The sequence below is a fragment of the Mus caroli genome, unplaced genomic scaffold (genome assembly GCF_978045245.1).
Source record: "Mus caroli unplaced genomic scaffold, Mus_caroli_1 scaffold_5, whole genome shotgun sequence".
In the NCBI taxonomy this organism is placed as follows: Eukaryota; Metazoa; Chordata; class Mammalia; order Rodentia; family Muridae; genus Mus; species Mus caroli.
This window is the reverse complement of record NW_028227260.1, coordinates 20,922,500-21,210,857: the sequence shown is the minus strand read 5'-3', so window position 1 is coordinate 21,210,857 and position 288,358 is coordinate 20,922,500. Positions and strand designations below refer to the sequence as shown.

Sequence of the window (288,358 nt, the reverse complement as noted above, 5' to 3'; positions counted from 1 at the left end):
ATACTGACTGTTCTTCCAGAAGTCCTGAGTTCAGTTCCCTGTAATCACAACCATCTATAATGAGGTCTGGTGCCCTCTTCTGGCATACAGGCATATATGCAGGCAAAATACTGTGTACATAATTAATAAATAAATAAATAAATGTTTAAAAACAAAAGTCTGACAGACTTGGTCTGTAACCCTGTCCAGTCTTGGTGTTTTAGAGGAGGAGACTCCTTGTTACTGCTTCAGTTTGGTTGCTTTTTAGAGGTCTGTTAAGATTATTCACCATTTAAAATTTTGACATCTCATACACATGACTTAGGAGTTTGATTTAGCTTTTTATTTTTAACATGGATATATTTATTTATATGATTATTTATTGTGTATGTGTCTGGATGCGTATGTGCCATAGTGCACATGTAGAGGTCAGAGACCTGACCTGCCTTTGGTATGTTCCCTGGGTTATATTTAATTTTTATTTGATTCTAGGTTTTAAAAAATATTTCCTCGGTGATTTCTTCCATGATCCAGTTATCATCCAAGAGTGTGTTGTTAAGCCAGGTATTAGATGTCTGTAATTGCAGCAGTTGAGAGGTTGGGCCTAGAGGGTTACCCGGAAGTTGAGGCCTGCCTGGGTATGTAGCAGATGCCAGGATATAGTAGGTTCTACATAGAAAGGACTGAAGGAGTTGAAGGGGTTTGCAACCCCATAAGAAGAAGAACAATATCAACCAACCAAGACTCCCCCAGAGCTCCCAGGGACTAAAACAAGAGCTCCCAGGGACTAAAACACCAACCAAGGAGTACACATGGCTCTAGCTACATATGTAGCAGAGGATGGCCATGTCAAGACTCAATGTACAAACTAAAATGTGTTGTTTAATCTCCATGCATTTGTATAATTTCTGTTTCTTTTTCTGTCAGTTTCTAGTTTTGTTACACTATGATCTGATAAAATCTAACAGATTATCTTGATTCTTTTGTATTTGTTAAAGACTTGCTTCATGACACAGAGTTTCTCTGTGTAGCCCTGGATATCCTGGAACTCTTTCTATAGATCAGGCTGGCCTTCACAGAGATCTTCCTGTGCTAGGACTAGCCTCCAGAGTGCTAGGACTAAAGTCATGTGCCACCACCACCCAGTCGCTTATGGTTTTATTTGGGTACCTTTTTAAGGAGCTATGTCTTGCATGCTATGTCTTCAGTACCACTCAGAAAGGAGAAAAGAAACTGCTATAATAGTAACAATGCCAAGTAAAATCAGATTGAAAAGATGGACTTCCAAGCTGGTGAACCTGACAGCATGAGCTCAATTCCAGGATCCACATGGTGGAAGGGGAGAACTGACTCCAGTACTCCCACAGGCTGTCCTCTGACCTCCACACACATATCATAGAATGCATGTACACACAGACATACACACACACAGACCCCTACATACAGATACACACTAATAATAATAAATAAATAAATAAGGTAATTATTTAAAATACATGTAAAGTTGATTAAAGCCATTTTATATACAAGCAGTGGCCTTAGAACAAAAGTCCAGAAATAATGTACAGTTTGGTATGAAGTTAAAAATTAATAGAGATGGCTCAGAGGCCTGAGATCAACCCCCAGCAACCACATGGTGGCTCACAACCATCTGCAATGGGGTTTGATGTTCTCTTCTGGTGTGTCTGAAGACAGCTACAGTGTACTCACATACATTAAGTAAATAAACCTTTATAAAAAAATTAATAGCATCAAATTAAAAACCAAACAGTAAAGGATAAGGAATTGGACACTCTAGCCGGGCGTGGTGGCACACGCCTGTAATCCCAGCACTTGGGAGGCAGAGGCAGGCAGATTTCTGAGTTCGAGGCCAGCCTGATCTACAGAGTGAGTTCCAGGACAGCCAGGGCTACACAGAAAAACACTGTCTCGAAGAACAAACAACAACAAAACCAAAAGGAATAGGACTCTCAAAAGACAAAGTTAAACACAATAAAGGAAAAGTGAAACATATGAATATTAAGTAGAGATAAAAAAGAGCAAGCAATTAAAACAATCTCATAAAATAAGGAAAATTGATAATAGAAATAAAAACATTTTTTAATTAGGTATTTTCTTCATTTACATTTCTAGTGCTATCCCAAAAGTCCCCCCATACACTCCCCCCCCACTCCCCTACCCACTCCCATTTAAAAATGAGGTAATACTAATATAAAAAGAGAAAGGGAGAAAACAGGCAAAAAATGGAAAAAAATGTTTTTAAGATGAAAATATATTGGAGCAATATGTTTCTGAGTACAGGTACAGTTAGTATTAGAATCTGCCCACTGGAGGACATGGTCAAGTTGGAACCTTTCATCTTACTTTCAGGCTGCTAGTGATTCTGGACAGATGAAGGTTTTGATGTTCCACAGAGCCTTAAAATATACTTAAGGTTGATTAAAGCCATCTTATATACAAGCAGTGACCATAGAACAAAAGTCCAGAAATAATGTACAGTTTGGTATGAAGTTAAAAATTAATAGAGATGGCTCAGAGGCCTGAGATAACACCGCCATGCTCCCCCCCCCCCCCCCCCCGCAACAACATAGTGGCTCTTATAGCTAGATTGCTAGTTTCTTTTTCTCCTTGGATACCTGGCTCACCCTTGGGTGAGGCTTCGAATTCCTCTCCTTGGCTTTGGACGTAGAGCTTGAGTCATGTCCTATATACTACTTCCCATTTCTTAGACTCTCTGTTTCCAGGGCTCTTACCATCTCTTTTGTGTGATTTATGATAGTCCTCCAATCTTTATGTCATTGAGATAGTCTATCCTTTGTTACCCCAATTCTCATTTAGAGTGTCACATGGAAACAGTGTCTAGTCTGTCTTTTTCTGCCAGAATTTCTTTGGAAAAAAATGACTAGTAACCCAGCAACTAGTAGACAGTCACTAGTAGCTAGGCTGGTCTCAAACTTGTGATTCTCCTGCCACAACATCCTGATTGCTAGGATTATAGGCATGTCCCTTCATGCATGGTCTCAGCTCTGCACATTTCTGAGTTCTAACTATAGCATAAAAAAATTCTTCTTGCTTGGCAGTTGTCAATATCAAGTGCTAGAGAGGTTGCTCAGCAATTTGGCTGCTCCTCCAAAGGACACAACCTCTTGTAACTCCAATTTCAGGGGTTCTACTGCACTCTTCTGTAGCATGTAGTTTTTGCTACCACACTCCAGGTGGACTGTGCTACAAGCCCCTCCCAGGTTCCCTCAGATCTGCAGATGAAGCGTGTGTGTGTGTGTGTGTGTGTGTGTGTGTGTGTGCGCACGCGCACACACACGCACACACAATCACACTAACCTAATTTTCAACCTGCCTTATGGCTCAATTTCTGGAGCTTCTAATCTCCCATGGCTAACGTGCCCTTCCCAATACTCTTAGTTCAGCACCTAAATCTGCTCTCAGTTTTAGTGGCTCAGTTACCTTCTCCTTGTTCGGCAACCCAAAATGGCCCTCAGCTTTAGTTGCATTTCTAACCTCAGGCCTGGGGAAACGGCCACCCGAGATTTCACATGGCTGGTCACCTTTTCTCCCTCCGAAGCACTGTGAAAATCCTTCTCCCCCACTATGTCTGCTTATTTGCCTGCAGGAACCAGAAGTCCTATCTATTTTGCACAGCTAGTTGGCCTCCAGCATCTTTACAGATGGATCAAGAACCAATCGGGTACTAGGACCTTAGCATCTGAAGAGCACCAGGCACATACCTGTCATACATATATATGCAGACAAAACAGCCATATTTATAAATAAAAAATATTATCTAAAAAAGTCCTTATGAACTCTCACATCCAGCTAAGGTGAATGATACCTTCTCATATAGTACCTGAATCCTCTCTTTCTTCTCTCTTATTTTTCTAGTATTTATGTGTCAAATTATAGTTATCTCTTTTTTTGAGACAAGGTCTCTTTTTGTAGCCCTGGCTGACCTGGAAGTGACTATGTAGGCCACGGTGGCCCTGAACTCACAGAGATCTGCCTGCCTCTGCCTCCTGAGTGCCGAATTATCTTTTTAAATTGGTTCTAAGAGCAGGAATTTGTTTTAGAACTTAACATACTATATAACAAGAATTTAGAACTGGTGTTATGTGTTGATTCTAGGTTAATGAACTCAGACTCCAAATTGTATTACCAAATTCTTGTTTGTGACAACTGAAGTTTTGTTAGCTGTATATAGCAATGTATTGAGTCCTACTTGCTAAAATAGTAAGAGCTACTCTATGGGCTGGGTACCATACATTTAGATGATTTAGTCCGCAGAATCCCCATGTTTACAGATAAGATAAAAATAGTCTTGACATAGTTATTGGCCTCATTGGACTGCTATAACACAAATGGGCTAAGATGTGGACCTTCTACTTGACATCAAAGTCTTTATCTCAAAAGTATAGTTAAATTTTATGACTTCATTTTACTTTACAATACTTTTTCTTATATTTAGTTTATATAAAATAATGTCTAGCAGCATTGATTTTTGAACCACACAATTTGTTCTTTTTTCTACTAGCCATGTCTGGAAGATGAGGATAGCAATAAAAACCATACCACAGACTTTTGAGTGTTCAACAATTTAATAAAATAAAGTACTAGATCGTTATAAGGTACATATAAAAACCATTTGTTACTTTAAGCAAAATAACTTGTGTGCCAAGTTGATGGAACATATATCACCTCATACTTGGATTTTATTATGATTAGGATTTTTTTTTTGAGACAGGTTCTTACTATGGAGCCTTGGCTGTCCTAGAACTCTGTAGACCAGGCTGGCCTTGAGTTCACAAAGATCCACTTGCCTCTGCCTACTGAATGCTGGGATTAAAGATGTGCACCATGTGCCTGGATGATGGTGATTACAAGTTATTAATTGTGTCTGTATGGTGGGGTATTCATGTTCAGAGGACAACTCTTGGGAATTGGTTCTGTCCTTCCACCATGGGATCCAGGAATCAAACTGAGGCTACCAGACTTGTATGGGAAGTAATTTTTCCTGCTGAGCCATCTCACAATCACCTCACTGTAGGCTTTAATTTCAGTGTGGCTTGGTATGCAGGGTTTTCATGATATGTCACTATTCATTCTCTAGCATCATATTCTATTTTTTCTTACTAGGATTATAATTTTTTTCAGTTCAGTTAGCATTTTTGAGTACCTACTTTGTGCCAGAAAACTTGTGCTAAATAATGTGAACAGTGGAATTCATTAATTCCACCAATATTCATTGGGGTCTAGTTGATAATACAAACAAAAACAAAATCCCTAAACAGTACGATTCCTAAGGACACTTTTTTTTCCTGGCACTTGTCATAAGCCTAAGGCCATGGTCAGCAGAAGTGACAGAACCAAGATAAGCATACCAGATACCTAAAACCTTTTACAAAGGCTAAGTCAAAACTTGCTAACTGTTAGCCCGTAGGTCACCTGTGCATAGAGTTTTACATTATCCACACCTTTGTTTGGCTATCATCATATGTATACTATGATTCATATCAGTAGCAAAATTACCATTATCATATCTTACTTTTTTATGGGAGGTGGGGAGAAGGAATATTGTTTTCTCTGATCAGATTAAGTATTCCTTACGATTTGAAGTCAAGTAATGTGTTTGGACTAAATAGTAAGGAATCTGCTTGAATGATTCTGATTTTGTATCGTCATTTATATGAACATATTAGTTTTTCAAGAAATTGGAGTTTGTCATCAACATCTAACAATTATGAAACATTGCCCAAAAAAGTTAGACATTCCAACTATTGTCAACATATTAGATCTTCTAGCACAATGGTTCTCAACCTTCCTAATGCTGTTACCCTTTACTACAGGTCCTCACAGTGTGGTGGCCCCCAACCATAAAATTATTTCTTTCTACTTCATAATGGTAATTTTGATACTGTTATGACTCATAATGCAAATATCTGATATGTGACCCTCAAAGGGGTTGTGACCCATAGGTTGAAGCAATATCCTTTGGACCATCCATAAGGCATTTATTTATTTGCATCTCTATCACTCCATGGTGTCTTCTTGGTATAGTGATACAAAGGGCTTGGTACTCATCATTAATGAAATTGTCTGTTGACTCTCAGTGATCACCTTCTGATACTTATAACTTTATAACTATGTATCTCTTCCCACCTCTGATGTTGGCTGGATCTAGTTACTTGTTTCTAATGAGCAGACTACAACAAAGCCATGAAATGTTTCCAAGCCATAATAAAATTTGATTATAAAATGCTACGGCCCCCATCTTCTTCCCCTTCTTTCCTGCCTCCTCCCTTCATTGTTTGATTACTCTGATGAAGCAAGCTGCCATGTGAGCACGTGTACCCTGTGGTGAGGCTCACATGATAACAAACATGGGGCAGCCTGCAACATCACCAAGTGAGGAACAGCAGCCTTCAACCCAACAGTCTGCAAGAAGCTGGATCCTGCCAACACTTTGGGTATGGTCTTAGAAGTGGATAGTTCCCATTAAGCCTTGATGACTTGATTGTAGCTTGACAATGCAGATGCTATTGAAATAATAAATGTAATTTGAAGTCAATGAGTTTTGGGGTTAATTTGTCATATGGAAATGGATAATTCCATTATTAGTTTTTGTGTTTATACGTTTAAAATAATAGTGTTGATGATGACTTGAAATAGTATACTCATATCAATGTAAAGTTAAAAAAATTATGCAAGAAGAGTCACATACTTAAGATATGTTGATATATCTCCATGGTATAGTATTTGTTAGCTTTGGCAAAGTCTTTAGTTCTTTCTTCAGAATTACAAAATTAAATAAGTAGAACTGGGCATGGTAGCTTACATCTGCACTCCCACCACTTTGGACACTGAAAAAGAGGATTGCTGTGAATATGAGGCCAACCTGGCATGAGACTCTGTCTCAATAAGCCAAAAAGCACAAAACGTAAAGCTCAGTAAAGCACAAAGAGAAGATCATATACTTAAATAAGAAAACTGATGTTTTGTGTGTGAAACTGATCAATTTTCCCATGTATGCAAATTAAATGGGGCTGCTGAAAGACTACAATTTAAGAAACCATTTAAAAATAAACCACTGTAGGAGGGACAGCCAGTGCTGCAAAGCACTTTGAAAACTGGCTTGGAATTCAAATAATCTGTGTTTTAATACAGACAGGATTAAGTGATGCATCCCCAGAAAGCAATAATTTATTAAGGGAAAATACCTAGGGGCCTCCAGTAAGCAGTGGTTTTGTTAAATAATTTCTGTTGAGTACAATTATACCATAAACAAGTATTTGTGAAGATAGAAAACTACTGTTGTTTCGTATATGTTAAAGATGGTGGTTAAACATTTATGGGACAAATAGTGCCCAGATGTTCAGTTCTTTGTGAAGCTTTACAAAGCAACCACAGAAGATAATAAATACTACCCACACAGATGTACATTTAGTTTCATTTTAGCAAGTGTATCCTGCAGTGTGGTCCAGACCTACAGCAGTGCACCATCTGGAATCTTGTTAGGCAAAATTTCAGACTCTGAGACTGAGGGCGACTTCTGACCCAGCAGCTAGTGAAGACCATCTACCCAATAACTTGTAAAGCACTGAGTCCTACCAAGAATCTCGAGAGTGTGGCTGGAACCAGACTTACTAAGTCAGAAAAGAAAGGGGAGGGGAGATACATTTCAGCCATGTAACCAGCTGATGAAGATTCATGATACTGTTGTATTTAGATACAACCAATATGTTAAGAATCTTGATGTATCAGGTGAGCACTCTGGAGAGGCAGGCAATCTCTGTGAGTTTGAGGCCAGCCTGGTCAACAGTGAATTCCATGACAGCCAAAGCTACACAGAGAAAACCCTATCTCGAAAAGAAAACAGAAAAAGAACAATAAAGAATTTCAATGTAAACTCTGCTGTGGTGGCAAGTGCTTGTAATCTCAGCATTGGTGGACAAAGGCAGGAGGATTGTTGGCAATTTGAGGGTAGCCTGGGCTAAACAGCAAGGGCAGAATCATTCAGGGCTATATAGGAAAAGCCCGTGTCATGAGGATCAACAATATCAACTAACTACTACCCCCCCCCCGCCGCCCCCAGAACTGTGTCTCTAGTTGCATATGTAGCAGAGGATGGCTTAGGCGGCCATCAATGGGAGAAGAGGACCTTGGTCTTGCGAAGATCATATGCCCCAATACAGGGGAATGCCAGGGCCAGGAAGTGGGAGTAGGTGGGTTGGGGAGCAGGGCAGGGGGAGGGTATAGGTGACTTTCAGGATAGCATTTGAAATGTAAATGAAGAAAATATCTAATAAAATAAATAAAGAAAGGAAAGGGGGAAGGAAAGAAAGCAAGAAAATTGAAGCCTGTCAGTTAAATCTAGAAGTACCTGAAATAATACCTGAATTTTGTGTGTTGGAAAAACCTGTCAAGTGTGGTGGTGCATATCTTCAATCCTGGCACTAAGGAGACAGGAGCAGGCAGAAACAAACACCTGCTCCCATGGGACTGGAGTTAACTGATGGTTGTGAGCTATCTGTAGAGAACTAGGACTCAAACCTAGGTCCTCTAAAAGAGCAGCCAGTGGTCTTAACTGTTGAGCCATTTCTAGCCGGTGTACCTCACGTTATAATATAAAAAACATTAAGACCTGAAGACCTTCGCAGTTAAGAGCATCAGGCTTCTCATTCTAAGGAGAGTGTCTTTTGTTTTTTGTTTTTTAAAATGTAACAGTTGAAATTGTCTGAGGTTTTTGTTGTTGGGTTTTGTTTGTTTGTTTTTGAGACAGGGTCTCGGGGTCTCGCTATGTAGCTCTGTCTCTCCTAGAACTCACTCTGTAGACTAGGCTAGCTTCAAACTCCCAGAGATCCATCAGCTTGCCTCTGCCTCCCAAATGCTGGGATTAAAAATGTGTGCCACTACATCAGCTTTTCTAGATTTTTGTTTTTGTTTTTTTGGTTTTTTTTCTGAGGCAAAGTGTAACTGTAGACCAGGCTGGCCTTGAACTCATAGATCCACCTGCCTGTTTCCTGAATGCTCAGATTAAATACATGCACCACCAAGCCTGGCAATTGTCTGTTTTTTAAACATTATTATAGCTTTGTGTGTGTGTGTGTGTGTGTGTGTGTGTGTGTGTGTGTGTGTGTGTGTGTGTGTATGAGTGTGCAGGTGCCTATGGAAGGCAAAAGAAGGCATTGAACCCTAGCAGCTGGAGTTACAGGTGTTTGTGAGCCACTGACATGGGTGCAGAGATTTGAACTCTGCTCCTCAAGACTGAGCAGCAAGCATGTTAGCAATCAAGCCATCTCTCCAGCTCCAGTTGTCTTTTATTTTTAACAAATTTTCACTTTTGATTTATGTGTATGTATGTTTTATCTGCATGTATGTATGCTACATGTGTACCTTCTGTTGAAGTAGGCCAGAAGAGGTCATTGGATCTCTTGGAACTGAAGTTATGGAAAGCTATAAGCTACCATGTGGGTGCTGACAATCAAACCCAAGTCCTCTACAATACCATCAGGTCCCTAAAACCACTGAGCAGTCGTCTCCATCCTCACTTGTCTGTTTTAAAACTCAAGTGTTTAACCCATGAACCCCAGTTTAACCTGTAAACCCCAGTATGTTTGTTGCTCTATGTATTTTTAACACCCAGAAAACACAATTTGCAAATGATATTTCTGGAAATTGACTTTTTTTTACTCAATTTATTCATTCATGTTAGCTAGGTGTCTTCCGTAAGCATTTATAGCCCCTAGTTCAAGAACCCTTAGACCAGTGGTTCTCAGCCTTCCTAATGCTGTGATCCTTTAATACCATAAAATTGTTTTTGTTGTACTTCATAACTGTAATTTTGCTACTGTTATGAATCATCAGGTAAATATCTAATATCTAATATGCAGGACGTCCGATATGTGTCCCCTATGAAAGGGTTGTTCGGCCCCCAAAGGGGTCTTGACCTACAGGTTGAGGACCAGTGCCTTAGAATATCTTATTTCAACTCCCCTTTCCCATTCTGTGTCTTAAGTCTTTCCTCTAAGATGGAAGGTTTTAATATTGGAGAAAGTGGTATACAACAAGGTCAGAAAATTGTATTTTCTTTGGTGTTACTTTAAATAATTTATTATACTGTTTTCATAGTCCTGTCTGAAGATACAAATGACTGTAATAATTATGCCACAGACAGGCTCACAGCCTAGTTATACTTTATTGCCTGATTTTTATTATATTGATAAAAAATGGATGTTTCCCAGTTACTTATATTAGAGAGATAATATACTTGGTATGAAAGAAAATAGTCTTAAAATAAGAATTCAAGTTCTGCCCTGTAACTAGCTATGTGATTTGGGCCAAGTTAATAAAAAGTTTCAAGCTTCATTTGCCCCTGTTTAAGGGAAGGACGGGGGATTAATGACATAACTGTCATTTCAACAGGATTAGAAGGATAAACAGATGACCCTTTCACTATATAGCCCAGGCTGACCTTGAGCTTGTTCCTTAGCCTCCTGAGTGCTGCACTTAGGAGCACATGCTATTGTGCCCAGCTTAAATATGTCTTCAATTGGGAAGTCCCGAGTCCCACCTAAATATCAGTCTCAACAATATCAGCTCTCTAAGAGCAGAGATTTTGGTTCGATGCTGTATCCACCAAATGCAGATCTATTCCAGATGCACTACTTGATTGTTGACTCAAGCTCTTGAAGTTTAAGTATAATAATAGAATACACATTTCAATAGATTATCAAAGTTTAGAGTAAGTAGTCACTTGAGAGTCTTTAGTGAAGTTAATGAGAGCATCAGGCTCATACCTGTTAGTTTCTTGGCCTTCCCATGGGTTATAAAGAAATTCAGACACTTTTGAAGTTCCTTTTGGAAACATCATACAATATCTGTAGCCATCTGCCCCATAGCATTGTGTGCTACTTCTCTTACTCTTGAATGGATAAGGATCCTGGAGGAAAGGCAAAACAAAAACACCTTTAAAAGAATATACCTTCATTCCCAACACAAAACAGAATCTACTATCTTAGAATGCCTTCTCATTGACAGTGATAGCAGGTAAGGCCAGTATTTTGTCACTGCTTTGAAACATTTTCATGGTGTGTTCCTTGGTCATGGGCAGAACGACTTGTCTACCAAACCCACAAAACATACATTCAGTCTAAAGCACTCTTACTGACGACTGTGTTGTTATCATAGTTGGCATCTTATTTATGAATTGCCCAGTCCTCATCTGGATCAACCATCATTGCTAACATCTAAGGAAGCATATGTGACATAATATTAGTGTGTTTTCATCTTTTTCTCTCCCCCATTCCTTCCTGTTCTTCCTTTCCTCTTCTTTCTCTTATTCATTTGTTAGTTTGTTCAGTCATGGAATCTCATTGTGTAGCCCTGGCACCCTGGAACTCACTGTGTAGACCAGTCTGTCCTTGAACTCACAAAGATCTTCCTGTTTCAACTTTCTGGGTGCTGGGATTAAAGACAGTAACAACCATGCTGGGCCTCACCTCCTAAATGTAGCAGCTGAAATCTCAAGAGAGGGTCTTGATCATTCCAAAGGGCAGGTTGGCATCCTAGTTTCTTTGCATGTTAGATTTAGCAGTAGAATTCTTTCCAGGTGAGGGATTGCAGATGCTTGAAGCCGTATCTGTAATCTCAATGAGGGATTTTAGGACCAGATCAATATTCTGTTAGTATGAATCATTACATCTGCAAACATTTTGAACATTATGATCATTTACAAGTATAAATGGAGATGTAACTCTGTTGTGAAGTAATTATAGAGTATGCACGCGCGCGCGTGTGCGCGCGCACACACACACACACACTCAGACACTCTCCAAATAGAACGTCTGTATTTCTGGCCTGTGGCTGCATGGGGAATTTGTCCAAATCATGCAGCTCTGACTTCACAGATTCTTGTCTTTTACTCACACACAAACAAAACAACAACAACAACAAACCCACATCCTGATTGACACACTTTGGTTAGCAAGAACAGTAGCAAGAAGCAAAACTACAGAAGCCAAAAAGCAAGGTTAGTACATTTAGGGACCTCCTGGATCCTAGAACTATAGACTAGGTCTGTGTTCCCATTTTGGCAGGTGATAGGGTCTTTGTGCTAGATTGTAAGATCAGAATGGTGCTTCTGAAATGGTGTAAGTTGTGCCAAGCTCTCAGGGCCTGTTACAGCTCTAGCTGACAATGTTCTGGTCTTCCATACAGTAAACTAATATTCATTTAATGATGACTGAATAGTGCTATTGCTCATTTTTATAAATTTCACAAAAGTTCCAAAACACATAAAGCACAGCTTCTCCCAGGCCCATGTTTTAAGAACTAAATGAATGAATGAAAAAGGAACTTCAAACCTCCAGGCCAACGTCATCTGGTAAATTCATGGTCAGTTCAACAGTACTTCTCCTTGCCCTGATGCTAGATTATTTGCAGCTGTATATCTGAACGTCTGATGGAAGAGCTGGAGAGGATTCGTCAACTGTAAATACCGGAGGATGCCTTAGGAGAATATCAGTCATTTGTCTAGCCTCTTTAGGAGCTGTTGTATTTCTGATGGTTTTTAAGAGGGATTTAATCTTGGATTGAACTTGAAATTCTCATAGGTTTTCTCCATCCATTTATTTCCAAGGCTGAGGGAGCCTCTCAGGTAGTAATGTTGCTGCTATGTGATCTCCATTGTTTTGGGCCTGAGAGAAAGGGGGAAGTGGGGCAAGACCATGAGGCACAGACATGGACAGAAGTGACAGGGTGATGCCTTATTGTCTATTGTTTCTAATGTATGCTATTATTTGTGTGTGTGTGTGTGTGTTTGGTGTGTGTGTACGTACACATGCTTGTGGGCACACATGCAATGGTGCAAGTGTGGATGTTAGAGGACAGCTTTTTGGAGATGATCGTCTCCTTCCACCTCTTTGTGGGTTCCAGAGATGGATCTCAGCTTACCAGGTTTGCAGAGCAAGCACCTGTACCTGCTGAGCCATGTTGCTGAACCTCATCCCTTGTTTGTTTGTTTGTTGATGTTGTTTTGCTATTTGTTTGTTTGCTACATTGTAAGTATTACCTTGGGGTTCCTGTTCAAAACAAAGTCCCAGCCAGCTGCACTGACCTCTTCAGGGGATAGATAGGTCCAGGAGATGAGGAGAAGTTACTTTTCATTGACCCCCTCCTATATTGTTTGGCTTTCTCCTGTATTCTCATTTGGCCTTACACTTTATCTATTTACTTATTTCTGTTATACTAGGGTGGGACCTAGGGTTCTTCACATGATAGGCAAATGCTGTACCATGTAGGTGCCCGCTCAGCCCTTTTCTTTCATCCTTCCTTTCTTCTTTCTTCCCTCCTTTCCTTCTTGTCTTTCTCTCCCCTCCCTCCCTCCCTCCCTCCCTCCCTCCCTCCCTCCCTCCCTCCCTCCCTCCCTTTCTTTATTTGATATAGCATCCTACTCTGTGCACCCTCCCTCCCTCCCTCCCTCCCTCCCTCCCTCCCTCCCTCCCTCCCTCCCTTTCTTTATTTGATATAGCATCCCACTCTGTGCAGCAAGCTGGTTGGGAATTTACTCAGCAGTCATAGCAATCCACCTTTCTCAGCCTCCCGAGTGCTGGGAGTACAGCTATGAGTTGCCAGGCCTAGTTCCCCAGCCTACCTCTTACTTTTGATTTATTATTTGTTTGTGTATTGAGACATAGTCTCACTGTGTATCCCTGGCTGGCCTAGAACTTAGTATATAGCTCAAACTTGCCTTGAATTCACAGAGGGCCACCTGTCTGTGCCAGCTGAGCACCAGGACTAAAGTGCACCACCATGCCCAGCTTTGTTTTGTTATTTTATTTTATTTTATTTTTTTTTTTTTTGTTTTTCCAGACAGGGTTTCTCTGTATAGCCCTGGCTGTCCTGGAACTCACTTTGTAGACCAGGCTGGCCTCGAACTCAGAAATCCGCCTGCCTCTGCCTCTCAAGTGCTGGGATTAAAGGCGTGCACCACCATGCCCAGCTGTTTTGTTTTGTTTTATTTTTGAGAATACTTGCAAAGTTGTCCAGGCTGGCTTTGAACTTATACTATAGCCTAAGGAGAACTTTTAACAACCTCAAGCTTTAGCCTCTACAATAGTTAGGATTATAGGCCCATACTAGCAAGTACAGTGTGTGTGTGTGTGTGTGTGTGTGTGTGTGTGTGTGTGTGTAAAACATTGTCATTATGTAATTTCTATATGTACATCTGTGTGTGTGTATATATATATATATACACATATACATATATATACATATATATATACACACATATATATACTTTTATCATCTCCACACTCCCTCTGTTTTCTCTGTCCCCACTTTTCTTTCCACTGTCCCCTTTTCTATCCCCCAAATAATCCCTCTTCTACTTTTATGCCTTTGTGTTTTTCTTAATGTGGCCTATTTCATTTGATATGATTCTATTTTCACCCAATTTCTACAAATGACATGGTTTTGTTCTTTATGGGTGGATAATTCTCCACTGCTTGTGTGTGTGTGTGTGTGTGTGTGTGTGTGTGTGTGCATGCATCAATGGGTATTTCTTTACCCATTCTTTCATTGATGGTCATCTTGGCTAATTCCATAACTTGCCAGTTACCAACAATGCTAGGAAAAAAATGGCTCTGCCCATATTTCAGCTCTGGCAACTTTTATTACTTCTGATATAGCTGAATCCTATAATAGTCCAATTTTTAGTTTTTTTAAGGTCCTCTATACTGTTATCCAAAGTGCCTGCACTAATTTACATGCCTACTTACTCTGTATAAAGGTTCCTTTTTTCTCATATCCTCACCAACATTTCTTGTTTATTTTCTTAATGATAATTATTCTAACTGGGGTGATACGGATTCTTCATATAGTTTTGATTTGTATTTTCCAGATGGAAATAAGTGTTCAAGTAAGTAGAAAATTGGAACTTCAGTGCAGTATTGGTAAGATTGTCAAATAATATGACCACTATGGAAAACACTGTGGAGATTCCTCAGAAATTAAAAATGAAGCGACCTTAATCTACTTCCTGGCATACATCTTAAAAATTGAAAGCAAGAGCTCAAATATTTTTATACCTATGACCAAAGCAGCATTATTAATGGTAGCAAAGAGATTGAAACTATCCAGAAGTCTCTCATCAATGGCTGAATAGTTAAATAAATGCAGTGTATGTTTGCAGTGGGAATGTTCTCCAAGTTAAAAAAGGAAAGAAATCCCATCGTATGCTATAACATGGATAAGCTTAGAGGACATCATGCTAAGAGAAATAGGCTAGTCACTGTAAAATTCCATTTATGTATGGTATGTAAAGTTGGCAAATGAATAGAACCAGAAAATAAAGCTGAAGGGAGAAAGGGGGAGTTGTTTGGCTCTGGAGTTTTAGTTTTCATGATAAAATGTTGTGGATATCTTTTGTACAACAATGTGATTATCATTAACACATCTAAATGATATATTTGAAAATTGCTAAGATGGAAAAGTGTGATTTTTTCACAAGTAAAATAAAATATAAAAATGGAGTGTTAGTAGATGAGACATGTTTGATTTAATATTGATAATTAAATTGCTAATGACCTGGGTTTGATTCCCAGCATGCCCATGTCAGCTCACAACCATGCAGACTCAGAGGATCCAACCTCTCTTCTGTTATCTGTGTTGAGTCCTTGCACATGGTACACAGGCATGCATGTAGACAAGACACTCATATGTATAAATAAAGGGTTTTTTTTCCATAATGAGAAATTAGCCACCATCATACTAATCTGTCTTCTGGATGTAGCTCTGTGGTCTTTGCTGCCCTCAAATTTGCGATGCTATTGTCCTTATGTCCACATGCTAAATTACAGACTAGAGCCCTCCATACCTAGCTGGAAAAATATTCTCCCCTGTGGAAGGCAAGTACCATAAATTCTAGCCCAAGCCCTTGCCATAGTGCTGATTTTTGATGGTCTTATTATGCTGTCCATGTTAACCACTAACTTGCTCTATAGCCCAAGGAGGTCTTGAACTTGTGATCCTCCTGCCTCAGCTCCTATCTAAATGGTATTACAGATCTATGCCACCAGGGCCAGGTAAAAGAATTTCTTGAAGTGAGGTTTAAGGAGCTCTGTGAATACAGCTAAATTTGAATCCAGGCTCTACTTTAAAAAATAAAATTTCATAGATCATAAAATTTGCCATTTTGAAGTGTGTGGTTGGTACATTCACAGTTATGTAACTATTATTATTGTTTAATTCTAGATCACTTTTATAACCTCTAAAGGAAACCCAGCACCCATTTGCAGCCACTGTTAACCCTTTTCACCAGTTCCAGTCAATCTTTTTATTTTTTTCCAGCTCAATACGTTTATCTATTCAGGGAATTTCATATACTATTTGGCTTTTGTGTCTGACTTGTTTCCCTTGCACAATGTTTTATTCCTTCTTGTGGGGGTTGTTGTTTTGATATTTGGAGACAGCATCTCAATACCTTGCCCAGGCTCACCTCAAGCTCATGACCCTGCTACATCTTCCTGACACTAGAATTGCAGATGTGTACTGCCACACTTGCCTTAGCATGTTTTAAAGATCCCTTTACATTGTAGCATCCACACTTTATTCCATTTTGTGGCTGAATGATAGTCCCTTGTATAGTTTTATACCACCATACCACATTTTTATTATTTATTCATTGTTGGACACTTAAGGTGTTCTTTGTTTATGACTATTTTGCATAATTCTGTTATGGCTATTCATGTATCTTTCTGATACAGTCATAGATTTTCCAATCTTTTTTCATAATTTATTTTTATTCACTTTACATCCCATTCCCAGCCCCCTTCCTCCTCTCCTCCCAGTCCTGCTCTTACAACCCTGCCCCACCATTATTCCCTCATCTTCTCAGAGAAGGGAACCTGAGCATCTTTCAAGGCCCTATTTTAATTCTTTTGAGTTATGTCTTGCAATAAATTTACTAGATCATGAGGTAATTGTTTAGTCATTTGAGGACCTCTTAGACTCTTTTTCATAGTGGCTGCACCAGCTTACATTTCTTGTCTGTCTGTCTGTTGCTATTGTTTGTTTCTTCTGATTAATTTTAATTTCTTTTGAGATAAGGTATCACGTAGCCCAGGCTGGCGTCAAACTTAGTATGTAGCTGAGGATGTCCTTTAACTCCAGATTATCCTGCATCTTACCCCTACATGCCTAGAATATAGGTGTTTATGGTTGACTTCTGTTTTGTCTTATTACATAGTCTAGGTTGGCCTTGAACTCATGATTCTCCTACTCTTGAGTACTAGTATTACAAGTATGTGCTACAACGCCCAGCTTGGGGATTCCAGTTTGTCTACTTTCTTGCCAACACTCATTTTTCAGATTACAGTTATCCTAGTGGGAGCTAACTCACTTCTCATTATGATTTTGATTGGCAGAAAGTAGGTGTCTGTGGGTTTCCAACCCCAGTTGGATCATCTGCAGTACAACCTTTACAGCTAAGGCTCAGGGAGCACGATGGAAAAGGGGGCAGAAAGATGGTAAGATCCAGATGACCAGGATACCTGCTATTAGAGTATCTTTCTCAACATGACAGAGAAGTTGCACTTGTGAGACCTCAACAATGTGGTTTTGTAAACAGGACCTGAATAATGGCAACACCAATCAACATGTCAGTGTGGATGGGTAAAGTTTCACAGGGCCCTGCCTTAGATGAAGAGCAGCAAGTAACTAATAGGTACCGAGAAAGGGAGACTCAGTCTTCTCCAGAGATGAGGTTATAGTTTTTCTAAACCCAAATAGTATGCCCTAAACACATATACAGACGGTGATACTAAATATTCTTAAAAGGTGTGAGAGACAGAGGGAAAAGGAAAGAGGGAGGTGGGGGCATAGTATATAGAGAATTTGGGACTGTCAACTATTTCATGTGCTCCATTGGAGATCTCAGAACACAGTCCAACAAACAAGGGTTACTGTAATAAGCTGAGTTCAGTGCACTGCCTTTAGAGGCAGGTGGATTTCTCTGTTTGAGGCCAGCCTGGTCTACAAAGTAAGTTCCAGAACACCCAGGGCTCACAGAAAATCCCTGTCTTGGAAAAAAATGATACCAACCCAGCCACAAAACCTTTGGGCTACAATTTTTCCTGCCTGTAGTGTGTTCTAGGACAGGAGCCTAGCATAATTTTTATCAGAGACTTCATCCAGCAGCTGATGAGAACAGATGCAGAGTACCACAGCCAAACATTAGGAGGAGCTTGGGGAGTCCTGCACAGGAGGGGAAGGAAGGATCAGAGGGACTAGAGCAATCAGGGACACCACAAGAACACGGGCCACATAGTCAACTTGACCCTGGGACTAAAGTGGGATCACAGATATCATGGGTCTTACTTAGGTCCTCTGCATAGGCATTATGGTTGTATAGTTTGGTGTTCTTGTGGGATTCCTGACAGTGAGAGCCGGGGCTGTCTCTGACTGCTTCTCCTGCTTGTGGGATTCTTTCCCTGCTACTGGGTTGCCTCCTTCAGCCTTGACATGAGAATATGTGCCTGGCCTTATTGTAGCTTGTTATGTTGTATTTAGTTGTTGTCGCTGGGAGGCCTGCTCTTTTCTGAGGGGAGGTGGATCTCAGGGAAAGCAAAGATGGGTTTAGAAGAGACTAGGGGGGAAGGGTGGAGGGAAAATTGCAGTTGGTATGTAATAAATGAGAGAATAATAAAAAATTCACATTGATAAAGGTGACTAAGTAAAATAGAAATTTCTCTTGAAGTATTTGTAGAGGTTTGGAAACATAATATAAAAGGAATAAGTTATGTGAATTTTATGACATAAAATTCTGCTTCATTGTAAAATATAATTATTTTGAAATAAAAGGTTGCTATAATAATGTCTCATGATGTTATTTAAAGTTTAGTATGTAAGAGATAGATAGGTTTGAAACAGGGCCTAGAGCATAGTACATAATTAATAATTAATATCGCTTTGCTACCTGAGATGTACTCTGGGCATGCATCTGCTTTAGGAGTCAGATGTTGAGCTAATGGTGCTTGGTGGTAGGCCTTTCTAAGTATTCTATGCCACTTGTTTCTTATGCATAGACCTTAGAAACAAAGAAGTAAGATAGAACTTGGAGTGGGCTGGAGAAATAGCTCAATAGTGAACACTGTCTACTCTTTCAAGAAACCCTGCTTTGAGTCCCATAACCCATATCGTGGCCAACAACCATCTGTTTGGGGCATCTACTGCCCTCTTTTGGCCTCCAACTGTTACAAACACAATTTTTGGACAGATAGACATGGCAAGCAAAAGACTCATGTACATAAAATAAGAATAAAAAAAATGATAGAATATGTGGTTTTTGAAAATTGGTGATGATGGGTTTTCAGTTTGATTCTATGCCTATCTGATCTGTCTTAGTCTTGTAAGACCGAAGACGCTGTGTGTATGTGGGGGTGGAGATGAGTAAAGAAAGGTGCTTGCCACTAAACCTAATCATCGCTGATTTGAGTCTCTTCGACTCAGTGAGTGGAAAGAGAAGAACTCCTGCAAGTTGTCATAGAACCTCTACACACATGCTGAAGGATGTCCACCCCAAATAAATACATTAATGAAAGTAAGTGATAGAAAATGTAGGAAAAATGAAGACAGGAGAATCACCAAGGAGTTTGTCTAAGAAGAAGCAGGCCTATGGAAATAGCTGGAACATTACAGAAGGCACTAAGGTATTTTAGGCAGAGAAACTATGTGTCCAAGCTCAGGGGTGCAAGAGTCATCTTGGAAACAGGTTGGCATGGAGTCTTGGGGCATTGTGAGAAAGACTTGTGAGATTTTTTTTATTTTGATATTTTCCTTTATTCTACTCCAGAATACGTAGTGAAAATGTCCCATGCTTGGAAGCTTGAGTCTTTTGTTGTAATCCTGGTTCTGTTGCAAGTTAGGTAGGTAGTCCTGCCTCAGCATGCATCCTCTCTAGATCTTAGTTGTCTATGAAGTAAAGAGAGTAAGTGGATTAATTTAGTAGTTCCTAAGGTGGAAAGTATATTGAAAATACAAGTGTTTGGATAATAGGAATTGTTATAGTACACCAGAGTTGAAGGATATTAAGAAGTTGATTTATTTGTTTGCTTTTTTCAAGACAGGGTTTCTCTGTGTAGTGCTGGCTATCTTGGAACTCACTTGTAGCCCAGGCTGGCCTGTCTCTGTCTCCCTTCTGAGTGCTGTCATTACAGGTATATGCCACTGCTGTTGCTGCTGCTGCTGCTGTCACTGCCGCTGCCGCTGCTGCCACCACCACCACTGGGCTGAATGTTTCTGGTTTTGTTTTTAACTCTCTTAAGTGATTGTCATTTATATTCCTAGAGTTCGAGGATCCACCAGATTAAAGATCATTAGTACTGCCATATCTGATTGTGCAGAAAATCCCAACTCTGATGCCTACTTGGACAACTAGTGAGACCCTGTCTCAAAAAATTTTAAAGGTCTGTCATTCACAAAGCTCCGCATTCAATCCATACTACCACATACACACAGAAAGTCTATAGTTATTCACCTGGTAAGATGATGTGAAACTACAGCCCTAGTTACTCAGGAAACAGACAAGAAGATCACTTGAGCCAATGACTCAGCCTTGGCAAGATAGTAATATACCTTTCCTCCCTGTCCTTACCCCCAATAATCACAAGTCCTTGGCTTTCTGCGGTTAAAATCACTTGGGCTATGGTATAATCATCTTCAACCAGGCTGAAAGTTGTGCCATAGAGTAAGAATGTTAGTGACAGTATAACCCAGGTTGCTGTTTTCTAGGTCTTTGGCTCTGAGCATGACACCTCTATTTTCCAAGTCTGAATTTCTTCATCTATATGATTGAATTTATAATGCCTGTCTAAATAGAAGAAAATCAATAAGGAAGACCAACGGGTGGATACTTCATTCCTCTTTAGAATAGGGAACAAAATACACCAAATAGAACATGTGTAGCAAGGGTACTTAATAGTTTATCTCTAGCTCCATAAAAAAAAATAGTGCTGTTAGGAGGGTGCTTGTTGCAGCAGTGGTACATATTCTGGATTTAGTTCAGCTTAAGTTGTATCTTGTGTCACTCATAGGACTTTGAGGTTAGCCAACCTTTTACAACTTAGCTTCTCTCTTTTTAAAATGGAGTAAGGTTTTTGACCCTCGTCAATTAGAAACAACCTCTGTGGGTTCCCTCTGGGGAACCCTGCTAGAAACTTTCCTTTTGGAAGTATCCTCTCCTTCCTAAAAGATGGGGGTGGAGGAGGAACACCAAACACTGTGAAAGGGAGGTGGTGGTATGTTGGACCTTGGTATAGTTTCTTTCACTTACTTTGAGCAGTTAACAACTGTTTGTAACTCCAGTTCCAGGGCATCCAGTGATTTCTGACTTCCATGGGTACCTCCATGAACTGGTACATACATGTTCAGCATACACGTAAAATAAATAAATAGATAAATAAATAAATAAATAAATAAATAAATAAATAAATTTTAAGAATTGATAGATGAACTAAGATTTCCATTTACACCTCTGAGTACCTTCATTCATATATACCTTGCCATGATTGTTCTGGTAAGATTATAAAGGTAGAATGTGCACAGATCATAGCTACGGAGAAATAAATGATTTTAGTGGTTTTCTTATGAAAATCTCTGTTATGGTTTCAAATAAACACAAGTAATGTATAGTGTATTGATTTCATGACTTCAGGGTTGGACAGTTAGTAACCACATGTACAGGCATAAACATGTTCTAAGCTGATATATGGTTGGCTTATTTTGTTCTCTTTGGCCACAGATAATCTTAAGTTTTATCTTTATAAATTAGGTGCTAACTTTTCTGATTTCCAATTATATACAGATCAATTTCTGTGTCATGACAGATTCTCTTTTTTTCTCTCCTAGGTCTTTCAGAGCCTTGAAGACCACCATTTGGAAGTGGTGGCTTTTTTCAGGGAGAATGGCTTTCATGGTCTTCTTGCTCATGACTCTGAGTATGCGCTCTACAATATTCCATCTTACTACAGTTCCCATGCACTGAAGCTGAGCTGGAATGGCAAGAACCTTACAACCAACCAGTTCCTGATGCAGGAAGTGGCCAAGCAGCTGGGTTTGAAGCGAATGAATTTTCCCATATTTGCTGCGCTGCTTGGTAGGTAGTCAAAAGCAGAGATCCGGTGGTTGGTAAAGTTTCTTCTTGCATTGATAAGATAGGCAGACTGGAGGGATCTAGCCTGGCAATGCTGGGTTTGCCTTTTTAGAGTCCTCATGCTGGTTTGGGATGTAGCTCAGTGGGTAGTATGTATATTTATCATGCATGTGGCCCTGTGTGGGTGTGGTATAACATGCCTATAATTTAGCACTCAGGAGGTAGCAACACAAGGATCAGGAGTTTAAGACCACCCTTGGCCACATAGTCAAGACCAGCCTGTTCTCACACCATAAAAAAGCAATGGGCACTTGATGCCCACTGCACTTACTCTCACATGTTATTCCATCCACTCACCTACCTTTTTTTCTTTCTTTTTTCTTGTTTTTGAGCAGGGAATCATTGCATTGCTTAGGCTGGCTTCATTTATAAGATCCTCTTGTGTTATCCTTTCTAGTTCTGGGCTTGCAGGCATGCATCATTACACCCAACTTTCAGGCTTTCTATTAAAAATGCATTTCAAAGTAAATTATAGAATTGATGACATTTTGAATTGGTTTTCCAAGTGTTGACAGCAGGAACGTAAATAGGCTAGCCTTGTGACCTCTGCCCTAAAAGTCCAAAGAACATCACTTTGGGTAATCTAATTGAATCAGCCCAAGTTTCAGAATTAGATTTTGTTCAAATCACTGAAGTTATGCTTCCCTGGATTTAGTTTTGTCATCTCAGAATTGGAAATGGTACTATCCCATGGTGTTATTCATGAGATGAAGTGATGTAAGATATGCAAAGTGCCTTGCACTTTTCAGTAATTTATTATTACAAAATAAAGGCAGTATAACTATGTAATAGTTATCAATTACTTAGGATAATGGGTAGTACCATGTGTTTGGGAGTCAGACAGTCCTGACTTTTTGTGCTAGTATAGACCTACCTTGGGCCAAGTCACTAAACTTGTTTGAATCTTAGTTTCTTTGTCTATAAAATAGGGAGAAAACTGTGAGGCTTGATCATTGTAAAGGAGATCATGTAACACATATGATACAGAGTAGGAAATCAGCACATAAAAAGTTACTATATGCAGTAGCTGGATATAAAATTAACTCAAATAAATCAATGGCCTTTCTCTACACAAATGATAAATGGACTGAGAAAGAAATTAGGGAATCAAGCCGGGTGGGGTGGCACACGCCTTTAATCCCAGCACTTGGGAGGCAGAGGCAGGTGGATTTCTGAGTTCGAGACCAGCCTGGTCTACAGAGTGAGTTCCAGGACAGCCAGGGCTATACAGAGAAACCCTGTCTCGAAAAACCAAAAAAAAAAAAAAAAAAAGAAATTAGGGAAACAACACCCTTCACAATAGTCACAAATAATATAAAATACCTTGGTGTGACTCTAAGTAAGGAAGTGAAAGATCTGTATGATAAGAACTTCAAGTCTCTGAAGAAAGAAATTGAAGAAGATCTCAGAAGATGGAAAGATCTTCCATGCTCATGGATTGGCAGGATCAATATAGTAAAAATGGCTATCTTGCCAAAAGCAATCTACAGATTCAATGCAATCCCCATCAAAATTCCAACTCAATTCTTCAACGAATTAGAAAGGGCAATTGGCAAATTCATCTGGAAAAATGAAAAAACTAGGATAGCAAAAACTCTTCTCAAGGATAAAAGAACCTCTGGTGGAATCACCATGCCTGACATTAAGCTGTACTACAGAGCAATTGTGATAAAAACTGCATGGTACTGGTACAGAGACAGACAGGTAGATCAATGGGATAGAATTGAAGACCCAGAAATGAATCCACACACCTATGATCACTTGATCTTTGACAAGGGAGCTAAAACCATCCAGTGGAAAAAAGACAGCATTTTCAACAAATGGTGCTGGCACAACTGTTGGTTATCATGTAGAAGAATGCAAATTGATCCATTCTTATCTCCTTGTACAAAGCTCAAGTCTAAGTGGATCAAAGACCTCCATATAAGACCAGAGACACTGAAATTAATAGAGGAGAAAGTGAGGAAAAGCCTCAAAGATATGGGCACAGGGAAAAAATTCCTAAACAGAACAGCAATGGCTTTTGCTGTAAGATCAAGAATTGACAAATGGGACCTCATAAAATTGCAAAGCTTCTGTAAGGCAAAAGACATCGTCAATAAGACAAAAAGGCCACCAACAGATTGGGAAAGGATTTTTACCAGTCCTAAATCTGATAGGGGACTAATATCCAAAATATACAAAGAGCTCACGAAGCTGGACTCCAGAATTTCAAATAACCCCATTAAAAATGGGGTTCAGAGCTAAACAAAGAATTCTCAACTGAGGAATACCGAATGGCTGAGAAGCACCTGAAAAAATGTTCAATATCCTTAATCATCAGGGAAATGCAAATCAAAACAACCCTGAGATTCCACCTCACACTAGTCAGAATGTCTAAGATCAAAAATTCAGGTGACAGCAGATGCTGTGGAGGATGTGGAGAAAGAGGAACACTCCTCCACTGCTGGTGGGATTGCAAGCTTGTACAACCACTCTGGAAGTCAGTCTGGTGGTTCCTCAGAAAATTGGGCATAATACTACCAGAAGATCCAGCAATACCTCTCCTGGGCATATACCCAGAAGAAGTTCCAACTGGTAATAAGAACACATGTTCCACTATGTTCATAGCAGCCTTATTTATAATAGCCAGAAGCTGGAAAGAACCCAGATGTCCCTCAACAGAAGAATGGATACAGAAAATGTGGTACATTTACACAATGGAGTACTACTCAGCTATTAAAAACAATGAATTTATGAAATTCTTGGGCAAATGGATGTATCTGGAGGATAACATCCTTAGTGAGGTAACCCAATCACAAAAGAAGTCACTAGATATGCACTCACTGATAAGTGGATATTAGCCCAGAAACTTAGAACACCCAAAATACAATTTGCAAAACACAAGAAAATCAGGAAGAGGGGAGACCAATGAGTGGATACTTCATTCCTCCTTAGAATAGGGAACAAAACACCCATGGAAGGAGTTACAGAGACAAAGTTTGGAGCTAAGACGAAAGGATGGACTTTCCAGAGAAGACCCCACCCAGGGATCCATCCCATAATCAGCCACCACACCCAGACACTATAGCATATGCCAGCAAGATTTTGCTGAATGGACCCTGTTATAGCTGTCTCGTATGAGGCTATGCCAGTGCCTGGCAAATACATCAGTGGATGCTCACAGTCATCTATTGGATAGAACACAGGGCCCCCAATGGAGGAGCTAGAGAAAGTACCCAAGGAGTTGAAGGGGTCTGCAACCCTATAGGTGGAACAACATTATGAACTAACCAGTATCCCGGAGCTCTTGACTCTAGCTGCATATGTAGCAGAAGATGGCCTAGTCGGCCATCACTGGGAAAAGAAGCCCCTTGGTCTTGCAAACTTTATATGCCCCAGTACAGGGGAATGCCAGGGCCAAGAAGCGGCAGTGGGTGGTTAGGGGAGCAGGGCTGAGGGAGGGTATATGGAACTTTCGGGATAGCATTCGAAATGTGGATAAAGAAAATATCTAATAAAAAGTTACTATAATTATTACATTAAGAATATAGGCCTACTGGGTATTATTGTGCATGCCTTTTATCCCAGCACTTGAGAATCAGAGGCAGGTGGATCTCTATGTGTTTGTGTCTAGAGTGGGCTACAGAGTGAGTTTCAGGCTAGCTAGAGACTACTTAGTGAGATCCGGTCTCCAAAATAAAATAAAAAGAACACAGGCCCATGTTTTGTTCATTTACTTCCTCTCCCAGAAGGATCTCCTTTATGACCTAAAATATCTATGCACACATTTGTGTAGTAAATAAATGAAATGTATTTTATAGGTAACCACATTCTACCAGATGAAGACTTAGCTGCTTTTCACTGGAGCCTTTTGGGACCAGAACATCCTCTTGCATCACTTAAGGTAATGTGCCTTATTTTGTCCCTGTACAATTAGTAGACATCAAGTTTTGATTGAACTTTGATGGAGTAGAATAGAAAACTTTTTTTGTTTGTTTCCAAGGTCACATTTTAATGACATCACTTTGCCTTTCCCTTTCCTCCCTCTGAACCCTGCTATAAACCCTTCTCACTCTCCTTCAAGTTTATGGTCCCTCCCTTTAAAAGTCAGTTGTTATTGCATGTATACATGTATTTGTATGTACATGTATTTTCCTATATATAACATGATGAGTACATAAATGTTACTTGTATATGTGTTTCCAGGGCTGACAATTTGGCACTGGACAACCAATTGGTATACTTTTCCCTGGAGAGGGTCACCTCTCTCATTCCCAGCTTTCAGAAGTACTTGCCTGTAGTTCTTTGTGTAGGATTGAGGCCTCATGGGACTTTCTCCATGTAGTTTGGCATATTCATTGTTGCCCTCTTCTATTAGATTTTAAATGTTTCTTTTTTTTTCAATTTTTTATTAGATTTTTTTTCATTTACATTTCAAATGCTATCCCGAAAGTCCCCTATACCCTCCCCCCACCCTGCTCCCCTACCCACCCACTCCCATTTCTTGGCCCTGGCGTTCCCCTGTACTGGGGCATATAAAGTATGCAAGACCAAGGGGCCTCTCTTCCCAATGATGGCCGACTAGGCCATCTTCTGCTGCATATGCAGCTAGAAACTCGAGCTCTAGGGGTACTGGTTAATTCATATTGTTGTTCCTCCTATAGAGTTGCAGACCCCTTCAGCTTCTTGGGTGCTTTCTCTAGCTCCTCCATTTGGGGCCCTGTGTTCCATCCAATAGATGACTGTGAGCATCCACTGATGTATTTGCCAGGCACTGGCCTAACCTCATATGAGACAGCTATAACAGGGTCCCTTCAGCAAAATCTTGCTGGCATATGCTATAGTGTCTGGGTGTGGTGGCTGATTATGGGATGGATCCCCGGGTGGGGTATTCCCAGGATAGTCCATCCTTTCTTCTTAGCTCCCAACTTTGTCTCTGTAACTCCTTCCATGGGTGTTTTGTTCCCTATTCTAAGGAGGAATGAAGTATCCGCTCATTGGTCTCCCCTCTTCCTGATTTTCTTGTGTTTTGCAAATTGTATCTTGGGTGTTCTAAGTTTCTGGGCTAATATCCACTTATCAGTGAGTGCATATCTAGTGACTTCTTTTGTGATTGGGTTACCTCACTAAGGATGTTATCCTCCAGATACATCCATTTGCCCAAGAATTTCATAAATTCATTGTTTTTAATAGCTGAGTAGTACTCCATTGTGTAAATGTACCACATTTTCTGTATCCATTCCTCTGTTGAGGGACATCTGGGTTCTTTCCAACTTCTGGCTATTATAAATAAGGCTGCTATGAACATAGTGGAGCATGTGTCCTTATTACCAGTTGGAACATCTTCTGGGTATATGCCCAGGAGTGATATTTCTGGATCTTCTGGTAGTACTATGTCCAATTTTCTAAGGAACCGCCAGGCTAACTTCCAGATTGGTTGTATAAACTTGCAATCCCACCAGCAATGGAGAAGTGTTCCCCTTTCTCCATATCCTCGCCAGCATCTGCTGTCACCTGAATTTTTGCAAATATTTTTTAAATTAATCAATTAATTAATTTTTTACACTCCATATTTTATTCCTCCCCTTCCCCATCCACCCTCCGTCTGTTCCACATCCCACACCCTCTCTCCTCCCCGCTGTCTCCATGTGGATGTCCCCAACCCCATCCCACCTGACTTCTAAACTCTTTGGGGTCTCCAGTCTCTTGAGGGTTAGGTGCATCTGCTCTGAATGAACACAGACACGCAAGTCCTCTACTGCATGTGTGTTGGGGGCCTCATATCAGCTGGCGCATGCTGTTTGGTGGTCCAGTATTTGAGAGATCTCAGGGGTCCAGATTAATTGAGACTGCTGGTCCTCCTACAGGATTGCCCATCTCCTCAGCTTCTTTCAGCCTTCCGTAATTCAACAATAGGGGTCAGCTGCTTCTGTTCATTGGTTGTGTGCAAATATCTGCATCTGACTCTTTCATCTACTTGTTGGGTCTTTCAGACTGCAGTCATGCTAGGTCCCTTTTTGTGAGCACTCCATAGCCTCAGTAACAGTGTCAGGCCTTGCCCCCCCCCCCCAGCTGGATCCCACTTTGGGCCTGTCACTGGTCATTCTTTTCCTCAGGCTCCTCTCCATTTTCATTCCTGTAATTTATTCAGACAGGAACAATTATGGATCAGAGTTATGACTGTGGGATGGCCCCCTCTCCCTCATTTGATGCCCTGTCTTCCTTCTGGAGGTTGGCTCTATAAGTTCCCTCTCCCTACTGTTGGGCATTTCATCTAAGGCCCCTCCCTTTGAGTCCTGACAGTCTCTCACCTCCCAGGTCTCCCGTACATTCTGGATGGTCCCCCAGCCTCTTATCTCCTGAGGCTGCCTGTTTCCATTCTTTCTGCTGGCTGGCCCTCAGGGCTTCAGTCCCCCCCCCCCACAATACCAGATCAGGTTCCCCTCCCCTGTCCCTCCATCTTTCCCCATTTGTGATTGCTTTCTTCTTCCTCCCAAGTGGGATTGAGGCATCCTCACTTGGAGATTTTAAATATTTCATATGCAGTACTTACCTGGCAGTGGAGATACCACAATCAAGAAGGTGGTTTTGGGGCCGGGCATGGTGGCGCACGCCTTTAATCCCAGCACTCGGGAGGCAGAGGCAGGCGAATTTCTGAGTTCGAGGCCAGCCTGGTCTACAAAGTGAGTTCCAGGACTGCCAGGGCTATACAGAGAAACCCTGTCTTAAAAAAACCAAAAAAAAAAAAACCAAAAAAAAAAAAAAAAAAAAAAGAAGGTGGTTTTCACAGGGCAAGGCTCTTCTGTTACATTTGGGATGCACTCACTTCTGTGATATCCCAAAATGTGGGAATCTTGACTGCATAATTCATAGTAGTCTGAGACTATGGTCATACTTTACTCTTAAAATAAATTAAAACTATATTTTACATGCAGATAAAAATTAGTTTTGATAGTACCCATAACTTAAGAAATCACACAAACTGGCAAAGTAAAATACTAATACCTCAACAGTGAAAAAAATGGATAAAGAACAGAATCAGAAAATTGACAAAAGCAGAAATGCGGTTGCTAATCATCTGACTAGATACCTAAGCTGATTAAAGACATGTACATCAAATGAGTGATGTGATCATTTTTATTAATTGTTTAGCAAATATTAAAAAATAAGTTTACTGCTCTGAAGCCTGAAGAACTGACACCAGTTGGCGCTTGTCATCTGGTGATGATATTAATCTCCTGTTTTACGATGTCTAGAAAATTATTTTATACTTTCTCTTTCCCTTAGCCTCTAATACATTTTCTGTATTGGCTCACTCACTTTGCATGGTCTCACTTGTTATTTCACTGAGCAAATGGAAGCAACAAGGAGAGGATATCTGGGAACGTTCTTTCCTCTTCACCTACCCCATTTTAATCTGTGTTTCTGGGTTAAGCTAGCGTCTGATGGCCATGACTTGTCCATGTCCCATCTAAGGCAAGCTCTTCCATTTATAAAGGTCCTATTCGCTCTTGCCAGCTTAAGGGTAGTAGTTCAGCAGTTTTCCTGTCTCTGGCATTATTCTCATATTCTCTCTCTCTCTCTCTCTCTCTCTCTCTCTCTCTCTCTCTCTCTCTCTCTCTCCATTGGTTTCCTATTTGATGTAAAAGCATGATCCTTTAAAAAGTTTTTATTTGTATATTTTTTTCAACTGAAATTTATTTATCTTATATGTATGGGTGTTTTGTCTGCATGTACGTCTGTGTACTGCATATGTGCATAGTGCCTGCAGGAGCTAGCTAGAAGCAGCATTGGATCTCTTGGAACTGGAGTTATATATGTTTTTGAGCTTCCATGTAGGTGCTAGAGATTGGACCTAGGCCTCTAGAAGAGCAGCCAGTGCTCTTAAACCCTGAGCCATCTCTCCATGAGTTATTGCTCTAGCTCCAATCTTTTTTTTTTTAAATTGGAGATAGTGCCTGATGCTAACTAGCCTAGAACTGAAAATCAATCCCTCTTCTGCCTCTTGAGTGCTAACCTATAAGCACATTTTACTATGGATGGCTGTGCATAATTCAGGTTTACAAATGAAATAAAAAGTGTGTGTGTGTGTGTTCCTAGCACTGGGATAAAAGGTATATGCTGCCATATCTATCTTATAAAAATAAGTACTCGGGATCTGAGCCCAGGTTTTGTGTTTGTACAGCAAACATTTGCCAATTAAACATCTGTCTAACTCCAAACTCACTCTTGGCTGCTCACCATTTTTCTTCTTATAGTAAAGAATCATGTAGGGGCTAGGTGTGGAAGATGGTCCCACTGATAAAGACCTCCTGCATAAACATAAGGTTGAGATCTCCAGACATAAAAAACAAGGCAAAACAAAAAACCAGGAATGGTGGCACATTCTTATAATCCTAGCTTTGTGAAGGTGGGGACAGGCAGATTCCTGGGGCTCTCACGTCAGCCAGCCTAGCTTAACTGGTGAGCCCCAGGTCCTAATCAGACCCCTTGTCTCAAAATGCAAAGTGGATGAAGAACAATATTGAGTTCCCCAACCCCCAGCACATCATACACAAGAGAAGAAGAGAGAGAAAAATAGCATGAGAGTGAGAGCAAGAGAGAGAGAAAGGGAGAGAGAGAGGCAGATATACAGACTATACTTAAACTGTTTACTATCCTCCTGCCTCTGTGATCTGATTTGCTGAAATAGCCTTTAACAGAGTTATCAGTAAACCCAATGACATTTGAGGGAAAGGTAATAAGAGATAGGATATTTCCAATAGCTATGAGCATACCTAAGTATCTTTCATTTTTACACCACATTCTTTTCTATGAATGTAAAATTCTTCTCTGTATCTCCTAAGAGGAGCCATTGATTCCATTTAGGATTTATTGGAATCATCTTGGATAATCACCTATTTTATTTATTTATTTATTTATTTATATCACCCATTTTATGATCCTTACTGTAGACATGTTATAGCCCATATAAGGTTATTACATTCTTAGCTAGGACGACTGCTAATATTACATGTCAAGTTGTCCATATCAGGTGATACCTAGCTGGCTGATTAAGCATCATCTTGGTGATTACATATGTGAATATCTCCAGTAGATAGTAACATTTGCATTGATGGAGTAAGTAAAAAGATGTAGATCAGATAGAACAAGTAGCTCCTTAGGGAAGAGGAGACTGATGTCTGTCCTATCTTGACTGGTCAAGCAGAGTTAATTTGCCTTTCTTCTACCATTTAGTTATATTTGGGCCCATAAGCAATTAGTTTATAGGAACTTTGAAGGTGAAACTAAGATCACCATTTGGGGGTAATTATATCATGTATGTTGTATACAAAATTACTATGCCACATGTGATTTTAGTGTTTTGAGAAAGAATAAAATTTGTTCTTGGGTCTGATGAGATAGCTCAGTTGGTAAGCTGCTTGATGGGTAAGCATGAGGACCTGAATTCTAGCCCTAGCCCCATATAAAAGCCAGGCAAGATGGCTTGTGTTTGTAATCCCAATACCAAGAAGCTGGAGAGAGGCACATTCCTGAGGCTTGTTGACCAACCAGCCTGCCCGAGTTCAGGAGCCCAGTGTACCAGTGAGTGACTCTGTCTTAAAGAAGCAAGATGAGAGGGCTGGTGAGATGGCTCAGTGGGTAAGAGCACCCAACTGCTCTTCTGAAGGTCCAGAGTTCAAATCCCAGCAACCACATGGTGGCTCACAACCATCTATAACGAGATCTGGCACCCTCTTCTGGAGTGTCTGAAGACAGCTACAGTGTACTTACATATAATAAATAAATAAATCTTTAAAAAAAAAAAAAAAGAAGCAAGATGAACCACTTCTGAGGGTGACCTCTGGTCTGCCTATTCTTGGTCACCTGGCCTCCCTCCCCAAACATACACAGACACACCCAATATGTATTTGACAGAAACACATACACAATGTATGCAAATTTGTTTTTGAAAAAAATTGACAGTACTAGGGATTGAACCCAGAGCTTTAAATGTGTTAGGAAATGACTGTACCTCTGAGCTATATCCCCAGCTGTAAAAATTGTTCTTTAGCATTATTTTGTCTTATTCTGTCTGTGTGAAAAAAAAACTGATAGGGTAGAGGAAGTAGACTATTTGGGACCAATAAGGAGATGATTGGGATGGGGAGACTGAGAGAGTAATGAAGAGGTAAAGATGATCACATTTAATATTTATACTTAGAAATATCATAATAAAACCTACTCTTTTATATAGATAATATATACTATATTTTAAAGGGAGGACTCAGAGCATGTCACTTTTTGATTTATAATCCTATGACGTGCTGTCACTCAGTACTTCTCATGGCCTGCCAACCACAGCACTTCCTAGCACCTTAGACGCTTCATACTTAACATTCTCTCTGCTTGGACTACCCTTTTGCTTACATAACTGTTTCCTCACTCCTAAAAGTTTGTCAAATGTCATTTTCCCAATGAGGCCTTTTTAGCTTCCACTATTTAAAAATGATATGAGCATGCATGCACATAATGCTAATTTCTTAGTACTATCTTTTATGTGGAGAAAACTTTTTTACATTTATTTGTTTAGTGTGTGTGTGTGTGTGCCATGATGATTGTGTAGAGGTCAGAAGACAGTGTGCAGGCATTCATTCTTTCCCTCTACTGTGTAGGTTCTGAGGATCTAATGCAGGTCATTACGATTGGCTGTAAATGCCTTTATCCACTAAGCCATCTTGCTGGCTGTTATCATTTTAATATCTAATACATTTTTTCCTGGTTGTTTCTTTTTTTTTTAATTTTTAATATTTTTATTACATATTTTCCTGTTACATTTCCAATGCTATCCCAAAAGTCCCCCATAGCGCCCCCCACTTCCCTACCCACCCATTCCCATTCTTTTGGCCCTGGCATTCCCCTATATTGGGGCTCCTGGTTGTTTCAAAGAGGTCTTTTTGCAGTTAATTCAAGTCAGGATATAAAGATCTTCCATATATTGCAGAATTGTTTTTATTTAAAAATTCTGTTAGTGTGAATGTGTATAGTGTATCCATATATGTGCACATGTATGTGGGTACAAGCCCAGAGACCAGGTGAGAATATCAAGTGTCATGCCATATAACTTAGCACCTTATTCTGTTAAGATGGGGTCTGTCATTGAATGAGCTTTGCAGTCATTAAGCCCTAGCAATGCTCTTATCTACACTCACCCCCCTGTACTGGGGTAACAAACACATGTGACCATACTCAGTTTTTGATGGGTTGAGATGTCATTTTCCTCTCTTACACTTGTGCTCAGAGCACCAGACTTGATCTCCAGTATTCCCCAAGAGTACAATGCTGTCACAGCAGTAGTCACTATCCAGGCTTAGGCCCATTAGGATACTGTGTAGTAGTAGTGAAATATAAAACCATCACCACTTAAACATTGACCGCTTTTAGAAGAGGCACTGTTAGTATGTGTGTGCTAATATATTAGCTATTGTGGATCTGAGGAGAAAGCACAGTATATATAGTAGTATTGAATTAATAGAAAGGAGAGAACATGAATAGGAAGGAGAATGGCAACCAAAAGTGGAGGATATGAGACAGTTTTCACTAACAGTAGACTGAAAGGGAAGGGTAAAGACATGAGATCAGGTAACATAGAACAGTCCCACTTCTCAGAAGACACAGAGACCCCCTGCATACCAGGCAAGCCTATGCTATTAGGGAGTTGTAAGGAGAAAGGAATATAACAGATGTGGGAAGAACAGAGCAGGACCCAATCTGCTTGCTAAATTGATACTTGGTATTGAGTAAAGGAAGAATAAATGTGAAGGGAAGAGTTCTCACTGGGTTTGGGGATAAAGTGATGTCACTTACACATCTGGGTGTTCCATAATAGGGCTGATTATAAATGGTGGCTTCACCCCTGTACAGTCCTTTTAGTTGTCTAGAGTACTACTTTGAGCTAATGTGAAGTTCCACTGCAAATTCTGGCTCCCAGGAAGTTTTCTACTCACTTAATATGTAGTTTCCATTTAAAGTTCCTTTACTCCAGTCTAGCAGTGTTCTCCTGGCTAGACTTCAGTATATAGTCCCTGCAACTCTTTCTGAGTTTCCCCAAGAGTGTGTCTTGCACAGCCTATACAGCATGACATTTCACTACTGCTATCCTATACAGCATGACATTTCACTACTGCTCCAATGAATTCTGAGTACCATCCACCCAGCACTGAGAACAGTTTTTCCAGCATCTCCTTCCATCATTCCTGTTGCCATGTAGGATCTGCCCTGTTTTCTGCTGTTTAAAATATTTGTTAAGGAGTGATCAAGATGGCTTGATGGGTAGAGATGCATACAACCAAACCTACAACCTGAGTTTAATCCCTGGGACCCACATGGTCGAAGGAGAGAACTGATTCCTATTCGTTGTCCTCTGACCTCCACATGTGTATTGTAGCACAACGCACACAAACAAATAAATAAATGTAATAAAATACATTAAAATGTCTGGTATGGAGACAACTGCAGATTGTCTAAGCTTTTCTGGTTTGTGCCCAGCTACTGTTGGTGCTTCCTCTCACTGAGAACAGGTAGCCCCCCAAACCTAGCCAATCCATCTGGATATAAGCTGGATTTTCCTGCTTTGTAAAGTTCCCTATTTTGCTATTTAAGCTGGCAATGTTTGGGTGTCAACCACCTCTTCCAATAATTGTTATCTAGTTCTTTTCTCTTTTATTTTCTGGAGACTCTGGTAGACCATGCCAAGGTATCATTCATTTTTGGAGTTTCTCTTAGTGATTCAACTTTGACATTGGTATACCTTATTGATCTTGCCTTTCCTAGGTCCGAGCTCATCAGCTGGTTCTTCCTCCTTGTGACGTCGTGATCAAGGCTGTTTCTGAGTATGTTAGTTCCATCAAAGACCCCTCAAACCTGGATGTGGTTGGCAAGGATGTTTTCAAACAATCTCAGGTGAGTTTGTCTTCCCCTTCCCAAGAATAACCAGCTTTCTTTAGTTTTAATTAAAAAAAAATATTTTGGGTGCACATGTTTGCAGATGCATGCTTTCTCCTATGTGCGGAGGTCAGGTGACAACCTGTTGGAGTTGGTTGTCTCCTTCCACCATGTGGCTTAATGGGAATCAAACTCATGCTGTCAGGCTTAGTGGCAAGTGTCTTTACTTGCTGGCCCATCTTGCTGGCCTTCGCCAGCTTTCTTACATTTGCCTGCCACAGTACCAAGTCCTCTATTCTTTTCTCTGGTTCCCAGTTTCCTCCTTCCTACTTGATTTCCCCTACTTACTGGCTGAAATCCTAAAATTTCCTTTAAAAATACTCTAAGATCTGAATAGAAAGAGTCCTTTGTTCTTGTTTTCTTCTTACTGATGATTAATGTATTACAAACATATTCTGAAAATTAGAAAATAATTAACCTGCCTAAAATCTCATTTCCTAGAAACAAAATATTCTAGGTAATGCCACTATGAGACTTCTCTCAGCATTATATGCTAGGGATCAAACCCATGCTGTAGAATACAACTAAACTACATCCTTAGCCAATCTTGATGTTTACATATTTTACAATTTTTTGTTTATTATTGTGTGTAAGCCACAGTAAACATTTGGTGGCTAGGGGACAACTCTGGGGAGTTGGTCCTCTCCTTGTACCATGCAGGTTCTGGGGATTGGTGGCAAGTGCCTTTGCCCACTGAGCCATTTCATTGTTCTTAATGTATATTTTAATATAAAGGATGTCCTGCTATAAAATAAAGTGGATAATAAAAAAAGACTATTTAAAATGAGTCCCCATAAAATAAGAATAAAAATAATTGTTAATATTGAAAGAAAGACCCCCAACTAGAATTTTATATTATAAAGTAAAAGTTATAAAAATAAGTAGGTTTATTTTTAGCAATTTGATTTACATGTGCAATTCATTTCTAAACTTACACTGTTTTTAAATTAAAATTAGTCAGTTTGATTTTTGTGTGTGTGTAAAGTTCTATGAAATTTTGAATTATTGATTTATGTAATCATCATTAAAATTAGAATTCAGAAAAGTTGCAGTATCCCATTCCCCCTGATTCTCAGGCTGTCCCTTTGTAATACCACCGAAACCCATTCCTAATACCTGGGCATTCTCTGTAACTATAGTTGTGCCTTCTAGATGATATTACATGGGTGGAATCATAAAGTATAATAGTTTGAGAATGTCTTTTGTCATTCGACATAATACTTTTATGATTCTTTCAAGTTGGGCTATAGAGACGGCTTAGTGGTTAAGAGCATGTACTGTTACATGTGCAGAGGACTGGAATTCATTAACAGCATCCATGTGGGGAGCTCATACCTGCTTATACCTCTAGCTCCAGGGGATCTGACACTCTCTTCCATGTATGCGGCATATATACACACATATGAAAGGAAACCTCTTAAAGAAAAAAGGGAATTTTCAAGTTATTGGATGTTTTGTGGTGTGTGTGTGTGTGTAATTCAATTTTATGGATGTATGAACAGCTCATTCATCCACACATGCCTTAAAGAATATTTAGATTGGATATAAATTTAGGTTGCTATAAATAGAGCTGCTGTAAACACTTGCATACAAGTTTTTGTATGAATATAGCATTTCATTTTCATAGTGTAAATATCTAGAATTAAGATTTCTAGAACATATGGTAAGTGTATATTTAAATGTATTACAATGCCAAACCAGTTTTCATAGTAGCTGTCTCTTTCCTTACCCATGCTTGGACAATATTTTAAATAAAATTTCTGTGCATGCAAGTGCTCACGTGTGTGTGTGTGTGCGCGCGTGTGTGTGTGTGTGGAGTGTGCTTATGTGGAGGTCAGAAGACAGCCTGCAAGAGTCTGTTCTCTCCTTTACCACTTGGCATCCAACTCACATGGTCAGGCTTCGTGGCAAGCATTTTCTTGCTAGTCCTGATTTATTTATAAAGTACCTTGTCCTTCCAGGCAAGTACTCTACTGCGCAGCTATACCCACAGTGCTAATCATAGTTTTAATTTGTATTTATAAATGGCTCATAGTGAACTTTTGTTTGCTTTTTGAGACTCGCTAGGTAGCTCTGGCTGTCCCCAAACTTGCTATATAGACCACTGTCCTTAAACTTGCACTGTTCTTCCTGTCTCTGCCTCCTGAGTGGAACATGATTGCAGGCATTGTTCCATTATACACAATGAACATTTTTTTTTCTTGCACTTACCATCCATTTATCCAACATTTTAATGTAGGTTCTAGGGATCAAACTGGGGTCCTCATGCTTACAAGGCAAGAACATTATTGATTGAATTAAGTCGTCAGCCTTTCTTTTTAATAAGTCAAATGATTGTACATTTCACATGTATATCTTTAGTTAATTTGTGTATAAAATATGAGGTCATTTGTCTTTTGGTTTTGCATGTGGTTATCCCAGTGTCTGAATATAGTTGATAGAAAGGACTATTTTTTTCTCCCTTGAATCGCCTTTGTGTTTTTATATATTAAAAAATCAGTTGACCATATTTATATCAGTGTATTTCTATACTTTTTGATTAATAAATATGTACATTGTTTTATCAGAAGTGCATCAACTTAATTACTAATACCTCAATATTAAGTCTTGAAGCTGAGTAGTGATTCTCCAAATTTCATTCTTTTTTAAAAAGATTTTATTTATTTTATGTATGTGAGTACACCATAGCTATCTTCAGATACACCAGAAGAGGACATAGGATCCCATTACAGAAGTTTGTGAACCAACGTGTGGTTGCTGGGAATTGAACTCAGGACCTCTGGAAGAGCAGTCAGTACTCTTAACCACTAAGCTTGCTCTTAACCACTAAGCTATCTCTCCAGTCCCTGAAATTCTCTTCAGATTTGTATTTGTAAGCTCTTTTGCCTTTCCATATAAATTTTAGAATAGTCTTGTTTGTATCTATTAAAATAAAAAAGGAAGGAAGGAAGGAGAGAGAGAGAGAAAGGAAAGAAAGGAAGGAAAGAAAGGAAGGAAAGAAAGGAAGGAAGAAAGAAAGAAAGAAAGAAAGAAAGAAAGAAAGAAAGAAAGAAAGAAAGAAAGAATTCTTTCTTTCTTGGATGTCAGTTGGAATTGTGTTAAATATGCAGAAGAAATCTTTCCCCCAAATACTACTGATTAAACGTAGGGCCACATACATGTATGTAGTGCCAGACATCTATCATGAGGTTCTATCCCTAGCCCTTTTTTTTTAACCCTTTTTTTTCTTTTTAAATAAGATCTCACTATATTGCCTTTAACGAAATGTGTGGCTTAGTCAGGTCTAGAACTTGTGATCTTTCTGTCTCAGTTTTCCAAGTAGCTAGGGTTGTAGGTCTGTACAGCTGAGCTCAGTTGAGTTCAGTAATATGCTAAATCCATTTTATTTATGCCTTTTTAATTAAAAAATCTCTTTAATGTCTTACAGTTTTAACATACAACCCCTGCAATATTTTTAAATTTAGTTTTATCTTTATGCTTTTCCCTTTTTTCTTATGGTACTAGATATTGACCTCATGGCCTTGTGCATGTTAGACAAGTATTCCACAATACACAGAGTTATGCTCTCAGGCTCTGTACATGGTTTTTAGTGTTTATACTTACTATTTCATGTACTATTTACTATTTCATTTATTATAAAGACTACTATTTTGTTCATTATTATTTATAATTACTCATAGAAATAAGATGGAGTTCTGCATGCTGAGTCTTGGCGTGGACCTTTCGGTGCTCAGTTATTAGCTCTAAGAGTGTTTGGTAGACTGTCTGGCAGTTTTGGTGGAGGTAGCCATGTTTCTGAAAGGCGATGCTTTATCTTTCTTTTCCAATTTGTGGGCCTCCCTCCTAACCCTGAGTTATTGTACTGTTTAGGATTTCTAGGACTGCCAAGACTACAATTCTTTTTCTTATTCCAGTTCTTTAGAGAAAAATTTCAATCATTCTTAAATATGATAAGAGCAGTTGGTTTTGTAGACATACATTATTATATGGGTTCTTCTAGTCTTAGTTTGGTAAGATGATTCGTCATTTTAACTACCGCATAGTATATTCTCTGTGTGTGTGTGTGCGTGCCTGCATTTGTGACAGTGCACTTGGACTGTTTTGTACATACATATGGAGGCCAGAGGTCAATGTTAAGTGTGTTTCTCACTCTCTATTTTCTTTCTTTTTAATATTTATTTTATTTTAATTATATATGGATATGAGTGTGCACACATGAGTAGGTGTCCTAAAAGGACAGATGCTCTGGATCCCCTGGAACTGGGCCCTCTGGGGGAGCAATATGTTCTAGTTTTGAAAAAAATTTGTTTTAATTACGTGTCTGTGTGCATGTGGGCATATACACACACAAGTGTAGTTGCCCTTGGAGACAAGAGTCATTGGATCTCCTGGATATGGATATTAGAGGCAATTGTAAGAGGCTCAGTGTGAGCCTGGCATGGTGGCGCACGCCTTTAATCCCAGCACTCGGGAGGCAGAGGCAGGCGGATTTCTGAGTTCGAGGCCAGCCTGGTCTACAAAGTGAGTTCTAGGACAGCTAGGGCTATACCGAAAAACCCTGTCTCGAAAAACAAAACAAAACAAAAACAAAAACAAACACAAACAAAAAGAGGCTCAGTGTGGGTGTTGGAAACTGAACTCAGGTTCTCTGAATGAGCAGTCATTTCTGTTAACCCCTAAGCCATTATCTCCAACCTATAACAGTTAACTATTAACCACTGAGCCATTTCTACAGCCCCTCTATCTTATTTTGTGAAACAGGGTCCTTCGCTTAACCTAGAGCTTACCCATTTGGCTAGGCTGGCTAGCCAGTGAACTACAGGAATCCACCTATCTGCTTCCTCAGCACTGAAATTGCAAATGTATGCCTCCATACACAGCTCTATGTGGATGCTAAGGAGTTGAACTTATACTTGGATAAGAAACACATTTTGTTTAGCAAGTCATCTCTCTAGTCACTCATACAAATGTATTTTACACATCTACAGTAGAATCATATTTTTTTCTTCTTTTAAGTCATCATTATTTAGCATTAATATATTTTATATCAAACCTCTCTGAAATATTTTGTGTTTCTGCAATCGAATTATTGGTATTTCACAGAGTATGTTTGTATTTTGTTTCCTGAACAACAGTTGTAGTTTTTTGTGCTATGTCAAACTATTTTTTACAAGATAATAAAGACTCAAAAGTGAGCTGGCAAGTCTGGTAGTTAATCTTCACTGTCAGTTTGACTGGATTTTTGAGGTTTGTTTGTTTGGCTGGTTGGTTGTTGAAACATTGTCTAACCATGAAACTCTGGTTGTCCTGGAACTTGTTATATATAGCTTAGGCTGTCCATGAACTCAAAGATGCAACTACCTCTGCTTCCTGAATGTTGGGATTAAAGCTATATGCCAGAACAGCCCAACTAAGTTTTTTTTTTCTTTTAAAGAAAAACCATGTACTTATTTGTATGCATGTGTGGTGCAGCATGGCATTCATGTAGAGGTCATAGACAATTCCCAGGGGTTGATTCTTTTCTTATATCATGTGGATTCAAACTCAGGGCATCAGGTATGGTGGAGCAAGTACCTTGATCCCAGCCCCACTTGCCCCAACTTGACTAGAGCACTCACCCTGAATATGAGTGCACCATTCCTATGGACTGGGGCCTTAGAATGAATGAAAAGGATGAGGTAAGCTCACACTATAATTAATCTCTCTTTGTTCCCTGAATGTAGATGCAATGTGACAACCCCCTCATGTTCCTGCTACTACGCCATCCTGCCATGAAGAGCTACATTCTCAAACTCTGAGATGAAATAAATCTTCCCTTATTTCTTGTCAAGTTGATTTTGTCAGGTATTTGTTATAGTATTGAGAAAAGTAACTAATTCGGCAAGTGTTCCTTCCTCTACAGAGACCAGTGAGGTAGCCCAGCAAGCAAAGGTAGTTGCTGCCAATCCCATAACTTGAGTTTGTTCCCTGAGACCCATATTGTAGGAAAGAACCCATTTCTGAAGGCTGTCCTCTGATCTCCACTTGTGTAAAGTGACATAGACACATGAACATACTTAATGTAGTTTTGAGAAAGGATTGTGTAGATTTAGTGTGAAGTTAGTTCTTTGTTTCCTAGAATTTTTCAGTAATGTTTCTGGTGTGGATTTCTTTGAATTTGTTATGTTTAGATTTTGCTCAGCTTCTTGAATCTCTAACTTTGTCTTTTACTAAATTTGGAAAAGTTTTTGATTGTTTCTTCAAGCAGATTTTTTGTTTCATACTTTTGTTCTTTACTTCCTTGACCTCAAAGGTACCAAATATGTGTGTTTGTGTACATATGGATGCCAGAGGTCACGTGGGTGTCAATCTTCAACAGTTGTCCACCTTTTTGTTGAGACAAAGTGTCTTACTGGGATCTGCGCCGTGCCAATTAGGAAGGTTGGCCAGTGAGCCCCAAGAATCCTTATTTCTCCCCCTCCCCAGTGCTGAGACTACAAGCATGCACCATAATGTCTTGCTTTCTGCCATGGGTGCTAGTTACCAAACTCAGGTCCATATGCATGCTCAGCAAGTATTTTACCAACTGTGTTAGCTCCACAGCCTAGCTCCTTCCTTACTAACCCATGGGGGAGGGGAACAAAGCAAAACAAACCCCACCATTTTAGATCTTTTGGTATTACTCAATAGAATCCTATGGCTGTTTCCTTTCTTTCTTTTTAAATTATAATTTATTTTATTCAGGGCTGATGAATTGGTATTGGTCTTCCCTGCTCTCAGAATCCCTCAGTTATCTCTAGTTCTTCATCTAAGGTTGAGACTTCGGAGTTTCCCTCTTGTGTGTTAGCTTAGCATAGCATGTCTATTGCTATAGTCCTTGCTCAGGTCATGTTTGTTTAGTTAACAATATTAGTGAGACTTCATGGATGTCCATGTCATTTCTAGAAGATACAATCTCACAGAAAACTCCTTTGTCCTCTAGCTAATACAGTCTTCCACTCCTTCTTCCATGGTTCTTAAATTTTAGGCGAAGGAGTTGTGTTATAGATTTCTCTGGTGGGACTAGGCTCCACACTTCCGCATTTTTAATTGATTATGGTTTCTGAAATGGTCTCAGTCTGTTGCAAAGAGAAGTTTCATTGATGAAGGGTAAGGACTACACTTACCTGTGGATGTAAGGATAAATGTTTAGAATGTAGTTAGGAATTACACTGGAGGGGAACATTTTCAACCCAGATATGAAATTTTCCATATGGGTACACACACACACACACACACACACACACACACACACACACACACAGAGAGAGAGAGAGAGAGAGAGAGAGAGAGAGAGAGAGAGAGAGAGAGACTGACTGACTGACTGACTTACATGCATTATAGGTATTTTCAAATGGACCACTAATGATATGATTCCTTATGAGTTTTTCAGATGCTTATTTTCCCACATCCCTCCTGTCTCTGGGTCTGGGTTATATCACTCAATATGATTTTTTTCTAGTTTCACCCATTTACATACAAAGTTGTATAGTGTCCTATATTTTCATTACCTATTTGTCAGTTGAAGGACATTATGAAACATTAAGTTGTTTCAATTTCCTAGCTACTATGAATAGAGAATCAGTAAACATGGCTGAGTAGTATATGTTCATATGGTAGATTTAATTTTAGCTATTATTCTGGCTCTTAATCCTCTGTCAGACATATAGCTGACAAAGATTCTTTCCCCTTCTGTGGACTTTCTTCTCATGTGATTGTTATTTTGGGGGAGGGGTAGCCATGCAGAATCATTTTAGTTTTATAGAGTCCTATGTATCAGTTGTTGGCATTAATTCTTGGGCAAATTGTGTCCTATTCAGGAAGTCTGTCAAGAACCAGCCTTGACTTGGAGAGGGGTTCTAAGGAAGGGGTATTTGAGAGCCTCATAAGAAACAACTCAAAGTCAATCATGGGCTTTGTATTCTGCTTGAGATGGCTCCCTAGACCTCTCTCTATAAATAGTGGTTGATTCTGTAGCCTGCTCAAGATAGATTTCTGTTCGAGTATCTCTCTGCTTCAGACAGCTCTCTCTGCTTGGGACAGCTCTCTCTTGCCAGAAAAAAATTCTGAAAGCTCTCTAGATAGCTCATGGGGTTTCCAACCAAAGTCCAAAAGGCTGCTAGAAAAAATTCTTGGATTTTCTGACCAAAATCATAAAAGCTGCTAGAAAAAATTCTAAAAGAACTGTGTTTGCTCTCCAAGTAATTCCCTCTGGGTAGTTCTCTCTTGCAGACCAAAGACCAGTCTTTTATTTATATATTAATTCAGTCATTTACTCCAGGTTCCCTTTTGTTTACTAATCAGCATTTTATGACCTTAGCCCCTTGATTATTAGAAGACAGCAAGTTCACCTTTTTAAACATTGCAAATGAATTCAGAGATCTGTCTGCCTTTTTAAGCACAGACAATAAACTAGCTGGGTGGGATCCAGCTCTGAGATCACCACTCCCACTATGTCTGGGCCTAAATTTGATCTGTCCAGGCAATCTTGAACTCAGACCTCTGTCTGCCTTTGTAAGCACAAAGAATAAGTTTAGCTGAGTGGGATCTTACCCTGTGATCACTGTTCCCCAAATCTCTTTATCTCCTTCCTCAATATCTTTCTGACAATCTGGCTCATGGTGCAGCTGCCTCTGTTCTTTTAGGTCCATGAAGTCCCTCATGTAATTCATGTTGCATCCTTATATTTTGCATAGTTGAGAAATTATATATTTTTGAATTCAGGTTTTAGGAGTTTTTTTCCCCCCCACAGGCTTAAGGGCTATTCTGAAGGTAACAACAATTACCATTTTGCTAAGGACGTTAGACATACCCTAGCCTCCCAGATGCATGCTGTCTTCTGATTATCATATAGTCATAACCGTTGTAGTAAAAAATAATTAAAAATCCTGGCCAGAGCTGCTTCTTCCCAGCCTTAAACTATTTATGTGTCTGGATAAAAGACACACATAGCCTTTAATTTTTAATATGTCTTAGTAGCACACTATCTGGGTCACTACCTACCCTCTATGCTGTTAGAATCTACTTTTGATAACCTCAAGTTATCACTTACTATTTACTATGTTCCATCTGGGCTGCTCTTAACCCAGTTGGGCAGCCTTCAGGGCTGTATTCTCTTGGCCCTTAGCCCATGGCAGCTCTCCTTGTTCCTACACATTCTTCTTCCATGGCAACTTCTTTCTTTTCTCCTTCTCCTCATCATCCTCATTTATTCCCAGGCCGCTTCTTTCTGCTCCTTCCCTTCTCTTGGTCTTCTCTCTCCAAGGCCACAAAACCTCAACTCCACCTATATCTCTTCTGCCTAGCTATTGGCTATCAGTATCTTTATTCACCAATCAGAATTAACTCAGGGCAAGGGTTCCAAGGGCCACGGGCAGAATCCAGATCTTGGGGACTCACACTTAGCAGTACAATAGAGAGTAAAACACAAAACATCAACTAGCCTTCACAGACGGGAATTCCCCTGAAAGAGGAAGGAACATAAACTAAAATAAACAAACAAGCCTCACTTGTAGCAACACTCAACATTCATGGAGGCTCATGTCCTGCTGCCTCTGCTCCAGGGGCAGGAAGTGTGCCATGCTGTCCCTTGCACAACCATATAGGACTCAGCAGAAGTCCTTTGCTGTACCCACATCATGTGTTTTATTCTAGCAGTTTCAGTGTTTTAGGTTTCACATTTAGGTCTGATTCAGTTGGAGATCATTTTTTTGTAAGGTGAAAGATCTGGGTCAAATTTCACTCTTCTATGTGTGGACATTCAATTTCCTAGCACCATTTGTAGAAGATACTTTTTCTCAATTGTATGTTTTTGCTGAATTTTTGTGTACTCATGTTCGGGTCTTGGATTTTGTTACAGTGGTCTATATGACTGTTTTTGTGCCAGTACCATATTGTTTTTTTTTTCTTTTACTATGGCTGTGTAATATATCTTGAGATATGGAATAGTAAGTCCACTGGTAATGTTCTTTAAGCTCAGTATTATTTTGACTGGGATTTTCTTTTGTGTGGTTCTATACAAATTTTAGCATAGTTTTTTTTCCTATTTCTATAAAGAATGAGATGGAGATTTTGATTAGGGTTGCATTGAATCTATGCATAACTTTTGTTTGTTTGGTTGGTTAGTTGGTTTAGTTTTTTGAGACAGAGTTTCTCCATGGAACAAGCCCTGGCTGTTTTAGACTCACTTTATAGACCAGGCTGGCCTCAAACTCACAGATATCTGCCTGCCTCTGCCTCCTATAATGGTCATTTTCATAGTAGTCTGTCATCAATCCATGAGCATGGGATGTCATTCTATTTCTAGTAGTGTCTTTATCTCTTTCTTTAGATGTTTTCTTGTCATTGTAGGGCTCCTTCATCACCTTGTTTAGATTTGTTTGTAGATATCTGTGAGGCTGTTATGAATGAGAGTATGTCCAGGATCTCTTTTTATCAATGTATCTCGTTGGTATATAGAAAGACTTGATTTTTGCAAGTTGATTCTGTGTCCTTAAATGTTGCTGAAATTATTTATTATTTCTTAAAGTTTTCTGGTAGAATTTTTGGTATCTTTTCTGTGTAATATCATGACTTTGACAAATAAGGATTTTTTCTTTTCCCATTTGTATCCTTTAATTCCTTCTCTTGCCTTATTATTCTAGCTAGTGCTTTGATCAGTATATTGAAAAGGAGTGTGGGTAGCCCTATCTTCTTCCTGATTTCAGTAGGATTATTTCAAGTATTTCTCCATTTAGGATTATGTTTGTTGTGAATTGTTGTGGATAGCCCTGGGTCTAATTATATTTGATGTTAATTCCGTTCTCCTGTGAGTGGTAGCGAACAAGGAATGAGTCAGGATAAACCGGCTTTCAAATTATTGTATTCTTATTCATCAAAAGATTTGAGTTGCATTATCAAGTCATTTATTTGTGCTCATTTTGATTAGTGGTTGTTGTTTAGAGACAAGGTATATCAGGGTAGCTCTGACTATCCTGAAACTAGCTATGTAGGCCAGGCTGTCCTTGAACTTACAGGAATTGGCCTGCTTCTGCCTCCTAAGTTCTGGGATTAAAATGTGCACCAACATGCCCAGTTCCTTCTGATGTAGTAATGCATGTGCTTAGAACTATACATTTCCCTTATAGAACACTTCTGATGTGTTTCAGAGGTTTTGTTATGTTTTCATATTGTTCCAGGATTTTTTTCTATATTTCTTGATTTCTTCTTTGTTCCTTCATCATTTTGTAATGAGTTGTTTAACCTCTATGAGTTTCTATATTTACAAGAAATTTATTTGATGTGGATTTTAAGTTTTAACTTTAAGCTTAATGCATTATGCTCAGATAGACTAGAGTTGCTTAAATTTTTCTGAATTTGTAAAGATTTGTGTGTTGCACAAAAATGTGATCTATTTTAAGTAATCTGTGTGCTGCTGAGTAGAATGTGTATTCTTTAGTGTTTTGGATAGAATATTCTGTAGATATTTTTAAGTTCATTTGTCTTAGTTAGGGTTTTATTGCTGTGAAGACACACCATGAGTAAGGCAGCTCTTTTTTTTAAAAAAAAAAACATTCATTTATGGGCTGGTGAGATGGCTCAGTGGGTAAGAGCACCTGACTGCTCTTCCAAAGGTCCGGAGTTCAAATCCCAGCAACCACATGGTGGCTCACAACAGCAACCACATGGTGGCTCACAATCATCTGTAACAAGATCTGACTCCCTCTTCTGGAGTGTCTGAAGACAGCTACAGTGTACTTACATATAATCAATAAAATAAATCTTTAAAAAAAACATTCATTTATTATTATATGTAAGTACACTATAGCTATCTTCAGACACACCAGAAGAAGGTGTCAGATCTCATTACAGATGGTTGTGAGCCACAAAATGGGTGCTGGGATTTGAACTCAGGACCTCCAGAAGAGCAGTCGGGCACTCTTAACTGCTGAGCCATCTCTTCAGCCCCAAGGCAGCTCTTATAAAGGGCATTTAACTGGGGCTGGCTTACAGGTTCTGAGGTTCAATCTATTATCATCATGGCTTCAAGCATAACAATATCCATGCAGGCATGGTGCTGGAGGAGCTGAAAGTTCTATATCTTGTTCTGAAGACAAACAGGAGAAGAATGTCAAAGCCTACTTCCACAGTGACACACTTCCTCCAACAAGGCCACATCTACTTCAACAAGGCCACACCTCCTAATAGTATCACTCTCTGTGGGACAAGCTTTTAAACACATAAGTTTATGGGGCCAAACCTATTCAAACCATTCCATTCCACTCCCTGGCCTCCATAGACTTGTTCAAACACATGAGTCTATGGGAGCCATACCGCACCATAGCATAATGCATTTAGTCCATCCATCTTCTAAAGTATCCATAGTCTATCAGTCTCAACAATGTTTAAAAGTTCAAAGTCTCTTCTGGATTCATTCAATAGCTTAACTGTAATCCCCTATAAAGTCAAAATTAAAAATCAGATCACATACCTCTATCATCACAGAATATATGTTACCATTCCAAAACAATATACTGAGGAATTCCTGGACCAAAGCAAGACTAAAAGCCGTCTGGGAAAACTCCAAACTTTACATCCCTATGTCTGATGTACAACTTTCTGCTTTGTAGACTGAAACTTCTTTCTCTTGGGCTGGTTCCACTTCCTGTTGGCAGCTTTCTTTTGCAGGTATCCATAGCTCTGATATCTTTACTTGGGGTCTCCAAGGCAACTTCAACTTCACAGCTTCTTGTTCCAATGTCTGGGTTCTATACATGATCTTTTAGGCTCCCCCAAAGAGCTTGAGTCACATCTCCAGCTCTGCCCTCTATACCATTCTGCTTGACTCCACTCCAATGCTGCTGTTGTTCTTGGTGGTCATCCCATAGTACTGGCATCTCTAATTCACTCGAGTCTTCCACTGCAACTAGGCCTTATCAATAGCCTCTCATAGGCTCTCTTTATGGTTCCAAGCCTCAACTTCTTTGCATGACCCTTTCAGTCCTGGGTTGTCAACTGCAACTGAGGCTGCACTTTACCAATGGCCTTCTTTGACCTCTCACTGTGCCAAGCCTCAGCTGTTTTCCATGACCCATTCATGCCTATAAAACCAATACCACTTGGGTGATTCTTACACATTACCAAGTCCAGTTGCAGCACAAGGTTCAACTTTGAGTATCTCTGGAACACAACTTTTTTGTGCACTCTGAAAACACTTCCCAGAAGATTTCACCTCAGTCATACTGGTCTCTTCTAAATCAGTGCTAAATTCTTAGCTCTAGAAAACCAGTATTGATTGTCCCAATAGTCCCTTCTATTCTTAACTCTTAAGCTAGAGTCACATGTCTAATGCTGCTGAGTTCTTTTGTTTACGTTCTATTACATTATCACCAGATTTCTATTTTCCTTCACTGCCTAAGCTCAGCTGTGCTGGAATTTGCTCTGTAGATCGACCTTGAGCTCAGAAATTTGAATGGCTATCTAATGCATGCTGGCATTAAAGTCATGTACTACCACACCTGAATTTAAACTTTTTTTTTTTTTTTAAACTGGGAACTTGCTCTGTATCAGGCTCATCTTGGTGTGTGCCACCATGTCTGGACCTAAGCTTTTTTATGGTGACTATGCTTCAAAATCTAGACCAAAAGCTTGTGTCATCCCATGTCAATTTGACACACAATCATATCTCCTTATGTCCAAATGAAAGCAATTACCAGGTCATATAAAATAACTATCCATTGTTCAACTGCAAACACATAATAGCCAGGTGGGACGTTTCCTTGAAGTCACCACTCCCTTAATCTGTTTATCTCCTCAAACACAGGATTTAGCTCCATTGTACTTCTTCGTGCCTCTTTAATACTTGAACCATACATTTTGTATTTTTCCTTTCTAAGCTTGCTACACTTGATCAAAATATTCTCCATGAAAGTAAACCAGAAAACAAAGTCTGGACTTTTCTGAGACTTCCTTTGTCAGTGTAATTAATCTGATTCTTTTCACTTAGCCTTAGCCTAGGGAGTCTCAGAATATGCAAAAACATCCACATTCTTCTACAAATTATCACATGAATAGTCCTCTTGAGCAAGGCTCACCCTCAGCACCAATGTCTTCCATATCCCTACTAGGATGGCTCATCAAACCCCACTTAGAGCATTCCACTGCTTTCCAAATCCAGAGTTCCAAAATCCTCATTCCTCTAAACAAAAACATGTTCAGGCTTATCACAGCAATTCCCCAGTCCCTGGTACAACTTCTTTCTTAGTTAGGGTTTCCATTTCTGTGAAGAGACACAATGACCAGGGTATCTCTTATAAAGGACAACATTTAATTGGGGCTGTCTTATAGGTTCTGAGGTTCAATCCATTATCATTATGGCTTCAAGCATGGCAATGTCTAGGCATGGTGCTGGAGGAGCTGCAATAGCAACTTCACCCTGTGAAGCCTACCCCCACAGTAACACACTTCTTCCAGCAAGGCCACCCCTATTCCAAGAAGGTCTCACCTCCTAATAATATCACTCCTATGGGCCAAGCATTTAAACACCTGAGTCTATGAGGGCCAAACCTATTTAAACTGCTACACCATTTAATGTATGATGTCAATTAATTATTTTTAAAAACAGATTTATTTATTCATTATGTATACAGCATTCTGCCTACATGTATGCCTGCAGGCAAGAACAGGGTACCAGATCTCATTATAGATGGTTATGAGCCACCATGTGGTTGCTGGTAATTGAACTCAAGACCTCTAGAGGAGCAGCTGAGTGCTCTTAACTTCTGAGCTATCTCCCCAGCCCGGCAATTAATTCTTATGTTTCTTTTATTTTTATCTCCATGATCTGTCTGTTGGAGAAAGTAGGTTATTTATTTGTATTTTGTTTTGCTTTGTTTTAAAACAGGATTTGTTTTTGTAGTCCTGGCTGCCCTGGAATTAGCTCTGTAGTTCAGGCTGGCCTTGAACTCAGAGATCTGCCTGCCTCTACCTTCTGAGTGGTGAGACTAAAGGCATGTGCTACCACTACCCAGCTGATATATTGAAATCACCTACTGTGACTTTATTCCAGTAGTATATCATTTTATGAAATTGATTATAGCAGTTTGGTGCCTATATGTTTAAGATATTAGTGTCTTCTTGGTTAACTGTTCCCTTGATTAGAATGAGGTCTTCCTCTTTCTCTCTTCTGATTAGTTATAATTTGAAGTCTATTTTGTCAGATATTACTATAGCCATACCTACTTGCTTCCTGGTACTGTTTGATTAGAATACTTTTGCTCATTCTTTTACTTTGTGTCTTTTGATTGGAGAACTAAGGCTGCTAATATATAATGTTATTATTAAAGGTGTGTGTTGATCATAGTAACTGTTTTGTCTGATATTGGTGTTGTTTGTAATTCAATTCATAGAGCCTGGGGTCTTCTGGGTTTGTTGTTTTTGCTACCTGTGTGCACTTGCAGTTCAGTGGTGAACTGAGCTGTTTAGAAATAACTTAGTGTTTTGTTTTTTGAGCTCCTCCCTTCTCAGTCCTCCTGCCATAAAGTCAAGACATTAATTATCCAAACTTTTTGTGACTATAGCAGGATAGAAGAGAAAATTACATCAAATAAAGCATTGCTCCTCCAATCAAAGAGGAAGGGGTTTGTCCTTCCATCTTAGTTTCCTGCTGTTTCCCTTTTGTTTCTACTGCCAAATGTTTGATTTAGGCTAGCCTCAAAAGAAACAGGAAAGCAAAAAAAGACTAGAAAATAAGATTTTTGAATACTCTCTTAGTTTCTGAAAGTCTTTTGTCATTCCTCCAGCCAGAACTAGATTGGTGCTTCTCTTGGAATTTTCCTTCTCCCTGCAAGTGAATAGTTTGGGGTTATATTTTTGCATTGTGTTCTTACCGGGAAATATCAAAAGAACAAGAAATGCTGATAATTTGAACTAATAAACAGATCACTGATCCTTGAAAAAAAAAGAAATGCTGATTTCAGTATTGTATCAACGTACTTTAGGCCCTAGACTTCATCCATCTGACTGCTTCTGTTTACCTTTTAGAATTAGCTGTATGGTGAACAATATATTCTCTTATATTGATGATGGGAGGAATGTAGCCTGAGATACTTGCCTCTTGGATAGGAGAGAGACCATGGTCACATCTCCCTCTCAGTACTAAGACTCTACCCTGTTTGGCTTGAACCCGTGTATGCTTCCTCAGTCTCTGTAAGTTCATATATACATCAGTCCTGTTATGTCTGGAAGACACTGTTTTCTTGGAGTCATTTAGCACCTCCCACTCTTAACAGTATTTCTGCTTATCTTCCTGGGCCCTTGGGGATGGAGACATCCCTTATAGCATTGGATATTACAAAGTCTCTCACTGTCTGCACATTGTTCAGTTTGGGTCTCTATGTCAGTTCCCATCTACTATAACAAGAAGTTTCTCTGATGATGGCCGAGCAAGGGACTGATGTATAGATATAGCAGTATATCACTAAGAGTCATTTTGTTGTCCCATTTCCTTAACAGAATAATAGTAATAGGTTTCCCCTAGGCCATGCCTTGTCTAATATCAGGTTCTTGGCCACTTTAGCAATATCAAATGTTGGTTCCATCTCATGGAGTGGCCCTCGAATCCAATGTTTTTTAGCAAGTGGTTAGTTATTCCCATAGTCTAATGCTACAGTTGTAGCATTGTCTCTGGCAGGCACTGTTGTAGGTCACAGAGTTTATTGCTGTGATATTATTATATCTCCTCCAGTAGCAAGCAACCTCCCAACACCATGAACACTAGTCAGTATGTGTGGAGCTTCTAGTTAGGCTCCAGCTTGACTTCTCCGTGTTCTATTACATATGTAAGTGCTATCTTCACCAATAAGGGCCTTACTATCAGGTTGTGGAGAGCAACTCAGTAGCCTTGGCAATAGCCTGGGAAGTTTGGGAATCCCTTTGGTAAACAACATGATTTAACCCATTATTGGCACTGGAGACTTTTCATGGTGGCATGTCTAATTGGGACATCAGCTTTTCAGCTCTTCTACCATTTGGTAGCTACATTTAGATTCCTTTCTCATGTGTATGTGTGTGTATGCACACACACATACATACATATATATGTATGTATGTATATAAATATATATATCATGTACATAAGATACATACATTGTAGGAAGCTTCCACATCATATGGTTTTTCAAAAATTCCTTTAGTACTATTTGATCCTCACCATATTCCCTCCTATACCCTTCTCTCCCATGCTCCTCCCTATTTAACCGCTTTATTTGAGTTTTCCCTTTTTCTCTCCATAACAGTATATGTTGCAGGATTTTCCCTGTCCAATCACATTAGGGCAGTGGGAGGTTTGTGATTGGACAGGAGAAGAGAGGCAGAGTGAGGAGTTGAGGAGACAGAGAGAGTGGTCTGAGGAGAGAGAACCAGAATGGAGGCTGACGTGGTGTTATCAAAAGGTTACAATAATTGGGTTAAAGCTTTATCGTTATCATTTGGCTCTGAAATTATTGAATTGGCATCTTGTAAATTGTGTTATTATTGATACATAAATCTGATTGGCTAATTAAGTATTAAGAGTCATGATTCTACCGGGTAATTAGGTGTTGAGATAGATGGCTAACCAGGGGTACATGGGGCATTGTGTGAAAGTGAGAAGAACTCGGGGCCCTGGCTAAGAGATGGCCCCGTGGGAACCATGTGGCCTCACAGGGCTGGCAAGTTGGCAGGCCGAGAGACCGAGCCAGTGAGATCACCTGGCACAGGGGCTAGCTCTAGAGAGTTGTTGGCAGTGGCAGGAGCGAGGGAGCATGGTCTGGCCCCACTGAGAGTTGGCGGGTTCATTTTTTAATATTTCCTGTAACAAGCATATTCTATTTTCCCTTTATTATGAGATTTGTTCCTTCTCCATGATCCTCGCTATGAACCTAACCTCTGTAGTTATTCAGATTGTGGCACATGTATTGAAAGCTTAGATGCTAACATTCACATATAAGATGAAACAATGGGAATATAGCCTGAGATACTTGCTTCTTGGTTAGGGGTAAGAAGCCATGTCTGTATTACCTCACTCAGGGAGATTTTTATCTTCTTTTAGTTCCATCCATATACCTGCAAATTTCATAATTACACTTTTCCTAACAGCTAAATAATATTCTGTTATGTAAATGTACCACATTTTCTCTATCTTTTCTTCTGTTTATGGACATCTGGGCTGTTTCCAATTTCTGACTATTATGACTAGAGCAACAGGGACAAGCAAATATCTCTTTAGTAAGATACAGTTTTGGGTATATGTTCAAGAGTATTAGAACTGGATGTTGAGGTCCAATCTTCCTAAGGAACTGCTACACTGATTTCCAAAGTATCTGCACAAGTTTGCAGTCCCACCAGCAAAAAGGGAGTGTTCCCCTTATTTCATATCCTTACCAGCATGAACTGTCTCTTGTGTTATTGATCTTAGCCATTCTGACAGGAGTAAGATGTCATCTGAAAGTAGTTTTGATTTGCATTTCCATGAAGAATAAAGATGATTTCTTTCTTTTTAACATCTTATCATATTCTATTTTTGATGGTGCCTCAAGTTACCCATTTTCTATAGATAGACTTTTGAGTTTCCAGTTTGAGAAATTTATGAATAAAACTGTTATCAACAGTTTATGTATTTTAGAAGATATACAATATCATTTATCTTGGGTAGGATTGCAATATCATATGGTAAATGTATATTTGATTTTGTAAGAGACTGCTATACTATAGTCCAAACTGTACCAATGAACAGTCCTACTACTAGTGTGGTAGAATTTATTTCACACTATCCTTACCATTGTTTAATATTAATTGTCTTTAATTTTAGCCTTTTTGGTAAATACGTAATTATGTCACATCATAGTTTTGTATGTTTAAGTGATTTTGGTTTTAATGTTCATGCCTTTTGAGATAAGAATTTCATTTTTATGGAGTTTTCTAAGGTATAATCTACAATCTAGCAAAAAACCAAATGGGCATTGTATCTGTTCATTGTATAACTTATAATAGCCAAATTTGAAAAATAGCCTAAATGTTAGGTTATAAATGATTATGAGTATGATATATTCACAATAATAAAATATGGAACCATTCAGACATCAATACATTAGTAAAATCAGCATCAGGGTAGAAAGTTACACATAGAGTACCAACTGTAGAAATTGAACATGTATTAGACTGATTATACTTAGTGGGGCATGGTAGTGCCTACCTAGAATTCCAGCAATCTAGAGGCTGAAGAAGGAGGGTCATAAGTCTGAGGCCAGTTTAGGCTACATAGTAAATTCTAAGCTAGGATGGGCAACGAAATGAAATTCTATGCCAATAATACATCAAGAGAAAGGGAAGGACACAGTTCTTTTTAATGACTATGCTTCGGACTTCTGAACAAGATGGCTGCATCAGAGTGAGCCAGTCAATGAGAAAGCCAAAGTGAGAAAAACAAAAAAAAACAAAAAAAAACATAGCCTTTATCTCAAAGAGAGAAATAGAGAAGAGCTTCGGAAATCCAGACTGAAGGAAAGGCCATCCAGAGACTGCCCTACCTAGGGATCTATCACATCTGCGGACATCAAACATAGACAATATTGCTGATGCTAAAAAGCTCTTGTTCACAGGAACCTGGTATAGCTGTCTCCTGAGAGGCTCTACAAGAGCCTGACCAATTCAGATAAGGATGCTTGCAGCTAACCACCTGACTGAGCACAGGGGCCCCAATGGAGGAGTTAGAGGAAGTAACTGAAGGAGCTGAAAGGTTTTGCAACCCCATAGGACGAACAACAGTATTAACCAACCAGGCCCTCCAGAGCTCTCATGGACTAAACCACCAACCAAGAGTACACATGGAAGGACCCATGGCTCTAGCTGCATAAGTAGCAGAGGATGGCCTTATCTGGCATCAGTGGGAGGGGGGCCCTTAGTCCTGTTGGAGGCTTGATGACCCAGTGTAGGGGGATGCTAGGGTGATGAGGTGGAGTGGGTGAGTGGGTGGGGGTAGGGGAGCACCCTCATAGAAGCAGGAGGTGGGAGGATGGGATAGGGGGGTTGCAGAGGGGAAATCGGGAAGAGGGACAACATTTGAAATGTAAATAAAATGACCAATATAAAAAAGAAGTCCATGAAGGAAATTCAAGATTACCAAATAGATAATAAATAAATAAATAAATAAATAAATAAATAAATAAATAAATAAATAGCAGAGGAAAAGAAGTGCTTCAATGACAAAGAAAATTGCCTTAGCCTTCCAGGAATGGTAGTACATACCTTTAGTCCCAGCACAGAAGCAGGGACAGAGATGAGCCTAGATGATACTCTGGAAGATATAGAGAAATGGATCCTATGCAGGAGACAGAATAAAGTGCATGCCTTGGCACTGACAGAGACGTGCAGATGCAAGAAACGAGACCAGAGCCCCACAGAAGCTGAATGGATGAGAAACAGGCAGGAAAGACCCCAAAGCTAACAAGAGCCACTCCGAAGTTGTCCCCAGCAACCAGTAGCAACCTCCAGAAATAGGAAGACAAAGAATGAAAACTGCTGTGCTTCAGAATCAGAGCAAAAGCCACCAAGCTGAGCAGCCTCTGCAGAGTGATGGAAATGTGCTGAGAGTGCAAAGCTGAGACTTTCTGCACCTTGGCAGATGGAGCAGGAGGAGTTGTGTTCTTCACAGGAAGTTGGCCACCTGATAGATCTAAGGCAAACACGGAGGACAGGTTTTCTCCAAACCAGAAGGAAGCTTTGACTAAGAGTTTAATACCTTCTGTTTCATTTTATTGCTTCTGTTTTTATACACTTTATTTTTTAATCTTTTATTTCTTGTGTGTGTGTGTGTGTGTGTGTGTGAGAGAGAGAGAGAGTGTGAGTATAAGAGTGTGAATATTTACCCTTTTAGAGAGAGAGAGAGAGAGAGAGAGTGAGAGTATGAGTATAAGAGTGTGAATATTTACCCTTTTAGACCCCTTAACATGTATACTAGGGTAACTTGTATATTGTGAGTAACTTGTACACTTGTTCTACTGTTTTTTCTACCTCTAACCCACATAATCTTCTTCTTGCAACTCTTTCTTCTCTAACACTCTACCTCACTAGTTCCCTACTATGCTATTTAAATATATTACCTGTTCCACAACTAGGGCACAAGTATTCTTATCTCCAACCCTTATTAGGAAAGTAAGTCAGGAGGACAGTATATTTTCCTTCAGCTAACTGCATCTACTGTCAAACTATCATGATTTTTACTGCAGTGGATTTTCATGAACCCAAGTGGGTTCTCCAACCCACTAGGAAGACATATATAAAATAAAACAAACAGGGGCTGAGAAGATGGCCTCAAGTAAAACACTTGCTGCATAAGCATGGGAATCATATTTCCAATCCCTAGCATCCATATAATAAAGCTAAGAATGGCTGCATGTTCTTAAAACCGCAGTAGTAGGTAGGGAGAGGTGTAGAGACAGGCACATCCTGGGAGCTCATTGGCCACTCAGCCTACCTCAAACTGCCAGCTTCTGATTTAGTGGAAGATACTGTCTCAGGGCAATAAGACAGTGATAAAAGAAAGATAACAGATGTACTCCTATGGATTCCACATTTGTGTACATGAGTGTGCACACCTGCACACTTACATGCATGTACCACGCAGAGACAAGTAAAAACAGTGCAAAAGAAAAGACCACAAACTGGAGAGCACACACACTCCAACAGATATGTAAAACACAATAAAGAAACTCCAGAAACATGAAACAGTACTTCACTACAACATGTCTACAGGTATTCTCAAAAACACAGAAAAAAGGTAAACTAGTTGAAATCCCAGAAAAGGTTTTGGCAGTCCTACATTTTGAAAGGATCAGCAATCAAATAGAGGACTTGAGTAAAAGAATAAAAATATTTAATTCAAGACACAGACAAAAAAAATTTACAAAACCAAGAATCAAAGTGGATGGAAGAATCAGTAACTTAGATGAAAAATTTAAATCATGGGGACCAAATTAACCAAGGAAATCAAAATACAGAAAAAGAACCAAACAGAAATTTTGGAAATGGAAAGAAGCAATCAATCACTTATATTAAAAACAACATATAAAGAAACAACAGGTAAGACAAAGAAGAAAACGAGTCTTAGGGATGAAAGACAAGATCAGGTCAATGATATATACACATTTGTATACAGAAAAAAAATCAACAAATCTGAACAAAACTTCCAATAAGACTGGAATATACTCAAGAAACCAAAGAAGAATCTGTTGCAGAGAAGAAGAGGCTGAGATAAAATCAAATGGCTTACACAACATATTCTATTAAATTATAGCAAAGAATTTCACAAACATACAGAAAGAAATATACATCCAAACCACAAGAAGTGTACAGAATCCCAAATATATACAAGTAAAGGAGAACCTCTGCGTGACATAGTCATACAGGTATCAGATAAACAAATCTAAGGAACAGTACTAAATGCCATAAACAAAAATCACAATGTAATATCCGGAAGCAGAAACATCAGAATAGTGTTTGACCTGTCATCAGCAATTCTAAAAGCTAGGAAAAACTAAATACCAAAATACCAACAAAACAATATATCAAAAGCATTGAAATTAAACAACTGTCAACCAAGATTGGTATAATCAACACAATTATCTATTAAAATATATGGAGAAATACCTTTTCAAAACTGTCACAGATTAAGGTAATTCATGATCACTAAGCCAGAACTGCAGAAAAGGAACACTGTACAGAGTTTAAGAATGCAGAAATTTTCACACATAAGAACACAGGAAAGAATGAATTTCATGAAATCAATAGATGAACATAGGAGAACTGAGGTCTCAGTCATGTCTAGCACATTAAGCAAGCAAACATCTGTACTACCAGGGCAGAAGACCAAAGCTACCAATGAGAACACAAAGGAAAGTCAGAAATAATAGCAAACAAACCCTCTTCTACTGCAGTGGTCTTAGCAGTTAAAAGACAGAGGCTATCTCACAGGATTTAAGAGCAAGATTCAACTACCTACCAACTTTAAGAATCTCATATAACAAAGAAAGACTGAATGTAAAAGGCTAGATTCTAAATTTCCAATAAAATAGAAGCTGTAAATAGAGTGATATAGCAGTTCTCATATCTGATAAAATAGATAACAAACCAAAACTAGTCAGGAGAGCTAAAGAAGGCTGTAGGGTGAATCAGAAGGACATAATTATTGTAAATATATATGTATCAAATTATGGGAATTCAAATTTCAAAATTTTACATTAAAATGCATAAACACATATAGATAATTTCTGATACAATAGCACTGGGAGATTTCAATATTCTACTCTCATACCTCAATAGTTCTTCCTAATTAAAAATCAGGGAAAAAAACCCCAAACTTCAGAACTAAAATATAACATAGATCAATTAGATTTAACAGATAAAGTATCTTTTTCCTCATAAGCACATGGAGCCTTCTCTAATATTTACCACAATATAGGCCGAAAAACAATATTTAGCAAATAAAAATCTGAAATAATTTCCTGTATTGTATCAGTTGTGATGGCTATTCTCGGTTGTCATCTTGACTATATTTGGAATGAACTACAGTTCAGAAATGGAGGGCACACCTGATCTGGATCTTGAGGCATGAAGACAATATTCCCTGATCCAGAACTTAAGGCTGGAAGACAAAGGCTTTTAATTTGGATCTTGAGGTGGGATGGCATATGCTTTTGTTCCAGATTTTACGGCATAGTCACCATGCTTATAAAGAGCTATAATAAAAAAGAATTAAAGAAAAGCTAAGGTCCAGGCATGGTGGTACAAGTCTTTACTCCCAGCACTTAGGAGACACAGGCATGGAGATCTCTTGAGTTCAAGACCAGCCTGGTTTATAGAGGAAGTTTCATGACATCCCAGTCTTCCAAGACAGGCAGTGAAGGAAACCATTGAGTAGAAAGTTGGTGAAGATGTAATTGAACAAGGGGAACTTGTTCCAGCCTCAGCAAACAGAACATGGCAGCTTTGGTAATGTGGCTGTGGCTTGAGTCAAGAAATCTCCCTCAGACTAAGTAAAGAAGTTGCTGAGCCCAGATGTGTGGCAGGGGTGACCTTGCATGGAGGCCCAGAGAGGCCATTGCATAAAGCTGTGAACATGAAGCCTGAAATGCCTCAGAGATAAGATGTTAGAGATACCAGAGCTATGGTATACCTTCTGGGAAAAGATGCTAATATGGAGTGGAATCAGCCAAAGACAAAGAAGTGTGTTGCAGTTGATAAAGATATAAGGAGTTAGAGATCTGAAAAGGTTTTTGACATCAGACATGAAGATACAGTATCTGGAGTTTGCCCAGCTGGTTTTTGGTCTTACTTTGCTCCGGTATTTCCTTACTATGCTCCTATCCCTACATTTTGGAATGGTAATCTATATCCTGTGCCATGGTATGTTGGAAGTGTGTAATCTACTTTTTGGTTATAGGAGATTACACTTAAGAGATTGCATGAATCTCAGAAGAAACTTTGAACTTTACACTTTTAAACATTGAGTCTGTGATAGACTATGGGGACTTTTGAAGTTGGACTAAATGCATTTTGTATTATGTTATGGCTACTAGCCTATAGAGGGGCCAGGGAGGGGAATGTGGTGGTTTGAATAAGTTTGGCTCCCCAAAGGCTTCTGTGTTTGAGTGTTTGCTCTATAGGGAATGGTACTATTAGGAGGTGTGGCCTTATTGGAGAAAATATGCCCTTCTGAAAGGAAGTTTTTCACTGTCAAGGCAGGGCTTTGAGGTCTTAAATGCTCCAGGTACACCCAGTGTGAAGAAAAATCCAGTCTCCTGTTTGTCTTTGGATCAAGATGCAGAACTCTCTCTAACACTATGTTTGCCTGCATGCTGCTGTGCTTCCCGCCATGTTGATAATGATTAAACTTCTGAATCTGAAAGCCAGTTCCAATTAAATGTTTAACTTGGTCACAGTACCTCTTCGCAGCAATGGAAACCATCAGACAACAGTGGAATAAACCTAGAAATAAACAGAAAATCTAACCTCAGAAAATACACAATACTTGGCTAAGAAACAATATACATTTGTGTCATAAGATAAGTGAGAGAGAAAATTAAAAATTTTTAGGATCAAATGAAAATAGCACAGCATATCTGGGACTCCATCCATTCAGTCCTAAGAGTAAAATGTAAAGTTGTACCTGGCTTGCATTTTAAAAATCAAACAACAGCTAGGTGGTGGTAGCACAGGCCTTTACTCCCAACACTTGAGAGGCAAAGGCAGGCAGATCTCTGAGTTCGAGGTCAGCCTGGATTAATCAAACTAGTTCCAGGACAGCCAGGGTCACACAGAGAAACCATGTTTCAAAAAACAAAACGAAACTTGTCGGAGACCTATCAGCATGGCTCAGTGTGTAAAGACACTTGCTGTCAACGTAGTGAACTTAGTTCAATCACTGCAACTCATGAGATGAAGGAGAGAACTGACTACAAGTTGTCCTCTGACATCACATATGTGCATATACACGCTAAATAAATATATGATTTTTCAAAATATCAGATATCCTGAAAAAAAAAGAACCTAATGATGTACCCTGAGACTCTAGAAAAAGAAGCCAAACCCAAATGCCCCAGATAGCAAGAAATAATAAAAATGGAGGTAGACATTAATAAAAATAGACACTAAAAGAACAATACAGGGGCTGGAGAGATGGCTCAGTGGATAATAACACTTGGTGGTTTTATTTGTTTTGTTTGTGTGTTTGTTTGGACTATTTCTTTATTTTGCCGACTATCTGGGTTCAGTTCCCAGTACATGGCAAGTAAGAACCCTCTGTCACTCCAGTTTCACAGGATCTAACACCTCTCCTTCTGGCCTTTGTTGGCAGTATACATGCCATATATATACATATAAAGTAAAAACAATGAAACTTTTAAAAATATATAGAATTGTCAGACAAAACTTTGGTTCTTTGAAGAGATTGACAAGGGCTGGCCAAATGGCTTAGTTGGTAATACTGCTTGCTGTGAAAGTCTGATGACCTGCCTGCACATGCTCCTCAGACCCACAGTGGAAGAAGAGTTATTCTCTCAGAGGTTGTCCTCCATATGCATGCTGTGTTGTGTTCATGCACATGTGTATGTAAAAAAATAAGTAAATAAAATTTTTTTAAAAGTATATGTTTAAAAAATTAAAAAGGAGCCCATAGTTAAGAGACTTTAGATATTTTTGAGAGGCTTTGAGTATTTTGGAGAGGAATCGAATGTTGAAAGAGACCTTAGATGTTTTAAGAGACTTTTAAAGTTAAGTATGTTTTATATTGTGATATCAATATTAATATGAGATCTTGGGGATGAACAAGAAAGAAAAGGTTATGGTTTAACAATAATACATTTATATGTCAAGTTGATAAAGGGTTAATTGTCATTCGTTTTATGTCAAATTAGCACAAGCTGGAATCATTCAGTTAAGAAAATGCCCCCACCAGATTGGCCTGTGGGCAAGCCTATGGCACTTTCTTTGATTGATGGTTGATTTGAGAGGTTACAGATTACCATGGGCAGTTCCATACCCTTGGCTGGTGGTCCTGGGTTCTATAAGAAAGCAGGCAGAGTAATACAAGAGAAGCAAGCCAGTAAGCAGCATTCCTCCATGGCCTCTACATCAGCTGCTGCCTTCAGGTTCCTCCTGCCTTTAGTTCCTGCTCTGATTTCCCTCAGTGATGGAGTGTGACCTGAGAGTTGTAAGATGAACTAAACCCTCTCCTCCCCACATTGTTTTTGTCATAATGTTTTACTTTAGCAATAGAAACCCTACAGCTCCCAAACGGTTCTGGAATTAGGCCTGTAGGTGCACAGATGGCAGCCAACAGAGAGAAGGATGGGAGAGGAAAGAGTCAGTCAAAGATGAGTCTTTTTTTGTTTTTGTTTTTGTTTGTTTTTTTCAAGACAGGGTTTTTCTGTGTAGCCCTGGCTGTCCTGGAACTCACTCTGTAGACCAGGCAGGCCTCGAACTCAGAAATCGCCTGCCTCTGCCTCCTGAGTGCTGGGATTAAAGGCGTGCACCACCACACCTGGCTAAAGATGAGTCTTGATGAAAGCAGGTTCTAAGGCCACAGATCTAGAGCTATGTCTTTGGATGTGGAGGTGGTTACACCAGGAGGAAGAGAATTGGAGTTTTGAGGAAAGGGGTGATGGGAAAGGGAGGAAGAGACTTATCCTGGCAAAGTGTCTCAAAAGCAAAGAGAGTTCATGGCCATGGCCATGGCCTAGAATTAGACTTGTGATTTGCAGATGAGAGAAAAGGGAGGAAGGGATGGGAAAGAGAAGAAATGACTTGACATGTTAGGGGATTTACATATGAAGATTGTTGAAGGCCACAGGTGTGGAACTAGGCTTATAGGTTTGAAGGTACAGTGGATTGGGAGAAGGACATGACATTTGCTTATATTTTGTTTTAGAGACAGCATCTCACTGTGTAGCCCTAGATGGCCTGTAACTGACTATGTAAATTAAACTGGCCTCAAACTCACAGAGATCTGCCTGCCTCTGCCTCTTGAGTGCTGGGATTAATGTTTTTTTTTTTTTCCTACCTGATCTTTTGCTTTTTTTGGGTTTCTTTAAATATTTTGTTTCTGTTATCATTTTGACTTTCAATGTGTATATTGTATGAAAAAGACACTCTTGTGTTGTTTCTTTTTCTGAAAATCTGATGTTCCAACATCCAGTCTAGGACAGAAGACAAAATAGAACGATTCAAGAAAGCAGTTGAGTACTATTCAGTCACAACCAAACTCTCTTCACTGCCAGTGGGTCCTTCCTTTCTAGGTAAGGCTTCCAGCTGCTGTTAAATTGAGTTTATTCCTTAGGGTCAGAATGGAACCCCTTGTTTCTGCTGGTGTCCTGCCTTTTCACATTTATAGGTGGGGGGATAATGCCATTTCCCTAGCTTGGGCTTCTAATCCTAACCCTCATTGTGACCTGGTGCATGTAAAAATAGCCCTGTCAATTTTAAATTCTTCTATTCCGTGCTAGTTGTGTGATCGCTTCACTTCACATTTGTATGTAGGGTTATGAGCAGATTAAATACCTTGTACAGGATCCCTAGTATGCCACTTATTCATTCTACCAGTATTACACCAGACAGATGCTATCTCACCACAGAAACTTCATGTTACTTACTTTCTTGATAGAAAGACTTTGATTAATTGTTGCCATTATAAATTTGACAGGTTTATTAAAGTGAACTGGGAACTCAGTTCGAAGGAATTAATATTGAATATATATCATCTAAGGAACAGCTTGTGAATATACCCGTACATAATCTCAGTCTCATGCGCCCAGTTTAGATATCTTGAGGGTATCAAAGACAGTGTCAAGAAATCCCACAAGGTACAAAAAGCCAGATTTGTGGAATAGCCTGTGATAGCAGACCAGTGAATTATAACTTTTTGCAATGTTAGGGATCTAACCAGTGGCTCTGTGTATGCAGAGCAACTGACCTACCACTGTTCCACATCTTCAGATCATAAACTTTATAACAGGCTTTTTAATGCAGTGATGGTTTAACACAATGTAATAAATATGGTAAAAATGATTAGGATTGCTGAAGCGTGGCACTTCTCTTGGCTTCAGGCTTTCGAAATAATCGACTTGGAAATCCTCCCCTTCCACGGAATCAGATGGGCCCTATTTCTCCTGGAAAGCCAATGGTAAGCATTTGTTGATTATATATTCATTAAGGGGATTAGGATCACTTGCTTATGTTAGACTGAGACTCATTGCTGATTTTTATAATCTGAATTGAGGAGTTAGGATGATTCAGAGTTAATTAGACTATGCAGGTTTTATGTTTTGTACCTTGAGGCCAGAAGACTATTGAAAGAGAGCATCCAAATTAGTAAACACCAGTACACTGTGTGTGTGTGTGTGTGTGTTGTATAATGTCACAAAATATTTCAAAGGGATCTAGTTTCATTAATTTTCTTGGATCAGGTAAATTCTATTCAGATATCACAGTCAGAATTATTTCTTAATATTTTCAGTAGGTACTTCATACCTCAACAGTTCCTACTACTGGTATCATCTACATCACAGCTTCTGAGGAAACCATCCTGTATCCTGGTAAAATGTTAAATAGCTTTCCTGTCTGTTTTATTCTTTAGTTTTCTCGCCAAGTGCCCCAGAAAATGAAATATCCACCACCATTTCCAATGGGACCCAACTCGTCTCTTCTCTTCTCCCATAGTGTGGGGGAATCCCATGCTTTCTCTGAGGATGCCATGCTGCAGGACAATTCCTTTGCCAATTGGGCTGTTTCTTATGACTCTAATACATCCCAGTTTCCTAACTGCCTGACTTCCAAAACTTCACCTCCTTTGGGACCAGATTCTTCCCATTCCTCTTCCTCTGATGGTGACGAGGCAAATGGAGCTGGTTCTGAGTAAGTGTCTATGTAAACAACCATAAGAAATGCATTCAGAAGAAATGTGGAGAGGTGGATGTTCTTGGCTTCCTTTTGTTACTCTTTGCCCTTCATCCTTCTGCAGGTGCTCGATTTCAGATAGCCAAGCCATATAAGAAAGGCATTTGCTTAGGAAATCCTAACATGGATGTGCTACATAACAATCCTGTCGTTTTTCAGTCTGTGAGGAACATAGGTTGAAAGTTAAAAGAATGAAAGAATTTATATAATTGAAATATTGAAATAGTTCCTTAGTAGTATAGGTCTCATATACTGGCTTGATTATATTTAGAGTATTACTCTAAAGAGATAGAGCTACTTTGAGATTAAAATCTTAATTATTTTCTTAGACTATATATGGCTAGAGTAAACATGACATCTTAAAAGTATAAAGAACCGGGCAGTGATAGCACATGCCTTTAATCCGAGCACTCAGGAGGCAGAGGTGTGTGGATTTCTGAGTTCTAGGCTAACCTAGTTTACAGAGTGAGTTCCAGGACAGCCAGGACTACATACACAGAGAAACCCCGTCTCGAAAAACAAAACAAAACAAAACAAAAACCAAAAAGAAAAAAAAAAAGAATTTAGAGTGACTTCCATGACATTTTTTTCTTTGGTCTGTGTCAGGTGAAGAAGGACAGGAGAAGTGGTGATCACTGAGAGGAAAGGTGTCAAGTCCAGTCCTAACCCAGAATCTTGACCATCAGAGAATTTTACAAGTCCTTGTGATCAGGACTTGAATGGAAATATCTTCATTAACTTCCCTTTCCTGTCTTATGCTGTTTCTTTTTTATTTTAGACAAATCACAGAAGCAGTTCAACAACAGCCTGGATGGGAAGATCCCAGTGGTGACAGAGGGGCTTGGGTACAGCCTGCTGATGCTGGAGTTTCAGAAAGCACCGTAGCTGAAAGTGAACCTCATATCCCATCTCTGTTATCTATGTCTACAAGGAACCACATGGATATCACCATTCCACCCTTACCTCCAGTAGCTCCAGAAGTCTTGAGGGTTGCTGAGCACAGACACCGAAGGGGTCTTATGTATCCATATATTTACCACGTCCTTACTAAGGTGAGAGAACATATACCTATCTACCTTCCTGTTCTCTGATGGATCTCATATTTACTGAGAGTAAGTTATGAAGTCTACTAGATAAAAGTCTGATAATTGTTATTTTTCTTCAGGGGAAGTAGTCCTAGAGATTGAGCCTAGGGTCTTGCACATTCCAGAGAAGCACTGTAGCATGAAGCTATATCCCCAGCCCACTGATCAATGTATCTCAAGAGGTACAAGGAAAGTGTGTATGTTTGTGCCCTTCATTGTATTAAGGGCCTCAGAAAAGGGGAAGTTAGTAGGAATTGGGACTAAGCAATGAATAAAGATGCTAAGAGAGAAGTATAAATTGTAAACTTTGAAGGGATGTACTAAGTTGATAGACTGGTTCTGGAGGCGTCATCTAAGGAATGGTCTTTTCCCCCTGTTCCTTATCTCTTCTGATACTTCTATATGCCTTCTCCTTTCCTCTGGTCTTAACACACAAATTACCAACCAAATGTCTAAGCCAGGCATGGTAGCACAAGCTTTTAATCCCAGCAATCTGGAAGCAGAGGCAGGTGGAGCTCTGAGTTCCAAGCCAACTTGGTCTACAGAATGAGTCCCAGTCCACCCAGAGTTATATAGTGAGAACCTATCTTAAAAAGAAAACAAAACAAAACAAACAAAATGGCTAAGGTAGATTCTCCCTGATAGTCAACTATAGTCCATTAGATATGAACTTTACAAATGAAAGCTGGCTGTAGTCAGTAGGGCTTCTTCCTTTTAATCTGAAAATCTCTCTGAATACAAACAGTAAATTACTTAACTCCAGAAGCTACAGTTCATTATTCTAAACCTTGAAGAATTCATGTTTTTCTTTTCCCTGGACCATTTTCTTATTAGGGTGAGATTAAAATCCCTGTATGTATTGAGGATGAATGTAACATGGAGCTGCCTCCAGCTGCTCTCCTGTTTCGGTCAGCTCGCCAATATGTATATGGAGTTCTTTTTAGCCTAGCAGAGACACAGCGAAAAATGGAGCGTCTGGCCATACGGCGCCGGTTACCTATGGAAGGTAAGTACTATTCCAGCTATTCTAATATTGACAGCTTTATACACTTGGCACAGGACATGTGTGCACACATGTGCACGCGCGCGCGCACGCGCACACACACAGATATACACACACTCAAAGCCTGTGCTAGCATACCATACTTCAGGCTGTAAAACAACCTTTAAGAAGAAAATGTATCATTTACCAGATTGCGCATTGAAATAAGAAATGTACAAATATAAGCCCTGATTCTGAAATCATGAAACACTCAGAATGTGTATTGCTTTTAAGAACAATGGTGGACTTTTAAGAATGTATGACTTCATCGCATAGTCTCTCGTCCTCAGTGAGGTTTTTATTTTAGAATATGATGCTGTTGGTAGTGGAAACTATTAGGTGGTTTTAAACTATAGAATGACTTAGTCAAATTAGTATATCCAAACGAATCACGTGGGTTTCTACTTCTGTGAAGGTAAGTTGGATTAGATATACGTTCCTTACGCTTCTTGTTAATACAACTAATATTATAATACATTGTAGTGGGGGAAAGGTACCACAAGATACTCCAGAAAGTAGAGACTGTTTGGTAACCTTGAGACCCTAGGAATGCTAGAGCAGTGAGTGCTCTTGGTTTGCTTTTAGTCACATACATCCAAACTGGATAGTATAGAAGTTGACAGGGAAGCAGACCAATACTCCCTGCCTGGAAGCCTGCAAAGGACCAACCTAGTAACAGATTTTTTTTTGAATCATCTTAATTTATTTTTAAATATATTTAAAGTGTTTGCGAATATATCATCACATAAATATATATTCTATCTGTATATAGATATGAAAACATATATGTTGATGTTGAATTTTTTTCCTATGGAACTATTGATTAACTTTTTTTTTAATATTTTTTTATTACGTATTTTCCTCAATTACATTTCCAATGCTATCCCAAAAGTCCCCCATACCCTCCCCCCACTCCCCTACCCACCCATTCCCATTCTTTTGGCCCTGGCGTTTCCCTGTACTGGGGCATATAAAGTTTGTGTGTCCAATGGGCCTCTCTTTCCAGTAATCGCCGACTAGGCCATCTTCTGATACATATGCAGCTAGAGACAAGAGCTCCGGGGTACTGGTTAGTTCAACAGATTTTTTTTTTTTTTCGAGACAGGGTTTCTCTGTGTAGTCGTGGCTGTCCTGGAACTCACTCTGTAGCCCAGGCTGGCCTCGAACTCAGAAATCCACCTGCCTCTGCCTCCCGAGTGCTGGGATTAAAGGTGTGCGCCACCACGCCCGGCCAGATTTTTTTTTTAACATAAAAACTGTTCTACTTGAGCCAAGCACCACAAAAGAAACCATGGTTCACTCCCACCTTACCTTCACCAGCAAAAACTATCTTCCTTACAACTATCTTCCATTAGCAGGCTGTAATAAAGTGTATTGCTTTACCAGATACCGCTGGGGGGGGGTGTCAGGAAAGGCCAAATGAGGAATCAAAGCATACTCTTCCACGTGCCAGCAATGCATGCCCACCTTCACATACTACAGTGGTCACAAAATGCCTGGCCAAATATAAGATGTGACTAAGGTCCAGAATCATAAATTAAAACTCACATGTTTGGATTCAAACTGAAAATTCCTTCCCATACCAAGAAATATGAAGGTTTCAAATGCAGATCTCAGACAGATTGGAAAGAAAATGAATACCACAAAGCTAATTAGAGAAGAATTTCAAAGCAACTTTCATAAAAAAGTTTTTAATAAATAATTACAAACGTTCTCAAAACAAATTGAACATAGAAAGCCAGCAAAATAGCTCAGTAGATAAAAGGGCATATCCCTGGAACCCATGGTGAAAAGACAGAATAACTCCTGAGTGTTGGCCTCTGACCTTCACACACACATGCACACACACACACGCTATATAAATCTTTAAAACTAAAAAAAAAAAAAAAAAAATATTTAAAGCATCAAATGGAAATTTACAACTAAAAAAAAACTCACGATAATCTAATTAAAACCAAATTGCACATCAAATCACTAAAAGACAGGGACAAATTCTCTCCCACTGAGAGCAGACAAGGTGGCCCAGTTAGAGGAGAGGATCCATAGGCAGGCAAAAGAATCAGGGACAACCCCAGCTCCAGTTGTTGGGAGGACCTACATGGAGACCAAGCTGTACAACTGCTACATATGTGCAGGAGGTTTAGGTCCAGCCCATACTCACTTTTTGGTTGATGGTTCAGTCTCTGGGAACTCCTAAGGTTAGTTGACTCTGTTGGTCTTTCTGTAGAGTCCTTATCCTATTTGGGTTCCTCAGTCCTTCCTGCAACTCTTCTACAAGATGCCCCAAGTTTCATCCAATGTTTGGCTGTGGGTCTCTGCATCTCTTTCCATTGGCTATTGTGGGGACCCTCTCAGAGGACAGTTATGCTAGGCTCCTGTCTTCAGGCATAACAGAGTAACATTAATAGTATCAGGAATTGGTTCTTGCTCATGGGATGGGTTTCAATTTAGGGCAGTCATTGGTTGGCCATACCTTCCATCTCTGTTCTATCTTTGTCCCTGTACATGTTGTAGGCAGGACACATTTTAGGTCAAAGGTTTGTAAGGTACTGTCCTTATCCCTCCATCGGAGGTCCTGCCTAACTACAGGAAGTGGCCACTTTAGGATCCATATACCCCCACTACTAGTAGTCTGAGATGGAATGGCCCTCAGAGCCACCCTGGGGCTTCCAACCATCCCAGTCTCTAGCATGTACTAGAGAGTGCTCCCCCTACCTCTGATTTCAGTTCTGTCTCCCCTGTTCTCCCTCTCTGCCCCCATGTCCTGCTCCCTTTTTCACCCCCCCTTACCAAGTTTACTCCCTCCATCCACCTCCAATATCTATTTTATTTTCCCTTGTGAGAAAGATTTGATCATCCTCTCTTGGGCCTTCCTTGTTATTTGGTTTCTTTGGGTCCGTGGAATGTATCTTAGGTATCCTGTACTTTATGGCTCATATCCAGTTATAAGTGAGTAGATACCATGAAAATCATCTTGGGTCTGGGTTACTTCACTCAGGGTGATATTTTCTAGTTCTACCCATTTGCCTGGAAAATTCATAATGTCCTTGTTTTTGACAGCTGAGTAGTATTCCATCGCATAAATGAACGACATTTTCCGTATCCATTCTTTGGGTTAGGGATATCTGGGTTGCTTCCAGTTTCTGGCTATTATGAATAAAACTGCTATGAACATAGTTGAGCAAGTATCCTTGTGGGATGGTAGAGCATCTTTTGGGTATATGCTGTGATGAAACATCATGACCAAGGTAACCTATAAAACAAATGGGCTTATAGTTTTAAAGAATTAGAGTTCATGATGGTGTTGGCTGAGCAATGGCATGGTGGCTAGAACATCTTTATCCTCAAGCAGGAGGCAGAGAGAGAGCCCACTGAGAATGTCAAGAGTCTTTGGAAACTTTAAAGCCCATCCCCTTTGAGATATCTTCTCCAACAAGGCCACACCCCTCATCCTCCTGAAACAGCTCCACTAACTGGAGACCAAACATTCAAACATATGACCTCATTCTCATTCAAACCACCACACCAACATATGATTATTTTTCAAATAAGATCCTTTAGAAATGGGGCTGGAGAGGTGGCTCAGCGGTTAAGACCACTGACTGCACTTCTGAAGGCCCTGGGTTCAAATCCCAGCAACCACATGATGGCTCACAACCATCTGTAATGAAATCTGACACCCTCTTCTGGAGTGTCTGAAGACAGCAGCTACAGTGTGCTCACATATAATAAATAAATCTTAAAACAAAAAAAAAAAGTTTAAAAAAAAGATCCTTTAGTAATGAAGAAGAACTAGGTTTTTTTTTTTTCTTTCATGCAGAATGTCTAAAGGCAGTTGACACAGAAAGAGAATGGTAAAAGAGTGAGTCTTAGAATACCAGAAAAGAAGAAAAAACAGTAAAAAAATCAAAATAATTGATAAATTTAATAAACATCTTTGGAGTTTCTAAATTGCATTTACTGAAATGAAAATTATAACACTATTTCAATGTATATACAGAAGCTATTTAGGGCCAGGGAGATGGCTTAGCAGCTAAAGGCCTGCTACCAATGACAATCTAAGTTTGAGTCCCAGAACTCACATGTTGGAAGCAGAAAACCACTTCTGTGTGCAGGCTGCGGCATAAGTGTACCCACCCCAAACACATACTAAGTGAACAAATAAGCATTTTAAAAAGAGAATATATTTTAGACAGTTATAAGTGGAGTTCATTTGAACTGTCGAAGTATTAGTATCTACTAATATAATTTATTTATTTCCTTATTTAGTTTTAATGCTAAAGACTCACCAGGGCCTCATGGATACCAAACATTCATGCTGCCATAGAGCTATATTCCTGTTTTCTCTTTATATATCTTTTAATGTACATTATTGATATTAAATTATATAGATAATACAGCTGGGGATATAACTATGGTTGACCCTGTGCTTAGTATGCCTGAAGTTGTGGTTTCAGCTTCTTGCACCTGCCTATACACACACACACACACACACACACACACACACACACACATATATATATATATATATATATATATAGAGAGAGAGAGAGAGAGAGAGAGAGAGAGAGAGAGAGAAAGAGAGAGAGAGAGAAAGAGAGAGATGTACTTAAGAGACAGAGGCAGAGACAGGATGATCTCTGAGTTTGAGGCCAGCCTGGTCCATAGAGTAAGACTGTGTTTCAAAAAAAAAAACAAAAAAGACAGGAATAACATTCTAAATCAGTATTATAAATAAATCAATATAGGATTTTAAAAATTAATTCAGGTTATTCATAGGAAGCGAATAACCATAAAGCTGAGCAATGGCAAACAAAACAGTCCCATAACTAAAATGATAGTCTTACTCTCTAATATAGAATAGTCACATCATTATGAGTCACATCACTAGATTAGTCAGTATGTGCTGTAGACTGAATGCTTTCTCATACCTGCCACATTGATAAGTTGAAATCCTAACGACTCATTGGTTGGTTATAAGACAACATTCATAAACAGCACTTCCGTTTTTGTGAAAGGAACCCCAGAGGCTGCTGTGTGAAAATATATTAAGATAGCTATCTGTAAACTCAAAAGCAAGCCCTCACCAGATGGATCTCTCTACACTTGCTTTCCTGCTTCTAGAACAGGAAGTAGATATCTGTGGTTTATATGCTATCTATCTAGCCTATGGATTTTTTGAGACAGGGTCTCACTGTGTAGCTCTCACTGGCCCGGAAATAACTATTTAGACCAGAATGGACTTGAACGCATAGAAATTCACCTGTCTATACCTCCCAGTGTCCAGATTAAAGGTGTGCACTACTACCTCTTCCGGTGCTGGTTTTCTTTATAGCAACCCAAACAGATTAAGACAATATAGATATGAAAATTCTTTAAATATTAGCCTATATCATATGTATAGAGTTCAGGGCCAGCTTGAGCTACATGCCGTGGTGCTGTCTTAGAAAAACAAAGAAACAAAAAATTAGTAGAATTTAACAACACTGAATATATATACATACACTGAAATTTTAAATTTTCAAACAAAACCAAAGTAAGTAGTCTTTTTTGTTTGTTTTGATAAGTAGGGTTTATCCTGTTGTGGCAAGGGTAATACAATATTTAAATTTTTACTTAAAATTAACCTGCTGTCTAAATAAGATAAAGAAAAGAATCATATGGTTTTATCAATAGATATATAGGAAAAAGCATTAGGCATAATTTGACATATATTCATGATAAAAATCTCTCAAAAAATGAAAATGAGAGGAAATACCTCAACTGGAGCACTGAGTGAATATCACACATCTCATATAACAGACCACAAATTAGGAATCTGAGGTGTGCTGGATGCTGTGATTGTCTACTGTGTCTACCTGCGTAAATCTAATTTATGTTGGATTTGAAGGACTTGGGGTTTTGGGTTTTGGAGACAGTCTCTGTTACCTCGGCTGGCCCCCAACATGTGACAAACTTCCAAAATTGCTAAGATTTGGGGCGTTTTGTTTTAGAACTGAAAATCATTGGGAATATCCTACAATCTGTTATGAAACTAAGTACTCACATAATTCTTCCTTGGATGCCTTTCTTTGTCTAGTCTGCTATATCTACTTTAAAATGAGTTTGAAAGTATTTTCAAAACTATGTGGGATGGGATCTTGACTTTTTCCTCTGCAAAGTAAGCACTGTGCTCTACAAAAATTTTGTTATGACTGTTCCCTTTTCTGGATCTTTATGAGAATCAATGTGATAATTAAGTATCAACTGCCTACTAAATGCATGTGGCTCCTAGGATTTACTAGTACTGACAATAACAATTACAGTGACCAAAATCAACAGATATTGAAGTACAACAGGTTGTCTGTTGTAGGCAATTACAGTAATGTTCAGCTTCTCTGGAGCCCATTTCTCCTGATTTTCTGTTTTTCAGTTCCTTCTGTGATCCTTAAAGAGTGGTCTGCATATAAAGGGAAGTCACCTCAGACCCCCGAGCTGGTATCTGCACTCACTTTTCGGGAATGGACTTGCCCAAACCTCAAGAAGCTCTGGTTAGGCAAAGCAGTTGAGGACAAGAACAGGAGGATGCGGGCTTTCCTGGCCTGTATGAAGTCAGACACACCCAGTATGCTCAATCCAGCTAATGTCCCCACCCACCTGCTGCTCATGTGCTGTGTACTCCGGTAAGCTGTACAACAGACTCTCCCACTTCACTTTTTGACATCTTCCTTAAGGGTTTTCTTATAGCATTTCAAGGTGAAAAGATTTTTGGTTTGTGCTTGACTTAGCCTTAGCCTTCAGAAACATTACGAATGATTGTTATATGGATAGTCCCAGTTTGTGAGCCCATGTCATCATTTGGACATACATGAATTCAATTTTTTATTTAAAAAAATTTTAGAGTCATTTATTTTTATGTGGATGAGTGCTTGCCTGCAGGTATGTTTGTGCACCATGTGTATGCAGTGCCCCCAAAGACCAGAGAGGCTTTGCATCCCCTGGAACCTGAGTGACAGATATTTGTGAGCCACCTGTGGGTGCTGGAAATCAAACCCCAGGTTCTGCTAAACACTTAACCATCTCTCCAGCCCTGATTTGTTTGATCTTACTTACATTTTATTGCCAGCAGTCCTCATTCATTGTTTATTATTATTATTTTTTTGATTAGCTCACCTATTATCAAGATTTCTCCTCTATTTATGCATCCTTTGTTTTGGTTGATTCTCTCCCTCAGCCCTCCTCTCCTGCATCTCTCTGCTCCTCCTTCCTAGTTAACCCCCGTATCCCCATTTCCATTTTCATTTCACATGTGTTCTACTATCCTCTTCCTCTTAAAGCCTCTTTTTTTCCCTTCCTGGATCCATTTCTGGAATCTTGACTGTACACACATTCACTTCCACCTAAATGCACATATATAAAAATTACCAGCTAGGATAGAATATTAGAGACAGCATGTGGTATCTCTCTTAACCTTAGGTTATTTCACATATCTTTCTGTTGCTTACTTTTTTGTTTCTTTCTTTGAATTTTAATTTATTTGATCTTATTTATCATAATGTTGTCTTAGGAATGATTGTTATATGGATAGTTTCAGTTTATGATCCCATGTCTTCATTCGGACATGCACTGATGTACTGTTGCTGTAATGAAACACCACGACAAAATCAAGTTGGTGAGGAAAGGGTTTATTCGGCTTACACTTCCATATCAGGGTTCATCATCAAAGGAAGTCAGGACAGGAACTCAAACAGGGCAAGAACCTGATGCAGAGGCAATGGAGGAGGGAATGCTGCTTCCTGGCTCACACCCCATGGCTTTCTCAATCTGCTTTCTTATAGAACCCAGGACCACCAGCCCAGGGATGGCACCAACCACAATAAGCTGGGCATTCCCCCATTGACCACTAATTAATAAAATGCCTTATGAAGGCATTTCCTTGACTGAGGTTCCCTCCTTTCAGATAACTCTAGCTTGTGTCAAGTCAACATAAAGCTAGCTAGGACAAATGGACTCTTGCTATGTTACTAAGCTTGTCTGAACTTCTGTGCTCAAACCATCCTCTCTACTAAGCATCCCTAGAGAATTGGACTGTAGGCGTAGAAGCTTACATCCATTCAGCTGTTTTTAATCTACCTACATTCATATATGTTCTTCTTGATTGTTGGGTTATATTTCAACTATTATACTATTATCACAGTATTTTACTGATTAATTGATGGATATTTCTTCCCAGTTCTTTGTGTTCAAAAAATATTTTTTAAAAAACCTGTGTTTATTGATTTTATGTATATAGGCTATTTGGTTGCATGTATGTCTGTGCACCATGTATATACAGTGTTCACAAAGGTCAGAAGAGGCTATCAGATTCTCAAAAATGGCATTAGAGATGCTTGTGAGCCTCCATGTGGGTGCCATGAATCAAACTACTGAACTGTCTGTACAGTTTCCAGGAAATATTTTCAGGAAATATTTACTTAATGTTCCTTTGTCATTGTATCTGGAGTAAATACCCAGGAATAGAACTTCTGGTTCCAACAAGCCAGTGGCTCTCAACCTTCCTAACTCCACAACCCTTTAATACAGTTCCTTAGGTTGCAATGACACCCACCCATAAAATTATTTCCATTGCTATTTTATAACAGCTACTGCTATGAATCATAATGCAAACAATTTTGGAGACAGATATTTGCCAAAGGGGTCACATACACCCCATAAGTTGAGAACCCCTGCTATAAAAATATACCTGTAAAAATTTTACTAAACATTGCCAAATTATAATAGATCTTAGCCTTACTGATTTATATACCTAGAATAACACTTAGATTTTCCTATTTCTTCATATTTCCAGTACTAATTGTCATTCAATCAAAATCTAGTAGACTTTATACAATATCTTGACATTTGTTTTTCTTTAACTACTGATAAGGATGGCCTTTGCTTTTTTTTTTTTGTCTCCCCCTGCCCCGCCTTCGGGGCTAAAGATTATGTGCAAAGAAGTTGCTGTAACCTTGAACTACACAACAGTCCCGTTTTTCTGTTTTTGTGCTTATTGGCAACTTGAGCATTTTTTTTAATTTTTAATATTTTTTATTACGTATTTTCCTCAATTACATTTCCAATGCTATCCCAAAAGTCCCCCATACCCCCCCCCCACTTCCCTACCCACCCATTCCCATTCTTTTGGCCCTGGCATTCCCCTGTATTGGGGCATATAAAGTTTTTGAGCGTTTTTTTAACTTTAAAGTATTTTAATTAATTGTATGTTTATGAGTATTTTGACTGCATATATGTCTGTGTACCACGAGCATGCTTGGTGCCTTCAGAGGCCACAAGAAAGCAGATGGTTCTGAGATGCCGTATCAGTGCTGGGAGCTGAAACTGGCTGGGTTATCTAGATGACCAGCCAATACTCTCTTAACTGCTGAACTATCACTCCAGCCCCTTATACTAACTTTTTAATATGCCAGTTGTGGTGGCACACACTTTTAGTCCTAGTACTAGGAAGGCTGAGACAGGTGGATCTCTGAGTTTGAGACCAGCCTAGTCTATATAGAAAGCTCCAGGGCACTCAAGGTTACATAGAGAGATGCTGTCTCTAACAACAATCTTTTAAATATAAAATTAAAACTTCTATCATTTATTCCTATTTTATGTATATGTATGTGTGCCTGAATGTATGTATATTCTCCATGTGTGGGAAGGTGCTTATGGAAGCCAGAGGGTATCAGATCCCCTGGAATTGGAATTACAGAAGGGATGCTGAGAACTGAACCTGAGTCCTATGCAAAAACATGTGCTCTTAACTGCTCAGCCATCTCTCCACCTTTCTTGTTAATCTGTTTATTCTCTATTAGACTATGTCTCTTATACTTGCCGATTGCACAAGTTCCTTGTGAGATATATAACAGAAATTTTGTATATTTGTATTCTTATGCATGTGTATTTCTGGCCTGTCACAGTTTGTTCAAATTTTATATACAACATCCTTTTATCTGATGGAATTACTTCATTTTTCCAAATCTTTTATTATTATAATTTTCTACATGAAGAAAAATTAGAATAATATAATATACATCAATATGAACATTACCTGTAGTCTACGATCAATGTAGAAATTTTATCCATAAACTATTCACTTGCCTATCCCTGGTTTCTATGTATCCTTCTTGACAGATTGCTAAGATAACTGTAGATATCAATAAACATTTCTTCTTATTGAGAAGCACATATTTTGGTTTGTCAAACCCGGTAACTTGGTTTGATAAATTATTTAATAAATTCTCCATGCCCCTGGATCATAAAGATATTTTTCTGTAACACTTTTCAGGTAAGGTTTTTAAGGTTTTTAATATAGTATATATTTATCTTAGATATGCAGAAGAAAGGGTCTTAACTTTCTTTCTCCATATACTGAGTTAGATCCCCATTTGCATGTATTAAATAATTTCTTTTTCTTTGATTTACTGACCTATAATAACCACCTTCCTGTGTACACATGTGCATATGCAGTACACAAACACATACAACACACACACTCCATTAATTGATTCTGTTTTATTCATTAACTAATTATTAAGGGATCGAAATTTTCTTTAATATTAGGCAGGGCAAATTACTCTGCATGTCTTGTTTCAAAATTATATCATTTTTACATTTTATGAACTCTTAAAATATATAATATGTAATTAGATTAATTTTTACAACAATATTATTGCAGTTCAATTTGACATTGAATGGATTAATTTGGGGACATTGGCATCTTTATAATATTACGTCTTTGTGTCCAAAAACCATAGTTTACCTCTCCCATTGATTGATTAGGTCTCTTTCTTCATGCCTTTATAGATTAATTTTTTTCTACAGATCTCTACAATTTAATTCCTAAGTACATGATATGTTACTATAATTAGGGATGGTATTTCCCTTTTATGCTTTCTAATTGTTATTTGCTGATGCACTGAAAGTATTTTTTATAGTGGGTAGTTCAGATTCTAGTTTCTGTAAGTTATAGAAAACTGACCTTCGAAACTGGGAAGATCTTAGCTTGAATTGTGTTTTGATTATCACCATGCATGTGTGTACATGATGTGGGTGAGGAGATGCACATGCTACAATGTGCATGTAGAATTCAGAGAACAACTTCACAGAGTTGGTTCTCTTCTACCTTTGCATGTATTCCAGTATTGAACTAAGGTTGCCATGGTTGCACAGCAAGCACCTTTACAGGCTGAGCATTCCTGCTGGCCTTGGATTGGTTTTTGGTACAGAATTTTACTGTGGAACCCAGGTTAGCCTTCATCTTGTGTTGAGGAAAATCCTGAGTGTTGGGATTACAGTTATGGACCACCACACTCAGCCTCAGTTTAGATTTTTGCTTTGGCCCTTTTTGTCTTGGTAACTCACTTTAGCTTTTCTGAACATTTGTTTTTTCATTGTAAGTGACATAATAATTCTTCACAGAGTCATTTGAGCATTTAAATAATGCATGCAAGGTCCCTCCTACAAAATAGATGCTCAATATAATGTATTGGTTATCTATCTTGACAATCAGATTGATGACTCATGAGATTTTCTCCCAAATGAATAATAGATATAGTTTTTTGTTGTTGTTGTTGTTTTTTGTTTTGGTTTGGTTTTTCGAGACAGGGTTTCTCTATATAGCCCTGGCTGTCCTGGAACTCACTCTGTAGACCAGGCTGGACTTGAACTCAAAAATCCGCCTGCGTCTGCCTCCTGAGTTCTGGGATTAAAGGCGTGCACCACCATAGATTTTTAAATATCTCATCACTAACATATTCCTGGATCACAAAAGAGAGATAGCTCAGCAGTTAAGAGCACGGGCTGCATTTCCAGAGGGCCTGGGTTCAATTCCTAGCATCAACATAGCAGTTTACAACTGTCTACAATTCCATTTCCAGGAGACCTGACACCCTCACATAGACATACATGCAGGTTAAACACTAATGCACATAAAATATATCATTTAAAAGCTTGTCCTATATTGACTCTGAAATTGGGTATTTTGTTTCTTCTTTTATTACATTTATTATATATGTGGATTATGTGTATGGGGTATGCATTTGCTATAATTCACATGCAGAGGTCAGGACAACTTGTGGAAGTTGATTCTCTCCTTCCATCACGTGGGTCCTGGGGATGGAACTCAGGCTTGTGAGGTTTGATGTCAAGTGCCTTTGTCTTTGGAACCAGCCTATTTTAATCTTAGTTCTCAATTATTTAGTAATAGCATACTTTACTATTTACTTGGTTGTCTTGTTTGTGTAGAATGTGTCCAGGAGCTATAGTATCTAAGACAAATACTATACTATTTTAATAAAGCCTGTGAATGTCCTCAACAGAAACTCTCAGTATTGTGTTCAACCTGTTTATTCTTTTTTTTTAATTAGGTATTTTCCTCATTTACATTTCCAATGCTATCCAAAAAGTTCCCAATACACTCCCCCCCCAACTCCCCTACCCACCCACTCCCACTTTTTGGCCCTGGCGTTCCCCTGTACTGGGGCATATAAAGTTTGCAAGTCCAATGGGCCTCTCTTTCCAGTGATGGCCGACTAGGCCATCTTTTGATACATATGCAGCTAGAGTCAGGAGCTCTGGGGTACTAGTTATTTCATAATGTTGTTCCACCTATAGGGTTGCAGATCCCTTTAGCTCCTTGGGTACTTTCTCTAGCTCCTCCATTGGGGGCCCTGTGATCCATCCAATAGCTGACTGTGAGCATCCACTTCTGCGTTTGCTAGGCCCCGGCATTGTCTCACAAGAGACAGCTATATCAGGGTCCTTTCAGCAAAATCTTGCTAGTGTATGCAATGGTGTCAGTGTTTGGAGGCTGATTATGGGATGGATCCCTGGATATGGCAGTCTCTAGATGGTCCATCCTTTCGTCACAGCTCCAAACTTTATCTCTGTAACTCTTTCCATGGGTGTTTTGTTCCCAATTCTAAGAAGGGACACAGTGTCCACACTTTGGTCTTCGTTCTTCTTGAGTTTCATGCGTTTAACAAATTGTATCTTATATCTTGGGTATCCTAAGTTTTTGGGCTAATATCCACTTATCAGTGAGTACATATTGTGTGAGTTCCTTTGTGATTGGGTTACCTCACTCAGGATGATGCCCTCCAGGTCCATCCATTTGCCTAGGAATTTTATAAATTCATTCCTTTTAATAGCTGAGTAGTATTCCATTGTGTAAATGTACCACATTTTCTGTATCCATTCCTCTGTTGAGGGGCATCTGGGTTCTTTCCAGCTTCTGTCTATTATAAATAAGGCTGCTATGAACATAGTGGAGCATGTGTCCTTCTTACCAGTTGGAAAATCTGGATATATGCCCAGGAGAGGTATTGCTGGATCCTCTGGTAGTATTATGTCCAATTTTCTAAGGAACCGCCAAACTGATTTCCAGAATGGTTGTACAAGCTTGCAATCCCACCAACAATGAAGGAGTGTTCCTCTTACTCCACATCCTCACCAGCATCTGCTGTCACCTGAATTTTTGATCTTAGCCATTCTGACTGGTGTGAGGTGGAATCTCAGGGTTGTTTTGAGTTGCATTTCCCTGATGATTAAGGATGTTGAACATTTTTTTCAGGTGCTTCTCTGCCATTCGGTATTCCTCAGGTGAGAATTCTTTGTTCAGTTCTGAGCCCCATTTTTTAATGGGGTTATTTGACTTTCTGGAGTCCACCTTCTTGAGTTCTTTATATATATTAGATATTAGTCCCCTATCTGATTTAGGATAGGTAAAGATCCTTTCCCAATCTGTTGGTGGTCTTTTTGTCTTATTGACGGTGTCTTTTGCCTTGCAGAAGCTTTGCAACTTTATGAGGTCCCATTTATCAATTCTCGATCTTACAGCACAAGCCATTGCTGTTCTATTCAGGAATTTTTCCCCTGTACCCATATCTTCAAGGCTTTTCCCTACTTTCTCCTCTATAAGTTTCAGTGTCTCTGGTTTTATGTGGAGTTCCTTAATCTACTTAGATTTGACCTTAGTACAAGGAGATAGGAATGGATCAATTCGCATTCTTCTACATGATAACCGCCAGTTGTGCAAGCACCATTTGTTAAAAATGCTGTCTTTTTTCCACTGGATGGTTTTTGCTCCCTTGTCAAATATCAAGTGACCATAGTTGTGTGGGTTCCTATCAGGGTCTTCAATTCTATTCCATTGGTCTACTTGTCTGTCGTTATACCAGTACCATGCAGTTTTTAGTACAATTGCTCTGTAGTACAGCTCTAGGTCAGGCATGGTGATTCCACCAGAGGTTCTTTTATCCTTGAGAAGAGTTTTTGCTATCCTAGGTTTTTTGTTGTTCCAGATGAATTTGCAGATTACCCTTTCTAATTCCTTGAAGAATTGAGTTGGAATTTTGATGGGGATTGCATTGAATCTGTAGATTGCTTTTGTCAAGTTAGCCATTTTTACAATGTTGATCCTGCCAATCCATGAGCATGGGAGATCTTTCCATCTTCTGAGATCTTCTTTAATTTCTTTCTTCAGAGACTTGAAGTTCTTGTCATACAGATCTTTCACTTCCTTAGAGTCACGCCAAGTTATTTTATATTGTTTGTGACTATTGAGAAGGGTGTTGTTTCCCTAATTTCTCTCTCAGCCTGTTTGTCCTTTGTGTACAGAAAGGCCATTGACTTGCTTGAGTTAATTTTATATCCAGCTACTTCTTTGAAGCTGTTTATCAGGCTTGGGAGTTCTCTGGTGGAATTTTTAGGGTCACTTATATATACTATCATATCATCTGCCAAAAGTGATATTTTGACTTCTGCTTTTCCAATTTGTATCCCCTTGATCTCCTTTTGTTGTCTAATTGCTCTGGCTAGGACTTCAAGTACAATGTTGAATAGGTAGGGAGAGAGTGGACAGCCTTGTCTAGTCCCTGATTTTAGTGGGATTTCTTTCAGCTTCTCACCATTTACTTTGATGTTGGCTACCGGTTTGCTGTAGATTGCTTTTATCATGTTTAGGTATGGGCCTTGAATTCCTCATCTTTCCAAGACTTTTATCATAAATGGGTGTTGGATTTTGTCAAAGGGTTTCTCAGCATCTAACGAGATGATCATGTGGTTTTTGTCTTTGAGTTTGTTTATATAGTGGATTACGTTGATGGATTTCCATATATTGAACCATCCTTGCATCCCTGGGATGAAACATACTTGGTCAGGATGGATGATTGTTTTGATGTGTTCTTGGATTCGGTTAGGGAGACCTTTATTGAGGATTTTTGCATCGATATTCATAAGGGAAATTGGTCTGAAGTTCTCTATCTTTGTTCGATCTTTGTGTGGTTTAGGTATCAGAGTAATTGTGGCTTCATAGAATGAGTTGGGTAGAGTACCTTCTGTTTCTATTTTGTGGAATAGTTTATGAAGAACTGAAATTAGATCTTCTTTGAAGGTCTGATAGAACTCTGCACTAAACCCATCTGGTCCTGGGCTTTTTTTGGTTGGGAGACTACTAATGACTGCTTCTATTTCTTTAGGGGATATGGAACTGTTTAGATCATTAACCTGATCTTGATTTAACTTTGGTACCTGGTATCTGTCTAGAAACTTGTCCATTTCATCCAGGTTCTCCAGTTTTGTTGAGTATAGCCTTTGGTAGAAGGATCTGATGGTGTTTTGGATGTCTTCAGGATCTGTTTTTATGTCTCCTTTTTCATTTCTGATTTTGTTAATTAGAATACTTTCCGTGTGCCCTCTAGTGAGTCTGGCTAAGGGTTTATCTATCTTGTTGATTTTCTCAAAGAACCAGCTCCTCGATTGGTTGATTCTTTGAATAGTTCTTCTTGTTTCCACTTGGTTGATTTCACCCCTGAGTTTGATTATTTCCTGCCGTCTACTCCTCTTGGGTGAGTTTGCTTCCTTTCGTTCTAGAGCTTTTAGGTGTGTTTTCAAGCTGCTAATGTGTGCTCTCTCTAGTTTCTTTTTGGAGGCACTCAGAGCTATGAGTTTTCCTCTTAGAACTGCTTTCATTGTGTCCCATAAGTTTGGGTATGTTGTGGCTTCATTTTCATTAAACTCCAGAAAGTCCTTAATTTCTTTCTTTATTCCTTCCTTGACCAAGGTATCATTGAGAAGAGTGTTGTTTAGTTTCCATGTGTGTGTTGGCTTTCTATTATTTATTTTGTTATTGAAGATCAGCCTTAGTCCATGGTGATCTGATAGGATGCATGGGACAATTTCAATATTTTTGTATATGTTGAGGCTTGTTTTGTGACCAATTATGTGGTCAATTTTGGAGAAGGTACCATGAGGTGCTGAGAAGAAGGTATATCCTTTTGTTTTAGGATAAAATGTTCTGTAGATATCTGTCAGATCCATTTGTTTCATAACCTCTGTTAATTTCACTGTGTCCCTGTTTAATTTCTGTTTCCATGATCTGTCCATTGGTGAAAGTCAACCTGTTTATTCTTAAACACATTTCTGACAATTTAGTCATCTGATTTTCTAGTGTATCACAGATCACAAAGCACCAAATTGTAAATTTTACCAAATATACTTTGGTAATAAAATTTACCACATACTAAATGTAATATCTTTTCTAATTTTTTATGTTAAAATACTTTGGTAAAAGCAACTTAAGGGTGAAAGAGTTCATTTTGAATCTCAGTTCAAGCATCATGGTAGTGAATTTAAAGCAGCTGAACCTGGAAGCAGTTAGTCATATTATATACATTGTCTAGAAAAAGCAACATAAGGCTGGTGCTCAGCTAGCTTTCTCCTTTTTATACAGTAAAGGATCACAACTCAGGGAATGGTGACACCCACAGTGGGTGGTTCTTCCTACCTCAGTTAACCTAATTAAGACAATCCCATCTGCATGGTGATTGTAGATCTCATGAAGTTGACAATTGAGATTAATTACCACAGTAAGCCAGACAGACAGATACTTTAACAGACAGGCCTGCTAATTGCAATGACAAATGCTAGCACACTGCCAAAAACTCAAAGGAAAAAAGATTTTTTTTTCTAGACAAGGTTTCTCTGTGTAGTTCTGGCTGTTCTGGAACTCACTTTGTAGACCAGGCTGGCCTCGAACTCAGAAATCTGCCTGCCTCTGCCTCCTGAGTGCTGGGATTAAAGGCGTATGCTACCACGCCCGGCTAAGATTATATTTCTTAAAGATTCAAAAGACACTAAAGATTAAGAGACAGTATCTGAAGGTAAAATTGCCTATTCTTAATTAGTACCCTGATGTTTATTAAATCGTCACGAGCAGGTACTATTCTCTTTCTTACCATGTGCCTTGTTGTTGAGATTTCTGATCCTTACAATAATAGGGCCAGATAGCATAACTGAGGAATATATAATAGAGCAGCGCCCAGCAGTAGTGATATAGGAAGACAAAGTAGTAAGAGTTCAAACCCCCACTTTTCTGACTGCCATTTTATGTTTTTAAAGAAGATAAAATATTTTTAGTGTAGTTTTGGGCCAGTGAGATAGTTCAGTGGATAAAAGTGCTTTATCCACGCTACAACCTGATGTGACCCATGGAATGCACCTGGTGGAAGGTGAGAATTAACCCCAGCAAGTTGTTCTCTGAACACACACATGGGCACATGCATGAGCACACACACGCACTTTTTAAAATTAGAAAGGTACTCAAAACAATTAATATAAAAAGTAGTTGAAATTTTCTAAAAATTAACTTTAAGTGAAGAATAAGTTTAAACATGACATTGCTTACCAATATCATGTGAACTCAATGTGTGAACATTGAACTCTAGCCTAGTTGAATACCAGGAACCAATCCTTCTCAATTACTTCATCTAATTATAGTTAAAAGAGGCCTCCCATGGAAATATAGTAAAATATATGTTCATAAAGTTTTTAGCAGTCCTAGAAATAGCCTTTTAGGAAAGACTTATCTAACTCAAAGGTGTACTTTTGTATATACATCACTGTGTGTGTGTGTGTGTGTGTGTGTATATACTTTTATATAGTCATCACTGAGGAGGGAGGCATACAGAAAAACTCTGAGTTTTAAGGTAGAATGTAGCCCTATTGGATATGGAGGCTAAATCTAGACAGTTGCTCAGAGTCGACATGTTGGCCCATAACCATCTATAACTCTAGTTCCAAGAAATCTAACACCCTCTTCTGATCCCTATAGGCAGTAGGCACATGTGTGGTACCCAGACATATGTGCAAAATTACTCACAAGCTAGATAAATCTGTATTTCAATTTCCCTAGTAAAACTAGGAAACAACATCATTTAATGTTTCTGCTGTATTTCCTAATGACATATCCCAGATAGGAAAACATAAACTCTACTAGGGCCAGCTAGAACGCTCAGCAGATAAAGGCATCTGTCTGAAAGCCTGATAACCCCTTTTAACTCCAGACCCATATGGTGGAAAGAAAGAGCTGACTCCCATAAGCTGTTGTTCTCTAACTTCTACATGTGCACTGTGGAACACACATATGCCCCCTCACATGCATGCATACACTCTATAAATTCAGAACATTTTAAACTTTTTGTAAAAATCAAATCTACTAAAGGAAGATTTTAGGGGCTAGTAGGGATTTCTTCTCTTAGAGGGGCTCATAAAAGCAAAGGCTCATTTGCTTTTCACCTGATTAGAAAACTGATTAATACCATAAAAGACCCCAGAAGCCATTGATTCCAACAGTCAAGCTGTGTTAGTACACTTGGGAATAGCTAGATGTACACTCTTGAGGTGAACAGTTTCTGCCAGGGGGTTGGGGGCATAGAAGAAGGACAGTAGAAGAAACAGAGCAAACTTATAGACTTGTAGAATACTGTGAACGCTTTAGACTGTGGCTTTACTAATGTGACATAGTGACCAACTGGCTGGCATAAATGACCTTTGTCCTATTAGTGAGACCTACAAACATACTTTCAAACTGCTTTGCCTGCTACTGCTGCCTTTCAGGTTGTGGCTTTGTCCAGTGGAAGCTGTGTTGACTAAAGCATAGACCAGTGCAAGGAACTCTCTGTTACTGGGCCCAGTGTTGCTTACTGGTTCAGCTAGCATTTTCAGTTTGTTTTTAAAACATCTCAATTGTAAAATGAAGGCTGGTAAGTGTCCATTGTACTAAAATATCTGGTTATTATCGAAATGCCATATAACAGGGATAATTGAGGATGAAATGGAGACAATAAATCTAGTTACTGATAAACTATAAATTATATCCATAGACATTTATGTTGCTAAATGTGGGGAAAGAGACTTATGACATAGTTACTCAAATGCATAAAAATAGAGGGAAATAACATGCAGGAAAGTTAAGCTATTGTTTTGAGACACAGTGAAAAGCATAGCTAAACCCACTTAAATGCTGTTAGTAATGTAAATATTTAGTTGTCAAACAAGATAAAAGATTCTTGTTTTGCTTAATTAAAATTAAAATATGTAGATTTGAATAGTGGTATTAAAGACAACAGAAGTGGAACAGAATTCTATATAGGCAGTAGTTTCCTAATGCAAGTAGACATGTAGTTTTCAAAAAGAAAGACCATCTAAATCTGCTCAAGGTATCAGTAAATCTGTAATTGTGAGTCAGGCTCACTCCCTTGCCCTCACCTGTATTAAAGTGGGTCTATTTCAAGCAGGACTAGCCAAGAAGACAGGGATTCCTTCTCCCAGCTCCTATTCTTGGGCTGTTATTTTACCCTGGAAAGGGAAGGCTGCCATTTGTCATCAATCCCATCCCCAAGTCCAGGTAAGTGTGGCCAAGAGGATTATTGACCCCCAACCCCACTCATAAAGGGCAGAGACTCTAATCCAGTGGTTCTCAATGTTCTTAATGCTGTGGCCCTTTAATATAGCTCCTTGTGTTGTCGTGACCCCCAACCATAAAATTATTTTTGTTGCTACTCTGTAACTGTACTTTTGGTATTGTTTTGAATGGTAATGTAAATATGCAGGATATCTGATGTGTGAGCCCTGTGAATGGGTCATTTGACCCTCAAAGTAGTCATGATCTATAGTTTGAAAACCACTGCTCCAACTGAGGCCCTAATTGACTCCTTGAAGCCCAAACGATGGAAGGAGTTTTCACAGCCATAGGGGTAAGCTACAAAGATCAGGGCTACCAACAGGAATGTATCCCCATCTTCACTACCCATCTATAGAGCAGAAGTATTACATACCATACTGGGAAAAAATCCCTACATCTAGTAAAACACTCAGATCTTTGCTGGGGCAAGCAAGCCATAAAGTGTGTATGTGTGCTGGTTAGTTTTATGTCAACCTGACAAGCTAGAGTTACCCGAAAGGAGGGAACCTCAATTGAGAAAAATAAGTATTGGCTATAAGGTATTTTGGTTTTTTAAAATTAGTTTACTTATTCACTTTACATCCCAATATTAGCTCCTTCTTCTCTGCCTAGTCCCCCACACTGCTCCTCTCCCATTTTCCCCTTCCCTTCTTCTCTTCTCTGAGAAAGGGAGCTACACCATAACACATTCTCTCTCTCTCTCTGTCTCTCTCTCTCTCTGTCTCTCTCTCTCTCTCTCTCTCTCTCTCTCTCTCTCTCTCTCTCTCTCTCTCTCACACACACACACACACACACACACACCAGCACATCAGTCACTGTAGGACTCGGTGCATCCTCTTTCACTGAGACCAGACAAGGCTGCTTAGTTAGGGAAATGTGATCCACAGCCAGGCAACAAATTCAGGATCAACCTCCACTCCAGTTGTTGGGGAACCTGCATGAAGACCAAGTTGCACACCTACTACATATGTATGTTGGGGGAGGGCTAGGTCCAGTCCATGTTCTCTCTTTGGTTGGTGATTCAGTCTCTGGGAGCCTCCGGGATCCAGGTTAGTTGACTGTCTTCCTATGGAATCCCTATCTTCTTCAGGTCTCCCAATCCTTACCCCAACTCTTCCACAAGACTCCCAGAGCTCCATCTAATGTTTGGTTATGGGTCTCTGCCTCTGTTTATGTTAGCTATTGGATGGAGCCTCTCAGAAGACAATTATGCTAGGCTCCTGTCTGCAGGCATAACAAAGTATCATTAATAGTATCAAGGATTACTTCTTGCTCATGGAATGGGTCTCAAGTTGGGCCAATTATTGGTTGACTATTCACTCCTTCTCTGCTCTATCTTTGTTCCTGCACATCTCATAGGCAGGACACATTTTAGGTCAAAGTTTTGTGGGTGAGTTGCTGTCCTTATCCCTCCACTGGGAGTCCTGCCTGGATACAGAAAGTGGCCACTTTAGGCTTCATATCCCCCACTGGGAGGAGTTTCAGCTAAAGTGACCCACATAGCCACCCTGAGACCTCCCCTATCCCAGGTCTTTGGCATGTCCTAGAAATGACCCCCCCCACACACACTGCTGATTTCGTTCTCTCTCCCCTATTCCCCCTATACTTGATCCTCCCCCTGCCCTACTCCCCTCCCCTTTCCAGCCCAGTTCCCTTTCACCCATCCATCTACAATATTTATTTTATTTCCCCTTCTGAGAAAAATTCTACCATCCTCATTTGGGCACTCCTTGGTATTTTGCTTCTTTGGGCATGTAGATTGTAACTTGGTACACTTTATAACTAATATCAACTTATAAGTGAGTGCATACCATGCATGTCTTTTTGGGTCTGGGTTACCTCCCTCAGGATGATATATTCTAGTTCCATTCATTTGCCTACAAAATTCATGATGCCCCTTTTAATAACTGAGTAGTATTCCATCATGTAAACGAACCACATTATCTTTATCCATTCTTCAGTTGAGGGATATCCAGGTTCTCCTGGATTCTATAAGAAAGCAGGCTGAGAAAGCCATGGGGAGCAAGCCAGTAAGTGGCATTCCTCCATGGCCTCTTCATCAGCTACTGCCTCCAGGTTCCTGCCTTGTTTGAGTTCCTGGCCCAAGCTCCTTCCGCGATGAACAGTGATGTAAAAGTATAAACCTAATAAACCTTTTCTTTTCCAACATGGTTTTTGGTCATGATGTTAGATCACAGCAATAATAACCCTAACTAAGAAAAGACAGGGTGGAGACTGATATAATTTAGAATGAGAAATGGAAAACTCTGTGCCTACTAGTATGTGGAAAGCAGAGGGAGGCTTAATGATAAGCAATCAGGAGGCTGATAGCTAACTAACATAGTAATGTGGCAGAAGATCCAGACATTTTATACCAAGAATCATAGAAAGAATCAGCTTCTTTGTTGTCTTCCTGAATATGTGCTAGAGTGAGACAAGACAACAAGCCATTCACTAAAGACCCATACATTCAGCCCCATCAATGAAGGGCATATGCCTCTATGGTGCAAAAGCCTGAAATAGCACCTCTGATTAAACAGCACCTGAGAATAACTATCAAGAAGCTAAATTTTAAACTAAAATCAAATGTATCTTTTTATTCTGTGTGACTTTTCAAGGCCATGCCTTCTTAGACATGACCTGTAAGCTACTTGTCCTTCGCTGAGTGTGGGGCTGAAGTGTGTAACCTCCTAACACTCTGAGATGTATTCAATGGTAAAAGGTAAACATCTAGTTGGCTGAGGAGACATAAACATATTCTTTAACAAGCTAGTGGCTTTTGCTTATTATGAGTGACAGATAGGTTAAGTTAGGGTAAAAACAAAGGAGAAAAATTTCAACAATGACATCAAGTGCTACATTATGCATAGAAAGTACAACCATTCTGAAAATCATTTGGCAGTTCCTCAGAAAAGTGGACATAGTTCTACTGGAAGATCCAGCAATACCACTCCTGGGCATATACCCAGAAGATGCTCCAACTTGAAAAAAGGACAGATACTTCACTATGTTCATAGCAGCCTTATTTATAATAGCCAGAAGCTGGAAAGAACCCAGATGCCCCTCAACAGAGGAATGGATACAGAAAATGTGGTACATTTACACAATGGAGCTACTCAGCTATTAAAAACAGTGGATTTATGAAATTCTTGGACAAATGGATGGATCTGGAGGATATCATTCTTAGTGAGGTAACCCAATCACAAAAGAACACACATGATATGTACTCATTGATAAGTGGATATTAGCCCAGAAACTCAGAATACCCAAGTTATAATTTGCAAAACATATGAAACTCAAGAAAAAGGAAGACCAAAGTGTGAATACTTCATTCCTTCTTAGAATGGGGAACAAAATACCCATGGAAGGATTTACAGAGACAAAATTCAGAGCTGAGACAGAAGGAAGGACCATCCAGAGACTGCCCCACCCAGGGATCCATCCCATAATCAGCCACCAAATGCAGAAAATATTGCATACACCAGCAAGATTTTTCTGACAGGACCCTTATATAGCTGTCTCCTGTGAGACTATGCCAGTGCCTGGCAAATACAGGGATGCTCACAGTCAGCTATTGGATGGAGCACAGGGTCCTCAGTGAAGGAGCTAGAGAAAGCACCCAAGGAGCTGAAGGGGTCTGCAGCCCTATAGGAGGAGCAACAATATGAACTAACTAACCAATACCCCCAGAGCTCCCTGGAACTAAACCACCAATCAAAGAAAACACATGGTGGGTCTCGTGTCTCCAGCTGCATTTGTAACAGAGTATGCCTAGTTGGCCATCAATGGGAGGAGAGGTCCTTGGTCCTGTGAATGTTCTATGCCCCAGTATAGGGGAATTCCAGGGCCAGGAAGCAGGAGTGGGTGGGTTGGGGAGAGGGGGGAAGGGGGAGGGGATAGGGAATTTTCAGAGAGGAAACTAGGAAAGGGAATAACATTTGAAATGTAAATGAAGAAAATATCTAATAAAAATATATATAAATAGACTTCACTAACTAAACAAGAGAAAAATTGACTAATAATATTGACTACTCCTGATCAATCTACAGATCTCTAAATGTGACAAATGGTAAATAATTCAGGCTTTCAAAGAAGACTAAACACTTTAAAGCAGTATAGATACTTTCAAAGAAGTAAATGAAAAGTTGGGGATATAGTTCTTTAGTGGTATACTTGCTCCGGATATAAGTTTAAACTCCGACACTAAAAGAAAAAAATCTCAGCTGAATAAAGCCACACATGCAAAATTAAATGAAGGCATGGTAACCTACCTTATTGTGATAGTTAATCCTGATCATCAACTTGATAAAATTGAGAAACACCTAGGAGATTAGTAAGGCATACCTCTAAGTATATCTGAGGACATGACCAGAGACAAATAGATCATGAAAGCTCTGACCTAGTAAATGGTTTAATACACGGTTGGAACTGTACAGTGATAGTGCATGTCTTTAATCCCAGCACTCTGGAGACAGGCAAGTGGGTCTCTGTGAGTTCAAGGCCAGCCTGGTTTACAGAGAGTTCCAGGTCAGCCAGGGCTGTACAGAGAAACCTTCTATCTTATAACAAACAAACAAAAACAAAAGAAAGGAAGGAGAACTATAAATGGACAATTTTAAGAGTAACGATTGAGATGGGGTCTGTAGCTACACTGTGGTGCACGTACTTAACATGCTCATGGCACTGAGTCCCCAGTTCCCACACAAGATAATGAAATACAGAGTGCAGTATGTTATTTCAAACAGTGCTTAAAGATCACGTGCATAAATACAAATGTAAAAGTCCTGAAGCATACAATAAAGCAGGCCACCAGTTATCTATAGAATACCCCACCCAGCACTATCAAAGTATACATGTTTATGTGTACATGGAACGTTGTGCATCACAGACAATATGTTAGGTGGCAGAACAAGACATGATGAATGTTAAAAAAAAGGCTTGAGTTATTCAAACTGTGGTCTGTGGCAACTGCAAATTAGGGGTAATTCATAAAAGGAAATCTGAAAAAAAGGGGGCACAAGTATATGAAAATTGAACTTCAGGGTCCTACATAATGAGTCATACGAGAAACCACAAAGGAAATTAGAAAATAGAGATGAATAAGAACAAAATGGCAACATGGTAACTTATTAGGCACATCTAAAATAATGCTGATAAATATATATCTGTAAGCGCTTTTTGTATAAAAGAAGAGAATCCTCAAACCAATAACCTAATTTTGTATATTAAACTAGAAAAAAAAAGACAAAATTGGAGTTTTACACATTGCTAGTCCCTGCTGTTTGGGAAGCCGAGGAAGGATTGCTGCATGAGCCTGGTAGTTAAGGGGGTAGTTAAAGGGCATCCAAAGCAATGGGAATGCAGTTACCTGACATGTAGTGCATGAGGTCTTGAATCTCCCTAGCACTGCAAACTGAGTAAACCCAAAGAACCAGAAAGCAGGGAACTGCTAAATCTGGATCCTCTATAAATGAAATAAGAATGCCAAAATAATAAAGTTAAATAATACACACGTTGTTAAGTTTTATTTACTGGATATATTAATTATACATAAAGGGCCTCATTGTCATTTTCAAACATGTATTTGGATCATACCCATAATATGGTCTCTTGTGATCCCCCTTCCCTGACTTAGAAAAAAACCTGAAATTAAGAATGATAAAGAAACACTACTTACTGGCTTTGGAAAAATTAAGTATGAGGAATAATATGGCAACAAATTAAGTGATAGACAAAATTGGCAATTAGTAGAAAGTTACAAATTACTAAAGTTAACTCTAGAAGAAATGGAAAATCTGTGTAAATATATAACAAGGACTCAAATAACTAATTAAAATCTACAAATAATTTAATATTGTAATTCCCAGTTTCATTATTCCCCTACAAATGATATAATTTCATTCTTTGAGGCTGAATCATACTGTGCTGTATAAATAGTACATTTTATTTACTCGTCCACTGATGGGTACCTAAACTGACTCTACAACTTGATTTGTGAGCATTGTTGCTGTGAATATGAACATGCACATTATATCCTCTCCTTTGTTATGCAGATGTTTTGAATTTGATGCAATCCTAATGTCTATATTTCCTCTTTCACTGAGCTATTGGCATCCTATTCAGAAAATTGTTACCTGTGCCAGCATCTTGAAGTGTTTCTCCTGTTTTCCACTTATAGTTTGGAAGTTTCAGTTTTATGCTAACTGTTAGGGTTTGGTTAAAGATTTACATAGAATAAAAGAGTTGGCACAGTTTCAGTCTTCTACATGGGATCATCTAATTGTCTAACTACCATTTGTTAAAATGATTCTAGCTTCTGGTGTATGTTTTTGTCACCTTTGCCAAGAAGCATATTGCTGACAATTCGGGTATACACATGTATGGTCCTCTCTTTACGTTCCATTACTATACATGCCTGTTTTGTGCCAACACCGTGATGTTTGTTGTTTCCATGGCTCTGTAGTATAATTTGAAATTGGGTGTTATGATAACTCTGGATGTGCTTTTTTCCTATTTGGGGTCTTTTCTGCTTCTATATGATTTTGAGGATTATTTTTCTAGTTCTGTGAAAAAGAAAGGTGTTGGTATTTTAATGGGGAATTATATTTAATCTATAGGTGAATTTCATTAGTATGTAGGTTTAGCAATATTAACTCATCTTATGCATGAACATAGGAGGACCCTTTCATATTTTGTCATCTTTCTTTGAGGTATTATAATTATTATTGTAGAATCCTTTCATCTATTCCACTGGTTCTCAACTTGTGGGTCACGACCTCTTTTGGGATCAAATGACCCTTTCACAGAAGTCACCTATCAGAAATCCTGCATTTCAAATATTTACATTGCAATTTATAATAGTATCAAATTACAGTTACAAAGTACCAATGAAATAATTTTATGGTTGGGGGTCACCACAACATGAGGAACCATATTAAAGGGTCGCAGCATTAGGAAGGTTAAGAACCACTGATCCAGTTAGATTTACGATGTGGTTTTGGTGTTGGCAAACAACAAACATCACGGTGTTGGCACAAAACAGGCATGTATAGTAATGGAACGTAAAGAGAGGATCATACATGTGTATACCCAAATTGTCTGCAATATGCTTCTGTGGTTTTGTTATGTTTTGTTTTTGAGGTTAAGTTAATTTATTTTTATGATTTTTTTTCTCAGCAAGTTTTTTTTCATCAGTGTGTAGGCTATTGCTTTTTTTTTTTTAATTTTTGTATCCTGTCATTCTCTAGGATCTTTTAAATATGAGATCACATCCATGAAAACACAGATAGCTTGATTTTTCTTTCCCTATTTATAGTTCTTTTGTGTTTGTCTTATTACTCTAAGATTTCCAGAAGCTTGTTGAAGAAAATTGATAATAGCGGATACTACTTCACTCGGTCAGAATAATTATAATTAAAAAGACCATAGCAAAAATTTTAAATGTTGAAAAAGTATAGGAAGTATAGCTACTTTTAAGACTACTTTGTGATTTTCTTATTTTAAATCAAATGGTTTTTAAAAACAAACAAACAAACAAACAAACAAAAACACAGCTTGGCCTACAGTAAGAAATGCTTTAACAGTGAGATACATCTCCATCAAGTTTGCCATTTTCTTTTTCCTTAAGATTTTTTTCAAAATTTTGTTTTGTGTGTGTATATGTATGTATGTGTATCTGTCTGTCTGTCTGTCTGTATATTTATGAGTATGTGCCATGTATGTGAAGATGCCTGTGGAGGCCAGAAGAGGGCATCATTTCCTGGAGCTGGAGTTTCAGGTAGTTCTAACCTACCTAATGTGGGGGCTAGGAACTGAACTTGGGTCCTCTGGAAGAGCCGCAAACACTTTACCCACAGAGCCATCTCTTAGCCCCAAATTTATTATTTTCTTAAAAGATTAAATATGTATGTATCAGATGACTCATTCATTTCACTCCTAGCTATCGCTCCAAGAGCACTGAAAAGATATGCCCACAGAAAGACTTGAATATTAATGGAAGTATTAATCATAATAGCCAAAAAGCTCAAAGAACCTTATTATCTATCAACTGGTAAGTGGATAAACGTACTGAGGTATGTCCATCAATGAAAAATTATGTAGCAATTAAGTCAAACTACTGCTTACAGGCCAGATCATGAATCAACCTTAAAATCTTTATGCTTAGGGCTGGTCAATTGTAGAGTGCATGCATATGAGGACCTGAGTTCAACCCCCAGCACTTCAAATAATTATTATGCTAAATGTTCATGAAAAAAGTCAAAGAGATATTAAGTAGCTGGAAACTTCATGGAATGGAAGTCTTACTATTATAAAGATGTCATCTCCTCAATCCATAGTTTTCATGCATTGTTTATTAGATTCAATGAACTTATTCTAAGTCTTATATCAAAAGGTAAAGTTGAATGGATGTGTTGGCACGGTCCCTTATTCCTAGCTACACAACAAAAGTAGAAGGATCCCTGTGCCTGTTCAAGGCTAGCCTGAACACATATAGTCCAACCCTATCTTGGAAAAAAAGATTACTAACCTCTTAATAACTAAAGCAATCTTGAAAAAAGGAGGAAAATACAAAGTGAAGGCTTATTATAAGTGTCTAGGACACAGAGGTATTTGCTAAGGATTATTTCGTGGAACAAAGAACTCAAGAACATATGTTCACACTGATATTCTATTGATATTGACAAAGAAGCAGTTCACTAGACTGAAGTTTTTTCAACAATTAGTGCTAGCCAATTAGATAACTTTGTAGTCAGAAAAAAATGAACTGTGGCTTAAAACCCCATGAGCTCAAAATTATCTTAAAATTATCTTACTACAGAAAGAAAGGAAAGCAGGGCACATCCTGGATCTGGTGCTGAGTAAAGAGTTCTTAGATTTGCATCAGAAAATGATTTGGAAGAGAAAATATGGACTTTATCAGAATTTAAAATCTTATCCCTTGAAAGGCCACTTAAGTTTTGTTGTGGTGTTTTTGTCTGTAGAAATAAGGATGGCCATACCTCTTTATACTTTTCTGTTTTGCAATATTAGATCAAACCTCCTCCTTCCCAAGTACTCTACCACTTGGTCCCAGCCTTTTACATTTTTCTGACTCAGAATGAACATGAAAGTTTGGAATCAGAACAAATTTGTTAATGTTAAATAAAATTAAAAGTAGAAGTGGTAGGAAAGATTTCCAATTATTAAATCATATGTTAAATTTAAGTCAATATGGTATTGGCTTGACACAAATCAACACAAAATTAATAGGCTAGTGACAAGTGTTTTTATGTTTAAAAATGTAGTATGTAATAAGAGTTTTACCAAATAAAAAGAACCTTTTCACATATAAGCTGTACTAGCCCAGTTCTAGAGACAAGAAAACTAAATCTTCCAAAGGTTAAGGCAGTTGCCTAGGGTCACAGAGTATTAGAACCTCAATGCCAAGGAAGTCAGCCTCCAAAGTATGTAATCTTTGCCACTATATTCTATAAAAATAATGGTTCTATCAGTGTGTCTACGATATCACAGGCATTTACTACATATAAGTAAATAATAGCTTACTAAAATTATAATAGAATATGCAATAGTTACATGATTATGTATAATTATGTAATAGAAAAAATGCTATCTTATCACCAAAAATGGAAAGTTTTCATGATATGGGTTTTTGTTATTTTTATATTTATGTATTTTTATTTTATGTGTATGGGTATTTTGCCTGCATATATGTCTGTTCACCATGTGCATGCAGTACCCATGGAGACCAAAAGAGGGCATTGAATCCTCTGGAACTGAAATTGCAGGCAGTCGTTAGAAATCATGTGAGTGCTGAGAACCAAACCCAAGTCCTCCACAAGAACAACAAGCCATCTTTACCACTGGATCAACTCTTCAGCCCCCATGATTTAGTTTTGACAGAGATAATCCTCAGTGGAATAATATAGTTTAGAAAATAGTGTATGATTAACAACCTAAACATTGGTAGATTTAATCATAATTATTATTTCTTCTATCCTTGCACCCCATTAACTTATTAGGCCCTACACTGTGTCTCATAACTTATTCAACATTCATTGAATAGCATACTGATTCAGTAATGGAGGTTAGCATATGCTGCAGTGAGTTACTCAGCAAATATTTATTGAGCACCTACTGTGCTATACTTTATAGTAAGAATTCAGATTAACACTGGAGTATAAATCAAACCAAGCAAAAACCTCTAATCCCTAATAAAGTAAGTTAATTCCTCCTCCATAAAGCTGTCTTTGATTCTCTAGATACATTTAGTGAGGCACTCAGAACAGCCTGCATGATCATGCCCTGTGAATTGTATTAGACTTTCTGTGAGTTTGCCTCTCTCTCAGTTGACTCCTTTAGATCATTTTTCTTTTATAATATTCAAGATGTATATAATGCAAATAATTCTGCTTTGGAAGCTCTGTTTTGGTTAAGTGTTGTTTTTTTCATTTGTTTTAGCATGACCTGATTGATAATCTTCCAATAAATATTTACCAATACCCACTCTATACCAAGGTTCATGATAAAGGAGAAATAATAAACAAAGATCATCAAGAACACCAAGGTCCTAGACCTCCTGGTAATTCACATAGACACTTGAATATATTTTCATTGTGGCTAATTAGTAAAACATTTAAACTTTATTCTTTTACTCACACAGTCTGTAATTTTCAATGTCTTTTACTTATACTTTTCATGTAATACCTTGATGACAACATTTTTTATGTGTTTTCTTCACATTTGCCAAGAAATAAAGATAAAAGGCTTTGAAATAAAAGCTTAAGTAAAGCTAAATCAAGAAACTATAAAAAGTAGTCTTCAAGTCAAAAAAGTATTGGTAAAAAGAACACTTTGGGAAAGATACAAACTATGAATTATGTGCTAAATAACATAGTATCAGAAAATATAAACTAGGTTATAAATTATGAATAAATTTCCCAAGTGAACAATGAGCAGAAAAGACAGTACAGAATGTTCTAGGCAAAGGGAAGATTTGTCGGTTACAGAGTTCCTACCTACATATCCTAGATATTTAGAATATAATTGCTAAACAAATCACAGGATTTGTTAATTCCTGCCATTCCAGAATCATTGTAAAATTCAAAGAAATTTGAGCTTGAAGAAAAATATTGGTGGTAGGGATGCTTATACTGTTTTCTCCCCAATGGAGGACAGTAGTTCAGAGAACTTTCTAGATCCCAAGCCAGATTGTGGCTCCAGTAATTATGCTAGAGTCTCCAGGAATTCATTCCATGTATTGCTCCAGCCACCTGTTGCTTTAAATGCCAAGTTCCCAAAGTCTAGAACAACTCTAGACTAGATGTTGTTCATTGTCTTATGCACCCTTAAGGAGCTAAGTACATATTTTATACTGATATATTTGTAGTTTTTTTTTTCCATTTGTCTCTTCATTCACACTATCTATAATAGTAAGACACATTCAGTTCATTGACAGTCAATTCAAATACTCGTGAATAGGTACTTAACTAGATTTCTTATCTTTAAAAATGGTACCATGTCATCGCCATCTTCACAAGCCAAAGTTCTTGGGGTCTTGGGTTCTTCCCTTCCCTTCCCTGTCCTGTAAAACCTGTGGCCAAGGGTTGGGAGTGACTAACATGCATGTAGTCCTTAATTCCACCCCTAGCACTGTGGGAAAAGAAATTCCTATGACCAAGCCTTGTGGGTTTATATGCTGGCAGCTCTTATCTTATCCCCAAACAACATCATCCCTACTGTCAGTGCCTTCATTTAGTCCATTTTGGCCACAGATTCAGTCACCTCAACTGATACATATGTCAGTATCACTCTCCTGCTCATAGTCCTTAAATGTCTTCCTACAATTCAGAGACAAAGATTTACATAATCTTATTTAGAGACTATGATATAGTGACCGACTTTATAATTTTACCCACTATCATTCAGCAATATCAAGCCAGGTGTACCTTGCCATATAATGCCTCCATATTATTCTTCCCTAGAATAAAATAGGATGCTTTATTCCTACCTTGTGTCTTATTAAATTATACAATCCCCTTGAAACTCTGCTCCTGATGAGTTTTTCAGGTGACTTCCTTGCCCACTGGACTCTTCTGTGTTCTTATAGAACTCTGTGCATTTTTTTCTTAGCATACCACACTACACTGTCAATGTTGTTCATGTCTATCTCCTCTGCCACTCAGATTTGGAATTACTATAAATTAACTCAGAGTTTGACTCCTGACAAGTTTTGGAAGTTTTTGTGTGTGCATGTTTTTTGTGTGCATTCTAGGAAAGTTTTCTCCTGAGCTACATCTCCAGCCATCATTCTTGTTATTATTTCTGGTAGTGTCTTGCTACAATGCCCAGGCTAGCCTGGAACTCTCTATCCTCCTGTTTTTCTCCTAAATAATAGGATTACAGGTGTGTGCTATAATGCTTGGCACCACTTTAGGTTCTTGAGGTCTGGGACATGAATGATGGGAACTGTGATCAAATAATGATGTTTTTGTTTCTAGATACATGGTTCAGTGGCCTGGTGGCCGAATCCTGCATCGCCATGAACTTGACACCTTCCTTGCACAGGCAGTTTCTACTCAGCTTTATGAACCAGATCAGCTTCAAGAACTCAAGGTGATTTATTCTATCTTCATTTAAATTCCTTCCCCTGCTTTTTTGGTTTTGATTTGATTTGATTTGATTTGTGTGTTTTGTTTTTTGTTTGTTTGTTTGTTTGTTTTTTGAGAGAGTCTCAGGCTGGGCCTAAACTCGCTGTGTAAGGAAAGAGGACCTCGAACTCCTGATCCATTAGCTTCTACTTCCCAAGTTCTGAGATAATAGGTGTATCCCACCACACTCACATTCTCTTGCATAAGCTCATAGGTCTACTTTAAGTCCTTTTCTTTTGGAGCTAGGGAAAGAATAATTCTATAGGTAAGTGTTTGATTTACCTTAGCCAAATAGAACCTTCTGTTAATAAAACCAAGGGATGCCTGCTATATTCTCCTACTCCCATGATGAATAAGAATACTCAGAAAAGATATTTTACAAGCCTTGTAAACCATGGTAAGATTGGCACTTATAAGATATGTTGCAGGGACCTTAGTGTCTCTACTTTCCTCTGAGTAAATATCTATCTCCTATTAGCTAATTTTATTTATTTATTTATTTATTCATTATTTATTTATTTATTTATTCATTTATTTAGTGTGTGATCGTAGGTGTGTGTGAATTACAGTATACATGTGGAGGTCAAATAACATTTAATTGGGGCTAGTTTGCACGTTCAGAGTTTCTGTCCATTATTATGAAGGCAGAAGCCTGGGAGCTTCCAGGCAGGCATGGTGCAGGAGAAGCTGAGACTTCTACATCTTGTTCTGAAAACAAACAGGAGAAGACTGGCTTCCAGGCAGCTAGAATGAGGCTCTTAAAGCCCACCTCCACAGTGACACACTTCCTCCAACAAGGTCACACCTCCTCATAGTACCACTCCCTGGGCCAAACATATTTAAACCACCAGAGGACATGTCTTTATTCCAGCCAGACTAGCCATATTGATGGATCAAAATCCCTCTACAGTAGTAAAAACTGGGAGAAAAAATAGAAAAGCATAAGGAAGAAAATAGATACACCATGAACTGAAAGCAATAGAAGATAGTAGTGAACTATAAGCATAGATTGCCTTGCCCCTCAATCTTGGCATCATTGCCTCCTATCTACATGATACTGTCCAGGTTACTTGTTTTTTTTACCTTCTATGTCATTACTCATTGTATTGTCAAGATAATAAAGTAATGTGCATAAAACAGAATAGTCTCTTGTATATTTGCATATTTTAAATGTATTCTACTCTATAAATACAAGCCATAAATGCAAGATACCCCTTTTAGTAGATATGTAACTTTGATGCCTGTATTTATTACTTTTTTCATTGCTGTGACAAATTATTTATTTATTCTAGCTCAGTTTGAGGGTGCAAAAGGCTTTGGTTCAGTCAATAACAACAGAAAAATAGAGAGAAAGATTTGCAACATCATAATTTCCAGGACCTATGGGGTAGCTTATTATCTATAACTCTGGTAGTAGGGAATCCAGTTATCTCCTCTGACTTCTGCAGGCACTAGACATGCACACAGTATCTAAATATTCACATGGGTAAAATATTAACGCACATAAAAACAAACAAGTTAAAACTGATGCTAGTGGTTATTTAAGGCTGGCCTGTCAGATAGCTCAATAGAAAGCTGATATAGTTTCAAGTCCCGTTCTGGGTGTGATTTGGCATGAAGAGCTGCTCTAGGACTCAGAAATCTATTTCCTATCAAAAGAACCTTTACATTTGTCCTCTACAAAACAGCAAGTGCTCTTAACTGCAGAGACATCTATCCAGTGCCATACTATACATTTTTTATGTTATCTTTCTTTGATGGTTGGGTGTGCTAATGACCAAATTTCCATGGGGGCTTCAATCAGAAACACCAGAAAATAAAAAAGAGAAAAAAATTGCAACATCATAATTGAAGTTAGGTCTCAAAGGAAAAATCCAACAGCCTAAGACAAGTGTAATTTGCTACGTTTCCTAGGCTAAGCTTGAACTCCCAGGCTCAGATGGTCCTGTCACTTCAGCCTTTTGAGTAGCTGGGACTGTAGATGTACTTGGCAGAAGAGAGCTTGTTTGTTTGACTGGGTAGCTGGTTGATTTTCTATAAGATATATTGTCTTGGCCCAGGCTGGCCTTGAACTCACAGCAGAACTCCTGCCTTAGCCTCCTCAGTTCATGCACTATCATCTTGCTAGAACTGATTCCTCAAAGGAAACTTTCTGAGTTGACAAATGTAAACATTTTCGGAGTTCTTGATATATATTACTTAGTTGCAGTAGATATTCCTCAGCATTTGTAAGACTTCCCATTTATCTCATTGCACTGTCACCAGTATTGAATATTCTTTTGGTGTTCACTTTTTAAAAGTTTCAAATTTGATGAGCAAAATGTGTATCCTCTAAATCATCTCAGGGAAAGGTGGACATATAAAGGACTTTTGCACTCAAGTGACTGTTGAAAAGCAGTATGTATGGCAGCTCATGACTGTAATCCCAGTACTCAGGAATCTGAGGCAGGAGTATTACCATGACTGTGAGACAAGCTTAAGTGATAGTGTAAGACCATTTTTTAAAAAAAATGCTATTTACATTTATTATTTACTTACTTGTGGGTGCAGTGCAGGAGGTGCACTGTGCCGTGAAGTCCATGTGCAGGCCAGAGGACAACTTGCAGGGGCTGGTTCTCTCCTTCGACCATGTGGATGGCCTAGGGAGTGAACTCAGTACCCTTACCCACAGAACCATCCCACCGGCCCAGCATGTTCTAATTTAATTGGAAGAGTCAACATTACAGGAATAATAATTAATAACTGTTACCAATGACAATCTAGGTTAGGTACCCCTTATCTGAAATGCACAGAATTGACCAGACATATTTCAGATTTGAGATTTTTTTCAGACTTTTTAAATATTTGTGTATACACAATGAGGTATCTTGGGATAGGACCTAAATCTAACTATGACTTCATTTATGTTTCATAGGTACCTTATAAACATTGCCTAAAGATAATTTTATACAATATTTTAGGGAATCTGCATTTTAACTGCAACCAAACATATGAGGCCACAGACTTTAGGTTGTTTTAGGCATAAAGGTTTTCATTTCTTTCTTTCTTTTCCTTGTAGTTTCTTAATAATTTTTTTCTCTGTGATGGTTTTAGATTGAAAAACTGGATGCTCGAGGGATCCAGCTTGCTGCCCTCTTCATGAGTGGGGTCGATACAGCTCTGTTTGCCAATGATGCATGTGGACAGCCAGTCCCATGGGAGCACTGCTGCCCCTGGATTTACTTTGATGGCAAGCTGTTCCAGAGCAAACTCATTAAAGCAGGCCGAGAGCGAGTATCACTGGTTGAACTCTGTGATGGTCAGGTACCAGTACACATCCTGATCTGGTATGGGAACAAATTTGTAGGCATGGAAGTGGGGCTAGAGCTAAAACATTTGTTCGGTAGGGACCACGAGTGAGACAACGTGTCAGACTTAAGCTAAATGTAATCAACATGGTCTCCAATACCTGTAATCTAATATATGTCTATTACAAAAGCATGTGTTGGAGAGTTATGTTTTTCCCCATTTAAAGTTTTTATAACTTTTGCCTTACTGAGAGTATTTCTTTTCCATGGAATTCCCACATACATTGTATTATATGCCCTTTCTGGAACTCTTGGAATGTCATTTCTCCTTATTCACAAATACTGCAAGTCACCTTTCTAAGTGATATTCCTGGGGGGAAGGGGGTTAGAAATAGAAGCAAGTGGTAAGGAGATGATAGAGTAGGTTTTACAGTATAACCTTGGGAAAGGTGAAAAACAGCAAGGGAAAGGGAACCTTACTCGGTAGTGTATCTGTTTATTGGGGAGTGAACTGAGGGACTGAAGGGTCAGAAAATCACTCCCATCCTGCCCCTTCTTCTTTATAAATAGCATTGTATTGCAACATGGCCACATTCATTCATTTATATATCTACGACTTGGTTCATGCAAGGATGGCAGAGGAGAGTAGTTGTGGCAGACACAGTGTGGCCCACAAAGTTCCAGAAGTTTACCAACCTCTGGAACTAGGTATATGCACACAGCCTCATCAGAGGTAAGGGTCTTCAGTCCTGAATGTGAGAAAGGTTCAAAAGCTCTGTAAGTATCTAGGGTTTTTTTTTTTTCTTTTCTCTGCTACCTGATTTTGTTGCCTCTCCCTTAAAAGAGAGATCTAACCTATTGTTGGCATGCAGTCAGCCCTTTTCTGATGTCCCTATTGTTATATTTGTTTTCCTCATAAGCTGCTGGTCAGCAATAATCTTATGGTATTGTAGGTTTCTTGTGAAGAGTAGGAACTTCAATGCCAAACAGGCTTTCGGAGGCTATAATCTAGAAGCATTTTGCCCTGGGCTCAGTTCCCATAATGGGAAGAGAATTGTGAGAGTGTGCCTAGAGGGCTCAGTACTGTGCGTGGAACATGGAGAAAGTTCAAATCAGTACTAATTCCTGTGCTCATTTGAAGGCTGACCTGGCCAGCAAAGTGGAGAAGATGCGGCAGAGCATCCTTGAAGGCGTCAACATGAATCATCCGCCACCTTCTGCTCTGCTCCCCTCACCTACTTTCGTGCCCCCCATGGTGCCCTCTCTCTACCCCGTTTCTCTTTATTCCAGAGCCATGGGCTCATTTCCACCTCCCCCTCAAGCAAGGAGTCGAGGGTTTGCAGGTCAGTATCTAAGAATGAGGTGTCATCTAATGTATCTCATAATCAACACGCCAGCATCCTGCCAGTTGTAGAGTCAACAGTTTCATGTATATCTTACTTTGAATTCCACATGACAGTATAGTAATGTGACATGTGACTATAAATGTTATATCCTATGGAAGAAAGTCCAGCGAAATCCAAGTCCATTCTCGATAGAGGTGTTTGTTTCGCAGTGGTTTGAGTCTCATCATCCAAACTCACGCAGTCTGGGCTGATGGAAAACCAAGAATCACTCATGACTTCCTTATTTTGATAGTTATAATTCCTGTGAACTGGAGCATGCTTGATGCTAGTTCATTCACTCCTTATAGGCAGTTGCAGGAAGCTTTTTTTAGGAAAAGAATTGAAAATACATGTCAGTATTGGAAGATGACAGTAGCTTGATGTAGCTACATTCACTCTGGGGGTAGACCTAATACATTGCCTACCTTCAGCTCTAAAAGCATGGAAAGAGATTTGATCACTTTTTTTTTTTAAATGAATACACTGTAGCTGTCTTCAGACACACCAAAAGAGGGCATCAGATCCCATTACAAATGGTTGTGAGCCACCATGTGGTTGCTGGTAATTGAACTCAGGACCTCTGGAAGAGCAGTCAGTGTTTTTAACCGCTGAGCCATCTCTCCAGTCCCAGGATTACATCTTAGTAGTGAAAACAAGTACATGGATACATGTATAAATTATGCTGACAGCCAAGATTCTACTTAATAAGGAATAGACAAGCATGATTCAGGCAGCTCAAATCTTGATACACTAAACAACCTGCTTCTGGTGAAACAATTTGTATGGGTATGGTGGTTGGAGGGGGGAATCAATCCTAGGACTTTAAACATTCTAGGCTGGCATTCTAGCTGTATGCATCCACAGCTCTGAAACAGGATAAACAATAGGGATATTTTAACATGAACTAGTAAGAGCATGTCATTAGGTGAGTGTATCTTTGCTGTTGAACATGTATATTGTATGTTTCTCCTCTATTTAAAAATAGTAAAGGGGGGGCTGGTGAGATGGCTCAGCGGGTAAGAGCACCCAACTGCTCTTCCGAAGGTCCTAAGTTCAAATCCTAGCAACCACATGGTGGCTTACAACCATCCATAAGGAGATCTGACTCCTTCTTCTGGAGTGTCTGAAGACAGCTACAGTATACTTACATATAATAAATAAATAAATAAATAAATCTTTAAAAAAATAGTAAAGCTGGAAGTTGAACTTAGACTTTTAGGGTCCCAAAATGCAGCAGTTATATTTAGCTCAAAGGTGGGCTTACATGAGCAGTGTACGAGTCAGCCCCCTGTATAGTCAAGTCGTATAGACCAAGGAGCCAACCATTTAATCCTTTAAGCTGACTTACCTGTTCTCTGATTGTCTGAGTGTTAAAGAAGCTGGGGCTGGAAGGGTGACATGATGAGAAGAATGAGTGAAGATTTAGAGTGGAGAGGAACGCATGGATTTGATCAAAACTCATATGCATGGATGAAAATTTTGAATTGTTTAAAAAAGGAAAAATATATTTGGTGCTAGAAAACTTTTTTCTATACAAATTCCTATTATGTGGCAGGTATAGAGTTGAAAGAAATCATTCACTTCCACTCCAGTTATTCAAGTGGATCTAAAGAGAAATCTTAATCCTCTTCCCTGCATGAACTTCCTTTGTTATCATAGTCTGCTCATTGAGAAGTGGGGATAAGAAGAATAGGTAGATTGTATAGTATCTTTCATTTCACCTCTTGCTCTATCTTGCACTTGCCGTCCACTGCTGCTATTCTTCAATTACCAGGTCTCCATCCAATCCCACCCCAAGGAGGAAAACTGGAAATTGCTGGCATGGTGGTGGGCCAGTGGGCTGGCAGCAGATCTTCCAGAAGTCGAGGATCCTTTGGCATGCAAGTGGTTTCTGTCGGTGGGCCAGGAAAAGGGTATGTACTTGAATGCGTTGGTATGAGCTAGTGTACCTTTAGGAAAATACCCAGCTATTGAATCCTTCTGTTAAGGTAAGATGTATTAATCAACTTTAGTATTTGAAATAAGCTTTAACTTTAGCTCATCAAATATGTAACAAATGTTCTACTTGATAAAAAGAGTTAGTTTTTGTGGTGAGGACAAAAAAGAACACAGAATAATTCAGTACAACATAGCAATGGTAGAAGTAGACATTTGCAGTGGTAATACTAAAGAGAGTCATCTAGTTAACAAGACAGGATGAGCAGTTAACCAAGTGAAAATGGAATTTGGGATTCTGTTCTCATGGTCACTTTTCTCCCTCTTGCTAAAGACACGGAAAAGAACAGGCTGGTAGAGGATCCAAAGGTCACAAAAAAGGAAATAAACAAGTAAGTATCTTTCTTGAGATTATCCTGCTGCTTTGACATCTTTTGCCCCTTCTGGCTAAATTACAAGAGATTATGGCAAACATGGAAAGCTGAACTGTCTGGGGGCAGTTTTCATGCCTTTGCTAGCCTTTTGATTTCAGTGCCCACTTCTCTGGGGTGTTGGTCAGTAAGCATTTGTCACCCTGAATTGTTCCCACAGGGCTGCAGAGGCTCTTTTTTTCTGAATGAAAGGTCACACAATAGAAACCAGGTACAATGTCCTGAATACCTGTGCCTAGTATAGTTGTGCTGCAAGCAGCCAGAAGGGAACAGAGTGACACCAACAGCTAGATTGTCTAAAGCCTGTCTGAGCTTTGAGTGCCCAGCAGAGATGCTTAGAAAACTTGACTTGCCGGGGGGTGGTGGCGCACGCCTTTAATCCCAGCACTTGGGAGGCAGAGGCAGGCGGATTTCTGAGTTCGAGGCCAGCCTGGTCTACAAAGTGAGTTCCAGGACAGCCAGGGCTATACAGAGAAACCCTGTCTCGAAAAACCAAAAAAAAAAAAAAAAACAAAAACAAAAAAAAAAAAAAAAAAAAAAGAAAACTTGACTTGCCTTATGGGAGATGGAAGTATTGCTATTCTGGTATATGCGTGTGTGTGTGTGTGTGTGTGTGTGTGTATGTGTGTGTGTGTGTGTGTTCCTAGAGCTTGAACCCAGGGCCTTGCACATGCTAGGAAAATGCTTTATCACTGAGTTACATCACCAGCTTTCACCTATTTGTGTGTATGTTCACATATGTGCAGATGTGAATACATATTTATGCGGTGTTCAGAAGTAGATATCAGTTGTCATTCTTTGTCACTTTCCACTCTCTTCTCTCCCTTTCTCTATTCCTTTGAAACAGGATCTCACTATAAAACCCTAGCTGGCCTAGAACTATCTATGTAGACAAGGCTGGCCTCACAGAGATCCACTAGCCTCTGCCTCCCACCTGCTGGTATTAAAGTTGTGTGCCAAGCTGTTATCAGATATCAATCCAAAATCTAGTCTTCTATATACAGCCATACTTCACTCTATCAACAGTAATTCCAACAATTATCCAGGAATAGGGTGTACACCTTTAATCCCAGCACTCAGGAGGCAGAGGCAGGTAGATCTCTGTGAGTTCAGGGCAAGCCCGCTCTATATAGTGAGCTCTAGGAACAGCCAGAGATACATAGTGAGACCCTCTCTTGAAATAAAAATGATAAACAAATCCAACTATTTAATGTTCCTTTTTGTGTTATTTTTAATCATTTTAGTGATGTGAGAGAGAAGAGAAAAATTCACTATTCTAACTAAGAAGCTGAAAGCTTGACACTTTGGAATAGCTGCTACTCACATGGCCACTTGGATTTGTTTGGAACGGGGAGGGGGGCGCACTTAAGTGAATAACTACAGATAATGTTTCAAATAGAATTTCGACTCCAAAGGCATACTCTTAGCTAATGTTGTAATTGTCTCATATTGCTTAGATTCAAGTTCTTTCTTCAACAAGTCACCTGAATAACAAGGCCAGAAGAGACATTTGAACATTTACTATTTCTTACTGTTGTTGTTTCATGAAAGGAGTTTAATTTTTAGTTAAATATTATAAAAATTTCAGCAAATTGCCTGGCTTTGGTGGCCTACACCTTTAATCCCAGCACTTGGGAGACAGAGATAGGTGCATCTTTGTGAGTTTGAGGCCAGCCTGGTCTACAGAAGGAGTTCCAGGACAACCAGGGATACCTTGTCTCAAAACAAAATAACATTATGTTTTAAAGCTATGTGAGTTGTGTCATCATTGTATCTTCATTGCTGCTGGATTGCAGTTCTTAGGACAGTATCAGTAGGCCTGACTTGTAGGCTGTCTGCTATTTCCAAAGACTTTCTCAGGCTACTTTGTGAACATGCCTGGAGAAACCCAGCCAGTTTGGGATTACCATTTCCATCAAGTATCTCTTGTTTCCGACAGGGCTCTTCAGATGTAATTTCCAAATCCGTGGAGCTTCATCAGAGTCGGGCCCGCTCGCAGGTGAATGGAAACAATGGCACATTGATTGTGGAGGAGAAGAGCGATCCCCTTCCAGCTCCATCCCAGTGCACCTTATCCAGAGACAGTAATGAGTGTAATAATAGCGATGACCACTGCCTCCCTGTGAAGAATGGAGAGAAGAATCATGTACAAGAGCAAGAGCTGGAAGCTGTGGCCCAACAGAAAGAGGAATGATAAGCTGAAGATGGTTGCACTTGTCAGGGGGAGGAGAAAACAATACTTTTCTGATTCTAGGCCCAAGTTAGAGGAGGATAGAAATCTTTACCCTAGGCCTACCCTAGATTTTCAGTAGATATTTATGTATTATATCCACCTTTTCGTCCCCATCTTCTCTGGCTCCAGACTTAGAACCTAGGAGGTTTCTGGTTAATGATGACTAAGCTCCAATTCTCAAATATACGGCACCAATATTTTCTTTGTACCTACTGAAGTCTAGTGAGGCAGTAACTGTTAGAAAGGAGATATTATTACATGAGTCCTGTGGAAAAGTTCTGGCTTTGGTTTTCTGAGTATTGAATGTGATAGCTCATTTATAAACTTGTATGAAAAATATGGGGTTGAAAGATAAGCTGCCTATGGGTTCCTGGTTTTCGCCTTTAAGGTAATGAAACCTTGATACCTAATCAGTATCCTCCTTACTCTCTCCCCTAACCCACCTACCCCAGGATTTTGTATACCACCTCTAGCTCTGGCCTGACAATCAGATAGGTAGATGTTTTCAGGGAAGTAGATAGTGTTGGTTTGGGTTATTTTTTTTTTTATTTTATACACTTTAAAAAACTACAATGGCCTTTGTACTGGGAGATTCAAGTGAGTCCGAAAAGTACTGGGCAGATTTTTCCTGCCTCCCAACCAGTGCATTGTTTATAAAATAGAAGCTATGGTGCAGTTCACTCTCTGCTGCCCACACTCTAAAAGGGTGGGAATTAATGTTATGAAACTGAGTACAAAAGGGACTCAAAGACTTTATGTGTGTGTACATGTGTATAGGTGTGTGTGTGGGTGTATATATGAACATGTGTATCTATATGCATACACATACCCTTTATATAAGAGACAGATCTATTTATCTATACATATTTTATATATATAAATGTGTGTATACAGATATATATACACATACATACATGGTAAAGTTCCAGAAGATTTACTGAATTTCCCAGAAATGCTTCCACTGCTATGGAATGGTGGGTTTCAAAAGACCATACTTTAAATCTGAAATCCTTACTAAGTCACAGCCTATCACAGTTATGAGAAGATGGGCCACTCTAAATCAGACACAGAGTACTTTCCAGAGATTGCCTGTTCAGAACAACAAATACTTCACTTTGAACAGAGCCCTCACATCCCATATGGTGCAAACAGGAGGTTGAGATGGGATTGGGAAGAGTTGCACATTTTTTATGACGGTCTGGAGATAGAAAAGGGATCGGAGGTAATTTCCATTTGAAAAGGCTTTCAGCCAATTTGGAAGAAATGTCTTTTTGGAACTCCAGGATCAAATTGGCTTCTGGCAAGAACTAACTGACATGAATCCAAGGAGGGAAAACTCACATTGGAATGATGGGGTGGGGAGATGTGAGGAAATTTGACAATTTGATTTTACATGCTTAGATTGTTTCATTTATTCATTGACATTTTGACTACAGGATCTTTTCATTTGCTTTGCAAGGAAGATGTCAAAGAACTTGGCCAGGGATTTGAGAGGCATCCTATAAAAGATTCTCAGTCCCTGTGGGGCCAAGATCTACCCAGGATAAAAAGGCTCTTCCTCCTTGCTGGAGATAATCTTACGAAAACCTTGATTTCCAGTTTCCCTCATTTTGGGCAGCCCAAATACAAGGGATGGAAACAAGGCTTGTAATAAACTAGTAGTGTATCTTCATTCAAGAATTGAGGCTTCTAGCCACACACATCTCCTTTTGGACTTTGATATTCTTGCCCAAGAAATATCATTTCTTCAAGAATATAACTGACTAGACTCCTAGCAGGGTCCTCTATTTTGGGGGAAAAAAATCCATGCATCTTAACTTACAATAGATCCTTGGTGATTTTTTTCCAGACAACCAGAGGCTATGTTTTCTGTCTGCCCATTCGTCTCAAGAAACTAAATGTCTTGGGATATTTAACCCAAGTCTAACCCAGTTTAAGAAAACTCACAATTTTCAGGGGATAGGAGCCCTGATATGCTTTGCCCCTTGCCCAGACATTTCTTAAATAAGCCTAATAAAGATGGCAAGAGTATGTTCCATGCCATATATAAGAAGAATAAGAAGAAAAAAGTATACAACACTTCCTCTTTGAAAGAGCTCCCCTGATTTGGTTCCCTTTCTGATCTTGGACCTACTCATCCTTTCACAATACCTTGAAGGTTAGGCCTTTTATATCCAGTAAGGGAACAAATTCATAGAAAATATAGATAGCTAAGCCACAGAAGGATGAATCCTTTGGAGCTCTAAAAGTAACCAGAATCACTGAGTGAGTGAATGGTTACCTATATGGACAGATATTGGCTAGGAAGTACTTGGAGTTAAATGTTAGAGTATCTTCAGTTGCTGTTTCTGTGCATTGTAAGTCTATCTGACACAGTCAGATGACAGTATTGTTAACTCTTATGTCCTTCTCACAACAGGAAGATTTCCTTTAGAACCATTCACTGTGAGAGGTAAAGTTGCTGCTTTGACAGAAATGATTCCAGTTTGCCAAAAGACAAGCTTTTCTCCCTTCCACAAGCCTCTGCTTCTCCCTAGCCTGGCCCAGGATGAAACAACTTTGAATTTTGTTTTGATTGAGCATTTGGGGTTTGGGAAGTTACAAGAAAGAACTATAAAGGATTATGTTCCTATATTTCAGTGTACCCACCAAAACACACAATTTAAAAGCCAGGTTTGTTACTGATAAATGAACATTTTCTAATTGGAAGACAAGTTGGGGGCCTTTGCTGTACCTACTTGAGGTTCTACTTCTGATTCTCACTGGCTGCTCTTGGACAAAGTCATCTTGGAATCCCCAGAAATGACTGCTTTACCATGTAGGGACACAGCAAAAACAAAAACAGAACCTTAAACTGGTTTTGTGCAGCCACTGATTGCTAAGGTCTTGCAGTTCTTCTGCCTGTGTATCTTTGGGTCAGCCTGTAACTCCTACCTTTTTAAGTGACTGATCCTGACAGACTTCTATTATTTAAATCATTTTTACTGTACATAGGTAGGACTTCAGGCATATTGAAGCCCCCTAAAATGGCACTTTCTTTGGCTAGGGACATTTGCTTTTTGTCTCCATCTGGATTTTCTGACATTGTTGGCCAAATTACCCTAATACTTACATTACTGAGAGAGAGAGAGAAAAAAAAAACAGACAAGTATTGGGGGGAGGAGATACAAAAAAATGCTTATGTAGGATAGAAAGAATAAGAGTAGCCCTTTGGGTATGATGATTCAGTCCTTTGAAACCTTAGAAGGCCCCTATGGGTATACAGTGCCACCCTTTGAGCCTCTAATCACCCCCACCCATTGAAATGACAGTACAAGTAGACCACAGTTTAAAGTAGTTAGTCTAATTCTACTAAAGGTTTAACCATTCTTCCTCTTCACTTTCAGATGCATATTTCCTAAATACTCTTGGGGTTTTGGGGGATAAGTTTTCACTCTTCCATTGTGTGTCCCCTCAGTTTTCTCCTTACCATCTCTCTGGCTTCTTTTTTAATGTTCTCTTTCGTATCAATGTAGTCTGCTGGTACAGATAGCTCAGTGCGCCTATTCCCCTTTTATTGCTGATTATCTTCAATATTGTCTGAGGATATTTTGATGTTCTAAGAAAATGTCACTTTTTACAAAAATCATCTTTTCTATGTTAAATGCAAACAAAAACATCCCCTCTGCTGGGGTGCCCATTTCAGCTTTTGCCATTGTCCCTGTACTTTTAGAGATGACGTTTTTGTCCGTGTGGGTAGTAAATAATGGCTAGTGAATTTTCATGTAAATGAAGCAAGTGAAATATTTCAGATTTTATTAATCTCTCATAACCCTGCCAGATCTGATGAATTCATTTTAATTACTTCCCAGAAGGGATTTTCCTCCTGCATTTTATTTTATTCTATTTTTAGACTAACGTACTAGATTAAAAAAAAAACAAAAAACAAAAAAAAACAACAAAAAAAACTTTAACTGCAAAGAGTCAGTGATTTTTTAGTGCTCCCTGATAAATGATGTTATTGACAAAAGTAAGAAATTCTTTTGTTGTTGTTTTTTTTCCTGTGCTCTTGACAGTGTGTTTAGTGGATGGATAATGCGTATTTCTCTTTGCCACTCCCAGATTCCAAGTTCCCTGCCTTTTGGCCCACCTCACCACAAAAGCTCCATAGTTTATTAATGTAAGTTTGAGTGGATGCTTCTTGGGGGAAAATGCAGGACTTAATGGAAATGTCTCAGAAAGGAATGAGAACGTCTCAGGAGTTCTGTGATGGAATTTGATCTGTTGTTCTGTTAATGCTGATGGAAAGAAACTTACAGCGCTTAATAAAAGTCTATTCTTTTAGTTTAAAAAATGCAAAATGATTTTGAGTGTGTGAAGTTTGATTTCTTCTCCCATCTCTGGTCCCTTTCTACAAATGGAGAATATTATTTTCTCAATATAAAAGCATTACACAGAGATTTAAGTGTCTGTAGAGTGTCAGGGCAAGAGCCCTCGTGTGTGAAGAGCATATTCGGCTTCCTCACTAACTCCTTTACTTTGATGTCCCAAAAGCACCGTTGACTCAGCATTTTCCAAACTGAATCCATCCCTCCTTCTGAAGTCTGTTTATCTCCAAACTGGAATGTGGGATGTTAACCTAGACTCATGACTTTCCCATATTTGTCAATTTTAATTTGTGACAAAATCTATTGGTCACATTCAGCTAGATCACTCATGATTCCTGTCCTTGGTCCTGTGACTTAGTCCAACCTTTATCACACATCATCCGCACAGTTGCAGCTGTTCCTACTCCTTCCTCCTAACCAAATCATTGTAAAGCAATATTTTGTGTCTAAGCAAATGTACCTTTTCTGCTTTAAAGGACCTATGTAATTTTTTTTAAGTTTGTAAAGGGTTCTATGGCAATAGAAAGTTGAGGACCATTGCTTTACTCTACCATGCTAGGAATGTTCCAGTTTAATATATCCTGGGACTGGAGAGGTGGCTCAATGGATAAGAGCACTTGTTGCTCTTACAGAGGACCTGTGTTTGGTTCTCAGCACCCACATGTTGGTTCATAACTATCTGTGACTCCAGTACCTGGGGATCAGAGTCCTCCTTCTGACCTCCTAAGGCACCACAAAGCATATATGTGGTTCACAGATACACATGCAGGCAAAACACAGAATAAAATAAATCTAAAAAAAAATGAAAACAAAAAAATCCATATAACACACTGCATTAAAAACTTCCGTGGCTCTTTCATTATCTGGCTGACCCTTGACTACTTTTCTTTTTTCTTTTTCTTTTTCTTTTTTTAAAAGATTACTTTTCTAACCCACTTCCTTTCTTTTCTATTCCACTCTGGTTTATTACCCATCAATTAAGTTGTTAATACCTACCTGTTGAATCAACAGGTTGGAGAGTGACCTTTCAAAGTGTCTCTGGTCTAAACCTCTTCTAGGCAGCTCAGCTGGTCTCTGCTTCTTCCAGACAGCTGGTGTGTTCTCAGTCTTCTTGGCTTGTCTTATCTGAGAGTGACATTCGCTGTCTTTATTGTACTCAAACCACCCATACATATAACCACCCATACATATACATATAATTTAAATTGTTTTTTGAGGATGGCAAGAGATGACTCAGCAGTTCACAGCACTAGCTGCTCTTTCAGAGGACCTAGGATTTGGTTTCCAGCACCCAAGAGGGTGGCTCGAAACTGCCTGTAACTGCAGCTCTACTGGATGCCATACTCTCCAAGCCTCTGCAGGAACTCACACTCACTTTCATATACCCAGATACACATACACACATAGTTTAAAGTGAATTCTTTAAAAAAACCAATTAAGCTTTGGGGCACTGGATCAATGGGTCAGCAGTTAAGAGTACTTACTGCTCTTGCAGAGGACACAGGTTTGATTCCCAGCACCCACATGTCACTGCTCATAATCATAACTAAAGTTTTGGGGATCTAGTGCCACTTTCTGACCTCTGTGGGCACGAGGCAGGTGTGCAGGCAAAATACTCAAATATATTTTAAAAAATCAATTTTAAAATTGGGATTGGTGGAGGTGGCAGCACTATGTCATCTTTGAGCAATAGAGAGGTCTTAGAGCATGAAGCCAAGACTCTAGAGCATCCTTACTACTGCTGCTGAATGATACAGGGTTGTTCTCCCCACCCATTCTGTGCCTTCTATGTACAAATTATTAAAAGGATGTAGCTGAACCTAAGGGCAAGGATTAGAGGCCTGCTAAAGCTTGTGAACACTTTATCTTTAAATGAAAGTTGTTGGAGTACTACTCAGCTATTAAAAAGGAATGAATTTATGAAATTCCTAGGCAAATGGATGGATCTGGAGGGCATCATTCTGAGTGAGGTAACATATTCACAAAGGAACTCACACAATATGTACTCACTGATAAGTGGATATTAGCCCAAAAACTTAGGATACCCAAGATATAAGATACAATTTGTTAAACGCATGAAACTCAAGAAGAACGAAGACCAAAGTGTGGACACTGTGCCCCTTCTTGGAATTGGGAACAAAACACCCATGGAAAGAGTTACAGAGATAAAGTTTGGAGCTGTGAAGAAAGGATGGACCATCTAAAGACTGCCATATCCAGGGATCCATCCCATAATCAGCTTCCAAACGCTGACACCATTGCATACACTAGCAAGATTTTGCTGAAAGGACCCAGATATAGCTGTCTCTTGTGAGACAATGCTGGGGCCTAGCAAACACAGAAGTGGATGCTCACAGTCAGCTATTGGATGGATCACAGGGCCCCCAATGGAGGAGCTAGAGAAAGTACCCAAGGAGCTAAAGGGAACTGCAACCCCATAGGTGGATCATTATTATGAACTAACCAGTACCCCGGAGCTCTTGCCTCTAGCTGCATTTGTATCAAAAGATGGCCTAGTAGGCCATCACTGGAAAGAGAGGCCCATTGGACTTTCCAACTTTATATGCCCCAGTACAGGGGAATGCCAGGGCCAAGGGGTGGGGGTGGGTGGGTGGGGGACTGGGGGGGGAGTGTATTGGGGACTTTTTGGATAGCATTGGAAATGTAATTGAGGAAATTACCTAATTTAAAAAAAAAGAGAAGAGAAGAAAGAGAAGAGAGATCATCTCAGAGGAAGAAACTGATGCTGTATAACACATACTGGCTATTTGCTGCCTTCATAGATTCCTAAGTTCTCTGTAACTTTAGTCAGTAAGAAATATCCTGGGTTAGTGTGCTTCTTAATCTAAATCAATGATTAGATATCACTTGAGGGATGATATGTCTGAGGAATTTGAACAGATCTTGAGAGAGGTATGATATGGAGGATTTAGTATTCTGGCTAAACATAATCTATAATATTCTTGCTCAAATTCTGCTGATATGATGCATTTAAGAAACATCTTTTGAATATAAAAATGTAATAATTGGTTCTTCTATAATTAAGATAATCAGAAGTGGTTTAATAAAGGAGGGTCGGATTGGTGCTTTATCCATCTTGTGGGGCTAGAGTTCACATCATGTGATATTGTTCTGTGAACAAATTAATCTATTGCCTGAAAGAAAAGTGCAACAGTTTTTTTTTTTCAGAATGGGAATGGTAAGTAAATAAACATTGTATTTGAATCCTAAATTAATTCACAGTCAAGTCGATATTAAAATGTACAAAACTGAAAAAAAAGAAAGTTGTTGATTATAACATACTTTGTTTTGTGTGGGTTCTTTATAATAGCTATAGAGCTATCTTTTCCTAGTCTTTCATTTTTGGGTGTTGAGACTCAGAATTTCACAGTAAGAAATCTTTGCCATTTGGCTTTTTAAAGTTACTATTTATTTAGGACCTGTTATATATGGAGCATAGGGCTAGGCCCTTGAAAATTATCTCTAATCTTCACACAACCCTACAATGTAAGTCCATCCCTACTTTACACATGAGCAAAAAATGTTCAATTATACCCTACTTCAGACCCAGCTAACAAGTAATAAAAGCAGGCTTGTAAATCTAACTCTGTTTTGACTTAATATTTCAAAATGGAGTTGTGGTCTAATCACTACCATTATAAGGTAATAGGAATTATCTGGCCAAAGGTACCTACTGTATTTGACTAATATATTTCTGCTTACTTGGTTATTCTTTCCTCTCATTGAAATTAAGTCCAAAATATTCCACTGGGTACCTGCTCCCTCCTATCTCAGAGATAAGTGACTTTAATCATCAGTCCGAGCCACCAACCAGACAGCAAACACTAGCTGGTCCGAGGCTCCCAACACATACACAGCAGAGGAATGCCTGGTCTGGCCTCAGTGAGAGGCCACATCTAACCCTCAAAAGACGTGAGGCCCCCTGGGAATGGGGAGGTCTGGTGGGGTAGGTTGGGGACATCAGAGGAGGAATGGGATGAGGAACAAACTGAGAGGACGGACTGGGAGGGAAAATAACAACTGGACTGTAAAAAAAGATTTAATGATAATGACGATGATGATAGAAAAAAGATAAAAGATAAAATAAGTCTTAAAAATTAATATAATAATGACCCCTTCTTTCCCAGCTGAGTGGTCAAGGGTCTTCATGTGCTCAGAGGGTTACCTCTCCTATTTTAACCAATACATTCTGGTAGTGCCTGACATGTAACAGCCGCGATAAATGTAGTTGGTGGTATGGTTTTGATGAAGGACTCTGTATTCCCAGAATCCTTCTGTTCCTATAAGCCAACATCAGTCCTCTCTGTTTGAATGTACTTAAGCATGATAAATCTTTTTAAACATATCTCCCACAAAAAGATAAAGCATGAAAATATTAGCCTTTATAAGGTAATAATAATTTTGTTTCAAAAGGTTGTTTTACAGATAGTTTTCAGAATAGTACAAATGATTGGATTTGAAAACACTTTTTTAAAAATGTATTTATTATTAGGTATTTATTTCATTTACATTTCCAATGCTATCCCAAAAGTCCCCCACCCACTCCCACTTCTTGGCCCTGGCGTTCCCCTGTACTGAGTCAGATAAAGTTTGCAAGACCAAGGGTCCTCTTTTCCCAGTGATGGCCAACTAGGCCATCTTCTGCTACATATGCAGCTAGAGACACGAGCTCTGTGGGGTACTGGGTAGTTCGTATTGTTGTTGAAAACACTTTCAATACATTAAGATGTAGGTGACAAACTGGTATTTAAGTCCAAAGTAAAACCCATTCTGGTTTTAGGAACAAAAAGACTGTGACAGTTTAACCTTAATTTTAAAATATTTATAGGGTCTGGAGAGATGGCTCAGTGGTTAAGAGCACTGACTGCTCTTCTGAAAGTCCTGAGTTCAAATCCCAGCAACCACATGGTGGCTCTAAACTATCCATAATGAGATCTGGTGTCCTCTTATGGTGTGTCTGAAGACAGCTACACTGAACTTAGATATAATAATAAATAAATCTTTAAAAAATAGTTTTAAAAACAAAAACAAAAAAGTATTTTATAGGCTTTTTAAAAAATTATTTTAATTAGGTATTTTCTTCAATTACATTTCCAATGCTACGCCAAAAGTCCCCCATGACCTCCCCCCCACCCCCTACCCCCCCACTCCCACTTCTTGGCCATGGTGTTCCCCTGAACTGAGGCATAAAATGTTTGCAAAACCAATGGGCCTCTCTTTCCACTGATGGCCTACTAGGCCAACTTCTGATATATATGCAGCTAGAGACACGAGCCTGGGGGGTACTGGTTAGTTCATATTGTTGTTCCACCTATGGGGTTGCAGACCCCTTTAGCTCCTTGGATACTTTCTCTGGCTCCTCCATTGGGGGCCCTGTGATCCATTCAATAGCTGACTGTGAGCATCCACTTATGTGTTCGCTAGGCCCCGGCATAGACTCACAAGAGATAGCTAAATCAGGGTCATTTCAGTAAAATCTTGCTAGTGTGTGCAATGGTGTCAGCGTTTGGAGGCTGATTATGGGATGGATCCCCGGGTATGGCAGTCTCTAGATGGTCCATCCTTTTGTCTCAGCTCCAAACTTTGTCTCTGTAACTGCTTCCATGGGTGTTTTGTTCCCAATTCTAAGAAGGGGCACAGTGTCCACACTTTAGTCTTCGTTTTTCTTGAGTTTCATGTGTTTTGCAAATTGTATCTTGTATCTTGGGTATTCTAAGTTTCTGGGCTAATATCCACTTATCAGTGAGTACATATCATGCGAGTTCTTTTGTGATTACCTCACTCAGGATGATGTCCACCAGGTCCACCCATTTGTCTAGGAATTTCATATATTCATTCTTTTTAATAGCTGAGTAGTACTCCATTGTGTAAATGTACCACATTTTCTGTATCCATGCCTCTGTTGAGGGGCATCTGGGTTCTTTCCAGCTTCTGGCTATAACAAATGAGGCTGCTATGAACATAGTGGAGCATGTGCCAGTCTTACCAGTTGGAACATCTTCTGGATATATGCCCAGGAGAGGTATTGCTGGATCCTCCGGTAGTACTATGTCCAGTTTTCTGAGGAACATCCAAACTGATTTCCAGAATGGTTTTACAAGCTTGCAATCCCACCAACAATGGAGGAGTGTTTCTCTTTCTCCACATCCTCGCCAGCATCTGCTGTCACCTGAATTTTTGATCTTAGCTGTTCTGACTGGTGTGAGGTGGAATCTCAGGGTTGTTTTGATTTGCATTTCCCTGATGAATAAGGATGCTGAACATTTTTTCAGGTGCTTCTCAGCCATTCAGTATTCCTCAGGTGAGAATTCTTTGTTAAGCTCTGCACCCCATATTTAAAGGGGTTATTTGAATTTTTGGAGTCCACCTTCTTGAGTTCTTTATATATATTGGATATTAGTCCCCTATCTGATTTAGGATAGGTAAAGATCCTTCCCCAATCTATTGGTGGTCTTTTTGTCTTATTGACAGTGTCTTTTGCCTTACAGAAGCTTTGCAATTTTATGAGGTCCCATTTGTCAATTCTCGATCTTACAGCACAAGCCATTGTTGTTCTATTCAGGAATTTTCCCCTGTGCCCATATCTTCGAGGCTTTTCCTCACTTTCTCCTCTATAAGTTTCACTCTCTCAGGTTTTATGTGGAGTTCCTTGATCCACATAGATTTGACCTTAGACAAGGAGATAGGAATGGATCAATTCGCATTCTTCTACATGATAACTGCCAGTTGTGCCAGCACCATTTGTTGAAAATGCTGTCTTTCTTCCACTGGATGTTTTTAGCTCCCTTGTCAAAGATCAAGTGACCATAGGTGTGTGGGTTCATTTCTGGGTCTTCAATTCTATTCCATTGGTCTATTTGTCTGTCACTATACCAGTACCATGCAGTTTTTATCACAATTGCTCTGTAGTAGAGCTTTAGGTCCGGCATGGTGATTCCACCTGAGGTTCTTTTATCCTTGAGAAGAGTTTTTGTTATCCTAGGTTTTTGTTATTCCAGATGAATTTGCACATTGCCCTTTCTAATTCCTTGAAGAATTGAGTTGGAATTTTGATGAGGATGCATTGAATCTGTAGATTGCTTTTGGCAAGATAGCCATTTTTAACATATTGATCCTGCCCATCCATGAGCATGGGAGATCTTTCCATCTTTTGAGATCTTTAATTTCTTTCTTCAGAGACTTGAAGTTCTTATCATACATATCTTGCACTTCCTTAGTTAGAGTCACGCCAAGTTATTTTATATTATTTGTGACTATTTAGAAGGGTGTTGTTTCCCTAATTTCTCTCTCAGCCTGTATATCCTTTGTGTAGAGAAAGGCCATTGACTTGTTTGAGTTAATTTTATATCCAGCTAATTCACTGAAGCTGCTTATCAGGTGTAGGAGTTCTCTGGTGGAATTTTTAGGGTCATTTATATATATTATCATATCATCTGCAAAAAGTGATATTTTAACTTCTTCCTTTCCAATTTGTATCCCCTTTATCTCCTTTTGTTGTCGAATTGCTCTGGCTAGGATTTCAAGTACAATGTTGAATAGGTAGGGAGAAAGTGGACAGCCTTGTCTAGTCACTGATTTTAGTGGGGTTGCTTCCAGCTTCTCACCATTTACTCTGATGTTGGCTACTGGTTTGCTGTAGATTGTTTTTATCATATTTAGGTATGGGCCTTGAATTCCTCATCTTTCCAAGACTTTTATCATGAATGGGTGTTGGATTTTGTCAAATGCTTTCTCAGCATCTAACGAGATGATCATGTGGTTTTTGTCTTTGAGTTTGTTTATATACTGGATTACATTGATGGATTTCCGTATATTAAACCATCCCTGCATTACTGGAATGAAACCTACTTAGTCAGGATGGAAGATTGTTTTGATGTGTTCTTGGATTCAGTTAGCGAGAATTTTATTGAGTATTTTTGCATCGATATTCATAAGGGAAATTGGTCTGAAGTTGTCTATCTTTGTTGGGTGTTTCTGTGGTTTAGGCATCAGAGTAATTGTGGCATCATAGAATGAATTGGGTAGAATACCTTCTGCTTCTATTTTGTGGAATAGTTTGTGAAGAACTGGAATTAGATCTTCTTTGAAACTCTGATAGAACTCTGCACCAAACCCATCTTGTCCTGGGCTTTTTTTGGTTGGGAGACTATTAATGACTACTTCTATTTCTTTAGGGGATATAGGACTGTTTCGATCATTAACCTGATCCTGATTTAACTTTGGTACCTGGTATCTGTCTAGAAATTTGTCCATTTCATCCAGGTTTTCCAGTTTTGTTGAGTATAGCCTTTTGTAGAAGGATCTGGTGGTGTTTTGGATTTCTTCAGGATCTTTTGTTATGTCTCCCTTTTCATTTCTGATTTTGTTAATTAGGATGCTGTCCCTGTGCCCACTAGTGAGTCTGGCTAAGGGTTTATCTATCTTGTTGATTTTCTCAAAGAACCAGCTCCTGGTTTGGTTGATTCTTTGAATAGTTCTTCTTGTTTCCACTTGGTTGACTTCGCCCCTGAGTTTGATTATTTCCTGCCTTCTTCTCCTCTTGGGTGAATTTGCTTCCTTTTGTTCTAGAGCTTTTAGGTGTGTTGTCAAGCTGCTAATGTGTGCTCTCTCTAGTTTCTTTTTGGAGCCACTCAGAACTATGAGTTTTCCTCTTAGAACTGCTTTCATTGTGTCCCATAAGTTTGGGTATGTTTTGGCTTCATTTTCATTAAACTCTAAAAAGTCTTTAAAAAAAAGTCTTTCCTTCTTTATTCCTTCCTTGACCAAGGTATCATTGAGAAGAGTGTTGTTCAGTTTCCACGTGAATGTCGGCTTTCTATTATTTATGTTGTTATTGAAGATCAGCCTTAGTCCATGGTGATCTGATAGGATGCATGGACAATTTCAATATTTTTGTATCTGTTGAGGCTTGTTTTGTGACCAATTATATGGTCAATTTTGGAGGAGGTAGCATGAGGTGCTGAGAAGAAGGTATATCCTTTTGTTTTAGGATAAAATGTTCTGTAGATATCTGATAAATCCATTTGTTTCATAACTTCTGTTAGTTTCACTGTGTTCCTGTTTAGTTTCTGTTTCCACGATCTGTCCATTGATGAAAGTGGTGTGTTGAAGTCTCCCACTATTATTGTGTGATGTGCAATGTGTGCTTTGAGCTTTACTAAAGTGTCTTTAATGAATGTGGCTGCCCTTGCATTTGGAGCATAGATATTCAGAACTGAGAGTTCCTCTTGGAGGATTTTACCTTTGATGAGTATGAAGTGCTCCTCCTTGTCTTTTTTGATAACTTAGGGTTGGAAGTCGATTTTATTCGATATTAGAATGGCTACTCCAGCTTGTTTCTTCGGACCATTTGCTTGAAAATTGTTTTCCAGCCTTTTATTCTGAGGTAGTGTCTGTCTTTATTCCTGAGGTGGGTTTCCTGTAAACAACAAAATGTCGGGTCCTTTTTGTGTAGCTAGTCTGTTAGTCTATGTCTTTTTATTGGTAAATTGAGTCCATTGATGTTAAGAGAAATCAAAGAAAAGTAATTGTTGTTTCCTGTCATTTTTGTTGTTAAAGTTGGGAATCTGTTCTTGTGGCTGTCTTCTTTTAGTTTTGTTAAAGGATTACTTTCTTGCTTTTTCTAGGATGTAATTTCCATCTTTGTGTTGTTGTTTTCCCTTTATTATCCTTTGAAGGGCTGGATTGGTGGAAAGATATTGTGTGAATTTGGTTTTATCATGTGATACTTTGGTTTCTCCATCTATGGTAATTGAAAGTTTGGCTGGGTATAGTATCCTGGGCTGGCATTTGTGTTCTCTTAGTGTCTGTATAACATCTGTCCAGGCTCTTCTGGCTTTCATAGTCTCTGGTGAAAAGTCTGGTGTAATTCTGATAGGCCTGCCTTTATATGATACTTGACCTTTTTCCCTTACTGCTTTTAATATTCTCTCTTTATTTAGTGCATTTGTTGTTCTGATTATTATGTGTCAGGAGGAATTTCTTTTCTGGTCCAGTCTATTTGGAGTTCTGTAGGCTTCTTGTATGTTCATGGGCATCTCTTTCTTTAGGTTTGGGAAGTTTTCTTCTATAATTTTGTTGAAGATATTTGCTGGCCCTTTAAGTTGAAAATCTTCATTCTCATCTACTCCTATTATCCATAGGTTTGGTCTTCTCATTGTATCCTGGATTTCCTGGATGTTTTGAGTTAGAATCTTTTTGCATTTTGCATTTTCTTTGATTGTTGTGCCGATGTTCTCTATAGAATCTTCTGCACCTGAGATTCTCTTTTCTATCTCTTGTATTTTGTTGCTGATGCTCGCATCTATGGTTACAGATTTCTTTCCTAGGGTTTCTCTCTCTTTTTTTTTTTTTATTTATTATATGTAAGTACACTGTAGCTGTCCTCAGATACTCCAGAAGAGGGCATCCGATTTCATTATGGATGGTTGTGAGTCACCATGTGGTTGCTGGGATTTTTGAACTCAGGACCTTCGGAAGAGCAGTCGGTGCTCTTAACCACTGAGCCATCTCACCAGCCCTTTCCTAGGGTTTCTATCTCCAGTGTTGCCTCACTTTGGGTTTTCTTTAATGTGTCTACTTCCCTTTTTAGGTCTAGTATAGTTTTTTTCATTTCCATCTCCTGTTTGGATGTGTTTTCCTGTTTTTCTTTAAGGACTTCTACCTCTTTGGTTGTGTTTTCCTGTTTTTCTTTAAGGTCTTCTACCTGTTTAGCAGTGTTCTCCTGTATTTCTTTAAGTGAGTTATTAAAGTCCTTCTTGATGTCCTCTACCATCATCATGAGATATGCTTTTAAATCCAGGTCTAGCTTTTCGGGTGTGTTGGGGTGCACAGGACTGGCTGAGGTGGGAGTGCTGGGTTCTGATGATGGTGAGTGGTCCTGGTTTCTGTTAGTAAGATTCTTACGTTTGCCTTTTACCATCTGGTAATCTCTGGAGTTAGTTGTTATAGTTGTCTCTGGTTAGAGCTTGTTCCTCCTGTGATTCTGTTAGCCTCTATCAGCAGACCTGGAAGACTAGCTCTCTCCTGATTTTCAGTGGTCAGAGCAGTCTCTGCAGGCAAGCTCTCCTCTTGCAGGGAAGGTGCACAGATATCTGGGGTTTGGATGGACCTGCCTCCTGGCCGAAGATGAAGGCTCGAAACAGGACTTGTCCCAGAATCTGTGTAGCTTCTGCAGTCCACACTTTCACCTACGTGGACTAGTCTCGGCGGGATCCAGGAACCAAGATGTCTCCCCCAGATGTGGCAAAGCCCTCCCGGGCGGGGCGGACACCTCTCCTCTGGCAGGGAAGGTGCCCAGATGTCTGGAGCCGGAAATGTGGTCTGCCCCAGAAGCTCTGTGACTTCTGCCTCTCCCAGAAGCTGTTAGCCTCTGTAGTCCACACTCTCCCCTGCACAGTCTAGTCTCGGTGGAGTCCTGGAACCAAGATGGCTCCCCCAGATGCTGTGACAACGCTCTCCCGGGCGGGGCAGACACCTCTCCTCTGGCAGGAAAGGTGCCCGGTGTCTGTAGCCTGAAACTAGGTCTGCCCCAGAAGCTCTGTGGCTTCTGCCTGTCCCAGAAGCTGTTAGCCTCTACAGTCCCCACTCTCACCTGTGCAGACCAGTCTCGGTGGAATCCGGGAGCCCAAGATGGCTCCCCCAGATGCTGTGGTAAAGCTCTCTTCTTTTATAGACTTTCTAAGAAGATGCCTAGACTTTTTAATTTTGAGGCAGATGCTTACATTCCATGTGTTTTCTGATATCACCAGCAGCCTATCCTCATTTCTTCTAATAACACAACCTTCATTTCCCAAAGAAATACCCTAATCTAATTTCACAAATGTCTTTCAGTGTCCTGCTCTCCTTGGGCAACTGACTGGAGTATTTTACTGTTGTTTCCATGGTTTTCATTTGTTTGTTTTGTTATTTATACCTTAGAGACTCCCTTCAATATATGTAAATCTTGTATAGTATATTAGTTATATAGCTAGACATAATGATCATATCTCTACTATGTACATCTTTTTCAGTTCCTCCCATTAAGAGGTACCATTTAGGACACCACCATCTGGTGGTGCACACTGTTAGTCCCAGCACGCAGGAGGCAGAGGCAGGCAGATCTCTAAGTTCAAGGCCAGCCTGATCTACAGAGTGAGTTCCAAGACAACCAAGGCTACACAGAGACACCCTGTCTTGAAAGACCCCCTCCCCCAAAAAGTTAACATCTAATGGGCCAGAGACATTGTTCATTGGTTAAGAGTACTTTCTGAGGAAGACCAACGTGTGGATACTTCATTCCTCCTTAGAATAGGGAACAAAATACCTGTGGAAGGAGTTACAAAGTTTGGAGCTAAGAAGAAAAGATGGACTATCCAGAGACTACCCACCCTGAGATCCATCACATAATCAGCCACCAAACCCAGACACTATTGCATATGCCAGCAAGATTTTGCTGAAGGGACCCTGATATAGCTGTCTCATATGAGGCTATGCCAGTACCTTGCAAATACAGAAGTGGATGCTCACAGTCATCTATTGGATGGAACACAGGGTCCCCAATGGAGAACTAGAGAAAATACCCGAGGAGCTGAAGGGGTCTGCAACCCTATAGGTAAAACAACAATATGAACTAACCAGTACCCCCAGAGCTCGTGTCTCTAGTTGCATATGTAGCAGAAGATGGCCTTGTCGGCCATCATTGGAAAGAGAGGCCCCTAGGTCTTTCAAAGATCATATGCCCCAATACAGGGAAACACCAGGGCCAAGAAGTGGGAGTGAGTGGGTAGGGGAGCAGGGCGGGGGGAGTGTATGAGGAACTTTCAGGATAGCATTTGAAATGTAAATAAAGAAAATATCTAGTAAAATTAAAAAAAAAAAAAAGAGTACTTTCTGCTTATCCAGAGGATCTGAGTTCAATTCCCAGTCACCAACATGATGACTTAGAACCATCTGTAACTCCAGCTCCAGGGGATCTGACATCCTCTTCTGGCTTCTGCAAATACCAGGCATACATGTGGTACACAGATATATACATGAGGCAAAACACGCTTACTTAGAAAAAATGTTTTTAAGCAAGAGTTAACATCTCATCCAGGGATACTGATGTACACTTTATAATTCAAGCATTCAGGAGACAGGGACAAGGGCCTCGTGAGTTTAAGGACAGCCTGTGCTATATAGGAAGTTCCAGGCCAGCTTGGGCAACAAAGCAAGACTGTAGCTCAAATCAATAGATGGGTAGGTTGGTAGGTAGGTAAGTAATTGTCTAATTCTATCATCTGAGTATAATTCTATTATCTGTTTTGCTCTTATCAATAGACTATAGCAGAAGTCCAATTCTGGGCCTCAGCATTCCTTACATATTTTAATCACTGTCTTGGACCCTGGAACTATCACATATTTTTTTCTAGAATATGAAAAGCCCAACTCATCCTCTAGTTACCCCACCAAAAGGCCACCCTTACACAAATATGCACAGTCACCATCAGCCAGCCCAGGTCAGTAGAGATACGTAAGAGCTCATGATCAATGGTAAATGGTTGTGCTTCAAAGCCACTGGGGGAGGTTTGTTACACAGCAATTGATAACTCACCTACCCAGCACTACAATGGAAATTATATTTTTCTGTATAATCTGTTCTTTAGTTGGAAGACCGTTCATAATATCTAGTCTTTTGTACTGTCTCCATGTCTTTTTCATCTCCTTACTTAGCACACAGACCCTTACATTTAGCATTTGTCAATACAAGGTTTCTTGTAGCAATCATATACATTCTCTTGGATCATTTAAAACTCATCCAATTTCCTTGACTTACCTTACCTTACCTTCATGTAGAGAACTCCAGATTCCCCTCTAACTGAACTCCATTGAGATCTAGATAGTGTTCAGATGTCTGGTGGACAAATCTACCTACTATTCTCCTAGGGAAAAAAAATACAACCAAATTTAGAATGGGAAGTCTTACTCTGACTCCTCCATCAGTTCCCATACCTTCTCTTGTAGCTTAATTCTTCTCTGTGACTAGTGTTATAAGCATCTTCATAGTCACTGAGGGTAAAAACCAGTTATTCTAGACTCCCCTCATCCTATATGTCCAACCATTCTACTTCTGTATGTCTCCTCTCTTCCTGCTGTTCTCTACCCAAGTGGCCTCCTCCTGTTCTCTGCTTCTTTCCTCTTTCATTTTTTTTCTTTTTTAAATGAAACAAAATCTTGAGTGATCCTCCCCTCTCAGCTGCCCATTAAGCTAAGAGTAAAGGTTTGTGTCCCCACCATGTCCCACTATAATTCTGTAGTCAGTGACTCAGGAATATTAACATCATCTCAGAATCTATTATAACTGCAGACTATTGGGCCATTCCTCAGATGTCCTCCATCAGAATCTGTGTTTTAGCAGCACACCTGCGTGATTAATAGGCATATTAGATAATCAGTACAGTAGTTGAATATTAATCTGCAAAGTTGTAAATCCTTACCAATTTACAGCATACACTCTATGATAGTGGCACTTAACTCTGTACATTAGAAAATCCCATAAGCCTTTACTGTACTATCGTTTCATGATTTATGACATTTATTAGTCATGTTTTTCAATACAGAAAATGTTTTATAACAAAAAGAAATTTAAATAGGCTTACGCCTTGCTCAGATACCCCCAGACTATACTTTCTTTAAAAACAAATGAGAAAAAGAAACTGCCCAAGGTAAAACAATTCAAACAGAATAGAAGTGTACAAAGAGAAGACTGAAAAACTTGTAGCACCATATGTATCCTGACCCCTCTCCATAAATAGGGCCATTCATTTTATTCATTTATTTTTAATCAAAATATAAGTATTTAATTTTTGCTCCAACCCTTCTCATGCCCCACTGCCCTGCTCCCTAGTGTTGCTCGTGTATATATATATGTTTCTAGGGTTTACCACTTGGTTTGGATAACAAGTTAGGGAAACCACTCCTGGAAAAAACTAATTCTGTCTTCTTTAGCACCTATTGGTTGTCCATAGCTCTTAATTTTGGGGTGGGGTCCCCCCAAATTTCCCTATCCACCTTGGCATATCAGCTCATGTTATAATTGATCAAATCTCATTAAGGTAGTAATGTTGGTGATGTACTAACCAGAACCCCGGAGCTCTTGTCTCTAGCTGCATATGTATCGAAAGATGGCCTAGTCAGCCATCACTGGAAAGAGAGGCCCATTGGACTTGCAAACTTTATATGCCCCAATATAGGTGAATGCCAGGGCCAAAAGAATGGGAATGGGTGGGTAGGGAAGTGGGGGGCGCTATGGGGGACTTTTGGGATAGCATTGGAAATGTAACTGAGGAAAATATGTAATAAAAATATTAAAAATTAAATAAAATAAAATAAAAAAAGAAAAGTAATATACTTAAAAAAAAAAAGGTAGTAATGTTGGTGAGATTTCATAGGAGTAGTTTCACAATCATATCTAAAAAACACATCTCACAGCAGACTTCCTGGTCTCTGGCACCGACAATCTTTCTGTCCCCTCTCTACAGTATTCTCTGAACCTTAAGTGTAAGGCTTTTGTTGTAGATGTACCAGTTGGGGCTGGGCCCCCATAGTCAGTGGTTTTCTGTATTTTCAACATTTGTGGCTTTCTGTAACAGCCTCTATCTGCTGTAAAGAGAAGCTTCTATGCAGGCATGGTAGCCTACAACTTTAACACCAATAGTTTTGAGGTAGAGGCAGGTGGGTCCCTGTGAGTTTGCGGCCAGCCTGAGCTACCTAATGAGATCCTATCTTAAACAAAACAAAAATAAGGAAGCCTCTTTGGTGAGTGGTAAAATATACTGGTTTAAAACAGCAACAGTAGGGGGCTGGAGAGATGGCTCAGAAGGTAAGAGCACTGACTGCTCTTCTAGAGGTCCCGAGTTCAGTTCCCAACAACCAAATGGTGGCTCACAACCATCTGTAATGGGATCTGATGCCCTCTTCTGGTGTGTCTGAAGACTGCTACAATGCACTCATATAAATAAAATAAATACATCTTTTTAAAAATTAATAAATAAATCTTAGGAAAAAAAAAGGTTCATACCAAGATCCATGGACTAACTAGCCAGGGATAGTTAACTGACTTCACAGTCCCAGGCATGCTTCCCTCTAGTTTAGTAATGTCCAAAGTGCTGAGCAAGTCCTGTATCCAAAGTGAATGTCTTCAGCACTTACCTTCAACTTCTGGAAGGCAACAGCAATAGCTTATATTGTTTGGGGAGTTTCTTGGACAAAGTTGACCAACAACTACAGAGGAAGTTTTTCATGCCTTAGGTACTGGGATTTTGATTAGTGTGTGGCTCTTAAGATAAGCATTATTATCCCAAGTGATGTAGCTTAATATATACATTTAGTTGAATATAAAACAGTATGATTCCCCTATTTCAAACAGCTTTGGGTTAAGCATCCTTCCTCCCTCCCTCCCTATTCTTCATTCTCCTCCCTCCCAAATCTCAATTAAAGCGCCTTGTTTTCCCCATATACACCTTCATAAACCTGCATCCTGCCATTCTCCTCTCTAGAGTGCCTTCTATCCACAGGTTTCCCTTTTACTTTCCTTACTCTAGATGATATTTTCTTTTTTTTTTTTAATTTGGGAGGGGGATGGTTTTTCAAGATATGATTTCTCTGTGTAGACAAAGCTAGTCTTGAACTCAAACTCAAAGATTCTCCTGCCTCTGCCTCCTTAGAACTAGTACCACAGGCATGTGGCCCCACAACCCAGTCATTTTTTGAGAATTTTTTAAATATAATTATGTCATTTCCCCTAACCTTTCCTCCAAACTTTCCCATGTACCTCTTCTTGCTCTTTCTAATTCATAACCTCTTTTATGTTAGATATTTTCTTTATTTACATTTCAAATGTTATCTCATTTCCTAGTTTCCCCTCCGAAAATCCCCGATCCTCTCCCCGCTCCCCCTGCTCACCAACCCACCCACTCCCTCTTCCTGGCCCTGGCATTCCCCTACACTGGGGCATAGAGCCTTCACAGGATCAAGGGCCTCTCCTCCCATTGATGATCAACTAGGCCAGCCTCTGGTACATATGCAGCTAGAGCCATGAGTCCCACCATGTGTTTTCTTTGGTTGGTGGTATAGTTCCAAGGAGCTCTGGGGGACTGGTTAGTTCATATTGATGTTCCTCTTATGGGGCTTCAGACCCCTTAAGCTCCCTGGGTTCTTGATCTAGTTCCTTCATTGGGGACCTTGTGCTTCATCTAATAGATTACTGTGAGCATCCACTTCTGTATTTGTCAGGCACTGGCAGAGCCTCCCAGGAGACAGCTATATCAGGCTCCTGTCAGCAGGCTCCTGTTGGCATCTTCCTAGTGTCTGGGTTTGGTGGTTGTTTATGGGATGGATCCCCAAGTGGGGCAGTCTCTGGATGGTCGTCATAACCTCTTTTTACATTAACTATTTTTATATACATATATATTCTTAAATATATAAATATACTCTGCTCAGTCTATATAATGGTGTGTGTGTGTGTGTGTGTGTGTGTGTGTACACTCAGGACTGACCATTTGGTATTGGATTGAAAAAATCATAACTATTGGTCCCCAAGGAAGATGATTTTTCCCATTGTCAGCATTCCTTAGTTACCTGTAGTTCTTTGTGTAAGATTTTGAGGCCTTATGGGCTTTCCTCTGTCCACTTTTGATTGTCTATTGTTGTCCTTGTTCAGCTCATATTTAAGACATCATGTTAGTGATATTTTATGAGTATAGCTTCTGACGTTATTAGGAGACACAATTTAAAAAACCCTCATTACTCCTCTGGCATAAGCATTCTTAATCATTGTTATACTCTAGAAAGTAAAAATAAACTTTAATTATCATGTTTTATTTTCAGTGCTGGGGATAGAACCAAGGTTTTGTACATATTAAGAAATGCTACACCACTGACCTATATCCACTACCCTTGACTTTTTGAGTCAGGAACTCACAATATATCTCCAGGTAGCCTGGGATTTGATATGTATCCCAAGTGGGCCTTCAACTCACTGTCCTGTGCCCTAGCCTTCTAAATGATAGGATTATAGTAATCTACTCCATGCCCATTTTATATATATATGTTTTTTGAGACAGGGTTTCTCTGTATAGCCCTGGCTGTCCTAGAACTCACTTTGTAGACCAGGCTGGCCTCGAACTCAGAAATCCGCCTGCCTCTGCCTCCCGAGTGCTGGGATAAAAGGCGTGCGCCACCATGCCCGGCTCTCATCATTATATTTTAATACTTAATATGTCTTAGATGCACTTCTGTAGCAAAATGTTTTAGCCTATTTTCTATTGTGATAAAAAATTATCTGAGACTTGATGATTTATAAATAATAAGAGGTTTAGTGGTTGAGATTTAGCTACATGATGGAACCCTGTAGTTTATTTTGGCTTACTATTCTGGAAGTCGAGTAGTAGTGTATGGCATGGCACCAGTAAGGGCTTTGCACTGGTTCAAGTCATGGCAGAAAGAAAATTGGCAAAACATGAGAAATTGCTGGTGTGGTGGCACATGCTTTTAATCCCAGCACAAATGGGCAGATCTCTGTGAGTTCAAGGCTAGCCTGGTCTACATAGTGAGTTCCCAGAGAAACCCTGTCTCAAAACAAACAAACAAACAAACAAACAAGGAATCAAACGAAACAAAAACAAAACATCACGAGGGATGTTCTCACTTTATAGCAATCTACTTTTTCAATAATTAATCAGGTTCTTCAAAAAAAGTTCACATAGGATATGAGGGTCATCTGCCCATGACATCTACCACCCCAATGATCACCAGGGTTGATTTAGCTGATCTAGCTGGCTAGGCAGGTGTCCCTTCTTTGATGGTTTGTTTAAGCTCGGCACAGGGAGTAGCACTATTAGAAGGTGTGGCCCTGTTAGAGTAGGTGTGTCACTGTGAGTGTGGGATATAAGCCCCTCCTTCTAGCTGCCTGAAAGCCAGTATTCTGCTAACAACCTTCAGATGCAGATGTAGAACTCTCAGCTCCTCCTGCACCATGCCTGCCTAGATGCTGCCATGCTCCCACCTTGATGATTGGACTGAACCTCTGAACCTGTAAGCCAGCCCCATTTAAATTTTCTCCTTATAAGAGTTGCCTTGGGACATGGCGAGGGTGGGGGTGAGGGGGCCTCTCTAGCCCGAGGCCTGTGTCTATGGTCTGGCCCAAGTCCAGCTGCCTGGGACCAATCCCCAGTATATGGCACCCCAAGAACTGGCTCCCGGGGCCACCTCCACCCCCTCTTAGCCAGGCATAAGATCCCCTGCTTTGAGAATGGCTACCAGTCGATATGAACCTGAGGCTGAAATTGGTGCCAGTGCCTATGAGAGACAGTGTGCAAAGTCTGAGATTCCTACAGTGGCCACTTTGTGGCCCTCAAGAGTGTGAGAGTTCCTAATGGAAGAGCAGCTGGCGGGGAGGGGGGGAGGGGGCTTCCCGTCAGCACAGTTCGTGAGGTGGACTTGTGAAGGAGGCTGGAGACCTTGGACATCCCAATGTTGTACACTGGTGAATGTCTGTGCTACTTTCCGAACTGATCAGGACATCTAGGTCACCCTAGTGTTTGAGCATATAGATCAGGACCTAACCCTGGACAAAGCACCTCCGCCAGGCTTGCCAGTTGAGACCATTAAGGATCTGATGCGTCCATTTCTCTTTTATTTATTTATTTATTTATTTATTATTTTATTATTATTATTTTGGGTTTTCGAGACAGGGTTTCTCTGTATAGCCCTGGCTGTCCTGGAACGCACTTTGTAGACCAGGCTGGCCTCAAACTCAGAAATCCACCTGCCTCTGCCTCCCGAGTGCTGGGATTAAAGGCATGCGTCACCACACCCGGCTGATGCATCCATTTCTAAGCGGCCTAGATTTTCTTCATGCAGCCTGCATTGTTCACCAGGACCTGAAGCCAGAGAACATTCTAGTGACAAGTAATGGGACGGTCAAGCTGGCTGACTTTGGCCCAGCCAGAATCTACAGCTACCAGATGGCCTCATGCCTGTGGCTGTTAGGCTCTGGTACCCGGCTCCTGAATTCTTCTACTGTCTGCATATGCAACACCTGTGGACATGTGGCGCGTTAGCTGTATCTTCACAGAGATGCTTCGCTGGATGCCTCTCTTCTGTGGAAACTCTGAAGCTGACCAGTTGGGGAAATTCTTTGATCTCATTGGTTTCCTCCAGAAGACAACTGGCCTCCAGAGGTGTCTCAACCTCACAGAGCCTTTGCCCCCAGAGGGCCTCGGTCAGTGCAGTCAGTGGTGCCAGAGATGGAGGAATCAGGAGCGCAGCTTCTGCTGGAAATGCTGACCTTTGACCCACATGAACAAATCTCTGCCTTCTGAACTCTGCAGCGCTCCTACCTGCACAAGGAGGAAAGTGACATGGAGTGAGAAGAGGCTTTCTCAGTCTCTGTGGAGAGAGCCCTGCTGAAGCGGCAGCCTCTGCCTTCCCCTGAGGCTGCAGAGAGTCCTCCAGTTTTTGCAAAGAATATTTTAAGCCTCAAATGACAATTCCCCACCTCTCCTTATGAGATTTAACTCCCCCTTTACCTTCCCATTCCTCTACACAAAAGACAGGCATATCTGTCTTCTTCCCTCCCTGATTTATATTGGGATCTTTTTTTTTATACAGGAAAACAAAACAAGACAAAGAAAAAAAAAAGAGTTGCCTTGGTCATGGTGTCTGTTCACAGCAGTAAAACCCTAACTAAGGCATGCCCCCACTACCCAAGTATCTCTTACAAGGTCCTGTCTCAACACTGCCCCAGTGAGAAATGAAAGTTCCCAAGCACAAAGTTTTCAGGGTCGCACACAAACCACACACAACAGAGCAAATGTAAACTGTTTCTTCATTTTTGGCACTATAAATAAAGTGTTAGGAAGAAAAAAGTGAGGAATGGTTGCTGAAGAAGAACTACCAAAACTGATACTATCCACTGAGGGTACAAAGCCTGCCGTTTTAATACTATACTTAAATATTTAAACCTATAATCTCAAAGAATTTTCTCACAATGTCCACCAGCAGTGCGTGAAAGTGTATTTCCCTATACTATCACTAGCCATACACATGATAAGATTTTAAAATGTTTCCCAATCTGATATGTAAACATTTTATGCTTTGGATTTATATTCCTTTAACCATGAATAGGTTTGAATATCAAGTCTCTGGTGATATGTGTTTATTTTTCTCTAAAGTAATTCTTTCATTTCCTATTGGGTTTTGAACTTTTCTTCTCTAATACTTCGTTTTATTTTATGTGTATGAGTGTTTTGTCTGCATATATATCTGTGCACCACTCTAATGACTGGTACCCACAGAGGCCAGAAGAGGGCATCAGAGCCTCTGAAACTGGAGTTAACTGTGAGCTGTCATGTGGGTACTTGGAATTGAATGTAGATCCTCTAGAAGAGTAGCCAGTGTTTTAACCTGTGAGCCATCTCTCTAGCCCCAAGCACTTTACATTTTTCCATACCAATTTATAAATTGAAACCCCTTATCATATATGTAGTCAATGTGTGCTCCCAGTTTTGTTGCTCCTTTTGAATTTGCTTTATGATATTTTTGCCTCATAGAGCATTTAATTTTTGTGAAGTCAAATTCATCAATATTTTTCTTTATGGAATCTGAGTGTGGGGTTCTGATAAAAAATATAAAAGGGCCTTTCCAATTCCTAGAGTACAAAGAAGTATCTTTTTTTCCAAGAATTATTGTATTTTGGATTTTTCCCTGTTTGCAATTCTGATCCATCCTACTTTGGAGTAAGGAGTGAGCTAAAGATACTTTCTTCTTAATGGCTAAGATCAAAAACTCAGGGGACAGCAGATGCTGGTGAGGATGTGGAGAAAGAGGAACACTCCTCCATTGTTGGTGGGATTGCAAGCTTGTACAACCACTCTGGAAGTCAGTCTGGTGGTTCCTCAGAAAATTGGACATAATACTACCAGAGGATCCAGCAATACCTCTCCTGGGCATATATCCAGAAGATGTTCCAACTGGTAAGAAGGACAAATGCTCTACTATGTTCATAGCAGCCTTATTTATAATAGCCAGAAGCTGGAAAGAACCCAGATGCCCCTCAACAGAGGAATGGATACAGAAAATGTGGTACATTTACACAATGGAGTACTACTCAGCTATTAAAAACAATGAATTTATGAAATTCTTAGACAAATGGATGGATCTGGAGGATATCATCCTGAGTGAGGTAACCCAATCACAAAAGAACACACACGATATGCACTCACTGATAAGTGGATATTAGCCCAGAAACTTAGAATACCCAAGATACAATTTGCAAAACACATGAAACTCAAGAAGAAGGAAGACCAAAGTGTGAATACTTTGTTCCTTCTTAGAAGGGGGAACAAAATACCCATGTAAGGAGTTACAGAGACAAAGTTTGGAGCTGAGACAGAAGGAAGGGCCATCTAGAGACTGCCATACCCAGGGATCCATCCCATAAACAACCACCAAACCCAGACAGTATTGCAGATGCCTACACGATTTTGCTGACAGGACCCTGATATAGTGATCTCTTGTGAGGCTATACCAGTGCCTGGCAAATACAGAAGTGGATGCTCACAGCCATCCATGGGACTGATCACAGGGTCCCCAATAAAGGATCTAGAAAAAGTACCCAAGGAGCTGAAGGGGTTTGCAGCCCCATAAGAGGAACAACAATATGAACTAACCAGTACATCCAGAGCTCTTGTGTCTTGCTGCATATGTAGCAGAGAATGGCCTAGTTGGCCATCGAAGATTCTATGCCCCAGTGTAGGGGAATTCCAGGGCAAGGAAGAGGGAGTGGGTGGGTTGGGAAGCAAGGCGTGGGGAGAGTACAAGGGACTGTGGGAGAGGAAACTAGGAAAGGGAATAGCATTTGAAATGTAAATAAAGAAAATATCTAATAAAAATTAAAGAAAAATACTTTCTTCTTCTACCAAACAGTTATCTAAGTGCTGTTGGTAGTATAGACCCCCCTTCTCCTTACCCATTTTGATTGTTATCTTTATGATAAATTAAATTGCCTATGTAGTTTGGTTTTCTTATGGAACATATTTATTCCATTGATCTAATTATTGTCTTATACTAAATTGTTTTAATAATTTTAATTGTAGTATATTTAAGATTTATTTATTTATTTTATGTATATTAGTACACTGTAGCTGTCTTCAGATACATCAGAAACAGGCTTTGAATCCTGTTACATCTGGTTGTGAGTCACCATGTAGTTACTGGGAATTGAACTTAGGACCTCTGGAAGAGCAATCAGTGCTCTTAACTACTGAGCCATCTCTCCAGCTCCTAACTGTAGTATTTTTAATATATGACAGAACTAGTTTTCTTTCTTAATTTTTTCATGTGTGTGTGTGTGTGTGTGTGTGTGTGTGTGTGTGTGTGTGTGTAGAACAGCTTACCAGAGTAACTCAGGTCATTAGATTTGGTAACAAGGGCCTTTACTCACTGAACCATCTTACCTGCCACTGAGTGAGTTTTCAAACACTCATTTTTCAGAAATATTCTAGTATACTCCCATGTATACTTTTCCATGTGAGTATTAGTGTGATTTATCAAGTCAGTATATTTTAATAATTTTTGTAGCTAAGGATAGACCCCAGGCCTTGTGTGTGCTAGGCAAACATTCTACCACTGAGACATACTTCCAGACCCAGTGAAGCTTCTCAAAATTAAAAATCTGGAACTCTCTTCTAGACCTGATTTAAATACAAATTTTAAATTATGATTCTCTCGTGCTTGCAATATTAACATTCAGGAGAGTCAAAAAATCAATATGAGTTAAAGATCAGCCTGGGTTTCTATCCTGGGGTTCCACGAAATTGTCTAGTTAGTTCGGGGCATTCTGAGATACAGTGTAAAACCCTATCTCAAAAAAACATAATGCTCTGCACTGTTTTAAATAACATTCCCCCAAATTTTATGAGACTTGTGTCATTATTGGAAAAGTGTCTTTGCAGATATTACCACATCAAAATAAGGTCATAGTATGTCAGGATAGATCCAATCCAATGACTGGACAAGAATAAATTAAGCTAGGCACTGTTGCAAATGCCTGAATTCCCATGACTCATGAGGGTGAGGCAAGCTTAGACTATGTCTCAAAATTCAAACGATGGCAAAAGAAAACAGACAGCAATTCAGACACACCAACAGAGTACACTGCAGGAGCAGTCATAAGTCTACAAAGGCAAGAAATGTCTAGGCTGAGGGTAGGGATCACTTAACAGGGCTTTCTTAGCATTCATGAAGCCCTGAGTTTCATCCCTAGCACACATATACTGGGTGTGGTGGTGCACGCCCATACTTCCAACACTCAGGAAGTGGAATTAGGAGAATTAGAAGTTGAAGGTCATCCTTGCCTACACAGAAAGTTTGAGACCAGACTGAGCTACATGAGACTCTGCCTTAACAAAAAAGGCAAGAATTGCAATCACCAAAATAAGAGACAAGAAAGCAGCCCTGTCAACAATTTGATTCTAGGCTTCTTGGCTGAAAAATTGTGAGACAATAAATTTCAGTTGTATTAAACCACCTAGTTTATAATAATTTATTTTTTACCTTTTTATGTGTACTAGCGTTTTGCCTGGACGTATGTCTGTGTGAAGGTGTCGATTCCCTAGAAATGGAGTTGTTGACAGATGTGAGTCTCCATGTGGTTGCTGGGAATTGAACCCGAGTCCTCTAGAAGAATGATCAGTGTTCTTAACTGCTGATCTATCTCTCTGGCTCCTAGTTAATACTATTTTGTTAAAGTACTCAGAGGAAGTTAATGCATACTCTACATACTCTGTCTGATTTGTTGTTTAATCTCCGTGTGGTGCAATGTGTGCTTTTAGCATGCTTGAGATCCCGAGTTTCTTCCCTAGCATCATCACCACCAAACAATACACTGGGACACTGAAATGATGGCTCAGCAGTAGAGAGAGAGGGGGGAGGGAGGGAGGGAGGGAGGGAGGGAAGGAGGGAGAGAGAGAGAGAGAGAGAGAGAGAGAGAGAGAGAGAGAGAGAGCTCTTCCAGAGGACAGAGTTTGATTCCCAACAAACATGTCAGGTAGTTCACCATCACTGTAACTCCAACTCCAGAGGGCTCCAAGCCCTCTGACCTCTGTTGGCACTTGCAGTCATTGGGCACATACACATAGTTAAAAGTAAATTTTAAAATTTCTAAATGTGACTTTGGTATATAAATAGTAATTTTAACACTCTGTCATGACCATAAGTAACCTGGGGAAGAAATGTGGTGTTTTTTTTTTTTTTTTTAATTGCAAGCTGGGCAGTGGTGGCGCACGCCTTTAATCCCAGCACTTGGGAGGCAGAGGCAAGTGGATTTCTGAGTTCGAGGCCAGCCTGGTCTACAGAGTGAGTTTCAGGATAGCCAGGGCTACACAGAGACACCCTGTCTCAAAAACACAAAAGAAAAAAATGTGTTTTTTTTTTCATCTTATAGTTTGTAGTCCATCAAGTATGGAAGTCAGGGCAGGAACCGTGCAGCAGGAGCTGATGAAGAGGCCATGGAGGAGTGCTGCTTACTCACTTGCTCTCCATGACCTGCTCAGCTAGCTTTCTTAGAGCCACTGAGGACCACTACTCCTGGGATGGCACCACCTGTAGTGGACTGGGCCCTCCCACATCAGTCATCAATGAAGAAAATGCACCCCAGTCTTGCCCACAAGCCAATCTAGTGGGTGCCTTTTCTAAATTGAGGTATCCTCTTCCAAAATGACTCTGGCTTGTGCCAAGTTGACATAAAACTAGCAGCATATCATTTTCTACTCAATCTTTTCTTCCTTTCTTTTTCCTTTTCTTTTTTTTCTTTTTTCTTTTTCTTTTTTGAAAGGTTCTATATTTTATTACTGGACAAACATCATAATTTAAGACACGAGCAAGTCTCCAGGTTAAAAATGTTGAAATCCATCTGGTAGGACTGATTGGTGATAATTCAGTATAAATCCTCAGTCTTGCCACTGTGTGAATCCTTACAGACCCAGCTTCGTTCTCCTCCAGTGTCTTCTCTTAGAGTTGTGCCTGATTTTATTACCAGTTTTCATCCGGATCCACTGAGGAATAGGGTGATTTTGCGTTTGTTTCTTGGCCAGGAATCGCTTGATTCTGAAAGTCTTGTGAGAAGACATGCAAGAAGCTGGATCAGGCATAGTGTGCACTATGGCAGAGGAAAGGACAAGAGCTCTTTCTTTCCTTCTTTGTTTCTTTCTTTCTTTGCTTCTTTCTTTCTTTGCTTCTTTCTTTCTTTCTTTCTTTCTTTCTTTCTTTCTTTCTTTCTTTCTTCCTTTCTTCCTTCCTTCCTTCCTTCCTTCCTTTCTTTCTTCCTTCCTTCCTTCCTTCCTTTCTTTCTCTCCTTCCTTCCTTCCTTCCTTCCTTCCTTTCTTTCTTTCTTTCTTTCTTTCTTTCTTTCTTTCTTTCTTTCTTTCTTTCTTTCTTTCTTTCTTTCTTTCTTTCTTTCTTTCTTTCTTTCTTTCCTTTCTTTCTTTTTGAGATTTATTTAATGTATGAGCGCTCTATCTGCATGTACACCTGCATGCCAGAAGAGGGCAGCAGATCCTGTTACAGATGGTTGTGAGTCACTGTGTGGTTACTGGAAATTGAACTCAAGACCTCTGGAAGAGCAGCCAGTGCTCCTAACTGCTGAGCCATCTCTCCAGCCCCCTTCAATCTTTTCTTAAATACTATAGAAAAAGCATATTAACTGAAACAGTTCTTTGGTGAAGGAAATCCTGATGCTAAAACAACTAGCTATTCTTTCAGACAAAAATAGTTATATCCCTGTATCACATTTGTATTAGACTTTCATTGCTATGGCAAAATATTCAATATAAAAAACCTAAAAGAAAGATTTGTCTTGACTCACGATTTAGAGGTTTCACCGCATGGTCAGCTGGCCCCACTATTTTAGGTCTTTGGTGGGGTTGAACATCATGTTGGAGAGCTTGTGGTGAAACAAAGCTGCTTGCATCTTAATAGCCAGGAAGCAAGAGAGCAAGGAAGCAGGAATGTGATAAACCCTTGAGGTACACATTCACTGACTTACTTCCTATCTCCTGGCTCCTTCCCATCTCCTACTATACAAGACCATCCAACAAAGTCTTGAGTTCTACATAATAAATCAGTGGAGTGATCCACGGATTTTATTAATATCCTCATAAACCGGAAGTTCACCACTTGGCAAATAAGCCTTCGGGGAACATTTCACACTCAAACCATAACAATACTAAATTTCCTAAAGTAAACTCAGAAAGATTATATTTGATGAAAATAAATCTGAGTAATGAAATATAGTACATGATAGAGCAGTGTGAGCAATTGTGGTGACCAGGACATGACTCTGAAAAAGCAATATTTGAGTTAAGCTGTGAAGCTGGCAGCCAGAAGAAAACCTAGGGGAAGAGAGTACCAGAAAGGAGAGGAAATAAAATGAGTTTAAGAGTAAAACTAAATATTTAATTAGAATGCACTATAACAAAATTCGAAAAAGGATAATATAGTTGTTACTTGAAAGAAGGAGTATCTTAAAAACAACAAATGGTCTCCACCCATTGTCTCTGAGGCCAGTGTGCTGAGCAACAGAGCCTTTTGGGCTCTCCTGTCATCCCAGAGGCTAGCATGTCTGCACCACAGAGGCTTTGACCCCTACCCATTGCCCCAGAGGTCAGTACTCCTTTAACACAGAGAGTTTGGTCCCTTCCTGTTGCCCCAGAGGTCAGTACATCCCAGGCTATTTCCCCAGATGTCAGTAGGCCAAGAGGCTTTAACTCCACCCACCATTCTGCTGTCACCTAACCAAGGCTGGAGCACCTCAGCCACCCTAATTATAAATTAACATAAGTAATCTCTCCAGTTTCCACAACTTAATTTCACACATACCAGAATGCACTCCTGCTGTGTGGACGCACATCTCCCTCCTGCCTCCAGCATGCACTCTGGCTTATGAGAACCAAGACAGTGTGCTCCCAGTCCCAGCATATACTCTGATTTGCTGTGAGACCTAGTTCATGAGAATGCACAGCTCTCAATTGCTGTCCTTGGCCTACACTTCAGCCCTGTGTGCATAGAGGTTTATGTGGTCAGAATATTTATGACTTTCAGTTATCAGTGGACCCCTGTCACTTTACAAGCACCCTGGCTCATGAGATCAGAGGATGAGCAACGCCTCAACTCCATCTCCTGAACACTTCCTCACTGCACTGTATATAGTCACAGGTTACACCACCCCTAGCCATGTGGGGATAATCTTAGCTATCCGATCCAGATGTCAGCAATGAGTAACTCCACAACTGAAGTTCAAGTGTCAGCAAGCTGAGCCAACAAGAACCAAACTGGGGAAACACCAAACACCAATCAAAATGCCCGATCAACACATGAGGAACAGAAGGAGTTAACCAACAAATGTATTCTGGATGTGCATGTCCCAGTGCAAAACCACAAGTTCCATGAAAAAACAAGATAAATTGTCTCCTTCAAAATTACCAATACCAGCTGGGCAGTGGTGGCACAGGCCTTTAATCCCAGCACTCAGGAAGGAGAGGCAGGTGAATCTCTAAGTTCAAGGCCAACCTGGTCTACAGAGTAAGTTCCAGGAGAGCCAGGGCTACACAGAGAAACCCTGTCTTGAACTTCCCCCAACCAGTGCTCATGCCAAAAAATAAATAAATAAAAACCTAAACAGAACAAACACCAAAACAACAACAACAAAAAAGTACCATAGTAATGGCCACACCAATGAGAGGGACTTAGAGAAATTTTCAGAAGAATAATTCAGAATAAATGATTACAAATATGTTCAGAGAACTCAAAGAAGTCTGGCATAAACTCATGAATGAATTCAAAGAGCATACCAATAATCTTTTGAATGAATTCCAGGAGAACACAAATAGCTGCATGAAATTTGAAAGTCAATTCAGGATACAAAAATAGTATTCAATAATGAGGAATACTGAATAAAACCCAGACTGAAACAAATCTATAGATGGGAAAAGGTATCAAATCAAAAATTTAAAAACCCAGGAGAAAACCTTACTGGAACATGTGGAGGACAGATTATTAGGGCTTGAAGACAAGGTAAAGGAGCTGAATCATTCAGACAAAGTCAGTGATAATTTTAAGAAAATACAGGGTGCTTTTAGCAGTTGGTGGGTGCTGGGAAAGAAGAGTCAGTTTTCTTCCAGTCTCCAGTAAATGGTGCTTTACAACCATGCACACATAGGAAGCACTAATTGGAATCAGTGGGTTATTACAATCACACACACACACACACATATATATATAATACTTAATTTTATAAAGCAAACATTACTAGATACTAAATCACTGGTTAATCTAAACAGATTGTAGGTGACTTCAATATGCTACCCTCACCATCCAGACATAAAAATAGAGAAACATATGAGTTAAGTGACATCATAAATCAAGGCACATAACAGACATCTACAGAACATTCCATCCAAACACTTTTTTTTTGTTTGTTTGTTTTTTTGTTTTTCAAGACAGGGTTTCTCTGTGTAGCCCTAGCTGTCCTAGAACTCACTTTGTAGACCAGGCTGGCCTCGAACTCAGAAATCCGCCTGCCTCTGCCTCCCAAGTGCTGGGATTAAAGGCGTGCACCACCACTGCCCGGCCATCCAAACACTTGAGAATACACATTCATCTGAGAATCCATAGATTATATAGGCTAAAATAGATCAAATAGGAAGTAAAGCAAGTTTCAAAAATATAGGAAAATAGAAATAATTGCTTGCATTATGTCTAACCTCACTGGAATAAAGAGAGAAGCTAACAGGAAGTGAAACAACATGAATACCCAAACCCATGAAGATTAAGCAACTCACTTGGATAATGTGTGGGAGCAATTCCTTCTCTGGCAAGATAACTAAGCAGATACAACCACTTCCTCAGGAAGCCAGAAAATATGAGTTTGATCTTCTGAGCTCATACTGGAAGGAGAGAACCAACTTCTGAGAGTTATCTTCTGACTTCCACATGTTCACCACGGCACACTCCCCCCACCCCCACACAGAGAGGGTCATAATAATAACAGTGATAGAGTCATGATACGATGAAAACACTGGGTAGAACCACTGAACAAATCAAGAAGGAAACAAATTCCTAGAAGTGAACACCTAAATCAATTGGATTCCATTGAAGGCAGACACATGAGGGAATTTTATAGCTCTAAATGCATATGCTACAGGATACCTTACTTAATGATACATCGTTAAAAAGTGAAGTAACAAAACAAACCAATACCTAAACTAGTAGATCAAAATAATTGAGATTATGGCAGAATCCAGTGAAATATAAACAAACAATTACAAAAATAAATAACAAGAATTGATGAAATGGACAAAATGGCTCTTTGGAAAGATAAACAAAATTGACAAAGTCTTAATCAAATTCATCAGCAAAAACAGAAAAACAACCAAATCAATAAAATTCTAGATGAAAAGAGAAAGAATACAGCAGATATCAATGAAATTTAGAAAGTATCATCATACCTACAAAACTTACATTTATTCAAATTGGAAAATCTAAAAGTAGATGAATTCATAAATACGTATTATATAGTGATGTTAAACCAAGATGAGATCATTCAAACTGATCTGTAACAAGCAACAAGATTGGTGCAGTAGTAAATCTGCCCCACCCCAAAATTCAGATAGATTCAAAGCAGAATTCTAGCCAAGCCATTAAAGAATGAAAAGCAATACTTGTCAAATTATTCCATAAAACAGAAGGAAGCCTTCCCAACTCTTTTTCATGAAGCCAATAAATGTAGGCAAAGATACAACAACAGCATATAATAACTATAGACCAACTTTCCCCGAAGAAGATAGGTGTAAACATTTCTCGACAATAAAATACTTGCAATTAGACTTGAAGAATAGATCAAAAAGATCATTAACTGTGATCAAGTTGTCTTCATTCCAAAGGTTCAGGGATTATTCACATATATAAATCAATGTAATTTATCACATAAATGGACTCCTGGACAGAAGTCACATGATTATCTCAATAAGTACAGAAAAGGCCTTTGATGAAATATATATAAAGCTCTGAAGATACTAAGGATTGAGGGAAAATGGGGGTCAGGGGAAGCCCTGAATATTTGAAGGCCTCAGTGTATTGTTAACTTGGGCACAGCCAAGTCAAGAGCTAGAGCCTCAGACCCATGGGAAAATTGAAGCACCTTTCTCCCTGGGTCAGGCTCAGAATGATGGCAAAGCTGCCTTCTGGTCCATATGTGAATGTTGATAGTGTGTGCAGAAAATGTCCACTATATTTTTCTACACCTGGATATTTACCACCTGAAGATTGATCCCCTACAGAGATCCCTCTTAGAGAGATAAGCTAAACCTGTCTTCTCTTTCAGCCTTATATAAATAACCCCACCTCCTTGTTCAGCTATATGCAATAACTCTGCCTGTCTGTTTAACTGTATATAATAAACACACTGAGATTCTGGGGTGCTTCAGCTTCTCTATCAGAGAGCCCAGCTTTACTGTATGCTTATGTGTTTGTCTTTTTATTACTTCACTGTCCCTGTCCCTGGAGCTGTGCAAACATATTTCACCATAATAAAGGGTAGGTATGACAAAACTGTAGCCCAAATTATGCTAAACTCAAAGCATCAGTACTAAAGAATAAGGGTGATCACTCCTATTTAATATAGTGATTGAAGTCTTAGTTACAGCAGTAAGACAAGAGAAAGAAATAAAATGATAACAAATAAACAAGGAAGTTGAAATATTCCTACTTGCAGATAATATGATTCTATACATAAGAGACATTAAAGCCTGTACCAGAAAACTCCAGGAGCTGATAAACAGTTTTAGTAAAGTGGCAGGACACAAAATTAGCATTAAAATCAGTATCTTTCCTATATATCAATTACAAGGATACTAAGAAAGAAATCAGAGAAACAACCCCACTCACAGTAGAATCAAAAATATCTTTGAATAAATCTAAATAGGAAGTGAAAGACCTCTACAATGAAAACTTTAAAACACTTAAGAAGAAATTGAGGAAGACATTAGAAGACCTCCGTGCTGACTAGGTTTTTTTTTTTTCCAACTTGACACAAGCCTTGACCATCTGGGATGAGAGACTCTCAATTGAGAAAATGCCCTCTCTCATCAGATGGGCCTGTAGGCAAGTCTGTGTGAAGTGGAAACTTAAGGGTTCTTTGGAAAGTTGTTTGGATGGTGTTTTGCTGGGATAAACACATGAAGGAATGTTTGGCTAAAGTAGACACATGTGAAAGGCTAAGGCAGACTTGTGAAGGAACATTTAGCTGAAGCAGACATAAGTGAAAGGATGTTGTGCTGAAGCAAGCACATGAAAGGACACGTGATGAAGGGCTCTTCACTAACAACATGCATGCATTGGTCCACCTTACTATGCATAGTTGAGCTACATTTGTCAGGATTTTATAGAGAGAAATTCACCAAAACAAACAACCAACCTTCTGGTGGTGTGCCACAGTTTATTGTTGCTTCCTCAGACTCAGGGTGATTGGCAGAGTGATGTCAGCTGATACAGACGCATGTGCTGAGACAAGACACGTGGAGGACACAAGATGTTTAGAGGAGTATAAAAAGGACTCAATGGATAGTGACAGAGTGACTGAGGTAGGCTTGCTGGTACAGCTAGCTGTGCAACAGCTGTTAGTCTCAAGGCTTCGCTGATCTTTGCTTCACTGATTTTTTGCTTCACTGAGAGAGGCACAGCTGAGAGCTTTTCCTGGCATTCCTCTTGGTCCCTCCTGCTGACTCGAGCTGAGGTTGAGGGTAGATTGAGCTGCCACTGCTAATCTGTGAACTGAACTGCTGATTTCCAGACAACACAGATGGGAGTTGCTCCAAAGAACCTTTCTAGACAGGTCCACACCCTCCCATCCTTTCTTTTGTACTACCTCTGGTGGGTGGTGGGCTACAAGGGAGGTTAAAGCATTTAAGAACCATCGTTAAACATAGGTTTTGAAAAAAACTAAAAGTTATACCTGTGGGGCACTTTCTTAATTGATGATTGATATTGGGAGGATCCAGTCCACTGTTAGTAGTGCCACCCCTGGGCAGGTGGTTCTGAGTTGTATAAAAACACTAGATGAGTGAGCCACACACAGGAAGCAAGCCAGTAAGCAGCATTCTTCCCTGGATCTGCTTCAATTCTTTTCTCCAGGTTTGTACCTTGAGTTCTGTCACTGATGGACTGTGATGTAGCAATGTAAGATAAAATAAAGCTTTTCTTCCTCGTGTTGCTTTTGGCCATGGTCTTCATCACAGAAATAGAAAAAAAAACCCAAAACCCAAACAAACAAATAATAAAAAAAAACAAGGTAACCTCCAATGCTTGAATAGTGAAATAATATTATGAAAATGGTTATCCTGCCAAAAACAATCTACAAATTCAATAAAACTCAACTCAAAAAAAAAAAAAGAATGCCAGCAGCATTCTTCACAGAAATAGAACAAAAATCTGAAAAATTCATATGGGAGCACAAAGACTCAAATAGCCAAAGTAATCCTGACCAAAGAAAATATTGCACAATGTCTGATTTCAAGCTATACTACAAAGCTATGTTGATAAGAACAGCATGTTGCTGGTACAAAACCAAACATAGATCAATAGAACAATCCAGGTAGACCCACACAACTACAGCCACTTCATTTTGCCACAGGCCAAAACATACACACAATACAAATGATAACATATTCATCAAATAGTGTGGGTAAACTGGATATCAAGACATACAAATATGAAACTGAAGCCTTATGTCTCACTCTGCATAAAAATCAACTGCAAATAGATTAAGGACCTCAACATAAGGCCTGAATCCCTGAAACTATTAGAGGAGAAAGTAGACAGTATGCTTCAAGTTACAGGCACTGGTAAAGACTTTCTGAACAGGACTCTGGTCACTCAGGAATAATACCAACACTCAATAAATGGTACTAAACAAAAAGCTCCTGTGCATCAGAAGAGACACTCAATTGAGAATAGAACAAAACCTTTGCTGGTTGTACACTAGGCAGGAAATGAATATCTATAATATACAAAGGATTCATTAAGTGTTCAGCACTGAGAGCATATATGGAAACATTATATGAACTGAACAGGTTGTATTTATATATTTAGGGATGTATGTGTGTGTGTATGTGTGTGTGTGTGTGTATATATATATATATATATATATATATATATATATACAAAGAAAAAGCAAATTTTAGAGAGAGAAGTGGAGAACATTGGAGGGGTGGGAGGGAGAAAAGGGAGGGAGAAATTCAATTGTATAATTATAATTTAAAAGATAGATTATTATAAAAAATAGCTGAAAATTAAACATCAAGAAAACAACCCAATTTTTAAAAATTATCTGTGGAATTGAACACAGGGATCTCAAATCTCAAAAGAAGAGGCAAAAAATGGCAAATACATACTTTTTAAAAAGTGTTCAACATTCTTAGCCACCAGGGAAATACAAATTAAAACTACTTTGAGGTTTCATCTCCTCCAAGTCAGAATGGCTACTGAAGTGGAAACTTCTAATTTCTTTGGAAAGTTATGTCAAATGATGTTTTTGCTGGGGCATACAGGTGAAAGGATGTCTTCTAAAGCAAACACATGAAAGACTGTTTCCCTGAAGCAGACACAGGTGAATGAATGTTTGGATATAGCAAACACGTGAAAGGACACTTGATAAAAGAGTATAAATATAACCTCACAGACAGTGGGAGATGAGCACTGCCTCATTATTCTTCACTAAAGACAGGCATGAGCCGGGCGTGGTGGCGCACGCCTTTAATCCCAGCACTCGGGAGGCAGAGGCAGGTGGATTTCTGAGTTCGAGGCCAGCCTGGTCTACAGAGTGAGTTCCAGGACAGCCATGGCTATACAGAGAAACCCTGTCTCGAAAAACCAAAAAAAAAAAAAAAAAAAAAAAAAAAAAAAAAAAAAAAAAAAAAGACAGGCATGTATTGGTTCACCTTCCATTGTGTTGTTGAGCTCAATTTGTGATAATGCTACTATTGAGAGAAGCTCGCTCAAGAACTGTTTGTGAGGTTCCTGCAGCAGCTTGCTGCTTCTGAGTCTGCCTCAGACCAGTTGGGGAGTCTAGCGGTTTCTTCAGGATTGAACGACAGCTGCCTGGTGTCTACTTGCTGAAAGGACTGGACTGTAGATGCTTGTTCATGCTTGGTGTCTGCCTGCCTAGAGGATTGGTATGCAGCTGCTGAACCGTATTTGGTGTTTGCTAAGGGACTGAACTGCTGAGAAAGAAGATTGAGTTCGCCCCAAAAGAACTACTACTGATCAGGTCTACTTCCCCCACATCCTAATAACTTTTCTCTTCCACTACCTGTGCTGGGTGGTAGACTAGAGGAGAGGTTGAACCCTTATTAAAAGTAGGTTGCACAAAATTTATGGCTACAGGCTATCACCAAGGAAACTAATGACCTCAAATGCTGATAAGGGTGTGGAAAAAAAAAGGAAACTTTTATTCACCAGTGGTACAAGTGTAAAGTAGTTCAGCCACTATCCGCATCAGTATGTGGTTCCTCAAAAAGTTAAAAACAGAACTACCATATGATGCAACTATACCACCCCTGGGCATATGCTCAAGGGTTCTATATCCTACTGCAATGTAGAATCTAAAGAGCTATCTGCATAGCCATGGTTATTGCTGTTCAAGTCACAATAAGAAAGAGAAACAGCCTGGATATCTGTCAACTGGGGAACAGAAAATGAAAATGGGGCTGGTGAGATGGCTTAGTGGTTAAGAACATTGACTGCTCTTCCAAAGGTCCCGAGTTCAAACCCCAGCAACCACATAGTGGCTCACAACCATCTGTAATGAGATCTGATGCCCACTTCTGGTGTGTCTGAAGACAGCTACAGTGTACTTACATATAACAATAAATAAATCTTTTAAAAAAGAAAATGAAAATGGTGTACATACACATAATGAACTTGTTTTTAGTTGTAAAGAAAAGTGAAAGTATGAAATTCACAGGAAAATGAGTAGAACTGGAGAACATACTGAGTAAAATAGCCCAGGCCCCAAAAGACAAACACCATATGTTCTTTCATAGGTAGATCCTAGCTTCAAAGTTTTAGATTTCTGTATTCAAGTAAGACTGAGTACATGTAGAGGCCTGGAAGCAAGAAAGGAGCCATGGGGGCACGGAGGGAAGGCCCTGGGTGAAAACACCTAAGATATGAGAGTTGAGAGGGGGAGTACTATCATGGAAAGGCTTCAATTGGGGTGGGTGGGGAGCTGGGGGTAGGTGAAGGCTAAACAAAACAGAATATATGATCCAGGCCTGGTGGCGAACACTTTAAACCCAGAACTCAGGAGGCAGAGACAGGTGGATCTGGACTACAGAATAAGTTCTAGGACAGCCAGAAAGAGCTACACAGAGAAACCATGTCTTGATAAACACACACACACACACACACACACTACTTCATCAATTAGCTAAAAATGTAATTAATAGAAAATAGAGTTGTACAGGGAAAAACATAATGAACAAAACAGAAGCCATAAAAAGTAAAATTGATATAAACATCTCACATGACAATATCAATATTCATACTTCCTGGCAACACAAGCCATAAACAAGTTAAGGGTCGTGATGGTTAATTTTGATTGTCAAATTGATTGACTCTAAAATCAATTAAGAGATGTGGTTTTTGTTTTTGTTGTTTTTGTTTTGTTTTGTTTTTCACTGAGGTATTTCCAGGGCATTCCCAGGCAGAATTAACTGAAGGAAGATGACCTCCCCCATACCACACTACCTTCCACCTGTGACTCACATACAGAGATCCAAAGAAAACAGTGTTGCATACTTGCCTGCCCGCATGAATGCCTGCCTTTCTTGCTGTTGGCTATGTCTATCTCTGCTCCTGCTACCATTCTACGATAAGATCAGAATCCAACTTATTCAGGTTCCAGTGTGGAACACAAAGACATTCCAGGAATCTTCCAGGTAGGTATTCAGCAGCGATTGCTTCATGGACTGAGTAGCTACCAGGTTCTTAGCCTCCAGCATCCACACTACCACTGTTGGATCACCCAGCCTCAGTTTCTTCCATTTTCCTTCAAATGAAATAATTGCATTTTTCTGTATAGCTGAATAAAACTTCATTGTGTATAACTAACTACATTTCTTTTACCCTTTCATTTTTGATGGACATTTTAGGCTGATCCTATAATTGTTTATTATGAAGTCCCTCAGCAAAGGTAGATATGCAGGTATCCCTATTTTTTGGTTGTTTGTTATTTAGTTTGTTTTGAGACAGAGTTTCTCTGTTTAGCTGTCCTGGAGCTCACTCTGTAGACCAAGCTGGCCTTGAACTCATAGGGATTCACCTGCCTCTGCCTCCCAAGTTCTGGGATTAAAGTCCTGAGCCATCGTAGGCTAGGCATCCCTATTATTAAGCTTAATGTTATATCACTATTAGGCTTATATTAAGCGACTTCTTCTGGAAGAAGTATGGCTGGATCATATAGAAGTTTGAATCTGTAGCTCAGGCTGGCTTTGAACTAATAATCTATGTAGCCCAATTTGGCTTTGAACTTATGGTCATGTTCTTCTCTTAAGTGCTGAGATAACAGGTTTGTACCACCATGTCTGGCCTCACACAATAGTTCTATTTTTAACTTCTCAGGTGGTACTGGTTACTTTTCTTCTTGTTGTGACATACTGATTTGCATGGGCAGGTGGGCCTGGCCTGTATAAAAAAGGAGCTGAGCATGGGCCTGGGAGCAGGCAAATCAATGAGCAGCATTTTCATTAGCAGTGAATAATAACCAAAGTATGCTCTTGCCAACATTTGTTGTTTGTACAACCAATATATGCTAATGATAACAATAAAAATAGAAGCAGTCTAGATATACTAACTTATGCCTAAAAATCCCAGTGCTATGGAAGCCAGGGCTAAAATTTGAGTCCAGCATGGACTACAGTCTGAGATCCTGTCTAAAAATAAAATAAAATAAAATAAAATAAAATAAAATAAAATAAAATAAGAACACAGAGAGGGAAGAAAACAAAGACAAATTATAATTGTTCACCTTTCAGATTGATGAATAATTTAAAGTAATTCTAAAGCCATGTTTTTAGGAAAATTGAAAAAATGTGGAGATGTGCTCCTGATAAGAGTAAAAATTGACATATTCCTTTATAATGACAATTTAGCAGTATGCATTGTTTTCTTTAAAAAATGTTACTAGCATCAAATCCAGAGGCTTATGTACATAAGGTGAGTGCTGTATCATGGAGCTACATTCCTAACTTTAATAGTTAGTGCATATTATAACCGAAAATACCTTTACTCTATGACTCAGTAATACACCTTTGAATGTGGACCTAGAGAAACACACTTGGCCACAATTCTGCCCATACTACCATGTTCATTGTATCCCTATAAAAGTGAACAAATATAGCCACTTTATCCATCAGAGACCAATGCAAATGAAAGAATCCCTAGTAGGTTGTGGGAATCATTCTTATAGAAAGGCCTTCCTTCAAGTGGTAAAGCAATTGGCCACAAAATGTAATATAATTCTGTTTATGTGAAAATGACAAATATCTACATTAGTCTCTTTATTTCTGTTTTATTATACTACATCTAGTTGCCCTACCACACACACACACACACACACGCACACACATGCACACATACACACAAACACACACCTACTATCAATGGAGAGGTGTTTGGAGATGTCTGAATCACTGTAATCCAAGTTAAGCCCACCAAAACCACCAAGCAGGTGTGGGAACCACTAGTTTTATTGAGCACATGCAAATTGAAAATGAAATGCTTCTCATTCAAAAGGCAGGGAAACAGGAGGGAAACACATTCAAGATTCTTAAGAAGGTTTTAAAAAATATTATATTACTTGTACAAGATACTAGGAGTAATAACAATATAAAGCAATGCATAAACTACCAATTCTAGAACAATATTTTCATCATAATTTATATAATAAAATGTTGTTAATGTGACTTCTTAGTCATGAGCTTTTTGGGCTCATTTTTCTGCAAATTCAATCATTTGGTCACTATTATTTATATTTTTAGCAACTTTTTTGTTTGTTTCCTTGCAGTGCAGGGGGATTGAATACAGGGTTTGTGCATGCTATATAAATGCTTGACTACTGAGCCACATTCTCAGTCCACAACTTCAATTTTAATATAATTGAAACCAACATCAGTTATAAGACCACTATAATATTTGATGATTTTTCACTTTAAGATTTGCCTGTTAGTATCACTGTTATCATTTTTCAGAGAAGTTTGTTCACCTCCACAAGACCTGTCAACATTCCAATAGGTAGTATTAGTAAGACTCAATGGGTTACAGAGAAAAAGGAAAGGAAGGGAAGGTGACAGGGGACCTGCTGGGCAGTTCCTGGGAGAGTGGGGGAGGGGAGTTGGGGGGTGAATGTGATGATAATACATTGCATACTGTCTTAGTGTTCTATTGCTGTGAAGAGACACCATGACCATGGTAACTCTTATAAAGGAAAACATTTGTTTGGGATTTACTTAGAGTTTCAGAGATTTAGTCCATTGTCATTATGGCAGGAAGCATGGTGGCACATAGACAGACATGGTGCTGGAGAAGTAGCTGAGAGATCTGGATCTGGATGCCCAGGCAGCAGGAATAGAAAAACACTGGGCCTAGCTTGAGCTTCTAAAACCTCAAAGCCCAGGCCCAGTGACACACTTCCTCCAACAAGGTCACACCTACCCCAATAAAGCCATATCTCCTAAACCTAAGTAGTGCCACTCCCCCTTTTTTACAACTAAGTATTCAAATATATGAACTTATGAGGGCCATTCTTATTCATACCACCACATACACATATGAAATTGCCAAAGAGTCAAAAAAATATTCCTAGAAAAGAGTAGTTTATAGGGCTAGGGGTATTATTTCATGACAGAGGGCTTGATCCAAGGCTCAGGCTCTGGTTTTTCATCATAAGCACTTCAATAAAAAGTATTTTGTACACTATGACATTTTGATATACTCCTCCTTCCCCTATGCTACTTTTTTCGGTGCTGGAATGAATCCCAGGGCCTTGTGCATGCTTGGCAAGTCTTTACAACTGAACTGCATTTGCCAGTCTATTGGGATATATTTCTCTCTTTTTAGATAGGGTTTCACTATGTGGCCTTGACTGGCCCGGAATTTGCAGCAACCACTTTCTTCTGCCTCCCAAAAGGTGGGATTATAGGTGTATACCACCACTCCTGGTCTACCCTTTTGTCAGCACTGGAGATTTAATCCAGAGCCTACTGCCTGGTAGTCAAGTTCTGTACCACTGAGCTACATCGCTAGCCCATAGAGATAATTTTCTGATAAATTATTTCGAAATTAAAAATTTAAGTATATCTGTAGCTGTTGATTCTTATTCATTTCCTCCAAAAGACTGAATTCTCTGTACAAATCAGTTTTTACTGTATTCAGTCTGAGTTCAGTTTTAGATCTAAATCCATACATTACCCCCATAATATGCTGTAGATTACAGAGGTCATAAAATAAATTAGAAAATGGCTTGTTCATTTCTATATCATTTATAACTTCAGACTATGTATTCTTAGCTGCCTTGTTTGGTACATGGATTATCATCCTGATGGTTTTTTTCTAAGAGTACAAACCATACTTGGTTTCTGACTTAAATTATACAAAAAACTTGCTGATTACCCTATCTCATTACATCCATATACCAGTTGCTATAAAATATACAGCTGTGGTACAACTGAGGAGATAAAAACCTGGACTTTGGGGCTGTGTGTTAGCTGATTTTTCTCATTGCTGTGACAAAATACTTGAAAACAGTTAAGATAGGAAGAATGGGTTGCTTTAGGCTCAACAGTTTGAGGGTACGCACTATAATTGCATGGGCGTTATGGCAAATGGAATGTGAGGTGGCTAACCAGATTTTATCCACTGTCAGAAAACAAGAGCTCAAAGTGGGTATCTGGCTTGTGCTCTCCCCCTTTTGATTCAGCTAGAATCCCAGCCCATGGAATGGTGCTACCCACAACTCATTTGGATCTTCACACCTTAAGCAATCCAACCTAGAAGTTTCCTCACAGACATAGCTAGATGTTTATTCTGAGATGATTCTAGTTCTTGTTAAACTGACAGTGTTAACCATTACAACCTGCATTATTAGGAAACCCAGCTTACGTGGATACATACTGTATGACCTGGAGCAAGTAAACTAGAAAGTCTGTTTCCTCATCCACAAAGTGGAGATGCTCCTAGTATCTACATCAAGGGGTTGCTGTGAAGGACTGGATTAATAGTTGAAGAATTTCTATGATTGTGTATTCATTTACTTCTTTATTATGGACTGGGTGTTATTTACAGAGCCTTTCATATACTGGGCAAACAACGTACCAGAGCTATGTCTTCAACCCTTTACAAAGTTTTATTTTGAAGCTGGGCCTGGTGGTGCACGCCTTTAATCCCAGCATTCTGGAGGCAGAGGCAGGAGTATCTCTGTGAGTTTGAGGCCAGCCTGGTCTACATATGAAGCTCCTGGACAGCCAGGACTAAGTTGTCCCAGATGGCTTTAAACTCACTCTGTTAGGCAGGTCTTAAACTTGCTACGACCTTCCTTCACCAGGCTCCTGAGCAGCTGGGTTTACAGGACAGTACTACCCTGCTGGACTATATGCAAGCCCGTGTTCAGAGCAGTGCTATTAACATCGTTATTTGCCCTTTTGTGCTTTTAAGTCGGTTTTGAAACAAACTAATCTTTCTCATCTTATCCTTTCCTTTGGCCCCATTCTGTTCCCATCTCTTTTCATAGAAGCTGACGTTCACTTTAGCTCTCATCACATTCTGTTACAACAGTTAGATCTACGTTTTTGAAGAAAAATGAATTGGAAAGAGCCTTTCTGGGATTCTCTCTAGCAGGGTATGAGTCACCCAGGTTGTCAGTAGCTATCTGATTGAATGCATTCAATTATCTGTCTAATTAAATGCTTAAAAGTATTAAGTGGGCATGTATTGTGGGAGGAAGGTTTCCAGAGCAAGCTTGGGCTATGGGAGTCAATTCAGATCACATACTATTTTTTGAGAGTGGCCAGACCACACACTTCCAGGGCAACAGCAGGCTGATTCCCTTCCTTGACAGTGCCAGGAGTCCTTTGTTAGCAACTCAGACTTGCCTTGGGTTTAGTTTCTTGAAATTCAGCATTTCACCATATCTTTTAGCTTCTCTTTTTCATCTCTCAAGAACAATGCAGAGAATTTTTCTGGGGTGAGGAATTGCGTACCTCTGCAGGTTAACTGTGGCCTTTGTCATCACACAGTTGTTCCCATTTAGGCTTTGCCATATTTCACCCTTTATTTTGTTGTTACCTTACCATATTCACTATGTTGTATACTTCTGGAGAATCTATGTATAGTTTCTTATTCATGTCTACAGATTCTATTTTAATCCTTAACTATACCACACCAGCTCCTTCCACTACCGTTTTAGGGCTTTTACACTTTTGATTCTATTTTATCCCTAGCTAGCTCTTAATATTCAGGTCTAAACTCACAAGACACTTTCTCAGAGAGGCCTCCCTTGTCTACACTATCTAAAGTAGCTTTTTCTCTGGATCATTCTCTATTTTGTAACTTGTCCTGTTTTCATTACACTTAGGAATTATCTTATTTGACTGTATTATCTGTCTCCCTTACTGCAATGTGAGTCACAAGAACATGGATTTTGTCTGTTTTATTCATTCCAGAATCCCTGGTGCCTAGAATAGCAGGTGTACAATAGGCATGAGAGAACATTTATTTTATTATTCATTATCCTCCTCAGCACCTAGTACAGTGCCTGGTGCTGGTTAATAAAGAACTATTGGGAGAGGTGGCCCCTGAAGGGATAAAAACTCCACAGGAAGAACAACAGAGTCAACTAACCTGCACCCTTGGGGGCTCTCAGAGTCTGAACCACCAACCAAAGAGCATAGGTCCTGAACATAGGCTATCCCAAAAGCTGTAGCCTGTTTGTGGGATATGTCATCTAGTCGGGCTGTCTTGTCTGGCCTCAGTGGGAGACTTGAAGTGCTAGGGTGTGGAAATACCAAGGGGGCTCCACCCGCTCAGAGGAGAAAGAGAGCAAAGGACTGTGGGGGGGGGCAGTGACCAGGAGGGGACAGTGAGCAGGATGTAAAGTGAATAAGCAAAAATAAATAAATAAATACATTAATTAATTAATTAAAAAAACCTGCTGGCTGTTCTTGCAAGACCTGGCTTCAACTCCCAGTAGCACAACGTGGTTCACAACCATCCTCAACTTCACTTGCAGGGCCTCTGACACTCTTCTCTGACTTCTTTAGAAACCAAGCTCACACATGAGCACAGACATTCATGTAAAACAAAGCACTCACACACAGATAAAACTAATATAATTTTTGCCTGGGCAGAAGTGGTGCACATCATTAATCCCAGCACTCAGCAGGCAGAAATAGGTTGATCTCAATAAGTTCGAGGCCAGCCTGGTCTACAGATCAAGTTCCAGAACAGCCAGGGCTACACAGGGAAGCTGTATCTCAGAAAAAGAAAAAGAATTGTTGACTGTGTCCTACAACAATATATGGAAAGAAGGAGCATGAGTTAGAGGCTAGCCTGGGCTACATAATGAGTTTGAGGCCATCTTGGTTATACAGTGAAACTCTGTCTCAAAAACCAAAACAAAGGCTGGAAAGATGGCTCAGCAGTTAAGAGCACTGACTGCTCTTCCAGAGATCCTGACTTCAAATCCCAGCAACCACATGGTGCTCACAACCATCTATAATGGGATGCCCTCTTCTGGTGTGTCTGAAGATAGCTACAGTATACCTACATATAATAAATAAATCTTTGGGCCAGGGTGAGCAAGGCTGGAGTAAGAAGGAAAACCCAAACCAAAACAAAAAACAAAAAAGAATGGAAGGATAGCTGAAAAGGAAAGAGGAAGAAAGAAGAGAATGCTGATTCAGTGAGTTTCATACATATGCCTTTTTTTTTTTTCTTTCAAGACAGGGTTTCTCTGTATAGCCCTGGCTGTCCTGGAACTCAGAAATCCACCTGCCTCTGCCTCCCAAGTGCTGGAATTAAAGGCATGTGCCACCACTGCCTTTAACATACTCCAATTTAAAGCTACATTTTATTTGTCCCTACAAAACCTGTTTTTTTTTTTTTTTTCTGTATACCCTGGCTTAGTTAGTGGTACCATCCATGCACTCATTCTGAGACTAAACTCAGAAATGAACTCCTATCTCTTTTCCTCATTCATTTCGGCTTTCAATTACTCTTAAAGGTCTGATTCAGCCTCCAAAATATCCAGATTACCAAACTATTTTCTGGCCCCACTCACTATCTTGATATCCTTTCTTCTTTTTTTCTTCCAGTCCCCATCCCTGATTCTTTGTAAAGTTAAGAGGCTTAAGCTGCAAGTATTGTCATCTTGCTATACTGTCACATGGCTATGTGTTTTATAAAGTCTGCAGTTTAGTCAAACTGTTCATTTCCACTGTGAGCCTCATCATAGTTTTCTTTATGTTAGGGGGTATTAGAGAAACCTTAGAAAAATTTGAGGTTCATTCAGGCATAGTGGCCCATGCCTTTAATCCCAGAACTCCAGAGGCAAAGGCATTCAGATCTTCATGAGTTCAAGGTCAGCCTGGTCTACATAGTGATAGTGAGTTCCAGGACAACTAGAGCTACATAGTGAGACCCTATCTCAAAAGAACCAAAACAAGACAAGACAAAACAAAACAAAACAAAATTTTGAGGTTCACCTAATAAGTTCATTTGGGGTTATATTTAGTTTGTTTAGCTAGGACATTCATATGTAGCACTGAATTTATCCCTAAAAATATTCTTACTGCATGTCTTTGAAGCCAACTTTAGTATTAACTGATCTATAACATCTCAAAATATGTTTCAGGTCCTAATAAAATTTCACACTACTCTGGCTAAGGCGCAAAGACAATTCAGTTACTAGAGAGATAACTCAGTAGTTAAGAGTGTTTACTACTCTTGCAGAGAGTCTGGGTTCAGTTCCCATGACCCAAGGCAGTTGTGATGGTTTCTATATACTTGGCCCAGGGAGTGGCCTCGTTAGAAGGTGTGGCCTTGTTGGAGTAGGTGTGTCATTGTGGGTGTGGGCTTGAGACCCTCACCCTAGCTGCCTGGAAGTCAGTATTCTGTTAGTAGCATTCAGATGAAGATGTAGAACTCTCAGCTCCTCCTGAACCATGCCTGCCTGGATGCTTCCATGTCTCTGCCTTAATGATAATGAACTGAACCTATGAACCTGTAAGCCAGCCTCAATTAAATGTTGTTCTTATAAGAGTTGCCTTGGTCGTGGTGTCTGTTCTCAGCAGTAAAACCCTAAGACAGTAGTTCATATCTCCTCCTCTAACTTTAGTTCTGTGGGATCCAGTACCCTCTTCTTACCTTTATACAGTCCTGCACACATGTAGTTCCCATATATACTCTCAGGCAGTTGTGGTCCCTCCCCCATTTTAAAATTTTCAGTAGTTTCTTATTCCTTAAAAGATAAAATCTCTCTTGCATTTTGTACTATAATAGCTCTTGATTTAACTTCTTACAGTATGACTCCCCATGCGCCTCCATGCATTTGTGCACCTCAATTTTTGTCGTTTTGTTTTTTTTCGAGACAGGGTTTCTCTGTGTTCAGCTCTGGCTGTCCTGGAACTCCCTCTGTACACCAGGGTGGCCTTGGACTCACAGATAACTGCCTGTTTCTTCCTCCAGACTGCTGGGATTAAAGGCCTATGCCACCATTGTTCATGAACCTTATTTTTGTATACAGTGGTATTAAGCTTTGTTTTTGAGCTGTGATTTCATGTATCCCAGGCTGGCCTAGAACTTTTGTAAATAAGGATGACTTTGAACTTTTGGACCTCCTGAGTACATGGGCTACCACCCAAGGCTTCTGCAGTTCTGAGAATTGAACGCTGGGGGTTTGTGGATGCTAAGCAATATACTACCAACTGAGCTGTATCCAGGGCCTTAGGAAATCTTTATATATCCTCTTAGACTCCCTACAGCATAGCTTACAACAGCAAGCAGCCTGCGAGGCCTAGCTTATTTTACTCTTCATTTTCTTTCCTCCCTCTTTCCTTTCTTGTTAAATTTGTCACTCTCTTGCCCCATTCTCTCAGATGGTTTTTAAAGAGTTCTCCACCAGATAATAATCACAGCACTTAAGAAGCCAAGGCTGAGGTGGAGAGGAAAGGAGAAATGGGGAAACAAGAAGAGGGAAATTATTTTTCTCTGACAAGGACACTTTTGTCCCTGTATATCTGTTTGCCAGAAAACTGTTTTACACATAATCTTTTTTTCCACACCACTTTTCCTCTTTTGGTAAGAAAATATTTTTTTTTCTAAAATTTCTTTATTTTTATGTTATGTGCTTTGGTGTTTTACCTGCATGTGTGTCTTATGTGAGGGTGCCAGGCCCCCTGTTACAGACAGCTGTGAGCTGCCATGTGGGTGCTGGGAATTGAACTGGGTCCTCTGGAAGAGCAGCCCGTGCTTCTAACCTCTAAGCCATCTCTCCAGTTCCAGAAAACAATTTTTAATACAGTTTATTCTACAAAGTAATGAGATCCTGCAAGAAAGTGATACAGCAAGAGAACTAGGGATATTTCATTAATGTCTGAAGAAAAAACAAAATCAAACAGTGCCACCTTAAAGCAGTCAGAAAATCCTGGTACAGATATATGGAAAGCCGTGAACTGATTTTTGCTTTTCATGGAATTGAACCTGCATGGTTCATGACAGAGACCCTGGGAAGAGCCTGCTGGGGGAAAGAGGTTTTTTTTGTTTTATTTTGTTTTTTAATTCCCAGGCTCTCAGATCAGATCACTTTCCTTCTCTAAACCTGTTTCTTCATTTGGTGATAATCGCAGTTTTTTCCTCTCACAGGGTGAAGATTAAGTGATAACTCCAACCGTGGGAAAAGGACCTGGTCCACTATCAGGGCTCAATGGACAGGAGCCCATCTCCCAAGGCTGAAACCCGCCCCCGCAGCCCTATGTAACACTTCTGCCGTCCGGAGCCCCGACGGACCTCACCTCCTCTCAGAGGAGGAGACTAGCGAGGGGCGGCGAGTGCTAGGGGGGCGGGCGGAGGAAGGTGCGGGTTTGGCTTTTTATTTTTTATTTTTTTTCGACTCCGTGTTTACCCGGGTTACGGAAGACTTAAGCTCCAGGCCCCACTCAAAATGGAGCCAAACTACCGCCTCGCCTAAGATGGCGGCTCCTCCGCCTATCAGCTCAAGCTCTTACGCGCCATTGGGCCACCTAGACAAGGCGCAACATCCTAGGCTACCTCAAGGTGTCGCCCCGCCCCATGACGTCACGCAAGAGCCGCCGGCTTGACGTGCCGGGCTCCACCTTCACCTCCTGTGCCCGAGCCTCGTAAGATGGCGGCGGGCTCGTCTCTTTCCCAGAACGCCGCCACTCTCAATATGGTAGCTGTTTACCATATCTCTCCACCCCTCTCCGCCTCAACTGCCTCGCGATTTTGAATAAACTTTATTGATTGCTTTGAATCTCCTACAACCCCCTGAGAGTGGCTTCTCCCCGCGACCTCTCCGGTGGTCTTTCTCCAGCCGCGGCAAGCCTGTCTCGCGAAGGGGGCAGCGACAAAGCCACTCGCCAGTGCGCCCGGCGGCCCCGAGTCCGATCCCCAGCCCCGGCTGAGACCTCGGTCTCTAGAAGGCTCTGAGGGCCAGACGGTGGGAGGGCTGAGGTGGACACTGCCCGAAAGCCCCGTCAGAGCCCCGGTACTGCGTGACGCGGCATGTGGTTTCTAGGAGAAGGCAAGTCAGCTTCACAGTTTGGCAGCGGCAATCCCAGCATTCAGCGCGCGCCGCCTCGGGCCGGAACTGCCCGGCTAGCCTGTGCTTAGCGCAGAGCTGGGTTGCCCCGGAGCGAGCCCAGCGGCTGGCGAGTCTCTGGGGCTGAGCTCTGCTCCCTGAGGACTTGCCCCCTGCAGCCTCGGGCATGAAGAGAGCTCTGTAGCGTTTGGGACCGTGGACATTTTTTTTTTTTTTATCAGGTTTGGGGCATAAAAAAAGGTTCCTGTCAGTGTGTGTGGGGGGAGGCGTAGAGAGCTCCTCGTAAGTTTTGGGGGCTGCAAGCAAGCTGCGTTCTAATTTAAGACGAGACGTCTGTCAGGTGAGGGGTCCAGCCGAACCCTCGGCGGTCGGAGGGGATTGCAAGGCAATGCCTGCCATTTGGAGCTGTGGAAGGGAAAACAAATTCTTCGCTTAGTTTCGCGGCGGCGAGGAGATTCTAGTGGGTTTCCTGGGGCTTCGAAGAGATCCTTTTCAGTGTCAGGGGGGAGATGAGCTCCCTGTCAGCTTTGGAGTGGAGGACGAAATTGCGGTTTATTTCATTTTGGAGCAGAATGAGACTCCTTACTGCTCAGGAGGGAATGATACTGAGAATGACGAAAAGGATCATTTAAACTACTCTCCCAACGCGATCCCAGGACTGTGATTTGAGTTGGGTGCCTAGTCTTGTTTGTCTTGTTCCCGAAGGCTTTGGGGGGGTGGGGTGGGGGGGCGTAATTCGGAATAACCTGCGGAGACCTTCAGGGATTTCCGCATCTCTGCTTCTTCCTATTTTGGGGGGCTAGACAGGGTCTCTGGTCTCTCCCTCAGCTTCCCTCTTCCCAGCTTCATCCTTTATGCCGCGGTTTGCGTCATAATAAAGGGAGCTGAGAGTCCTGGGAAGCAAGAGGGCAGTGAAGAGAGGGGGTTCAGTGAGGGATTAAAGAAGCTTCCCGAAAGCTTTCAGATATTTACATGAAACCCGGAAAGAAGTTGTCACTGACTTCAGGGCCAAAGAAGGTAGGGGTCTGGGGGAGGCGTTTGGAAGGCAGGGCAGAGCAGATAGCAGAACGTTCTTGCTGTTCTTTCCAAGTGAAAGAAATCCTGAAGGGTGGGTGGACTTTCTCCACTTAACTCCTGCACTCTCACCAGCTGTGTTGAGTCCTGGCTCGGTTACTCCCTTTTTCAGAACTGGAGGTTGGTACCCAGGGGGTGGGGTGGGGGCGGAGACACGGAACGATTTGGAAACCCGGGGCCGGAGGAGTCACTTGGTAAAGAAGTGTTGTTTGTGTCTAGCCATCGTCTAGAGAAGGCGCTTGTTGCTGCCTTCAGACCCAGTAAAGCTTCAAAACTGGCACGGCGCAAAACGATCCAACCCCCTGTGAAGATGGCCTCGGTGCCTGTGTATTGCCTCTGTCGACTGCCTTATGATGTGACCCGCTTCATGATCGAGTGTGACATGTGCCAGGACTGGTTTCACGGCAGGTAAGAAGGGCAGGCCAGGCTGGTCAGGGTGCGTTGGCCAGGTGTGTTGTTTTCACTTGCTCTCTCCTCCCCGTTTTCTACCTACTGCTCAGAAACTAGCCCCTCTGTCAATTTACAAACCTAGGTTTTTCTGTTGCTCCTCGCCAAACAACTAGGTCCTAGCTGACAGTGGTCTCTGGTTTCTCTCTGTTTCCCTATGTATATTTATTGTACTTTGTGTGTGTACATGAATATATATATATATATATATATATATGCATACATATTTGATTTTGTAGCTGCGTTCTAGCTACAAAGAAATTATCAGTTGTATGGTTGTGTTTTCCCTCATATCCTGGCTTTGGGGGAGGCAGCACTGCATTTTTGAGTTATCTGAGTCTAAGAACATGGATTTCTTTGTAACTTACTATCAGTGGCCTTGGCCAAGTTGCTTTTGCTTCTGTGAGCCTCACTTACAAATCAATACCTCTTTCATAGCTGTAAAGCAGTTTACTTGCATTCTATAAATGGATGCAGAACCAGAAAAATATTATATTTCTGTGCTGTCTGCAGGACTGTCTAACTACATTAAAATTAAAAGACGTAGGGTAAAACAACAGGACAAATGCACCTGTCTGTCACCCAGGTTTCCAGTGAGATTAGTGTATATAATAAAAATTAAAATATTATCTTATTACTGAGGGAATTTGTATACTGGAGTTTAATAAAAAAACAGTATTCGGGACCATTCTCTTACTATATAAGTTCTAGAATGTCAATATAAGTTGTCAATTTTTAAAGGAGCTGTTCCTGTTATACTCAAAAACAAAGTAAGGGTGGGGTCAGTGGGTCTCATGTTCAAGGCCTGCCTGAGCCAGTTCAAGGCCAGCATGGCAACTTAGCACGATTCTGTCTCAATAATAATAATAATAATAATAATAATGTAAAGAACTTGGGGTATAACTCAGTGGTAAGCTCTTGCCTCAAAATATCAAAAAAAAATGATTTGATCTTATAGTTGCGCACATGTCTGTTACTTCCTAGAGGTAGAGATACCTTTTCTTTTACTTTTTAGTATTTCTAGTGCTAAATATGCAGTAGATATTTAGTACAGTGTTGAATAAATGAGCAAGTCATAATGAAAAAACCTATTTCACTATGGCCCTTAGTTTGGAAGTGTGTATGATATCTCTTTAAAAGGGCTTTTGCTCACAGTGTAGAAATCTGAAAACACAACAAGAATGAATGTTTCCTAACTTCTTACCCTGTGTCAGACTCCATAACTGACATTCCATAAATTATTTTGTCTGTAACCAAGTCTGAAAGTTCAAATTTTTCTTCTACTTCTGCGGGTTTCTGTATCCGGGTGTGTACACATGTATGGAAGCCAGAGGTCAGCCTCAGGCTTCAGTCCTCAGGAACCAGCCATCTTGGGTTTTTTTTTTTGTTTTGTTTTTTTTTTTTTTTGTTTTTTTTGTTTTTTTTGAGCTAGGGTCTCCCAGTGGCCTGGTACTTTATAAGTAGCCTAGGCAGGTGGGCCAGATAGCTGCAGGGATTTTCCTGTTTCTCTCTCCCTACCACTGGGATTATATGGACTTGAGTCTTTCTTATATATGTTCTGGAGATTAAACTAAAGTCCTCATGTTTGCCTAGTAAACACTTTACTCACTGAGCCTTCTCCCCAGCCTAAAAGTTACACTTGTGGGAGAGCACACTCCTGTGAGTATGTGTATATGCATCCATGTGTGCACATACGCTTGAGGAGCTTTCGTTACTGCTCTCCACCTTATCTTTCATGCCAAACCTGGAGCTTGGGTTAGGCTAGCTGGCTAGCAAGCTCCAGAGATCCATTTGTCTGTTTGCCCTCATTGCTAGGGTTGTAAGCACTTATGGCCATGATCAGTTTTATGGTAGTTTTGGGGATTTGAACTCAGGACCTCTTACTTTCATAGCAAGCTGAGCCATCACCCTAGTTCCTGAAAGTTAGATTTTAGAGTGTGTGTGTGTGTGGGGGGGTGGCACTTGTGCGTACATAGCATGTTATGAATGTGGAGATCACAAGACAACTTGGAGGAGTCAATTTTCTCCTTGCACCATGTAAGACCAGGAATAAACTCAGGTTGTCAGGCTTGGTGACAAGTACCACCTAGTGAGGTATCTCATCGGCCCAACCCAGATTTTTTTTGTTTTGTTTTGTTTTTTGGGTTTTTGAGACAGAGTTTCTCTGTACAACCCTGGCTGTCCTGGAACTCACTCTGTAGACCAGGCTGGCCTTGAACTCAGAAATTCCCCTGCCTCTGCCTCCCAAGTGCTGGGACCAACCCAGATTTTTAAAAGAATTTTTTTAAATGGGCTTTAGGGCATAGGCCAGTAATTACAGTTACTTTGGAGACTGAGAAAGGGGGATTGCAAAGTCAAGGCTGGCCTATGCAAGAAAAAAAAAAAGATTTTTTTTCTTATTATATAGGTGAGACATGTCCATTATAGAAAATACAAAAAAAAAAAAAAGAATAATAGAAGGAAATAAAAAAGTCATCTATGAATCTGTTGGATACAATTCACTGTTAATTTTTTTGCTGCTGCTGTATTAACTCTTGTCCTTTGACTTATAACATATGTTTTTATAGGTTGGGATTATATCATAAATATTATTGTGTGATCTCCCTCAATCCATACCTAGCATTTTAATATGCATATTTGCCAGGTTAGATAGTCATCTACAAGATGTTTTTTTTCTTTTTGTTTATTAGATGTTTTCTTAATATACATTTCAAATGATATCCCAAAAGTTCCCTATACCCTCCCCACCCCCCCACCCCCCGCCCTGCTACCCTACCCACCCACTCCCACTTCTTGGCCCTGGCATTCTCCTGTACTGGGGCATATAAAGTTTGCAATACCAAGGGGCCTCTCTTCCCAGTGATGGCTGATTAGGCCATCTTCTGCTACATATGCAGCTAGAGATACGAGCTCTGGGGGTACTGGTTAGTTCATATTGTTGTTCCACTTATAGGGTTGCAGACCCCTTCAGCTCCTTGGGTGCTTTCTCTAGCTTCTCCATTGGGGGCCCTGTGTTCCATCTTATAGATGACTGTGAGCATCCACTTCTATATTTGCCAGGCACTGGCATAGCCTCATACGAGACAGCTATAACAGGGTCCCGTCAGCAAAATCTTTCTGGCATATGCAATAGTGTCTGGGTTTGGTGGGTGATTATGGGATGGATCCCCAGGTGGGGTAGTCTCTGGATGGTCCATCCTTTCTTCTTAGCTCCAAACTTTGTAACTCCTTTCATGGGTATTTTGTTCCCTATTCTAAGGAGGAATCAAGTATCCACCCATTAGTCTTCCCTCTTCTTGATTTTCTTGTGTTTTGCAAATTGTATCTTGGGTGTTCTATGTTTCTGGGCTAATATCCACTTATCAGTGAGTGCATATCTAATGTCTTCTTTTGTGATTGGGTTACCTCACTAAGGATGATATCCTCCAGATCCATCCATTTGTCCAAGAATTTCATAAATCGATTGTTTTTAAGAGCTAAGTAGTACTCCATTGTGTAAATGTACCACATTTTCTGTATCCATTCTTCTGTTGAGGGACATCTGGGTTCTTTCCAGCTTCTGGCTATTATAAATAAGGCTGCTATGAACATAGTGGAGCATGTGTCCATATTACCAGTTGAAACATCTGGGTATATGCCCAGGAGAGGTATTGCTGAATCTTCCTGTAGTATTATGTCCAGTTTTCTGAGGAAACTCCAGATTTACTTCCAGAGTCAGTTGTACAAGCTTGCAATCCCACCAGCAGTGGAGGAGTGTTCCTCTTTCTCCACATCCTTGCCAGAATCTGCTGTCACCTGAATTTTTGATAGTAGTCATTCTGACTGGTATAAGGTAGAATCTCAGGGTTGTTTTGATTTGCATTTCCCTGATGATTAAGGATGCTGAACAATTTTTCAGGTGCTTCTCAGCCATTCGGTATTCCTCAGGTGAGAATTCTTTGTTTAGCTCTAAACCCCATTTTTAAATGGGATTATTTGATTTTCTGGAGTCCACCTTCTTGAGTTCTTTATATATATTGGATATTAGTCCCCTATCTGATTTAGGATAGGTAAAGATCCTTTCCCAATCTGTTGGTGGCCTTTTTGTCTAATTGACAGTGTCTTTTGGGTCCCATTTGTCAATTCTGGATCTTACAGTACAAGCCATTGCTGTTCTGTTTAGGATTTTTTCCCCTTTGCCCATATCTTTGAGGCTTTTCCCCACTTTCTCCTCTATTAATTTCAGTGTCTCTGGTCTTATGTGGAGGTCTTTGATCCACTTATACTTGAGCTTTGTCCAAGAAGATAAGAATGGATCAATTCGAATTCTTCATGATAACTACCAGTTGTGCCTGCACCATTTGTTGAAAATGCTGTCTTTTTTCCACTGGATGGTTTTAGCTCCCTTGTCAAAGTTCAAGTGACCATAGGTGTGTGGATTCATTTCTGGGTCTTCAATTCTATTCCATTGGTCTACATGGCTGTCGCTATACCAGTAACCATGCAGTTTTTATTATGATTGCTCTGTAGTACAGCTTAATGTCAGGCATGGTGATTCCACCAGAGGTTCTTTTATTGTTGAGAATAGTCTTTGCTATCCTAGGTTTTTTATTTTTCCAGATGAATTTGCAAATTGCCCTTTCTATCTCAGTGAAGAATTGGGTTGGAATTTTGATGGGGATTGCATTGAATCTGTAGATTGCTTTCGGCAGGATAGCCATTTTTACTATATTAATCCTGCCAATCCATGAGCATGGGAGATCTTTCCATCTTCTGAGATCTTCTATAATTTCTTTCTTCAGAGACTTGAAGTTTTTATTATACAGATCTTTCACTTCCTTAGTTAGAGTCACGCCAAGATATTTTATATTATTTGTGACTATTGAGAAGGTTGTTGTTTCCCTAATTTCTTTCTCAGCCTGTTTATTCTTTGTGTAGAGAAAGGCCATTGATGTATTTGAGTTAATTTTATATCCAGCTACTGCACTGAAGCTGTTTATCAGGTTTAGGAGTTCTCTGGTGGAATTTTTGGGGTCATTTATATATACTATCATATCATCTGCAAATAGTGATATTTTGACTTCTTCCTTTCCAATTTGTATCCCCTTGATCTCCTTTTGTTGTCGAATTGCTCTGGCTAGGACTTCAAGTACAATGTTGAATAGGTATGGGGAGAGTGGACAGCCTAATCTAGTCCCTGATTTTAGTGGGATTGCTTCAAGCTTCTCACCATTTACTTTGATGTTGGCTACTGGTTTGCTGTAGATTGCTTTTATTATGTTTAGGTATGGGCCTTGAATTCCTGATCTTTCCAAAACTTTTATCATGAAGGGGTGTTGGATTTTGTCAAATGCTTTCTCCAAATATAATGAGATGATCATGTGGTTTTTGTCTTATAGTTTGTTTATATAGTGGATTACGTTGATGGATTTCCATATATTAAACCATCCCTGCATCTCTGGGATGAAGCCTACTTGGTTAGGATGGATGATTGTTTTGATGTGTTCTTGGATTCGGTTATCGAGAATTTCATTGAGTATTTTTGCATCAATATTCATAAGGGAAATTGGTCTGAAGTTCTCTTTGTTGGATCTTTCTGTGGTTTAGGTATCAGAGTAATTGTGGCTTCATAGAATGAATTGAGTAGAGTACCTTCTGTTTCTATTTTGTGGAATAGTTTGTGAAGAGTTGGAATTAGGTCTTCTTTGAAGGTCTGAAAGAACTCTGCAGTAAACCCATCTGGACTTGGGCTTTTTTTGGGTGGGAGACTATTGATGACTGCTTCTATTTCTTTAGGGGAAATGGGACTGTTTATATCGTTAATCTGGTCCTGATTTAGCTTTGGTACCTGGTATCTGTCTAAGAAGTTGTCCATTTCATCCAGGTTTTCTAGTTTTGTTGAGTATAGCCTTTTGTAGTAGGATCTGACGATGTTTTGGATTTCCTCAGGTTCTGTTGTTATGTCTCCTTTTTCATTTTTGATTTTGTTAATTAGGATACTGTCCCTTTCCCTCTAGTGAGTCTGGCTAAGGGTTTTTCTATCTTGTTGATTTTCTCAAAGAACCAGCTCCTGGTTTGGTTGATTCTTTGAATAGTTCTTTTTGTTTCCACTTGGTTGATTTCAGCCCTGAATTTGATTATTTCCTGCCGTCTACTCCTCTTGAGTGAGTTTGCTTCCTTTAGTTCTAGAGCTTCTAGGTGTGCTGTCAGGCTTCTAGTGTATGCTCTCTCTAGTTTCTTTTTGGAGGCACCCAGGGCTATGAATTTTCCTCTTAGGACTACCTTCATTGTGTCCCATAAGTTTGGGTATGTTGTGGCTTCATTTTCATTGAACTCTAAAAAGTCCTTAATTTCTTTCTTTATTCCTTCCTTGACCAAGGAATCATTGAGTAGAGTGTTGTTCAGTTACCACGTGAATGTTGGCTTTCTATTATTTATGTTGTTATTGAAGATCAGCCTTAGTTCGTGGTGATCAGATAGAATGCATGGGACAATTTCAATATTTTTGTATCTGTTGAGGCCTGTTTTGTGACCAATTATATGGTCAATTTTGGAGGAGGTACCATGTTGCGCTGAGAAGAAGGTATATCCTTTAGTTTTAGGATAAAATGTTCTGTAGATATCAATTAAATCCATTTGTTTCATAACTTCTGGTAGTGCCCATGTGTTTAGTTTCTATTTCCAGGATCTGTCCATTGGTGAGAGTGGGGTGTTGAAGTCTCCCACTATTATTGTGTGAGGTGCAATGTGTGCTTTGAGCTTTACTAACGTGTCTTTAATGAATGTCGCTGCCCTTGTAATTGGAGCATATTCAGAATTGAGAGTTCATCTTGGTAGATTTTACCTTCGATGAGTATGAAGTGCCCCTCCTTGTCTTTTTTGATAACTTTGGGTTGGAAGTCAATTTTATTCGATATTAGAATGGCTACTCCAGCTTGTTTCTTTGGACCATTTGCTAGGAAAATGGTTTTCCAGCCTTTCACTCTGAGTAGTGTCTGTCCTTTTCCCTGAGGTGGGTTTCTTGTAAGCAACCAAATGTTGGGTCCTGTTTGTGTAGCCAGTCTATGTCTTTTTATTGGGGAATTGAGTCCATTGATGTTAAGAGAAATTAAAGAAAAGTAATTATTGCTTCCTGTTCTTAAAGTTGGGATTCTGTTCTTGCAGCTGTCTTTTTTAGATTTGTTTAAGGATTAATTTCTTGCTTTTTCTAGTGTGTAATTTCAGTCCTTGTGTTGGTATTTTCCCTTTATTATCCTTTGAAGGTCTGGATTTGTGGAAAGATATTGTGTGAATTTGGTTTTATCATGGAATACTTTGGTTTCTCCATCTATGGTAATTGAGAGTTCTGTTGGGTATAGTAGCCTGGGCTGGCATTTGTGTTCTCTTATTGTCTGCATAACATCTGTCCAGGATCTTCTGGCTTTCATAGTCTCTGGTGAGAATTCTTTTGTAATTCTAATAGACCTGCTTTTATATGTCACTTGACCTTTTTCCCTTACTGCTTTTAATATTATATCTTTATTTATTTAGTGTATTTATTGTTCTGATTATTATGTGTCAGGAGGAATTTCTTATCTGGTCCAGTCTATTTGGAGTTCTGTAGGCTTCTTGTATGTTCATGGGCATCTCTTTCTTTAGGTTTGGGAAGTTTTCTTCTATAATTTTGTTGAAGATATTTGTTAGCCCCTTAAGTTGAAAATCTTCAGTTGGAATTTTGATGGGGATTGCATTGAATCTGTAGATTGCTTTTGGCAAGATAGCCATCTTTACAATGTTGATCCTGCCCTTTGCTGGCCCTTTAAGTTGAAAATCTTCCGTCTCATCAACTCCTATTATCCGTAGGTTTGGTCTTCTCATTGTGTCCTGGATTTCCTGGATGTTTTGAGTTAGGATCCTTTTGCGTTTTGTATTTTCTTTGATTGTTGTGCCGATGTTCTCTATGGAATCTTCTGCACCTGAGATTCTCTCTCCCATCTCTTGTATTTTGTTGCTGATGCTCGCATCTATGGTTCCAGATTTCTTTCCTAGGGTTTCCATCTCCAGAGTTGTCTCACTTTGGGTTTTCTTTATTGTTTCTACTTCCCTTTTTAGGTCTTGGATGGTTTTGTTCAATTCCATCACCTGTTTGGTTGTGTTTTCCTATATTTCTTTAAGGACTTGTAACTCTTTAGCAGTGTCCTCCTGTATTTCTTTTTTTTTTTGGTTATAGTTATTATTATTTTTTTAATTTTTAATATTTTTATTACATATTTTCCTCAATTACATTTCCAATGCTATCTCAAAAGTCCCCCATAGCGCCCCCCACTTCCCTACCCACCCATTCCCATTCTTTTGGCCCTGGCATTCCCCTATATTGGGGCATATAAAGTTTGCAAGTCCAATGGGCCTCTCTTTCCATTGATGGCCGACTAGGCCATCTTTCGATACATATGCAGCTAGAGACAAGAGCTCCGGGGTTCTGGTTAGTACATCATGTTGTTCCGACAATAGGGTTGCAGATCCCTTTAGCTCCTTGGGTACTTTCTCTAGCTTCTCCATTGGGAGCCCTGTGATACATCCAATAGCTGACTGTGAGCATCCACTCCTGTGTTTGCTAGGCCCCCCTCCTGTATTTCTTTAAGTGAGTTATTAAAGTCTTTCTTGATGTCCTCTACTATCATCATGAGATATGATTTTAAATCTGAGTCTTGCTTTTCGGGTGTGTTGGGGTATCTAGGACTGGCTGAGGTGGGAGTGCTGGGTTCTGATGATGGTGAGTGGTCTCTTTTCTGTTAGTAAGATTCTTACGTTTGCCTTTCGCCATCTGGTAATCTCTGGAGTTAGTTGTTATAGTTGTCTCTGTTTGGAGCTTGTTCCTCCTGTGATTCTGTTAGCCTCTATCAGCAGACCTGGGAGACTAGCTCTCTCTTGAGTCTCAGTGGTCAGAGTACTCTCTGCAGGCAAGCTCTCCTCTTGCAGGGAAGGTACACAGATATCTGGCGTTAGGACCTGCCTCCTGGCAGAAGATGAAGGCCCGAAACAGGGCCTGTCCCAGGAGATGTGTTGCCTCTGCAGTCTGCACGCTCACCTGCACAGACTAGTCTCTGAGGGTTCCTGGACCCAGGATGGCTCCCTCACCTGCTCTGGCAGAGCCCTCCCGGGCGGACACCTCTCCTCTGGCAGGGAAGGTGCCCGGATGTCTGGAGCCTGAAATGTGGTCTGTCCCAGAAGCTGTGTTGCTTCTGTAGTGTGCACTCTCACCTGTGCAGACTAGTCTCTGAGGGACCCGGGACCCAAGATGGCTCCCCCACCTGCTCTGGTAGAGCCCTCCCTGGCCGACCTACAGCATGTTTTTGATACCTTCTTATCTATATGTTTATCACCAGTTACTTGGCCATTCCCTTTATGGTTGTATACTTACATTATTTGTACTTTCTTACAAACAATGTGAGGCGGTAAAACTTGGGGATTCTGGGAAGGTTTTTTTATTCTGATGTGATTATTGGTTAAAACAAAAAGAAAACCATGACTGGTGGACATGTTTTTGTACAGTAGATATTTGACATTTACAATGATAAAACTACTGAAACTTTAAGAATTTTTAAACTTACAAATGTTTTATGAGTTTATGGGTCCGATATGTCTTTAATCACATTTCTAAGGTATATTCTGCTTTTGTTTGTACATTCTAGCACAAGTTTCATGGAAGCATTCAGTTTTTAAATTTTCTTCTGCTTCTTTCTGTGGGCTGCCAGAGAACAAGGAACCTAGCTGAAAACCAGATCCTTAGTACGCGGCTGGCTGTTCTTGCTTACTCAGTACACTCCTAGCTCAACATACTCACTGTACTCTTAAGTTTTTACTTTAGGTCAATTGGAAATTACTAAATATTGTGGAGTTTTCATGATTGCTTCCAATAGTTAACCACGTAGACCCAGTGTGTATATGTTGTATGAGTATGTATATGCTTGTATGTATATGCATATGAGCATATGTTTGTGAGCCCACCAAGGCCAGAGGAGGACATTAATTGTTTTGTTGTATCACTCTGTTTTATTTTCTTGAGATGATTTATCACTGAACCTTGAGTTAAAATGGTGGCTAGCAATTCCCAGTGATCTTCTTGCCTTTGCCCCTCCCAGGACTGGGATTACTGCTACACTCACTTTTTACCCAGGTGCTAGGATCTGTGTACTAAAGTCCTCGAACATGCAAAGCACTCTTTCACCACTGAGTCATCTCTCCAGCCCAAATGCTACAGATTTCATATCCACAAATGTCCAAAGATTATAGACTTTTGAAGTTCAGTTAGGGATTATGGTACATAATAAGTTGCTACCTGGAGTGGTTATAGTAAGGAAGACCACTATGATATTTTTTTTTTTTTTTTTTTTTTTTTTTTTTTTTGAGTTTTATTGTTTTTTTTTTTTTTTTTTTTTTTTCATTTTTTTTTTTTTATTACATAATTTCCTCAATTACATTTCCAATACTATCCCAAAAGTCCCCCATAGCGCCCCCCACTTCCCTACCCACCCATTCCCATTCTTTTGGCCCTGGCTTTCCCCTATATTGGGGCATATAGAGTTTGCAAGTCCAATGGGCCTCTCTTTCCATTGATGGCCGGCTAGGCCATCTTTCGATACATATGCAGCTAGAGACAAGAGCTCCAGGGTTCCGGTTAGTACATCATGTTGTTCCAACAATAGGGTTGCAGATCCCTTTAGCTCCTTGGGTACTTTCTCTAGCTTCTCCATTGGGAGCCCTGTGATACATCCAATAGCTGACTGTGAACATCCACTCCTGTGTTTGCTAGGCCCCGGCATCGTCTCACAAGAGACAGCTATATTTGGGTCCTTTCAGCAAAATCTTGCTAGTGTATGCAATGGTGTCAGCGTTTAGAAGCTGATTATGGGACGGATCCTTGGATACAGCAGTCTCTAAATGGTCCATCCTTTCATCACAGCTACGAACTTTGTCTCTGTAGCTCCTTCCCTGGGTGTTTTGTTCCCAATTCTAAGAAGGTGCACAGTGTCCACACTTTGGTCTTCATTCTTCTTGAGTTTCATGCGTTTAGCAAATTGTATCTTATATCTTGGGTATCCTAAGTTTTGGGCTAATATCCACTTATCAATGAATACATATTGTGTGAGTTCTTTTGTGATTGTGTTACTTCACTCAAGATGATGCCCTCCAGGTCCATCCATTTGGCTAGGAATTTCAAAAATTCATTCTTTTTAATAGCTGAGTAGTACTCCATTGTGTAAATGTACCATAATTTCTGTATCCATTCCTCTGTTGAGGGACATCTGGGTTCTTTCCAGCTTCTGGCTATTATAAATAGGGCTGCTATGAACATAGTGGAGCATGTGTCCTTTTTACCGGTTGGGACATCTTCTGGATATATGCCCAGGAGAGGTATTGCTGGATCCTCCGGTAGTACTATGTCCAATTTTCTGAGGAACCTCCAGACTGATTTCCAGAGTGGTTGTACAAGCTTGCAATCCCACCAACAATGGAGGAGTGTTCCTCTTTCTCCACATCCTCGCCAGCATCTGCTGTCACCTGAATTTTTGATCTTAGCCATTCTGACTGGTGTGAGGTGGAATCTCAGGGTTGTTTTGATTTGCATTTCCCTGATGATTAAGGATGTTGAACATTTTTTCAGGTGCTTCTCTGCCATTCGGTATTCCTCAGGTGAGAATTCTTTGTTCAGTTCTGAGCCCCATTTTTTAATGGGGTTATTTGACTTTCTGGAGTCCACCTTCTTGAGTTCTTTATATATATTGGATATTAGTCCCTTATCTGATTTAGGATAGGTGAAGATCCTTTCCCAATCTGTTGGTGGTTTTTTTGTCTTATTGATGGTGTCTTTAGCCTTGCAGAAGCTTTGTAGTTTCATGAGGTCCCACTTGTCAATTCTCGATCTTACAGCACAAGCCATTACTGTTCTATTCAGGAATTTTTCCCCTGTGCCCATATCTTCAAGGCTTTTCCCCACTTTCTCCTCTATAAGTTTCAGTGTCTCTGGTTTTATGTGAAGTTCCTTGATCCACTTAGACTTGACCTTAGTACAAGGAGATAGGAATGGATCGATTCGCATTCTTCTACATGTTAACAACCAGTTGTGCCAGCACCATTTGTTGAAAATGCTGTCTTTCTTCCACTGGATGTTTTTAGCTCCCTTGTCGAAGATCAAGTGACCATAGGTGTGTGGGTTCATTTCTGGGTCTTCAATTCTATTCCATTGGTCTATTTGTCTGTCACTATACCAGTACCATGCAGTTTTTATCACAATTGCTCTGTAGTAGAGCTTTAGGTCCGGCATGGTGATTCCACCAGAGGTTCTTTTATCCTTGAGGAGAGTTTTTGCTATCCTAGGTTTTTTGTTATTCCAGATGAATTTGCAGATTGCTCTTTCTAATTCGTTGAAGAATTGATTTGGAATTTTGATGGGGATTGCATTGAATCTGTAGATTGCTTTTGGCAAGATAGCCATTTTTACAATGTTGATCCTGCCAATCCATGAGCATGGGAGATCTTTCCATCTTCTGAGATCTTCTATAATTTCTTTCTTCAGAGACTTGAAGTTTTTATTATACAGATCTTTCACTTCCTTAGTTAGAGTCACGCCAAGATATTTTATATTATTTGTGACTATTGAGAAGGGTGTTGTTTCCCTAATTTCTTTCTCAGCCTGTTTATTCTTTGTGTAGAGAAAGGCCATTGATTTGTTTGAGTTAATTTTATATCCAGCTACTTCACCGAAGCTGTTTATCAGGCTTAGGAGTTCTCTGGTGGAATTTTTAGGGTCACTTATATATACTATCATATCATCTGCAAAAAGTGATATTTTGACTTCCTCTTTTCCAATTTGTATCCCTTTGATCTCCTTTTGTTGTCGAATTGCTCTGGCTAGGACTTCAAGTACAATGTTGAATAGGTATGGAGAAAGTGGACAGCCTTGTCTAGTCCCTGATTTTAGAGGGATTGCTTCAAGCTTCTCACCATTTACTTTGATGTTGGCTACTGGTTTGCTGTAGATTGCTTTTATCATGTTTAGGTATGGGCCTTGAATTCCTGATCTTTCCAAGACTTTTATCATGAATGGGTGTTGGATCTTGTCAAATGCTTTTTCCGCATCTAAGGAGATGACCATGTGGTTTTTATCTTTGAGTTTGTTTATATACTGGATTACGTTGATGGATTTCCGTATATTGAACCATCCCTGCATCCCTGGGATGAAACCTACTTGGTCAGGATGGATGATTGTTTTGATGTGTTCTTGGATTCGGTTAGCAAGAACTTTATTGAGGATTTTTGCATCAATATTCATAAGGGATATTGGTCTGAAGTTTTCTATCTTTGTTGGGTCTTTTTGTGGTTTAGGTATCAGAGTAATTGTGGCTTCATAGAATGAGTTGGGTAGAGTACCTTCTGTTTCTATTTTGTGGAATAGTTTGTGAAGAACTGGGATTAGATCTTCTTTGAAGGTCTGATAGAACTCTGCACTAAACCCATCTGGTCCTGGGCTTTTTTTAGTTGGGAGACTATTAATGACTGCTTCTATTTCTTTGGGGGATATAGGGCTGTTTAGATCATTAACCTGATCTTGATTCAACTTTGGTACCTGATATCTGTCTAGGAACTTGTCCATTTCATCCAGGTTCTCCAGTTTTGTTGAGTATAGCCTTTGGTAGAAGGATCTGATGGTGTTTTGGATGTCTTCAGGGTCTGTTGTTATGTCTCCTTTTTCATTTCTGATTTTGTTAATTAGGATGCTTTCCCTGCGCCCTCTAGTGAGTCTGGCTAAGGGTTTATCTATCTTGTTGATTTTCTCAAAGAACCAGCTCCTTGATTGGTTGATTCTTTGAATAGTTTTTCTTGTTTCCACTTGGTTGATTTCACCCCTGAGTTTGATTATTTCCTGCCGTCTACTCCTCTTGGGTGAATTTGCTTCCTTTTGTTCTAGTGCTTTTAGGTGTGTTGTCAAGCTGCTAATGTGTGCTCTCTCTAGTTTCCTTTTGGAGGCACTCAGAGCTATGAGTTTTCCTCTTAAAAATGCTTTCATTGCGTCCCATAAGTTTGGGTATGTTGTGGCTTCATTTTCATTGAACTCTAAAAAGTCCTTAATTTCTTTCTTTATTCCTTCCTTGACCAAGGTATCATTGAGAAGAGTGTTGTTCAGTTTCCACGTGAAGGTTGGCTTTCTATTATTTATTTTGTTATTGAAGATCAGCCTTAGTCCATGGTGATCTGATAGGATGCATGGGACAATTTCAATATTTTTATATCTGTTGAGGCCTGTTTTGTGACCAATTATGTGGTCAATTTTGGAGAAGGTACCATGAGGTGCTGAGAAGAAGGTATATCCTTTTGTTTTAGGATAGAATGTTCTGTAGATATCTGCCAGATCCATTTGATTCATAATTTCTCTTAGTTTCACTGTGTCCCTGTTTAGTTTCTGTTTCCATGATCTGTCCATTGGTGAAAGTGGTGTGTTGAAGTCTCCCACTATTATTGTATGAGGTGCAATGTGTGCTTTGAGATTTACTAAAGTTTCTTTAATGAATGTGGCTGCCTTTGTATTTGGAGCATAGATATTCAGGATTGATAGTTCCTCTTGGAGGATTTTACCTTTGATGAGTATGAAGTGTCCCTCCCTGTCTTTTTTAATGACTTTGGGTTGGAAGTCAATCTTATCAGATATTAGAATGGCTACTCCAGCTTGTTTCTTCATGCCATTTGCTTGGAGAATTGTTTTCCAGCCTTTCATTCTGAGGTAGTGTCTATCCTTTTCTCTGAGATGAGTTTCCTGTAAGCAGCAAAATGTTGGGTCTTGTTTGTGTAGCCAGTTTGTTAGTCTATGTCTTTTTATCGGGGAGTTGAGTCCATTGATATTAAGAGATATTAAGGAAAAGAAATTGGTGTTTCCTGTTATTTTTGATGTTAAAGTTGGCATTTTGTTCTTGTGGCTGTCTTCTTTTAGGTTTGTTGAGGGATTACCTTCTTGTTGATTCTAGGGCGTGGTTCCTGTCCTTGTATTGGTTTTTTTCTGTTATTATCCTTTGAAGGGCTGGATTCGTGGAGAGATAATGTGTGAATTTGGTTTTGTCGTGGAATACTTTGGTTTCTCCATCTATGTTAATTGAGAGTTTGGCTGGGTATAGTAGCCTGGGCTGGAATTTGTGTTCTTTTAGTGTCTGTATAACATCTGTCCAGGATCTTCTGGCTTTCATAGTCTCTGGTGAAAAATCTGGTGTAATTCTGATAGGCTTGCCTTTATATGTTACTTGGCCTTTTTCTCTTACTGCTTTTAGTAGTCTATCTTTATTTAGAGCATTTGTTGCTCTGATTATTATGTGTCGGGAGGTATTTCTTTTCTGATCCAGTCTATTTGGAGTTCTGTAGGCTTCTTGTATGTTCATGGGCATCTCTTTCTTTAGATTTGGGAAGTTTTCTTCTATAATTTTGTTGAAGATGTTTGCTGGTCCTTTGAGTTGAAAATCTTCATTCTCATCCACTCCTATTATCCGTAGGTTTGGTCTTCTCATTATGTCCTGTATTTCTTGGATGTTTTGAGTTAGGATCTTTTTGCATTTTCCATTTTCCTTGATTGTTGTGCCGATGTTCTCTATGGAATCTTCTGCACCTGAGATTCTCTCTTCCATCTCTTGTATTCTGTTGCTGATGCTTGCATCTATGGTTCCAGATTTCTTTCCTAGGGTTTCTATCTCCAGTGTTGCCTCATTTTGGGTTTTCTTTATTGTGTCTACTTCCCTTTTTAGGTCTAGTATGGTTTTGTTCATTTCCATCATCTGTTTGGATGTGTTTTCCTGTTTTTCTGTAAGGACTTCTACCTGTTTGATTATGTTATCATGTTTTTCTTTAAGGATTTGTATCTCTTTAGCAGTGTTCTCCTGCAATTCTTTAAGGGATTTTTGTGCTTTCTCTTTATTGTCTTCTTCCTTTTTAGCAGTGTTCTCCTGCATTTCTTTAAGTGTGTTATTAACGTCCTTCTTGAAGTCCTCTATCATCATCAGGAGATATGCTTTTAAATCCGTGTCTAGCTTTTCCGGTGTGTTGGGGTGCCCTGGACTGGGTGAAGTGGGGGTGCTGGGTTCTGATGATGGTGACTGGTCTTGGTTTCTGTTAGTAAGATTATTACGTTTACCTTTCGCCATCTGGTAATCTCTGGGGTTAGTTGTTATAGTTGTCACTATTTAAAGATTGGAGCAGAAGCTGTGTTCCACTCACCAGCAGTCCCAAAATCTTGCGGCGGGGGTCGTGGGTAGCTGGCGGGTGTCAGGCAACCCTGCGCTCCCGCTACCCTGGCGCTGATCCGGCCGGGTGAGGCCTGTGGCCCTACTCAGGCTGGTTTCTGCTTCCCTAACTAATGCAGTCTCAGGTCCCGCGCAATTGGATTGGAGCAGAAGCTGTGCTCCCCTCACCAGAAGTCTTAAGATCCTGTGGCGGGTGTTGTGGGCAGTTGGCGAGTGTCAGCAGACCCTGCGCCCCAGCTGCTCAGGTGCTTTTCTGACCGGAAGAGGCTTGTGGCCCTGTGTGGGCCGGATTTCTCTCTCCCCAACCAGAGCAGTCTCAGGTCCCGCGTGATTGGACTGGAGCAGAAGCTGTGTTCCACTCACCAGCAGTCCCAAAATCCTGCGGCGGGGGTCGTGGGTAGCTGGCGGGTGTCAGGCAACCCTGCGCTCCCGCTACCCTGGCGCTGATCCGGCCGGGTGAGGCCTGTGGCCCTACTCAGGCCGGTTTCTGCTTCCCTAACTAATGCAGTCTCAGGTCCCGCGCAATTGGATTGGAGCAGAAGCTGTGCTCCCCTCACCAGAAGTCTTAAGATCCTGTGGCGGGTGTTGTGGGCAGTTGGCGAGTGTCAGCAGACCCTGCGCCCCAGCTGCTCAGGTGCTTTTCTGACCGGAAGAGGCTTGTGGCCCTGTGTGGGCTGGATTTCTCTCTCCCCAACCAGAGCAGTCTCAGGTCCCGCGTGATTGGACTGGAGCAGAAGCTGTGTTCCACTCACCAGCAGTCCCAAAATCCTGCGGCGGGGGTCGTGGGTAGCTGGCGGGTGTCAGGCAACCCTGCGCTCCCGCTACCCTGGCGCTGATCCGGCCGGGTGAGGCCTGTGGCCCTACTCAGGCCGGTTTCTGCTTCCCTAACTAATGCAGTCTCAGGTCCTGCGCGCAATTGGATTGGAGCAGAAGCTGTGCTCCCCTCACCAGAAGTCTTAAGATCCTGTGGCGGGTGTTGTGGGCAGTTGGCGAGTGTCAGCAGACCCTGCGCCCCAGCTGCTCAGGTGCTTTTCTGACCGGAAGAGGCTTGTGGCCCTGTGTCCACTATGATATTTTTGATGATAAGAATCTGGAACTGTGGAGGTTAAGTGATTTTCTGAGTATGAATTTGAATTTCAAATTAATTGTTTCTAGAGTAGTGTTCTCAAATTTAGAAAAAAAATGAATAATTTCATTTCTCTTGTAAGGCAGTAGAGTTGTGCTAAACACTATGTTTTGTAGAACAGTGCACTTTAAACTTTAGTGTGTATCAATTATTTGAAAGACCCATTAAAAAAAACAAGATAGATCCCAACCTCAGTTTCTGACTCAATGTGTGTGTGTGTGTGTGTATACACATATACATATATATATATGCACGTCAGAGGGTAACTTTTCAGGAGTTAGTTCTCTGATTCTGCCTTGTTGAAGCAACTCCCTTGTTTCTGCTGCACTTACTCCAGGCTAGCTAATCTGTGAACTTGTGGGCAGCTCTCTTGTTTTCACCTCCCATCTATTTTCACCTCCCCTCTCCCTTAGGAGTACTGGGGTTTACAGATGTACACCACTGCATCTGACTTTTTTATGCAGGTTCCAGGGATTGAGTTTGGGTCTTAAATGGCAAGTGCTTTTACCTGTTGAGCCATATCAGCAGCCAGACCTATATGTATTTTAATCATACTCACCCCCCATTACCCTCTTTCACCCTCTCACCCCTTCCTGATCCCCTTCCTATTCCCAACTCTTTTCTTCTACTTTTATGTCTTTTTTTAATAACTCATTGGATTTAAGGAGGCCTCCTTATCAGGATTACTTACTAACAACTTAGCAGTGGCTGAACCACTAAAGATTTGCTTTTATATCTCCAGGGAAGGTTGGAGCTTTGTGAGCCCCTACCTTTTCCAGGACAGAATGTTAGAAGAACAATCTTGTGCAAATCTACAGGTAATCAAGAGTTTAACAGCCATGTCATGCCCAGAACTCTGTGTTCCAAACTGCTCTCCCACCTTCCTCAGGTTTTTACATTTTTCTGTTTCTTCCAAGATGTTTCATGAGCCTTGGAGGGAGTGCTGTGTTCTATTTATACACAGTAAATCATTTATTCTTTGTCCTGTGATTATAAGTTTGCACTTACGACCATTTATACTACTAGAAAGAGAAGGGCTTTTTTCCTGGTTTTTTGTTTGTTTGTTTGTTTTTTATTGTTATTGTTGTTTTTTGGTGTTTGGTTTTTTTGTTGTTGTTGTTTTTCTTTTTTGAGACATTTGAGACAGGGTCTCACTATATAGCCTTGGCTGGCCTGAGTATTCTGTAGACCAAGCTGTCCCCAGAGACCCGCCTTTGTTTGCCTCCCAAACACTGAGATTAAAGGAATATACCAACATGATCAGCAAGAGAAACTTCTTTTACTAAGCTGAGAGCAGTAATATTCTATAGGCATGAACATGGTTATTTAGATGGTAATTTGATGGGCACATTATGTTCACTGAGCAGAACAACTGTAGTAGCTTAATCACCCAGGCCTGTGATCTCTTTAACTACAAGCTTTTGACCTGTTTTATGGTACCAGTTTTTCTTTGCATGGAATTCCTTGTTTGTTTTGTTTGGAGGAAAATATTTTTGTTTAAATTAAGTTTGTTGGTACGACCCCCACCCCCACCCCCCGGTTTGGCTAAAGAAAACTGACTTTTCTTCCTCTGTAGCCACTGACTGCCAATAGTTTCTCGGCTAGGGGGTAGAACCTCATCTCTATGCTGGAGGTTTTTTTTTTTTTTTTTTTTTTTTTAAGATTTTTTTATTTTATATATGTGAGTATACTGTCACTGTCTTCAGACACTCCAGAAGAGGGCATCAGATTCCATTACAGATGGTTGTGAACCACCATGCTGGGAATGGAACTCAAGACCTCTGGAAGAGAGCAATCAGTGCTCTTAACTGCTGAGGTGTCTCTCTAGCCCATCCATGCTGGAGTTTTAACCGGTTTGATCTTATGCAAGTTTTGTGCTGTGCTAAGAACTCTATTTGTTATGGGTTTATGAGTGCAATGACTCCAACCTGTCCAGAAGATATTATTTCACAACAGTCTACTCTTAAAATTTTTCTGCCCCTTCTTCTACAATGTTTCCTGATCCTTAAGGAAAAGGGTGTGATATAAACTTGTATTTTTTTTCCAAGACAGGGTTTCTTTGTAGCCTAGGCTGTCCTGGAACTCACTCTACAGACCAGGCTTTCCTGAAACTCACTCTACAGTCCAGCCTGGCCTGGACTCAGGAGATTCCCCCTACTTCTGCTTCTCAAGTGTGCCACCAAAGGTGTGAGCCACCATTGCCTGGCTAATCCCTATCTTACAACCCCCTGCCCCCTTCTCTTAGGTTCTCTGAGCCTTTCAGGGAGAGAGGTGTGATATAGATGTCTCATTTAGAGCTGAGCACTCCACAGTGACTTACTCTCTGCATTTTGACCAGTTGTGAGAAACTGTATTAAACATCATCCACTACATAAAGAAATTTCTCTGATGAAGGGGCCTATAGATATTTAGAAATATTTAGAAGGTAGTATAATGAAGGGAAGGTAAATAATGGAGGTAAAGGTTTAAGTGGGGAGTAGATATGAGGGTGAAGTGGGGGAGGTAGAGGGATAACCAGCACTAAAGATGTTTGAAAAAGCCATATAAATAATAGTTTATAAGCTTCCTGTTATATGTACATCCATACACACAGACAAGCTTAATTTAATTTACCTCACATACCAGGATAATGCCCATCTCAGAAGCTGTAGATTATCAAAAAGCCCAATGCCAGGGGTGAAATACTCCATATGGGAAGGTGGTCATAGAGGTCACTCCCCTCCAAAACATCAATACAGAGTATTGTTATTGTTCTTAGTTATTCACTAGAACTTGTTGGTAAGATCCTGTTGCTGAAGACACCATACACTTTGATCACAGGATATGGAAAATTCAAGCAGGTTCTGTCCTGGAAGCATTCTTCATACTAGGTAACTTTCATAGTATCAGAAGGTGTTTTTGTAGGCTGCTGGGAAAGAAAAACCATCAACACTCTTACCCAGCTGTGAATCCTGTGAGCTACGGGACTGGCCTGGCATGCTCACTGGCTCAATAGTAGCATGAATGCTATGGAGGTAACCAGCAGCTTTCTAATTGGACTTAAGGCCTGATCCACAATGGGAAACTCATGCTATGTTCTGTAAACCTGCCCAAGAACTTGTTGTTAAGCAAGTTATAGGCTCTGCTAATATAATTTTGCTAAAGGGATATAATATCAAACCGCCTTCTGAATTCTTTTTTAAAAAATCTAGTTCTATTCCTTCTTTCCTCCCACCTCCCTCTGCTTCCTCTTCTTTCTTTCTTCTTCCCTCCTTTCTGTGTGTGAGCTTTTGTGTATGTATGTGCCATGGTGTTCATGTGGGCATCAAAGGTCAACTTGTTGGCATCAATTCTCTCTACTATGTGGGTCCTTGGGATCAAACTCATTAGGCTTACAGACAGAACAAGGACCTTTAATCTGCTTAATAACTTTACCAACCCTCTTTTTTTGTTTCTCCCTCTTTCAAAATTAACTCTTATTTATGACTATTTATGTACAGGCATGCATGCTTGTTTGTGTGTATCTGGGTGTGTGTACTGAGTCCTTGTGCTTGCCTGTGTGTGTGTATTCATGCCTGTGTGTGTGTGTGTGTGTGTGTGTGTGTGTGCATGCCAGCATGGGCATAAGTCCCTGTGTGTACATTCGTGCCTGCATGTATGTGTGTGCATGTTTGTATGTGTGCTTGCATGTGTCTCCCTGCATGCTTGTGTGTATATAGTTTTGTATATAGTTTTTTCTCCCCTGCAGCTCAATCCCAGACAATGCCAGGCAAGCATTTTGTCATTGAATTATCCCCAGTCTTTATCCCTTTCCTTTCAGTCTACATTTAAACATGAAATGAGATTTTATTTTTAAATTAAGTATGTGTATGTGTATGTATGTGTATGTGTGTGTGTTGCTCGATTTGTAGGCAGGGGGAGGGCTTGCATGTGGAGGTTAGAGAACACATTTGTAGAGTTGATTCTCCTTTTACCTTTCTACATAAATTCCAGGGACTGAACTCAGGGCTTCAGGCTTTGAGGGAATCATCTTGCCAGCCTCTGTTTTAGTTTTTGAAAGGGGTCTTACATAGCTCAACTGACTTCAAACTTGGCTATGTAGCTAAAAGTGACCTTGAACTCCTGATCCACCTGCTACCAACCCCTAAACTTGGATTATAGACCTGAGATAACATTTTTGGTTTTATTCAGTACTGGGGATTGAACCCAGGACTTTGTGTATGCTAGGTAAGCATGGTACCAAAATGAATGATCCTTAATCTTTCCTCTGTTCTATATGCCTCTGTTTACATTTTCCCTCCTTTCGGAGGGTTACTTAAACCTATTTTATAATTCCATATTGCTTTTTTCTTTAGTATATTTGAATGTGGCTCTGTATACATTTTCACTTTTTACTACAGTCACCTGGTATTTGTATTTTCCCAGTTCAAGTGAGGAGTAAAAATTTCTCTTTACGTTCTTTTAATGTGTTCTATGTACATTGAGAACTACATCAGAATGCCATAATGTTTGGTTCTGTATTTTAACAGGTTCTCTAGATGTTCTTGATATTTAGAAAATGAGAAACATTCAGGCCAGTGGTGGCTCATGCCTTTAATCCCAGCACTCAGGAAGCAGAGGAAGGTGAATTTCTCTGAGTTCAAGGCCAGCTTGGTCCGCAGAGCAAGTTCTAGAACACTCAAGGTTACACTGACTCCAAAAACCAAAAAAAGAAAAAAATTTGAGGAACATGAGTCAGTTAGGGTTGGATCCCAGCATCACATAAGCCTGCCATGGTTGTACATGTCTGTAATTCTAATACTCAAGACTATGGAAGCCAGGAGGATTAGAAATTCATGGTAATCTTTGCTATATAGTGAGATGAGGCCCTGTCTCCGAAAAACTCCCCCAGAAATTCTTGTCTTGTTAGAAAATGGTGACTTACCAGAGTCCGTGTTGATGAGAAACGGTTTTATTTTCAACATATATCAATATGGGACTTGCTGATAGATTCGATTGGGATTGTGAAAGAAAGAGGTAAGGAGTGACTTCATTTTGAGGAGTTTTAATATAAATGGGAATAGAGTAATGGGACAGTGACTGAGAAGCTTACAAGATATGTAGAGAATGGCCTGTTTTGTCTGTAACATCAGGTTATTTTGGAATTTAGTTCTTTTAAATGGCAAACTCATATGCCAGGTACTGAGCAGAGAGCAGAAACTTCTCAGGTACATGGAGCTTGTTTAGTTTCTTTAGCACTACTCCAAGTCCTTTGCCTGGAGGCAATGGAGCCAGTGGTGAGAACTATGGGTACCTTTGCTTCTATTTTTGTAGATTGTGTTCTATCTGATAAAGGTTGTTGCAAGAATCCCAAACCAAAAATTGATTTGGATTTTTTCTGAGATTTTTTTAAATGAAGGAAGGTAAAATATACTCTTCCTTTCTTTATTTATGGATGAAGATATTGGCTTTCCAAATTATAGGTTGGTGACAAGGCCTAGCTCCCTGAGTATTCTCAGAGAGCAGAGGCTGAGCATATTGGAAGCCAGATAGAATCTTGAGCAAAATTTGTCTGGCTGTTCTGGCTCCTCTGATCTTTGGGTCCCACTTAGTTCCACAGCCCTGAACGAAGCAATCAAGTGCCTGATTTTACATTCTTGTAGCATTTGGTTCTACTTACGGTTACATTTTAGTTGCATACTTGGTTAGATATTACGGGCTCATGAAGACCAACATTTTTGTATTATGCTGCTACTTAAATAGTTTTATAATTGCTAGCAATTTGCCTAACTATTCAGACTAATTTTCTTATTGTTATAGATAACATTTATCATGTATTAAGCACTTGAATACTTTAAGTTCATTGAATCCTAGCAACATCTCTAAAAGGTGGTTACTAGTAATTTTTCTGTTTCACAACTTATAGAAACTGGGACACAAAGAATTTATATAAACTTCCTATGTTCACACAGTTATACATGGAAGAAGTAAAATTCGAACCAGATAGTTTGGCTCCTGTATTTTTTATCTTTTAACCTCTGTATTTTAGTGTCTCAATGCTGTACAGAGTGTCTCTGATTTGTTATAAAGATTAAATATTATAATATATTTAAAGTCCATAGCTTAGTTTTCTTTTATGTAGGCTTTTCTTCTCAGTTACTTATATGTAGGCTTTAAATTTACTCATTCATTTGGCAATTATTGTTCTGTTTTACTTACTTTGTAGCACTTAATGAAACTGTTCTACCATTGCCTGTCTCTTTCCCTCTAGAATGCTCATTCTATAGGAATCTACATACAATTAACATTTATTTATATACTCATTTACTTAGTAAATATTTGTTGAGTGCCTACACTGAGCCCAGCTTAATTTCGGTGCTCCATGTTATAATAATTCTCTTCACCAAGGAAGCTACCCTGAGTAAGACAGCATTTACTACTCTTGGTACTTGGTGATAATTGTTGAGACAGTGCATTAACTTTGGCTTATCTGCCTCCCTAGTTTAAGGAATTATCTAGCTCATTGCATGTTTGCTGAATTAGTATGGATAGTAAATGAAACAAGACTGGGAGATGGAAGAGCTGAGGACTTTTGGTGAATACCAGAATTTCTGTGTGCTGGATGTAGTCAGCGCAAATGGCAAGTGAATGAACATTTGTTGTTGGTCAGCGTAGGTAGAGGTGAAATACGTAGTATGCAGCAGGAGTGTCTGCAGTACAGAAGAGGAGCAATAGCACCATGGGCTAGCAATATGAATCTAGCTGGTTTTACTCCCCCCACCCACTGCAACCAATGTAGGCCACAATATAGTAATGAACCATACAAAGTGGTATAGCCCACTGTGGAGTGTGGTCTTACTCATTCTACCAAATAGCCTGATGGTTTTACTTTTCTGTTGTCCATTTTTTGTGGTGTTATAGATCAAACACTTATGGCCTCATTCATATTAGACAAGTATTTAATCTCTAAACCACATTCCCAGGCCTTTTTTAGATTAAGGGTGGCTTCATGAGCATGTGAATCCTGTTGTCACATGGAGCCCTACAGTTGAGGTTTAATGCAATGCTTGTTGTCCCAAAAGTCTTAATATATTTTAACTTTGGATTTTTGTATGTGGCATCAGTGGATTGTGTGCTGAGAACTTAGATCCTAGAGTTCTCTGGTCCTACATCTTCTTTCTTGCCTTCCTGAAAAGGATCATGGCTAATTGCCTGAGACTCTGTCCTTAAGTGGAGATGTGGAGAAATTCAGGGTCCAGAGCATGCATACTGTATACTGAGTGATTTGCCTTTACCCCCAAGAGCGTGACAGAAAAAATAAAAAACTCATATTGCCAAGGTTAGGTCTATAATTATAATTATTCAGGAGGCTTAGGCAGAAGAATCACAAGGCAGCTTAGTGAGACCCTATCTCAAGTAGGATGTTTGTTTGTTTTGAATCAGGGTCTCATTATGTAGTTACAGCTGTTCTGGAACTCATAGACCAGGCTGACCTTGAACTCACAGAGGTCTACTTGCTTCTGCCTCTCAAATGCTAGAATTAAAGGCATACACTGCTATACTTGTATTGAGACCCTATCTCAAAAAAGGAGAAATAGAGCTAGAGTTTTAACTATGTGATAGAGCCTTGCATGTATGGCCCTGGGTTCAGTCCCTAGCCACAAAAACAAAACAAACAAAACCCAGGAAAAAAACAGTAATAACAACTGAACTTCATGTGTATTAGTTACTTTTGTATTGCTATGATAAGCAATACAAAATGCATGCCTGAAGCAACTTGTAGAAGGATTGGTTTATTTTGGGTTTATAGTTCCACAGGGATAAGAGTCCATTACAATCATCATAATGACAGTGGTGGAGGTGGAGGTGATGCATGTGCATGGAAGAAAGCACCAGGCATGGCAGTAGGAATAGCAACAAGCAGAGAAACCTCATGGCTTTTGAAACCTTAGAGCCCACCACCAGTGGCATACATTCTCTAGCATACTTTCTCTAAGTCTAGCCAAGCAGTGTAACCAAGTGTGAACCAAGTGTTCAGACACACAAGAACATGGATGATATCTCATTCAAATTACCACACCATGGTGACCTGAAAGACCACAGAAAGTAAAAAGTTCTTTTTTATGTTTCTGAAGAAGGGGCTCTTGCTTTTTATTTATAGTAAGCATATTCATTTATATAATTGATGCTGTGTGTGAGGGATAAAAGATGACACCAGAGAGGCAAGGCCTTTTTAGGCCATGGGCAATTCATTCTTAAAGAAAAATTGGGAGTACATACATACCATGCATGTCCTTTTGGGTCTGAGTTACCTCACTCAGGATGATATTTTCTAGTTCCATCCATTTGCCTGCAATACTCAGTATGTCCTTGTTCTTAATAGCTGTGTAGTACTCCATTGTGTAAATGAACCACATTTTCTGTATCCATTCTTCTGTTGTGGGACATCTGGGTTATTTCCAGCTTCTGGCTATCACAAATAAGGCCACTATGAACATGTGCCCCTGTGGCATGGTGGGGCATCTTTTGGGTATATTCCCAAGAGTGGTATTGGGTGAGGGAAAAGGACTGAAGCTCTGAGGGCCAGCAGAAAGAATGGAAACAGGCAGCCTTGGGAGATAGGAGGTTGGGGGGACCCTTCAGAATGCACCAGAGACTTGGGAAGTAAGAAACTCTCAGAACTCAAAGAGAGGGACCTTAGATGAAATGCCCGACAGTAGAGAAAGGAAACGTATAGAGCCCACCTCCAGCAGGAAGACAGGACATCAAATGAGGGATGGGGTTGCAATCCCAAAGTCACATCTCTGACCCATAATAGTTCCTGTCTGAATGAATTACAGGGATGCAAATGGAGAGGAGCCTGAGGAAAAGAAGGTCCAGTGACAGGCCCAAAGTGAGATCCAGCTCAGGGGGAGGCCCCAAGGCCTGACACTATTACTGAGGCTATAGAGCACTCTCAAAAAGGGACCTAACATGACCGTACTCTGGAAGACCCAACAAGCAGCTCAAATAATCAGTTGCAGATATTTGCACCCAACCAATGGACAGAAGCAGCTTACACCTGTTGTTGAATTAGGGAAGGCTGAAAGAAGCTGAGGAGAAGGGCGATCCTGTAGGAGGACCAGCAGTCTCAATTAATCTGGACCCCCAAGATCTCTCAAACAATGGACCACCAAACAGACAGCATACACCAGCTGATATGAGGCCCTGAACACACATACAGTAGAAGACTGCTGGGTCTGTGCTCAGAGATGATGCATCCAACCCTCAAGAGGAAGCCCCAGGGAGTTTAGAGGTCAGGTGGGTGGGGTGTGGGGACATCCATGTGGAGGCAGGGTGGGGAGGAGGTATGGGATGTGAAACAGTCAAAGGGTGGACGGGTATGTGTGTGTGTGGGGGGAGTTAAAATATGGAGTGTAAAAATGTAAATAATAAATTAAAAAAAAGAAAAAGAAAAAATAGGGAGAGACTGGAGAGATGGTTCAGCAATTCACTTGCTGCTTACTTTTTCAGAGGAGCTGAGTTCAAATCCCAGCACCCATGTCAGGTATTCCAAAACTACTTGTAACTTCAGCTCCAATACCCTCTTTCTGCTTCTAAGGACACCCTCTAATACATGTACACACACACAAAAATGAAAATAAGAGCTTTTGAGGGGTTTTGGGTATGAGATAATGAGAGATTACATTTTTTAAAATGTAATTAATTGATGTTATGTGTTTTTGTATGCCTGAGTATGTATGTACACCATGTGTGTGCTGCAGCCCGAGGAGGTCAGAAGAAGGTGTTGGATCTCCTAGAACTGGAGTTTCTGGATCCTCTGCTTAATTACTGAGCCATTTCTCTAGCCCACACTTCATTTTTTAGTGATCATTTTGGTATGGAGAATCATTTTTCGTGGAGACAGAGTTGAGCTTTGGAGTCTATTTGGGTGAGTAGGACAATAATTCTAGTTAGAGATCATCACCTGTGTTATGGCTGCAACAGTAAGAATGGCAGAGGCACACAAGTGAGAGCTAAAGAATTAGGATATAGAACTGATAATTTTGAGTTTTTTACCATGTTTAAACTGCTACCCATTCCAAAAGGGGGCCATTTTGAGCTATATAAATGTAGATAGAGATGTTTGGCTGTGAACTGTCGGAGAGGGGCAGACAAGAAGGAATGAAAGGAAAAGAAGCGTGGGTTTTTAAGGTCAGTATACTTGCTTACATAGTATTGTAAAGAAAGAGAAAGAAACAGGGTGAGAGATTGAAGATACCATAGAAAGAAGGGACAAATAATTGATCAAATAAAAAATGTGATCTGGGTGCCAGCACTGGCTTTAGGAGGAAGGAAAGATAGCATTTCCACTTTTAACAAGAGGAAAGGGTGGGTGAAGGAAGAAGAGCTGTTATTAGAAGCCAAATTTTTTTCTTGTCTGATTATTTCCTTTCTGTTTTATTTTTCAAGAAAGGAAGTAAATCATTTGCATGGAGAGAAGGGAGAGATAATGGGATCAAGTTTACTCTGGATTGTGGAAAGGAAAGAGCTGAGTAGGAAATTATGGGAGAATTATCAGTCAGTATAATCTATATATTTTACACAGTGAAAATATTTTGCCACCAGTCCAATGGGTTATTTCTTCTCCAGCACATCCAATGGTCTATTGTAGTGGAATTGAACTAGGGATAGGTTTGCAAATGTGATGAAAGGTAGGTGGGACAAGTGAAGAGTGCTGGAATTTAAGATAGATAGGTTGAAGTCAAGAATGGGTAGATTTGGTGCCACAGGCCTGTAATCCCGTTATTCAGGAACTGAGGTATGGGGATTTTGAGTTTAAGGCCAGCATAAGACCTTCTCTGAAAACAAAGCATAAAGTTAAAAAAGAATGTACTGGGTGTGGTGTGGTGTAGTGTGGTGGCAGAAGGGGGATACCCAGAAGGCAAAGACAGGTAGATCTCTGTGAGTTCCAGGCCAGCCAGGAGTACACAGTGAGACCTTGTTTCATACAACAACAAAACAAATTAAACAAAGAACTGGTGAAAAGTAGGAGCAGCTAGGATGTTTTGAAAGCAAAGAATATGTATAGTGAGAACCTGGTGGATATATTAATGGTGAAATGGAACATGTATTTCATATTCCAGAAGTGAGCCAATTGCTGGCCAAAGTCTGGGGGATGATTATGAGAGTAGCTGAAATGAGAGTGGAGGTAACTATCTGAACTTGATAAGGTCAAAGAAGTTGGGTCTCTGTGTTATTCCTGATACCTCGTAGAATATTGAAACGACTTCATGAGGAAAAAAATCTGTGAGCAGGTTCTCCAATGAATGAAGGGATGTGCTAGGGAGAAGGGTAACTGGAAGTAAAGAGGAGCAGGATGTGGTATTGCTGCATGGTATGAAACTCAAAGAGGAATGAGTCATCCCATCTCACTTATGGTTGATATCAGTTGATGTCTTGATGACATCTAGAATCACTGAGAGTTAGGTCTTCAAGCATACCTGTGAATAATTATGGGAAATGATCTTGATTGTATTTTAATGGAGGTGAGAAGACCCTCTCTCACTGTTGAGTGACACTTTTCTGGACTGTATAAACAGAAAAGGAACTGAGCAGCAGCAGACATTCATCACCTTTTTGACTGTGCACTCAATGTAACCGAACGTTTCAAGTACCTGCTGCCTTGACTTTCCTACTGGAATATACTTTGAACTATGAACTAAAATAAGCACCTCTGTCCTTAAGTTGCTTTTGTTCATGGTATTCTATCACAGTAGCAGGAAAAGAGTTAAGGCACAATGGTAGAGATAATCTCAAATTCTCCTTGGAGAGTTAAAAGGGTCATCTGTTGAACTTCCTTGACTTGTCAGCTCCCATCTGATAGAACTCTTTTTTTTTTTAGTCCCCCTCCATGAGCTCCCCTCCCTCCTCCCCCTTGCCTCTAAGAGGTTTTTCACCCACCTACTCACTCCTACCTCCCTTTAGCATCCACCTTCTGGGGCGGGGCATCAATCCTCCACAGAACCAAGTGCATCCTCTCCCACCGATACCAGACAAGGCAGTCCTCTGCTACATATGTAGTTGGGGGCCACAGACCAGCCCATGTATGTTCTTTGGTTGGTGGCATAGTCCCTGGGAACTTTGAGGTGTCTGGCTAGTTGATACTGTTGTCCTCCCTATGGTGCTGTAATCCCCTTCAGCTCCTTCAGTCCTTCCCCTAACTATTTCATAGGGGTCCCCGACCTCAGTTCAGTGGTTGGCTGTAAGTATCTGCATCTGTCTCAGTCAGGTACTAGTGGAATATAGCCATGCCAGGCTCCTGTCTGCAAGCACAACATGGCATCAATAATAGTATTAGAATTTGGTATCTGTGCATGGGATGGGTCCCAAGTTGGAGTGGTCTCTGGATGGCCTTTCCTTCAGTCTCTGCTTCACTTTTATCCCTGCATTTCCTTTAGACAAGAATTTTGAGATGGGTAAGTGGCCCCATCTGTCAACTAAGGGCCATGTCTTTCTACTGGAGGTGGTCTCTTCAGGTTCTATCTCCCTACTTTTGGACATTTTGGCTAATGCCATCCTCATTGGGTCCTGGGAGGCTCTCACATCCCAGGTTTCTGGCACTTTCTAGAGGTTCCCCCACCTTCTACCCCACACAGTTGCTTATTTGTATTCATTCTTCTGAATCCTCTGGACTTCTGTCTCTTCCCATACCTGATCCTGTCCCCCTTTTCCCTCCCCCTCACCTCTTCCACCCAAGTACCTCTCTCCCTCTGCCTCCTGTGATTATTTTGTTCCCCTTTCTAAGTGGGATTGAAGCATCAATACTTGGGCCTTCCTTCTTGTGTTTGTTTGTTTTGTTTTGTTTTGTTTTTTTAAGTTCTTTTTTTTTCTTTTTTTGGTGGGGGGTTTCCAGACAGGGTTTCTCTGTATAGCCCCAGCTGTCCCGGAACTCACTCTGTAGACTAGGCTGGCCTCGAACTCAGAAATCTGCCTGCCTCTGCCTGCCTCTGCCTGCCTTCCTTCTTGTTAAGACAATATGAAGCTGATAGAACACTTAACACAGTGCTCCTTAGACTGTATGATGAAGAACAAGGACATATTTTCCTTTATTTTTGGTTTCTAATGGATTATTTTATAAAATAAAAAGAGAATAATTAGTAAAATAATGTGAACAAAAAGCAATATAACAAACCTCAATTTTTCATTATTAGATTCAATGGCTATTAAAACATCCTGCCAGTTTTTTGAGAAGTAATACTGTCGTTTTTTGTACTTACTATAGACCTGTAGACAGATCAGTATTAGTCTATGGATTACACTAGTGGTTTTCAGCCTTCCTAATAGATTTCATACAGTTCCTAATATGTGGTGGCCCTCAACCATAAAATCATTTTAGTTTCTACTTCATAACTGTAATTTTACTGTTATGAATTGTCATGTAAATTAATAAATGTCTTATATGCAGGATATCTGATATGGTCATGACCCACAGGTTGAGAATAACTGGATTACACTTTGAGTAGCACTGGTATGGAGAAAATAATTTCCTTGTACACCAACTGTATTTGTTTAAACTTGGAAAGTAAAGGAGGGTTCTGTTTTATATTGTTTTGTTTTTAGACTGGGTTTCATCTAGTCAAAGCTGACCTTAAACTACTGATTCCTCTGCTTCTAGCTCTGAAATTCTGAGATTACTGGTGTATTAGTTACTTTTCTGTCACTGTAATGAACACCATGACCAAAGCAACTAAAAAAAGAAAGTATTTAATTGGGCTTATATATGTTTCAGAGGGTTAGCACCCATGATGGAAGAGAGGAGGCATGGCAGCAGAAACAACTGAAAGCTCACATCTTGAACCTTAAGCAGGAGTAGAGACCACACTAAGGATGGTGTGAGATTTCAACTCCTGTCTGTTGAAATCTCAAAGACTGCCTCCCCACACCATGACACAATTCCTCCAAGGTCATACCTCATCCTTTCCAAATAGTTCCACTAACTGGGGACTATGTATCCAAATGTATGAGCCTATGAGGGCCATTCTGATTCAAACCACCACAGCACACATGTACCACCATGCCCGGCAAGTGTTTCTTGAAGGGGAAGCTAGAGCAGTTTATGTATCATGGTATAGGATTGCTGAGGGTGTGACAAGGAAGTTGAGAGACGAGACAGGCAGTGGCTGTTTTTGTTAGAAAAGGCATATCTGTAAGAGTTCAGGAGTGATGACAGCACGGTTTCCTTTTCGAGCAGTGTCCAAATATAGGAGGGACATCAGACATAAAGCACGTATGTCATGGAAATGAGTGCCTCAGGTCCAAACAAAAGATTTATAGATTAGGCCAGGTGACGCAGGCCAGTAACTTTGGGACCAGGAAGTTAAGGTAAGTTTGAAGTGAGATTGTGCTATATACTGAGACCCTATCTCAACAAGCAAGCAAGCAAACAAAAAACAAACTTTAGGGTAGTGAGGAATGATAATGTAAATATGGCAAAAAGTAATATTAACTGTCATTTGTCATTTATGCTGTGCCAGTCTTTGTGTTCATTGTGTTAATGAACTTTATGCACATTATCTGCTAACCTCTACAAAGTTGATGCTAATGTCCCAATTTCTTGATATGCTACAGGTTTATAGACATAGAGTTATTGTTGCAGAGATGAAGGTAAGGGAGGGACTGGATTTCAGGATTGATCATCATAATCTTGGCTGAAACTATTTGAGCTCTACCATATTTTTATATACCTTATTATATGTGGTTGATAAAAGGCTTAAAGCATTTAAACCATAGCCAGAAATTATTTGAAGGGTTCTTGTCATCTTTATTGGTGAGGGAAGGGCTTAATATGTGAAATTACTTTGTATATATGCATACAAAATTAAATCTAAATGAAGCTTCAAAATGATTACCTATATTTCTTCATTCATAAATGTTGTTGGCTCTAAATATTTCTGGTAGTTTTATTTAATAAAATATCTCAGCAAAGTTCTAAGTTTGGGTTCTAGTATTTTGAGTATATTAGGCAAAATAAAATATTAAAAAATCTTTTTGTATTTTGAGATGTTTTTCTTATATATCCCAGGCTGGTCTAAAACTTGAGGGCAGCCTGAAACACATGATAATCCTCTTTATTCTACCTCTAGAATGCTGGAATTAGAAGTGTGGATTAGAGGACTAGAACATCTGGTTCTTTTTACCTTTTTTTTTTTTTTTTTTTTGAGACAGGGTTTCTCTGTGTAACAGCTCTGGCTGACCTGGAACTTGTTCTGTAGACCAGGCTGCCATTGAACTCACAGAGATCTGCCTGCCTCTGTCTCCCAAGTGCTGGAATTAAAGACTTGCACCACCACTGCTCAGTGCCTCTTTTTACCTTTTAAATGTAACTATTTGGAACATTTAAAATGATTTATTGGGGGGGGGGATTGGTTAGATGGCTTAGCAAGTAAGAGCACTGACTGTTCTTCCAAAGGGCTTGAGTTCAAATCCCAGCAACCACATGGTGGCTCACAATCATCCATAATGAGATCTGATCACAATCATCCATAATGAGATCTGATGCCCTCTTCTGGTGTGTCTAAAGGCAGCTGCAGTGTACTTACATATAATAATAAATAAATCTTTGGGCCAGAGCAAGTGGGGCTAGAGTGAGCAGAGGTCCTGAGTTAAATTTCCAGCAACCACATGATGGCTCACAGCCATCTGTACAGCTACAGTGTACTCATATACATAAAATAAATAAATCTTTAAAAATTACTGTAATTTTTAAAGTGTAATTTAAAGTGTAAATTTTTAAAAAGTATAATTTTAAAAATACACTTTAAAAATGTGTTTATTCACATACTGATGCTCTAGTCTCTTTCAGCTTTGAGTATTCTGACTCCTAATGAAGTTTTGCCTTCATTGTTTTACACCAGTAGAATTTTGCATTGATGAAAATGTTTTATAATATGTACAATAACCAGCATGTGGCTGGTGAAATGTAGCTGGTGTGATAGAGGAACTACATTTAAATTTTACTTAACTTTATTTTTTAATTTATTTTTATGTGTATGAGTGTTTTGTCCACATGTCTGTCTGTCTGTACACCAAGTGCCTGGTGCTAGTAGAGGCCAGAAGAAGGAACCAGATCCCTTGGAACTAGAGTTAGAGAGGATTGTGGGCCACTATTTAATCAAACTCAGGTCCTTTGAAAGAGCAAGCAGCCAGTGTTCTTAAACACCAAGCTATCTATCCAGCCTTCAGATGTACTTAACTTTAATTGATATAAATGTAAATCGCCATATACTGTACTCACTGATATAGAACTTTTTTATGATATTTTCTTTTTTTAAAATTTCATTTTATTTTATTAGATATTTTCTTTACTTACATTTCAAATGCTATCCCAAAAGTCCACCATACCCTCCCCCTGCCCTGCTCTCCTACCCACTCACTCCCACTTCTTGGCCCTGGCATTCCCCTGTACTGGGGCATATAAAGTTTGCAAGACCAAGGGGCCTCTCTTCCCAGTGATGGCCGACTTGGCCATCTTCTGCTACATATGCAGCTAGAGACACGAACTCTGGGGGTACTGGTTAGTTCATATTGTTGTTCCACCTATAGGGTTGCACACCCCTTCAGCTCCTTGGGTACTTTCTCTATATAGAACTTTTAAAAAAATAAAAATCTTATAAACCTTGGCTGTTTTTTCTTTTTCAGTTGTGTTGGTGTTGAGGAGGAGAAGGCTGCTGATATTGATCTTTACCATTGCCCTAACTGTGAGGTCTTACATGGACCTTCCATTAGTAAGTAGATCTTATAATTTGTATCAGGAAGTAATAAGGGAAGAAACAAAGCAAAGGTAGCTTTGGATAGCCTTTGCCTCATATGTGTCTTCCGTAGGAAACAGCAGAAGCCCATGCACGTCCAACAGGGCCTGGAGCTGTTGCCCTAAGAGAGCAAAAATGTATAGCTTTATCTCTTTCCCATTTTAGCACCTACCTAGAGGAAGTATACTCTTCTTTACCAGGAGCTTTCCTGAGTATAAGAGAGCATCTTTAACTGTAGATGCCCCTGGGGTTTTAGATTCTTAGCTCCTGGCCGTTCTAACTCATTACCACTTGTCTTCTTCTGGTTTAGTGAAAAAACGTCGTGGATCTTCCAAAGGACATGATAATCACAAGGGGAAGCCACTGAAGACTGGAAGCTCTATGTTTATCCGAGAACTTCGGGGAAGAACTTTTGACAGGTGAGGAAATGTTAAGCATTAGAGCTATGGGAAGCTGAACATACTTCCTTTCAGCTGTTCCACTGGCTGTACCATTATGAGCCTCCCTCATGTCTGGATATCTTCTAGGCCCTGCAAAATCTCCGGGGTGGGAACTTCTGTTTTGATCAGTTCCTAAGTAACAGTGACCAGAGTTTCACTTGATGTTTAGAGTACATTATGACCTATTTACAAAAATCTGCACTAGTTGGGAAGCAGCTTTTGTCTTAGTCAACTTATAAGCATCTGAACAGTGCTACAATTGGGAGGATTTTTTTGGTTTCTCCTAGTACAAAGTAATGGATTTCATTATGAAATTTCCACGTATATTATTAAATATACTTTGATCATAATTACTCATTCTACGACCCTTTATTTCCTTCCCCTTTCCTATTCCATATTCATAGCAGCTCCCCATTAAATGTCTGCAAGAGTTTTTAATGGTCAGCAAATTTAATTCTCTCATTATAGAGGAGAGGAAACTTTAAAAATAGAGAGCTGTAGTGTGTTTTTCAGTCAAAAAGATACTTTTTTTTCTTTAAACTTACCTGGATTTAGTAAAAATGAATTGAACAAAAATAATGAGTTAGAAATTAATGAATAAAGAAGTATCAGGTGGTTTTAAATCTATTGGACTGTTTTCAGGTTTCTTATACTTCAAGTATTATTTAGATTGATTTTCTAGGTTATTAGTTTTAAAAAATTAAAGACTGTCAGTCCCCTCTCTACCTCAGACCCCTCAGATTCCTTCTTCTACTTACATCAGCTAATTATATTTTTTTCAAAAATAGTACTTGTATCCACATATATGTGGTTGTGTGTCCTTTTTTATTTTTGACACAAATGGAAGCATTATATTTTGTATATTACCTTTATTTTTAAACCTAAATAATATGTCTTGGAAATTGGTCTACAATAGCATGCATAGGTGGTTCTTCCTTTCATGGTCATTTATTATTTCATTGAATGGATACATATTTTATTTGACCAATCCTATAGTGATGGACATTTAAATTGATTCCAGCAATTTGCTGTTATTAAGAAAACTTCTATTGGCCATACCTTTTTTTCTTCAGTAATGAGCATTGAACCTAGGTGTCACACATGCTAGGCAGGTACTCTACCACTGAGCTATATTTGCAGCCTCAGTGAATATATCTTAAGTTTTTGCATGTGTGAAAAGTATAGATGTAGATTTAACTGTGTAAAAGTAAAATTGTTAGATCAAAAGGAATATGCCTTAGGAATCTGTAAATATTGCCAATTGTTTGCATAAAACTTGTACAACATCACAGACATTTTGTCAAAGCTCTGATGATTTTTATGATTAAATTTTCAAAATTTAGTGAAATATTTTTATTTTAACTTATTACCTTAATTATGAAAGAGGTTGATTTTTGTATATTTATGGGTCATATTTATTGATAACTTTCTTTTTTCTAAAGCATTTTCCATATTTTTTACTGAGAAAATGTTTTCATATAACATTCTGATCATGTTTTTCCCCTCCAGTTCCTCCCAGATTGTTCCTATCTACCCAACTGTGCACCCTTTCTTTCTCTGCGTTTAGAAAACAAACATACAAAGCAAAAAAGAAACCAACCCACAAGAATCTCTCTCTCTCTCTCTCTCTCACACACACACACACACACACACACACACACACACACACACACACACGTGCTCGAAAGACAAAAAAAATCTAACAAAGCAATATGGAACAAAAAGTCTACAAAAATACCTTTGAGTTTATTCTGTCATGGCCATCTACTTTTGGGCATAGAGCCTACCATTAAGTGTGGTTAATAAATTGGGCAATGGTGGTACACTCCTTTAATCCTAGCAGCAGCAGAGGATGGTGAATTTCTATGAGTTTAAGGCCAGCCTGATCTACAGATCTCATTCCAGGACAGCCAGGGTTACATGGAAAAACCCTGTCTTGAACAAATAACAAAAAAGTGTTGTTAATACTTCTCCAATGAGACTCCATTGGAGAAAACTAACTTATTATATTATATATTATTATAGTATATTATCATATATTATACTATTATTATGTATATTATAATTATATATATTATATTATAACAGCTTTCCTTGCAGACAATTTTAGTTTTTAATTCAGATCTATTTATTTATTATCATTGTAGTAAAAACTGGGTCTTGTCTCTTACATGTTTTTCCCCTAGTACCTTTATGGCTTTCGTTTTGCAGTTTAAATTTTGGGCCATCCAGAATTATATAAAGAGTAAAACAGATACAGAGCTTTATGTTTGTTTCAATACAACTAATTTCCCTTTTCTTCATAGTCTTTTTTTCTTTTTTGGTTCTGGAGGTTCCAATCATGGACTCATTGCAAGCTATGCTAATGCTCTGGCACTGTGTATACCTCCATCTATCTACCACTCTCTTGTCTCCATTATGACTAGGAGTAGTTGAGGGGGTAGAGAATAATATGATCAAAATATATTGTATGAAAAATTTTAAAAACAATTCCCATCTGGTAAGAAAGTGGTTGTAAATACTGTTTTTAAAAGCTCAGTCTTTGCTCTCTTCACCAACATTTTAAATTGGATGTTGCTATTTTGGGTTAGAACAAATGAGTCAAAATTGTTAGTTATATCTCTTCTTAGGTAAGCTATTGACTAATTTCCTTTGTTGTTCAGAAAAGAACATCCTGTTCCCATATCTTCCCTACCTCTGTCTCTTCCCTACCTCTGTCAGTGACCTTGTCTACTGCTTTGGAAACATCATGTTTTTCCTGGCATATGAAGTTTATGCCATTAGTTGTCAACCCATATAAGACTCCCTCAGAAGACTATACCCCTTTAGTGAGAGGCCATTAAGGCCTTTAGCGAGCAGAATCTCAAGGTCATGTTTTTTTTTCTCCCTATGGCCCACACAGCTCAGATGAAGTGATTCTGAAACCCACTGGAAGTCAGCTGACTGTGGAATTCTTGGAAGAGAATAGCTTCAGTGTGCCTATCCTTGTCTTGAAGAAGGATGGGTTGGGGATGACATTACCCTCTCCATCATTCACTGTGAGGGATGTGGAACACTATGTTGGTAAGACAACACAGACCCTCTTAACTGCGACATTAACTGTTCCTGTCAGAATTTAAATCATGCTTGGCATGGTGACTCACGATACCTTTAATCTCAGCACCCAGAGAGCAGAGGCAGGCAGATTTCTGAGTTTGAGGCCAGCCTGGTCTACAGAGTGAGTTCCAGGATAGCCAGAGCCACATAGAGAGACCCTGTCTTGAAAAACAAAACAAACAAAAAGCACTCAAGTGCTCTTAACCACTGAGCCATCTCTCCAGCCCTAGGGACTTGTGTGTGTGTGTGTGTGTGTGTGTGTGTGTGTATGTGTGTGTATGTGTGTTTTGGGGGCTAATGACAGTATTTATTTGATTCATTTTCTTCTTAATAGACTACATAAAATTAGGTTGAGCCAATTTTTTATTAATTCATTTTATTTATTTGCAGTCTAAAAGTTGTCTTCCTTCCTGGTCCACTGCTCCCTGAGTTCTTCACTCCCTTCCCCAGCCTCTGACAGGGTGCTCTACCACTCACCTACCCATCCTCTCCTTACCCTCACCAGCATCCCTCCTCACTGAAGCATCAAGCTTCCACAGGATTAAGCGCATCCTTTCCCCCTGAAGCAGGACGAGACAGTCCTCCACTACATATATACTGGTGCTACAGATCAACCCATGTATGCTCCTTGGTTTTTTGGCTTAGTCTCTGGGAACTCTGAGTAGTCTGGGTCAGTTGACACTGTTGTTCTTCCTATGGGGTTGCAATCCCCTCACGTTCTTCAGTCCTTCCTCCAACTCCTCCATTGGAGTCCCCAACATCAGTCCAATGGTTGGCAGTAAGTATATGCATCTGTCTTAGTCAGGTGCTAGTAGAGCCTCCCAGAGGACAGCCATGCCAGGCTCCCATCTACAAGTACAACATGGTCTCATTGAGCCATTTTTTTTAACCTGGGAAATTTTAGAGATCATAGTCTCTGATACCTATTCTTACATACTATATTTTATTGGAGCATCAGTGAAGGGGGAGACTAGAAAAGAAGACATAAAGAAGCAGATCCATGGCAGTTAGACTATGTAAGAGTTTCTATCAGATAGCTCCATAGCCCCCACCCAGATCTTGAGAGAGTGTGATAGATTTCTACTCTCTGCCCTGAACACATAGTATCTGAAGATAGAATTCCTGAGTATATGGCCGTTCTGGGTGCTGGTGAGGGAACAAGAAGTTTTTGTCCCTGAGAGACATAACTCAGTACAGAACTCATTTCTTTATTTCAGGTTCTGACAAAGAGATTGATGTGATTGATGTGGCCCGCCAGGCTGACTGCAAGATGAAACTCGGTGATTTTGTCAAATACTATTACAGTGGGAAGAGGGAAAAAGTCCTCAATGTTATTAGTTTGGAATTCTCCGATACCAGGTAGGAGGGGAAGGTAACAGAAAAGCCTGACAGGGCATCTAAAACTTGTAGATATACTTGAATTTATATTTTGGTTTGATTCCTTCATTCTAGCAGTTTTGTTTCTCATTTTGGAGAAGAGAGTTGGCTTATACTTTAAAGGACACTGATTCAACTTTATAATAACTAAGTCAGTTTCTTCATTTTCTAGGAGAGCTAGATTATATAGAATCTATTTTGCTTAATCTGTCTCCTTTGTTCTAGGGCATCTTCCTTTGATCTTTTCCTAGTGTTTATATTTTTATTTATGACTGTCCTAAATGAAGAGTAAGTCCTCAGTCTTTGGAAATAGATTTTAAAATTACAAGTAGTTTTTCTAAGGGTAGATTGCCTACATTTAAAAGGAAAAAATTACATATTTTTAAAAGATTTATTTATTTTATGTATATAAGTACACTGTAGCTGTCTTCAGACACACCAGAAGAGGGCATCAGCCACTATGTGGTTGCTGGGAATTGAACTCAGGACCTCTGGAAGAGCAGTCAGTGCTCTTAACCACTGAGCCATCTCTCTAGTCCTATAATCTTTAAAATATCCTATCAGTACTTACATATTCAGGACTGTGGTAAATATTAAGAAATTCTAACATATCTTTTTCTTTTAGGAAACTTACTAATTGCTTATTAGCATTTTAAGCTTTCAAATAATTATTAAAAAGATTTTCAAGAAGTTGCAAAAACTGTACAGCAAGGTCCTGTGTACTTTTCAGTTTCCCACAGTGGTGACATGATTATAATATTAAAATCCTTGCTGTTGCTTTTAAGATTAAAGAACCTAAAGGTATTTAAAAACTGTAGTTTCTTTATCTATCACTTAATCCAGAAAGCCTGTGTGATAGCTTGCAGACATGCAGAAAAGGGGAAAAAGAAAACGGGAACAAAAAGAAAATAAAAATGAGGAACCAGGTTGCATATAGATAGGTATTGTACATATGAATGCATAATTCTTTGTATAAGTAGTTGGTGGAAGTAGTTAGTGGAAATAGATTGCAGTTTTTATTGACTTTCCTGAAGGTCAAAACAAAGAGGAGTGCATAATATTATAAGATTTGTGGGTTTATGTGGGATAAAACAGCCAGATGTATGGAACTGCCCTCCAGGAGGTTTCTGTAATTGTAAGGGCTTTTCATAAAGAAGATATTAAGGTAGGGAAAAGGCAGACTGTTACAAAGTGCTGAATGAGTTGACTGGGGAAGCGAAATAAATAATGGGCTTGACAATTTAGTAATAGGAATGGCCACTTACTATTGGGGAAGGATTTGGGGCTAGGATTTATTTAGGACTGGATTTGGAGCTGAGTAGAGCAGGACTACTATTAAATTTTTAGGAATAAATGTTGTATATACCTTTGGGTTCTGTGGAGAAAATGATTTTGTAAAATTTGTTTTATCTTACTGCAGTATTTTATTCAGGCTTAAACCTTCAATTTTCAGTCAGCTCATGCTTCTTTTCACCTTCTTTACTAGGCTTTCAAACCTCGTGGAAACACCCAGGATTGTTCGCAAGCTGTCATGGGTGGAGAACTTGTGGCCAGAGGAATGTGTCTTTGAGAGACCCAATGTGCAGAAGTACTGCCTCATGAGTGTGCGGGATAGCTATACAGATTTCCACATTGACTTTGGTGGGACCTCAGTTTGGTACCATGTGCTTAAGGTAGGAATGAGTATGACACCTGGAGGCAGCCAGACCCATCTGCCTCGCATATTCTATCTGGGCAATACTTTGATATGATTAACTCTATTGTGCTAATTTTGAAGACAGAATTCCTGGGTATAAGGCTATTTTAGGTACTGGTGAGGGGACAAGAAGTTTTTTTCCCCTGAGATACAGAACTCATTTCTTTACTTCAGGTTCTGACAGAGAGATTAATGTGATTGATGTGGCACATGTGGGTGTGCCTCTACAATTTTGATGCTTAAGCAAAAAAAGTTGTTGAAGGTAGGCATGGTGGCTTTTGCTTATAATTTCAACACTTGTTGAGTTGTGGCAGGAGGCTTGCCATGAATGAGAGGTCAGCCTGAGCTTCATGGTAAGTTTCAGATCAGCTTCAGTTTAGCTTGAGCTAAAGAATGAGAGACTGTCTCAAAAAACCCAAATTTAAAAAATTAAAACAACAACAAAAACAAAACAAAACAAAACAAAAACATGGAGAGGAAGGCATGCAGCAGGCCCTACGTTGCGCCCCTAGCACTCAAACTACTTTTTTGAGGTCTAGGGATATAGCTTACTGGTGTAGTGCTTTCTTAAGGTCCTGGCTTCTATCTCTAATACCACAGATGTAGATTTTTTAGATAGCAGTAAATTACTTAAGATATTCCCTACCTTCTTAAATGAAGGAATTCTATTTCTCGCAATATATATGAAAATGTCTATATTAATTGTAGAATTTCTTGGTAACATGAACTTTCCCTCCCTCAAACTTTAATATATGTACTGTAGAATTCATTTACTTTCTCCAAAGTAACTAAAGTGGCTGTATTTTTTTCTGAGACATTTGGGAGTAGTTCCAGACATAGTGTCTCCTTATGTCTAATAATTCATTATTTAGTTCTTAACAACGGTATTTTATTAAGTAATTACAGGATAGTTATCAAAATAAGGTAATTGATAGGATAGCTGCTATAGTAGCTACTCTCTATAAAGGCTGCCAGTTTTTTCAATTGTATACTACACATATAGTTTTGTCACACATCATAGTTTGCTGTGTTTAAATTTTTGATATATTAGCTAAGCTATGGAGTTATCCTTATGCTAGGGTGTGGTTCTTTTTCACCAAATTGTCTATCAGATGATTATCCAAGCAAAACATAATTAGGAAATAAAATATTCTTCCAGCATATAATCCATCATCTAATGAAATATAATCTTCTAGAAGAAGTCCTTGGGCAGTTACTGACTTTTTAAACTTATTAACTTTGATTGCAGGTATGAGAAGGAACACTGTATAACTGGCATTTAAACGCAGATTCAATTTTCTTCTCATCAGTAATATGGCCTTAAATTCTAGGGCTAGTAGTATTGATCTTACCTATAGATGCCATTTTTCATTTGGTATTACATCTAAAATAAGAGCAATTGGTATATATTTCTCCTAACTTAAATAGATTTAAATACTCCTTTCAAATATTTTTTGGGAAATTTGGAGAAAATTTGGGCAGTTTATCATCTAAAAATGTTTCTTGATGTGTTTGAGAAACAGCTCTGGCATGCTGATATAGATGTGGGTGGAGACTGGGAGAGATATTTGACCATTTAGAACACCCTTCCTCAAGAAAGACTTTTCTTGAAATCTTTAGTATGGTATCTTTTTATTTCAGGGTGAGAAGATCTTCTACCTGATCCGCCCAACAAATGCTAATCTGACTCTCTTTGAGTGCTGGAGTAGCTCCTCTAATCAGAACGAGATGTTCTTTGGTGACCAGGTGGAAAAGTGCTACAAGTGTTCTGTGAAGCAAGGACAAACACTGTTTATTCCTACAGGTCATTCCTGGGTCCCTCTAGGGGGGAGGATGGGAAAGGCAGAAAGAAGGGAGATAGTGGTACTGTACCAAACCCTGTCCATAATTTATTAATCTCATTATGTGACTTTTTTTTCTCATTAGCTAAGAGGTTAATAACTAGACCTCAAGAAAATTTATATGTTATAGGTAGCATGGTTTTGTGTGGAGGCCGCAGATGACAGAACAAGCAGGAGGAGGCTGATGGAGCATTATATAAGGGGTTAATGTTAACTGGGTATACCAATAGAGAACAGGACTCAGTCCTATGATTCTAGGGATACTAACTCAGAGGCTGATGTTCTAGTCTATAACATTGAATGGCCAGAATGAAAACATTCTTTGTTAATAGTTCATGCCTGGGATTTACTTATAGAATTCTTAGGTCTCATGTGGAATATGAATTTGTGTGTAATTTGCTAGGTAACCATTCTTCTACTGAGCTATGTCCTGAGCTGAGTATGTACATTTTGAAAAAAAAAATAACCCTGTTGTTGCAATTTGGAGAGAGTTGATACCTAGAAGCTAATTGAATCTTTTATGAACAGTCCAATTTAAATGTTTCTTGATTATTTAATCAGAATTAACATTAAATTTTCTTGAAATGTATAGGGTAATACTATTATTGAATATGGGCATAATAAAACACACTTGGAATCTCAGATACCTGAAAAACTGAGGCAGGAGAATTATGTTTTTAAAGCTGGCCTGGGCAAGTTAGTGAAACTCTACCTAAAAATAAAACAAAATAAATATTTTAAAGATCTTTTGTGTTTTCTATTACAAGGTCTCACTACATAGATCAGGCTGGTGATCTTAAACTCAGAGATCCACCTGCCTCTGCCTCCCAGCTGCTGGGATTAAAGGTGTGTGCCACTATGCTCAGCTTAAAAATAATAAACAAATAGATAAACAGAATTCTCTTGTGAAATAACATGGACCTGAAAATTTGGGGAGGAGTTTTAATTTAGCATTAGGTTTCCTTAATCTTTGTACACTATTTGCATTATCTAGCCCATGTTTTTGCCAACAAAACTATCTTGCCAGTCCATGTATTCCATATTAAATGAGTTGTGGTTGTCTATGCTTTTCAAAGAAGTACTATATTGATTCATTCATTCTTTTATTCCTTCTCTCCCTTCCTCCCTCTCCCCACTTTTGTTCATTCTTGATACTAGTTACCTGTGTCTTCTCTTTTATTTCTGTCATTCTTCTAGAGGCTTATCAGTTTTGTTTGATGTTTTTTCTCTTTGTGTTTTCAATTTTGATTTTTGATTTTATCTTTATTTTTCCTTCTGTTCATCCTGGGTTTATTTTATACTTTTTTTCCTAGTGTTTTTCCTAGTCTCAAGATGGATTTTAGATTATTAATTTCAGACTTTCTTTTTCTTATAATGTGAGCATTTAGTGCTATAAATTCCCAGCACCAGTTTAGCTCTTAGACATATTTTTGTTATCATTTTTATTATGTTAAGTGTGCCTTTGTAGAAAATGAGATAGAATTTATATGCCACAAAATACACAAGTTTAACAGTTGTTTTAGTGCACTTTGCCAGGGATCATCACTTTAAAAAGAAACACTTTCCCCATTAACAGTTACTTTTTATTCTGCTCTTCTCCCAGCCTGGGACAACAATTTATTTTAAACTTCACTTGTATGTGGATTTTCCTCTTGAGTATTCCACATAAATAATAGCATTGGGATAGACTCTCACATAGTCTAGGCTAGACTTGAACTCAACTCGATAGCTGAAGTTGGCCTTCAACTATTGATCTTCCTACCTCCATCTTCTGGGTGGAATTACAAATGTGTACCACCTTACTTTTCTTTTTTTCTTTAGACAGATTTATGTGATCCTGGAATCTGCTATGTAGCCCAACCTTACCTGAAACTTGCAGTATTTTGTCAGCTTCATGAGTATATGATTACAAATGTGGCACCTCACTTTACTACTTTTTCTAATGGCAAAATAATTTCTTTACCCCCTGCAATAGGGTCTCAATGTAATCAACAATCAATGTCGCTGTGTAGCTAAGGGTAACCTTGACCTTCTCCTGCCTCTATCTTCTAAGTACTGTGGTTATAGGCTTGCACTACCATGCCTAGTTTTTTGTTTTGTTTTGTTTTTTGTTTTTTATGTACTAAAGATCAAACACAAAGCTTTGTTCATGCTAAGCAATCCATCTACCAGCTGAGCTATAACTTCAGACACTGCAAAATAGTATTTAATGTGGTTATGCCACATATTTTCCTTTTCTTTAAAAATGTTTCCTTAGCATATATTATTCATAATAGTGGGTCTCTGTTTTTGTGAGTTTTACATCATGTACCCTAGTCCCATTCATCTCCCCGACCCCTCATATCTGTCCTTCATCCTTGCTAACTTCCCACCAAAATATAATACAAACAACAACAAAAATCATGGAAAATATCTCATCTCATCGTGGAAGCTGTAGTATGTCACAGTGTGTCCCACAATATATCCCTCTGTCTACACTTCTACACTTGGAAATGTTGCAGTGAGTTATTGGTCTGGTTCAAGATCTACAATATTGGGTCCCCATCAGGACTCCTCCAGGTTATCTTGTTGCTCTGTGTTGTGGAGACCTGTCAGCTTTGGATCAGCAAGACTGGCCCTTTCATACATCCCAACCTTTTGAACATGATACAGATTTTGGGGTGGATGAATTCAGAACCCTGGATTTGGGCCTGAGTGGTAGCTCAGCTGGTCAGTCTGCCAGAGAGCCCAATCCTGTGAATATCTTACACAAGTAATCACAACTGCTGTGAGTTCAAGAATAGGTGGAGGCGCATCCTCGTGGAGACAGGGAGTGGGGAGGACATATGGGATGTGGAACAGTTGGAGGGTGGACGGGGCGGGGAGGGGGGGAAGATAAAATATGGAGTGTAAAAAAATATTTTTTAAAAAAAAAGAATATAAAATAAAGCAGCCATGCCTTGAAACACTGTTCCACTTCCTGTAGTCACATTGTGTTTGATGTTTGTTTTTATTCACCAACTGATAGACATTAAGTTTTTCCTTTTTCTTTCCTCCCTCCCTCCCTCCCTCCCTCCCTCCCTCCCTTCCTTCCTCCCTCCTTTCTCTTTCTTTTTTTAATACTGGGGATTGAATGCAAAGCCTTGTGAATGCTAATTGCTCCACCACTGAGCTAGTTCCATAGCCCCTATTCAGTATTTTATTCAAAAAATCTTTTTGAGACAAGGTCTCATAAAGTTGCCCAGGTTGGCACCGAGCCCACTGTGTAGAATAATAAAACCTCAGCTTCCTGAGTAGCAGAGGTTATAGTATGTGCCAGTCAATCTGGCTTGGAATCATTTTTGGCTATTATGAATAATGCTTCTATGAGTATTCATGTAAAACTAATTTTGCCAACATAATGAGTTGACTATTCTTAATTAAAAATTGGGAATCCAGCCAGGCTGTAGTGGCACACGCCCTTAATCTTTGTACTTGGGAGCCATAGGCCAGCCTGGTCTAAAGAGCTAGTTCTGGGATAGCCAGGGCTATACAAAGAAATCATATCTCAAGAAAGAAAATCAAACAAACAGCCCAGAAACAAATATCTGGAACCCAGCAGTATCTTAAAAAAAAAAGTATTGAAAAAAGTCTGAGCCCCCTACCCAGAATCATGTTTTATTGAATTTATTTTCTATGCTTAGTATTTGTACATAGTCTTTTGTGTGTGTGTGTATACTTGTGTATCGGTGTATATGCATATCAGAGTCCAGAAATTGACATTCAATGTCTTCCATAGTTATTCTTTATTTTTTAAATGTATTTGTAATTTTAGTTTTTTTTATCCCTTTTTCTTTTTTTATTAGATATTTTCTTTATTTAAATTTCAAATGCTATCCCCAAATCCCCTTATACCCCCCTGCCCTGCTCCCCAACCACCCACTCCTACTTCCTGGCCCTGGCATTCCCCTGTACTGGGGCATATGATCTTCGCAAGACCAAGGGCCCCTCCTCCCATTGATGGCCGACTAGGCCATCTTCTGCTACATATGCAGCTAGAGACACGAGCTCTGGGGGGTACTGGTTAGTTCATATTGTTGTTCCTCCTATAGGATTGCAGACCCCTTTCATTCCTTGGGTGCTTTCTCTAACTCCTCCATTGGGGGCCCTGTGTTCCATCCAATAGCTGACTGTGAGCATCCACTTCTGTGTTTGCCAGGCACTGGCATAGCCTCACAAGAGAGATCTATGTCAGGGTCCCTTCAGCAAAATCTTTCTGGCATATGCAATAGTGTCTGGGTTTGGTGGTTGTATATGGGATGGATCCCCGGGTGGGGCAGTCTCTGAATGGTCCTTCCTGTTTTGTTTTTTTTTTTTTTTTAACGAGACTTTTACTTACATGTAAGAATGTGCAAACACTTATTCCCCCTGGAGGGCCAAAGATGGCAATTTAATTCCCTGGAACTGGAGTTACAGATAGTTGTGAGTTGCTATGTGGGTTCTGGGAATTGAGGCTTCGTCTTCTGGAAGAGCAGCCAATGCTCTTAATCTTCAAGCCATTTCTAGCCCGTCACCTTTTTTTTTTTTTGGAGATATAATTTCTCACTAAACTAGAGTAGATGTAACAAGCCCTTTGAGTCCTCCTTTCTCCAAGCTCTGCAGTGCCCAAGTTACAGACACGTGCTGCCATGCTTAGATTTTTACTTGGGTACTTGAGATCTGAATTTAGGTCCTTATGCTTGCATGGCAAATACTTTATTGACTGAGCCTTCTCCTTAGCTCTGAAATCCTTTGAGAGCCAAAGCAACTGTATGAATAGAAAATTTCACATCATCTAACTAATGTGATGAGATCATGCTCAGACATAAATGTAAAAGTAACTTTTATTCACCCAATGTCATCTTGGAGGCTTACTTCCTCTGTCTGCTAACCAAGGCCTACTCCTGGAAGCATCTAGCCTCATTACAATGTTATCAGCCCTAGAATGCTTTCAGCCTCTGAGATTTACTGCTAAATAAGATGTCTCCTGTCTAGTTCTTTCTGAATTCTGGCTGGCTAGTTCAACTCAGCTGTTTTGGCACAGAACTCTTCAAGCTGACTGATTCACTCTGGCTTCTCTTGGCCTTTCCTGAATGGATCTGCTTGGTCTCTTACTAACTGTGGCAGTTTAATCTCCTGGCTCCTTCTCATTCTCTGGCTAGTTCTATCTTCACCTGTGTCTAGGTAGTTCTTTGTCTGCAACCTATCTCTGTAAAACTGTCTCCTTCCTCTCTGCACTGCCCCTTAAGCAGCTCTCCTGTCCTCTCTACTCATGAGAGTTGTGCATATTCTGTTCTGTCAAATCTTTCTCACTCAGACATCAGTTTTAAACATAGATGCTTCCTTCTACAAACTAACTTTACTTTCATTGTTTGGGATTAAAGGTGTGACTGAAAACCAGGTCTGTATTCCAGCCAGAGGGATTAAAGGTGTGTGCTAAGGTTGAGCCACACCACAACGAGCCACAGTTTATTTTTAATGAATAACACAATCTCAGGGTATAACAATCTTGGGGTTCACAGTGTGATCAAATACCCTACAACACATTAAGTGCATTAAATATGTAAATTTTACTTCAGGTTGTTTGTATAAAGTACATTCAGGTCATAAACAAGTATTTCATTCCCAGAATAACTGTTTTTGTCCTCAAGATATATGTCTATTTGTAGATATTACAAAATTTTAAATATGTCTCAAGTCTGAAACATTTCTCATTTGAAGTATTTTATGCAAGGGATATTCGGCTTCTATTTTCGGTTTTCTTGTGTATCTGTTTGGTAGAGGATTGCCTCTATCATGTGGTAGCTCCATAGATTGCCTTTTTGAGGAATTGTCAAGCTATTATCAAAGTAGATAATGTGCACTATTTTACATTCCAGGTAGCAAAGTATAAGGGTTCCAACTTGTTCATATCTTCTCAAATACTTGTCATTTCTGTCTTTATGATCATAGCAACCCTAGTGTGAGTAAAATATAGCACCAAGGTTCTACTTTGTGTTTCCCTAATGACTATTAATGTTGACCATCTTGCAAAAATAATTCCTGTAATTTATAGATCTTTGTTTTTTTATTTTTTGTGAAATCCTTTACCTATTCTTAAATATTAATAATAGTATAACTATTTATAGTTTTAATTAAATCTTATTTAATTATTAAATCACACAGTGCCCATCACACAATGACCATACATGAATTATATTTTAGTACCTTTATCAGATATATTGTTCAAAAACATTTTTCTTATTCTTGAGTTTATCTTTTGACATTGTTCTTTTCTTTCTATCCTTTTTGAATTTTTAATTTTTTTCTTTTTTAACAGGAGTTCTCTATGTTGCCAGGCTGTCCTGAAACTCGCTCTGTAGACCAGGATAGATTTGAACTCACAGAGATCTGCCTGCCTTTGCTTCCTGAGTGCTGGATTAAAGGCATATGCCACCACCACCTGGCTTGACATTATCTTTTAATACATTAAATTGATTCATTGACAAGTTCACACATACACACATATGCATACTTCATTCATGTCCCCCATTATTTTTTCTTACCTCACTTTTCCTGATGTTTAATCTCTTCTTCCCAACAAATATCCCTCCTACTTTAACATCTTTTTTTTTTTTTATTATTCAAGGGTTGCAGCTTTAGGATGGTTGAGAACTACTGCTCTAATGGGTTTCCTGCTTCTGTCTTTTTTTTTTATTAGATATTTTATTTATATACATTTCAAATGGTATCCCGAAAGTTCCCTATACTCTCCCTCCACCCTGCTCCCCTACCCACCCACTCTCACTTCTTGGCACTGGCATTCCCCTGTATTGGGGCATATAAAGTTTGCAAGACCAAGGGGCCTCTCTTCCCAGTGATGGCCAACTAGGCCATCTTCTGCTACATATGCAGCTAGAGGCACAAGCTCTGGGGGTCTTTGTGTGCTTCACTGCATTTATTTTCCAGTGACAGTGACTTCCTCTCTCATAGGAGCTATTAAATTAACTGCCTATAGCTCCCAGAAAGAGTTGAGTCTTTTTACATTCTTTGATAGTCTCATATAATATGAATGTTATTCTGTCCAGTTTATCTGTTTTTCTTTGTTGGCTTTCTTTCCTTTTTTCCTTTGTCTCACTCAGTCTGTGCTCAGTCTATTTCTATATCTCCAAGGCCTCAAATTTGTGATCTTACTGCCTTAAATCTTTTTTTGTTGTTGTTTTAGATTTTTTTTTTTGGTTGTTTTTTGAGACAGGGTTTCTCTGTGTAGTCCTGGCTGTCCTGGAACTCACTCTGTAGACCAGGCTGGCCTCCAACTCAGAAATCTGCCTGCCTCTGCCTCCCAACTGCTGGGATTAAAGGCATGCGCCACCACTGCCTGGCTTTCAATCTTTTGATTGATATGATTATATCTACAGGTATTGGGAATTCAAGGAAATAAATATTTATAAGTATTTTATTGGTTTTTGACACATTGTATTACTCAGACTGTGCTGTCTTACCATGTAGATCAGCTAGCCTTAAACCTATCATCTTCCTGCCTTAGCTTTCTGAGTGCTGAGATTATAGGTATGTGTCACTGTTTTCAGTGTAGTTTTGGTTATTATATTAAGATATTTTATTAAAATTGAGTTAATTTTTATATACAGGTTGGGGCAAGAGTCTAGTTTTACTCTTTGGCATGTAGACATCTGCTTCTTCCAGAGTATCCTGAAAACTTTCCTCATTGAATTTTCTTGATATTTCTTCTCTGTCACTGTTACTGGTTGATTTATAGTTCAAGTTGTAGTTCAGTGGTGGAGTATTATCTAGTATGTCCAAGGTCCTGGGCTTGCTCCTCAGTATTGCAAAACCAAAAATCAAATGTAAAAACAAACCATGAAAAGTCAGCTGAGCATATATGGGTTTATTTTTGGATCTTATATCTTCCATTGATTTATATGTCTCTCCTTATGATAATGCGTACTTTTTTGACTACTATATATTTATAGTAAGTTTTGAAGTTGCGATTTGTCAGTTTTCTAACTTTGTATATCTTTTTCAAGGTTGGTTTGTTATGATCCCATGAATTTTTTATGTGAATTATTAGGTTCAGAATTTGCTTTGTTTTTTTAGAGGTTCTAGTTGTTTATTTGCTCTAGTTTTGTTTTGATCTTAGTAGTTGCTACATTGTGTGTGTGTGTAACATCACAGATTATTGGTGATACTATTTTATCAGTTTGAAAGGTTTTAGATGTACCTAGGAGTATAAAAAAACAGTTTGGAATACTAACCAGTATGAGAGATAAGGAGGGTCATGAATCTTCTGGATAGATGAATGGAGAAGGGAGATGAATATGGAAAGGATTTAAGAAAACAATGTTGCAAAATTAGAGGCAAGGGGAGTGAATAATTGTGTTTTAGTAGTGTGCATTTTAGAGTAGTTCTAGCAAAAGAGTGATGTTTTTTAGAGAAGAGAGAGTAAATCAACAGAAAGATAATTCAAGTAGGGAGAGATGCATTAACTTCATAAGTTGATTCTGTTCATGTTACTAGAATGATAGAGTAGGCTATGCTGGTTATTGCCACAGTAAAAAAAAATATTTTAAATCATTGGTAAGCTATTTTTAAGGAGTGAAGGTTACTATTACCCTCTTGCTCTTACCCTAGCCCTCCTGCTCCCCCCTCCCCCCCCTTTCAACGTGGCCATGGCCGGCCTCTACTTCCCTACTCTCTCCCTCTTTCTGACTTTCTACAATAAATGCCTTAAAACCAATAAATAAATAAATAAATAAATGAGTGAAGGTTAAACTGACCAGGCAGTGAGGTGTCCAAAGAAGAAGGCCTTCTGCTAGCTGTGATTTTTGCCTTCTTTGTACTACAGGATGGATACATGCTGTGTTAACACCAGTGGACTGCTTAGCATTCGGAGGGAACTTCTTACACAGTCTTAATATTGAAATGCAACTCAAGTGAGTTCTCACATTGTCTGTTCTTGTGTGCTATAGTCCTTGTGTAAGTCCCTTGAGTAAAGAATGCAATATAGTATGATGAAGACAACAAGAAAGGAAAGTATCTTGGGCATTTTGGTTCTTTGCTTTTTAAAGACAGGGTTTCTCTGTGTAGCCCTGGCTGTCCTAGAACTCACCCTATAGACTAGGCTGGCCTCAAACTCAGAGATATGACTCTCTCTGGATCCCAAAGTCTGGGATTAAAGGTGTGCACCACCACTGCTGCTGGACAGTATCTTGGTTCTTAATGACAGTTTGACAAGGTTAACGCTCTTTCTTCACTTAGTTGTTAATATACCTTTGGGCAGGTACATAATCTTTGATCTCAAAGTTTCTTTGTATATAGGGCTTTACAGGGTCACTGTGAGTATTAAATACAGTGGATACATAGCACTGAGAATAACACTTGGTACATAGTAGGTGCTCAGTAAATAGATTCTTTTTATAGTCATGTTTCCTTACAGGGCTTATGAAATTGAGAAGCGGCTGAGCACAGCAGACCTTTTCAAGTTTCCCAACTTCGAGACCATCTGTTGGTATGTGGGAAAGCATATTCTGGACATCTTTCGAGGTATGGTTTTCCTTATCAGCTATCACTTTTGCTAAGAGAAAGGAAGAAGAAGAGGGATTGTAGAAATTGGGAAGAGGAGAAATGGGAGGTGAAAGCTTGCTTCTACTGCTGCCTTGCTGTGTATATTAAATCATTAATATCTTAAATATATACTATAAAATGTCCCAATAACCAAGATATAGAACTAGGCTAAAGGTCCATGAACGCTACTTAGAGAAAAAAAGAGGTAGAGACAGAGAGACACGCACAGAGACAGAAGGAGACTAGACATCAAAGTAGAAGGGGCCTAGGAGAAGCAAGAGGGAGATTTAACAGAAGTGTTCAACCCTGTGGGCTAAAAGATGCATACAGCTGCGTGTGGCCAAGGACAACAGAAAATGGGTCCAGCATGAAATTATAAACCGACTTAAAATGTTTTGAAGTGTTTTGCAGTTTGTTTTGGTAACTCAGTTGCATGGTTATTTAGTGTGAACTTTGAAGATAAAACATTGGGTTGCAAAGTCAGAAAATTGGACATACTTGTTGAGGGATGGGCAGAACCAAAGGGTAATGCAATATATATAATATGGAAGTAGAAGGTGAGACTCTGGGGTAAGAAAGGGAAAAGACGAAGGCAGTGAGTTAGGTATGAATACAGTATACTGATAGAGTTGTTCAAACTTTGTATTTTTTATATTAACTAAAAAAGTAAAGTAATCATAACTATTATACCATTATACTTACTTTCTCCACCAAAATCATCCATAATTTCTGGAAACCACTAATCCCTATAATTTTGTCATTTGAAGAATAGTATATAAATGGAATTATATCCCATGATTCATGCATATCCCGGCTATGCCTCCCTCAGGGATAAAACCCAGTCTTGATATCCTGGCATCACTGTGGTCCTGGGTATCTGCCCTGGTGGAAACCAGCTTGCTGGTTTTCATCTTTCTTAGTCTTGTCTGAAATAAAGTGAGTCCCTTGCTTGGACCTGATAATTGATTCTTCAAGATGACTAGGCCAAAAGGAATCATTATTGCAGTTACAAAGGACCTCATAGCCTAGTGAATACAGTTTCCTACCCAATACTTCAAGCCCTTACTCTGCCACTTTGACAGACTGTCATGTAAGTGTTAAAACATGGAATAACTAATGACTCATTTACCTATTCTGACCAGTTTAGTACAGTAGAAAATTCTTTATAAAGCATAAAGTTGGTTATTAATAACCTCCTCATGAAGTAAAGCAGAACATAGACAATTTTGAGACCTAAAAGGCGGAATAATTTAATAGAAGGAACACAGGCCTTATATTCAAATGAATACAGATAAATGTTTTGACGTATCAAGATTTCTCTTAGACCTTTAGTTTCCTGAACTATAAAATGAACTTTGCTTACAATGTAGATATTAGAGTTAAATGACAGCTGCCTAGTGGGTAGTAAATTATTAAGCTTTCAGTAAGTGAATACTATTAATATAACAGATCTAAGGGTGTGCCTAGAACCCTCATCATTGTCTTTGGTTGTCTGACAAAGGTAACAAGTCCTTCATTCCTCTGAATAGGTATATTGACACTCTACCTTTTTATTCCTGCTTTAGGCTTACGAGAGAATAGAAGACACCCTGCCTCCTACCTGGTCCATGGTGGTAAAGCTCTGAACTTGGCATTTAGAGCTTGGACAAAGAAAGAAGTAAATATACTTATTTCTGTATCTACTTAGTAGTTCTTCCTTCGATAAAGGTTACAGATAGATGTTTGGGGAGTCATAAAATCAAAGAGGCAAATAGGCTCCTGGGGTTAGAGTGGAAAGCTAGGCTAGGAGCCTTTATTTCTGATTTTAAGAAATAATACATATGCTTATTCCTTAGAATTAAAAATATATATGGTTGTAAAGAAAATTTTCACCTGTAATTTTAACTGAGAGGAATTAGCATTAACATTTGGATGTATTTCCTTTTGGTCTTTTATGTGTGCATTATATTTTAAGTTATGTGTATGGGTGTTTTGCTCAAATGTACTTGCACAACATGCATGCAGTACCTGGAGAGATCAGAAGAGGGTGTCAGAGTTTCTGGAACTGGAGTTGCAGGCGGTTATGAGTTATTGTGTGGGTGTTAGGAATTAAACCTCTCTCCTCTTTTTTTTTTTTTTAAAGATTTTTTATTTATTATGTGTAAGTACATTGCAGCTGTCTTTAGACACCAGAAGAGGGCGTCATATCTCACTACGGATGGTTGTGAGCCACCATGTGGTTGCTGGGACTTGAACTCAGGACCTTTGGGAGAGCAGTCAGTGTGCTCTTACCCGCTGAGCCATCTCACCAGCCCAACCTCTCTCCTCTTGAAGAACAGCTAGTACTCTTAACTGCTGAGCCAACCCCAGCCCCTTGTGTGTACTTTTGAGGGCGCTCCAGGTAAAATTGGAGCCCTGCATACGCTTTGCACCTTGAATCTCTGGACCCCACATGTGAATTTAGAAACATAATTGGTATTTCATTATTTATTCAATTTTGTATCTCACTAGATTGGCTTAATTTTCTTGTGTTACTTAAGTTCTCCATAAATACTGAGCTGCTACATGCTATTTTTTTCTCAGGAATCACCTGGTTATTTGTTTATAGTTGCTTTCTATTTGTTTCTTTTTGGAGGGCTGTCATAACAGCAAATCATACAGTAAATATCCGTAAGCATATGTCTTTGTTTCTTATGTCTTGTTTATTCCTTCAGGATAGATTCCTGAAAGGTCAATTACTGGAGCAAAGTATATGGAAAAAATTGAAAGATTCTTGATGCCTACTGCCAAAATGACTTTTTAGAAAATTTCCAATATTCAACTATCTGAGTATAAATGATAATTCTTATTGTCGTTCTTAAGCTCTCTATGTACTGATTTGGAAAGATCTCCAGAATTTGTCAAATGAAGGTACAGAATCATCTATAGAAGCAACCATATGTAAAAAGGGAAGAAGCAAGAATTGTGTTTATATATGTTCATATTTGCCCAAAGACACAATTTGCAGGGACATAGAAGCTAATGAAAAATAGTTACCAATGGAAGAAGGTAGAATGATAGGGATGTTTTTTAACATATCTTTTTAATTATTTAATTTTTGAACCATCTAAATATATTTATTTCCAAATGTTCATTTAAAAAAATTCAACCTTAAATGGAAAAATAACATTGAATTCCTTTTCTTTTGGCTGAATACTCTGGGTCATGGGGCCTGTCCTAAGGTGTGGTTAATATAACCGGTGAGACTACATTGGGGAAAAGTGATTTCTCCTTTGTCATCAGGTATCAATTGCAGATAACTTACATTGGCTAGGGGTAGGAGTTCATGTTGATTTCCACCCCTGTGTGTGTTTCTGTGTTTCTTATTTTTGTTTGTTTTAAAGAGAGAAATAGAACAAGTTGGGTGGGTAGGCTCTGGATGGGAGGGAAATACATGATCAAAATATACTATATGAAAATTGTTTTCCAAGACTTAAAAATCAAAGAAATGCAAAAGTAGAATAAATATTAAGACAGTCTCAGGTTTCAGATTCTCTATAGTTTCCTTCCTTCCGTATAATCACCTAAAGGGATAGTTTCAGTCCTTGTACATGGTTTAACTTATGCATCAATCTCTTCATTTTGTGTTGCCAACATTCCCCAAATATTGTAAAACTTCATGTTTTGGGATTTCCTTTGTTCCCTGATCTCACAAACACCTGGCCTTTAGCCTGTAGTTCCGTTTTTTCATCTTCCTCCATCCTTGCTACCTTCAGTGTTATTTCTGATCCTTACTATGAAGTATACTTCAGACTGACTCTTCCAGGAACACCAAAAGAAAGTGAGTGTGTAGTTCTTAAGCACTCATACCCTGGGTCAATATGGAATCAGAAACCCAGGAATGGCTCTAAATAGCATGGCCAAAGGGAGCTAGAGGAGAGCAGAGCGCCTTTAAAGGGGGCACAGGATCATGGAAGAAGTCTTCTTTGAAGTACAGATGATTTGCATGCCCTCCTAGCCTAGAAGGGCAGGAACCATCAAAGTTACCCAACTTTATTTGGATAACTAGGAATGGAATGGGAAGACTCTATAAAGGGCCTTCTTTATTCATTCATTGAGTCATTCATTCAAATAATTACATGTTCTGAGACCATTCCACATACTGGGCCAGTCCATTTTTATCAGTTTTTCTTTTGTAGTTCATGCTATTAGTGACTTAAGAAATAGTTGCTTAGCAAAAGTTCACAAAAATGTTCTCCTTGGTTATATAGGGCTTATATTTTTAAGTTCTATATTTAAGTCTGTAATCTTCTTTGTTATTTCAAAAATGTATTAAAAGTTTTTGGTTTTGTTTGACCTATGGATATCTGGCATCTAATTGGTTCCCTATCAGTTATTGAAAAGATTATCCTTCCTTCATTGCTTGCCCTTGGCATGTTTGCAAGAATTCAGTTGTCTTATGCTTCTTATTTGACAGGCTTTGCCAGACCACGAGGATGAGATCCCAGAGACAGTGCGGACTGTACAGCTCATTAAAGATCTGGCTAGGGAGATCCGTCTGGTTGAAGTAAGAAGCATGGGAGAAGGGAAGGCATTTGGGAAGGGCTGGAGACTCAAATGGCAGGTCAGAACTTTGTAGCTGGCATAACGCCTAGGGGAGGAGTGAGAAGACTCTAGCAAGGGCCTTATTCATTCATTTAGTCATTCATTCAAATATTTATGTGTTGAGTACATGCCACACACTGGGCTAGGAATGATATAGTGCCTGTCCATAAACTCACAGACATAGTTGACCTCTTGAAAGTGGTTCCTTATCTCTAAAATGAGATTAATGATATCTACTCAAAGTTGTTAAGAGGATTAATTAAGGTAATGTGAATTGAAAATTGAGTATAGTTCTTGGTATGCAGTTGGCACTTAAATTCTAATGATAGACTATAGTGATAGTTGTAGTTGTTACTTTTAATACTTGGACTTAATCTCTGAATTCTACAAAATAACAAACTCAAGTTGAAGATGATTACAAAGGCATGTTTCAACAGGTGGCATACACCACAAGGCAGGAGGTATAGTAGTAAGAAACTCAGAGAAGCCTGGGTTCTGGTTCCTGCTCTTTCACTTGAAAGCCTTTCAGAGTCCCAGTTTCCTGATCCCTAAGCTGAGGAATAACTTTACCGAGCTTTCAAATCTTTGGTAAAATTGAGAGGTAATATAGAGCCCCTCACACAGTGCCTGGCAGAGTAAGTACTCAATAAATGTGAGTCATTGTTATTAATAGACTTTTTAGCAAAGAGAAAACTCAGTGTGGGCTGGTAAAGTAGCAGAGGCGCCAGAGAAAAATTGGACTTGAGGATGTTTAAGCTGTCTTAGAAGTCTATTTCGTGCCTAAGAGATCTGTGTATTTGTCGTTCCCTCCCTTCCCTACTCCTCTGTGAATGTCTGTCTTTCCCTCCCTCCCTCTTACTTTCTCTTTCCCTCCTCCCCCTCTCCCCCCCTTTCTTCCTTCCTTCGTTTCTTTCTTTCATTGTATATGTATGTATGCATATACGTGTATCCATGTTACAGGGTGGTTTGCTTCTAGAATTTGGGCTTCTGTCTTCACTGCTTACAGCATGTTTCACTGTCTACACTGTAGTCTACAGTGTCTACATCCTACCTCACTTTTCTCTATTTCACTCACTAATCCCTTTTAGGAGTCAGTCAAATGACTATATCATTTCCAGTTCTTACATAACCCAGTTTTATACAAAGAGAACTTTGGGCTGGCTAGGAAAAAAACTCATTAGATAGAACATGACTTGTTCATTGACTTTCAAACATTTTAAAGCAATGGAATACTTTTTTTTTTCAAATAAGATCTTATATGGAAACCAGTTTATATAACAAATCAAAGCATAGCTGCTTTGAGTAGGATAAAGGTCAGAGACCTAGAGCTCCCCTTGTTCCTCTCATCTGCCTTCCACATACCATCCATCCCCAAGATTTCTCCCAGGAAGTGCAAAGAAACCACAGAACATCTTTGAAAAAATACCTTTTTAGTCTTGGCTTTTAATTATACAGCTGAACAAACAAGCTCTAGAGCTTGTTCCATCAGATAACTTTCCCTAGGTCAGAAAGATAGCTGGTAGCAAAATTAAGACTAGAAACTTTCTTCAAAACTTCTATAGTCCTTATAGTTTCAACCACACAGACAAGTATTTGATTATTTTTTATTTTGTGTCAGCTAATCTTGGAGTCTTTTCCCTCCAGTTTTGACAGTAATGCTGGGCTTTTTCTTTGCTCGTCTTCTCTTTACTTGTCAATGGCTGGGTAAAGAAATGCCACCCAATAAATGTATGATGGCTCACTGTACAGAAACCAGGGGTGTGCATATGTGGAGCACATATATAAGCCACTTCCTTGGCAGTACCATTAGTGCTGGGAACAGACCTCTGCTCTTAGCATAGAGAGAACACTTGAGTAAGCTCTAACCCCCTCGTGTACTAATACTCTTGTAGGACATCTTCCAACAGAACGTTGGGAAGACGAGCAATATCTTTGGGCTGCAGAGGATCTTCCCAGCTGGCTCCATCCCCTTAACCAAGCCAGCCCATTCCACTTCAGTATCCATGTCCAAGCTGTCACTGCCCTCCAAAAATGGTTCAAAGAAGAAAGGCCTGAAGCCCAAGGATATCTTCAAGAAGGCAGAGCGAAAGGGCAAGCAGAGTTCAGCCTTGGGGCCTGCTGGCCAGTTGAGCTATAATCTCATGGACCCATACAGTCATCAGGCACTGAAGACAGGCCCTTCCCAGAAAGCAAAGGTGGGTGCTGGCCCATGGGTTCAGCCCAACCCTTTCGGGACCCTTGAAAGAGCAGTATTTCAAAACACCAGGCTATCCTGTTCCATCTCTTAGGGCCCTTGGTGTTTGGCTACCAGTTCCACTCATTTAACAGGCATTTATTGAGACATTTTCTGTGCTGGGCACTGTGATAGGTGCTGTGGATGGAACTCAAGAGGCTGAGAGGCTAGAAAAGAAGGAAGATAGAGATAAAAACAAATGAGTGAAATGCAGTGTGGATGCCACCCATGATCAAGGATATATGTGGGGTTATGAGGCACAGAAGGCAGTTGATTTTATCTAGATAAGGCTTAGGAGCTCTTTGCCAGGTACATGACACTTGAGTTGAATCTTGATATACTCAGGTGGGAATGAGATTTGAGAATGTTGTCTGTCAGGTTAGAATCTTGAACAGGTCCTTGTCTCCTCCCTCAGGGCTTCACCTTGTCTAAGTATTGTGTTGCCCTATCTGGGTATCTAATAATGGTGCCCTCTTCTCTATTTAGGTACCATGTTTCACAAGCTATGCTATGTTTTCCCCAAGCCAGCTATATATTCTCAACCTCCCACTCCTATAATTGTTGGAGGTGGGGGGTTGGGGACAGGCATATCAGAAGGCCTTATGTCAGATTTACCTGGGAATCTCAGACTGGTGACAGCTGAGCCTCATTCTTCTACAGTTCAACATCAGTGGTACCAGCTTGAATGATTCAGATGATGACTCAGCAGACATGGACCTTGATGGCAGTGAGAACCCTCTGGCCCTGTTGATGGCTAATGGCAGGTAAGATGGGTAAAAGAAGCACAGAGATAACTGAGATTACCAATGACAATTAAAATATGGATCTGGGAGTTGGAACATAGGTGAGGGGAGGGCAGTATTTAGGCTAATATCAAAATGTTAATAGATATTTACTTTGTTTAGAAGTCATGGTGGATGGGGGAGAGGTTGGGAGTCTAACTAGTAATTTTGAAAATGATGTTTTATAGGTTCTAGAATTTTAGCAAGTTATTATGGTAGAACTACTAGTAGAAATGTTAGTAAGTGTACAGATTAGGAGCATAGGGTTTTGGGTTGAGACATGGCTCAGCTGTTAAAAGCACTTTCTGCTTTTACAGAGAGCCCCAGATTTCAGTACTCACATATGGTAGCTCACAATCATCCATAACTCTAGTTCCAGGGAATCAGATGCCCTCTTCTGATCTCCATGGGCACTAGGCTCATGTGTGATGCACATACATACATGCAGGCCAAATATTCATCTATATAAAATAAAAATAAATCTTTAACAAAAGAACATAGGGAATTTTAGGTAAGTTTTATTCACTATATGTATAGAGGGGTGGGGTGGGTGTTGATTCTTGTCTCCTGAAAGAATAAGCTTCTCTCATGTGGGTTGAATAAGGCACTGATCTGTGGGTATAGCAGTATGTCATTAGTAATGTTTTGCTATGTTCCTTTAGCATAAGTAATTACGATATTTTCACACACATATAATTTTATTTGGTTTATATTTACTTCTCCACAACCATCCTCTGTCCTCCTTAATCCCTGCCACTGACCTCCTTTTCACCAAAAATATTGCCCCTTCTTTTATATATGACATATATGTGCATATGTATAAGTATATAAATACAAAGCTAATTATAGATTTCTACATGAAAATGTAATAGTTTGTCTTTTTTCCTTATTATCCTCTCTCATTCTACCTCTTCTCTAGATCCCTTCTTTCTAGATATATATCTATGTATTCAAGCAAGTATGTACATTTATTACATATATTGTGCTTGTTATTCCAAACCTTTGACAGGACAGTGCTTATTTCTAGAAAGTAGGATAAGGGAAAAGAGAGAACAAATATTTACTTACATAGGATTTTCTCAATGTTGCATCAAGGTGTCACTCACTCTGTCGTTCAGACTGGCCTGCTATTTGCTATGTAGCTCAGGTTGACCTAGAACTTGAGGTAATTCCCCTGACTTAGCCTCCATGATGTTGAGGTTACAAATGAGTACCAACATAACCTGGTTTAACAATTATTTTTTAAAATACCTTTATATCCAGTAGTGAAAGTGTAAAATCCAATGTGAAACTCCAAAGCTTCAGAATGGCTATTCTTAACTGTACATATGTTCACTGAAATGAATATGGATCTGGTTAATTTGAGTGTGTAGACTTTTTTGTTAGCAAGTTATTTATAATTGTAAATAACATTTTTCAGAAGAATAGAAAAAGGTTGTTAATAAAATAATAATCTTGGTAATCAGTTAGTCATTCAGTCCTGAAATTGAATCCCAGTTCAAATATATATTGACTATGTGAAATGGAAAATTAATATTTAATATTTTAAAAATATCTCTTTATAGATAAAATTTACTTTAAGATTTGGAGGTGATTAAAACAGCTAGTGTGTATCATTCTTATAAGGCATAGTACATATAGTGTTATGTGTTTCTAATAAATGGTAACCCTTATAAATTCATTGATAAAGATGAAAATAAAAGATAATGTAATTATGGCCAGAGGCTAAGTATGTCATGGAGAGATTTTTATGCATTTAGAGAACTGGAGGGAAAGGCAACCCAGAGTTATTATCTGGAATTGTAGAATTCAAGAATGAATGCAGGTAATGTAGGGGTACAACAAAGAACACCTAGTCTCTTTGTAGAAAAGCATTCTCTTCAGATCCTAAGGGAAAGTATATTAGGTCCACCTGACAAGGAACTAAGGGAAAATGATAGATTCTGAGAGCACCAGAACTGCCTTTGGGATTTGAGAACCCTGTTGCTAAAGAGTAATATTGAAGAGAATGTTGAGCTCTGCTGTTTTTCAGAGCTTCTGAGAGGTCTCCTGGGGAGGAGACAATTAATGATCAATTATAATGACAAGTAAGATACAATGTAAAGAGATCTCTATACCCCTTCTCCCAGTCTTCTTCTTGTACTACTTCTGTTGACTTGTTGCAGCTACCAGAGGTATTTTTAAGTAAACTGAGAAGGTATAGGACTATTTATGGATGAAGTATATTTGGGCTTTTTCCAGTATGAATATATTGTAAGAGTGAAGTGTAGATGGAACAAGATTAGCTCTGTGTCATATATCTGGAAATTTAACTAGATGATAGATATGTGGCAGTTTATTATACATTTACATTTTTGCATGTGTTTAAATTTTTTATAACTAATAATTAAAAGATGGGGGTATAGGCACATGACATTAAATAGCAGCTGTGTGCCAAACTATCTTAGCTGTCAACATACATTACTGTACTTAATCCTCACAGCTCTCAAGGTTAATATAGTTATTCCCATGTTATACATGTGAAAACTATGACCCAGACAGTTTAATTATACTCTCTGTCATCAATGGGCCTTTGCTGTGTAACAGACTCTGTATTAACATTAACTCCATGAGCTAGAAAACTAATTCACTGAAAGACATTTTAGCAAAATAGGTATTTGCTAAATATATGAATTTTCTGATTTTACTAGAAACATTCCTTTTTGACTATCTAAAATTGTTTACCATGTGTTAACAGGATAATCTAACAGGATCTGTTTTCCATCCCCTTTGTATATGTTTTATATATATTATATATGCATATACACATATGCATATATTATAGAGAGAAACATACACACAAAGTCTTGGCTGGCCTAGGACTACCTATGGAAACAGGGCTAAATTTGAACTCACAGAGATCTGTCCACCTCTGCCTCAAGTTGATGGGATTAAAGGCATGTGCTACCATGCCTGGCATGTGTTATTTCTTTTTTTTTTAATTTTTAATATTTTTATTACGTATTTTCCTCAATTACATTTCCAATGCTATCCCAAAAGTCCCCCATACCCTCCCCCCCACTTCCCTACCCACCCATTCCCAATTTTTGGCCCTGGCGTTCCCCTGTACTGGGGCATATAAAGTTTGTGTGTCCAATGGGCCTTTCTTTCCAGTGATGGCCGACTAGGCCATCTTTTGATACATGTGTTATTTCTTTGATTAACAAAGATATTCTTATATATTTATGAGGTGTAATGTAATGTTGGTTAGTGACTGGCTCAGTATTTTTTTTTTAAAAGTTCAAACTACGTTGAGATATATAAGGTATCATTGTTAATTATATTCATCCTGTTACACTATAGAATAGCAGAACTTACTCCATTGATGAAATGATAACATCATGCCTATTGATTGGCCTCTTCTCTTTCCTTTCTGTTCTTCCCATTCTCTGAATTAATATAAAAATAACTCTTAAATATAATACTTATTAGTAAGATTTCTTGAGGTATAATTTGCACACTATAAATTAACCTTCGCAAGTGAATTTTTTTTAAGTTTATAGAGTAGTCCAGTTATCATTATAGTTCAATTTTAGAATATTTTTAACCTTATCCCAGGCTAAATCTACCAATAATTACTAATATACTTATCGTCTCTATAGATTTTTTTCTGGATATTTTATATTAATAGAATTAGAGATAAGGTCCTTTTTTGTTTATTTTCTCATCAATATATCTCAACCACAGTTTCCCCTCCTTCTCCTCCCATTCACCCTCCCTCCTCCAGATCCATTCCTTCCCTCCTCCTTTTTTTAAATAAAGTTGCAATAAGACTAGGGACCTTCCCTCATATTAAGGCTTGATGAAGCAACCCAGTAGAAGGAAAAGAGTCCCAAAAGGAGGCAAGAGTCAGAGACAGCCTCTTCTCCCCTGCTTCCATTGTTACAAGTTCCATAAGAACACCAAGCTACACAACTGTAACATATACACAGAGGACCTAGTTCATACCCCCACCCCCACCCCAGACAGGCTCCCTGATTGTTGGTTCAATCTCTTTGAGCCCATATGGTCCCCGAATGGTTGATTCTGTGAGCCATTTTCTTGTGGTGTCCCTAACCCCTCTGGCTCCTTGAATTCTTCCACTGCCTCTTCTGCAGGATTCCCTGAGCTCCACCTAATGTTTAACTGCATCTGCTGCCAAAACTTGCTGGATGAAGCCGCTCTGATGATTGTGCTAGGCTTCAGTCTACAACTATAACTAAAAAGAGTATCATTCAGAATCATTTCATTGACTTTTTTTTGCTGCTAGTGTTTAGGTGGTTTTTTTTAAAAGTAGTGTTTATTATTCTGAATTAAATACTTTTTACATGTATTAATAATATCATAATAACTCCATAAATATGTATTCTACATTTATTAAAAATGAAGTTGATATTATTTTTTTCATTAAGTACTTTAAACCCAATAGCAGCTTCCCCTTCCTCCTTTCCTCCAAGTCCCACCTCTCTCCTCCTCCCCTACCATCCTTTTTCCTTTCTCTTCAGAGAAGAGGAGGCCTCCCATGGATATCAGCCTGCCTTGGTATACAAATTGCGGTATGACAGGTGCATCTTTTCCTATTGGAGCTAGACTAGGCAGTCCAGTTAGGGAAAAGGGATCCAGTGGTAGACAATGTAATTAGGGATAGCCCCTGCTCCCGCTCTTATGGGACTCATATGAAGACCAAGCTGCTTGTCTGTTACATTTGTGTAGAGGACCTAGGTCTGTCACATGCATGCTGTCTGGTTGGTGGTTCAGTCTGTGTGAGCACCTATGGGCCTAGGTTATTTGATTCTTTAGGTTTTCTTGTGATGTCCTTGACCTCTCTGGCTCATTCAATCCTTCCTCCCTATCTTCCATAAGATTCCCTGAGCTTTACTCGTGTTTGAATGATGGGTGAAGCTTCTCAGATGAAATCTGATTCCCTCAGCTGATGGATGAAGCCTCTCAGATGTCAGTTATGATAGGCTCCTGTCTGCAAGTAAAGCAGAATACCACTAAGAGTTTAAAGAGTAGACTCTCATGTTATGGGTCTCGAGTTGGGACACTCATTGGTTGACCATTCCTTCAATTTCTGCTCCAACTTCATCCATGCACATCTTGTAGGCAGGACACCTTATGGGTCTAAAGTTTTGTGGCTAGGTTGGTGTCTCCCTCCCTACACCGGAAGTCTTGCTTGCTTATAGGAGGTGACAGTTTTATGTTCCATATCCTCTATTGCTAGGAGTCTTACCTAGGGTCACCCTCATAGATTCCTTGGAGTTTCCATTGTCCTAGCTTTCTAGCTTGTTCAACCCAACAAGCAGATAAAAAAGTCAGATGCAGATATTTGCACCTAACCAATGGACAGAAGCAGCTGACCCCTGTTGTTGAATTAAGGAAGGCTAAAAGAAGCTGAGGAGGAGGGTGATCCTGTAGAAGGACCAGCAGTCTCAATTAATCTGGACCCCCGAGATCTCTCAAACACTGGACCACCAACAGGCAGCATACACCAGCTGATATGAGGCCGTGGACACACAATAGAGGACTTCCGGGTCTGTGTTCATTCAGAGATGATGCACCTAACCCTCAAGAGACTGGAGTCCCAGAGAGTTTAGAGGTCAGGTTGCGGGGAGGGGGCATCCACGTGGAGACTGGGAGGAGTGGGGAGGAGGTGTGGGATGTGGAGCAGACAGAGGGTGGAGGTGGGGCAGGGAATGGAATATGGAGTGTAAAAATAAATTAAAATTAAATTTAAATTTAAAAAAAAAAGAAGAAAAAGTTGATGTTGGCTCTTGCCTTATCATATATTGCCTTTATTATGTTCAAATATGTGCTTTGCATCCGTGATCTCTCCAAGACTTTTATGGTGAAGGGGAGTTAGAATTTGTCAAAGATTTTTCAGGATCTAATGAAATGATCATGTGATATTTTTCTTTCAGTTTGTTTATATGGCTGATTACGTTGATGGATTTTTGCATATTGAACCATCCCTGCATCCCTGGGATGAAGCCTAGTTGATCATGGTGGATGATGTTTTTGATTTGTTCTTGGCTTTGGTTTGCGAGTATTTTATTGAGTATTTTTGCATCATTGTTCATGAGGGAAATTGGTCTGAAATCACTTCTTTGTTGTGTCTTTGTTTAGGTAACAGGGTAACTATGGCCTCATAGAATGAGTTTGGCAATGTTCTTTCTGTTTGTATTTTGTGAAATAATTTGAAAAGTATTGGAATTAAATTAAATTTGAAAGTCTGGTCTAATTTTGCACTAAAACCATCTGACCCTGGACTTTTTTGCTTGGGAATAGCCCTGGCTGTCCTGGAGCTCACTTTGTAGACCAGGCTGGCCTCGAACTCAGAAATCCGCCTGCCTCTGCCTCTGCCTCCCAAGTGCTGGGATTAAAGGCATGCGCCACCACGCCCGGCTCTCTTGGGAAACTTTTAATGACTACTTCTGTTTCCTTAGGGGCTATAGGTCTGTTTAAATTGTTTACCTGATCTTGATTTAACTTTGGAAAGTGATACCTATCAAGAAAATTGTCCATTTTTGTAGAGTACAGGTTTTTGAAATAAGATCTATCAATACTTTGGATTTCCTCCGTCTGTTGTTATGTCCCCCTTTCATTTCTGATTTTGTTAATTTGGATATTCTCCTTCTCCCTTAGAGTTAGCTTGGCTAAGGGTTTGTGTGTCTTGTTGATTTCCTCAAAGAACAAACTCTTGGTTTCTTTATTCTTTGTATATTCTTTATTCTTTATTCTTAGTTTCTAATTGATTGATTTCAGCTCTCAGTTTGATTATTTCCTGCCATCTATTTGTCTTGTGTATGTTTGCTTCTTTTTGTTCTAGAGCTTTCAGTTGTACTGTTAAGTTGCTAGTATGAGAAATCTCTAATTTCTTTTTTTTAAAGAAAGATAAATATTTATTTAGAACAAATCTTAACAATTGATTTTACATTCTAAGCCACAAGGAAATAGCAAAACAGCAAAGAGAAAACAAGCGCTGAAGAAAAGCAGTTTACCATCTTTCACTCTAACTTGGTGACACTTCATTGACCTAGGCCTGTTTTCCCCAAGAACACTTTCTGGTTTACAGCTCACTCGTGATTCTGGGTTAAAACCACCTTTCTCCTGAGGGTTCTAATTTCTTTATGAAGGCACTTAGTGCTATGATTTTTTTTCTTAGTTCTGCTTTCTTTGTTTCCTATAAGTTTGGCTATGTTGTGCCTTCATTTTTGCTGGGTTCTAGAAAGTCTTTAATTTCTTTTTTTTCTACTCTAACCTAGTGGTCATTGAGTAGAAAGTTGTTCAGTTTCTCTGAGCGCATAAGCTTTCTGTTCTTTCTTTTGTTGTTTAAATTCAACTTTAATCCTTGGTGGTCTGATAAGATATGGGTGGTTATTTTAATTTTCTTCTTCCTATTGAGACTTACTTTGTGACTATGTGGTCATTTTGGATAATGTTCTGTGAGGGGCTGAGAAGAAGGTATATTCTTTTGTGTTTTGGTGAAATGTGCTGTAGATATGTTAGGTCCATTTAATTCATAACATCTGTAAATTTCATTATTTCTCTCCTTAGTTTCTATCTGGGTGACCTGTCCTTTTGTGAGATTGGGGTGTTGAAATCTCCCACTATTGATGTGTGAGGTTCTATGTGTGATTTAAGCTTTACTAATGTTTCTTTTACAAATGTGGATGTATTTGGGACATAGATGTTCTGAATTGAGAAGTTATCTTGATGACTTTTTCCTTTGGTGAGTATGAAGTGCCTTTACCTATTTCTTTTAATTAATTTTGATTGAAAGTCTATTTCATTAGATATTAGAAGGGTTACTCCAGCTTGCTTCTTGGGTCTGTTTCTTAGAAAACCTTTTTCAAGCCCTTTATTCTGAGGTACTGTCTATCTTTGTTATTGAAGTATGTTTCTTCTATGCTTCAGAAGACTAGATCCTGTTTTCATGTACATTCTACTAGCCTGTGTCTTTTTATTGGGGGAATTGAGTCCATTGATATTTTGAGATATTAATGTTTAATATTAATTGCTTATTCCTGTTATTTTGATGTTGGTGGTAGTGTGTGTGTGTGTGTGTGTGTGTGTGTGTGTTTCCCTTTATAACTTACTAGTCATGTGTAGCTTTGGCATTGTTTCTCTCATTTTAAAATATTATTTTTAGATAGAGTCTCTTGGAGTTCAAGTAGACCACAGTGTTGCACTATAGCTAAAATTGACCTTGAACTCCTGATTCTTCCACTTCCACCTCCCAAGTACTAGGCATACAGAAGTGTACCGCCATGCTAGGCTCATTGTATGTTTCTTTTTAAATCGCGTGTGTGTGTGTGTGTGTGTGTGTGTGTGTGTGTGCATGCGCGCATGCCTGCTGATATTAGTGGAGGCCAGAAGAGGGCATCTGGTCCCTTGGAACTAGAGTTACAGGTTGTTGTGAGTTACCTGGCATGGGTGCTGGATCCAAACTTAAGTCCTCCACAAGAGCAGCAGTTGCTCTTTATTGGTGAGCCATCCATCCAGCCCTGTATGTTGTTGTTTTTAAATAAATAATGATGGGTTTTTTTGTTTTGGTTAGGTTTGGTTTGGGCTGTTGGGGATGGGACTCAGAACCTCATGCATACTAGACAAAGTGCTGTATCACTGAGCTACATTCCCATTCTCAAAATATTTTATACTTAACAGATATGCTGTAATGTTTTATATGTCTACATATATGTGTGTGAAATGATTACCATACTCAAAATAATTAAAATATCTATAGAGTTAGAAGTTTTCAAGTTTACAGGGCAATATTGTTGACTAAATAATCAATAAGATTTCTAGAACTTACTCATACTACATAACTGAAACTCTGTATCTTTTAACCAATATCTGTCGCATCTCATCTTATCCTTCATAACTATCACTGTACCCTTTACTTAAACAAATTTCTATCTTTTAATAGATCTGAGATAAAAATCAGATCATTCATCTTCTTTTTCTGTACGGTTTGTTTCATTTAGCATGATATTAAAACTAATCAGCTTTTTTTTTTTGGACATAGACTCTTTCTTTGTTACCCTAGGCTAACTTCAAATTCACCATCCTCTTGCCTTAGTCTTTAGTGTACTGGGATGATAGGTATGCCCCACCATATCTTACTATCATTTGTGTTTGGATTTTCCTATTGACTAATGGTATGGAATATATTTTTTGTGTGTTTGTGTTTATTTAGAGAAATTTATATTTGGGCCTTTTGTTGATTTCAAGTTATTTTAATTACCGACATCTTATTGACTCTGCCTTTTGCCTTACAGAAGCTTTTCAGATTCATGATGTCTCATTTATCAATTCTTGATCTTAGAGCCTGAGCCATTGGAGTACTGTTTGGGAAATTTCCCCCAGTGCCAATGAGTGTGAGGCTCTTCCTTACTTTCTCTTCTATTAGATTCAGTGTATCTGGTTTTATGTGAAGGTCCTTGATCCACTTGGACTAGAGCTTTGTACAAGGATACGGTCACCTAACTGTTGTAAGTGACACTATTGTGGATGCTAAGAAATGATTGCTGAAAGGAGCCTGATATAGCTGTCTCCTGAGAAACCCTGCTAGAGCCATACAAATACAGTCGGATGCTCACAGCCAACCATTGCACTGAGGACAGGGTCCCCAATCTAGAAGAACAACAATACCAACCAACAAGACACCCCCCCCCCAGCTCCCAGGGACTAAGCCACTAACCAAGGAGTACACATGGCTCCAGGTGCATATGTAGTAGAGGATGGCCTTGTCAGGCATCAGTGGGAAGAGAGGTCCTTGGTCCTATGAAAGCTCAATAGATTCCCCCCAGTGTAGGGGAATTGAAGACGGGGGGGGGGGGGGGTCAGGTGTGGGTGGGTGGGTAGAGGAACACCCTCATAGAAGTAGAGGTGGGGGTGGGATAGGGGTTTCTGGAAGGAAGGGAAACCGGGTAAAAGGATAATACTTGATATGTAAATAAATTAAAATAAATAAATTTTTAAGAAACAGAAAAAAATGGATCAATTTGCAATTTTTCTACATACTGGCTGACAGTTAAGCCAGCACCATTTGTTGAAAATTCTATCTTTTTTCCACTGGTTGATTTTGGCTTCTTTGCCAAAGATCAAGTGACCATAGGTGTGTGGATTCATTTCTGGGTCTTCAGTTCTATTCCATTGGTCTACTTGTCTGTCACTATACCAGTACCATGCAGTTTTTATCACTGTTGCTCTGTAGTACAGCTTGAGGTCAGGCATGGTGATTCCACCAGAGGTTCTTAGTTTGCTCAAACCTAGGTCACAAAGATATTTTCCTGTGCTTCCTTCTAGTAGTTTTATAGGTTTTACTTTTATGTTTTCATCTGTGATACATTTTGTATTAGTTTTATTTTTTTTTAATTTTTAATATTTTTTATTACGTATTTTCCTCAATTACATTTCCAATGCTATCCCAAAAGTCCCCCATACCTCCCCCCCACTTCCCTACCCACCCATTCCCATTCTTTTGGCACTGGCATTCCCCTGTATTGGGGCATATAAAGTTTGCAAGTCCAATGGGCCTCTCTTTCCAGTGATGGCCGACTAGGCCATCTTTTGATACATATGCAGCTAGAGACAAGAGCTCCGGGGTACTGGTTAGTTCATATTGTTGTTCCCCCTATAGGGTTGCATATCCCTTTAACTCCTTGGGTACTTTCTCTAGCTTCTCCATTGGGAGCCCTGTGATCCATCCAATAGCTGACTGTGAGCATCCACTTCTGTGTTTGCTAGGCCCTGGCATAGTCTCACAAGACACAGCTATATCTGGGTCCTTTCAGCAAAATCTTGCTAGTGTATGCAATGGTGTCAGCGTTTGGAAGCTGATTATGGAATGGATCCCTGGATATGGCAGTCTCTAGATGGTCCATCCTTTCATCACAGCTCCAAACTTTGTCTGTGTAACTCCTTCCATGGGTGTTTTGTTCCCAATTCTAAGAAGGGGCATAGTGTCCACCCTTTGGTCTTCATTCTTCTTGAGTTTCATGCGTTTAGCAAATTGTATCTTATATCTTGGGTATCCTAAGGTTTGGGCTAATATCCACTTATCAGTGAATACATATTGTGTGAGTTCCTTTGTGATTGTGTTACCTCACTCAAGATGATGCCCTCCAGGTCCATCCATTTGGCTATGAATTTCATAAATTCATTCTTTTTAATAGCTGAGTAGTACTCCATTGTGTAAATGTACCATAATTTCTGTATCCATTCCTCTGTTGAGGGGCATCTGGGTTCTTTCCAGCTTCTGGCTATTATAAATAAGGCTGCTATGAACATAGTGGAGCATGTGTCCTTCTTACCGGTTGGGACATCTTCTGGATATATGCCCAGGAGAGGTATTGCTGAATCCTCAGGTAGTACTATGTCCAATTTTCTGAGGAACCGCCAGACTGATTTCCAGAGTGGTTGTACAAGCTTGCAATCCCACCAAAAATGGAGGAGTGTTCCTCTTTCTCCACATCCTCGCCAGCATCTGCTGTCACCTGAATTTTTGATCTTAGCCATTCTGACTGGTGTGAGGTGGAATATCAGGGTTGTTTTGAGTTGCATTTCCCTGATGATTAAGGATGTTGAACATTTTTTCAGGTGCTTCTCTGCCATTCGGTATTCCTCAGGTGAGAATTCTTTGTTCAGTTCTGAGCCCCATTTTTTAATGGGGTTATTTGATTTTCTGGAGTCCACCTTCTTGAGTTCTTTATATATATTGGATATTAGTCCCTTATCTGATTTAGGATAGGTAAAGATCCTTTCCCAATCTGTTGGTGGTTTTTTTGTCTTATTGATGGTGTCTTTTGCCTTGCAGAAGCTTTGCAGTTTCATGAGGTCCCACTTGTCAATTCTTGATCTTACATCACAAGCCATTGCTGTTCTATTCAAGAATTTTTCCCCTGTGCCCATATCTTCAAGGCTTTTCCTCACTTTCTCCTCTATAAGTTTCAGTGTCTCTGGTTTTATGTGAAGTTCCTTGATCCACTTAGACTTGACCTTAGTACAAGGAGATAGGAATGGATCGATTCGCATTCTTCTACATGATAACAACCAGTTGTGCCAGCACCATTTGTTGAAAATGCTGTCTTTCTTCCACTGGATGGTTTTAGCTCCCTTGTCAAAGATCAAGTGACCATAGGTGTGTGGGTTCATTTCTGGGTCTTCAATTCTATTCCATTGGTCTACTTGTCTGTCACTATACCAGTACCATGCAGTTTTTATCACAATTGCTCTGTAGTAAAGCTTTAGGTCCGGCATGGTGATTCCACCAGAGGTTCTTTTATCCTTGAGAAGAGTTTTTGCTATCCTAGGTTTTTTGTTATTCCAGATGAATTTGCAGATTGCACTTTCTAATTCGTTGAAGAATTGATTTGGAATTTTGATGGGGATTGCATTGAATCTGTAGATTGCTTTTGGCAAGATAGCCATTTTTACAATGTTGATCCTGCCAATCCATGAGCATGGGAGATCTTTCCATCTTCTGAGATCTTCTATAATTTCTTTCTTCAGAGACTTGAAGTTTTTATTATACAGATCTTTCACTTCCTTAGTTAGAGTCACGCCAAGATATTTAATATTATTTGTGACTATTGAGAAGGGTGTTGTTTCCCTAATTTCTTTCTCAGCCTGTTTATTCTTTGTGTAGAGAAAGGCCATTGATTTGTTTGAGTTAATTTTATATCCAGTTACTTCACCGAAGCTGTTTATCAGGTTTAGGAGTTCTCTGGTGGAATTTTTAGGGTCATTTATATATACTATCATATCATCTGCAAAAAGTGATATTTTGACTTCATCTTTTCCAATTTGTATCCCTTTGATCTCCTTTTGTCGTCGAATTGCTCTGGCTAGGACTTCAAGTACGATGTTGAATAGGTATGGAGAAAGTGGACAGCCTTGTCTAGTCCCTGATTTTAGAGGGATTGCTTCAAGCTTCTCACCATTTACTTTGATGTTGGCTACTGGTTTGTTGTAGATTGCTTTTATCATGTTTAGGTATGGGCCTTGAATTCCTGATCTTTCCAAGACTTTTATCATGAATGGGTGTTGGATCTTGTCAAATGCTTTTTCCGCATCTAACGAGATGATCATGTGGTTTTTGTCTTTGAGTTTGTTTATATACTGGATTACGTTGATGGATTTCCGTATATTGAACCATCCCTGCATCCCTGGGATGAAACCTACTTGGTCAGGATGGATGATTGTTTTGATGTGTTCTTGGATTCGGTTAGCAAGAACTTTATTGAGGATTTTTGCATCAATATTCATAAGGGATATTGGTCTGAAGTTTTCTATCTTTGTTGGGTCTTTTTGTGGTTTAGGTATCAGAGTAATTGTGGCTTCATAGAATGAGTTGGGTAGAGTACCTTCTGTTTCTATTTTGTGGAATAGTTTGTGAAGAACTGGGATTAGATCTTCTTTGAAGGTCTGATAGAACTCTGCACTAAACCCATCTGGTCCTGGGCTTTTTTTAGTTGGGAGACTATTAATGACTGCTTCTATTTCTTTGGGGGATATAGGGCTGTTTAGATCATTAACCTGATCTTGATTCAACTTTGGTACCTGGTATCTGTCTAGAAACTTCTCCATTTCATCCAGGTTTTCCAATTTTGTTGAGTATAGCCTTTTGTAGAAGGATCTGATGGTGTTTTGGATGTCTTCAGGATCTGTTGTTATGTCTCCTTTTTCATTTCTGATTTTGTTAATTAGAATGCTTTCCCTGTGCCCTCTAGTGAGTCTGGCTAAGGGTTTATCTATCTTGTTGATATTCTCAAAGAACCAGCTCCTTCATTGGTTGATTCTTTGAATAGTTCTTCTTGTTTCCACTTGGTTGATTTCGCCCCTGAGTTTGATTATTTCCTGCCGTCTACTCCTCTTGGGTGAATTTGCTTCCTTTTGTTCTATTGCTTTTAGGTGTGTTGTCAAGCTGCTAATGTGTGCTCTCTCTAGTTTCCTTTTGGAGGCACTCAGAGCTATGAGTTTTCCTCTTAGAAATGCTTTCATTGCGTCCCATATGTTTGGGTATGTTGTGGCTTCATTTTCATTGAACTCTAAAAAGTCCTTAATTTCTTTCTTTATTCCTTCCTTGACCAAGGTATCATTGAGAAGAGTGTTGTTTGTATTAGTTTTATATATAAAGTGAGGGTAATAGTCCATTTTATTTGTTTATATATATTAATAGATAACCAGTTAACTCAGCATCCTTTGTTAAAAGAAATATCCTTTTCTCCTAACAATTGCCTTCTTACCTTTGTCAAAAGTAAATTGACCATATTTAATTGTGTATTCTGTATTATTTATTTATTTATTTATTTATTTATTTTAAGTAGGTATTTTCTTCCTTTACATTTCCAATGCTATCCTGAAAGTCCCCCATACCCTCCCCCCCCCACTCCCCTACCCACCCATTCCCACTTCTTGGCCCTGGCGTTCCCCTGTACTGAGGCATATAAAGTTTGCAAGACCAAGGGACCTCTCTTTCCAATGATGGCCGACTAGGCCAACTTCTGCTACATATGCAACTAGAGACACGAGCTCTGGGGGGTACTGGTTAGTTCATGTTGTTGTTCCATCTATAGGGTTGCAGACCGCTTTAGCTCCTTGGGTACTTTCTCTAGCTCCTCCATTGGGGGCCCTGTGATCCATCCAATAGTTGACTGTGAGCATCCACTTCTGTGTTTGCTAGGCCCCGGCATATTCTCACAAGAGACAGCTTTATCTGGGTTCTTTCAGCAAAATCTTGCTAGTGTATGCAATGGTGTCAGTACTTGGGAGCTGATTATGGAATGGATCCCTGGATATGGCAGATGGTCCATCCTTTCGTCTCAGCTCCAAGCTTTGTCTCTGAAACTCCTTCCATGGGTGTTTTGTTTTGTTCCATTTATCTGCCTACATCCATTCTTTTATTAGTTTAATTTTTAAGAGACATTGCCTTTTTGTTTTGTTTTAAGACAGAGTTTCTGTGTAGCCCTGGTTGTCTTGGAACTCTCTGTGCGGACCAGGCTAACCTCAAACTCAGATGTCTGCCTGCTTCTCCCTCCGGAGTGCTGGGATCAAAGGTGTAAGCCTCCACCCAGGGGACAGTGTCTTAGAACAATGTCTTACCATATAATGCTGACTGCCCTGGATTTTGCTACATAGACCAGGCAGGCCTCAAATTCACAGAGATCTGCCTGCCTCTGTTTCCAAAGCATTGGGATACACCTGCATGCCCAGCATATATGTTTATTCTTATGCCAGTCTCATAGTACCTCAATTACTTTACCAGTTTTGAGACTATGTCATTTAAGTTCTTTAGTGCTGTTTTTTTTTTAAAGAAGTATTACCTAGTTTAGGCCCTTCCTTTGCATGTCAAGTTTTATTTTTTGATAGTACCAAACACATACATAATGCATTTGTTGGTTCTAAGAACAGTTGATCATTTATTTTTGTAGTAATTTTTGAGAATTTAATTTTAATATGGTCACCTAAACAAGACCTGTGTGATGGCTACAACAGTTGTCATCCCAACATGAGTAAGGGCAGTCACACAAGATCTTAAGCCTAGATGAAGGGCTACAGGCAAGAGATAATCATTCTTCTCCAGGAAGGGGGCCCCTAATAGGTTATCCAACCCCATGAGACCAGTCTTAAAGACCTAAACATACAAGCAGCACTACAGCCCTAAACACATAAACATACAGTCTGCACTATATGGATCAGTAGGCTGTATTTCTGTGTGTGTAAGTTATTATTGTAACATAAGCGACAATAAGAGATTATGAATTTGAGATGGAGTAGGGGAACATGAAGGAGTGACTTAGTGGAAATGATTTAAAAGCGGTATTCGTGTACATGCCAAATTTTACAAAAATAAAACAGTGCATTTTGATGAGGATTACATTGTGTAATAACTTAGGGAGAATTACCTTTGGGGGAAAGTAATGAGTGTCGATTGAGGAATTTGCACATGTTAAGCATGCATTCTACCATTGATTCATTAGCCCTACCATGCCTCATTTCATGGTCTTGTTCTCATTTTTTTAGTACGAAGAGGATGAAGAGTGTATCCAAATCTCGGAGAGCCAAAATTGCAAAGAAGGTAGACAGTGCAAGACTGGTAGCAGAACAGGTCATGGGAGATGAATTTGACTTGGATTCAGATGATGAGCTGCAGATTGATGAGAGATTGGGAAAGGAAAAGGCGAACCTGTTAATAAGATCAAGTATGTTTCTGTTTTATTTTTTATCTGTCCTGCCATTTCACACTTGTTTTAGGTTTGAATTTTATGGCTTTTAGATTTACCAAGCATTTTTGTTTGTTTATTTGTTTTCAAGACAGGGTTTCTGTGTAGCCCTGGCTGTCCTGTAGCTCACTCTGTAGACCAGGCTGGCTTCAAACTCAGATATACACCTTCTTCTAACTCCCAATGTTGGGATTAAAAGTGTGCACACTGCCACCCATTGGAAATTATATTCTTATTTTGCTTCCTTTGAGTGTTTGGCTCAGATGCATCATAACCTTGCCTCATACTAATATATTGCATTGTATTTTAGAATTTCCCCGGAAGTTGCCCCGTGCAAAACCTTGCTCTGACCCCAACCGAATTCGTGAACCTGGAGAAGTTGAGTTTGACATTGAGGTAGGAGTGTGTCCTAGATCTGGCAAAGGGACAAACATATTGTGCATTTAATTTCTGAAATAGAAGATAAATACTGAATGCTAGGGTAGGGATATTCTTCACTGTAGAGCATTTGCTTAGCCTGTGCAAAGCCCTGGATTCAATTTCTGTCCTTGTGAAAAAAATCAAATTGGATGCTAAGTTTTGACCAGCATATAAATGGAAGATTATAATTGAGTTACAATATTTTAAAATATTAAATAAAAGACAGTATCACTTAGGGAAGAGAGTATATGATTTATAGTTTATGATGTGTCCCTTCACACATTCTTTTAATTCATTGTTTCCTAGATTGCTTGTCTATCAAGTAGAAATCATAGTGCTTTACAAAGATTTTAAAGATTAAAATGGAATGATAAATGTACTGCATAATAGATGGTCTACATATAGGATGTTAGGACTCACACTGTCAAACCTGTACTAGAAACTTACCAGACCTGCCCTGTACAATTGAGGCAGTATATTTTTTCTTTAACAGGAGGACTATACCACAGATGAGGACATGGTGGAAGGGGTTGAAAGCAAGCTTGGGAATGGGAGTGGAGCTGGTGGAATTCTTGATCTACTTAAGGCCAGCAGGCAGGTGGGGGGACCTGACTATGCTGCCCTCACGTGAGTAATCTTCATTTTCTAGGCTATCAAAAGAGTACCACCCAAAGGGCTAGGCCAGCTAATTGTTGAGCATTTTTATATGTTTTGGGTTTTTGAGACATGGTCTCTGTATTTATCCCAGGCTGGTCTGGAACTCCTAGTACTTTTTGCCTTGCCTCCAAGTGAGTGCTGATATTACAGACTCACCATGTACCACCATGCCCATTACTGAACCAATTAGACAGATAATTAACAAGGATATTTATGCTGAAAGAATAATGTGAATGTGAAAACTGTCCTTAAAATCTTCAGAGATGGCAGTGACAGGATACGTAGACTTGAGGAAGAATCAATTTTAAGTACTTTGGAAATGGGCCAGGGAGAGTCATAGAAAGAGAATTGTTAATAAAAGGAAATAATGCAGCATAGATGGTGAAAAGAGGATTCTGTCTCTCCACATTGCTTGTCTTTACAGAGACCTGAGGCAAAATTCGCTTTTTATGAAAACAGATTTTAGTATTATCTTCATTCTTAACCATGGATGGTTCTTTCATTTGTAATACCTTGATTGCCATAGCTATTCTTCCTGAGTGTTCTGACAATTGGTTTCTTCTGGCTACAATAACTTCCCCAGTATTTCTCCTTTGTCCTTTCCAGTGAGGCCCCAGCCTCCCCCAGCACTCAAGAGGCCATCCAGGGCATGTTGTGTATGGCCAACCTGCAGTCCTCATCATCCTCACCAGCTACCTCCAGTCTGCAGGCTTGGTGGACTGGAGGGCAAGAAAGAAGCAGCGGGAGCTCCAGCAGTGGGCTGGGCACTGTGTCTAGTAGTCCTGCTTCCCAGCGCACCCCAGGGAAGCGGCCCATCAAGAGGCCAGCATACTGGAAAAACGAGAGTGAAGAGGAGGAGAATGCCAGTCTTGATGAGCAAGACAGCTTGGGAGCATGCTTCAAGGATGCTGAGTATAGTAAGAACATGTTAGAATATTAGGCTAGATCAAAGAGTTCACTTTAGCCCAATCTCAATCCTAACTCTAAGAGAAAATAGCCTCTAGTGAACACAGGTCTCAACCTTAAGCTAGATACTTATTTTTTTTTCTGAGCCATGTTTTCTTGCTCTGTAAAATGTCAGTTATCTGTATCCCCATAAGTTGTTGTAAGAATTAAGAGATTATATTTAGACCCAGCATTAGGCCTATAGTGCCTTTCTCATGGCAAGTCCTCCATTGTGGTATAGTTAGTTCTCTTATAATTAGCTGTCATCTGGTTTTGGTACTATTATGTTTCACTTCAGCAAACTCATTTCCTCTCTTGCTTATTTGACTGTTATCATCTGTATTTTTAATGTTCTATGTTAATCAATTCATTTCTTGCAAAGGTATATACCATCAGGTCTCCATAGCTGAGCATTCCATATCCATTGTTTCATCCATGGATAAAAGAATGTGGAAAAAATCACATCTGTATTGAACATGTATAGACTCTTCTTTCCATTTTCCTCTAACTTGTATAGTACAACTATTTACATTCAAAGTAAATTATTGAAGAGCATGGAGTGTATACAAATATAATAATATTTTATATAAGGAACTTAAGTACACATGAGTTTTGTCTGATGAAGGAGGACATTCTGAAGTCAATTCCCTTCAAGTATCAATGGAAAACTGAAATGACCTTCATGGATCTTTACATATATAAGAAACAAATCCTAAAATATGATGATTTTGGAATAATATAATGAATAAAGCACTGGTTTATATAATGTAGGTAACAATAATGCTGATTTTTTTTTACTGTTTTCAAAATTATATAAATGTAATTTTAATTGACAGAGACTAAAACCTAGAGAGAGCCAAAATTCCTTAGACCTGATACTTTTCTTTCTGAGCATATTTTCTTTTTGTTGTGTTCATACAACTTACATGTAAACATATATATACAGTGTATAGTTTTGTTTAATGTGTGTAGCTCTGCAGTTTGCTTGGATTTCTTTCAAAATCAGTACATAGAGATCTGCTTCAGCACATACAGGTTTGCTTGCTGCAAACTATTCTGTAGCATCACAATGTTTATTTCTTTCTCTATTTGACATTTAGGTTGTTCTTAAGGGTTTTTTATTGCATTAAAAATCCTTGCAATAATCTTTTTATGTCTATTTTGCCAGGAAATATCTCTCTAGAATAGGAAAACTTGTTGAGTTAAAGATTATATACAAGATACATACTGATAGTGTCAAACTATGTCTCAAAAGGATCAGTTTATGAATAGTGTATGAGAAATACCCTTTTCCTTACATTCTTATGGTGGGTGGATATTATAAATCATTTACGTTCTCTAACTAAAGGTTGTGCTTTCTTTGTTTTATATAATTTTTTGATCCTTTGTTCATTTTCTCTGAGCTATCTGTTCATTCTTTCAATTATTTCTCTTTTCAAAAAAATTTCTTATGGATTTGTAGTTCTTTTTGTATTGTTTTATTATTGTTTCCTTGATCATTATCATCTCCTCCTCCTTCTTCTCTTCCTTTTTTTTTTCAAGACAGGGTTTCACTGTGTACCCCTTGCTGTCCTAGAACTCATTTTGTAGACCAGGCTGGCCTTGAACTCGAGGAGCCACCTGCCTCTTCCTCCTTAGTGCTGAGATTAAAGGCATATGCTACCACTACCTGGCTTCCTTTTAGTACTTTTTATTCTGTGTTTGTTAGGTTATTTTTTATATATTCCCTTTTTTTCTTAGAGAGGAACATTGTGTATTTCTTCTCATGTCTGTACAGGTCTCATATAGTTGAGAGCTACTGGGGAGAAGACAGAAGAGTAGATGCAGATGCAGGAAGTGGATAGAGTATTTTTTTTTTTTTTTTTTTTTTTTTTTTTTTTAGTCTTTGCTATTGTAGTTCCAGACTCCTGACTATCTCCTTGCCTCATTTTTTTCTGGTTTGCTCTTTTCTGTACATCATAGTATCATCATCAAGTCACCTCCTTACAGGAAGATTGCAATATTGTTCTTTTTGAGGCAGGTTTTATTAAGTAACCCAAGGTAGCCACAAACTTTTGATCGTCCTGATACACAGCCCACATCTAAACTGCAAGCAGGAGACAGAGAGTACACTGGGCATGGCGCAATTCTGTTGAAACCTCAAAGCCCACCCCCAGTGACACACCCCTTAACAAGGTGACACCTCCTATTCCTTCCTAACAGTTCCACCAATTGGGGACAAAATATTCAAACGGGTATATATAGGACATTATCATCTAAACTACCACAGAAATCTGATAAAAAAAAATTTCCATTCTGTAGGTTGCCTCATTACTCAATTACTCATTCAAGCAAACAATGTTTGCTGTACAAACACTGTTTAGTTTCATGAGGCCTCAATTATTAATTGTTGGTCTTAATGCCTATACTATCATGGTCTTGTTCAGAAAGTCCTTTCCTATACCAGTGAGTTCAAACATACTCCCTCATATCTACTCTATTAGGGTCAGAGTAACAGGCCTTATGTTAAGTTCCTAAATCCATTTGGAGTTGACGTTTTGTGCAACATAAAAGGTGATGATCCAGTTTCATTCTTCCACAGGTAGCTATCTAGTTTGACCAGCTGTCTTTTCTCTGAGTATTAGTGGATTCTTTATCAAGACTCAGGTGTGTTTATTTGTGAATCTGCAATTTAATCTGTTGATCAATGAGTCTATATTATGATATGAAATCCTGGATTATAATAGCTCTAAAACTTTTGTTGTTATTCAGCACTTTTTGACTCTCCTGGGACTTCTGTATTTCACTTATGATATTTAAGAATGTTTTTTCAATTTCTTTGAAGAATTGTATTAGAATTTTGATGGTGATTTTATTGAATCTGTAGCTTGCTTTTTGGCAAGAAGGCTGTTTTCACAATATTCATTCTGCCAATCCATAAACATGGGAAGTTTTTGCAGCTTCTGTTGTCTCTTTCAGTTTTTCTTTTCAGTGTCTTAAAGTTTTGATTGTACAAAATTTCACTTCTTTTGAGTATTCCAAGATATTTTGAGGTAGTTGTGAAAGGTATTGTTTCTCTGAATTCTTTCTCAGTATGCTTGTCATTTATATATAGGAAGACTACTGATTTTTATGTTAATTTTGTATCTTGCTATTTTGCTGAGTATACTTATCAGCTGTAGGAGGTTTCTGGTGACATCTTTAAGGTCTTTTACATATAGAAACATATCATCTAAAAGTAGATACCTTGACTTCATCCTTTCTTATTTGTATTCCCTTTATCTCCTTCACTGGTCTTATTGTTCTAGCTAAGACTTCAAGTACTCTGTTCAACAGGAGTCAGGAGAGTGAACAACCTTGTCTTATTCCCAATTTTAGTGGAAATGCTTTGAGTTTCTCACCATTTAGGTTGATGTTGGCTGTGGTCTTCTTGTACATTGCCTTTATTATTTTTGAGATAAATCTCCTGTATCCTTAGGTTCTCCAGGACTTTTATCATTGTGGAATTTTAAATTTTGTCACAGGACTTTTCTGCACTTAATGAGATGATTCAGGGGTTTATGTCCTTTATAGTCTATGTTGTGGATTATGTTTATTGAATTTTATATGTTGAACCATCTCTATATCTCTGGAGTAAAATCAATTTTGATTACAGAGGATAATCTTTTGATATGTTCTTGAATTCTGTTTCCAATTGTTTTGAGTATTAAGGGTTCATTGCTTTCCGTTCAAATTTTAGAACCAACGTTTCCACTTCTACGAACTTGCTTTGAAAGGGATTGCATTAAATATGTAGATCACTTTAGGGACTATTAATGTCTTGACAGTATTAAGACATCCAACCTTAGATGTCTTAATACTAAGATTGGATGTTTTTACATTTATTTATGCCTTTGTAGGTTTTTTTTTACCTCTTATATTTCCTCTGTTAGATTTATTTCTCCTCACTTTTGATATTTCTAGAAATACAATTTTCTTAATTTCCTTTATATATTAGTTATTACTAATGTATAGAAACAAGACTAATTCTTATATGTTGATCATAACTTTTTTCCAACTTTGTAGAGTTCTGTTATTACCTATAATGTCACTCCCAAACTCCCAACCCCCAACCCAACTATGGTAGGTTCTTTAGAATTTTGTATACATAGGGATGATTTTATTTTTGCCTTTTCAATGTAATTTTTTTCCTTTTTAAGTTTTAGACAGATATCTATAAAGTTTTGTTTATAAGCAGGAATTTGGCAATTTCTAGTAGTCCTTATATAATATTATTAGATAAGGATGTTAGTTTAAGAGAAATTTATACAGAATTCTAATTCTAAAATGTAATAAATGTTAGTACTCTATAAAATGAAGCAAGCTTGATTATTAGCAACACTCTGTGCCTGTCACTCAGAAGTACTTCTGTTTTGGTCTCCGTATCCTATGATTTTTAAAACAGACCTTTATTACTTCATTCCTATCACAGCCTTAACACAAAGGTTTTCTTTCGTGTGTGTGTGTGTTTGTGTGTGTTTGTATGTGTGGGTATTCTGGCATAGAAATTTGGAATCTGTCATAGGCATGTACCCAAAGCCAAGGTATTTCTTATATTTTGTGTTTACTGATTTGGTACTACTGTATCCTGTGGATCATCATTTTCTGCCACTGCCAGCAGAGCTTGAAGTAACCATAATACTGTAAAGAAAGGCATTGCCACTTGAACTTTCAGCTCTTAGCCACAGAGCCATCCCTCCGGCCCTGCAGTTCATGGGCCTCTAGAACTGGTTTGTAGGAGGAATGTAAAAGATTTTTGGAGATATAGAATAGAAAACCCCTCAAATACTGTAAGAAAAGCAAAATGAGACATTTTAATGGGGTTCAAAAAACAAAAAAACGGAATGCCAAAAGAACTATGGACCTTGGAGGACCAGTTCTTGAGGCTTCAGAAGGGAACAAAGTCTCTATCGGGACCTAGCCTAGGGGCCATTCATATTCTATCAATTGATCTGGCTGTATTCTGGCAGCATCCTGAGAAAAGTTGAATACTTTTTTTGGTGGAAGAAATCCCAAGCCAGGATAGCATTCAGGTTAGGATGTGTCTTGGTTACTTCTTGCTCTTCTCAACCAGGTAGTGCATAAAGATATGAAAAGTGTGCAGTGTGATGCAAAAAGTAGCCTGATGGAGTTTTAAAATGTGGCCACAGAAGAAATAAAAGTAGATATGGTTTTGTTAAAGAGACTAACACTAATAAAGGAGTACTGAGATGATAGATAGGAAGTTATCCTAAGGGTGAACTCATCCACCAAGGCTACAACTAGTGAATATACAAATTCATTTTGAGACAGGGATAGGACTGACAATAGCACTGAATGGGGTTCCTGATTTTAAAAAAAGCTTCATAAAAAATGCTTCCAAGATTCAGTTACTAAAACATACAAAAGCCACTATATCTTTGATCTAAGAGGGACTATATATATCTTGAGCTGGCAGCTGAACAAGGCAGTGTCACCCACATGATACTAGTTTTGGGGGCATGAAAAATTCAGGATTGAGGAAGTGATCAAGTTTTGCACCATGGTTCCACATGTGGCTGAATCCAGACAATGTGTGGCAGGGCTGGAGTCCCTGCAAGGAAATACAATAGGCCACTGTGTGAAGCTATTAGGTGAAAAGGTCCAAGTTACAATACAAATCCTAGGGTTCTAGAGAAGCCAGAACTATAAGATCTGCCAAGGAAAGCTTCAGGCAAGGAGTATAGCAACCACATGGAGGCTCACAAGCAAGTGTAACTACAATTCCAGGAAGTTTGACACCATCTTCTGGTCTCTGGACACATTGAACACGTTGCACAGACATAGATACAGGCAAAAACACCTATACACTAAATTAAGTAAAAAATTTAAAAGTCCTACTAACCCATTATTAGCAGATAGTTTTTGTATGTGTCTGTGTGTGTGTGTGTGTGTGTGTGTGTGTGTTTGCATTAGGCCTAGCTCTCTGCTATGTAAATATTTTTTTAATTTTATTTTTACACTCCATATTCCATTCCCTGCACCCCCATTCCACCCTTCGTCTGCTCTGCATCCCATACCTCCACCCCACCTGACCTCTAAACTCAATGGGGCTTCCAGTCTCTTGAGGGTTAGGTGCATCAGCTCTGAATGAACACAGACCCAGAAGTCCTCTACTGTATGTGTGTTGGGGGCCGCATATTAGTTGATGCATGCTGTCTGTTTGGTAGTCCAGTGTTTGAGAGATCGCTGGGGTCCAGGTTAAGTGAGACTGCTGGGCCTCTTACAGGATCGCCCTTCTCTTCAGCTTCTTTCAGCCTTCCCTAATTCAACCACAGGGGTCAGCTGTTTCTGTCCATTGGTTGGGTGCAAATATCCGATTCTGACTCTTTCAGCACCTTGTTGGGTCTTTCAGAGGGCAGTCATGCTTAGGTCCCTTTTTCTGAGTTCTCCATAGCCTCAATAATAGTGTCAGGCCTTGGGACCTCCCCTTGAGCTGGATCCCATTTTGGGCCTGCTGCTGGACCTTCTTTTCCTCAGGCTCCTCTCCATTTCCATCCCTGTAATTCCTTCAGACAGAAACAATTATGGGTCAGAGTTATGACTGTGGGATGGCAACCCAATCCCTCACTTGATGTCCTGTCTTCCTGCTGGAGGTGGCTCTATAAGTTCCCTCTCCCTACTGTTGGGCATTTCATCTAAGCTCCCTCCCTTTGATTCCTGAGAGTCTCTGACCTCCTAGATCTCTGGTGCATTCTGAAGTGTCCCCCAACCTCATATTTCCTGAGACTGCCTGTTTCCATTCTTTCTGCTGACCCTCAGACTTTCAGTCCTTTTCCCTCACCCAATACCAGATCAGGTTTCCTCTCCCCCACCCCACTCCACCCCATCCCCTTTCCCTTCCAGGTCCTTCCCTCCCTCCCCACTTTTGATTGCTTTCTTCTCTCTCCCAAGTGGAACTGAGACATCCTAACTTGGGCACTTCAGCTTGTTGGGCTTTTTTAATTCTGTGAACTGTATCTTGGGTATTCTGTACTTTTATTTATTTCTTTATTTTGGCTAATACCCACTTATTAATGAGTACATACCATGCATGTCCTTTTGGGTCTGGGTTACCTCACTCAGGATGATATTTTCTAGTTCCATCCATTTGCCTGAAAAACTCAGGATGTCCTCATTCTTAATAGCTGTGTAGTATTCCATTGTGTAAATGAACCACATTTTCTGTATCCATTCTTCTGTCATGGGACATCTAGGTTGTTTCCAGCTTCTGGATATCACAAATAAGGCTGCTATAAACACAGTGGAACATGTGCCTCTGTGGCATGGTGGGGCATCTTTTGGGTATATTCCCAAGAGTGGAATAGCTGGATCTTCAGGTACATCTATTTCCAATTTTCTGAGGAACTCCAGATTGATTTCCAGAGTGGTTGTACCAGTTTGCAATCCCACCAGCATTGGAGGGGTGTTCCTCTCGAACATGTGTTATCACCTGAGGTTTTAATCTTAGCCATTCTGATTGGTGTAAGTGGAATCCCAGAGTCATTTTGATTTGCATTTCTCTGATCACTAAGGACTTTGAACATTTCTTTAGGTGCTTCTCAGCCATTCGAGATTCCTCTGCTGTGAAATCTCGGTTTAGTTCTATATCCCATTTTTTGATTGTGTTGTTTGTCTTTTTGGTGATTAACTTCTTGAGTTCTTTATGTATTTTGGATATTAGCCTTCTGTCGGATGTGGGGTTAGAGAAGATTTTTTTCCCAATCTGTAGGTTGCCGATTTGTCTTATTGACTATGTTTTTTGCCTTACAGAAGCTTTCCAGTTTCATGAGGTCTCATTTATCAATTGTTGATCTTAGAGCATGAGCCGATGGAGTTCTGTTTAGGAAATTTCCCCCTGTGCCAATGAGTTCAAGGCTCTTTCCCACTTTCTCTTCTATTAGATTCAGTGTATCTGGTTTTATGTGAAGGTCCTTGATCTATTTGGACTTGAGCTTTGTACAAGGTGACAAATATGGGTCTATTTTCATTCTTCTACATACAGACAGCCAGTTAGACCAGCACCATTTATTGAAGATGTTTTCTTTTTTCCATCATATATTTTTGTCTTCTTTGTCAAAGATCAAGTGACCATAAGGGTGAAGTTTTATTTCTGGGTCTTCAATTCTATTTCATTAATCAACATGTCCATCTCTGTACCAATAACATTTTTATCGCTTTGTAATAAAGCTTGAGGTCAGGGATGCTGATTCCCCCCAGTTGTTCTTTTATTGTTAAGAATTGTTTTCGCTATTCTGGGCTTTTTGCCTTTCCAGATGAATTTAAGAATTTCTCTTTCTATGTCTTTGAAGAATTGTGTTGGGATTTTGATGGGGATTGCCTTTGGTATGATGGCCATTTTTACTATGTTAATTCTTCCAATCCATGAGCATGGGAGATCTCTCCACATTCTGAGATCTTATTAGATTTTTTTTTGAGAGTCTTAAAGTTATTGTCATACAGGTCATTCACTTGTTTGGTTAGAGTTACCCCAAGATATTTAGATATTAGCAGGTTTATAATAGTAAACAACCTCACTTCTCAGCACCAGTTTTCTGTATTTTGTTACATGATCAAATGATTGTTGAGAAGCAACTTAACGAAGGAAGGGTTTACTTTGGGTTAATGATTTGAAAAAGTACAGTGCATCATGGTAAAGAAGGGAGGACAGCAGGAACATGAGCTTGTCATATTGCATCCCCAGTCAGGGAGCAGACAATAGACAGGAATCAGGGCCAAGCAATAGAAGTTCAAGGTCCTCCTCCACTGACCCACTTCTTTCAGCAACAAACTATTTCTTAAAGATTCTACAACCTTCCACACAGTGCCAGTCAAACACGTAAGCCTATAGGGGTTATTTCTCATACAATCACAGCAGTATGTGAAATTTTTCTGAATCAGTTTAAGAAATTTTACCATCATGATTACTCTCACATGGTCTACAGTAGCATCTTTGCAGTTAATTCTTCCTTGATTCTCTACAACCATACAGTTGATTTGAGCCTGTCTCCATGACCACTATGACCACTGCTATTACTCTACAACCTCCTCCCCAATCCTAATTTCTCTGTGTAAAACTTCTAGTACAGTGTTTAGTAGTAGTGGTAAAATTGTCATTCTTGTTGCCCTGACTCTCCCTCCTCTTTCTCCCTTTCCTCTTTCTCCCTTTCTTCCTTTCCCTTTTCTCCCTTTCCCCCTTTCCTCTCTCTTCCTCCCCAACCCCCCTCTCTCTGTGTATGTGGTATTGGGAATTGAATCAAACATTAGGCAAACAATCTACTAGCTGAACTACATCCTGAGGTCCTGTCTTTTTTCAATTTATTTAGTCACTTCACAACCAAATCACAGCCCTGCCTCTCCTCCTGCCCCTCCCCTTCTCCTCTGAGAAGGGGAAGGTCCTTCCTGGGTACCAACCCACCCTGGCACCTCAAGTCACTGCAGGGCTAGGTACATCCTCTGCCACTGAGGCCAGACAAGACAGCTCATTTAACAGAACAGGATTCGGAGGCAACAGAGTCAGGGTAAGCCCCTGCTTCAGTTGTTGGGGACCAGCATGAAGGCCAAGCTGCACATCTGCTGCATATGTGTGAGGTGGCCTAGGTCCTGCCTTTGTATGCTCTTTGGCTGGTGGGTCATCGTCTAGGAGCCCCCAAGGATCCAGGTTAGTTGACTCTTTGGCCTTGTGGAATCCCTATCCCCTCTGGGTTTCACAGTCCTTCTCCTAACCCTTCCACAAGACTTCCAGAGCACCTGCTAATGTTTGGCTGTGGGTCTGTCTCTACAACGTTTGTTTCAGAACTGGGTGAGAGAGGGAATGGGAGAGGGTAATGGGGCCAGGGATCAGGTGTAGGGAAAGCACATGGGGGTGGGGGGAGAGTGAACAGAAATAAGCAGGGGTGGGCATCTCTAGGACTTAACCAGAGATCTGGGATGGAGGAGGCTATAAGGGTTGACTCTAGCTGAGACTGCTAGCAGTGGGGGATATGGAGCCTGAACTGGCCACCTCCTGTAGCCTAGCAGGATCCCCCCAGTGGAGCAATAGAGACACCAATCCACCCACAAAACGTTCAGCCCAAAATTTATCCTGTCTACAAGAAGTGCAGGCTCAGGGGAGGGAGTAGAGACAAAGGGAATGGCCAATCAATAGCTGGCCCAACTTGAGACCCATCTCATGGACAAGTACCAATCCCTGATACTATTAATGATAACTCTGTTATGCTTGCAGACATGAGAGTAGCACTACTGTCCTCTGAGTCCACCCAGCCGCTGACTGAATCAGCCTGTCTTATTCTTGATCGTAGAGGAAATGTCTGTTTTTCACTGCTTACTGTGATATTAATTGAATGCCCTATATCATGCCTTTATATTTTTCCTGAGAATGTTTATATGACTCTAAACCTTTATTATTTATTTACACATTCTATATGCACAATTACATTCATAATATTAAGTGTACTCAGAAGTCAGAGGACCATTTGCAAGAATTGCTTCTCTCCTTCAAAAGTGTGTATTCAAGGCATTGAACTCAGGTTATCAGGCTTGCCAGCAAGTTCATTCATCCACTGAGCAATCTTGCCAGACCTATAAGAATGTTTTTTAGTCTTGATATAATATTGCATTTTAATGAATTTTGTTTTCAGTATAGGCTAATGTCCATCCATTCTTTTATCATTATTTGTTTGTTTGTTTACATTTGGTGTTTTGCTTTGTAGACATATGTGAACTGCTATTTGGGTGCTGTGAATTGAACCGGGGTCTTCTGAAAGAACAGAGTGCTCTCAACCACTGAGCCAGCCCCTTGTTTATTTTTTACTGATGTGGTTTTCTCATGTTGAACTGCTCTTGCATTTCCAAGATAGACCTCATTTGGTGATGGGATACAATCCATTTAATAGTCTTTAAATATTTCATAAAGGATGCTTTATGTCAACAGTCAATAAGAGATTTGTGTCTATGGTTTTCTTTTATTTTAGTATCATTTTCTTTTTCTAGCTTTTGGATGAGGGTAATGCACACTTTATAGAATTAATACCTTTTTTCCTATGTTTTGGAACAGTTTGAGAATAATTGCTATTAATTTATTTAAAGTATTTAACTGAACTCACCAGATTGGGGACAAACCAAACAGTTTCTCCCTATGTAGGTGGTTCTGGTATTAGAGTTGGCTGCCACTGTGCCTAGCCTGGGCCCTTTTTTGTTAGAAGCTTTTTGATTATTGATTTAGTCTCTCTACTTTTTAATTATCTATTGAAAATTTCAACTTCTTTTAATGTTAGTTTAGACAATTTATGTTTTCTAGGAGTTTACCAATTTTATATAGTTTTTTTAACTTATATGATTAGAATATACCATACAGTTCTTTTTCTTTCCTTCCTCTGAGGCCTGCCCTCTTTATTTTCATTAATTATTATCACATGCATATATGTGTGTCTGTGTGTGTATATATATATATATATACATATATATGTATATATATATATATATATATATACACACATACACACACGCATATATATGTGTGTGTGTGTGTGTGTGTATTTTTTTCCTAAATATAACCTGCTCAGTCTGTATAATGTTACTTGTGTGTATTTTTTCGGGGCTGATCATTTGGTATTAGATAGCAAGTTTGTGGACTCCTCCCTGGGGAAAACTATTTTCAGTATTCCCACTTACCTGTAGTTCTTTGTGAAGGGTTGAGGCCTCATGGGCTTACCCCTTCCACTTTGGCATGTCTGTTCATATTGTCTGACTGGCATACAGTTATTCATAGTAGTCTATTATGATCCCAGTGGTTCCACTTCATTTCCTTTTTTTTTCTTTTTGTATTTTTTCTTAGATTTTTTTTATTATTTAAGTGCATTTTATATATCAAATATATTAATAATATTGAGTATTTTGAGAATCAAATAACATAAAAATTGCTCAACTTTTATATTCATATCCTTTCATACCCTAAAATATCATTAATGAATATTTAATACTGTCCAAAACTGAGGATCCTATATCTAATGTTGAATACTAAATTGTTTCAAAACATGCAAAATATTCATTGGGAGTTAAGCATAGTAAAAGAGCATAAAATGTTAAAGATGAATCATTAAAACACAAGAAAATCAGAAGGAAGACCAATGCGTGGATACTTCATTCCTCCCTAGAATAGGGAATAAAATACCCATGGAAGGAGTTGCAGAGATAAAGTTTGGAGCTAGGACGAAAGGATGGACCATCCAGAGACTGCCCCACCCGGAGGTCCATCCCATAATCAGCCACCAAACCCAGACACTATTGCATATGCCAGCAAGATTTTGCTGAAAGGACCTGTCTCCTGTCTCCTGTGAGGCTTAACTGTCTCCTGTGAGGCTTTGCCAGTGCCTGGTAAATATAGAAGTGGATGCTCACAGTCATCTATAGGATGGATCACAGGACCCCCAGTGTAGGAGCTAGAGAAAGTACCCAAGAGCTGGTCTGCAACCCTATAGGTAGAACAACAATATGAACTAATCAGTACCCCCAGAGCTCATGTCTCTAGCTGCATATGTAGCAGAAGATGGCCTACTCGTCAGCCATCAATGGGAAGAGAGGCCCCTTGGTCTTGCAAACTTTGAATGCCCCAGTACAGGGAAACGCCAGGGCCAAGAAGGGGGAGTGAGTGGGTAGGGAAGTAGGGCAGGGGGAGGGTATAGGGGACTTTTGGGATAGCATTTGAAATGTAAATGAAGAAACTATCTAATAAAAATTAAAAATATATATATATTCAAAAGCCCTTACATGATACCACCTGACATAGTGAGAGTATTTAAAATGCATTATATATCTGTGTACCTTGTGTAACAGTCAGTTTACTTAAAAAAGATTATCAGTTTATTTCCTCCCTTCTACTCCTCTTGGGTGTATTTGCTTTTTTTTTGTTCTAGAGCTTTCAGGTGTGCTGTCAAGCTGCTAGTGTAAGGTCTCTTCAGTTTTGTTTTGGAGGCACTCAGAGCTATGAGTTTTCCTCTTAGCACTGATTTCATTGTGTCCCATAAGTTTTGGTATGATGTGTCCTGATTTTCATTAAATTCTATGAAGTCTTTAATTTCTTTCTTTATTTCTTGCTTGACCAAGTTATCACTGAATAGAGCATTGTTCAGCTTCCATGTATATGTGTGCTTTCTGTTGTTTTTGTTGGTATTTAAGAGCAGCCTTAGTCCGTGGTGATCTGATAGGGTGTGTGGGATTATTTCAATCTTCTTGTATCTGTTAAGGCCTGTTTTGTGGCCAGTTATATGGTTAATTTTGGAGAAGGTACCATAAGGTGCTGAGAATAAGGTATTTTCTTTTACTTGAGGATGAAAAATGTTCTATAAATATCTTAGATCCATTTGTTTCATAACTTCTGTTAGATTCACTGTGTCTCTGTTTAGTTTCTGTTTCTATGATCATAATCTGTCCATTGCTGAGAGTAGGGTGTTAAAGTCTCTCCCACTATTATTGTGTCGGGTGCAATGTGTCCTTTGAGCTTTAGTAAAATTTCTTTTATGAATGTGGGTGCCCTTGCATTTGGAGCATAGATGTTCAGAACTAAGAATTCATCTTGGTAGATTTTTCCTTTGACCAGTATGAAGTGTCCTTCCTTATCTTTTTTGATAACTTTTGGTTGAAAGTTAATTTTATTTGATATTAGAATGGCTACTCCAGCTTGTTTCTTGGGACCATTTGCTTGGGAAATTGTTTTCCAACCTTTTACTCTGTGGTAGTGTCTGTCTTTGTCCCTGAGGTGCATTTCCTATATTCAGCTCAATGCTGGGTCCTGTTTGTGTAGCCAGTCTGTTAGTCTATGTCTTTTTATTGGGGGAATTGAGTCCATTGATGTTAAGAGCTATTAATGAAAAGTAAAATTAAAAAAAAGAAGAAAAGTGATGATTACTTTCTGTTATTTTTGTTGTTAGAGGTGGAATTCTGTTTGTGTGGCTATCTTTTTTGGGTTTGTAGAAAGATTACTTTCTTGCTTTTTCTAGGGTATAGTTTCCCTCCTTGTGTTGGTGTTTTCTAGGGCTGGATTTATGGAAAGATACTGTATAAATTTGGTTTTGTCATGGGATATCTTGGTTTCTCTTTCTATTGTAATTGAGAGTGTTGCTGAGTATAGTAGCTTGGGCTGGCATTTGTGTTCTCCTCGGGTCTGTATGACATCTGCCCAGGATCTTTTAGCTTTCATAGTCTCTGGTGAGAAGTCTGGTGTAATTCTGATAGGTCTGCCTTTATATGTTACTTGTCTTTTTTCCCTTATTACTTTTAATATTCTTTCTTTGTTTAGTGCATTTGGTGTTTTGATTATAATGTGACGAGAAGAATTTCTTTTCTGGTTCAGTCTATTTGGAGTTCTGTAGGCTTCTTGTATGTTCATGGCATTTCTTTCTTTATGTTAGGGAAATTTCTTCTATAATTTTGTTGAAGATATTCACTAGCCCTTTAAGTTGGGAATCTTTGCTCTCTTCTATACCTATTATCCTTAGGTTTGGTCTTCTCCTTGTGTCCTGGATTTCCTGCATGTTTTGGGTTAGGAGCATTTTGCTTCTTGCATTTTCTTTGACTGTTGTGTCAATGGTATCTTCTGCCCCTGAGATTCTCTCTTCTATCTCTTGTATTCTGTTGGTGATGCTTGCATCTATGACTCCTGATCTCTTTCCTAGGGTTTTCTAACTCCAGGGTTGTCTCCCTTTGTGATTTTTTTTTTATTGTTTCTAGTTCCATTTTTAGATCTTGGATGGTTTTGTTCATTTCCTTCTCCTCTATGATTGTGTTTTCCTGTCATTCTTTAAGGGATTTTTGTGTTTCCTCCTTAAGGGCTTCTAGCTGTTTACCTGTTTTCTCCTGTATTTCTTTAAGGGAGTTATTTAAGGTTCTTTATCATCCTCATGAGAAGTGATTTTAGATATGAATCTTGCTTGTTTCGTGTGATGGTATATCCAGGACTTGCTATGTTGGGAGAATTTGGTTCTGGTGATGCCAGGTAACCTTGGTTTCTGTTGCTTATGTTCTTATGCTTGCCTCCCACCATCAGGTTTTCTTTAGTGCTACCTGCCCTGGCTATATCTGACTAGGGCCTGTCCTTTCTGTGATCCTGGTTGTGTTAGAACTCCTCAGAGTTCAGCTGTCTCTGGGATCCTGTGATTCTGGGATCCTGTGATCCTGAGATCCTGTGTGTGTCACAGCTCCAGGGAGTCAAGCTGCCTCTGAAACCCTGAGATCTTGGTGTGACCAAACTCCTGTGATCCTGTGATCCTGTGGTCCTCGACATGTTAGAGCACCTGGGAGTGGAGCTTCCTCTGGGTGTTATGGGACTGGTTGCAGAGTTTGAGTCCAAGGTCTGCTCAGGGCACTTGCCCAGACCAGAAGGAACCTGTGCCACTGGTCAAGCAGAGTTCCTGGGTGCCTGGGTCCCGCTTGTCCCAGTTATTTCTGGTGTTGGGGCAGATGTTGTGTCCTCCTCACCTCTAATCCTATCCCCATTTCATTTCTTATATGATGTATTTGTCTTTTCTTTGTCTGTCTAAATCAAATACTTACCAATTACATTGAACTTTTCAAGAGATAATCTTATTATTTTTAAAATCATATTACATATATTGATTGATTTGTGTGTGTGTGTGTGTGTGCACGCATGTGCATGTGCATGTACCTATACTGCTATGGAAGTTAGAAGGAATTGTTCTTCTTGTTCTACATGTGCATTTCTGTGATTGTACTTAAATTATCAGGCTTAGTGGCAACATCCTTGTTCACTGAGCCATCTTTCTGGCCTAATTTTAAGGGTTCTTTTAAAATCTGTTTTTTAATTAAAATATAAATACATCTTTTCCCCCTCAGTTTTCTCCTTCTAATACCTTCCATGTTCCTCCCCACCTCTTCTCAAATTCATGGCCTCTTTTCCTTTTATTGCATAAGTATATAAATACAACTTGCTTGGTCCATTTAGTCCATTTAGTGTTACTTTTAAGATGTGATTTCATAGTTTACTTGTGTTGACTTGGTGTTATTAGATACAGTAGTGGGTGGGAGTTTATCCCTCCAGAAGATTGATTCTATCTCTCTCAGCAGTACTTTAGTTGCCTATAGTTCTTTATCTAGGGATGGGGACCAGTAAGATTCACCCCTTCCATATTAGCATGTCTGTTGGTACTGTTCTTCAGGTCTTGTTTAGGCAGTCATATTATTAAGATATTCTGGGTTCCCGCCATTTCTAGGAAATGCAGTCTCAGACTAGATTTCCTGGTCCTGACTTTTATCATCTTTCTACCCCCTCTTTTGTGGTATCTCCTGAGCTTTGGGTGCAGGAGTTATGTTGTAGATGTATCCATTGTGTTTTGACACTTCACAGTCAGTTCTCTACATTTTGACCAGTTGTTGTTTTTAAATAATGGTCTCCATCTGTTACAATGAGAAGCTTCTTTGATGAGAAGTGAAAGTTATACTTATTTGTGGGTTTAAGATTAAGTATTTAGAATGCAGATATATGACCTCACTAGCCATGGGTAGTTGGCTGGGTTTCCAATATTAGGTATAATTTCCCTCCTGTTGCTTACCACCAAGATAGGGGAGCCATTATTGTACCCTTGGAGATATCTTGCCGTGCTGTTTGGTTCCTATGGCTCACAGCAGGGTAGGGTTATTACTTGCTTCCCTTCCTTGGCAGTTTGCATACCAACTTCTGGAACCATGAAAGCTACTCCTTAAGGAGGACACTTTCAGGTCAGATCCAGCTCAGATTCTCTGAGTCCTGGGTATAAAGTGTATAATGTCATCCACAGTAGGAACTTCAACCTCTGGGAGGCAACCAAGAACAACAGTAATGTGCTGTAATGAACTCCTAACAAACAACTTGAAAGGTGGTTTTTCAGTCATGTTACTGGAGTTTTTGTTAATAGTCTGTCACTCTTTGGGGGAGTATTATTCCCCCAAATTGTATAACTATATTTAGGCTATGTATCTATTTATGCATATTCATTTAAATGTATTACTTGTAATTTTAGGTAAATGAAAAAGGATATGATTCCTTATATCTTTTTTTAATGAATGCTATTTTTCCCTTTCTGTATTGACATTCCCCTCTCATGTAAACCTCACCCCACCCTCGCTCTCCCTTAATATCACCTATATCCTGCTATTCTCCTCTCTAGTACTCCTTCTGTCACCCCCATGGTCCCTTTTTACTTTATTGCTCCAAGATACTTAAAATTCAGAGCTTTGAGCTGCAAATGGAAGAGGACATGTGGTATTTGTCGTTTAGATCTTGGGTTACTTTGATCAGTATAATTTTTTCTAGTTATATCTGTTTATTGCAAATTTCATTATTGTTTTTTCTTTACAGCTAAACTGTATTTCAAGGTATATATGTACCACATATTCACTATTCTTCCATCAGTTGAAGGACAATTAGGTTGTTTCTGATGTCTTGGCAATTGTGATTAGAATAACAATGAACATAGCTGAGGAAGTATCTGTAGAAAAGGTATTAAGTCCTTTGGGCATATGCAAAGACTAGTTTTTGAAAGGTCATCTGGTATATTTATTTCATAGATTTTTGTTTGTTGTGAGACAGCTTTAGCTGTCCTGGAACTAGCTCTGTAGACCAGGCTGACCTAGAACTTTCAGAGATCTGCCAATCTCTGCCTCTTGGTCACCACCACTCAACTCTATTTCTTAGCTTTTTTTTTTTTTTTTGTCTTTTTTTTAAATTTTTAATAATTTTTATTACATATTTTCCTCAATTACATTTCCAATGCTATCCCAAAAGTCCCCCATAGCGCCCCCCACTTCCCTACCCACCCATTCCCATTCTTTTGGCCCTGGCATTCCCCTATATTGGGGCATATAAAGTTTGCAAGTCCAATGGGCCTCTCTTTCCAGTGATGGCCAACTAGGCCATCTTTCGATACATATGCAGCTAGAGACAAGAGCTCCGGGGTACTGGTTAGTTCATCATGTTGTTCCAACTATAGGGTTGCAGATCCCTTTAGCTCCTTGGGTACTTTCTCTAGCTTCTCCATTGGGAGCCCTGTGATCCATCCAATAGCTGACTGTGAGCATCCACTCCTGTGTTTGCTAGGCCCCTGCATAGTCTCACAAGAGACAGCTATATTTGGGTCCTTTCAGCAAAATCTTGCTAGTGTATGCAATGGTGTCCGCGTTTAGAAGCTGATTATGGGATGGCTCCCTGGATACGGCAGTCTCTAGATGGTCCATCCTTTCATCACAGCTCCAAACTTTGTCTGTGTAACTCCTTCCATGGGTGTTTTGTTCCCAATTCTAAGAAGGGGCATATTGTCCACATTTTGGTCTTCATTCTTCTTGAGTTTCATGCGTTTAGCAAATTGTATCTTATATCTTGGGTATCCTAAGTTTTGGGCTAATATCCACTTATCAGTGAATATATATTGTGTGAGTTCCTTTGTGATTGTGTTACCTCACTCAAGATGATGCCCTCCAGGAGTTCCACACATTAATATCTAGAGTATATATGTGAATTTGCAACTGTACCAATAAACAGTGAAAGAGGTTCCCTTCCCCTGAGTTCTCTCCATTTGTTGTCTTAATCTTAGGCATTCTGACTAGGTTAAGCTTAAATCTCAGGGTAGTTTTGACTTGCATTTCTCTAGTGATTGATTTTATTTAATTAGTTTCATATTTTTATTGGTTGGGAATTTCACATCATGAACCCCAATCACATTCACTTCCCAGGCTTCCCAGGTCTGCCCTGATGAACATTTTTAAAGATACTTCTTAGCTACTTTTATTTCTCCCTTTGAGAATTCTCTGTTCACATTATTAGCCCATTTTTTAATGCATCACTGTTTTTACTCCTATTTTCTGAATATTTTATAAAGCCATAGATATTAATCTTTTGTCAGGTATGTAGCTGCCAAAGCTTCTCTCTGTTCTGTGGGCTTCTTCTCTCAATTGTTTGTTTTTCTTATATGCATCAATGTTTTGCCAGCATGTATATCTGTGTGAGAGTGTCAGATTTCCTTAAAACTGGAGTTACAGACAGTTGTGAGCTGCCATGTGGTTGCTGGGAATTGAACCCTGGTCCTCTAGAGAGCATTAATGTTCTTAACGACTGAGCCATCTCCCCAGCCCACTTATTTCTTTAGCTGTCCAGAAGCTTTTGGCTTTAATTCCTAGGCAAATAATCCTATTCAGAAAGTCTTCCGGTGCCTTTATCTTGTAAAACCTAGCCTATTTTTTCTTCTAGCACTTTTAGTGGTTCAGGTTTCACATTTTGGTATTTGAGTTACTTTTTGTTTTTGTTTCTTTTTGTTTTTGTTTTTTTTTTCTTTCTTCTTCTTCTTCTTCTTCTTCTTCTTCTTCTTCTTCTTCTTCTTCTTCTTCTTCTTCTTTCTTCTTCTTCTTCTTCTTCTTCTTTCTTCTTCTTCTTCTTCTTCTTCTTCTTCTTCTTCTTCTTCTTCTTCTTCTTCTTTTTTTTTTTTTTGAGACAGGGTTTCTCTGTGTAGTCCTGGCTGTCCTGGAACTCACTCTGTAGACCAGGCTGGCCTCAAACTCAGAAATCCACGTGCCTCAGCATCCCAAATGCTGGGATTAAAGGCATGTGCCACCACTGCCTGGCTTCAGTTACTTTTTATGCAAAGTGATAAATACAGGTTTATTTAATTCTTCTACCTGTAGACATTGAATTTTCCCAACATCATTTGTCATAGTTGCTATCTTTATCCAGTTTATGTTTTTGGCATCTTTATTAAATATTAAATGGCTATATTTACATGTATCCATTTTTCTTCCTTCTTTTATATTTTACTGGTCCACATGTCTGGATGTTCTTTTTGGTTTTACCAGTACCATTCTGTTTTCGTTACCATGGGTCTGTAACAGTTTTGAAATCGGGAACAGTAATCCTTCCAGCTTTGTTCTTTTTACTGAAGTTTGTTTTAACTATCTGGGGTCTTTTGTGGTGAATGTTAGAATAGTGTTTTCTATTTTGTGAGGAATGAGAAGGGTTTTGATTATGATTACATTAAGTCTATAAATAGGTTTTGGTAGAGTATTCATTAACTCTACCAATCCATGAATATGGAGTGTTTTCCCCATTGTCTAGTATTATTCTCAGTCTCTTTTTTTCAGTGACTTAAAGTTTTCATTGTAGAAATCTTTCACCTTCTTGGTTAGGTTTTAGTTCTTGATTTTTTTTTTATGGCTATTGTGAATGAGAATGTACCCATATCTTTCTTGGTGTGTTGTTGGCGTACTGATATTTTTTCTTATTTTAATTATTTTTTTACATTCTGACCTCAGTCTCCCTTTCTCCTCTCCTCACAGTTGTTCCCTCCTACCTCCCCTTCTCCCCATATCCCTTCCTCATCCAAGTCTCTTCAGAAAAAGGACAGGCATCTTTTGGATATCAACCAAATGTGGCATATGAAGTTTCAATAACATTAGGTGCCTCCCCTCCTATTAAGGCTGGACCAGACATCCCAGTAGGAGTAAAAGGGTCCCAAAAGCAGGCAAATGAATCAGAGACAGTCCCGGTTCCCACTATTAGGAGTCTCACAAGAAAACCAAGCTACACCAACTGTAACATATCTATGTCAGTCCCATATAGGCTCCCTGGTTGTTGATTCAGTCTCTATGGGCACCTATGAGCACAGGTTAGTTGATTCTATGGGCCATTTTGTTGTAGTACCTTGACCCCTCTAGCTCCTACAATGCCTTACCCACCACTCACCCCCAACATACCCACCCCCAACATACACACACACATACACAAACTGCTTCCATAGAATTCCCCAAGCTTCATAATAATGTTTGGCTGTGGGTCTCTGGAACTGTTTCTATCAGTTGATGGATCAAAGCCTTCTGATAATAATTAGGCTAGGCACCAATCTATGAGCATAGCAGAATATTATTAGGAATCATTTCGTTGACTTTTTTGCCAATCATGTTTCGGTCTATCCTAGGTTTCTGGGCTTATCCAGCCTCGGGATCCTGGTCCTCTGGGGAGTGTCAAGGTCAGCTCCCTCTCAAGGCATGAGTCTCAAGGTGGACCAGTCATTGGTTGATTACTCTCACAATTTCTGTGCCACTTTTATAGCATCATTTCTTATAGGCAGAACAAATTGTAGGTTGAAGCTTTGTGGTTGGGTTGGTGTCTAAGTTCCTCCACTGGAAGCCTTGCTTGGTTACAGAAGATGGCAAGCTCAGTCTTGTATCCCACCCCAGCTAGGAATCTTAGCTAATGTTACCCTGAAGATAACTGGGAGTTTCCATTGCATTAGGTTTCTACCTTACCCAGAAGATACCCCTCCCAATTCTAGCCATCTCTCCCAGTACTCTCTCCCTCCATCCTCCCCCCTCCCCAATTCCAGCCTTCTCTCCCAATACTCTCTATCTACCTCCATCCTCCCCCCTCCAACCTGAACCCTCTTTTTTTTCATCCCCCCCATTCACCCACAATATCTATTCTACTTCCCCTTTCCAGGGAGATTCATGTATCCCCCCTCCTCAAGACCTCTTTGTTACTTAGCTCCTCTGGTTCTGCGAATTGTAGCATGGTTTCCTTTAACTTTATAGGTAATATACACTTATGATTACATACCATGTTTGTCTTTCTAGAGATAGTTGTGAGCTGCCATGTGGGTACCAAGAATTGATCCCTGGTCCTGAAGAGCAGCCAGAGCCATTTCTCTAGCCTAAAGTGTGTTTCTTGTATGAAACAGAAAGATCCTCTTTTCACATCCATTCTGTTAGCCCTTTGCCTTTGGGGGGTTGGGGATTGAGTCTATTGATAGTAAAGACCAGTGATTGTTAATTCCTATTGTTTGTTGTTTGGTGATGATGGTGTGGGTGGGAATAGCATGGACACACAAATGTGGTTCCCTTCTTGTGCAAGTGTGAAATTATTTCCTGTGTTTTCTTGGGTGTAGTTAACCTACTTGTGTTGGAGTTTTCCTTGTAGTACCTTCTGAGGGTAAATTTGTGGATGATTTTGTTTAAATTTGAGTTTGTCATGGAATATCTTGTTTGTTCCATCTATGGTGATTGAAAGTTTTTCTGGGTATTGTACTCTGGGTCTGTAGTCTCTGGCATCTGGACAGAGTCTGCAGCACATCTGTGCAGGCCCTTGTAGCTTTGAGAAGTCAGGTGTAATTCTGATAGATCTGCCTTTGTGTTACTTGACATTTTCCCTTGCAGCTTTTAATATTCTTTCTTTGTTCTGTATGTTTAGTGTTTTCACTCCTATTATTCTTAGGTTTAGTGTTTGCATCATGTCTCAGGTTTCCTGGATATTTTGGTTCAAGAGCTTTTTAGAATTAACATTTTCTTTAGACTGATGTTAACAAGTCTCTCAAGTTCTTCTCTCCTATCTTGCATGCCTGAGATTCTCCCTTCCATATCTTGTATTCTGTTTGTGATGCTTGCATCTGTAGTTCCTGTTGGCTTACCTAGATTTTACATCTCCCAAGATTCCCTTGGTTTGTGTTTTCTTTATTGGTTCTATTTCCATTTTCAGGTCTTGAACAGTTTTATTCATTTTCTTATCCTGTTTATATTTTTCTAGAATTTCTTTAAGGGATATATTCATTTCCTCTTTAAGGGCTTGTATCAACTTTATAAGATTGGATTTAAGGTCATTTAAATATCCAAGGCTTGTTACAGTAGGATAGCTGGTGGTGCCATGTTGCCCTGGCTGTTGTTACATTCTTATACTGGCCTCCAGTTATTTGGGTTTGAGGTTATTATAATTTAGCTGCCTATTTCTGAGTTTATTTTTGATGAATGGATGTTTTTTCCCTTGGTTTCTCTCAGGTCTTCTGGCATGAGCAGCCTGTGGTTCTTATGATCAGTGAGTCTTCAGGTTCAATAGGGTGTCTCCATTTGGTGTTTTGTTAGCCTGTATGACCTCTAGGGTTTTGGGTGCCTGTGTTGCCTATTGGAATCTGGGAACTGGTATGACTTCTGGGATTTTAGATACTAGTGTGGCTTCTGGAGTTTCTAGTACCATCTTGGCCTCCTGAAGAGCAGGGATATTCTGCAGGAGGTGTGGGCCTGGGGTTCCTAGTAACATTGTGGCCTTCAATAGAGCAGGGCCTTCTGCCAGAATTGTGGACTGCTGTATAAAGCCCAGGGGAGGGGGTGCTGTTGGGGACTGCTGGATCAGCTTTAAGAAGTATTAGAAAGTGATAGGTGGGTGTTTTACCTAGGGTTCCTAGTACCTCTGGTCCCAGCATAGCCTCTGGTAGAGTAGGAGTCTTCTGCTGGAGTTGTGAACCAGGATATGGAGCCCTAGATACAGATTTTTGTGATTTTTGTATCCTACCATCTGTTGATCATTTCTAGAAGTTTTATAGTTGTTTTTTAGAATATGTGACGTGCAAATAGGGACAGTTTAATGGATCCTTGTCTACTTTTTGAATAATTTAATAAGAATTTACTGTAATTCTTTGCAGATCTGTTAAAATTTTTCTGTGAATACATTTGGACCTGCACTTTTTTTTTTCCAAGACAGGGTTTCTCTGTATATCCATGGCTGTCCTGGAACTCACTCTGTAGACCAGGCTGGCCTCGAACTCAGAAATCTACCTGCCTCTGGACCTGCACTTTTGTAGTTAGAATTATTTTTATTACTGTTTCCTATGTTACAGTTCTGTTTAGGTTGTTGATCTCTTCTTGGTTTAACTTTGGTGGTTTAGATGAATCTAGAAATTTGTTCATTTCTTTTAGTTTTTTTTTTAAGTTAATGAGCTACAAGTTTTTAAAGTATTCCATTATAATATTCTTAATTTCCTTATGTCTGTTACAAATGGTTCCCTGTTCATTTTTTATTCTGTTAGTTTAGATCACCTGTTTCTTTCTTTGGTTTAGTTGTGTCAAAAGTGTCAATTTTGTTCATCTTTCTATAGAGTTCTTAGATTTGTTGATTCATTATATTGTTTTCTGTGTTTCTATCTTATTAGGTTCTGCTGTGATTTTTTTTTTTTTATTTCTTGCCACATACTGGATTTGAATTTGCTTTGTTCTTGTTTTCCAAAATCTTGAATGGCATCTTTAAGTAAAATATTTGTGCTGTTTCTGACTTGTTTGCTTTTTGAGACAAGGTCTTTCTGTGTAGCTTTGGCCAATCTAGAACCTGCAATGGAGACAGGGCTGGCTTGGAATTTAGAAAGGTCTGCACTGATTAAAGACATGAGTCACCATACCTGGGTCTTTCTGATTTTTAAGTGTAGGTACTTAGAGCCATAAATCTCTCCAGAGATTTTGTTGTGCTTTGTTTTCATTTTTATTAAGTACCAAGATTTTTTTCTTTTATTTCCTTCTCAATTTCTTCTTTGACCCATTCATCATTCAACAATGAGGGGTTTTTATCTCCCTTATTGCCATGCATTTGTGTACTTATTAGACATTTGTTTGCTTTTGATTTTGTGTTTTATTATCTTACAGTAAGATAGAGTCTTTCTGAATTTGTAAAGATTTGTTTTGCATTCCAAGATGTAGTCTATTTTAGAGAAGTAGTCTAATCATGGTTTCCCCTCCACCAACTCCTAGATCCTCTCCACCTCCCCACCCATCCAATTTCATTCCCTTTCTCTCTAGAAAGTAAGCAAACAAAAAATATTCCCACATAAACAGAATAGAAAAAAATAACACAAATACACAGGAGCAGGTACATGGACTTGCAGGGGATGGACTTACCAGGTTATATCAGAGTCACAGGTCTGGAACTAGGCCTGTGGGTGTGGAGATGGGAAGAAGTGGATGGGAGTGGGGCTATGAAACTGTTCTTAGGCTACTACTGTGCCATCCAAAATTTCAAAGTATAGTTTTCTGACCCTAAGGCACCAAGTCTTTCTTCTGTGTCACACTTAACTTCTTTAAAGTAGAAATCCTTTCAGACCTAACAAAGTAGTATTGGTGGCTTCTCCTGAAACAGCTGTGTTAGTATTCATTCCTTTCTAAGAATAATTAAATGCTTTTTTTGAAATAAAAAATCAGGAGGTAAAGTTTTCACTTCTTTGCTGAAGGAAGAAGGTCTGAAAAATAGACTCACTTTCTGTAGGGAAGCCCTCTGGAAAAACGTAGGAGAATTCTTGTGAGATTGTTACTTTTAGAGTTCTCTTCTAGGCTTGGGAGTGGCCTCAGAATTTTACGTCATCAGTTGGATCTTTCCAGACCATATTCCCATTAAAAATCCTAAGTGTCTTGCCTATGGATTATGAAGAATTGCCTATGGATTTTATGATAATCTGCATACTCTGTTTGTTTCTCTAAGGTAGGGTAGTTAAATATAGATATTAGATTGTGCAGGTCCAATAATTTTGGTCCTAGTTTAACTTAGTCGATATTTTTTCCTATTATGTATATTAAATATGTACTATTTACTTTTCCCATTCTTTCACAAACAATAAATACCTACTTTTCATTGTATGGGCTGCTTCAGTATAAAATCAAACACACATCTCTGGCCTCATTTGTAAATTAGAGGCAGCAGATGTAATAAATAATCAGTTCCTAAGTACAGTACTACATCTCCACGGCAGGCATAAAACACAGGTTGCGATGGAGAGCTGAGAAGGAGGAATCTGAACCAGATTATGAGAGCATGATTATACTCTTTTAAAAAAATTATTTACATTCCAGCTATTGCTCCCCTCCCAGTCCCCCCTCCTATAGTTCTTCATCCCACTCCTCCTTCCACTTGAATCTGAGAGGTTGCCCCCACTCCTAGACCTTCCCCTTCCCTGGGGCCTCAAGTCTGTCAAAGATTAGGCACATCTTCTTCCATTCAGGCCATACCAGGCAGTGCTGGGGGGCGGGGCCCTCAGACCAGCTTGAGTATGCTACCTGGTTGGTGGCTCAGTCTTTGGGAGTTCCTGGAGTCTGGGTTAGTTGAGACTGCTGGTTTTCCTATGGGGTCACTCTCCCTTTCAGCTTCTTCCAGTTTTTCCCTAATTCAACTAGGGCTCCGTGACTTCAGTCCAATGGTTGGGTATCTGTATCTGTCTCAGTCAACTGCTAGTAGGGCCTCTCAGAGGACAGCCATGCTAAGTTCCTATCTGTAAGCATATCATAACATCAGAAATAGTGTCAGGCCTTGGTATTCCCTAGCCCCATGATATGGATTCAAAGTTGGACCAGTCACAGGATTGCCTTTCCCTCAGTCTCTTTTCCATTTTATGTCCCTGCAGTTCTTTTAGACAATTCTAGGTCAGAATTTTTTTTTTATGGTAGATTAGTAACTTGATGCCTTGTCTTTCTACTGGGGTAGACTCTTCAAGTTCCCTCTCCCCATTGTTGGGCATTTTGGCAAAGGTCACCCCATTAAGTCCTGAGAGTCTCTCACCTCCCAAGTCTCTAGTACTTTCTAAAGCCTCCCTCCCTGCAAGGCTGCTGGTCCTGGTCTTCTGTGCTTCTCTCCTGGCCCTGCCGCCATACCTGATCCTATTTGCCTTTCCCCTACCCCTCCCCTCTCCCATCCTGGTCCCTCGCACCCTCTGCCTCAGGTAATTATTTTCTTCCTCCTTCTAAGTAGGATTGAAGCACCCTCACTTGAGCCTTTCTGCTTGATAAACTTGTGGTCTATGGGTTGTATCCTAGGAATTGTGTACATTTTTGCTAATATCCAGTTACCAGTGAGTACATACCATGCATGTTCTTTTGGGTCTGGGTTATGTCACCCAGGATGATATTTTCTAGATCCATCCATTTGCCTGTGAATTTCATGAAGTCATTGTTTTCAATGTAGTATTCCATTGTGTAAATGAACCACATTTTCTGTATCCGTTCTTTGGTTGAGAGACATCTAGGTTGTTTCCAGTTCTGGCTATTATAAATAAGGCTGCTATGAACATAATAGAGCACATGTTTTGGTGGAGCATCTTTTGGGAATATGTCCAAGAGTATAGCTGGGTCTTCAGGTAGAACTGTTTTCAATTTTCTGAGGAACCACCAGATTGATTCCCAGAGTGGTTGTACCAGTTTGCAGTGGAGGAGTGTTCCTCTCTCTCCACATCCTCACCAGCATGTGCTATCACTTGAGTTTTTGATCTTAGCCATTCTGATTGGTGTGAGGTGGAATCTCGGGGTTGTTTTGATTTGCATTTTCCTGATGACTACAGAACTAAATCTAGAGCAGCTAAATTTTAAAAGATGAGCCAAGTAACTCACATGAGTGACTATGAATTTGGTGAATGTAGAAGGACTTTCATAACAAGGGTACAACTATAGAGAAGGTACAAAATGTAAGATATTTAGGAACCTTCTGCAGTTGAATGTGGATTATGTAAATGAATATACTTGAAGAGGAGGAGGAAGGACTGAAATATGTATCATTCTGTCTTTGTTCTTTTGGATGAGATTTAATTTATCCTGCCTTCACCTCTCCCTACAGTCTATCCATCTCTGGAGTCTGATGATGATGACCCTGCTTTGAAATCTCGACCCAAGAAAAAGAAGAATTCAGATGATGCTCCATGGAGTCCTAAAGGTGATCTAGCATTCTATATCTTATACTCTGTAGGACTAATCAGGTGAAAAATAGAGACAATGTAAGACATCTGTAATCCAAGATCTTACTCAGCCTCTCATTTGCTTAGTCGGCAAGTATCTGTTACTTTTAGTACCATGTTAGGTGCCAGGGCTAAATTGATTGTGTGACAGACATAGTTTGTGTAATCTAGCTAGGAAAATCATAGCTATTGTTTTTGAAATCTTATGACTTGAGATGAAGGGAACCAGAAGAGTTCACTAAGCCATCTAAAGCTTCTAAGAACATTCTGGTAACTGTCATCCCAGCCCCACTATGATAATTTTGTTTTCAAGGAGGAAAACTATGCGGACTCTTGGGCTCTGCAAGAGTCCCATGATTGTCAACTACTAAGAAGTTATCCCTAAGGAAGGGAAGAAAGAGAGGGAAAGTAGGTACCTGAAGTAAACATGAAATTTTGAGAGAGAAAATAATTTTCTTCATCTCATTGGTTGGGCTATTTGCAGTGAAGAGCATTCAAGGGCTTATTAATTTTTGAATATGTATGATGTATGTTTCTGTTTATAGTGTTTGTGAGTATTTATATATGTATGTTCACTCCTGTGTGGTTATTTAAATATGTTTGCAGTTGTGTGTATATGGAGTTGAGAGAATAACATCAGGTGTGGGCCCTTGTCCTCCCACTTTGTGACAGAATCTTTTCTTGTTCAGTGCTAATTACCCCTATTTTCAGGGATTCTCCTATCTCTGCCTCCCATCCATTATAGGCATTCTGGGATTATAGATGTGCCTTACCACATCCAGTTTGGTGTTCCAAACTCCAGTTCTCATGTTTATGTGGCAAGTGCTTTGCCATTGAATTATCTTCCGCAGTCTATGATACTTTCACTTCTTAATAAACTACACAAATGTTAATGGCCTAAAATAATATTTACCATTTCTCATGATTCTTTTAAATCACTCTTAATCTAGAACAGTTCGTCTTGGTTTTGTTAGTTTTCTTATAGAAACTGATATAATGGTCCTGTAGCCAGTATCACCTTCTAGATTTATTTGCTTTCATGTAACACTGGCTTTTTTTGGGGGGGGGGGGTTCGAGGCAGGGTTTCTCTGTGTAGCCCTGGCTGTCCTGGAACTCACTCTGTAGACCAGGCTGGCCTCAAACTCAGAAATCCACCTGCCTCTGCCTCCCGAGTGCTGGGATTAAAGGCGTGTGCCACCACACCTGGCTACACTGGCTTTTTTTAAGAGACTGGTTTTTTTTTCTCTCATAGTATCATTTAAGTTTTTCTATATTTGTACTTTCTAAATTCTCAAAATACTGTAAATAGCTTGCTTTTAATTTCTTAACAACTCAAATATTGCTGCAATTCACCTGTTAACATGATTGCATGCTGTTCCACTATAGTTATCACTAATGACATGAAAATGTTCATACTCGGAGCTGGGTGTGGTCAATTTTGCCTTTAATATCTGCACAGAGAGACAGGTGGCTCTTTGTGAGTTCAAGGCTAGCCTAGTCTTCGTAGCAAATTTTAGGGCTACAGAGAGAGACTCTTTCTCAAGAAAACAACAAACTAAAGTTCATACTTGGAATCCTATATGTGTTGGTGCTATCTCAATTTCACCAGCTTTCTTTCTTGGGACTAGCTTATACCCTGTAAAGGAATACTTAGACACTATGTGAATACCCAGTTCTCTAGAACCAGTGTTTCATAAAGACTTGCAAACTGGTGATTTTTTTTAAAGATTTATTTTATTATTATATCGAAGTACACTGTGGCTGTCTTCAGACACACCAGAAGGGGGCATCAGATCTCATTACAGATGGTTGTGAGCCACCATGTGGTTGCTGGAATTTGAATTCAGGACCTTTGGAAGAGCAGACAGTGCTCTTAACCACTGAGCCATCTCTCCAGCCCAATATTTTTAGTTTTATAACTAATTCCACATTTGTAAGCTGGCATTCTTGTGTGTATATGTGTGTATCTGTCTGCCTGAGTATGTTCGTGTATATTTGGATGCACATGTTTTGTTTAATGGTTTATCTTCTGTCTGACTATTCAAAACATGCTTACCTTTTAAAAAGTACATTATAGAGCCATTTGAGATGACTCAACAGGTAGAAGTATGTACCATGCCTAACAGCTTGAGTTTGATCTCCAGGACCCACTTATTAGAAGTAAAGAACTGACTCCTACAAGTTGTCTTGTAACCTTCACAGTTGTGTCATGGTGACAAGCACAGTGTGAGGGTGGATGTCAGAGGATTTCAGAATAAATGAGGAGATAGCTCAGTAAAGTGCTTATTTGTGCAAATATGAGAACCAGAGTTCAACAACCAGCACCCACATAAATTATAAAACAAAAACAAAAACAACTAGCATTGATGATGGATACTTGTTATCCCAGTGCTGGGGAGGCACTTGCCCATTCATAATGGCCTATGTCTGTCATTGCTCTATCATGTGGGAGGCAAGATCTCTTGTTCTTTGCTGCTGCATACCCCTAGACTACTTGGCCCATTGTCTTCTAGCGCTACTCTTGTCTCTGCCTCATCGCTTACTCTAGGAGTACCAGAAACACAGACAAAAGCTACTGCATCTGGCTTTATGTGGGTTCTGAGAATTTGAGTTTGGATCTTCATACTTGCAGAGCAGATGCTTTACACACTGAGCCATTTCCCAAGCACCCTTGTTTTTTAAATGTTATTCTATGATTATCACTGAGGTGGGTATATGTGTGGAGGTCAAAGGATAACTTTATGGAATTGGTTCTCTCCTTTCACCTTTATGTGGATTCTAAAGAATGAACTCAAGTCATTAAACTTTGTTTGGTTTTTAATGTATATGGGGCTGGTGATTGAGCCCTGGTCCTCATGCTTGCACAGTAAGCACTTTACCAAGCTGTCTCCTCAGCCCTAGCTGGGATTCGTTTGTAAAGAAAAGCTTTCTTTTTTTCACTTGAATATTTGTTGCTCCTAAAAGATGCTTATTGAAAAAGATAAACAGGTAGTAATATTTTTAATTCAGTACTGTTAAGGTGCTATTAAAAGTTATGTCAAGAACTTCAAGAATTCATTGTTTGGTATCTATAGAATAATAATCTTCAATAGGTAGTATGTGTTACATATCAAGTCATTTGCACCAATTCTAAAATCTGAGAAAGAAGAGATAGGTGGGATCAGCGAGGACCCAGATATTTTATATATGTTATTATATAGCATACTTTTGAGGGATAGGCATGTTTTAAATATGTAAAAGTAAAATATATCTGTCAGATGATGAGTCTGAGTATGGAGGGCAAGGTAATGCAATATCATACTCTGGAGGTGCAATAAGGAAGTCATTTGTCTGAAGAAGCAGAAAGTAAGGGTGTTTAGCCTGTTTTCTGCAGCTGTAATGGAATATTACAACTGACTAAATTCTAAATAAAAGACTATTTTTCTTATGGTTCTAGAAGCTGGAAGTCTAAGAGCATGATGCTGGCATGGTATAGTCCTTCATGTTAAATTGTCCCATAAGTACAAGACGTCATATAGTAAAAGAGTAGGAGGAAAAAAGAGAGTTGAAATACACCCCTTTTAATACCTAACCCACACCTATAATAATAGCTTTATACTATTCAGGAAAACAGCACTATCATAACCTAATTGTGCCTCTTAAAGGTCTCCCATCTAATACTGTTGAAATGATCATTTAAGTTTCCACAAGAATTTTGGAGGGAGTGTTTAAACCATGGCAGTAGGTGAGGAAACAAGTTTGGAAAAGTAGGTAAGTCAGGAACAACAAGGTCATAAAAGCACATGAACAACATTAAATGCAGTTCAAGGAGGTTAATTTGTATTCATGTAAGCCTTGGTCATTAAATAGGACTCTGTGAAAAGCTAGAAGCAGGAAGAACAATATAGCTACCTTTGAAATAGTCGGAAGTTGAAGAATATAATTGGCAAATAGATTAGCATCCTGTTTCCCTTGCAGCCCGTGTGACTCCAACCCTACCCAAGCAGGACCGTCCTGTTCGTGAGGGGACCAGAGTTGCCTCCATTGAGACAGGCTTGGCTGCAGCAGCTGCAAAGCTTGCCCAGCAGGTAAGAGTTGACACCCAGCTGGTGGCCCTGCTACTGATGACTTAGAGCCTCAAAATTCAAACCTGTAGGGTGGTAGGATCCTGCTATTATGGATAATCTTTGGTCTTTGTCTTTGGCAGTATTCAAGCCCCTCCTATATCCTTTACATCCTAGCTTTGTGGCAAGCTAGTTGACATGAATTAGGGTTACCTAGTTGACATGAATTAGGATGAAAAAAGAGATCAGAGAAGTGTCCTTGTTGATGTCACTTGCCCCCCCTAACTATATGTAATTCCCACAGATGGGAGTGGGTGGGGGAGAATCAGTTTTCTTTCCAGGCGCGGTCCCTAGTAGGTCACCCATGCCTCAATGGAGGCCCCATGCCCATGTATAATAGACAACAGTAATTTGACTTGGTGAGTTACTTTAAAAACAAAGAACATATGAAATTGGGAGGGAAACATGATTGGGGAGAATCTTTAAGGTTTTGCAGGTAGGGGAGGCAGGCATGAATATGATCAATATATATTTCATGCATGTATAAAATTCTCAAATATGTTTAAAAAAATTGGAAAAAAAATCTTCGGGTAGAAAAACTAGATCTGTTATTTGCCTTCAGCTTTAGTCCTGAGGAAGTGACTCAGTTGAGTACACTTACGTTTTGAGTCACTCACCAATTTCGGAATTTGGCCTTTTACAAAGAGCGTTTTCTTAAACCCTTTATCAAATATTATTACCTTGATCTCTAACCCCTGCTTCTCAAGAGAACAAAATTCACCATTTTTCATCCTAAAAGGTCACCTTCACTAAATCAATTTTACCTCTTAGTATTAGTTTACAAAGTGCTTTAACATGTAGTTTGCTCAGAAACCCTAGGAATGTTTGGTTCTTTAACAATATCACATAGCTCCTCATGCCACATCCTATAGCTTAGAGTACTATTGAGCGTCTGCCTTATGTAGGTGCCCCTATGTACAGTGTCTAATATAATATTTCCAATAATCTTGTTCAATAGATGATATTTTCATCACTTTACAGGTAAAGAAAATGAGGCTCACTTAAATGACTAGTCCAGGATAAGACAGCCAGTAAAATGGAGGAGACAAGATTCAAACTCATATCCTCTAACTTCAAATTTCATGCTACTTGAGGTTTTTTCTTTTTCTTTTTCTTTTCTTTTCTTTTCTTTTTTTTTTTTTTTTTTTTTTCTGAGATAGGGTTTCTCTGTATAGTCCTGGCTGTCCTGGAACTCACTCTGTAAACCAGGCTGATCTCAAACTCAGAGGCCTGCCTCTGCCTCCTGAGTGCTGGGATTAAAGGCAGCTACTGCCGGGCACTACTTGAGTTTTAAAGTGAAATAAATAGTTAAATGTTTATATCTTTGAGTAATTATATTCTTTTTAAGTGAAATTTAAGAACTGTTTTTCATTTGATGTTCTGTAGAGCTATAAAGTTTCTGAAAAATGTCTTAGAAACTATTATTTGGAGCTAACAGAGATCAAGCAAACCAATCAATTAATCAAGTGACTTTTCTTTGACTAAAACTTCCCCTGCCATTCATCAGTGCCACATAAGATGTAACTTTTAAATAAAGGTTTTCTGTTGCTGTAAACAAACAGATGAAAGTGTAAAAACTACTCTTAGTGCTTTCTAAGGAGTAAGTACTAATTGGGTTGATAGAAATACTTCTAAGAAGAGGCTTTAAAGTTGGGGGAGGTATTAGATGCTATTTTGTGTGTGCACGTGTGTGGGAACTAGAAAGGATTTCAGGAAAATATTATTCCTTGCTAGAGGTCATAAAGCCCTATTTGTTTGGTCTCGAGGGACTTCTCTCTAATCTCCTGACTATCCTCCAATGTCTATCGTTTATGCCAGCCATACCCACTACAGTGTTTACGATTTACCCCATATACCAAATTGCCTCATGTCTTTATTTGCATAAAGCCATTCCTTTTGCCCATTCACTTCACCTACAATCACCTTATTTCTTTGCTCTTCATCTGTACTTCTCTATAGCATTATCACATGGTACTTATGATCATAAGGATATGTTACACTCTTTGGATGTATTTTAACTTGGTATCCTCATTTTAATAATGACACATGATAAATCAGTGTTGAAGTAAATTGAATGAATGAATGAATGAATGAGATTTTTCTGGATTGGAAACTTCATATTAGAAGATGAGTATAGCAGGGACACGTGGTGCACGCCTTTAATCCCAGCACTTGGGAGGCAAAGGCAGGTGGATTTTGAGTTCGAGGCCAGTCTGATCTACAGAGTGAGTTCCAGGACAGCCAGGGCTACACAGAGAAACCCTGTCTTGAAAAACCAAAAAAAAAAAAAAAAAAAAAAAAAAGAAAAGATGATGATGAGTATAAGTAAAGTTATAAAGTGGATTCTTGCCAGTCGCTGGTAGCTCAGGCCTTTAAATCCCAGCAAACAGGAGGCAGAGGTGAAGGCAGGCAATTTATGCCAGCACCCACCCACCCCCACACACACACTAAACAAACAAATGTAGAAAAATAACAGATTCTGGAACAGCTGCAACTGCCTTTATATAATTTCTCTTTTTCTCAGTTATTTTATGAGCATTGATTAAGATTAAGTAAAGAGTGTGTGTATGTCCTCCTATGAATAATAACACTTGATATAAAGTAAGGCTTAATGACATTTTCACCTTCAATCTTTATCAATATGGGTTGTCTAGCCACAAAGTAGAATACTATTAAAGTATGAATTTGGTTGGGAGCTTCATAACAGCTTTTTCAATAAAGAACTTGGCAAGGTGTAAGTGTTCTAGCATAAATTAATCCACTCACCACTTACATGCAAAAGAGATTAGCAGCAAAGGTAGGGAATTTTAAACTAATCTAGATGTGAAGACACAATTTATGGAGTTAGACTAGAGAACAGGGTAACAGAATTCATTCTTCTGGGTTTTATTTGTTGTTTTGTTTGTTTGTTTTTGTTTTTGTTTTAAGACAAGGTTTCTCTGTGTAGCCCTGGCTGTCCTGGAATTCTCACAGTAGATCAGACTGGCCTTGAACTCAGAGATCCACCTGCCTCTTTCTGGCATCCTCACATACACATACATACAGGGAAAATATCAATGCTCATTTTTAAAAAAAAAATGGAAAATAACAGGTAAGGATAAAGTTTTTTATTTTTAGAATGGGAATATAATTATTTTTTAAGATTTATTTATTTATTTATCTATTTATTATGTATGCAGCAGGCCAGAAGAGGGCACCAGATCTAATTATAGGTGATTGTCAACCACACCATGTGGTTGCTAGGAATTGAAATCAGGACCTCTGGAAGAGGAGCCAGTGCTCTTAACCTCTGAGCCATCTCTCCAGCCCGGGAATATAACTATTAATTCTCATTCTTAAAATTATTAAATGAATAATTCAGGAGCAATGCTTGCATGTATTACTAATAATTCTCATTCCTCTGAAATTTCTCTGATAGCCATAGCCTAACAGATCTTCTGAAGGCGAGTCTAGGCTTTTGTTCCCAAGAGAAGGCTAAGGAATATAGTCATGGAGTTGGTGTGTGTGACATTTCAGAAAGTTGCATGCTGTCAGCATGTGCTCAGGGCTCCACATGACCATTGTCCAGGTACCTACAAGATACTGGGAGAAGTGGCACAACTTCATATTTATTCTATACAAATTGAGATATTAAATTCAATGATTTAAAAAATTGTCGAGTCTTCTGTTCAAAGAAAAAAATCTGCAGAATGAAAAAAAAGCTATTATAAGAAATGGAGAATAATAATTAGATACTTTGAGTTCCTTTCACATGCTATATATTTTAATGTCATTTAAGCTTTCTAACAATTCTGAAAAGCAGGTATTACTTTACCATTTGCAGACAAGACAGCTGATATTCAGAAAGGTTAGTAACTTTAACTAAAATCATCTAATTTAGGAACTAGAAGCCTGGGTTTGAACTCACATTTACCGTATTCCAAAGCTAACACGTTACTCTCAGTTCATTTTGAGAAGATTTGTAAGGTGTCTAGTTACTAGATATGACTACTTTTCTATGAGGATTTGTGTTTAAATTACTTGTTATCCTTGCACTTCTGTTTTGTTATTTATAAAATGAAGAGGTTCCCCCCAACACACATAGGACTTTTATAAGAATATAGTAAATAATGTACCTAAGCTGCTGGTGTAAATTAGTTATTAGGAATGCCCATAGTTCACCAGAAACAAAGTCTTCAAAATCATTTACACTTGGCACTTTACTATTAAGTGGTAGGTGATGAGCTATGGGTGAATGATGTCAAAGAAATCACTGTAGACGTTGGAAGGCCTGTATAGTGTGTCCATACAAGGTGGACTTAGAGAGAATGGGGGAAAGGGGCAGGATGCAGAAACATGTTGACCATTGTCTTCTTACTTTCTGGGAAATTTTCTTTTTCTTTTTTTACTCTTTAATATCTCCACCGATTTGGCTTCTATTTCAGGAGCTACAAAAGGCCCAAAAGAAGAAATATATCAAGAAGAAGCCTTTGCTGAAGGAGGTAGAACAGCCTCGCCCTCAAGATTCCAATGCCATCATGACAATGCCTGCACCAACAGTGGCTACAACACCCCAGCCTGACACTTCCTCCTCACCCCAGCCACCTCCTGAGCCTAAACAAGAGGCTCTGTCAGGAAGTCTTGCTGACCATGAGTACACTGCTCGACCCAATGCCTTCGGCATGGCTCAGGCAAATCGCAGCACCACACCCATGGCCCCTGGAGTCTTCCTCACCCAGCGGCGCCCTTCAGTTGGTTCCCAGAGCAGTCAGGCAGGACAAGGTACATGACCCAAATGGAGATTAAAATGAGAGCTCTTAAAAGCTCCCTGGTCTAAATCTTAAGTGCTCTAGTAGATGAGAATACAAAGAAGCCAAACTTCAGGTGCTTGGATATTGGCCTTCCAATACCTACAGCTTAATAGTCCATGAAGAGGCAATTAACTGAATTTAAATAGAAGTAATACTAGATTTAGGTTTGAAAGATTCTTCTGGTGTTCATAGTGGAGGATGGACTAGAAGTAAGTAGTCTATACATTTCATTCCGAAAGGACTGAGTAATGAAAAGATGATAAACGTGAAGAGTAGTAGGATGTGAGAAGTGATTTGATGTCGCAAGACAAAAAGATGCGTGAGAGAGAAAATTCAAGCCCTTCTTTTCCTCCCATTGGCCAGAGCCCAATCCATAGTATATGGATGGATGTACTTCAAGGATACTGAGCTTGGTGTGATGTTTAGGGTCGACTAGAATGAGGGTTTTTAATGAAAGAAGGCCCTGAGCATGACATCCTCAGGGACATGGAACTATAGTCACTAGCCTACTGATCAGGATAACATGAATGGCATAGAAGTATATTGACCTCCTTAAAAAATTTTCTAAGGAAAGTGATTGAACCCAAAGTAAGTGATGGGAAACAACCAAAAAACTAGAACTATAGTAACTATGACTGCTGCAGCAATCAGAGAAGGAGTAGCCAAGCATGTGGCACTGAATAGAAGTGGTTAAGGAGGGTTCCTTGCCTGATATGGTGTAAGGGTGAAGAGCTTTGTTGAGAGAGAAAAACAAAGCATGGAGGTGTGGTATGGTGCTAAAATTGCTCATAAAGCCTCTGTTTATTTTGACCCTTCCTTACAGGAAAGCGTCCTAAAAAGGGCCTGGCCACAGCAAAGCAGAGACTCGGCCGCATCCTGAAAATCCACAGAAATGGCAAGTTACTTCTGTGAGACGAGCCCCATCAAGTCCTACTCCTTCATCCCTTCACCCCCATTGCCTTCTTCGTTGTCAACTCGGGGCACTCCTGGATCCTATGAGCCCCGGACAAGGTGCATTGTCCTGCTTTCTTGGGACTGACCAAAGGCACGGACTATCTCCAACTCCCTTTCCCACTTCCCCTACCTTTTTCCATATCCATAAATAGCAGGTAAATGGGAGACATTTCCAACTGACAAGAACCTTTTCCTGCTCCACCCACATATTTCACTTACACCTTGTCTTTATTCTTTTCCACTGCTCCTCTATATGGAAGGAATGATGAGGAGCAACATAAAGGGAGTCTGGGCCTGTCAGTTTCCTCAGCCATGGAGTGAGAAGCCCAGTGCTCAACATTTTCTGCACCTCCAGCCCTGTCTCTAAGCCTGCCCACCTCCACCCATTCCTACCCCTTCCTCACAACCAATGGATATACCCTACCTTCATTCTTGTTCCTGATAGAAGGTTGTGGTCTTTATCTTCTTTTACCTCTTTTTCATGACAAAATGAAGAGGGTCTTTATGACCCTATTATGGGACAACTCCAGAGCTGGCCTAGAAAAGCTGACTTTATCTGTCTTTGGGGGAGGGGGGAGGAGATTCCTTTTACTTTTCAAGGTGGGAAAAAGGACAGATACCCAAGCCTTTGACCATGATTGTTGCTTAGCCCACCAGAGGAAACTACTTTTGTCTGACTGCAAATGAAACCCCTATGATGATCTTCAGGAATTTGCCTGTATTTTTGAGGCCCTGTAGAACATTATCCCCATAGCTATAACTGGGTTCAAGCAGGTACAAACTCACCTCCTAGAAATCTGAAGTACCTGGCACATTGAGAACTATGGCCCCTGCCACCCCACAAAGCACAGCCTGGACCTTCTGAAGAGAGTGTGGTGACATAACCCTGAAGGGTCATTATCAGGAACTTCCATGTTTCTTTCCCCATCTAAGCTTAGTCTAAAGATTTCAGTACTAAGATCTTCACCCCTGGGACTTTCCACTTCCAGACCACAGGCCAACTATTCAAGCATAGTACAGATAGGCTATTCAAGTCTGAAGTTAGAAACAATGCCCATATGTGAAGTAGCAGATATTCTGATCCGCTTTTCTCTGCTTTCCTTTGTGATTGTCACTATTTTCCAGACAGTGTCCCCACCTCCCTCTTGTCTTGCCTTACTGGCAATCTGGGCTTGATGGAGACTGCTCCTTCTGAACAACCCATTTTGGCACTGCCCAAGTGGGAGTGTCCTCTACCTTCCACTTGTCCTCATCCCAGCTTGCCTAGTGCTTCTGGGGAATTTAACAGCTATGATGCAGACCACAGGGAATTTGTGAGGCCTCTGTGTTATCTTTTATGTTTGTGGCTTATCTTTCTTTTTTTCTATAGATGTATCGCCTTCATCCTTATTGGAATGGGGGATACTTTAGCATATTTGCTTTTTCTACCTTGGGGACCCCCAGGGGCCAAGCAGTCCTCCTTTAGTCACACCAAAGGCAAAAGGCCTGGCTACCTCCCCTTTAGCACGTGAGGTCCCTATTCCCCTCCTTTCTACTCAGCTTTGCTTATCTTGGAGATTTCAAGGCAGCAGTAGGGAAGTAAGGGGAAAGCAGGAGAAGCTCCTAACCCTGTATGGGCAACTTCCTGACTAAAGGCTGACTGTTGTCACCAAAAACAGGTCCCTAGCCCTTTCACCCATTAAAACTCCCTCTTGAACTTTCAAAGGCAGCTAATTGCTAGCACCCTCGCCCCACCCATTCCAGGCCTCTTTTCCCTCTGTTTCTTTGTTAGAAGGTTCTGTGGAGCTGAAACCCAGCCTCTAATGGGGTTTGTTTAGTTTAGTTGGGTTCTCAGAGTCTCCTGTTATTTTGTGTTGTTTCCAATGAAAAGCAAGTTTACCCTCAAAGTTATGCTTTTCCAAAGAAGCTAGTGTGTTAGTGGTGTTGTTGCTGTTGTTGCTGTTGTTGTTGTTGTTGTTTTGTTTGTTTTGTTTTTATGTTTCAGGTTCTAAGTGAAGTGAGGTGGAGAGGAGTTGGGAATAACCAAGGTTTAGAACATGGTGAGATAGTTACCTCTGATCTGCAATCCCCAGCAGAGAGTTGGGGTAGGATAAGAGGGCAGAGAGGATTTCTATTCACCTTTAATATATTTTTACAAAAAAGCAAACAATTTAAAAACAAACCCACCGCTTCTGTACATGTCTAAATATATTTTTAGAAGTGGGTAGGATTGTGATTTCTGATGCAGGGCCTTTTTATAAATAGGTTAGAGTAGCCTCATCCAGATTTCTCTGTTGTTTGTTCCCCTTGTTTTTTCTTATGTTGTGTTACTAATGTAATTTATATATTTTTTAGATCTCCCTTTCCTGTAGAGATAAAAGTGATTTATCTTGGCAATTTTGTTGCTTGACATTATTATTCATAGGGGGGTAGGGGGTGGTCATGGGGTGGTCGTGGTGAGGGTGGTGGTGAGGGTGGTGGTGGTGGTGGTGGTGGTGAGGGTGGTGGTGGTGGTGGTGAGAGTGGTGAGGGTGGTGGTGAGGGTGGTGAGAGTGGTGAGGGTGGTGGTGAGGGTGGTGGTGGTGGTGGTGGTGAGGGTGGTGAGAGTGGTGAGGGTGGTGGTGAGGGTGGTGAGAGTGGTGAGGGTGGTGGTGAGGGTGGTGGTGGTGGTGGTACTGATAAGGTGCAGAGTTCAGAAAGTTACTTTCCTTTTGACTATCATTCATCAATTTATAAGTGGTCATTTCCCTGGTTATTTACCAGCATTATATCTGAAATATGCATTTGGTAAGCTCCTGTCCTTAAGGGCACAACTTTATACACATAAAATACTTAATTAAAAGTAAAATAAGCAGAAAATGAAAGGTACAACAATTCAGTGTTCCTTAGAAGTTCAATGAGATAGTTTTCAATCATTTTCATGAGCTACTTCTTATGAGCATATACTGAGTATACATGATAATGTGTTTCATTATAATATTCTCACACATGTATATAACACACTTTGATCATATTTACTCCCCCAATAACTCTTCTTCCCAATCAGTCTCTCTTCCATTATCATCATTTCTTTCTTTCTTAGCCACTGAGTTTAATTAGGGCTGCTTACAGAAGCATGGAAGAGAGGTTATTTACTGGAACATGAGCACCTTACCAGTGAATACCACTGGTACCTTACCACTGAAGAAAATATCTGTTTCTCCCCAGCAACCATCAGCTGCATTCATATCCTTAGTGAGCAGTAAGACCTTGTGGTCCCCTCCTCTCTCCATGACAGAATACTGACAGCTCTAGTCCTGTGCAAGGCTTCTGCTTAGCAGCTGCTTAGAATTCAAGTGACACAGCTTTGTTTTATATGGTAGAAAACATTCCACAACAGTCCACTCCTTCCTCCAAGTTATATTCCTTCCTCTCCTCTTCCATATTATTGCTTTCACCTTATAGATGTCTCTTTATATACCCTTAGATGTATAGGTGTCCCATAGGGCTCATTTTTCAATAATCTTATTCTCAGCATGTTGACCAGTTATGAGTCCACAATAGCCCCCACTCTACTGCTCTGTGGTCTATTTTGCACTGGCTGCAGCTGTGCTCTATTTCTGTGGCTGGGAATGTTTTCTCTGATATCTACCCCAGTACTTGAGATATGTATAATCTTGATTGATTACTGTGCTTAAGTGCAGTGGACAGAATATAATCATGAGAGCTAACAGGAACTACTCTTAGTGTTTCTAGTGTATATTGACTTACTCCTTCTGTTGCTGTGGTAGAAGCCATTACCAAAAGGAACTAGGGAAGGAAAGGGTTTGACTTCATGTCTGATCATAATCCATCATTAAAGAAAGCCACGTCAGGAACCTGGGGGTTGGATCTGAAAGAGAGGCCATGGAGCAATGCCGCTTACTGGCTTGTTCCTGATGGTTTGCTCATCCTGCTTTCTTATACAATCCAGGACTACCTGCTCAGGGATGGTCAGTTATTAATCAGGAAAATGTACTACCTACTTACCCACTGGCCAGTCTGATGGAGGAATGTTTCTCACATGGAGTTCCTTCTTCCCAGATAACCCTGGCTTGTTGATGAAAAACCTACCAGCATAATTGACCCTTTGTCAGGTTGACACACAAGTATATCATTAATAAACCATAACCATTCCTTTGTGTTTATTTCCAAGGTCTCATGTTTATCACAATATAAAACTAAGTATATTAATGTAAAAAGTCCCATAGTATTTAAATTCTCCACACTTTAGAAGTCTAAATTCTGTTTAAAATAGAGTATCAACTATGGGACCATGTAAAATCAAAATCACAGTAAATATTTCTTTTATTTCAAGAGGGAAGAACTTGAATAGTCACAAAAAAATAAAAGCAAGCCTAACATCAAGTAATATAACTCAAATTCTGTAGCCCAGTATTTCACATCTATGATTCAGTCACCATCTTTGGTGTCTAAAAGGCTTGTGCAGCTTCCTTTTTGGCTTCTGTCATCCACAGCATTCCTAGCATGTCTCATAGGTTCAGGCCAGCTCCAACCCACTCCTGCTACCTATTTGTGTCCTAGTTTGCTTTTTGTTGCTGTGATTAAGACCTTGCCTTAAAACTACTTGAGGAATAAAGTGCTTATTTCAGCTTACAGTTTACAGGTAAGTGCCAGGACCAGCCTAGTTCTAGAACCTGTATTCTTAACAATCTGTTAAGCCATTTGTTTAGTGTTTTGTGATATTAGGCACTAAATTAGAGTTAGAATTTGCCTAGTATTTAATTTTCCTAACCCTGTGATAATTAGCCCTAGTTTTCAGTTAAAAAGACTAAATGCTGTTCCACAGTAGGATCTGCCTAATTCCAAAACTCATATTCTTCCTCTTTCACTGTAATAGAAATCTTTTTGTGTCTCAAATCCAATAATAGGTGTAGTGATTACCTGTTGTGTGTCCAAAGTGTAACACAGAGTTGGATCCTGAAGCAGTATTAAGAACCTTGCTTCCCATGGGCTTTGGTGGCTCACATCTTTAATTCCAGCACTGGGAGGCAAAGACAAGCAGATCTCTGTGAGTTCCAGGTCTACGTAGTGAGTTCCAGAACAACCAGACCTATGAAGAGAAACCCTGTCTAAAAAAAAAAAAAAATCGAAGAAGAACCTGTTTTCAAATCAACAACAACCTGACTAAGTTTTGTGACCAGGTTTCTTACTATCTGTGTTTAGAGCCAAGTATGGTGCACACTTTTAATCCCAACATTTGGAAGGCAGAGCATTAAATGCCAACCTAGTTTACATAACTAGTTCCAGGCCAAACAGAACTACATAGAGAGTCCTTGTCTCAAAACAATAATAATAAATAATAAAAATTTTAACCCAATTTAAGTTTTTTTCCTCTTTAAGGTTTTAAATCTATAGATCTGGAAGGACATTCTTTAGATTTGACACCTACTGACTAAATGATTGCTTCCAGTTCTCACAATCAAATTGTTACTACCAACAGAGTTTAGATTGAGAAAATTCATGTCTGGCACATAGGGAACAGTGTCTTCTGATAGAAAACAAGATTGTGGAAGGATTTTAGAACCTTTGCAGGAACAGCAGGCTAGTTTATTTTTGTTATTGACTCCCACGATTTCTGAAAGAGGAAAGCACTGTTACCAGCTTCAAGTCAGAGAATAGAAATGAGTTTTGATCAACTCACTTTCTAGTACAAGCAAGAGATATCATCAGATCAGAGGCTTCTGTCTAAAAATGGAAGGTAGCAATTTCCCTAATTCTATTCTCTTTCCAGAACTGGGTTGGTGTGTAACTCTTTCTCAATGACTAATTTGGTAGAGTATCGTAAGGGAAGTGTGTGCAGAAAGAAGTTTAAGCAATTTAATATAACTGTAGCTGTAAACTTTTCTAGGGTGGTAGGAGTAAGCGGAATCTCTGTGAATGTGTAGTTTGATAAAGAACACATCATAATTACTTTTAGGACATAATACTTAATTTAAAACTTTGAACCATTAATGACACCATTGAAAGATGGGATGGCCCTATAACTATTAAGGAAATTTAATTTAAACTCCTATCCCCAAATCTTCAGGCTTGTTTTACTAGATAATTATAACAAAATGTTTCAAAAATTAACATTTCTACAGTAGTTCTTTCAGAAAATAGAAGAGTAGGTGGTGTTTTCCTCAATACATTCTGTTCAGTTAATATTGCAGTTACCTTAATCGGACAGTAAGTAAATAAATCAATATGGGGATATATATATACACACACATACAGACAGACACAGGCATGCATATATAGATATTCTTCATAAAATAATACCTAATAGAATTCACCAATATATTAAAAATGCATCATAAATAAGTAGAGTACATCTAAGCTGCATGGTTGGTTTTGTCAAAATCACCACCATATAAGTAAGAAAAATGAAAAACCACATTAGCTTTGTTTTATAAATCAATGTAGAAAATAACATTCAACAAAATTTGGTATACATTCATAATAAAGAGAACTCCTTAACTAGGAGAATATCTACCTTCTCTTGGGCTTCTAAAACAAAGTACCACAGACCAAACAGCTTAAACAGTTTTCAGGGTTCCAAAGACTGTGAGACAGAAGAATTCCAGCATGATTGGTTCTAGTGAGGGCCATTGTTTCTTTTTGTTAATGGTCTAAATCATGCTCAGTCAATCATTGTAATAGAGTCGCATAAATAAATTATCTTAATTACAAAAAACAAACAATCACAAACTATTGCTTTGTCATTTTACCATCTCTTAATTCTATGCAGTAATGAAAAACTACCACATTTCTATATTCATGCATATTCAAATATAAAGTAGTATGCGGGGCTGGAGAGATGGCTCAATGGTTAAGAGCACTTGTCTTTCTGAGGACCCAGATTCAGTTTCCAGCATCCACACAGCATCTCACAACCATCCTTAACTTCAGTTTGGGGGAATTTAATGCCCTCTTCTGCTCTTCCTGCACACCAGGCATGCACATGGTATGCACATATACATTCAACATAAAAAAATAAAGTAATATGAGCTATATGATACAAAAAAATCTTTCTCAATTTTCATGGGCAAGGATAATGAATACTGTGTTGTAACTATATACTGGAACAAGAGGAGAAATAAAACTGATACCACACACATTATGAGCAAACAGTACAGTTAGTTACTCAAGACTCAGCTGCAATGCCAACTAGTCCTAAGCATGGGACCAGCCCTGAAATGTGGTTGATAATACACAGTTCTTTCATTGGAAAAAACTGATTTTTCCCTCTTTCCGCAACTATCACTTGCAAAAGCTTCTTGGCCTGGCCAGGAGTGGAAATTTGTGAGAACATCTCCTCAAGTTGGGATTTTCTCTAGATTGAGTTTGTTCAGGACTTGCACATGCTGTCATAGTCTATTTTAAATAGAACATGAAGTTGGTTGAGTACGAAGTAGGGAAGAGTTAAGAAAGAATGTATTAAAGGGGTGTGTTAATGAAGATATTTCATAAGTGTACACCCTACAGTCATACGTATTTAGTCTTAAAGAATCCATTGCATGGTCCTGAAGGAATGGTTCAGGGATTAAGAGTGCTTACTGCTTTTGTTCAAGTCCTAGGTTTGGTTCCCAGCACCCACAACATCTGGTGACTCACAACCACCTATAACTTCCAACTCCTGGGCATCTTCAGGGTCTCTTCCAGCTTCCATGAATGAACACACATACATTTTAAAGAGTTGTTGGCATGCATCTTGACAAGAATCTGACAAATGCTCATAACATAAATTATTTTAAGGGAATCAGTTGCACACACGCTTACAGGAAGGATCTGGCAAGTTAATGAAAACTGCCTCATCAAACCAAGGACCTCTGCTTTTCAGTTCTGTATTCCATTGTAGCAGAATATCAGTTTTCTAGCTTTCAGACTACTTTTTTGCTATGTCTTCACATGGTGGTTTGATCAATGGGATGAGGGTAGAACATAGGTGAGATTTCTTATAAGGGTATGCTGCAGACCCTCTGGGCCCCTTTGTCTGCGTGGAATGGGTCTCTAGTCACGGGTGGGCAAAGCGTCGGATGAATGACAGACAGATGCACACAGGAGAGGTTGTGTAGGATCTGAATGTATTGTCAAATCGAGCATCAGACTTTTTATGCAGAAGACAATAAGGAAGTTGGGTGACACACCAGCAAGGTACAAAGAGGTTACTGGAATCTTACATAAAACAGAGGAGTGCAAACAGAGAAGGTCTAACAGGAACCACCTGGGATAGAATTCATTGTTAACAACTGGGATCAAAAAGGGCTCCACTTAAGATTCACTAATCTTAGAAGCCAGGGTCAAGGGCTTCGCACCCTTGCCATAGTTCCTATTTTAGTCTATTGTATAGTCCACCTTCCCCTTAGGCCATTGTAAATACGTGTATATGGGTGTAACTCCACTATAGTTCTAAGTATCTATTCTGGTTTCTCCTTCGGTCTGAAACTTCCTTCTTCCTTAGTGATGGTAAATTCCTGTGTAAGAGAGTGACTTAGCTTTTACATTCTTACTGAATTTCAAGCCCATGGTCTTGCTCAAGGACATTCTAGGACTGTTGGAACACTGGCGGAAGGCTTTAACTATGTCAGAATTCAATCTTAAAAGACACTTATAATAAGATAATACTAAAAGAGAGCACGTGGATCCATACACTAGACTAACACGGGAATGGAAAATTAATGTATGGGTTAGAGAGAACGCCAGACTCCAGGAGCGAGTTTCTGTGAAACTCTTTTGCCTCATGAGTAGCTTTCAAGCCTCAGCCTGTCATGCTGACTCGACTGGAGAGCGTGACAAGGGTACTGATCCTATCTGGAGGGTCCCACCTTCGTAACTTCATCTAAACCTGATTATCTTCTGAAGATCTTACCTTTTAAATCCATTACAGTATTTGGGACTTTAACAAAATGAATTTGGGAGTAGGAGTACATACACATTTAGTCCATGACGACTTCCTAAACTTGGTAAGGATCTACAAATAAGTAACATTTAAAATATTCCCAAGATTAGAGATAAGGGTGGTTCCCATCACTTCTTACTATAGAAGCCCTAGCCAGACCAATTAGTAAAGCATAATAAGTAAAAGGTGTCCATATAAGAAAGGAAGAGAGAGGCCAGGCATGGTGGTGCACGCTTTTAATCCCAGCACTTGGGAGGCAGAGGCAGGCAGATTTCTGACTTCGAGGCCAGCCTGGTCTACAGAGTGAGTTCCAGGACAGCCAGGGCTACACAGAGAAACCCTGTCTCGAAAAAAAGAAAAAAAAAGGAAGAGTTTTTATTTGCAGATATAATGGTGGTTGTAATCTATAAAGTTTCCTGGATTTGATACATGACTTTAGAAAGGCTGCAGTATACAAAAGAACTAGTTCTCTTAACTAGAATTCTATACTTTGATGGTGAAATTTAAGTATATAAACTGTATAACTTGGGGACACACACAAATACAAATCCTGAAATGTAATGCTTACTTTTATAATGAAACACATATAGGTCTTATATGATGAAAAACACTGATGAAAGATTTTAAAGATCTAAACAGATTTGTGTTCATTGTTTAAAAGATATGGATATCAGTTCCTCCAAGTTGATAGATAAGCCTAATATTCTAATAAAAATTCCCAGCATATATTGATAGATCTTCACAAGATTATTCTAATGAATTTGTGTAAAGGCAAAGGAACTGTAATAGCTATAGTGTGTTGAATGTTTATCTTCAAGAAGATCTGTGTTTAAATCTCTGAAGCCATATCACATTGATTTAGTAAAACATCCTTTGCAAATATAAGCAAAAGATCAGAAGAGGAAATCATCCTGGATCATCTGAATGACCCCTAAATCTAATGAAATTTTCTTTAAAAAAAAAAAAATCAGAGGCTGACGAGATGGTTCAGTGGGGTAAGAGCACTGACTGCTCTTCCAAAGGTCCTGAGTTCAAATCCCAGCAACCATGTGGTGGCTCACAACCACCCATAATGAGATCTGATGCTGACTATAGTCAGCTATAGTGCACCTATATATAATAAATAAATCTTTTTTAAAAAAACATTAAAAAATCAGAAAACAGACACAAAAGACATATCCATGTTGAAGGAGCCAGAAGAGTCAAGGACACCACAAGAAAATCTACAGAATCAACTAAACTGGAGGCATAGGGGCTCATAGAGACTGAACCGCCAACCTGAGAGCGTGCATGGAACAGACCTAGGCACTTACTACATTGCCTGCCTTTGGATCCCTTTCCCCTAACTGGGCTGCCTTGCCTAGCCACAATAGGAGAAAATGGTCCTAGTCTTATTGCAACTTGATATGCCAAGGCTGCTTGATATCCTGGAGGCCTCCCCTTTTTTGAGGAAATGGAGAAGGGGAGGGGAGAGGGAGGGACTTGGAAAAGAGGAGGGAGGGGAAGCTGTGATGGGGATGTAAAGTAAGTTAATGTTTTAAAAGCCATGTAAAAATGAAGTCAGACATTGGGGTTAATGCAGCCACAAGCCAAGGAAAGCCTGCTGCCTCGGTGATCAAGACTAGTTTTAAAGGGAAAAGAAAAAGATATAAAAGGAATGAAGAAAGAACACTTCTTTGAAGAGTGTGCTGGAGTAATTGTAATATCTATAGGAGAAACATTGACCTATGTTTGATTCCCAGAACCCACATAGTAGAAGTAAACTGTTACTGCCCCGACTTCCACTTTCTGGAAAATTCAAACATCTAATACTTACAACAAGGTTTTTTTGTTTTTCAATTTTTCATTTTGATCATACTCTTTGCCC

At 39.4% G+C, this 288,358-nt stretch overlaps 2 protein-coding genes, 1 non-coding gene and 2 pseudogenes across 6 annotated transcripts in view; 3 read left to right on the top strand and 2 right to left on the bottom strand.

Annotated features, from left to right (window-relative positions):
• The window catches only part of Fam120c (family with sequence similarity 120 member C), a 123,963-nt gene extending 11,627 nt beyond the window's left edge, over positions 1 to 112,336 (top strand). The window contains exons 1-16 of one of the 2 annotated variants that reach the window (XM_029473215.2): positions 20,336 to 20,450; positions 21,892 to 22,138; positions 25,999 to 26,081; positions 34,991 to 35,119; positions 62,886 to 62,985; positions 63,793 to 63,869; positions 64,323 to 64,600; positions 65,421 to 65,694; positions 66,562 to 66,733; positions 73,182 to 73,431; positions 99,029 to 99,143; positions 102,272 to 102,481; positions 103,607 to 103,808; positions 105,625 to 105,763; positions 106,120 to 106,177; positions 108,156 to 112,336. In XM_029473215.2, the coding sequence (XP_029329075.1) occupies positions 20,403 to 20,450; positions 21,892 to 22,138; positions 25,999 to 26,081; positions 34,991 to 35,119; positions 62,886 to 62,985; positions 63,793 to 63,869; positions 64,323 to 64,600; positions 65,421 to 65,694; positions 66,562 to 66,733; positions 73,182 to 73,431; positions 99,029 to 99,143; positions 102,272 to 102,481; positions 103,607 to 103,808; positions 105,625 to 105,763; positions 106,120 to 106,177; positions 108,156 to 108,410 (2,637 nt within the window). In that variant the 5' untranslated portion in view covers positions 20,336 to 20,402 and the 3' untranslated portion in view covers positions 108,411 to 112,336. Of the gene's footprint in view, positions 1 to 20,335; positions 20,451 to 21,891; positions 22,139 to 25,998; positions 26,082 to 34,990; positions 35,120 to 62,885; positions 62,986 to 63,792; positions 63,870 to 64,322; positions 64,601 to 65,420; positions 65,695 to 66,561; positions 66,734 to 73,181; positions 73,432 to 99,028; positions 99,144 to 102,271; positions 102,482 to 103,606; positions 103,809 to 105,624; positions 105,764 to 106,119; positions 106,178 to 108,155 lie in introns of those variants that run through there. The other variant, XM_021152990.3, reaches the window with a different exon arrangement.
• Positions 112,337 to 132,107: 19,771 nt separating this feature from the next.
• Positions 132,108 to 133,227, top strand: LOC110287391 (cyclin-dependent kinase 4-like; annotated as a pseudogene).
• Positions 133,228 to 138,831: 5,604 nt separating this feature from the next.
• Positions 138,832 to 138,987, bottom strand: LOC110287508 (large ribosomal subunit protein eL39 pseudogene; annotated as a pseudogene).
• A 21,799-nt stretch (positions 138,988 to 160,786) lies between these two features.
• On the top strand, positions 160,787 to 279,953 carry Phf8 (PHD finger protein 8). 3 transcript variants are annotated; one of them, XM_021153035.2, is made up of 22 exons: positions 160,787 to 161,082; positions 162,036 to 162,224; positions 196,266 to 196,351; positions 196,686 to 196,794; positions 199,718 to 199,878; positions 201,129 to 201,270; positions 202,775 to 202,961; positions 204,626 to 204,788; positions 213,665 to 213,752; positions 214,256 to 214,362; positions 215,949 to 216,040; positions 218,819 to 218,908; positions 220,839 to 221,141; positions 221,840 to 221,943; positions 238,009 to 238,187; positions 238,519 to 238,604; positions 239,122 to 239,255; positions 239,892 to 240,202; positions 267,625 to 267,720; positions 271,700 to 271,809; positions 276,270 to 276,606; positions 277,459 to 279,953. In XM_021153035.2, the coding sequence occupies exons 2-22, from the start codon at positions 162,127 to 162,129 to the stop codon at positions 277,545 to 277,547; spliced, it is 3,072 nt and encodes a 1,023-aa protein (XP_021008694.1). In that variant the 5' UTR covers positions 160,787 to 161,082; positions 162,036 to 162,126; the 3' UTR covers positions 277,548 to 279,953. The 3 variants fall into 3 exon arrangements, with proteins under 3 accessions (XP_021008694.1, XP_021008696.1, XP_029329064.1); XM_029473204.2 differs by lacking the exon at positions 160,787 to 161,082 and adding an exon at positions 161,118 to 161,411; XM_021153037.2 differs by lacking the exon at positions 220,839 to 221,141.
• Positions 186,378 to 186,484, bottom strand: LOC115030163 (small nucleolar RNA SNORA4). The gene has a single exon (XR_003835786.1). It is a non-coding gene; the product is annotated as a small nucleolar RNA SNORA4 (small nucleolar RNA).
• Positions 279,954 to 288,358: the final 8,405 nt, after the last annotated feature.

Bases quoted from the DNA above. Each gene is read 5' to 3' on its own strand.
- Phf8 (XM_021153035.2), top strand. From the start codon at position 162,127: ATGGCCTCGGTGCCTGTGTATTGCCTCTGTCGACTGCCTTATGATGTG. The intron at 204,789-213,664 runs GTCATTCCTGGG...TTTGTACTACAG, and splicing joins AACACTGTTTATTCCTACAG to GATGGATACATGCTGTGTTA. The intron at 213,753-214,255 runs GTGAGTTCTCAC...GTTTCCTTACAG, and splicing joins AATATTGAAATGCAACTCAA to GGCTTATGAAATTGAGAAGC.